Source organism: Gymnogyps californianus, chromosome 22 (genome assembly GCF_018139145.2).
Source record: "Gymnogyps californianus isolate 813 chromosome 22, ASM1813914v2, whole genome shotgun sequence".
Lineage (NCBI taxonomy): Eukaryota > Metazoa > Chordata > Aves > Accipitriformes > Cathartidae > Gymnogyps > Gymnogyps californianus.
In genome coordinates, this window is record NC_059492.1 from 5,071,982 (window position 1) to 5,338,830 (window position 266,849).

Here is a 266,849-nt window from a genome sequence, read left to right on the forward strand (position 1 = left end):
CTGGATCCCATTTAAATGGTTTTATCAGTGGAAAGAGTATTAATCTCTCAAAAACACATGTTTATGGGAAGTTTAGTTTGGAGATGTATGTATTTTTAACTGAAATCACTTTGGAAAGGGAGGAGGAGTAGGTCTCGAAATTGCTAAAATAACACATTTCTAATTCTTCTGGTTCAAAGTAACTTCATTTTGAAATGTAAGCTAATAACAGCTCAGTTTCTTGACCACTTTTTATAGTGAAAACAAAACATCAAAATTACAGAAACAAAGTGCTATAACCTAAAGCAAATCTTTTATTCTCATTTTTTGGGGGTTTACAAACACTTCTGAGACGTCAGCTTTCCACTCCAACGCAGGATGGCTGGTTCAGGTCTCTGTTGTTTCAGTTTGGGAGGGAGGACGGTGAGGTTGAGTCTCAAAAAACGGTCACGGGGGCCGTGCCTTGCTCTGCCCCTGTGTGCTGGGCTGGGGCAGGCGTGGGTGACAGGCAGGCGGTAGCTGGCATTTGGCTTTTACGGGAGCTGCTTGTGAGGTGCTGGGGGATTGCAGACGTCTCGGGGTTGGCGGGTGCAGTGTGGGTGAGCTGGCAGAGATGGCTGAGGCAGATAGGGAGCACCCGACCATGCGGCTGGGCGCCTCCTCGCACGGGAGGCGGGTGGCGGGGTGGCTTGGCTGGCCCGAGCGGCGACGGGCTGTTATCGCCGCCACGGTCTTTGCAAAAGGCTTTGGGAAACCCACGTGTTGCCAGATCTCAGCGCTGATTATTTTTTTCAAAATAAAAGGCATTATTTTTGTACTGCGAACCTCCACTTCAGCTCTCTCCCTCCTCCCCTCTCTCTCTCCCACACGCACACGTTTTTACTGCCTTGGGGGATTTTAGCAGCGCAGGGCTCTGAAAAATAGACTCCTACCTCCTTCCCGCAAGCTCAGGGAAAGTGAGATGCTCTCTAGATGCCGGGCTGCAGGTCAAAGTTTCCGGCATTATGGGATAAGACAAGAAAACAGGAATTCATCCTAGTGTCATAAAACCTAAAGTTGGGCTTTGGTCAGTTTGTTTTACAGGGTAGGTCTCAAATGCCCTGGCAGTGCCATGAGCTGGCACTTGAAGACGCTCCAAGGCTGTGGGAGCATGGCAGGGGGCCGAGCTCCCGGCGGGACCACCGCGGCACGGTGCCGGGGTGCCGAACCCATCCCGACGCCTCCGAGCGCGGTGCCACCGCTGCCATCCCGGCCCTCGGCCGTGGCCACTGATTAATCCCAGGCGAGGGCCCTTTGAGCGGCATCCTCAAACAGCCCCGCGCTTCGAATAAGCTGGTTTCCATCTGAATCATAAGCCTCCAAAAGTGCCTGCGCCGCGCAGAGCTGGGCAGACATGTGTGTGCGTGTGGGGCTGGATGTTGATTTTTCCCTGAAACAACTCAAGGCTTTATCAGTCCCATCTCTTTCCCACGGTTTTCTGTTGCCAGTGAGGTCACTGGTCCCTTTAAACTGGGGCTGAGGCCAATGTGCAGCGGGTGGAAGGGGGGCCGTGGGCAGAAGGGGGGGACATGAGACGGTTCACACAGACTGTTCCTTTTACAGGAAGACTTGGGATTTCGACCAGCGAGCGGGAGGAGGCGGAGGGGGGGGGCCTGGGAACCTGGGAGCGCCGGCGCGGCCGCGTAATCCGTCACTCCCGGGAGATGTCTCATTAACCCATTAACCAGGGAGGCTGGGGACGTGCTGGGAGGAGAGCGAGGGAGAAGCTGGGGGTGTGAAAGGCAGAGTGCGGGCAGGGGAGGAGCCGTGCGAGGCAGGCACGCACTGGGGCCAGCTCCTCCGCGCAGCCCGGGGAGGGACAGCACTTCCCCGAGGACGGCGGGGAAGGACGGCGGTGGCCTCCGGGGCCACGCGTGGGACAGACTCGTCGAGCGCACCGGCTTCTCTCCCAGCGCCCCGCGGGGACGCGGCCGCCCGGCGCCGCCTGTGAGGATGAAGCGGCTGTGCGAGGAGAGCTCGTCCGACACGGAGTCGGACGGCACCATCGACGTGGGCCGGGAGGAAGAGTACAGGTGAGGACGCGCCGCCGGCGGCAGCTCCCTCCCGGGTCTGGCCCACGGCGGCCGGGGCGGTGGGACGAAGTCGGATTTTGGGGTCCCTGCTGCGGGGCACCTCGGCATCCTGCGGGGAGGCCGGGCTGGAGAGGGGGTCCCCGGCACCGGGCACGGCGCTTCCTCTGCCCCGGCGCTCGCAGCAGCTCCCTGCGAGCTTCTCGGGGCGGCCGAGTTGGGCGCTTGCCGGGGCAGGGCGCGGGAGAGCACCGGGCTCCGCCACGGACTCGCCGGGAGTCGCCTGGCACCTCGCTTAACCCCTTCGGGCTGGGCTGGTCCTGCCTTGGGCGAGGGGCAGGCTGGATCACTCCAGTGTGCAAATGTGGGCTGATGCTGGCGTTAGGACTGACCCAGCAAGGAAACCCAAGTCGTAATACAAGTATTAAAGCTGATTGCATTCAAGAAAAGTGCCTCTAAAGCCAGCGCAATGGCCTTCTCCTGCCCGGTGGGGAGAAGGGCAGCTCTGATCTTCGTTAGCGGGAGCCCGGTTGCTCGCAGGTCTCTGCACCCCGAGATGGGGCAGTCCCCCCCCAGAGCAAAGGCACCCGTCAGATGCCTGGATGCCGCTGCAGTCCCAGCGATCCAAGGGCTCCACGGGAATGTGGAAGAAACGAGGAGGTTTTGCGTGAGAAATGCTTCTGCTCTGCTGATGCATTTATAAATGCACCAGCTGGGGCTTTGATCTTTATTAAAGAGGGAGCCCGTGCAGTCTGGCCAGCGAAGGCTGCCCTGCTTTAAGCGTGCGCTTTCAGTATCGCAGTTCGCAGGCTCCATCCCATCACTGCTGAGCTGCAGTTTCGGCTCTGGGGCTTTGCTGCTCAGTGAAATAGTGAGGAAATAGTGAGGACAGGACCTCTGCGTGGTTCTCCAGGCAATGTCCTCAGGCTTCGCCACGCTCCCCTGGGCTGCGGCTCTGCTGGCAAAGGGCATCCCCTGCTGCCGCTCGCAGCCCGGCTTCCCGTGCTGTGTCAGCCGTTCGCGGGCATGCCCGGGCTCTGAGCGTGCAGACGGCGCTGGGGATGAAGGAAGGGCTCTGTTATTTGTTCTCGTCCAAAAATCAGCTGCTTTTGAACTCTTGTTTCAGTAGCCAAGTGTCCGCCTCCCTCCGTGTCCAGTGAGGCCCCAGATGAATTCATTCCCTTTTGCTGCTTGGTATCCTGAGCGGAGAAGTCGCCCTGCCTGGTGCCAAGCTTAGGTTCTCATGGGACTAAACTCATGAGTCTGCTTCTCACTGATACGGTCACAGCAGAGTCGGGCATGTCCGACACGTAATGTCCTGCACAAATTCACTGACCCCTTATGCAGTTTCCAAGTGCATCAATATTTAACCTACCTTCCTGCTGCATGTGAAATATATCCCACCTCTTTACATCAGTGCAGCACACTAGGTCTATAGGACCCTGATGGATGAAATAGAGGAATTGTCATACTGTTTTATTTCAGTGAACAGCAACGATGAATTTTTGATCTCTCTCTGGTGTTGCTAATGCTTGTCTTCTCAAGCCAGTCGTAGAACCAGGCAGCGCTGTGATCTGGTGGCATTTGTATACATGTATATTGTTGCTCAGGTCACGCAAACACATGGCCAAAAAGAGCTGTTCCTGCCCTGACGAGTTTACACCCCAAGTAGCGCGGTCCTGCATGGGACGCTGGAGGATCGGGCAAAATGAAACACTTCCCGGTGGGGAGCGAGGTGGAGCGATTAGGGCAGAGGGAGGCAGCCGGGCTGTCTGGCCCGGGTTCCCAGCCCATTACCCATCGGTCGAGTGGTTTGGGCAAACCAGTTCCCCCGTAGAACGGGGATGAGTCACTCCGGGTGTGAGGCTTGGGTCAGTGCGTGGAGCAAGTTTAGACTCTGGGGTCACTGCAGAAGTGCAAGATACTGCTTGGTTTTGGGTGGTTTTTTGGGGTTTTTTTTTTGCTTTTCGTTTTGAATAAACAGCCAAAGTTATGCTGTAAATTATAAAATCGAGCAAAGAGCAATGCAGAAATTTTAATCATCAGAGAATATAGTTATGGTATCTTTTATGTGGTTCAAATCTGTCAAACATATTTTTAAAATATATTTTGCAGTAAGCTAGGTTTTTATATCCACATCTGGAACTGTAGCTCACAAAGAGCAACGCGTTCGGACAGCTCTGCAAAGAGAGTTTCAAAATTCACTGTTACAGACTCCTTGAGTGCGTACTCCGCATTCCTGCGCTGCCAGGCGAATTCAGTACCTACCCCCTGCACGTATAACACCCCAGCGTCCGCGCAGAGCCCATTTTCACATCATACGTGCTCATCATACGTGCATTTATGTATACTGGCAACGCATGTTCGTACTTGCGAAGCCAGCGAGCACCTATGCCCAGAGAAAGCCCACCCAGCAGACATTCAAATAGGGTACCTGTATGGAGATGAGTGGAGCAGTCAGTAGAAGAACGTGTTATTTCGTCTGATTGTGCAAAACCACTTCTGAAAGCACCTCACTTGGGCCTAACAAAATGTATTTTTAATGGGCTGAGTTTGGTCTAGTTTTTGGCTTGCTGTGCAGACAGCACTGTCTCTGCAGAAACATCTTTAATAGACTGCTATTAAAATGCTTCGTCAAACTGAAAAATATTTTGATTTGATGGGGTGAACCCAAGTGCCCCTTTCCAGATTTGTATGTCTTACGCGATCTCCAAGTCCCTCCGGAGCGCTGTGCTGGCTGGGGTTGCAGACTGCCGTCTCGCCTGCGTGTTAACATCCCTGCACCGAGTTTCGTAAGGCGCAGAAACAGCCCTGAGCCAGTCCCACTTTCCGGAGGGAGAAACCCTGCCCGAGCGGAGGGGTTTTGCTCCAAGGAGTTTCCCACGCCCGATTATCCATCATTATGGAGACTTCACCTCCGTGGGGACCTAAGGATTGAACTTTGCCTCCCTGTGCATGTTTAGTGCTGACCTTTGGTGTCTTTAGCCTCACCCTTGCCCACCAGGCTCAGGATGGTTTGTGGGGCCCTTCTCCTTAGCCTGTCCCCCACCGTGTCCCTCATCCCTCGAGCAGAGCTGGTCCCTGGGGCTGTCAGCCAGCAGGCAAGGTCCCTCCTCCATCACCTCCTACCGGGTGTTCCCCCGGCCCAGGTTCTGGCCCCTCTCTGTCTGGTTCAGGGGTGTCCGTACATTCAGAGTATCGTGGCCTACCCCAAAAATTGTGGTTTGTGAAGCGACTCTGCAGGAAGCCCTCAGAAACCACATCAACGCTGCCTTTAGCCTCACCCTGAGGAGCAACCAGCCCTTTGCTGCCGCCCTGGGTGGGAGCTCAGATGCGTGCTCGCGCTATCGCAGCTCCGAGATGCAAAGCCCTGCAGACAGGGCAGGCTCAGACACGAGAGCCGGGAGGTTCGCACATGGAGAAAAAAAAAAGGCCACGACTCCAGAGCTCGGATCGCTGCTTTTCCAGCCCCGTGGAGATGCCAGCACGGGCTGAGATTGAAGGAGATGTGTGCCTGATAGCGGATGGACAGTTTGGTGCAGAAATCTGTCCGAGGCTGGTGGGAGGCTCTCGGAGGGGAGAGAGTGGGATTCGAGTCTCTGCTTGGCTCCCCGTCCCCAATTCCTGAGCACTGTGTTGTGGGTAAAAATGAGATGGGAACCACAGAAGACACTGTTTGGGGGGGGGGAACTGCAGATGGCAAATGTGTGTAAAGCATATGTGCAACGGAGGTTTCTCTCCAGCTAGCGCAAGAAATGATTCCCTCTTCTTCCTTTCCAGCCATGTTTCCAGGTCTGTGTCTCCCACTACGACATCTCAGATACAAGCCAGGAAGAAGAGGAGAGGGGTGAGTCTCATTTACGTTGACCAGGGTGCTGTGCTGTGTCTCCCTGGGGGGTCAGGCTGGTCCCGGCTGTGTGCCAGGGCTCCCTGTGACATCCCCTGTGTGCAGTGGGGTGCTGTTGGCACGTCCTTACTGTGGGGACACAGTGCAAAATCGACTTTACACTGTTCCCTGCTCCATCTCCTGCAGAACTCTCCCCCCAGCCAAGTGGAGATTTTTTGCAGAGGTTTGGCCTCAAATCTGGCAGAAAGGGGTGGGGATAGGGGTGGAGGAGAGCGATTTCACCTGGGGTTATCACACCAGTCAGTCAATGTTTCTTTGCTCAGCTTTTGCACCCAAAACATTTACTTCCATGGTCCTGTTCAAAGCGCCTCCCTCAACCTGCTATAGCTGTTAATGAGGGCTTTAGACCCGTGAGCTGTGGCCGTAAATGACCGTGATTTCTTCTCTCCACTTGGAAATCTCCCGCAGATCATTGAGAAGCGGCGCCGTGACCGTATCAACAGCAGCCTCTCCGAACTGCGGCGCCTGGTGCCCACCGCCTTCGAGAAGCAGGTGTGTGTCCCCGTGATTTCCACCCATCCTCCCGTGCGGGCTGCGTTTCAGCAGTGTTGAGGGTAGAGCCCTCAGAATGAGAAAGTCTGGAGCAATGCTATGTCTTTCTTATCATCATCACTTCAGGGAGTAAGTAGGTGGTGAAACTGAGTGGTAAAACAATATTAACAAATATTCGGGAGCCCTGGGGAGGATAAATTCAATCCAGAAAGTGTTTTGCGGATATGAAGATGCGCAGAAATGGGGATTTTCAATTTGCATCGGGGCATCTTGGGAAGGAGCTCCTTTTTCTACTCACTTGATGTAAAAACCAGAGCCAGTGCCCTGGCTGGACGCCCTGCTCCAATCTGAGTGCTCCTGGGCTTCAGGAGGGTTTCAGGGAGGAGGTCATTGGGCAAAACCCAGCTCCTGAGAGGCACAAAACCCTAGACCATAAAAGGTTGAATTGCTCTTTTTTCCTGCTCCCAACACACAGGGGTCTTCCAAGCTGGAGAAGGCAGAAATTCTACAAATGACAGTAGATCACTTAAAAATGCTTCACGCCACTGGAGGAACAGGTAAGAACTGCTCTTATAAGCATACAGGTGAGGTGAAGGTGAAAACCTGGAAGGAAAATTCCCCATCGGCCTCAGCAGCAAGCAATATCTTGATGCTGGTGTGCCTTGCTGACACCAGGCAGCACCAAAACGAATGCTGCCCTGCCTGCTTCCCAAGGGAAATATTTTTTGAGGGAGGGCAGATGGATGTTTCCTGCCCTGTTGTTTTTCATATGGGTCAGCATCCCATGCATCCGTTCGGCAGACTGGGGTATGGGGGACGGCAAGTCCCACAAACCCGCGGGGACGGCACCGCTGTCGTTGTCACACACCCCGCTAAAAGCTGTCCAGCCAGAGACACGCTTAGTCCTGCTCAGAAATGGAGCCTGCTTCCAGGAAAACGATATTAAACTCTTTACCTCCTCCCTGGGATACATTCCTGCAGAGGCTGAGTTCTGCATGGGGACTCTGCAAATAAACAAGGCTTTTTTCCCTTTCTGTTCTTTTTTTGTGCCTCTTGGTTGTTATAAGAAGAGAGAGGGAGCCCTGTGCAAAATTCAACAAAGGTCTTATTTGTACTGAGACCTCAGTACAGACCCTCTGTCCTGTTCCAGTTAACAGGATGGAGATCACAGCTCCAGTAAAGAAGCCTCTGGCTTGCTTACCACCCATTTTTGGCTTGCTGGGGACGTTGCTGGCATCCAGGCTTTGGTTCAGAGCTGTAACTTGGTCTGGAACATTTGTTTAGATATTCAGTTTGACTGCACTGCAACAAAGGACTGTATTGTCACGAGAGACCCTGTCAAGCAAAGTGGTCCAGCGCTTCACTGTGCTGTGACATTCTCTGCTTTATTGCTTATCGTCTCATGAAGCTGCAAGTAGGGAGCAGAAGCCTAAAAATCAGCCACAGTTGCATTTTATCTTGTTGATTACTGTAGCTTTGAGCTTTCTTGGCCCAGCAGTTTTGGTTCTGCCACTGTCCTGTGTCCTTCAGCTGGACATCTGTTTAAATGAAGTATAAGGATTGGGACCCGGGCAGAGGAAAATGGTGCTAAGCTGTGCATTGAGGTGACACGGTGTCCCGCTGTTCTGCAGGACCGGGGATGGCCCATTTGCAAAGAGGGACCCAGTGCCCATCTAGCCCACAGTCATATCGTCAGCAGTGATAACTGATAGAGTCCAATCCAATAGGAAAAATTTCTTCCTTCCTGAGCACAGTTAATGAAACCTCTTACTTGTCTCATATGCTGGAGTAAGAGGCTTCATGACCCTGGCAGTTTTATCCCGATGAGATAACTGCAGATGCTATTCTCATGCACGCAAACGTCCAGTCCTTTCGGACACCCACTTGGCTATCTGCTTCAGTAATATCACACGGCAACAAAGTGCCTCAAGTGAAATACACAGTGCATTGGAGAGGGTAGTGAAATCAAAGCACATTCCTGAGCTCTGCATGGACTTTACTGTCACCCGTGTCCTCTCCCTACAGGCTTCTTAGATGCTCGAGCTCTGGCCGTGGATTACAGGAGTATCGGCTTCCGCGAATGTCTCACTGAAGTTGTCAGGTACCTGGGCATCCTCGAGGGCCAAAACGCCGCCGACCCCATCCGGCTGCGACTCCTCTCCCACCTGAATAATTACGTGGCAGAAATGGAGCCTTCGCCTGTGGCCACTTCCCTCCTGCCCATCCAGACGTGGCCGTGGTCCTTCCTCCACAGCGCTGCTGGCCCCGTGCAAATCCCCAGGAGGGAGGCTGCTCCCGCTCCAGTTGTTTTGACTGCATCTTCCCTGGCTTACCCAAGCCCCGCTGTGAGGCCAGCCCCGCTTCGCCGTGTCCCCAGCGACATGCTGCCGTCCCGCCGAAGCTTCCTGGCCGGCAGGATGGCCTCTTCCAGCCGGAGGGCCCGAGGCGCGGGCTCGTCCGCGGCCGTAGCAGCCGTGCCCAGGATGCCATCGCCAGCGGGCGTATTGAGAGAGGGCTCGTCTAAGAGCAGCCAAATCGCAACGTTCCTCTTCTCACCAGCCTCTGCCGGCATCCCCGTTCCACCGGCTTACACGGCACCTCCCGCCTTGGGTGCTGCCGCGCAGGGACCCGGGATCAGGGTTGGGACATCCAGGATCTGCCGCTCCTGGGCGACTGAAATTGGGGCTTTCTGACCCTCCCCTCCCCTTCGGAGACAGGAATTCTTCAGCACTCATTGCCCACAGGCCTAAGAACAAACTCAGCTGAAAAGGCATCTTTCCTGCTTTGCAGAAGCCAAGGATCCATAAAGAAAATTCTCTTTACTCTTCCCTCCCTCCTTGCACCACCTTCCTTGCCTTTACCATCACACGTCCTCTCCCTCGTGATGCCTGCAAACGTTAATCACATCCAGTTCGATGCACTTGTCTGCATGCGGCTGTACTCCAGATCCTTCCGGCTACGAGGGAGGGGGCACACGCAGATCCCAACCCTGTTCCTCCTCCAGCAAACCCCTCTGCAGAGCCCAGCGTTGCTCTCCTTTGGAAAACAGCCAGCCTTGAAATACTGTCTTATTTCCTTGGGGACTCAGAGCTGCCAGACAGAGACTTGCTCATGCTGATTCCCTGCGATGTGTCCCCCAGCTGCAGCACCTAATTTTGGTGCGGTGGGACGGATGCAGCTCACCCCCCTCCCCAGCACTGCTGGCACCTAGCAAGGCGGCTAGAGCACCCCCAGCTCCCTCAGCGAACTGGCTGCCTGCTAATCCCCATGCTTTCCTCACCGCATTACCAGCTTTTCCCATTTATGTGCCCTTAAGGTGGAGTGAGGCAACAGGTTAACAGAGCTCGTTCCCACAGCCGAGCTGAAATACCGCCGTGTCTGCAGGGCCTGTGCTGGGTCCCTGCATAAAGCGTGCAGGAGCAGCCGGCCAGGCTGCCTGGGCGAAGGGAGGCTTCTGCAGCCCTTGCTCCCCACTGAGGTGTGAAGAGGCAAGACGAGGCAAGACAGAGGATTTCAAAGGGACGTCTGTCACGGAGGGGAAGGCTCTGACGGCCAAAGTGAGAAGAAAAGGCCTTTTCCTCTGCCAGTCTCCCCGCTGGAGCCATCTCTCCTCCATCCCCTACTGAACAGCCGTGACTGCAACGGGCGGGAAATGGGTCAGACCAGCCTGCATTTGAAGTGCCTCCCTCATTCTCTCTTAGCCCTGCATCCCTCACCCTCTCCTCCCACAACGTCTCTGTTTTCTTTCTTCAGCACCATGTTTTGGTCTCACATTGCTCACCCCTCTCCCTGGGCCGGGACCAAAACCCACTGAGGTTTCTCTGCAGACCTCGGCAAGGTCTCTGGGTCTGCACTTGTCCTGATTCCCGAGAGCTTTTTCTGCCTTGGCCTGCGTGCTCCTAGATAACTGACGCAGCAGATACGCCTCTGCTCCTCCAGCTGTCCTTCCCTCCTCTCTTCTTTGGGCAGAAAGGAACAGAAACTTGAAACTCTCGAGCCACCCTGCTCCTGTGCCACATCCCTAACTCCCATGGTGGCCAGAGCAGGGTCTCCCAGTGCTCCCCCTCATCTGAACAGCCCCCGTTCCCTGCATCTGTGCCTTGACTTGCTGGGATACACGTGCAGAATAGCCTGGACTTAGTTGCATGCCCACCCCAAGGAGTCTCGCCCACCTCTACAGCACTGTGACACGAGAAGAGAGAAAAGTGTGGAAAGGTCAGTGCAAACAAAGGTAAAAAGAGGGAGAAGATCTCTCTTGAATGGGAGAGGCTCTCCTCACGCCTCAGGTCAAAACGCGCAGCCGGTTAGACTGTGTGGATGAGCTGGTGTTTTTGCGTTCCTACAGATTGTATCTGCCATGTGCATGTCAATGTATGTATCTGCTATTGTTTTGAAAGTGAGTCCCTCCCAGTTGTTTTGATGAAAGTCATCGCACTTAACACACAGAAATGCCTCCACTACTTCTCCTCACCCTTGTCCTGAAGTGCCAGAATCAGCCAGGAACAACATATTCCCTTTTAATAAAGTCAGAGGAGGTCCTCGCGAACTCCAGTTGTTCCTGCGGCTGGTCGGCACGCTAGAGCTCACAGCGAGTAGCCCGGCCTCACTTTACACTGTGCAGAGCTGTTAGATTCATGAGCTGTGACATCCAGCAAAGGTGTCAAATAAAGTCTTTCAAACCCCTGTTCTGGTTGTGAAATGTAGTGTTGATGTGAATCTATTCTGCTAATCCAGCCTGCTTGGCTGACTGCTAGTTTTGCAGCAGGTGAGCTTTTGTTCCTGAAAAGCTTCAAAAAAGGTAAGATGTAGCTTGTAAGGTAACATCTCTGCTCGTCGTTTTATAGCTGCTGCTCTTGGTAACTCTGGTCCCATGACTTTTTACTTTGCAAACCACTACGTGAGTCAAAATGAGCCGGATAGTCAGCAACGCTTGCCCTGAGATTGGCAATAATCCGTGGTTTGAGAACAAATCATTTCATTTAGCTACCAGCATCCACAAAAACATCAGGGAACAATCGGGTCCAGCAGAGCCTTGCAGCCAGACGCCGAGGACTCGCCTCGGTCTCCTGACCCTTTGCAAGCAGGACCAGAATAACCCCTGCTGCATCTTGCTGTCGGGAAACGCTTTGGACTAAACAAAGAGCCACAGCTGAGAGCTTGTCTCTGTTTTGAGGAAAGGACCAGTAAATGATCCTTCTCGTGAAAGATGCTGGGAGAATTTTCCGGGGAATGGTGGGAATTCGACTTCCTTTCCCATAACTCCTCCTCGCTCCAAAATGCCTTTCAAAACCGCCCATAAATCCCTGCCTTAAGTGCTGCGTTGGGAATTGCTGGAAGGGAGCAATTGCAGCTGTGATGGAGTAATGCAGCATCCGTCTGGAAGCGGAGAGAAACTTCAAGAGCAATAATAGGGCTATTGATGACGGGTCGTCCCGCTGGTGCCTGGGCTGCCCCGACCCGGCTGGAGGCGGCGATGGGAGCTCAGTGCTCTGGTGTGGCCTCGGCCAGAGAGAGGAACCAAATTACCCTCCGTGGGAGGCAGGCATACAAACCAGCCCCGCGGGCTACAGTGGTAAAACAAAACAGAGACAGTGAAAAAAAACCCACTTCCTGATCTCTGCTGATCAAACGGGAGCCAGAGCGGGTGGGAGGGCATCGGTTCAGGCCCGTGGGGTTTTCTCCCTACAGCAACATGGTGATTAGAGCAGTAGCCCGGGACTGGAGCTTCATTTTTTTTCCCAGGGTTTTCTTTAGCCTAAACGTCTCCTCTAACACATCCTGGCAACTTTTGATCTACCCTGTAGGGGAAAACCCCGAACTCTCCGCACACTCTCTTCATCCTTGTTCTTCAGGCAAAAAAACATAATGAAGAGGCCGATGGGAACGCGTAGGCTGTGTTCAGTGCAGTCCGGCTGGGGTTGCTCGGTGGCATACAGAGTTGTTAAACACTGCTCCGGCTCTGACGAACGAAACAGGGTCCTGATGAACGAGCCTTCGCCTGCTGCTTGGAGGGGACAAGGCCACTTCCAGGCTGTGGGAGATTTGCTATGCAGCAGGTGCTCTAGCAGCGAGCAAGTCCTGCTCTCCCAAATTCCCCTGCATGAAAAATGTTGCTTATCTCAGTTCTGCTGTTGCCTGCCCTGGGTGAAATGCTCTCCCTCAGGCGCTTCTGCGTTTTTCCACTTGCCGTGCAATCCCGGCCTGCCCTCTGCTGGTAAAATCCCAAAGCTAAGGAAGAGAAATCCTAAACCAGGGTCAGCATTTGGTTGAAAACTTGCCATCCGTGTTGAAAAATGGATGATCTTTTATGATGATCATCAGCGACTGAGATACCACTCAGACACACAGTAGCAGAGAGGCTTGGGAGGCCTATGGGTGACAGGTCTCACACCAGTGTCATCGATGGGGATGGACTGGCGAGATGAAGACATTAAAAGATGTAACCTTTGCTCCAGGCACTGCTGAAGGTCTTGAGAGGGCGAACTGGGAGGATCTGGGGCATCGTTGGTCACCAGGAACAGCTACACTCATGTATTGAGGGTACCAAGAGCAGTGGGGTCCCTGTGGCAGTTTTAGGCCCATGTTGGCAGAGGGTACCCCCAGCCCGTCAGTTCATGTTGGGAGTGAAAAGGACCGAGGAGGACACAGGACTGTAGTTGTCTGCATGGTGTCCCCTGGGAGGGACACAAATGTCGATAAATATGTTTCAAATAAAAGCCATTCTCAGTGTAGCCACAGCAGCTGCTTGCAGCCACAGGGCGTTTTATGTGGAAACATGTTCTTCGAGCTCTGCTGTGTTTTGACTTTAGCTGTCAGAGTGGGAGCCACTCCGAACTCCTTCCACAGCAAGACGCTTGTCTCAGCCTGTGGTTTCCCAGCTGAGGAGATGCCGGGCCGCAGAGGACCGAGCCACGAAACAGTGGCAGGCGCCAGGCGTGATCCCACCAGTGTGTACCAGTGCTGCCTCCCAGCACCACCGGCTGTTGGGAGGAAGATGATGAGCTCACAAGGAGGATGATTTGTGTCTTTAGAAAATAACCTGGACTGAAAATATTGCAAATTATTACAATTTACTTTGCTATTGTTACCTTTTATTCTGCTACTCTCAATTATTCCACTGTAATGAAGGGATAGGTATCATATCCCATTTTTATGATAACATCGTATCCCACTTTTAAAGCAAATTAAAGGCAATGTAAGGTAGAATCGAAGTCACAGCAGACCAGCTACCAGCCTCTGTAGACTATCTTAGTCCCCCTTAACAGGACATCCATGGTGCCTGAAGGTCACTGATGAATCACTGAATCCTGCGCTGCTGTGTCCTCACGCTCTGCTGAAGATGCTGGAAATAGATAATTACGAGTCTCCCGGGAGCTGAATCTCGTGAGTGTGAAGCTGTGGGACAGCGGAGGGGGGTGAACCCCTCTCTTGTTCCAGCGGCTTTCTTCTGCATTTGGAGTTGTTCAGCCCTCACCCTGGGAAGAAGGACTGACAGCTCGCTTCCACGGGCAGACGTCGAGGACCCTTGGTCCCGCTCCAGGGTGGCCCATGATGTGAGCTGGCACAGCGCCGGGGCTGCCGCAGGAACTCGCACTTATTTGAGGAAAAATTATGCTCTGGAGAGGAGGAGGCTGTGAGAACCGCTCCAGCTATGGTCACTCCTTATCTCACTGCCAGCGACACCTCCAAAACCATAGCTTGGTGCAGCGAGAAAAATTATCCCAGAGGAATTATTCGCTGTCCTGGTGCATTCCTCTGCTCGTCCTGCTCCTTGCTGCAGTCCCAGCCCCATGGCTCCGCTCTCTCCAGGAGGCTGCCCCGGGCCCCTCGTGTTTCATGGCAGGACTGAGCAGCCCCGTGAGACATCCACATGCAGAGGATGGGGATGGGGTGGAAAACAACCCCAAAAACAGCCTTCTGGGGGCTGTTGCTATGAGTGCATGTCCCTGCCAGCTGCCCGCAGAGGGTTGTTTCACCCTAAATCTGGCCCGCCATCCCTGCGCAGGGACAAGACTTTGGTGTCGCTCAAGCTGCCATGGGATCAGTACACGGCCTGAGCTGTGAGACTGCACAGCTGTCCTCCAAATGCCGCCCGGGTGCCATTTTTCATGGCAACCACGTCGATTTGAAGGATTAGGAAGCCTTATTTATTGGGTTGGTTGCTGGCTTGGGGGAGGTGGACATCCCTGAGAGGTGAGGGGTGGATGTTGTTGGGCAGCCTGAGGAAAACCAGGTCTCGCTGAGGAGTGGTGAGGGGCTGGGGTCTGAAGGGGAGCGCCTGGCAGTGTGGCACTAGTCCCTCCTGGCGCGTGTTCATCGTGAGGGGCCAGAACCGCCCAGGGATTTGGGATTCCTGGCGCTGGAAGCGGTTTGGAAAGAAATGGAGGCCCAGTTTGTCCTGGTGCACGTGAGGAGGCCGGAGCCAGGGCGATGGCAGGGCAATCCTGAGGGGCCGTGGGCCGCCATGTCCCCGAGGAGGGTCGTCGACTGGTGACCCCAAAATGGCGGGCGGGGGAGCCGCTGCGGGAGCCGCGAGCCCCCTCAGGCCGGGCTAGCCCCGCCCCCGCCTCGCCTCAGGCCGGCCCGGGCTGGGCGGCGGTCCTCCCCCCCGCTGGGGTCGCTGCAGCGGGCGGCGGCGGCGCGGCGGGCGGCGGGGGTCGCTCCCCGCCGGGCCTCGCCGCCTCCTCTCCGCGGCACGGCGGCCCGCTCACGCCGCGGCGGCGGCTATAAAGGGGCGCCCGCCGGCTACTGACGCCTCTCCGCTCGCCGGGCCGCAGCGCGTGAGTCGGTGTCGGGCCCAGCGCCGCCCCGGGCCGGGACCGCAGGGCAGGGAGGGCACGGGGAAGCGCGGGGGCGCCGGGCGAGCGCGGCTCCGGCCCGCTCTCTCCTGTCAGCCCGGCCGCCCCTCTCGGCGCTCAACCGCCGCCGCGTGTTATTTATTGCCCCACTAGAGCCGATCTATTTTTTATATATATATGTAAAATATAAACCTAGCAGAGAAGACTTAATTTTAAAGGAAAGGTTCGTATAAATATATATTACAGAGAGGATTATTTTTCCTATTTTTTTTTTCTTTTTTTTACCTCAGAAAATCAAACGGCCTCTGCTCTGGAGAATTGGGGCTAAATTAGACTCTTAAAGCAAAATAAGGGACGTGGTTTTAGGGAGATCGAGGAGGGTTTTTGCCCCAGAGCTGACAGGAGAAACACTCAGGAGCTGGCATATGAATTTTGGCTTCATATCCGAGCCCCGCTCTCCTGGAGGCTTAACTTTGGTTTTTTCTGATTTCCAGGCCTCTCCTCCCCCCTCAGCTGCTCTCTGTCCCGGGGCCTGGCGTGGCGGAGCAGCCGTCCCCCGGTCCCCTCTACTGCGCCCGCCCTCCGGTCACCGGCCTCCTGCCAGCCCCCCCTCTCCCAAGCTGTTTCTGCAGGCCCCTGCTTAGTGAGGCTTTTAAATAAGATTTTGAGTTTTCCCCCGTTTTAAATATTTACAAAAAGCTTGACTTAAAGAAACCCCAAGAATAAAACCCTCTTAGTTCCCGGTGGGGGCGCGTGCTGGGTGGAAGATGAACACGGCTGCCAGCAGTTACCCGATGGCATCGCTGTACGTGGGTGACCTGCACCCCGATGTCACCGAGGCCATGCTCTACGAGAAGTTCAGCCCCGCTGGGCCCGTTCTCTCGATTCGGGTCTGCAGGGATATGATCACCCGCCGGTCACTCGGGTATGCCTATGTCAACTTCCAGCAGCCAGCAGATGGTAAGTGACATATAACAACCGCATCTACGGCTTTTTTCTTCACTTTTATTCACTTTTTCCCCACTAATCCACACTATTGTTGGTGTGTATTGCCATGTAGCTGCCTGCTAAAATGTTACAGAATAAGTAATCACTTGCTAGTGACTGAAGCTGGAATATTTTTTTACTGCTTGGTGTCTACAAAATACTCTGCAAATGCACATCTTAGTAACATCTCTGATAGACCTATTTCTCTCTTACCGGTAGTAAACTTTGGAGACTCGGGTTTGTTCCTTGCATAAGAGAATAATCTCCACTGTGTTCCCCTTCGTTCTTGTGCAGGTTTGGGCTATTTGTGTAGGTCTTTGTGCAGTCAGTCCTAGCAGAAAAAGTTCAGAGTAGTCAGCCCAGGTCGAATGTTCAGTTTGACTGGCTGAGCCTCTGGCTACCCACTCACCCCAATTTAATACTTGGGGGATCTGGTGGACTGCAGGTTGCTGTGTTTGTGCAAGCAGCTGGATGGGTCTCCCAGTCTGGGAAGTGGTATTCTTGTGTTAATGGGAAAGAAGATGTGTTGTTCAATGCATGGGAAACCAGGTTGTCTCACATGCAGAAGCCATGTTGATTTGCTCTTGCCAGACTCTCTTTTTCATACTTTAATTTGGTTCCTGCTCACGTAGGTATGCCAGAGCTGAAGCAGCAGTAGCATGTGAAAGATAGGACAGAAGAGGTCATTTTGGAACATATCTTTTCTGGAAGAAAAATGGGTCAGTGTTTTCTGCCCTAGTTTTCAGAGCTTTTGCTTGTTGACTGGTGCAAGTTTATTGCTCTGTGCTGTGATTTGGCAGTATCTGTATGCGATAGAGACATCCAAATGATAGATGAGAGCGAACTTTCCCTTGAATTCAGAATTGATTCACAACAGCACAGACTTCAGCAGCAAGTAAACTTGCCTTTAGCCTGTAGTAGGTTATCCTGCTTTACATTTTTACAGACAGCAGAGCGGTCTTTTTGTTGTGCAGGGTAATATATTGACTTTGGATCAAAGTATTTGTTATGTAGAAAACAGAAATGTTATTACAAAATTGTATACCTGCAAGCTAGCAGAGCCTCTGGGATTGAGCTCTTGGCTGGAATGTTTGGATTTTACGTAGTCTGTTGTGACTATGTGCCTTCCTAGCTTCCATCCTCTCGCAGGTCAGAGTACCTTCTGCACGCCCTTTCCTTGGGATGCGGACTGATCTGGTCGAGCATTTCTGATCCTTTCTCTTGCCAGGCCGATAAAAAGCTGGCTTGCACCCCAGTGCATAATTTCTCATTCATGGAACTCTCAGAAATGCTTTTTATGCAGGCTAAGCAATGTATTTGTGTGTTTTAAAACTTCTCAGTGAGAAGGAAAGAGCCTGAGAGCCTGTCTGTGTGGTCCTCTCCTGCTCTGATGAACTTGTCTGCGCTGACTCCCTCTTATAAAACCACCTTGGTACGTTCATGTGCTGTACAAGCAAGGGTACAGTTACCCAGGCTCACCTGCCTTTGTCTAGGCTATGATCTCATTTTGCAGGATAAGAGAAATAAAAACAAGCAGCAGAAATAAAACCAAGAAGGAATTCAAAGCTCAGATTAGATAAATGTTGGGGAGGTGGGGTGCAAAAGACTATAGATAAAGTTCTCTTAAAGTAGGGAAGACCTGTGTAATACTCATAGTTATGATGTTAAAAGAGAAGAGTGGCTAGTCACATGTGCTTGCTTTAGCAGAAAAGTTCTGCTCCTGATACAAATACAGGTGGCCTTCCAATATATTTCAAGGTAATCTTTTATGGTGATAAATAGGCAGGAATTTAGTGGGAGGTTGCATCATTCTGGGCTCCTGGTGAGGCAGCAGACATTTTAGGAAGTCCCAGTACTTCAAGTGATACTTTGACACAGTAAGTGGTGTCTTGTTACTGGTAGGTCTTAGAAGGTCAAGTGATTTAAACCTAATCATTGAGTTAATATTGGGAAGGAGAAATATTCAAACTCCTCCTGCCCTCATGAAGAGATCTCTTCTAAAATGCTCCTAATTTCTTCTGTCTGGCAAACTGCAGCATGTGTTACTTTGCATAAGTGAAAAACAGCTGCTGTACTAAATGTAATGCAGCAGAACATAAACAGATAATTTTGGAAAGGTAAGCCTGTTGGTGGTGCGTTGTGGTCTCTCCAAAACAGACTTGAATATGAAGAATACAATTTTTATTGTCAAATGCAGACATTGGGATTGTTTTCAAGGTGGCAGTACGCAGTATGGCCTGCATGCGGGCTTTCTGAGAGAAGGAGGGATCTGTATTTTCTTCCAGGAATGCATAACCAGAAATGCATTTGGACTTCATTTTACTAAATCTATGAAAAGATGGGGGGCGTTCTGTAGCACCGTAGGGATCTGTTTTGATTTATGGGTGATAGTAGATGCTACAAAATACCGCTTAAAGTAATCAGGAAGCTTTGTGCTCTGAAAACTTTAAGGGAGGTTCTTGTGGACACATTGTTAGTATGCTTGAAGTGGTAGTAGGTATTAAAGAAGTTGATATGTGATAGTTTGCATTTCCCTGGCGCCTTTTGTGGAAGGACGAGTGCTTCGTAAGTCTGAAGAAAACAATGTTTTAACTTTGTTGTGTGGTAAATAGGACTCTGTCCTTATGGCTAGAGAAAGGCCGTAGAGCAAGTCAAGTAGCCAGAACTCTTCCCCATTATGTGGGGCCACGAGGAGATCACACTGTCACATCCTGAACATGCCGTGTACTTCCAGAGTTCCTGTGTCTGAATTGGTTCAAAGCTTGCGTTTTTCTTTACATTTTTGTTAGCTAGTGGAGTGATGCTTGACCCTGGAAGGGGTTACTTTCTGGACATGCGTTGCCTAACTGGTAGTCTGCTGCAGAGAGGTTATTTTTAGTGAAAATAAGCTCTGCTGTTTTCGATTGCAGTTCTTTGGCATAGTAACCAGTGAATGCTGAATACTGAATCTGTCATACTGTGATAGGCAGATTAAGGAAATGCTTCAAAGTTCTGGCTAGTTCAGGCTCAGCTGTGGTCGTTAATATTTATTCTTTTTGACTGTGAAGAAGGGAAAGAAAACAAACTAATTTCATTTGAAAGAAAAGCTGCATTTCCTTTTTCACATGTTCCTCATGCAATTTAATTGCATTCCAGGGTTTCATAACATTGACAACAGTTGTGACATGACAACTCAGGTAACGAAGCAGAGAAACCTTAATATGGCTATAGAGATAAGCTGTTCTGGAAGTACAGAGAAAACAGAACATTTCCCAACCCAAGAAGGAACCCAGAGCTGGGATTAGATAAGTGTTTCTGAAGAAAGGTGTAGAAGAGTATAGATAAACTTTTTGTCTCTTCCTTAAAGAAGTGAAGACAATGTAAGAGAAGACCTGTGTAATGTAAATGCAGGTGTGAAGTTAAAAAGGAAGAGCGGTTACTTATATGCTTCATTGTCAACAGCATTTTGTTCTAACTTCGGTGATAAAGGGATTTAAGTCTGTTCTGTATGCAACCTCTCTTTTTTAAAAAATAAGTGGTTAAAATTTGCTATGTGCTTTTGTTGTTGGGTCTTTTTTGCTTGGTGATGTAAGCGAGAGCCCAGAGGTTTGCACAGCAGCCATCTTTGCAGAATAAAACTCCTTGTGCAGAGTTTCTCATGGTGAATCTTGGTGTGTGTGTGTGGTTATCTGTCTTTGTGCTGCTCAACCACAGTTGCTAATTCCAGCATTGTGTTAGCTCTGCCTCAGGAAGCCTGTAAGGGAGATTAATTACTTTGAGGCCTAAGGCAAACTGCAAGGAGTATGCTTTCCCTATCCAGAAGGCTGTGGAAGAGGAATGAAAAGGAAGCCTGAAAGGGGTTAAGAGCGTGTATAATGTTATATATGAGTTACAGTTGAGTCTGCTGGAAGGATGACAGGAACCAGTGGGAGAGAAACAGATACAGGAACTGAAATGGCTGAAGCTTTGTGGCTTAAATAGAAGCAAATAAGAAGGTGTTTGCTCAGATTAAGGAAATGAATCAGGTGTGCTTAGTCTGAGTCATTCACATAACTCATGCTGATCCTGTGCAGGTTTTCTTAGGTCCTGGTGTAATGTGATTGCATTTCCACCTGTGGGTATGGCAGACCTTCCTCAAATCAGGGAATCCATCTAGGGCTTTCTTATACCACTGCTCGCAAGAAGTGTCTGAGTGAATTTCAAGCAGAGTATAATAATAGAGTGGAATACTAGCAAGCTCTTGAAAGAGCAGTGCAATAGTATCTGCTGAAGTATATGCTTAGGAAGCTTGAAAGAACTAGGAGTAAGTTCATAACTAGTCTATATCTCGGTAGCTGCTGCACAGTGTTTCGCAGTTCCCTCTGGTTGCATGCCACTGCTTCATCTGCTTGTCACCTTTCAGCAGGAGCCCTGTTTCTGCTGCAAATGGTATATACAACTAGTTTGTGTCCTTGCCAACACATATTTCTGGAGGACCTCTCCCTGCTATTAATAAACACTGCCAAATTTGACAAGCTGGACCAAGTCGCCTGCTGAAGTGCCTACTAGGAATGGACTGCAGGAAGGACCTCAGTTGCATTGATTCAGAGTAGCAGCTGAGGAATCATTTTAGCATGGCAGTTAATTGCATTTAACACCTTTGACTAAACAGAGCTGGTAGAGTCCTAGCAAGTATAACTTTCCTCCTTAAATTATTTTCTCTTTTTTGTTTTTGCAAGCCTGACTACTTCAGGAATGAAGTCCAGCAGAGCTTGTTTCCCAGCTGGGTGTATGTGTGAAGGACTGGGGAAAATAGTGATGGCACCACTTCAATTTAAAAAGCAACAACAACAAAAAACATTTCAAAGCACATGAAAAATTCTGAGAAACTTCCATGCAGTAGTTGAAACTGACTTTGGGGTAGGGAGTGCAGGAGACTTCTGTAGGCAATGTCCCAGTGGAGTTCTGAGAGATAGTTCTGTGAAATGCTCAGTAGTTACTCTGGCTGCACTAGCAAAGTAACATGAAAGGTGTTTGAATTGGCATTTTCCTTGAATTTGCTGCTCCTGAAATCTAATCAGCAAGTATTGCTGGGTGAAGGAGGCCTGGAAGAACTGAGCCAAACAAATTTGGAAAACTTGGGTTCTGCCCTGTTAATATTCCTTGATTTTAATGCCTGTCTATCCCTCTCTTTCCCTGTTTCACGCTGGGAATTAACAGTCTTTCTTTTTCTCTGCTCACTCCATGCTGGGAGTGTTTTCTGGCACAGAAGAGTCCCAAGCATCTCAATTTTATGAACAAGATCCTAATGTGTGTACGTAATGATCCTTTTAATATATCAGTAGGTAGCAGAAATAGAATCGTGGAGGGGGGTTTCAGTGTAGGTTAGAATGACAGTGCTGGGATTTTAGAGTTTAGATAAACACTTCCCTGTTAATCAGATCAGGTATATGGACTTTTTTTCCAGAGTTTTGTCCACTCTTGCTGTCATCTTTAGATTGAGCAACTGGGGAATAATTTTTTGGCCACATAAGTTATAGAGGCTGACTCACATCTTCCCAGCCAGCCACGTGTTTGTGCGCTTTTTCCCTGACCTGACAGGGAGATGATCCTTTTCTCTTAATAGAAATGAGTACTGGTAGATGTGAGCTTCATGAAAAGCAAACAAGCCAAACAGTCACTTTTGTTACTTCCCTTTTTTTCTCCAGGGTTTCCTGTATTTCCTTTCCTTCTTTGGGTGGAGCAATTTACCTTTATAATAATTAAGAATATAACTAATAAACCCCAGGCATTTTGACATTCATTTTGCTGTGGTTGTTAAAACATTACTATAATGTAAATTTAAAATAGTCTATTAAACCTATTATATACTTAAACATGTCTAATGACTGTGCTGCAAAGACCCCCCTTGAAACATTAAGTTAAAAAGTCATTGGAATTGGTTGCCCATGATATTACCCCAAATGTCTCCGTGAGCTGAGTAAAATTCAGAGAAAATGATCACCCACATGATGGAAACCCTTATTCTTTAACAAACCACAGAAATCTGTTCTTGACTTCTCTTGCAGCTGAGCGTGCTCTAGATACCATGAATTTTGATGTGATCAAAGGAAAACCCATTCGCATCATGTGGTCTCAGAGGGACCCCTCCTTGAGGAAGTCAGGGGTTGGGAATGTCTTCATTAAGAACCTGGACAAATCCATTGATAACAAGGCACTTTATGACACATTCTCAGCGTTTGGGAATATTTTGTCCTGCAAGGTGAGATGTGGTTACTTTGTCCAATTCTGTTATAGCAGTGACATGATCAGACACGTCCAATGTAGGAAGCAAAAGGGACACCTTTCACCAAGTGAGGAGCGGAGTCTCTAAAAGGCAGAGTTGACCAGAAGGTCAGGGATTGCTGAAGTTACGTCAGATTTGATCATGAAGTGCGCAAGTCTGAAACACAGATAATGTCTTCCTAGTGTTGACCCTTGGCAGTAACCTCTTTTCTCGTGCTGGCCTTGCATCTGAGCGTGACAGAGGAGAAAACATGTTCAGAGAGCTGATGTTTTGTTTTCCTTCCGCTTATCTAGGTGGTGTGTGATGAGAATGGCTCTAAGGGCTACGCATTTGTGCACTTTGAGACCCAGGATGCTGCAGATAGAGCCATCGAGAAGATGAACGGCATGCTGCTAAACGACCGCAAAGTGTGAGTGTCACAGCCAGAAGCAGCAACGATCGCATGAACCGTGATGCATCTCGGTATTAACAGGGACACACAAGGCACTGGTTCTCCTGGCCCAAGCCTTGGCCTGCTACCTCTCCACTACAGGGCTGGTGAGTGACCCTGCCCAAGCCATGGCCTGCTACCCCTCCATTACAGGGCTGGTGGGTTTCCCTAACCAAGCCTTGATTTGCTACCTCTCTGCTAGCGGGCTGGGGTGGGTTTCTGTGGCCAATACTCTCTCCAGTGCAGAGCTGGGTGGGCATCCTTGGCCGACCGTAGGACAGGTGATTTTTCTGGTTGGTCTGTGGCCTGTTTGTCCTTCTCTTCTGCTGTCACCCTTTCTTGTCCCCATTCCCAGCTCCTACTACACACTCATTTTTTGCCTCGCTGCAAGTCACACATTGTTTTTCCACTCTTGAAAACAAGCTGCTTATTGGAATTTTCATTCTTTCTTACAGATTTGTTGGGAGATTCAAGTCTCGTAAAGAGCGGGAGGCTGAGTTGGGAGCCAAGGCGAAGGAATTCACCAATGTTTATATTAAAAACTTTGGGGATGACATGGATGATGAAAGACTAAAGGAGCTCTTCAGCAAATATGGTAAATACAGAAACAGTTTTAATGAAGCTGTGAATTTCATGACCCATGGTAGTTTAACAGTGCTGCTACCATCTGTATAGCTCTACCTGGGTTACTTTGAGGCTGAGGAATGCAAAGAGTTGAGGTGTGGGTAGCAGGTGTGCCAAATGTTGGACAGGAGGCAGAGGGTGACTGGCAGATGAGAGAGTGTGAGCTGGGGCTATTACATAGAGTTTAATAGTCTTGAAATAGTTTTATGATATTTTACTAACCCTGTCCCTTGGTAACAGGTAAAACTCTGAGTGTTAAAGTGATGACAGACCCCACTGGAAAATCCAAAGGCTTTGGCTTTGTAAGCTTTGAAAAGCATGAAGATGCTAACAAGGTATGACCAATTTTTTTGCTGCTTGGGTATCTTCAGAGAAGAAAAACTTACTTGGTTTATCATAGGAGCCTGTTACTAAAATGGGATAAAATTCTGCCTCAGGCATAACCTCTTCTAGATGTGGGAACTTAGAAACCTTTTACACCTCACTAGCTTGACATTCAAGGGTAACTTGGCATTTCTCCAGATTACTAGATCCACACAATGCAGTGGTATAATCAAGAAGGTTAATTGCTGAAGAAATACTACAATGCAAGGCTTAAGGAGGAGGAAGGCATTTACAGTGAGAACATTGCTTAGAAATGGTCTTCTCTAAGCAGTATGCTTGTTAAAATTTGGGCTTAATTGCAAGAAGGGGTGGGGATAAACTCACAAGTTGCTCTTAGTCCAGCACTTAGGGTGGTGGTGTCAGCATGGTCTCTTCTGATAACTTCAGTTTGTCTTTAGCCGTTGTTACATGGAAGCAGTGCAAAGGTAACGTGGCAACCTTGGTTTATTGGCTAACAGGCAGGGATACAATGTGAACTTTGGACAGTCCTGTTCTTAACAGGATCGGGTGCTGTCTTGCTTCAGCAGTTGACAGTTTCCTCTTGAACCCTCTGTCCAGGCAGTAGAAGAAATGAATGGAAAGGATATCAATGGGAAAATGGTATTTGTAGGCCGAGCACAGAAGAAGGTTGAGCGCCAGGCAGAGCTGAAACGGAAGTTTGAACAGCTAAAACAAGAGAGACTCAGCCGGTACCAGGTGAATAGTCTGTTCCTTTTCTGAATTTAAGCACCATTTTCAGTCTATTGGCAGACTTGAAAGGAATTGACAAAGTAATCAGTCATTGTCCTATGAGAGATCCTGGGAGTTAAAACGTAAAGGCGACTCCGTGGTATTTGGGGTCAAAGGGGGTGTCAGGGCATAGTCTTGGCAATGAAATGTTAAGGAGGACATGAGAAAAGTCATGCAGTCCCCTTTATTTTCAAATGGGGATACCTGGAAGGATGGAAAGAGACAGCATAACCCTATACTGTTGTGTCTCTAATTTATGGCAAAACCGGGTCATGTCAGAGATCGCATCTGAATCTTTCCCACTCCTTGCGATACAGTGCTGGATTGGAGATACATGATGCAACAGGAAAGCAGAGGAAATCCAGACAAGCTCCCTTTCACCATAGTGGGACTTGTCTCTACACCTTTGCAACATTTATCGCCTTCAGCTTTGGTTGGTATGAAAGGAATGTTATGATAAATTAAGAGCTTTCAGACAAATTACAGCTCTGGCACATGGATGCTAATAGTCGAGGTGCTCAAGATTTTCTTTAATGTTATGAATGTCTTATTGTTCTCCCCTCTCTAGGGTGTTAACCTATACATTAAAAACCTAGATGACACTATAGATGATGAAAAACTGAGGAAGGAGTTCTCACCTTTTGGGTCAATAACGAGTGCCAAGGTATTGTGGGGTTTGGGGTATTTGGATTTTAAAGCCTGAAGAGGAACTGTTACTGACATGGGATTGAAGGGCAGTTCTTATACTCCCTGGTCATTGTGGTCCTGAGAACATCTGGGCTAGTAAATACACAGATTTCTTTGGGTCTCGGTGGGATTTTACTGAAAACTTCCTTCATTCCCTCATGAAAAGAGGAGGCAGGAAGTGGCAAACATGCTTGTTTGAGGGGACTCCCAATAAGCATGAAATGGTGTTTCCCTATGTGCGTTTAGAGGCTGCACCAAATCTTTCCCATTCCTTACTGTGCAGTGTGGGCCTGGGGACACATGGTGCTTACAGAAAAGCAGAGTAAATCCAGACAGGTGACTTTTCATTCATTGAGTACCTGTCTCTACACCTCTGCAACAGTTATGTCCTACCTGCCTGAAATCTGACATTGAAATATGGATTCTTAGGCTAAGTCCTTGTCATGGTACTCCACTAGCAATTGATCTTTACTGCAGGTGATGCTGGAAGATGGACGGAGCAAAGGGTTTGGCTTTGTCTGCTTTTCCTCTCCAGAGGAAGCTACGAAAGCTGTGACAGAGATGAATGGGAGAATAGTGGGCTCAAAGCCGTTGTATGTTGCGCTTGCACAAAGGAAAGAAGAGCGAAAGGCCCATCTAACTAATCAGTACATGCAGCGCATTGCTGGGATGAGAGCCTTGCCTGCCAACACAATCATTAATCAGTTCCAGCCTGCTGCTGGGGGATATTTCATGCCTGCTGTGCCCCAGGTGAGCTGAGCTGGTGTGGTTTTTTTAACCTGTCTTGGAGCTTTGATGGTTCAGCTGCAGTAATCTCACTGAGCTTTTCTTATGCCTATAAGCAAATAACCCCTAAAGAGGGGTGCAGTCAGTGGAGTTCATTCTGTGACTTCCCAGCTGTCTGTTCTCTTAATGGAATTGAGTGTTGAGTCCTGGCAACAACTGCCAAAACATGTTGTAAACAATGTTTGTTATTCACTTAGATGTTGCCTCTGAGCTTGTCTGATCTTTCTTCAGGCTCAGAGCAGACCCACTTACTATGCACCCAATCAAATGACGCAGATGAGACCCAACCCACGCTGGCAGCAAGGGGGAAGACCTCAAGGTGAGCATGCTAGAGACAATATTTTGGTTGCATGACCCTTTTGGCTGTACTTTCCAAGAACAACAACGCATGCTTTCCTTTCCATGCATAACCCCAGCCTGCTTCCTGTAGCTGACTGTCCTGACTTGCCAGTCAGTTCTGTTTTGAGGATTTCCCCTCGTTTCTTCCATTAGGCTTCCAGGGAATGCCAAATGCCATGCGCCAGTCTGGACCACGGCCAGCACTGCGCCATCTGGCCCCTGCCGGCAATGCTCCGGCCTCTCGTGGCCTCCCTGCCGCTGCCCAGCGAGTTGGTAAGGTGTCGGCCTCCCAGGCTCTTCCCCTTGTCTGTGAGGGAGGAGGATGCTATTGAGACTTGACCTCTACTTCCAAAGATGGCTGTCAGATACGGATAACCAAAGGCCACCTGGAGCAAGGGGCAGAGACAGCGCCTGAATCTTTCCTATTCCTTGCTGTGCAGTGCAGGTCTGGGGACAGTTGGTGCTACAGCACAGCAATGGAAATCCAGATGGGTTGTTTTCCACTGGTTTGGAACTCATCTCTACACCTCTGCAACATTTACCACTCAAAAAAAAAAAAAAGCTTTGTAGGTAATGGATATTGTTTTCAGAGCAGAGCATCCAAATTCATTTTATTCCGGTGACTAGCTAGAAAATACCTTAAATGCAAGATGTGGAATCCATGGCTTAGTTTTAGGGAGAATAGCCCCTTCCTAAAGTAGCCAGTTGCATTTTGGAGACCAGTTTGTAAAGAAGTATTACTGTGCAGAGCATAGTTTGAATTCAGCAGTTAATATCAGACATCCCAACACCATTGCTTGCGTGGTGCTACAGGTGTTTGTAACTCTGTTCTCCTCTTCTTTTGCAGGTGTTGGCACCGCAGCGCAGAACTTAGCTCCTCGTCCGCCTGTAGCTGCCCCTGCTCCCAGAGCGGTTCCTCCTTATAAATATGCCTCGAGTGTCCGCAGCCCACACCCAGCTGTACAGCCTTTGCAGGTAACACAAGGGTCTGGGCTGTGAAGTCCCTGCAGTTACTGCAGTCCAACAGGTTTTACATGCAACTGAAATGTTTTTACAGAAACTTCAAGCTACTTTTATAACCCAGACAGGCATCATAATTTGGAATTTAAAATCCTGGCAGTTTTTAAACCTAGTTGGTTTATCTGTCTTGTACTGGCAAGCCCTTTTTCACCCAGATTTGCTGTAAGGATATTTTTCTTGGTTCTTTGCTTTCCCATTTTGCCAACCAGTCATTCTCTTACCTCTTTGCCAAATCCTCACTAGGGTATCGTTGAAAGCACAGTTTGCTTTTCCCACAAACCTCTGCATTGTAAAAAAAAAAAAGGCACGCAGGGATGTTGCTCTTTCTCGATTGTGATAGTTGTCTCTCAATGTTTGATCCAGTTTTGGTGAGATATTTACAGTGCCCATGTGTGACATTATGGGGTTTTGAGTTCAGGACTTGGAGGGAGCATGTTTATGAACCAAGGGCACCTTATCTGTCCTTTTCTGAAACTTAAGCCTGCTGTAGGCTTGACAAAGATTGTGTTTTAGAAGGAGGGAATATCTTACTGTCGCTAAATATGAAGCAATCAACCTAGCATCTACTTCAGAACCCTCATGTCTGCCCTTTTATAGGCACCTCAGCCTGCCGTACATGTGCAGGGACAGGAACCGCTAACGGCCTCCATGCTGGCTGCTGCCCCTCCCCAGGAGCAGAAACAGATGCTGGGTAAGTGAAACTCTAGTTATTACAGATTGCATTTTGCTTTGGAAATCCCCTCAGGTTTCAGAGATGACTTTTTAATTGAAACTTGGCTGTCTGAACTCTTTTTTTTTTTTTCTTCCCTAGGAGAACGTTTGTTCCCTCTGATTCAAGCTATGCACCCCAGCCTTGCGGGGAAGATCACAGGAATGCTGCTAGAGATTGACAACTCAGAGCTGCTGCACATGCTTGAGTCTCCCGAGTCCCTCCGGTCAAAGGTAAACTGGACGGTTCCTTTAGATGGGGTGGATTGTGGGAGGCTTTGGTCAAGAGAGCAGGTCTCACTATAGGTAACTTGTCTCCCCGAGGTGGAGGAGGCCGTTGCAGTGTTGCAGGCTCACCAAGCCAAGAAAGAAGCTGCCCAGAAGGTGGGCGTGGTTGCTGCTACCTCTTAAACCAGGAAGACTGGTGAGTGTCTCGGTCCTTAGCTTCAGTTAACAGCTTCCAGAATCAGAGTAAATAAAGCATGCTTGTTAGTGAGTGCAGCCAGTCTGGAAACCTGTGTAGGTCCATGTGCAGCGCTTGTCTGATTTTAGTCCACTCTTTAAAAAACAAAACAAACAAACAAAAAAAACCCCCTAATGTAGTTTCTCCCAACAACATCGTTATTGTAGAAGCTTTAGAAATGTTCTTCAGAAATCTTATTTTAATTAAGCATCAGAAAGATGTTGCATAAGTCCCTGAAGTGTTCCTAGCAGTTGACATGTCAAGGAAGGGATAATGTATTGAGATGAGTCTTGTGAAACTGCTAATCTGGGAAATAAAATGAGACACAAGATGTCCTAGTGACTTTGAGGCTAAATAGGCTGTTAATGCCCATTCCTTATCCTGACAATCATCTGCCTACAGTATATACTAAAGTGCCAGTGTCAGGAATGTCATTTCACTGCATAGGTCTGTCCAAGCAAATGCGGTCTCCTGTGTTTGGAGCTAGCTCTTGTTTAACTTCTGAGTAAGATTTTTTGATTCTGTGAATGCCTCTTCTTGCTTTTGATAATACATTTTTCTGTGGGTTGTCTGGAATTGACGTCTTCAGTACTTCTTGTGAAGCTGTTGTAGTCAGACGTCGCAACTCAAAATGGCAAAGAATGATGAGGGTTCTTATATTTTCATCCATATATTTCTCAGTGGCTCCAGTCACTGGCTTCTCTGCTAAAGAATTTGAGTTTCTTGTCAGATGATCAGAAATGGATCCACAACCGTTAACAGCTTCTCTGTACCTTGCAAATGATATTGGAGTCCTTATGGCTTGTAATGCTGGAAAGTTCACTAGCCTGGAGCGAGGTGTGCTGTGCGTCGGTAACTTGTCTTCCTCTTTTCCTCTAGGATGCAAAGAAGCCAAATAGCCCCTTCATAGACATCAGCTCAAGACGTTTGAAGATTCTTCACTGTCCTGCAGATCTCAGTGCCATGCATCATATCACATAGTTATATTGCATTTTGTAAATTAATCTTTAAGATCTTATTTAAAAAGCCAACTCTAAAGCTCTAGATTTCCAAAACCAGAATTGGGCTTGCAAGCTTTTCTTTCGTGGTCAGAACAGAGCTACCCTTTGTGTCTTCTAAGGAGGACATTGAGGATTTTAGGCTGAAAGTATTTTGTGGTTTTGGTTTTAACTGAACAATCCAGTTTGGAAAGTCTGGAAAGCATTTATCAATAAAGGAATAAACTTTCACTGTGTTTGTCATCTTTTCTCTCGATTTGATAAGTAAATGTGATATGGCTTAGTAAAATTAAACTGATGAGTAGTTGTCACATGATTGATAGATTAAAATTGTGATTTGAGTTATTCTGCTTGTTAATTTTGAACAATCACTGTTTTGAAGCAGCTGTGTTAAAGTTATGCCACAGGCTGAATATGTTGGGTTTGGTTAGTGTCTGAATGGGTGATGACTGTCAACTAAGTGGTGATCCAACAAAGGGTTTGGGAGGTATTCTTCAGGGGAAGTGTAGAAGGGGTTTGGCTCCCTTTTCATCGTCTGCTGGAGAGGAGAAGCTTTGCTGGTTTTTGTGTGTATTTCTACGTTTTCAGCTGGATGTTTTCTTTAATGGTTCTGTTGCTATTTTTGTACTCTAAAGGTAGCTGCATTTTGGCAGTGAGGTTGATAAATGCTTTGTAAACTATTTCGGGTGATCCTTTAGGATAAAAAGTGTTACTCAAGTAAGTATATAGCATGCACGAATTCTGAAAGAAAGCACAGTCGGACTGGACATGGCAGATCCTTCTGCTGCAGGAACATGGTTAGCTAAAACACCTTGTTTACCCCGGAGGTGAATGCGCCTGCTCCATAGTGGAACTGAGGCTTCATTTGTGTTGGGAAAAGACTTCAGAAGCTGGCAGCTGGCGCGTCCCAGGAAAGCAGAAAGGGCTTCCTGGCGTTTCGGGTTGTAAATGCTACTTTGTCTGTCTGTCCGCTTTTTCTTTTGTCTGTCTACCGCAGCGGCAGTCAAATAAGCAAGAATCCCCCTTGAGAATGTGGTGGGGGGGGCTGCCCTCTCCCTGCAGCGAGCTCAGCACCCTTCCAGCACCTTGTGCCCCTTCACAGGCCGCTCGGTTCCCCCCCCCCCCCCCCCGCCCCGTACGGCCCGGGGCGGAGCGCGGCCCCGCGGAAGGGCGGGCGGAGCCACCGCGCGGTTCCGGGGCGGGCCGGTCCGGGCGGGAAGATGGCCGCCACCAAGCGGGTGCTGTACGTGGGTGAGTGCCGGGGCCGGGGGCTCCCCGGAGCGGGGCCGGGGTCGGCAAGCGGTGACCGCTGTCCGCCCCGCAGGCGGGCTGGCGGAGGAGGTGGACGAGAAGGTGCTGCACGCCGCCTTCATCCCCTTCGGGGACATCACCGACATCCAGATCCCGCTGGACTACGAGACGGGTGCGTGGCCCGGGGCGGGCGGGGGGGGGGGGGGGGGTCTGGTCCCTGCCCGGGAGCTGCCGGGGACGCTGCGTCCCGTCGGAGCATCCCCTCGGTGGGGAGCGAGCTCTCCTGGGCGGCTTTCCTTTGGGGGGGGGGGACGACGACACACACGACCCAACCACTGCTGGGTCGCCGTGGGACCGGTGTGTCTTTGCTGCCCGTGACCGCTTGCTTCTCTCTCTCCAGAAAAGCACCGGGGATTTGCCTTCATTGAATTTGAGCTGGCAGAGGTGAGAAAGGGGCAGGTAGATACTTGAGCCGCTTAGGCCCTCTTCTTCCTCCCCTGACATTTTTGGGCTGGATCCTCTTCCCGTTGGAGGCAGCAGCGTTGCAGTTGATGGAAGCAGGCAGGGGTTACCTGCCACAGCCTCGCGTCGTTCTCCAGCAGCTGGAGCTGCTGTTCTGCCTTCCCGAGTTCCCGCTTTTCCCATTTTCTTTCGGGCTGAAGCACGGCCACTGCCAGCCCGCGCTGCTCCCCTGCTGTCCCTGGAGCTCAGCAGCAGTGCGGGGGTTTCTTGGCTTCATGAGCAGCACGGGCCGTTGTGTATTTACCTGCTTATAATCTCTTCTGGGCTTCATACATAAGATCTCTCACTTTCTCTCCCAAATATTGGTGTAAGCAGTAAAGCATCTTATATAAAATGGGTTTTCTGGATTGAATGTGGGAAGACAAACCCCAGATACTGGTTCAGATATGACTCTTGCAAGAACCATCAGTTCTTACTGCTCTGGGGTAGATGAGGTTTAGGAAAACAGTCCTTTGGCAATCTTTATTGCAACGAAATGCTGGGGCACGTACATGCTGAGCCTTGCTTTTAAAGGTAGAGAGAGAAGAAGGGACAATAATGATTTTCTTTCGGGTTTTTTTGGCAGGATGCAGCGGCAGCTATTGACAACATGGTACGGACCCTGTTCCCACTTGCCTGCGGAGACGCGTGGCTTTGCCGTCTTCCCGGTAGCACGGAGCGAGGCTCTGTGTGGCGTGGGCTACGCAGAGGAAGCAAGCTCTGTTTTCTTCTGACCTCTGCAGGGATTTGGGGGACATGGTGATTTTTTTACCTTTTGGTGGGCTTTGTTGTGCTTTTTTCCTCTGCAGAACGAGTCTGAGCTCTTCGGCAGGACAATTCGTGTGAACTTGGCCAAACCAATGCGAATTAAAGAAGGATCATCCAGGCCTGGTGAGTTGGTGCCTGGGAGGGGAGAGCATCCCCGTGGATGTTCACAGCTTCGTGCATCAGCCTTTCTGCTTTCCCAGACCCTGAGGCAGAGACCTCTGCTCTGCCTCCCATTTGGGGATCTCGAGGACCTGAGCAGCATCCTAATAACCAAATAACTTAATAACCAAACAACCAAACGTATTTCCCAGTTTCTTGGATTGAAACACTCTTGGCTACACTTGTAGTTGCCTTTGTGTCCTCTGACAGAGGGCACAGCACGTGCACACACACGTGCCAGGCAGAATTACCCACACATCTGGCCACATCTGTAAAAGCAGATGGGGCCAAGGCCGTGCCCTGCATGGGGGTAGTCGCAGGGAACAGGCCATGAGCTTGCCCTGCCCAGTGATGTGTGGCACCTCTGGGAGGAAGAAGAGACTACTTTGCCCCTTATTTCCCCGCACACCGTGGCTTTTGGGGTAGGCTGCTGCCAGCCGAGCGCTCCCACGTTTCGGGTGCGATCTGCCAGTGCCGTGCCGTGCCCTGACCTGTGCAGCCACGTGCGTGCTCACGTGTGGCCCTTCGGTTCGGTTCCTGTGCTCTGACCCTTCCTTTTGCCATCGCAGTCTGGTCGGACGACGACTGGCTGAAGAAGTTTTCGGGGAAGACTTTGGAGGAGAACACAGAAGAGGGAGGAGCAGAGGCCCCCAAAGCAGAGGTGCAGGAGGTAGGAAAAACAACCGGAGCCATCTGTATCCTTGCTGTCCCGAAGGCTGAGAGCGTGGGGCCAGCCGTCTCTGGCGGCAGAGCAGAGGAATGTCATCTCAACTTGCTTTTTTCTTTTCCTGCCCAGGGCGAGCCTCCTGCCAAGAAATCCCGGGTCAACCCTCAGGTTTACATGGACATCAAGATTGGAAACAAACCTGCGGGGCGGCTGCAGATCCTCCTGCGCTCAGATGTGGTGCCCATGACCGTAGGTGAGGAGAGGGTCAGCTTCCCCAGCGTGGTGGCTTCCAGCTGCGACACAGCCCTCATTTCTCTCCCTTTTGCCCACGTACAGAGAATTTCCGCTGCCTCTGCACCCACGAGAAAGGCTTCGGCTTCAAAGGGAGCAGCTTCCACCGCATCATCCCCCAGTTCATGTGTCAGGCCGGCGACTTCACCAACCACAACGGCACCGGAGGCAAATCCATCTACGGGAAGAAGTTTGATGATGAAAACTTCATTCTCAAACACACGGGGCCAGGTAGAGCCATCTCCCCAGGCAGGGGCTGCAGAGTGAAACGGCTCAACATCATCTAGGGGCCACACTTGGGCTGTTTTGACCTAGACCGTGTTGATAGTAGCAGCCCTGAATGATAATCTACGTTGGCCAAATGCTTTTGCCGCGATGTAATCTTCCGCAATCAGACCGTCACGTATCACCGGCATTCAGGAAGCAGAAATGCATCGTTTGCTCTCCATCCGCGCGCTGTTAATTTCCAGTATTACATAATGGAGAAAGAGTTTCAAAGCTACTTTCCTGTTTGATTTTAAAGGAGGAGTGTCACAGCGTGACTATGAAAAGCAGCAAAAAGCAAGCGGGTTTACCTCCATACAAACAGCTTTTCTATTACTGCAACTAAAAATAGATGAGGAATCTAGCCCTTTCCATCTTTCATGCTTGCGTTTCTCTCTCAACATAATTGGTTTCCAATACTTTCTGTGGAGTTTAATATTCAGAGGCTCTCCGAAAACTGGCAGTGTTTTGCAGGGCATGGGAATGGGTTTGGGTTGAAGTAGCGGCTCACGTGCTGGGGCTCATCGCTTCCTCCCCAGCCATAACACTACACTTTTTGATCACAGGGCTGTTATCGATGGCAAACTCTGGCCCAAACACCAACGGCTCCCAGTTCTTCATCACTTGCGATAAAACAGACTGGCTGGACGGGAAGCATGTGGTGTTCGGGGAGGTGACGGAGGGCATGGACGTGGTGCGGCAGATCGAGGTAGGTGCCGGCAGCGGGGTGGTTGGGGCAGAGCCGACCTCCTTCCTGCCCTCGGACTTCGTGCCTTTAATTCCTGCTGCTCTTTTCTCAAAGGCTCAGGGCACCAAAGATGGGAAACCGAAGCAGAAGGTGATTATCTCGGACTGCGGGGAGTGCCCGTGAGCTCAGCTCTTGGAGGAGGCTGGATGGGGTGAGCCTGGCCAGGAGGGGCCGGGGAACCGGCTGGGGTGGGACAGCCCCGCGACCCCCCGGCAGTGCCCGGCTCCCGTGGCTTCTGTCGAAATTCCCCTTCAAAGCTTGGTGTGAAACGTGCCTGCGGAGGGTCCGACCCACCCGAGGATAAATCGCTTCTCAGCCTGCGCCGTCCTGTGCTGCCCCGAGCGGGGCAGGGCTGGTTCTGCTGCTGTGTTCCGGAAAGACTATGTTTGGTAAAAATAAAACCTAGTTTTAAAAATACTGAGGACCTACCCGTGGCTGTTGAATTCTCACCGTGTGAGGATGGTCTTTGCTTTTGAGCAAAGATGCTTTTTTTGCATTTGCCCTCATCTTCTCAAATCCGGTGCCTAAATCCTGGCTCCAGGGGAAGCTACCTGTGTCGGGGCAAGAAGAGCAGAGCCGAATCTCTCATATTTTTTCCGCAGCAGGATCTCGTGGAGGCGTTTTTGGTGTGTCCCTGGCTCTGTAGTGTCCTTTCCCATCAGCAGAGGGAGGCAGGTCCTTGGCTGGCGCCGGCCGTCCTGCTGAGAAGCCAGCCTGGTCCAACTCCATCTCCATCTCCATCCGAGAGGGGAGGGCATTTACTGGGATGTGTAAGTGGGAGAACAAGGTCCGGACAAGAAGCACCAGGAAATGGAGCCTTTGGGTGATACAAGAAGGAAAAAAAAAAAAGTGATGAGGCTGTAGGAAGGGGTTTAATTTCCAAACTCTGGTTTGCAGAGCGGAATAGCTGCATACATTTATAGTTCCCGTCAGTGGGTAGCTCTGGCCGTGCACCATGAAGGTAACCACATCGTTGGAAAGTCATTGATTTGGGGTTTCCTATGAAATTATGGCACTGGGTACTTCTGGCAATGTGTGGTTTGGAGCTTGTGCAGGCGTTAGCAGGAGGAGGGATGGGGCTGCCAGGGCAGCGAGGAGGGTCAGGTGTGCGGGGCTGGCGTTTGGGGGATGTTTTTAAGAGCTTGTGCAATTGGGGTTTTTCGGTTTTGCCAGCCCAGCTGCTCACAGATCAGGGGTGTTGCTTTTCCATGATAAACACTGGGTTGCTTTTATTCACTTGCTGGTTTTCCACGCCGTCTGGGGGACGTGCATTGCCCTACAACTGGGAGAAGGTGAGATATGGGCACTCAGACGTGATACCTGACAAACAGACAAACCAACCCAGCATTTCCCTTCCTTGCTCCCTTCTTTTTGTTGTTTAAATCTCAAATTTTTGAAGACAGTCCTTGCAGACACCTTCAGCAACACCTGAACCAGGGAGAGCCCTTGCTCTACGGGGCAGTCGATGGAAGCCCTGGGCTTTCTCTCTGCAGGAGGCACCATGTCGCACGGAGCCACGATTGCATCCTGACCTGGATTTCATGTGGAATTAGTCAGCAGATAAAATCTTTCCAAAGAAGCGAGACCTTTTCTCAGGAAGCCGGGCATCAGCAGGGAGCAGATCTTTCTTATTTTGGTGGGTTTACTGGGACTTTTTCCTTTGCATTGGGCTAAGCCAGGTTCGTTATTTGTTTAGTGACGCAAGGTTCCCCGGGCACCCGAGCTGAGAAACAGGCCAGGCCGTTTCCTTTTAAAATCATAGCAAATAAGTAACTTAATTGTGCAAATAGCACGGGGAAAGTGCCCGGGGCCGGTGCGGTCGCAGCCCCATTGTGAGCCCACGGGAAGCATCCACTGGTGAGCGCAGCCACTCTCCGGGCCGGGAAGACACAGCCTGACCTACAACTCACATCACAACAGTTTGGCAGGGCTTGTTTTCAAGCAAATAGGTACAATTTTAGCCGATCCTGAGTATTTTTTCATTGCGAAATCCCGTCCGCCGAACAGAGCACTGCTGTGCTGTGACATTTATTAAAAAACAAAGAGCAAGAGAAACTACGTGTTTACTTTCCAAACTAGGCGTTTATTTTATAACAGTGTCGTAGCTCAATATGCATTTTTTTTTTTTTTTCCCAGCTGGCTGAGTTTTGTGAACTTTAAGTAAACAGGAGCGGGTTAGTCAGCCAGCTGCTTAATTGGCTGACGGTGTTTTCATTAAGGGAATTAAAAGCGCTGGGTAGAGATGGGTTAGTTAGACATACATGGCTAGAAACAGCTCAATCCCAGAGCAACTCAGATGCCGCCACCCTTGTCGTAATTACCCTCCAGCTCAAACTGCCTCCACTGGAGACTGCAGCAGCCTGTGAGCCAGCAGCGCGAGGGGAAAACACATCAGCCACGAACAAAACAGACACGTAACCAGCCACAAATCCTCTCTTTCCTATATATATATATATATATATGTATATGTCTCATTAAGTGTGGTAAGAGAATAAAAGTTTTATATTATTTACATCCACTTCTAGGAAGGGGTGGGAGGGATTTATTTTTATTATTATTCATGGACTTTGCTATGATGCAGCCCATGAAACTCCTCTTGAAACTGCTCCACACGCAGCAGAAACCCAGTGTCACATTGCTCTGGCGGGGACGGGATGGGATGTTCGGGGATGGGGACGGGGATGGGACCCGGCCGTCAGTGGCAGCCGCATGATTTCACCACCATGTTGCGGTGCTTCTTGAGGATGACGTTGTTGTTGCTGTCGTAGTAGAGGACGGAGGTGGCACTGAGCTTCGTGGGGGCACAGCACGCCTTGGGCACGGCCTCGGGCTTCATCAGGTGGACCTGGGGGATGGATGGAGCCCGTGAGCGCTGGTGAACGTGGCTCCGGGCAGAAGAAAAAGCATCAAACCAGCCCTCGACTGCAAAAAGCCTGAGTGAATGGGGAGGTTATTTCCAGCTTTTTTGCAAAAATATTTATTCTAAACTCTGGGCAGTCCTTGCTGCGGTTTATATTGGATTGGGGCTCGTGGCGTTGCGCGGGCCAGGCAGCCCCTTCATTAATTTGGGATTTCTGGGCCCTTTTCTCACTGTAAATAGGCAAATGGCTAAAAAAAAAAATAAATCAGGGCAGCGCAGGTCTCACTCCTGTGTGGGTGGGGGGTGCTGGATGCTGTTGCAATAGATTCTCCTTCAGGGCTCAGCGCCACCCCAAATTTAACATATTGCACTAAAATCTGAAGTACACAACACCTCTCCGAACACGACTCTCCTTCGGCTCCTTCATCCCCCTGCTCAGGACGCACGTTATCCCAGTAATTCGCTGTACAGCCTAAGCTGGGAGGCTCACAGGCTGCTGGATGCACGCAGCCCTTGCTGGCTTTACCCGACATGTGCGATTAATTTATTGCAGGGGCAGCCGAGCTCTCCCAGTTCGGAAGTCCGGTGTTTTTGCTGTCAAACCCTGCTATTTGCAGCACAGGCTGGGGCTGGCACGGCTCCCCGGCCGCATTTGCCCCGGCGCTTCCCAGAAGGGCTGGATCCGGGCGCCAGGTGATTCACATCCTGCCCAAACAGCTCCGTTTCGGGAAGAGCGTTGGGTTTAGGGGTGATGGGTGGGTGCAGGGAGGAAGGGGACCCCTCCTCGCCGCTGCCAGGATCGTGCCCAGCCCCAGACAGGGCCTCTGGCAGCTTCATTAATGCAAAAATTAAACCCCGCCAGGCGACACCTTCAAAGGCTCGGCCGAGGACTCGGCGCTCCCTGTAATTAACCGCGAACACCGGAGCCGGTGTGACTCTGCCATTGGGAAATCAAACACTCACAGGGCAGGAAATTCCAGAAATTAAAGCACCGGCTGGGATGTGGGGTGGGTTTGGGAAAAATGGGGCATTAAAGCCTTCCTGCTTGGAATATGCTGAGCCCAACGTTTGAGCGCTGAGCCGCAGCGGCGCTTCGTGGGGCCTTGGATGAAACCCTCGCGCGTGGCTGGCGAGGAGGATGCATGGGCGACACGATGCCCTTCCCCACCGGCTGGCAGGGGAGCACCCATCCAGATGTGCGTGCACCCACCAACGCTTTATGGGGAGCTGGAGCTAAACTGCACCCTCTGACCTAAGTATTCTCAAACACAGGCACGCCCGGCCCCAAATCCAGCTCTCCATCGGGACCTGCCGGGCTCTGACCGGTCCCCCAGGGCCCCCAGCATCTCCCTGCCGGGGCTACCGTTGCGGGTTGCACTGACCAGGGACTGCAGGATGGCGTGGTTGGTGGCATTCATGCAGGAATCCAGAGGGAAGGCGCACTCCCCCTCGCAGTAGTAGGCTGAGTACCCCTGCGGGGCGATCACCCAGTCCTGCAAAAAAAAGGGTTTACACCGGTTACGCCGTGGGCTTCACCCTTCTGTGCCCCTTCATCCATTCCCCACCTGCAAAAACAACCCAGGCGGCTCCTCCCCGGGTGGCCGTGCCAGCAGTAAGGATTTATTTTGATTTTTTGGCCTGAGCCATGAGTTGTTCGGGGTCACCGGTGGGGTTTGGGGTTGTCGCAGTTCATGTTTGCCTTCCCAGCTCCTGGGATGGGGCTGCAGCAGCTCCCGGCTGCCCCGCACTGCTCGACACCGCCGCAGATCGCTTTATGGGCAGGAGAAGCTGGGCTGGGAGGGAGCCCGGAGGGGGGGACAACAATGGGGGTTTTTTTTGCATTCATTTCTCCCAGTAGATAAGTACCAGCCAACCGAGGTCCTGAAAGCTGACGTAGAGCTCGTGCCGTCGGCAGACCTGCCGCCCATCCGCGGCGTGGACGTCGTCTGCGGGAGAAGGGGACAGGCAGCATCAACCCCACCGTGTTGGCATCCCAGCCACCCCACCGCTGCAGCCATCCCTGCTCAAGGGTGGGATTGAACAGCCCATACGATCGGGGTTAGTCCAGAAGAATGAAAGAAGAGGAGCCTCCGTTGTTACACAAAGGGAAAAGAAGCTTCAGAGCGGCCTGAGATTTATTGCTCCAACATCGGGACGAGGGGATTCAGCCTGGGAAGGGCTAAATCCCAGCTCTGCTCACAGAGGAGTTGGCTTCGAGGGTTTCCCAAGCTAAATGGGTTCAGGAGAGCTGGGGCTTCCCGCTCCCCTCCTGCCTGAGTGGCTTCCTGGGGCTGTGACACCCTCCTGGGGCCGTGACACCCTCCTGGGGCCGTGACACCCACCTGGGGTGATGCCCTCCCAGGGTGGCTTCAAAGCCAAAGGCAATGATGCAAAAAGTCCAATATTCAGGTATCCCGAAAACCCCATGAAACCCCATTGCCTTGAGGGCATCCGCCCCAGACCCACTGCACCTCCTGAACTGCAAACAGCCCCAAGCCTAAAAACCCAGAGCTCTGTGCGCTGCTTCCCTTGGGGCCAAAATTGGGATTTCTGACAGGGCAAGGTACTACCAGAAGGTCCCTTGATCACGGCAGCAGCGTGGGGACTGCTGCTCGCCCCGCAAAGCTCTTTCTTACCAAAAATTCCCGGCAGCTTGTTTGGATGCGGGAGGTCGTTCGTCTTCTTGGGCTGCCGCCTCCTCGGGGGTTTGGCCGCCCGTGTAACGCGCACGGGGCTGGGGCTCGCCCGGAAAAACGTCACCATGAAGGGCTGCTTGGAGCGGGGCCCCCGGCGCCCCAGCAGCCCCGCCGAACCCGGGTCGACGCTGTGCCCTGCAAGGATGGGACCACGTGTCGGTTTGCTCTCAGAGTGAACTCATTCGGTTAAAGCAAGGAGAAAAAAAAAATACAGGAAATTTGCAGCGGGGAGCCGCGGTTTCAGCATCCCCAGCGGCTGGACCCCCTGCCCCGGGGCTCCCATTCCGCTGTTGCCCCCCAGGCGGGTGTACGATGGGCAGCTCACAGAGGTGGTACAGCCTCATCCCGCACGGCTTGCCACCAGGCGATGGTCATGTAGAGCAACCGAAGGATTAAAACCAAGCGAGACCTAAGCGACCGATTTTCCCCTTCGCCACTGGGGAGGAAAGCTCGGTGCGCTGGGAGGGAAGAGGATGGATGGGGCATTAACGGCTGCGATTTCTTCCCCCGTGGGAGCAGAGATGCTCTTTGTGTGCCTGTGCACCTGCAAAAGGCAACTTTGGAGCAGATTTGATCCCGTGGTGAGAAGAGGGTTAATCCTCTTGCACACACACGAGGATCCCTCCAGGTAAGGAGTTCATTAAGCGCTAATGGGGTTATTACAGTCCACACCAGGAACCCCATTAGCATTAATGCCTTTGGAAGGCTTCTTGCCTGCAAACCCAGCCGACTTCTGGCGCCCATGGGTTCTCCATCACAGCTGGAAATTTAAAATTGCAGCGAGACAAACCCTGCCACCGCCTGCCGTGGCACCAAGAGGGGAGAGGAGAGGACTCCAGTTCCTGGGGATTTGGCCCCAAATGCTGCAGGTAGGTTAGGCAGGCTTACCATCATCCGTCTCCACGTAGAGTCGCAGCCCCAGGTTGTATTTCTGATCCACTAACCAGTGGTTGCTGGCAGCCGTGACATCAAACACCAGCCAGCCCTCGGTCCCAGCACGCAGGTCCTGGACATCCAGCAGGAACAGGTCAGACTCCCTGAAGAAATGGGAGGGGGGGGGAAAAAGCAGGTGAGTAACAGTACCCAAAGGGCACCAGCGATAATTCACGGAAATTACTCCTCTGTGCCTGTGTCCGTACAGGTCCCGGCACAGCCGGGTCAGGATGGCGGCTCCCGGTGCCTCTGGCTGTGTTGGACATGATGGTGGCACCCTGGCAGCTGCCCTGGGAAAAGCATCGTCCCAGCCCTGACCGAAAAGCTGAGGTGTGGCATTGCCTGGTGGGAAAGCGTGGGAAGAGCCGGCCGCGGCGGTGCTGCTTCCCTCGGCGTTTGCACGGTGGTGGGAAGGGGAAGTGCTGGCGCTGGTGCTTGCGGGGGGTCCCATCCCCATCTTCATCCCCATCCCTATCTCCATCTTCATCCCCATCCCTATCTCCATGCCCATCCCCGTCTCCATCCTCATCCTCAATCCCATCCCCATCCCCGTCACCTGTTGGAGTGCTCCGCGGCGATCTCGTAGATGCTGACGTGGAGGGTGTTGTTGGCGTGGCGGGTGACACCTCGCGCCTTGTAGATGCGAAACTCGGCGGCTGTCACCGACTCGCCCGTGGGCACCTGGGTCAGGTCAAATCTGAACTCCTTCCAGTATGGCTTCGGGGAGAAGATGTCCCGGTCCTGCTCGACTGCGGAGCAAAGGGGTCAGGGAGGGCCGTGCTGGGCTGCGGTGGACCTTGCTGCACCACCGCCCACCCCGAGGGGCTGATCAAAGCCCGCAGCCCCCCACCGAGTCCCACCGACCCGATTTGCCCCTGATTTGGGGACAAACCTCGCTGGCTCCAGGCCCCTCACCCCGTGAGCTCTTGGCTGCTGCTGCTGCAAATTCCCATCTCTCCTCTCCTGAGAGTTTCAATCCTGATGCAACCCCCCGTCTATTTTTGCACAACCCCCCTGACTTTATTTTGCTGCAAACCCACCAGCCTCCCAGCCCTCTTTCTTTATTATTAATTAAAAAAAATAAATAAAAAGCACAAAAGCTTGGCTACAGCGGGAGCACAGAAAAGCTGCCCCTCCTGCTGCGGTTTAGGGGCTACAGCCCTTTGCACTTCTCCAAAAAGTGAAAAACCCACCCAAAAACCCGAGCTTTGGGGGTCGGCGGGACCGTCTGGAGCAGGAATTGGGGTTTTTGCAAGCTTTTCTGGCAGCAGGTGCTTGGGAGACAAAAATCTGGACAGCCTGGGGCTCGCCGAGTGTCACAGGTCCCCTCGCACCTGCAGGCTTTGGGCTGATGAAATGTAAAGATTTTCAGCCTACGCAAGACTGAGGAGGGGGGGGATTGTCAGGTCCCTGCTCTGTAAAAGTAAAACCTCACTTTTTACTGAAAATAGCTACTTTCTGCAGAAATCGAGTGCATGTTGGGAAAAGAAAAATCTGGTGATTTTTTTTTTTAAGTCCATAAAGAAAAAAACACCGTCTTTCTTTACGGTAGTGCAGCCCTACACAGTTTCTCTAATATGTAATTATTTTCTTCAAATTGGTCTTTAAAAATATTCCAAGCTGCCATGACTGAATATAATTAAAGTGATTAAAGCTCCTCCTGCTTCAGGCACAAAAGCAACCTAACGAATCTGACCCGGCGCTTGCTTTTAAAAATAAAACAAACAAATAATTAAATAAATAAAAACGTGTGTTTTAAATGCGATTTTTAACCAATTCTGGGGGGAAAAAACATTCCAAATTTAATACACCATGAAGTTGCCGTCCCCGTTTCTATGGGGGTAACAGCGCGGCGCATCTCTCCAAACCGACCGCTGAGATTTTAATTATGCATCCACGGGTCTTTTTTTTTTTCCTTCTTTTTTTTCCTTTTTTTTTTTTTTTTTTCCTTCTCTTTTAAAACCCCACATTCCCTCCAGCTACTGGGCTTACCACAAGTTATGTTATAAAAAAAGCCCGGGGCCAGGCAGGCAGGGGCGGATGCGGAGAGCGCTTCCTGCTCCGGCGGGGAGGCTGCCCGGCCGGCGGCCAGCTGCGGGCGGGAGGATGCTGCGGGGAGCCGGATCCTGCCCGCACACCCCCTCGGAGGGGGGGACACCAACCCCCCCGACCCCACTGCAGCCCCTTGGGCTCTTTTCTGCTTTTCCGTTTCTTCCACCAACCCATCGCTGATGGTTTAACGCTCCTGGGCCATTAAAGATGCTGCCGAAGCCGCCGACGCCTCATGGCTCTTGCAAAATCCTTAAATCCCCCCCAATCAAATCCTTAAATCCCCCCTTAAATCAGTTTTTTTCACTGATAAACCCCCAGCAAGACGTCCCGCCGTCAGTCCAGGGGACACCCAGGTACAGAGCAGCATCCCCTCGGGTATTTTCGGTCACCTGGCTATTTCATGGGTCACTTGGGTCACCCCTTTGCTCCCTGGCATCGGGCGCAACCCAATCAGACTAAACACCAGCTCAGAAATCACCGCAATCTTCAGGGGCCGAGCGTCTTCGGCAAAGCGATGCTGCGGCACTGCTCGGGTGGCCCTTGGGCCAGGGAAGGGCAGGGTGAGTTTTGTGGCAGAGTCAAGGAGGTCCCAGGGACCCAGCAAGACAGAAGAAGTCCCTAGGGCGATTTTCAGCCCTGGAGAAGGGTGAAAACCTTTGCTAAAGAAGCAGTTTGTTATGAAATCTTTGCATTCGTATGCTGCGGCGGTGATGGAGGAGACGGGGGCCGAAGGCAGAGGGGGATGAGCTGGCGGAGAGGGAAGCCCAGGGACGCCCGGGCCAGGGATGAGAAATGCTAAAGGAGACTGCAATTAGCTGTGCACCTTGATGAACCAAATGAGCTGGACTTAATAGCAAGTCGAATATTTGGGATGAAAGACTAGGAGGAATCCCTGCTTTCTCCCCTATTTTGTGGAGCAGAAGAGGGAATCCCTTTGGAAGGGCAGGACCAAGGGCGAAGCATCCTCTCCTGCGCTGACACAGGGTGAGCACCGCAGAGGAGGGTGATGGGGGTGGGATCGGCCGCACGGCGTTTAGCAAACAGCAACCCGGGTTGATGATCACCAGGTTGGAGGAGGTTTAATATCGCCGTGTTTTCTGGCAAAATTATAAAAGGCTACAAAATTACGACCCTGCAGCGGGGGAGCGCGCGTCGCATCCCAAAAGCACCCAGCGCCCTTTGCCCAGGCAGAAAAGTGGGTGCTAAAATGCTGCTGGTGCCGGGGGGTGTGCGGGCGATGGGCCCTCCCCGGCCGGCCGGGAGCCCGTCGCGCCTGGGAACCTGCTATTGATTCGAGGCGGGTTGACTCAGTCGCACCGCCAACCCTCAATTATCTGTGGGCGGATTATCCGGATTGCGGATGAGACACACTAAAAAAACCCAACCCAAGCTCTTTGCTCTCTTTGCCCCCTCCTTCGGCATTTACTGTCTCGCCCCTAAGAGCTGCCGCATCTTTCCCCAAAGCTGAATGCCACGACAACGCTGTGTGCTCCCACCGTCCCCCCAAAATAATAACAAAAATATTATATACATACATAAATGGCCATGGGGCCATGCAACCCCTGGCAGGGGATGCCCAGCTCCGGCTGGGCTGAGCCTCGCTGTGTCTCCCAGCCCCAGTGTGCTCCCGCTCTCTTCCCAGAGATGGGGCGACGGGGCCGCCTGCCCTTCATCCTGCTCCCCAGGTTATTTTTAGCTGCACTTCTTCATTGTAAACTTTCTCTGTTTCTATAAACTGTGCATCAGTCATAATTACTGGTCCTGGCTGCTCCCAATGGTCCCCATGATCATTTCAGACACTAAATTAAAAGGAAATGCCAGGATATTCAACCACATCAAGTGCTCTGAATCCTAAAATAGGTTTAAAGGAGATGCAAGGAGGATGCTATCCTTCACTTGCAAGCAGGAAAAAATAAGCTCCGGAGGTTTTCCGAAGTGGGGGGAGATTTAAGTTATCCCAAGTGCTGCGAAATACAGCCGAGCCTCTGCCAGGCTCCCACTTTGTCTCACGAACGCTTCCTCCATCCTCCCGAGATGAACATCGGGAGCTGCAGGACATGGGGCTCGGCACTGGGCACCCCCAGCCTGGCTGCTCGTGGCTGTGAGGCAGCCTTGGCCCCCACTTGCATCCCCCCCCGCTCCCCCAGCCCTACAAACAGCCCGCCAAGAGCACGGTGACGCAGGTGGACCCCAGGGGATTTTATTTGCAAAGCTTTTCCCATTTAAGACACGCACTGAGGGTGCGTACAGAGCACCGACACCTCCGCATGGGCTCGTCCCACTCTGCCGCATGTCCCTTGCGTCCCTTGCCCTTTCTGGCAGAGCCACCACGGATGCCCGGAGGAGGAGGAGGCGCAAATGGCTGCAAAATGAAGTCAGGAGTGGGAAAACCCTGACCCTGCTGCTGACAGCAGTTAGATTTCGGTGGTAACTGTGTCGGGGCGAAGGCGAGCACCCGCACGGGTGCCGAGGCCGGCAGCGGGCGATGCTCTGCCAGCACGGGGAGCGGAGCAGCACACCCCAACTCCCTGGCTAAATGAAAGAGGTTGCTGTGAGCTCCCATCCCGTGCTAATGGCTCCTTGCAGCGCCCGGGGCACTGCAGCTATTTTTGCAAAGGTGCCGTGCCTTCCTGCCCCAGCGCTCCCCGGGAAGCACACCTGGTGAAGCCAGGGTTTGCCAGAAAGATGTCCGGCCGCGGGCAGAGCTGCCTCACTGCTTCATTCGAAACAGCCACGGCGGGAGTCCGGCCACATCCCGGGGCAGCGGCAGATGCCGGGGAGGGAAAAGGAGGATGTGTGTGTTGTGGTGCTGATGGGCGGTCGCGGAGGGCTCGGGCACGCTGCAGCGCTGCGAGCCTCCTCCTCACCTTCCCGTTACAAACCTCTCTGCTCCGTGATTATACCCTGCGCGTAACCGTGACTCACAGCTGGTGGCTCAGCCCTGGCCGAGAAGAAATCTCCAAGCCCATCCTTAGCCCAGGCTTAAAAATACAACCCACCTGACTCCTTCAGTTAGCACACAGAAATAGCACGGGTCAGGCTTACATGAAGTGTTTTATCTTCACGCCAAGAGGCAGCGAGCAGGACGGGACGGGTGGATCCATCATCACCAAACCCAACCGAAGGTGCTCGGTGGCCGCCCATCGCTTGGAGGCCCTCGCTGCCCCCGGCCCTGCCACCTGCCCAGGCCAGCAGGCAGGCAGGGTGCTCTGCCTGCCCAAACTGGGACGTGTTTGTGCACCGGGCAGGTTTGTCATTTCCCCTTCCCAGGAAAAAGGTGTGCCGTTGGGAGCCGTGCTCCGACCCGGCTCACACAGGGCTACACGGGGTGGCTGGGAGCAAAGAGGTCCAAGTGCCCAATGGAGCACCGACTTACCCCATTTGCATGCCCCATCAGGGTAATTGTGCAGCAAATTACGCATGCAAATGAAAGCTAGCCTTCTCCCACAGAAATTTATTTAATTAACATGAAGGGGCTGACGAAGCCGCAGAAATCAAAGCCATTCAAATTGAAGGCTGGAACTGTGTTCCCCAACTCTCCTGGCTGCTCCAGGAGCACCGGGAAGGGGAGCGGCACCAGCACCCCTGTGCCAGCACCCCTGCGCCAGCACCCCTGCGCCAGCACCGACGCCTCCCGGGCGGCTCCCCAGCCCCCCCAAACATCCCACCCTGGTCGTCATCAAACTTGGCCGTTTTAAAGCACTTTTTGGTACTTGTGTGTTGTCTTGAGCGCTGAGGAGAGCTGGGATTTAGTGCCCCAGTATCTGCCTCCCTCGGTCTCAGCTTCCCCGGGACACTGAGCCCCCACAGCCCCAAGGGCTCTAGACAGGAGCTGGGTGCTGGGTGCCTGCACCCGTGGGCACCCCTGACCACTGCCCAGAGCAGCAGGGTCTGTCCCCAGGGATCTCCCTGGCCTCTTTACATCCACACATGGTACAGGGGATGTAAGAATGGATGGAGAGGACTTGGGAGATGCCTCCACAGCCCTCCCTCACCATAACTCCTCCCGAGGGGGCAGGTCCCCTCCCTGCCTGGGGTCTCCAGGGAGGGTTTCGCCCCATGCTCAGAGCACTGCCTGTGGGGGACCCTGTGTGGGGCCTGGAGGGGTACAGGGGAGGACAGGGGCCCGGTCTGGTCCTCGGTGGCGGATGGTGAGGCACCTTCCCATTGCATGCCCTTTGGCACACCACGGTGCAGCAGCCAAAGCCAGCCTTGCTCTGGGGAAGCATCCCTGAGCGCCGGACACCAGCCACGTCTGCGGCTCATGGGCCAGGACGCTGGTCCGTGCCTACCAACACCCCCTGCCCTGCACCTCATCCCCCAGCTTTTGCACAGATGCTCCCCAAAAGCCTTGTGCTTGGCCTGGACAGGGACACCCAAACACCCCTTAAAGCAATGAGCAGAGGCAGGGAAAAGCTGCGTATCCGAATGCCTGATCTGCGCATCCCGCTGGGTTTGGGCCACCCCAGTGCCTGCTCGTGTCAGGGGGACCCCTCACGCCCCGAGTGCTCGTGGCCCCGCTGATGCTGGCTGGAAATAGCTCTGCTTTCGCTGCCGCTCACGCAACTGCCTGGAAATAGGACGGTGGCTGGAGCCCGGCATTGCTCAGTAACCAGCTGGACGGGATTCCAGCAATAATTAGCAACCTTGAGGATTTTATTTTGAACCGTGATTCAGTGTCCCACCGCGGGTAATTCGGTCCACCCTGCTGCTGGCACGAGAGAGCTGCCATCCTGCCTGCATGCCCCGCTCGCTCCGCAACCAGTTCACATGTGCCCACCGAAATGGGGAGTGCAGGGTGGGCGACGCAGCTCCCTGGAGCAGGATGAGCCTGCCTCATCCCACGGTGGTTTCCAGCCTCCCTCCGCAGCGTTACGATGGAGATAGCGCTTGGGGGGAAGCAGCCCAGTTCATTGTAACTCGGGGACAAGCTCACTGAGTTGACCCAGCTTGGTCCCAGCCTGCTGGCCCTCAGCCCACCCTCGCTGCGTGACTTTCCCCTTCTCCATCTCCACTTTTTTAAGTGGAGCTGGGTTTCGTGCCGAGGCCGTGCGCAGCCTGCCAGGGACCACGGCGGCTCTCTCCCAGCACCCGGGGTGCAGACCCATGGCCACCATCTCCCTCACGGCCGCTCTCCCATGGTTATTAGGCTCAGCTTTGTGCACAAGAGACTTTTCTGAACAGGGGCACACTGAGCAAGCACCCCGGGACCACGGGATGCTCAGAGCCATCGGTACAACAGCTATGGTCCCCTGCCCACAGCCAGGGATGAGGTTTGCTCCGCGGGGTTTGGGTGGGGGTCAGTTCAGCAGCCCGGCCTGGGCTGGCAGCGGGGCTCCGTGCCGTGCCCAGCCCCGGCAGTGCGGCCGCCGCAGCCCCGTACGCCCCGTCCCGGCCGTGCGCTGCTCCCCGGTGCCCCCCCCCCCCTTCCCCCGGTACCTCCCGGGCGCTGCGCTGTGCGGGGCTCGGCCGCCGCCTCCGCCACCGGTCCTGCCCGTGCGCCCCGGTCCCCCCGGTGCCCTCGCAGGCTCCGGTCCTGTCCGTGAGCCCTAGTCTGCTCCGGTCCCCCCGGTCTGTCCGTGCGCCCCGGTCTCACCGGTCCTGCCCAAGCGCTCCCGTGCCTCCGCAGGCGCCGGTCCCTCCGGTGCGCCCCGGTCCGCTCCGGTCCCTCCGGTCCCCCCGGTCTTGCCAAAGCCGCCTAGATCCTGCCGGCACGCCCCGGTCCTCCCGGTGCCTCCGCAGGCTCCGGTCCCCCCCGGTGCGCCCCGGTCACCCCCCCCCCCGATGCCCCCGCACGCTCCCGGTCCCCCCGGTGCCGCGCTCACCCATGTTGACGAGGCTGACGACGGTGTCGGCGCGGCTGACGACGCTGCCGGGCGGGGGGCTCTGGGTACTGAGCCCGGTAAGCACCGGCCGCGACACCGGCGCCTCCTCCTCCTCCTCCTCCGCCTCCTCCTCGCCGGCCACGGCGTGGTAGAGGTCGAGCATGAAGAGCGGCGCGGCGGCGGCGGGGGCGCGGGCGGCGGCGGGGGTCCGCGGCCGCGGCCGCCCGGGCAGCCCCAGCACGGCCAGGATCTCCCGCTGCACGTCCCGCCGCTCGCCGCCGCTCAGCCGCCGCTGGAGGAAACCGGCGGCGTGGAGGCGGCGGCGGAGGACGCTGCCGCTGCCCAGCTGGCACAGCACCGCCGCCGCCCAGAGCAGCGCCAGGGCCCCCAGCGGACCCCGGCCCGCCGCCGCCCCGCGCCCCGGCCCCATGGCACCGCCGCCGCCGCCGCCGCCACCGGGCCCCCCTCCCCCCCCCCCCCCGCCCGCCGCCCGCACGGTGCGGTGCGGTGCGGCCCCGGGCACGGGCACGGGCACGGTCCCGGCCCCGGCCCCGGCCCGCCCCGGCGGGGCGAGGGAAAGGGACGGTCCCGCCGGCGGCGCCGCCCCGGCCACGGCTCCGGGACGCCCCGGCCCTCCCCGCCCGGCGGCCCCCGGGGCACGGGGTGCACGGCTGGGCACGCGAACCCGTGGGCAGCCACCCCTAGGGATGCTCACCCTCGTGGGCACCCAAACCCATGAACATCCAAACCCATGGGCACATATCCCTAGGGATGCTCACCCTCGTGGGCACCCAAACCCATGAACATCCAAACCCACGGGCATACATCCCTAGGGATGCTCACCCTCGTGGGCACCCAAACCCATGGGCACACATCCCTAGGGATGCTCACCCTCGTGGGCACCCAAACCCATGGACATCCAAACCCACGGGCACACATCCCTAGGGATGCTCACCCCCATGGGCACCCAAACCCATGAACATCCAAACCCACGGGCATACATCCCTAGGGATGCTCACCCTCGTGAGCACCCAAACCCATGGGCACACACCCCTAGGGATGCTCACCCTCGTGGGCACCCAAACCCATGGGCACTCATCCCATTGACACCCAAACCCATGGGCACCCACCTCTATGGATGCTCACCCCCATGGGCACCCAAATCCATGAACACCCACCCCTATGGATACACATGCCCGTGGGCATCCAAACCCATGGGCACCCACTCCCATGGCCACCCAAATGCATGGGCACCCACCCCCATTGATACCGAAACCCATGGGCACCCACCTCTATGGATGCTCACCCCCATGGGCACCCAAACCCATGGGCACCCACCCCTGTGGATACTCACCCCTGTGGGCACTCAAACCCATGGGCATCCACTCCTACGGCCACCCAAATTCATAGGCACCTAACACGTGCATCCACCCTCACAGGCACCCACTTCAGCAGCACCCATTCCCATGAGCACCCCACCACAACGGGTACTCACCCCGTGCACCCACCCCCATGGACATTGACCTCACTGAGCACCCACCTCACCAACACCCAACCCCACCACGCACGCACCTCACCAGGCGCTATCGCTGGCGAACACCCACTCCAACAGGTACCCTCACCGGTCGGCATCCTCACTGGCCGGCATCCTCACCGGCGGGCACCCACTTTGCCACAGCAGCTACCCACACCACCAAGCACCCTCGCCAGCACCCACCCACCCACCTGGACCTTTTAATTTTGGGGCTAGGTGGTTCCCTGCTCCGTTCTGCAAGGAAACCTGGGTGCAGACACCCTGTGGCTGGCACAACCGTCGCCTCCCCGCATGGGATGAACAGCTCCAACTCTCATACTTAAAAATCTAACACTGTGGAATAAAGTAGGAGGCAAGATTGTTTATTACCGCAAGCAATTTTAATACAAAAATGTGTCTGGTTTTTAAACAATTCATTGGTAGAGCTTCCGTTTTGCCTCAATTTCAACCAATTGAGAGAATCACACAGCAACACGGTCAGAGCCGGAGAGGAACAATATTTAATAAATACAGGAGCTCTGGAGAGCCCTCTCCCCCAGCCCGTCTCCTGATCACTTGGTCAGTTTGATTTTATTACAAAGAAAAAGTAGCGTACAAAAGCGAGACAGGACTCGTAGCAAGTGTGCTGGTGAGACTCATTTCAAGGACAAGCGACTGTGCGTGTAAGTCCAGATTTCTTCTAGGAGCAGAGGTCACATCAATCTCATCCTGGTTGGAAGTGGAATGACCAGTTAAATAATAAATAGGAAAAAGAGATGCAGATAAATAGCGATTCTGTAAGGAACACCTTGGGTCGGTCTCTTAGGCCATCAATCCAGAAGAATCCTCTAATTTCTAGGACCCACCACCGCTAAGGGATGTATCTGAGTGATCCAGACCTGCAATCTTACCAGCGTGCTCTCCTCCGGCCAGCTTCAGCGTGAACCCCCTCCCCAAACCCATCACCATTTGTTTGTTCTTTAAAAACGAAGTTGTCGGGACAGTATTTTCAAGACAGCAATTGTCATGACCTTCGCTGTAGTGTGTGCAAATTTTATTAAGTCAGACTCCGCTTTCTTCAGGTAAAACCACATAGCTTTAAAAAAATGGAAACATAAGCCCCAAGTCCCCTCACCTCATGTTTCTCTGGTTGAGGTATCTGTGATTTACAAAAAGAGAGTTCCTTGAACACTGTAGGATTCAGGTCTTTGTTTTTAAATATAATTTACCTTGCTGAGACAGCAAGTTAAGTTTATAAAGATGCATTTAGGAAACAATCCTAAAAGATAAAGCAGGTTCGCACCCTGCACCGCGCAGAAATCCTATTTATATTTTAGTTTTTCTTTACACTTTCACATCTTGACCTTTTTTTGCTTCCTTTTTTTTTTTTTTGTCTTTTTCTTTTTTTTTTTTTTCTTTCTCTCCCACATTTCAGTTTTCCAGGCCCCTCTCTGAACAGGGGTCGCCGAGAGGCAATTTTTATCTACATAAATATTCACATGAAAATAGTAACTTACAAAAAAGGAAAAAAAAAAAACCCAAATAAGGCAGCTTCATAACACAACTTTCTTTTACACTTTTAACAATATAGTTTCTCCCATTTAGAATAAATATACATCCAATGTACGTAGCAGGGTTAAAAATTGGACACAGGTTGGGTTTTCTTTCTTTCAGGAGGGCGTGGGTACAGTATTATCTTTTAGGGCCTGGAGTTTTTGGGGTGGCAGTGGTTGTTTTCTTGGACATGGTTGGGATTTTGGAGGGTTTGGCCATCCCCCGGCGCGAACCGCCCTGCCCGCCGGCCACGCTGCTCTCCGAAGTGTCCGAGCACGCCGACTGCGTTTCCAGCAGGTCAAAATCGGAGGCATCGCTTCCCCGCCGGCTGCTGGCCCGGCTCCCCGTGCGGCTCCCGGCGCGGCTGGTGGGACGACTGGCTGTTTTTTTAGGATCTGCAAGGGGAGCCGAGAGCGCTGTGAGCAGACGGAGGAGGACGATTCCTCCCCATCCCTGGACTGACCGGCACCCAAAGCCCCAGCACCGCTGCAGCTGCTTTCAACCACCCGCCCAGCACCCCTGAAATGGGGGGTTCAGCATCAGGACCGATTCATTCCCGAGCTTTTAACGAAGCAGCAGCAAGCCCTCGTGCCGCAAAATCACTGCAGCGTCTCCTCTCCCAGGCAGGGAGGGACCCAGCGGTGGGCATCAGCCTCCCCAACTCACTGCGAGCTCCCTAAATACTTAATATTTTCTCCACCAATTCAAGCAACCAAGTAGGAACAGCGGCGGCAAGAATTTTTTGGTCTTTGCACCTAACTTACCTGCCCGACTGGTTTTGGCACCTGTAGAGACTGGTGAGGAGCTGTTACTGGTGTCCCCAGCCAGGGAGGTTCGGCTGGAGTGGAAGGTGGGTCGCTTCAGCTTGCTGCCCGCGGAGGGGGTCACCTTGGGAGGAAGCACACACAGAACATCTTTTAGGGGTCACCTGGGCTGTAAGAGGCCAAGATCACATCCGAGATCAGTACCTCGGCACAAAGATTTTGACATTTAAGGAACATCCATCTTAACGGTCAAGGAGAACACAAGCTATCGTTTCAGCAGCCGTCAATAAAAAAGAAAAAAGCCTGGATCCTGGAAATTTGGAGGGCAACGGCAGTTTGTGCGCTGCAGGCTGATGCACAGCTATTTGTTGGAAAAAAAACATAAAAGCAAAGCTGCTATCCATCCAGAGGAGGACAGCATCATCTGGGCTCAGAAGCTCCACAAAGAGAACGTGAAATCTTGCAAAAATAGGTATTTCAGCACCTAAGGAGCTCAGGACCATTTTGGAAGGTCAAATACAACGCCGTGTCTTGAGAAACACATCCCGTTGTAGGGAGGCATCAGTGCAGCGTGATTCTGCGAGGTGCCGGTGCGCCGGGCAGGTCCACGCACCCAGCACCCAAAGGCAGACAAATTTGAAGAGCGAGGCACCAGCGACGAACAGGGACACAAACCACAGCGAATCCGCTTCGGTCGCATCCTGAAACGGTGCTTTCCCTGACTTTTAAGATGTTGCAAATGCAGATGGGGGGGGGGGGGGGTGGGAAAAGCAGCACAACAGGCAGCTCTGCTCCCGCCGCTGCGGAAGAAAGCAAAGGGGTGAAGGGGAAGGTGCCGGGCAGGGCAGGGTGCCGGCAGAGTGCCGGCAGGGTGAGGGCACCTGGGATCCAGCTGGAAAGGGCAGCTCCAGTTTCTATACATCAACCAAAGCTCTGGGTTCGGGGCAGCGCCGCAGGAAAGCGACTGCCCGGGGTGTCCCCCGTCCCTCGGGGCTTGGGGGAGCACTGCCGTGCTCCAGGGATGGCTCCAGCCCAGCTGCATCCTCGGAGAGATGTACACTAATAGCAGAGGGCATTTCCCAATGAGCTTTAAAGCAACAGCTGGAGAGGTTTCCCTCCATCCCCTGCGATTTTGTGATTTTTGGGAAACTTAGAAATCTTGAAATGTCATGAAACTGGAGCTGCAGCAGGGAAGAGGGCGGTGGGAGAGGGGCAGCCGAGCAGCGGGCTCCCCTTCGGGCACCGCGGGAATTAAAATCCATTAACACGTGATTGCGAAGGTACCATTTTCATCATCAGAGATTTCGATTCTCGTCCTTGATCCTATTTTATAAACACGTTAACAGCAGCAAGCAGGCAATTTAGGGCAACTGGGGAAGTGCTCCTGACCTTCTGATGATTTAAAAATAATTCCTTTTCTGCGTGAAAGCACCGCCGAGCAAGACGCAGTTATCTTGCCAGTGCACACCACCACTCAGTGCATCACCGAGATCTACCCGGTATTTCTCATCACCGATTCACAAGGTCAGGAAAGTCCGCGAGGAGGCTGAAACTTTAGGGAGATCAAAGTCTCAGCCCGAATTCGTCCTCCTGGGAGCATCAAGCCGGTGACAGTGCTGGACACACCATACGTGCTTCAACACGGTGATAAATACAAGCGCTTCATAAAAATGAAGGCAACGTGGTTACTGTGCATGCGCTGTAGCTGATTTTCAAGTCTCAACTCGGCTGCTGGATTTCAATTTTTTGAAAGGCACACACGGCCGTTTTTCAATGCGTAAAAGCTACTAAAGCTTGGAAAATGTCTTTTTGTTTTTAAAGCACATGAGGATAAATGTCGCTCTCTTGGTTTGAAAGCAGGCAAATGCAAATTGTAAGCCGTTGTGCTTTATTCTAAGGTCGATGTTTTATTTAATCCGAGTTAGAAACCCATGAAAAACGCTAACAGTCGGAGCGTTAGCTGTGCTAACAAGCGCTGCTCTACCACAAGGAAAGCGTTAAAACAGGCAGGGGAGCAGGACTTCTCCGTGCCAGCGGCACTCCGGCCTGTCAGCAGGTCCTCGGGGCTGCGAGACCATACTCTACCTCGGCACTCGAGAGCTGGAAGTCGGAATAATCGAATCCCCTCAGAGGGGTGCCCGCTTTACTGTTTATCAACCAGGGTTTGTCATAACATCGAGAGAAGTGATGTGGAGTCTGTGAAATGGAAAATCCAAGGGGGGGGGGGGGGAGGGAAGAGGTGGAAGTGAGTGAAAAAAAAAAAAAAGAAACGGAAAAGTATCTGGAATGGGGGAAAACGGCACTAAAATGAAACGAGAACCAAACAGGAAATATATAAATTAAAATAAAGGGAAAAAACCCAAACAGACGATGAAATAAAACATGCATGGGCGAATGATGTGGTGGGAAAGGAGAGACGATGGGCGATGGCTTCTTCCTGGGTGCCGGCTGGACACCACGGCTGCGGCACAGCCCTGCCTCGGGGACCAGGAGCCTTCGGCTGCACGGCGAGCGCCGGGGACCCTCCTGCGGAGCCATGAGCGCCCAGCTTGGGCTGAAAACCTGTCCTGCACCGTCCCACCCCACCCATCCCGCGTGGGCAGCAGGGTTCTTCCTGCAGACACCATGAACATCTTCTAGAGACCACAGTAACCATCAAGCCCCCAAGCCCCAACCTTCCTCCTCCTCACACCTCCTGCAGCTCCTCATCTCACCAGGACGGGTTTGGAGGCCACCAGTTTCTAAAGGAGAGGAAAGAGGAAGGCTTCACGCGTGAACCCCACCTTGGCTCCGCTGGCTGGAGTTGCAGGAGAGGATGGCATGGAGGCGCAGCTGTGGTTGCTCTGGCTGGCACTGGAACTGGATCGCGTCGGGGAGGCCGCTCGGGAGGATGGTTTTGATCTTCGGCCTCGCGATCGGAACGGTGTCATTCCCTGGGAGGCCCCCTCTGGCAAGATGAATTTCTCTCGGAGTTCAAGGTTGGTCCGTCCTCGTGCTGGAAGGGGACAAAGGAGAGGAGACCTGAGGTTTGCAGGAACCCAACGTCATTACCGGGGCTCAGGAGGCTCCGGGGGTCGGAGCGCGCGTCTTTGTGATGTCTCCTCAAGCCCATCTCCGAGGGTGAGTGGACGGCAGCGAGAACGTCCCGGCTCTCTTGCTCTGCCCTAACCACCTCCTGCCACGGATCAGCTCTTTGAGAAATTGGCCGATTAAAAGCTGCCTGAGGCCCATGAATTCGTACTGGATGCTCTATTATTCTCCTGTGTGTTGGGGAAAGCATCCTGATGGCTTTTAAACACACCATGTTACGACAGTGGCCAATGTCATCTTTAACGTGGCTTAAAAATAGTAAGAGCAGCTTTGAAGGGTTGAGATTCTGCTCTCTCACAGCTCTGGGCAGCTCTTCACCAATTTTTGGGGAGAGGCGGGAGCGAAGTGACCACCACCCATTAAAAGCCAACTTTAAAATTTTCATCCAAACGCCCCTTCGACAAGCAAGGGGCAGCCAAGCAGGGAGAAAGTCTGTGGACTTCAGCTCCCCGGCCAGCTGACACGTGCTAACGTGTTTCATGCTCACGGTGTTTGAACAGAGAGCAAGGGCATGCACCGAGCCTTACGGGACACGGGAGCAATTTTAGAGTCGATGCATTATGGACCAGAAAGCCAAGAAAGCAATTCCAGAAGGGAAGCACCACGCTGAGATAACCAAGGGATGGAAATAACCTTGATGTCAGCACTGTAAAACATCTGCTGCAAAGCATGAACGGGGGAGGCCGGAGGAGCAGGAAAACCCTGAAGGTTCCCCGAAGCAAGCGATACACGCTGTAAATCATGCTGCTTTCAGCAACAGCCGTCGGACAGCAGGAGCAAGGAACGGTCAGGCAGCAGCTTGAAGAAGACATATCCGAAGCAATTAACATCTCAGAGACCCCAGTGAGACAGGGACATACGGAGTACAGACCTAAGCTCTCCAAAATACGCAGCCTTGATGCGTTTCATTCCTGGCCAGCCCCCTTGCTAATTTTTCTCTGTCCCCTGGTCACGGCTCTCGGCCGGTCACAGCAGGGCATCGCTTTCAGCCCAACAGCTCTGACCACGATAAAACCTCAAGACTGAAGGTTTTGGAAAGGAGGTGACCCCAGTTCGCCGTGCCAACGGTACGTGACCTTGGTCTGCATTATCCCAACAGTTGCTTTCAAATGTGTCCCACCAAACGGGCTCCAGCAAACACTGCTCAGCCCTAAAAACCCAAGATCTAGGTGGTTCTTCCCTTCTAATGTGCTGCTGTGTCTTCCTTAAGCTCGGTTCGTCCAGGAGCTTCTTGCACTTGAATTTTCCTGCATTAATGCTGAACTGAAACATCTTTTTTGTTTCACTGCCAGGCTGGTCAATCCCTGGGACACATTTGTGCAAGGTGACGCTTATTGACACACTTACAGCAGGATGAGGTGCTCAAAATCCCCCAAAGAAATCCAACCCAGCCCTGAACAGCCGCACGGACAACGACGTCTAAATGCAGCCCCCTTTTACAGCTCAAATCTGGCACGTGGCAATCCAGAAAAAAGAAGGGGGGCCATGTTTCCAGCCTCACGGGCAGAGCTGGGGGAAGAAAGTTAATTTTAAGGCACTAGAAAAAGACTCAGCACCATCGGCAGCTCTCGCTGCAAACAGGTATTTAAGGTGCATGGTCCCGCACAGCTCAGGGTTTCCAAATCAGTTCCTTATGCCACTGCTCTAAAGACAACAAATGAACTGAGAAAACTTGTATTAGAAATACATCAGAGAGAAATTAAGTAGTTCAAAGTCATGGGAGAAATGTCTCCTAATTCACCAGGACGAGCCTGGACCGTCAGTGCCCCGTGGCCACAGCCCGGTGCGGCAGTGCCGTGGGTTCACAGATCCTGGGCCGGAGCATCTTCTCCCCAGCGTCTCTCAGACCAGGATTTTACCATCTCCTGGCTTTGAACCTTTTGAATTCTTTCAGGTCACCTTTATGAAGCTTACTCCATCACCCACAGGGTCACACGTACGCACCGACCGCTTCAAAGAGAAGCTGAGACCCCCAGCACGGCAATGCAGCTCCGCTCGCTGGGGTCTTAAAAACAAGAAACACAACCCTTCCCTCTTCTCCTCCCAAGACACCTGGCTACACGCTGTGAGATTTGCTGTGGTATCGCCAAATGTCGTGATTTTAAGTTCTGCGGTTTGCTTTGGATCTGTTTTCTCCAGCTCCTGTCTGTTATTTGGATAACCCAGACCCACTCTGGTACCATCTGGTCATTCACAGTCACAGCAGACAAGTTCTCAAAGTCCCCTTACTGGGCGAGAAGACACCAGTTGTATAAAACCCAGGAATTGCCTTACCTCTGCAAGGATCATTCTTCACTAAAAATTCATCCAGGGCCATCCATCCTCCACCGACGCGAACCATGACCGTGCTCCGCAGGATACGGACCAGCCGCAGCTGCTGGGAATCGCCGAACTGTGGAGCCGAGAAACAGTTCAGACAAGGGCGACACAACAAGGGACGCTCGGCTCCTTCCCACAGCAGGCTGCACCAAAGGCTTTTATTGATCTATTGAATACTTTAAGGTTTCTCCAGATAGGTTCTCCTGGAATAACTGCAGGCTAGGACCAATTTACAGGAGTTTTTCTGCTGCGTGGTTTTAAGGTGATGCAACTATCCAAATCCTTTAAAGCTGGAAAGAGGGAATTTTTTAGAGCAGCAAATGAGATTTTGGAATTTGGTCTTTGGATGGGTTTTCTCAGCCAGAATGGTGGTTTTTCCTTTTCTTGTGAAGGAAATAGGGGCTGGCAATGCAATGACCCTCCTGGTGCAGCCCACGTGGAAAAGAGCCGGCCGATTCAGATCACTGAGTGCCGGTGAATCAGCAAGGCAAGCAGTGCTGCGTCACCGCTCAGTGAGAAACCTCTTATCATCAAGTCTGAAGTCCAGGGATTTCACTGAGCCTCAGACTTGACCCCACCACAGCCAGAAAGCCCCCGCCGCAGAGATCGCCCAGTGAGGATGTTTCGGTGAGTGCAGAGTGATGGGAATCCAGGCAGGAATCCCGCAGCAATGTTGATTAGTGATTGCAATGTTCATTAGTGATTTTAAACACCTGCAATATCAAACAAGTGCACCCTGAATCAGAAGCATGTGTCTGTCAAAGCTCCCTAAATCTCCTGGACAGCCAAGCCCAGGCTCTTGGTTGCCTTCTGCATCGGGCAGGTGGCAGAGCCGGTGCGGGACACCGGGAGGCTGGCTTGGATGTAGCAGCTCTGCATCCAGGTCTACAGAGCACCTGCTGTGATGAGAGACAGGGGAACCAGCCTTTGAAAGCAAGACCATCTTCAGAATGATTAAAAAAAAAGAAAAAAAGAAAAAAAAAAAGCAGCAACATTTTCCCTGGGTGGATAAGAACGCAAAAACCAAGAGATTAAATGAAAACAGAGAGTGCAAAGCCACACTGAGATGGGTCACGGCAGGCAGAGGGGCAGGAGGTAACAGCACCTCTGACCCTCCTTCCCGCAGGGACATGGGACCCTGGACCGTGCACTGGTGGGTCTCCCTGCTCGAGGGTCCTACCAAGACGTGCTCGCCCCAACGCGGCAGTGAAAGAGCTGCCGCAGCCGCGCTCGGCATGGCCATGGTGCCCGCAGGCAGGGAGGAGGGCAGGGGAGCTGCCTTCTCTCTCTGCGGGCTCTACGTAAGGTGTCCTTCAAGAGCTAGTTCTGCACCAGGGAAAACCAGGGACAAGTCAATTCTCATTTCCACTGCCACATTTACATTATTTTTTCTTTTGCTGTTGGAAATGTTTCTATAATCACTGCCTAAATTAAAGCCAGAGCTCTCATGGATCTGTCCACTTCCGACATCCAAGTCTGTTTCTTTTTGGGTATGTTTTTGGTAGGGCACCATCACGCCACATGAAAAATATGCTTTTCTATTCGAGTGGGGCCAGTGGGCACATCATAATGGCATGTGATGCTCCAGTCCCGTTAAAAAGAAGAGCTCTGCCCCCCGAACCAGCCGGCACTCACGCACGCTGCACCGCTCATCTCAGGTCATGAGAGTAAGGGGGATACATGCAGGTTTTGCGAGCCTTGCTCCAGTTAGGAGTTACTCAGTGGGTGTAGCAGGGATGAGGGTTTAGTTATCGTTACCTACGGGATTAAAAGGGGTGGACTCGGCATTCTCATTCCATGGTGATCGCGATCCAAACCCACCCAGAGCCTGGTACAGCCCTCGTTCAGGTAGTTGTACCCCCGTGATTTCATCCGGGCTGGCCGTTCCCCAAAGGAGGACAGTCCCGGGCACGAGCCCGTCTGTATCTCAGTGCTCCCTGCCGCAGGGTGCCGTGATTTGCCACTGGTTACCATCAACATCCCCAACACATCCAAGAAAGGAGCCACGGAGAGAAAAAGCTCTCCATCTTTGACAAATCCTGCTTTTTCCATTGAATTTCTCCCTTTTTTCTGCCCAATGCAGTCTTTTTTTCAGGTGACCCTCCCAGCTCAGGCACTCCTCTGTACCAGGCTCTGCTGAGCACCGCTCACAGATCACATCCTCCCACAGCAACAAAGGACAGAGCAGCATCATGGACACACAAAGCTACATTTGTTAAAAAAAAGGGGAAAAAAAAAAAAAAAAAAAGAGGTGAGAGACAGCATCGCAAGGCAAACTGTACCTGATTGCCGAGGAAGAACTATGGAGGGAGAGGAGTTGTGGAGGGAGAGGGGATGGGGGGGACGGGGAGAGGAAAGTCGAGAGGAAGAGGAGGGGAAAGAAAAACAAGAAAAACATTTATGGGATTAACAGTGCAATAATCATGAAAACTGTTAACTGCAGGTAGTTAGAAATCTGTGGGGTTTATGCTATTTGGGTGTAAGGTAGAAACTCGGGGAGCCTGGGGCCAGTGCAGCCGGGAGGGGGGCGAGCGCTGCGGCTCGGCTCCTCCTAGCCGGAGCATCAGCCCCGAAAACAGCGGGCAGGAAAGCGGGCAGCTCTGCTGCCAGCTCGTTTCACCAGTTCACCTCGGTGAACGATTTGAAACATAAACAGCGAGCTCGTTACAAAGAGATTCTTTAAGGAAATTATTCTCCCTTCTTCGGGAGCGAGCTAAGAAAAACACAGGCGTAAGGTACACTCATCCACGAGGAAAACTTCAAGGGCGGCTGCCGGCGGAGTGAATGCAGTGTTTCATGGGGCCGGCGGGCCGGCTGCCCCAGAACAGGGCCACTTTTATGCTCTCCTGATTCGGGGAACGCCCTGGGGCCGAGGACGGCGCTGGGCAAACACAGCCCAGCCACCTCTGCCGGGAGCCGGCGTGCCGGAGGACGAGGTCTCCATCTCGCCCCGGGGAGCCCAGGGGGGGGTCCCCCTGCGCCAGGCTGGGCACCCCGTCGGTGATCCCCACACCCCGGGTGGGAAGGGGGAGCAGGATTTGTGCCAGCGGGGCAGTGTTTGGCCCCCTCTGCCTTACCCGGTATTTGTTCTCGCCGATCTGCTCCACTTGAAATCTCTTGGCACACTTGCACTGGGCCACTTGCCTGGTGACCTGCCATCACCAACAAGAGAGGTAAGGGACCAGGATTTTGGGAGTGTCCCCCAATACAAGGCACTGCTTGGGTAAAAAACAGACCTAAGCAGCCTTTCCTTCAAAAACAGGGTAGGTACTGTCAGTACCAGCCAATTATTTTGGCTTAGCACCACCACAATCCTTTTTTTTTTCCTCCTTTTTGTCTTCCCCACTGCCAACCTGCAGCCTGAACCACCCCAACACCCCTGAGCACCCATCTCTTTCGGTGCTTTACCTCATCTTCAATCTTGTCGGCATCAGTGGTGGGGCGGTAGGCATCCTTGTTGGGATGGAGAGCAGCCACAAACTCATAGTAATCGATGTAGCCGTCGCCGTCACGGTCAAAGATGTCAGCCACCGCGGTCATCTCCAGCTTCGTGGTGGGGAATTCTGGAAGGAGAGAGAAATGAGCAACCGATGCAAGGACCTCACTCATCAGAGCCAGGGATGCCGGAGCATGGTCTGCATCTCAGTCCTCGAGCAGTGACAACCTTGTCACACCGAGGTGGACATTTTCCGAGCTCGTTTCAGGCAGGCGGGGACTTACTAGAGGCCAGGATGCCATCGATAAACTCCTGCCGGGTGATCTTCCCATCTTGGTCTTTGTCAATGCGCCGGAAGAAGTCCATGACGCGGGATTTCTTGTGGTTCATCCAGCGCATATACTTCTTCCGCCAGACATCGAAGTCGAAGTTTGCAAACTCCTTCAACTGGAAGGAAACCCGTGAGAGTCAGCGGGGGAAATCCCCGAAGGAGCAGCACCCCCGGCTCTACAGCACCCTCAAACACCAGCCTTCAGGTGAGCCCGTGCCCGAGCTCCAGATGCTAACACTCACTGCCCGCCCTCCCGGGAAGGTTTATCTGGGTTTATCCAGACGACCCCCGTTAATGAGGCGGCCGCTCAAATCGACTTTCCAGAACAGAAGGACACACAGAGTAGCCGACAGCCACCACGGGGACTGCGCATCACGGAACCATCGACACGGGATGCAGCATCCCCCACGCTGGTATACGGACACATATGCAGAGATGTCAGCTACTTGCACACAGACACACACACCCCCCCCCCCCCCCCCCGTCTCTGCTCGGGCATTTGGGGATGCTTCCTCACCCCGGATTTCGCCTAACGACTCGCCAGGCTCTGCCTAGGAGGAATACCCATGGCTAGCACCATTTTGGGCATGTGTCTCCCCTCTCCCTTTCCCTCTAAGCAGCTGAGAAGGGATTTCTTGCTCATCTTCCAGGTAAGACAGCGGCTGGGGCACATCTCAGCTCTGCAAACCCTGGCCCTGCAGCTCTGCCACCAGCCTCAGACGAGCCACTCACCCTCCAATTTAAACTAACACCCTTTGTATCCCCCCCGAAAGGACTCCCACGACCCCAGCAGCTCAAGCAGCTCACAGCAAGGTAATGCAACAATTTTTAGCGCTTTTTTTTTTTGTCTCTAAACATTCTTGGAGTTAAAAGCAACAAAGAAAAAACATTAATACGTATAAACTGAACTGACCTACAGCAAAAGCAACAAAAAACAAAAACACTCACTTCTGGGCATAGCTGCTTTGTTAAGCATAAATAAAAACAAAAATTACATTAGATGTTTGGAAAAGATATAGACAGTAATTGTTAAACTAATGACTAGGAGTAAAGCAGGCCTGGCTGTCATTACCTCCACAGATACCGACTGCAGGGGCACAAAGCAGTTCATTAACGTGCAGTTAATTACAGAAGGTAGTTTTCAGCCTTAACATTTTAGGAGTTATTTTTTTCTTTTTCTTTTGGCATTTTCAGAAAGGCAGCAGTAACCGTCTGCAAGAGCTGGGCAATTCAAGAGGCAGCGCTGATTTAAAATGCTTCTCGCACCTCTCCGGCAAGCAGCTCCCAGCACCGCTCCCCCCCCTGCCCAGAGTGGCCGGTGGCCATTACCTCCTCCAGTCTGTCCAGGGCATCGTTGAGTTTCCGCTGCCGCTCCAGCGCCAGCAGCCAGACCTGCTGCCAGCGGGCCGAGAGCTGGTTTATCCGCGGGTTCTTTGTTTCTGACTGGGAGATAATGGGCATGCTGGGGGGAGTGGCCTGACTCAAGGATTTTCCTGGAAAAAGGGAGAAAAGGCGTTGTTTGAGGTGGTGTTGATGGGTTCAGCAAGCCTGAACGGTCCAGGAAAGAGCGGCAATGAAATATGTTTTATTTTTCAAATGGAAAACCTCCCATAGCCTTGCTGGCTGCTCTCCGAAGGGATGCAGCGTCCCCAGGTAGGAGGACGGGGTGACGGACGGCACTACACCCAACCCTCCCCGGCGCTCCCTTTGCACTTGGGAATTCACATTGGACTCTGGCTTCAAGAAACAACATAAAAAAAGACCCCAAAACCTCATCACAAAGCAACTGCAGAGAGAAAGAGAAGAGCAGTGACAGCACAAGCTTCCCCAGGCGCAGCACACCCCAGCACGGGTGTTTTGGCAAATGCCACCTGGATTTTCCCCTCCTGACAAGTTTCAACCGCCTTCCTGGTGGCTGTCAATGCAGGATGCCTTGTTAATTGATAATCAAAGTTAATTAGTTTCCTATGCGTTTCATTTCCTCCCATCGTAGCACGTTTCACCGAAAGCTGCCTATCGAGCGGAGACGTACTGTTGCTGCGGGACTTCTCGATGAAAGGCCCGTGGGGGGGCTCAGTAGCTTTCCTCTTGTACGTCTTCGTGACCCGGTCCACGTCTGGCTGTTTCCGTGTCATCTCCTCCATAAAGGACTGTCAAAATACAGAAGGGACAAGAGAACTTTTGCAGTTTCAACATGTTTTTGGTCTCCTGTTGCTCCAGATCCTCGCTGGGACATGCCAAGCCCATAGAGGAGATGGGAGTATTAAGCAGCGGCGATGGGGGCTTGTGCTCAAGCTATTGCACAGCGCTGGCTTGGATCTGCGAACGCTGGAGTTGATCCCCTGGGCTGGCTTTGCCCCCAGGTGACAGCTCCAGTTAGGTCACACGCTGTTTTAATAGGGACTTCCAAGAGAACTCAATGCCTCCTCCATGGAGGGGCAGGAAAAAAAACAACCAACCCTGCCCCTGTCCCGAGTGCCCGCTGCGTTCGGCACTGGGCTCACCTGGTGTTCGGAGATGAGGGCTTTGACCTGATCGATATTTTGTGGCATGGGCTCCTGGTCCCGCTGGATCAGGGTTGTCTCAGCCCACTGGATCCAAGCCAGGAGCTCTTCCAGAAGCTCTGCGTTCGCCACCAGCTCGGAAAGCGCAGACTCCAGTCTCTGCTGGTGCTGCTTCGCCCACGTGAGAACCTGTTGGAAACGCAGAGACGACTGTCAGCCCAGCGTGGGAAACCCGGGGCAGGAACCAACACCACGTGGCCATCCCCGGTGGCGGGGCCCACCACCGCCTCCCACCATCAGCCTGGAACAAAGCCTGGTGGACTCACCTCCTCAAACCTGGCTCGGATGATGGTGATCCAGTGTTTGATCGTGGTGATGCAGTCGGGGTGGCAGGCGGCCAGGATGACCTCCCCCATGCCCACCGCCGCGTTCACGTCCACTCTCTTCTCCTCCACTTTCTTCATGAACTCCTGAAAGGCCCAAATGAATTATTTTGCAATATTCTCCCCCATAAATTTTGCTCGGGTTGCGTTTCAGAGCTCCCCGCTACCTTGTGCGCGTCAATGAGGGTCTGCAACGCCTCGGCGTCGTCGGGAAGCGCTCCCCGAAAGCGCAGGGACTGCTCTGCCTCCGAGAGCCACTCCAGCAGCATGTGCACGGCCGTCCTGAACTCCTCTGCCTGCGGCAACAAAAGCATAGCCGTTAGCCCTCCTCCTCCCGAAACGGGCCGCTCCATTCACTGCTGAGAGCTGGAGAGACAAAGGGCTGAAAGGGACTTTAAAAAACAAATAAAAAAATAGGGGACAAGCGCCCTGTCTGTTGGCCTGGGTTTGTACAGCACCAGCAGACGCGTCCCACAGCGGCCAGGCACCTCCCTCCCCTCGGCATCAGCTGCACTGAAGAACTAAATGTTTTTAAAAACAGCACAACTACCTGTATTCTGACCAATTTGGCACCTGGGCAGTTTATTCTGTAAATTGCCTACTTGACATAAAAACTACTTAAGAGCCTTTGACCTTTTCCCGCCCCAGCTTCAATCTAGGTCTCTCTCTTGCACTGGACATTAGCAAACACCAGCCTGGACAGTCTCTGATCACCGCTCTATTCCTGCTGTGCACATCAGCGAGATCTTTTCATCCTCCCTTTTCACATCAGCCTTTATTGGCTCTTCTTTGGGGAAAAGAATAAGTAGGTAACTGACACCAACCCACTGCTTTGCAGTTCTCACTGCTGCAGGGCTGGGGTGTCCTGCTTGGCCAGAAGATCAGTCACTGGGCAAAACTTCTTCTCTGAGGTTTGCGTTGACTTCCTGGCACAAACCTGCAGCCCCGGCAAAGCACTCCAGGACCATTTCCACCCGTAGCGTTCTGCTCACCTGCTTCAAGGCCTGTTCCAGGCGGGTTTGTTTGGACACGGACAGCTTGCACACTGTGTCCCACCGGTTGCTCAGCTCCTGCAGCTGCACCTTCACCCAGGTCGTGTCATCCCGGCTGTTCTCGATGAGCTCCCGGCCGGAGCGCTTGAGCACCTGGACTGTCCCCGTGCGCTTCCCCAGCTCCTTCTGGAAGACCTGGAGGGAGAGAGAACAGAAGCCGAGCAGGGCTAGTCAGTGCCAGTGGGTTGTTTCACGTGCGGGGAAAACAACAGGGGGGCACATCTGAAATAGCTGCAGCTCCTGAGCGCGTTTCGGTGTAGGTACACGTGGGCAGCAGCCCCAACCTTCCACCCTGGCAGGAGCGGTCGTGACCTGGAGCAGGCAAGCTCTAGCCGCTGCTCAGGCTGCAACACAGCAGCTGTCTTGAATGGATGCCCAAGCCCCGTCCAGGGATTTCAACGTATGACCTAATCCAAACCCAGAAGCGCCAGTCTCCAAGACACACTGGAGAGAACTGCCAAGACCAAAGTTTATAGAGGACTATAAATTCAGCCACCTTTTCAAACCTAAATCCTCAACAGATCTGACTGATAGCATCTTGGAAGAACAGAGCTCCAGCTCCTGTAACCTTCCCAGTAACGTAAAAGTTTCCTCCCACTTGTTCGCCCTGGTTTTGCCCTCCTTGTCCACTGCGGCACAGCAAAGCAGTGACACATGCAGCTCTGCAGCAAGGCATCAACTCTGGCTCCTCTGTTCTTTGGCTCTTGGGGAAGACAAGCCCCACTCATGTCTCACAGAAGAGCTGGAAAAGGTGCTCTCACCTTGTGAGCATCCATCAGGTTCATGACCAGATCCAGGTCACCATGGACAGGCTGGTCTTCAGCTAACTGGGGTTCCACCTTGTAGAGCCAGTCCACCAAGGCCTGCAGCGCATCCATGAACTGGCCAGAGAACAAGAGGGCTTCTTCCAGCTTGTGCTGCCTGAAAAACAAACATCCCTGTGAACTTCCATGAACAAACTCACCTCCTTTTGTCATGTCCCAGTGACCTCCTCCAAACACCCCCATGAAATCGCCTCCTCTCCTCTGCTCTCCCCTTTGATAAGAGTCCTTGGCAAGCAAGCGCTGTTGGTACAACGCTGGGGCCGGACTTACCTTTCCACAGATTTGCCGCATACTGTGTCCCACTTATCCCGGACTTCTCCCAGTAAATTGTCCAGCTTTTGAGTGTCATCTGGAAGCAAGGCTTTTTCTTTGAGGGCTCTGCCTGTCCTGATGGTGGTGTCGTAGACAGGCTGCTTCCCCCCCAGCGTCTTCTGGAACTCCTGGGAACCAGAGAGAAAACAAAACTGCTTCAGAAAGCCTGGCCTCGGCTCGCTGAAGATACATGGTGCTCGTGAAGACCCCAGCTGAACATTTTCCATGGCAGTGGTAGGCGTGGACATGCCTTTCCCCTGTCCTGACGGCAAAGGAGATGTTGCCCTGCTCCCCCCCCGATGAAGCACCCTTCCACCCAGCGTCCAGCACCAGTCTTGCTTTGGCAAAGCTCTACCTTGTGTTTGGAGAGCTGGAGCTTGATTTTGTCAGGATCGTTGGAAATCTCCAGCTCCGAGTCCAGGTGATTCTCTGCATCCTCCAGCCAATCAATCAGTTTCTTCCAAGCTTCGTGGAACTGCAAAGAAACAGGAGTAAGTCTGAAACTTAACACTGGTGGTGTCCCCAGTCCCCTTCTGGTCTTGGGACCTCCTGCCCTCCAAGGCTGGCCATACCTCGGGGTCTGTCGCACCCTTCCCACGTTTCTCACCTGCTTGGCTCGTTTCCTGGCATCATCAAGAGCCCGTCCCCGCTCCACCGAGCGCTGGACGACCTTCTCCCAGCGGGCCTGGACGCTCACCAGCAGGTTCTTGATCAACACCACATCCTGCTTTTGACTGAGAAACTTCAGCTGGTTCCCGGTTTGATCCAGCTCGATGATCCGATCCCGATGAGCGTTCACCTCATTGGCGAACACCTGCAAACAGCAAAGACGTCCTTCTGTCTGTAAGGGGAGCTGGACGTGCCTGCGAGCAGCCCGTGGGCGCAGGGGAGATGAGGTGCCACCCTTGCTCCCTCCATCCCGGGGAGCCGTTGGGTGCTCGCGGCACCGGTACCTTGTGCTCGTCGATCTGGGCCAGCACGGCATTGAGGATAAGGCTGGCCGGGGGTGCGATGTTCAGGCTCTGCTCGGCCAGCGTGAGCCAGTTGATGAAGTCCTGGAGGGAGTTCTGGAAGTCCGTGGCCAGGGCCAGTGCCTCCTCCAGCTTCGCCTGCCGCAGCGGAGAGGGAGAAAGGGAGGGGGGGTGAAAAAAAATACAACACAGAGGGCGAGAGCTCACGATCTGCAGTTTCGCAGACAGAGGCAGCCTTTGTGTCCCTGCCGAAACGTCCCTCTAACAGGAACCTCATCGCCTCGGCCCGGGAACGCGACTTGTTTACCAAGGGGAGGGGGTTTCAGTGAAAGCCACCGCTTTCTTTCAAAACAAGAATCGCCCCTGAAAGGGGAGACCTTCGTCGGCACACAAGCAGCTGCGTCACCCTCAGCTTCCCGAGAAAGGGATCGCCATAGGGAGAGCGGCTCGGTAAATGAGGTGGATGATATTTCGATGGCAACAGCTGCAGCACCGCAAATTTATTCTGGGCTGAGGCCACCGCGTCCCTTGTTTTATCTCATCACCGGCCAAAAGCCTAGGATGGAGTCAGCTCGGAGGAGGATTTGGCCTGCTGTCTCGCAGAGGACCAACAAAGCCTGCCTTTCAGAGCCGCGGGAGGTTTCTTCCCACCTCTCCTCTAAATTAACCCAAAATGCAATTTTACTCTCATTTTCCGTGTGATTTAACCAACTCTGACGACTATCTAGAAAAAAACAATAACAGCTTGACGCTCAGACAGCACCATCTGAAAGACAAACTCAACCTGCGCAACCAAGAGAGAGGTTGTCTAAAAAAAAAAAAAAAAAAAAGAAAAAAAAACCAACCCCCAAGCCCTCCTCTCCAGCCCTGACCGGCTCCATCCCTCCCAGGAAAGCGGAGCAGCAAAGCAGGGAGCAACTGCTGTCAGACCAGCTCACGGGTGGACGGCATCTCTCCCCCAACACTACCTTTCTCTCCTCCATCTTGGTGCTGACCAGACACCATTTCTGCTCCAGCAGCGCTACGCTCTGCTCCGTCTTCGAGCCAGAGCCAGAGTCGTCGCGGTTCAGCAGCATCAGTCGCCCCTTGGCCAGCAGCTGACTGTAGACGTCCTCCTTGGCTTTGAGCTGGCTGTACAGCTCCTGCAAGGGAGGCATCACCGAAGCGTTATGACAAAAGGAAGAGCTCAGAGAGGGGCCACGGCTTGCCGCAACTCCGGGTGATGAGAAAATTAGGTTCAGGGCAGGCGGCAAAGTGACAGCAGTGTGTCACTTTGAGCAGAGAAAGGTGGTTAAAGCATCGTGATGCTTGTCCCAGGCATCAAGTGAAAAATTATCTGTAAGAAGAGACCAGAGAAGGACTCTTCTTCCCATCAGATGCAGAAGGGAGAAGTTTTGATGCTGATATTTGACAGACAGGAGCTTGCTGAACTAAAAGCATTAAAAATCTCTCCTAAGAAATTACCATGTGGGCATTCAGTTGTTCCCGGGCAGTTTCTGGCAGACCTCCTGTGGGTTTTGATGCCGACAATTGGCTCTCCATCCTCGTTAGCCACAGGAGGAAGTCTTCAATCTCACCATGGAAACCCTGGGCCTGTTCGGGAACATATTATCGGCCACGGATCAGATGACATCAGCCACCATTGATCACGCGCCAGGGTTAACGCTGCGTTTGCTTCGAAACCAGATAAAGAGGCAGAGCTGGATGCACCAGCAGTGCATTAAGGAGGGGTATACATGGTATATCCTTAACCACGCGGGTGAGCCAGGTCCCTGCCGTGCTTCTGGGCAGGCACCAAACCACTCCAGGACTAAGAGTTACGTGAAAAACTGGCATTAAAAAAATCCCAGTGTCTCTCTAACTCTTTCCCCCTTCATTGCCCCCCCAAAGCGAAGGGGGAAGAGGACCCTCAGCAGCGATCCACGGCACAGGGGGGTACCCCCGACGCGTCTCCCCGACCTGCTGGAGCGTGGACTGCAGCTGCTGCTCCCTCTCCTCCGTCTTCTGCAGCACCGACTCCCAGCAGGAGTTCAGTTTCTCCAGGCGGTTTCGCAGGCTGCTCGCATCGTCCCCTGCACTCGACTCCAGCAGCTCGTTGCCCGCTTTGTTCACCGTCTCTACGGTCGCTTGGTGGGCCAGGACGTCGTTCTTCAGCACCTACACCAAGATGTGTTGGGCAAACGTTGGACACCTCTCTCAAACCCCCTGTTAATTCCTGCATGCTCCCGTGGACTCGAACCAACTCAAACCCTTCATCAGAAATAAAATCCTGCAACGCGAGTCGACTAAAAATGGACCTGGAGTGGGAGTACTCACGTGGTGCTTTGCGAGTTCAACCTCGATGACTTTTGGGTCTCCATTGATGGGTTTTTGCGCGTCAAGAAGCTCCTCGGTGTGGGTCAGCCAGGCCATCAGCTCCGCCAATGCGTGCTGGAACTGGCCGAGTGCCAGGAGAGCGGCTTCTAACTTATGCTGGGCAAGGACAGGGAAGGAAAAGGAAAGTTTAAGTCGGGAAGGAGGAGGAGCATCCCAGCGAGTTTCAACCCCGCACTTGTGAGAGCCCAGATCTTCCCTCTACCTGTCTGTGAGCAATTTTCTCGCCCAAATTCTCCCAGAGATGTTTCAGCTCTGTCAGTGGTTCCTTTATGATGTCTCTGTCTGTCTCATCTGTAGCTTTTTTTAGCATCAGTTCACCTTGGTGATTAAGCTTTTCCATCTCAATCTGCTGCTGGTAAACCTCCATTTTAAACTCCTGCCAAAACAAGCAGGACAAAAACCAGAACAAAATGAATCACTGGAGCGCGAGCTCTGCGATGCAAAGCAAGCACCGGAGAACCGGTCCCACTCCGCCCGCGTACCTTCATCTCGTTCATTTGCTCCTTAACTGTGTTGAGGTCCGTGCCGACAGGAGACATGTTGCAGAGTTTGATCACGGCGTTATCCAGCCAGTCAAACATGGCCTGAAAGGAGTGCAGACGTCGTTAGCAAAGGGAATGGCAAAGCGTGTTCCCCTCGCAGCTGGTCGGGGAAACGGGGCTGATGCCTCCCTCGCCCTGCAACCATGAAACTTTTTTCTTTCGGGGCAGAGATGCCTGCTTGGCCAGCATTCGCTTTTGCCAAGCTCTTTCCTTCCCTCTCCTGCTTCCAGCATAAGGACCTGACAGCAGCCAGGCTCATCCTGCTGCTTCGTGCAGAAACGAAGACAGATTTGGGAAGACAAATGCGATCAAATATCTGCTCTTCCTTGGAGCTGGTTGTCGAGCTCAGGCTCTATCAGAGGCTGTAAACACTCGCCCAGGAGATGTTTTCTGCTTTGCATTAGTGCAAATCCCAGTACAACTCCAGGGAGAGGATTCGCAGTGGTGTTCCCAAGGTCTACCCACCCCACACAAACAGCCCTGCCTCTTACTTGAAGTGTATCTTGGTATTGCACAGCCGACTGCATGGCTTCTTCAAGCTTTTCAAGCCTCTCCTTCCACGTTTTGTTTAGATTTTCCCACGCGTTGTTCATCTGCGGAACACAAGATTGCCCACAAAATTCGTTAGGCTCTTCTACCGGAGCTCCCACTTGCTCCTACCTGATTTTATCTGAAGGAGAGGCTGCTGCTTTTCCTACCTCATCAATGCTCTTTTTCACCTCTGGTTTCTCAGTTTCGCCACAGGCAAAAATTAAATCAGTTCCAAGGAGTCGGATGAACTCCAGCTCTTCATGCAAGCCGTCCGTCTCCTCTTTAATAGTCTGCGCATAACACAGCGACAAAAGAAAAATGGTTATTATTAAACGCTCTTCCAAAATTGCCCCAGGAACAGGAGGGCTAAAGCACGGAGAGTCCTTCCTGCTCTGGGGTCCCGTACCCTGGCCGACAGCGCGACGCCAGACCCCAGGACACAGCGAGCCCGTGGCCGTCCTGCTCACCAGCGTGGCCACCACCAACCTCGCCTGCTCCCACCTCTGGCCACAGTGGCAATGCTGCTGTGCGCAGGGGTTGGGGGAGCTAAAATAAGAACATCTGTATTTAGCTTGACGGGTGCCTGAACTGCCTGGCCGAAGATGTTGTTTACAGGAGATGTACTGTTTACAGGAGTATTTTGTCAATATAGGGATTAGTTTTTGAGACTCAAAAAGTTGCAAACCAAAGTCAGAATGGTTATAAAAGGGAAACAGCAAGGACAAACTTTGCAAAGCATAAAGAAACATCCCTGCTCCCCACGGTCCAAGTCAAATCAAATCCACCTGAAGTGGATTTCACCACTTCTTTGAAAAAACCAACACCACACAGATTCAAGCCCATCCAGCTTCACACTTATCTCCGGTCTAACCAAAATCTAAATATACACTTCCCACGCTAGACAGCACTCAGATGCCTTCGACTCAGACTGGGAGCAGAACCGTGCAAACTTCTACATCACTCAAAACAAGTGGGCACACAACTCTGACCAGACGCTTGATAAGCTTCCCAAAACAGTAGCAGATAAAGTGATTTAAGCATCATTTCCTTGTCTGGAACAGGGGGTGGTGGTGGTGGGGAGGGATACGTGAAATACACTTCTGGTTTCTTCCTTGCAGTTCCAAATCGCAATGGAAATAACATTTCACAATCCGACTGACTGCCTACAAAGCTGTTTTACAACCACTTCTGGCCATGCTCCTATCTAAGATCCGTCCCAATTTAGCTTACAAGCTGGGTGCAGACAAGCTCCAGACAGAGGTACCGTCCCATGGTCCTCACCTCTGCCGCTTCCACCTGCTGCTTGATGATGGACGGGTCAATGCCTGGGCTCTCCAGGTCGTGAACGATGTCCTGCGTGTCTTTGATGGTAGTCAGGAGGGCTGCCATGTCGTACCAGAACTTCTCTGCAAGCTCCAGGACATCAAGGAACTTCATTTCACGTTCCTCTGCCCGAGCTTTGATGTCTTCCCAGAAGAAGACCATCTGATCCAACTTATCCTGGATTACTGAGGAAGGGAATGAAAACATTCAGTGAAGAAGGAAACCTTTTCACAACTCAAAAGCATTTTGCAAGCACCTTCCACTTAGAAACAGCCAGGAGAATATTCAAGTGGGAATTAAAGATGACCAGGACTATCAGAGCATTAACTCTGAGAGATACTGAGGGACGTGAGAAACTCTAGCTTGCAGAAATAAAGCCTTTATTTATGTGCAGGCAAGCTCAGGGCAAATTTGCCCACACACTCTCCTCCAACGAACCTCTGTTCTGGCCACCTCTAGCGTGAAGTCTACGCTCACTCAGTCCATGAGCTGGCTGTTGAGCTGCCAAGAAAGGTGCCCATTAGCGCCAATCGTGCTGACAGGTCTTTTTGTGCTGGGGATGTTCTCTCCCTCCATTAGATGCTGAATCGACACCAACAAATCATTTCACAGGGGCCACCAACGGTTGCCACAAGAGACCAGCTCAGGGTGACGGCTCAGCTCGGCTGAGCTGAAAGCTCTGCCTGAGCCGCCACAAATACTTCTTTCTCCTCTGGCTGATACCACCCTGTCTGCCCCAGATGGAAGCAGGCACCAGATATGTGCGTGCAGAGGACTCATCCTTCCTCCTAAGGCCAGGAGACCCTCTGAAATACACCCCTGGGACACCAAACCCTCCCCAACAGTGATGGAGCCACGGTTGGGGTAGGAGAAGCTGAGCACTGCTACCAGCCCAGCCAGCACCTCCTGCTAAATCCACCCGGAGATACCTTTTGCCGCCAGGTCCTTGTCCGTTCCCTGCGATCGGCCGATCAGCTCTTCCCCACGGCGTTTCAGAGCCTCGAAGGAGGGCTGCAGCTTCTCCAGCTCCACCGTGGCGTTTTTGTTCTCGCTGATGCACTCCCGGATCTTATCGACCTCGGCGGGGATGAGGGGCGGCATGCGTAGGCGGGAGGAGAGGGTCTCCAGCGTCTCCAGCATGGGCTCGATCTTATCGTGGAACTGGAGAAGAGCAAGTCCATTAGGGCAGGCGAGATGAGATTAAGCAACGCCGCATTGCTCCCTGCGTGTGCAACAGCCCTTAGCGCTGCACCCAGCGGCCTCTCGGAGAGGACAAACATTGCCTGCAACAGCAATTAAACCTGCAGCCTCCTGTTCACACCTGCCTCTGCTTTCCTCTGCTGCCAACAGCCCCAGGCTGCACCAGCTCAAACCATACGTCAGCCATAGAGACTCACAGAGCCGGCACAGGCAACTGTGAACCAAACACGGCAGCGATTTGTCACCGGATTCAACCCTACAAAATTCACATTTTTGACCGCCGTCCTGCTTCTTGCGGACGGGCAGCATGGCAAGAAAACCCAAGCCCGGTTGTTTGAGCATCCGCGCAAAGACGCTGCTGGAAAAGCGCCCGTGTTTGGTGCTGACGGAAATCTCCGCTTGGTGCAACGCCAGCAAGAAAACCACCCCGGCAGGGTCAGCGGGAGATGGTGGAAGGCTGCATGCGCACGGGGAGGAGCGAGCTGCCGTGGAGCTGAGGCTTCAACAAAAGCAGAACCAGAAAGCCAAGAGTGAGAGAGGAAGGGGATCTAGCAGGGTTTATTGGTTTGGGTTTTTTGGTTTTGTTTTTTTTTTTTAAAAGAAAAGTCAACTTTGGCCTTAAAGATCCCAAACCACCTCTGCTGGTGAGAAGGACAGCTCTGCACTCTGGCTGCCAGCTCTGGTGGCTCTTTGCAGGACACCAGTGTTGGTGTTCGCCAAGTCCCAGGCTCTAACAGCAGAGAGGAGATGGGCTCTTGGTGCAAAGTTGATCAGGGGCACGCTGGCTCAGCCAACAAGCAGGAGCAAACTGGCAAGCCCAGCTAGAGCAGAAAGCTCTGTGCATCAGTGAAAACCGCTCTGAAAGCAAAACCTCTGCTTTGCAGGAAGCATTCCCAGCGGAAGCTGGCCACGGCTGAGACCAGGCGGCAATGCAACGAAAGCCATCTCAGAAACATGATTTCAGGCCCCCAGAGTTAATTTTTAAGCATGTTCTGCTGAGCTGTGCACGGACCAGAAATAAAAGTCCGGGTGTAAAATACAATCAGCCCAAAGAAAGAGTGTAAAGGAACACTGTGGTGGTGGGGCTTACCTCCGTAATCTGCAATGGTGGGGCGCAGTCAACACAAGAATGAAATGGGACCATGTGGGGAGGACGGGCACAGGCAGCAACACACACAGATAACACATTCCACAATGGGAGTGAGAGATGAGACGGGAGGGGGGTGTGGGGGGAAAAACTCGGAGTTAATACAAGTGCAAACCAAGAGAAGTGACTACACAATACAGGAATTAAAAAAAATAAACACCCAGACATGACAAAAAACCAACTGCGCTACGGTAACACGGGGTGAAATGAAACATAACTAGGGGTCACAAACCCTCAGCGGCAGAAACTCTTCACCCCCTTTCCGGACTTTAGCACCTACATATCTCTGCTCCTGCAGTCACCAACCTTCTCAGGAGATGCCCAGACCCTGGACACGACCGTTAACTCTCCCATACAAAGGATCCCGTGGCCGTTCACCGCACACGCAGCTTATCAGAAATGAAACTTATCTCCCCAAGCTCTTTCAAGAGGCTCTCCGGGCCCTTCCAACCCTGGGTGGATGCCAAAACAGCCCCTTTGAACGAGCATCATTATTGAGGTTGTAAAAATTTATTACCCTATTTACTATGTCAAGATTCAAATGCCTTCTCTGCTTTCGCAGCCAGCGCTGAGCAGCAGGAAACCACCCTGGAGGTGTCTGACCACGTTGTGCCTTATAAAGGGTTTTACAATTGTAACACTCAGAATAAAACCGCATTTCAAAGCACGTGGCTTCCCCAGGGGACTGTGACGAGAAGACTCGGCTCCTTTGCACCTCAGCGTACCTGGGTGGACTGCGAGACGGCTTCGTCAAGTGCGAGAGCCCGCTGACACACCTCCTCCTTGATTTTGGCATACATGGCCTCAGCCGTCGAGTATTTTTTCTGCACCATCTCCCCTTCCTCGGGGTTGAGGTCCTTGAGCTGCGGTCCGATTTTCAGCAGCTTATCAATATGAGGCTTATGTTCAGCAATGGACTCTCTCAGTTGCTAGGGAATAGAGGAAAAAAAAACCCCAACATTTGTTTAGAAATCTATTGAAAGCCACTGCGTATTTTTTCCGCGCAACACTCCAAGAGCAGCGATCGTATCTGGTAGTGAACTCACACCGTGGATTTCTTGACCCAGCATCTGCCAAGCACATGGCACTCAGCTCTTCCTAACATGGCTACGGCTCTGCACGCGCCGGCACACCGCCCGGCACGGGTCCTTCCCCAGCACGGCCGGCTCCTGACCCTCCCCACAGCCCCACGGGGGACACCACTGAGAAAACTCGCTTTGCAGCTCTCTGCCCTAAAAGCACGGAGTGGTTTTCCCTGCCACAATCAGGCAGGAGATCTGAAAGTAGCCAGGCTCCCTTGGGTGCAATCTGTATTTTAATAAGACGTGCTCCAACGTAACTAGTGATTTCCACATGGTACACTCCCGGCACACTCGTATTACACAGGCAGGATCCCCAATAAGAAGAGAATTGGGGGGGGGGAATAAAAAGTCAGAAAACTTCAGAAAAAAGGCGCTCTCGCCCCTGCGAGCGTTGTGCCTCCGTTTAAGGTAGAAGAACCGATGGCGCAGGAGATGCAAACGCTGCGTCCTCTTACCCTCATGTCCTCCTGCTGCTGTTTGAGCTGCTCGTGATCGATGGCCGGAGGGGGCAGCTGGGAGATGAGGGCTTGCGTCTCCTCGATCCACGGGTTCAGCTCCTCATAGGTCTCCCAGAACTGGTTGACCAGGACCTGGGCACGCTCCAAGCGAGCGTAGCGCTCCGAGTTGAGCTGGCTCACGGCTTCGTACTGTTGCACCAGGGACTCGGTTTTCTCCTAAAAAAAAAAGAGGGAGGAGAGTTATAGCGAGGGATGCAAAAGGGCCCAGGAAAAGCGCCAGCTGCACGCTGCGAGCTGGAAGAGCAGGAGGTGCCTTTGGTGGCCTTCCACGCGTGCAAGCTGTAATTCCAATTAAAGCAGCCTCAGAAATCTCCGCTGTCCCCCCCCCCCCATCCCCAAACACTGCAATAAAAATATGCAATAAAGGAGAGTAATAAACGTAAAGAGATTTCTGCTAACGCTGGTGGGAATTACTAAAGATGGAGTAATTTTAAACTACTTCAGCCTGTGCAAGAGCTGAGCATTCGCCTCTCTCCCCTCTCCGTCTCCCCCGTCACAGTAAATAGCAGAGGGAGGTTCACCTGGAGAACAGCTTTTTGTTCCTCCCCACACGTCCCAAAGATCTCATTGCGCTGGCTGAACAGTTCATCCATAGAGTCTTTGTGCCGAATAATGTCGATGGAAAAAGCCTACGGAAAGGAAACATCCGAAGAAAGGAAAGAAATCAGAGCCGAGCCCAAGCTCTCCCCCCAGCCCATCCACGGGACCCTCCTGCCTGCGCCAGCTGTAGCAGGCAGCAGAGCTCAGCGCCACAGAGACCACGCACAACTCAGCACCACAGAGACCACGCACAACTCAGCACAAGTGTCCTGCGGCACACTGAAAATCTGGCTGAAATGCAGATTACTGCATGTTTTTCTCATGACTCATCTACGTCAACCTCTCTCTTTCAAAGGCCTGAAAACAGCTCCTGAAATGGGGCATCAGTCCACTTCCACACCCGGGGTCCTCACCGGATGAAAAGCTCCAGCATCCATTCGTTAGCGAACACGTTACCCCCCCCGAAACGATGCTCTCCAGAACTGCATCTACCAATAACTTTACCATTCCCAAGGTCCACGCGATTAACAGCGGGAAGCCAAGCTGAGCTCAATTTAACTTAATGCTCGACGGTTCAGTTCCCCTCCCTTACAACAATGTCTTATTTTTCAGTTTTGTTGGTTTTTTTTCTTTAAATCCAATAAGCCTGTACACTGCTCTGATTGCCAAGGCTGGTAAGGGAAGAAAAGGGCCGTTTATTTAAAGTGCACGTTCTTTCAGGCATGAGCTCATCTCAAAGATATAAAAAAACCCCAGCGTCTCTTTGTTCCACGTCTGGCTGCCGGGAGGGAAACGAGGAGTCCCCCACTGCAAGGAACAATGAGCAAAAAGCAAATGTAAAAGCACCCTCATTAATCAATATATACATTTCTCTAAACCCTTCCCGCTGCCAACGCCTGCAAGACCCAGGCAGAGCTTGCTCCGGCGGCCACAAGAAAAGCCTTCGAAAGGAGCGGCTCTCTCGAGAGGAGTCCAGGCAAGAGCATCCAGCCAGCCCTAAACGGCCGTGCAAAGGTTTCGGCTCCTCCAAACGGCCAGGAGGCTTTTTCCTTTAGAAGCCAAACACTTCATTTCTCCAAATCCTGTTTCTCCCTCTTTTTTTTTCCTTTTACTTACCAAGAACAAGTGTTGCATCTCTCCTGGTGCTCTGGGCTCAGCACTACCAACCCCAGGGTAAAGCTGCCACCCCAAACCCCAGCCCGTCACCCAAACCGCATCCCACCCCGTGTCCCCCCCCCCAGCAGCGACTCCGCACGTACCTTCTGCACCTGCAGCTGAGCCGTCGTCTGGTCTTGCTCTAGGCGGATGGGACCGAGAGCCATCAGCTTCCGCTTGGTCTCGGCCACCCAGGCCAGCTCCGCGTCAGCCGCCTGCTCGTACTGGCACACGGGAGAGGACAGGCAGCGCAGGTTAGCGATGGGCAGCAGGGACAGAGCACACGGCAAGTTGGGGCCGGTGGGAGACGTGGGGGGACCCAGCGGGACGTGGGGGACAAACGCCTCGGCCAGGCGCGCGGAGAGGAGAAAGGGACATTGGGGTGGACACAGGTTTCTGACTCCACGTTCCCCTCCGAGAGGAGTGGCAGCCGCTGTCCCACGGCCGGTGGCTCCTGCAGCTCGTTTCGGGGCACAGAGCATCACTGCAACACAGGCACCCAGCACAGCAGGGCACGTCGGAGCAGCCACCTTTCTCTACACCCTCCCTGCCCACAGGGAAAGGGACGCCTCTATTTAACACGATCATTTTGCTCGCACGTTCAGCTTCGTGGAGTCAGTGCTCAAAGCCAGCGAGGGCAGTTATTCACAGCGCTCCACAGCCTCCAGTCTGTGCAGAACAAGCCTTTTTTGAGAGAACTATTCGCCTGGAACAAATCCCCGTGCTATCACAACAGGGGATGACGTTTTTCCAGGCCTGAAAGTCACCTGTCATCGGTTTTACACCATTTATATCACCCACGCAGGCAAAAACCCACAGGCGGGATAACACGGTGCTGCACCGGAGTTATCCTAAACAAACCACACACAACGGGACGGGTCAGAAACCAGCCCCGCTGCCACACGCCGCTGGTGGGGCCGGTTCATTTCTTGGCATTCCTGATGGGATTTGGCCCTCCTGTTGGGCTGTGCTTGCTATCCCTCCTGCCGCCATCGCGCTGCACGGGCTGGAGTGGTGCCGAGCCACTCGCTCCCGCTCTCCCCAGAAAACCCGTCAGCCTCCGGCGGGGTTATTAAATTACCTGTTGAGACCTCTGAATAGCAGCATCGATTTCTTCCACCCTCTGCTTGATGGTGTCGCTGACCAGCTTGTAGCGCTCGTTGGTGTCCGACACGAGTTTATCCAGCCCTTCACGGGCTCGCCAGGGAACCAGCTCCAAGAGAGCTCGGCTCACCTCATTCACCGTGTCCAGGACGAGCCTGCGCTCCATCACCTCCTTCTTCAGCTCCTGTGGAAGGCACCCATGGACATGTGTCCTTCCCAGTGCTCTGCAGGTGACAGCCCTCTCCACCTCCTCCCCGGCCTCTCAAAACAGCGAGCAAACCCCCGCCGGCTCCCACCCTCGCGTCCCCGTCCCCCGGGTGCTGCTCTGCCAGCCCCCACCTTTTGCCTCTGCTGGAACTGGGGGATCTGCTCGCCGGTGGGGGACTGGCCCCCGCTGGAAGCCAGCTCTTCCTCCACCGTGCTCATCCAGCTGGTGAGCTCCTCGTGCGTGGACTGGAACTTGGTGGCCAGCTGCCGAGCCTGCTCCAGCGTGCGCAGCGCCTTGGAGCTGGCAGCGGTGATGTCCGAATAGCGGGTCTTAATTCCATCCAGCTTCTCCTGGATCAGCAGCACCTCCTCCCCTGCGAGACAGCAGCCAGGGGCAAATGATGCTGGGCCGGGGGGGCTGCAGGAAGGTTTAAGCAGCCACCTGCCCTGTTCCCCCCCATTTTAAACACCTAATTTCAGTCTCACTTTTCTTTATATCAGTGCAACTTTACAGCCAGGAAGCTACTTGTAGAGCTGACATTTTCTACCAGCCAGCGTAACGTCCACCTCCTCCCTGGAACAGGATGGAAGCGTGCTGCAAAGCCTGGCTTTGCCACAAGCCCCAACCACAACTCAATTCTCAACAAGCACCACAACTCAGTTCTCAACTAACATGTCACAGTTCCAAGAAAAAAGGTCCAGTTCACGCTTTACTGCTATTTCCAAGAGGACAAGAAACTTCAAGCCAAATTCTTTGTAATCCCTCTTCCTGCTACACGGCTCCCACAAGGACAGAGGTCTGTACATCTGCTCCGAACAGACCACATCTGAAGGAAATGCATCGCCCCGACCTTTCTTCCCACTCATAAACATAAACTCACACCCACGTGGCAACAGCAACAACTGCTCGGTATGGGAAAGCAATATTAGGAAAGGGCTGGGTGTATTTTTAACCTCTTTCCATGTGATTTAGCAGCTGGATGCAATGAGAAAGCCCTCCCTTGCGTTGCAGGGCTGCTCAGCGCTGAGCATCACCACCCCGACGGTGGGAATCACCCGCTCACGAAGCTGCAAGGTTGGTACTCGGGATTTACTAAGCTGGAGTGCTTGTGGCTCGGCATCCAGGTCTGGATGCAAAACAACTCCTTTGGGAGTATCCCAAAGGAAATTAGACCTGAGGGAGAACAGCCTCCCCTGAACAACGTATCACTGCAGAGCATGGACTTCCCAGGAAAGACCATGCGGAGGACGGGGGGCTTCCCAGACCCCCACATCGACCAGAACGTGCCCAGATCTTCACGTTACCTGTGGTTTGCTTCAGAAGAGCTTGCCCGTTTCTAATGGCTTGGTCCACATTCTTCTTCCTGTTCACAATTTCCTCGTTCAAAGCCTGCACAGAAAGGCAAATCGGGGTTATCCTTCTGCAGGCCGGTCCCCGAGTCCTGCTGGCCAGAGACGCTACGGAAAGCATGAACTGCTCCTACCGAGCACGAGAAGGGTGGACAACAGATCTGATACTTGTCCAGTCATCCTTCTCCTGCTACGGGAACTACTGAGACTTCTGGGACCCAAAGGCTCAAATCTTAGAGCAAACCCATCCCAGCCCATTGGATATGTGTTACCAAAGAACTTGCTCTTGTATTAAACATAACCTCACTCTTGAAAAGAGCTTGTACGGCCCCCGGGGAGCGGAAGCAGACGGCTTCCTCGGTGGCCAGCCTGGCTCAGAAAACCCACTGGGCTTTTCAAGCTCTCATTCTTGGAAACAGCATCCAGCTTTCTAAAGGCACAGGGTGGCCAAGCTCACTCAGACATTGTTCACAAAGCAAATGCATCATTTGAAGTTTCCCCCCCGGCAAACCCATTTTTGGGGCCCCAATTATTGTTTTTAAAGGCATGAAATCTCTTTACACTTCTCCAAGCCTAGAAGAGAACCAGCAGTGGAACAAGCTTTGCAAAATTAAAGTCAGACCAGAAACAAAAATAAAACCAGATAAATGCAACAAAATAAACAACATAAACATGGAAGAAAACAGAAAATACCAGCTGGTCGGCATGCTGCTTCTGCAGGACGTCCCGTTTGTAATCCTTTACGGATACCGAGCCGAGCTTGTCCTCGACCTCAGCCAGCCAGTTGAGCACTTCCACCTCCTCCTCCCCAAAGAGCCTGGCGTTAGACAGCGCCTGATCCAGCAGCGCTGCCTTCCGGCAGCACCGGTCGTGGACCTCGCCATAGCGGGTCTGCAGAGAGTCTAGCTTCTCTGCCAGCAGCCTCCGCTCGGCGGCACAGCTCAGGGAGGAGAGGGACTGCCCGACACCGACCACCCGAGACACGTCGGCCGCGTGGCTCTCTATCTCTTCCTCTAGAGCCTGAATGCCGGGAGGATAAAATGGACAACAGAAAGGAAAATGAGTGAAAAAATGGATTAAAAAAAAAAAAAAAACAACCAAAAATACAAGGTAAAAGGAGAAACAGAAACAATGAATGCAACTGAAGGAATGACGGAGACACGAAACCCATCTGTGAATGGGCAAACTGCATCAAAATAAAAAAGGTTTAAAAGAAACACAAGAACAGGAATGGTTTTTCTATCCAGAGCCAGATACATTCGCTGCGAGGTGCAAAGACATCAGTTTAATATTTACCCACACTGGTGGGTTAGGATTTGCAGCCTTCTCTGTACATAAAGGAGCCTGGATAACTCCTCCAATACTTGTTCGTGCCAAAAACCCCCTCGCCACGGCAGAAACAACCACCTGAACGGGACCCGATACCAACCACCTCCATCAGCAGCTCCCGTTCACGCACGGGTCCTACCTTGTGCCGGCTGATCTGCTGCTGGATTTTGGCAGTCTGTGTACCGATGGGCTCAGAGTTGGCCAGTTTCTTTTCCGTCACCGACAGCCAGTCCGACACGGGCTCCGTGGTTTCGTGGAACTGCTTTGCCAGGACCAAGATGTCCTCCAGCTGCTTCTGCCTATAGTAAGGAATAAAACACTAAGGAGCAGCTCCTCGTTGAAGCCAGGCATGGGAAGCAGCTTTGAGCATTAGGAAGAGGGAACCAAAGCAGCCCTGTTCAGAGCAAGGTGACACACCGTGTCAGGCAAGCTGCAAAGGCAAACACAAAAAACAACGTGGAGAAACTGCAAAATAAGCTTTTTCCTGCAGCTGTGCCTTTGGGGTCCAGTTTATCCCCCCGGGAAGGTGGCAGAAAGGCTCCCTCATTGCACTGCTTTTCTTCCATTCCTATCACTGTCTTGGAGATCCTCTGACGTGCTCAGCTTGTGACCGGGCTCTTGGTGTTTCAGAGCTACTGAGCTTCTGTTCAAAGACAGCCTGGCACCGGTACAAGTCCGAGATGGACAGTCCATCTAGTTGGCAGTGATTTACAACACTGGGAGGGTCAAATCTGGCCCTCAGAATTGACTTCATAGCCTCAAATATTAGCTTATGTAGTAACAAGCAACTCACAAACGAGATTCAGGCAGCAGAAAGGCGTCAACAGGATGTTGCCGCTCAAGCTAAATGTTAACACTTAAAGGAATAAAAATAACATCCATCCCCTGCAGGGAATTTATTTAATCTGAGCTCTTCCCTGCCATTGTAAACCACCGCTATCAACTTCAGCTCCCAAACAGGCTTTGATTTCTCATGTTTTCCAGCTGTTTCCACGTTTCCAGGATGTATCTGCACAGAAATCTCCGCCAGCTCCCCACGTGTTGTAACCCCAAGCTCCGGGGCACCGTGAATCGCAGGACGAGCTGGCCCCGTGTTTTTGGCCGGCGGCACAGACCCTCTCACCTGCCGGCCGCCCTGCCCAGCAGCCCTGCCCAGCGGCGCTCCAGGCTCTCCAGCTGGCCGACGATCTTCTCCCGGTCCGCCGGCTCGGCCGACTGCGCGATCCTGCCGCCCTCCGCTTGGATCATCTCAACGGTGGCTTTGCGATCATCCAGGAGTCGCTGGAGCAGCTTTAGCATCAGCGGCGAAACAAAGGAGGATAAAAAGTTACCAGATTGGATCAGCAAAACCTCTGCTAGCCTTCAGAGATAGCAAATCTCTAATTGTGGCTGAAAACCAGCGTAAGCACGGGGCTGAGACCAAAGCCAGCCCAGTGGGACAGCCTTTGCCATCAAAACCAGTTCAAAAAAAAATAATAATAATATACTTTAACTTTTGGTCAGCCCTGAAGCGGTCAGGCAGTTGGACTAGATGATCATTGTAGGTCCCTTCCAACTGAAATATTCTGTTCTGTTCTAAAAGAGATTCAAAGCACTTCTGTGCCAGAGAAGTTTTCAGAGGCTTCCCCATCGCTCCCCCAAACTTACCAAGGTCAAGTTTTTAACTTTCACTTTAAATAAATTTCCTCTTCAAAGTCTCAGTATGTCGGACCAAGCCTCGGTAAGAATTCCTTTCTAAAACGTTTTACCACAACCACACTTGAACTTTCATCCGCCTGCTCACAAGGGCAGGCGCCGACCCAGGCTGTTATCTCTGCAAACACTGGCACGCCTCGGGCCAGTTCTTACACTTTGTACATTCGTTTTGTCCAAATACCCAAACCAGTACCTACAACGCCAGCTTGCTCCTGACGCAGCACAATTACCAGCACAAACAAAACTCAGGGCTGGAAAAACACGGCCGACCAGCAAAACCAGCAACAAACTTCAAGAGGCAGTGGGACAATAAAGTAACGCTGGTGATTTAGACGATGGAGATAGTGAGTGCGGGCAAACGAGCTGCCTGTTTATTACATTAGAATGTGGGGAACCAGTAGAAGAGCCACCGTGAAAGAAGCAGGCTTGTGGACATCCCAGCTACGCCTTATCTCTTACAGCTGGACCCCGAAAATATTGTCTGGCTGTCCAGAGCTCCCCCTCCCATCAAGCCAACCCTTACTCTGTGCTTGCTCACCTTCTGCTCCTGGATCTGGGCTTTCACCACCTTGTACTCCGCAGAGGGAGGTTTCTGGTTGGAGATGAGCTCCTCGGTGTCCGCCAGCCAGCTCAGCAACGGCTCCAGGGCATCCTGAAACTTCCCGCAGTGCAACAGGGCCTCTTGCAGCTGAGCAACTCTTTGGGCCACCTGCACCCCAAACACAACCCCATCGTATGGTCAGACCGGTGAGGCATTGGTGCCGGAGCCTCAGCTCCCTGTCGATGACCCCCTTCTTCTACCAGGCCCCAACGGGGCCAAGAGAAACCAGTTACAGCTCCTCCCCATGCTCTCACCTTCTTGTTGAGGGTGTTCCAGCGGGTGTTGATTTCTTCCATGTCATGCTCCAGCCCTTGGACGTCACAGTTTTTCCCGGCGCTTTGGATGAGTCCTTGACCAACTCCATTGACTTGCTGTAGTTTTAGCTGGAGAGGATCCACTTGCTCCTTCTGGAACAGCTGGGGATGCGAAGGGTGGGAGAGAAAAGGTATTTATAACCCATGAGCTGCTCTTACAGCCGCTCCATCATTTAACAGATACAACAGGCTTTCTTCTCTAGAGAAGATGCAGTAGCTACTTGCACTGATTTTATTAGAGTTGTGCAAGTTCATCTAGACTCCTCCCTCGCCTTGACCCAGTAACACAGATGTCGCAGGCATTTGCCAGTGCAGAGCCCAGCTCAGGATCTATACGCATCCACCTCTGCTTTTAAATGGGTAAATCCCCTTTTTCCAAGCACCGGAGTGAGGTGGAGAGAGCAAATCGGGGAAGAAATGAGAGCATCGGCTCTGGTCAGCCATCAGATTGGGAAATAATGCTCCTGGGGAAAAACCCAAAGCAATTCTCACAGTGATGCTATTGAGAACGGAGACCTGACATCACACGAGTTTTGTTAACCACAAAATTACAGACACCGAGAAGCTAGCTGTATTTCGAAAGACAAAGGCAATAGGCAACTAATGTGCTAGTCATTTACTGCACCACATATTTGGCATGGTCCTGCCTGGGAATCCTGTGGGGAAAAGCTTTTTAAACCAAAAAAGATTTGATAGGGAGGGGGGAGGAGAGCGAATGAAGCTCCCCATTGTAAAGAGAGGCAGCAGGGAAAATCCTGTTTCCGCAAAGGAGATAAGCGCTCTTTATCAGAGCCGTGGATCTGCTGTAACCACCCACTGATGCGGCCGCCCGTGCACGGTCCCTCTCCGGCACTGCTGGGGCGGCCGCACAGCCCGGTCCCAAGGGACAAGCCTGCTGCTTCCCCATAGCGAATAGCACAAGCCCCAGAAAAAGGGAGCGGAGTCCTTCGTCGCTTACTCCGGTCCCTTGGACCGCGAGCCCATCCAGAGCACAGGCCACCCCGCACCCAGCGCTGGACAGGATCAGAGCCCTTGGCCCTGTCGCAGTATTTTCTCTTTGGAAAGCGGAGGGGATCGCAGCCAGCCGCCCGCTTTCTCAAGCGTGCCTCCCCATCATACGCCTGAGAATATACGGACATTGACAGCATCAACAAATTCCTACTCGGATGCAAGATCTCTCCTAGCAGAGCGGCGGCTCGTGGATGGAACAGCTCCCTGGACCCGGCAATCGCTTTGCCTCCAAAGGAACACAAGGCAGGCAAAAACCCCCAAACACAATAAAACCTCCCAAACACACACACAGAAGTTCCCTGCCTGAGCAAGAGGGGCTGCCCTGACTTTCTCTGCCCCATTTTCAAAGAAAAAGCTATTTCTTCCCATTGGAGCTCAGCTACTCGAGGGCAGGGAGGTATCGCTCGAGGACATGAACCGAAGGGTGTGCTGGCAGACATTGTCCAGAGCTGTTTGCTCAGGGAGAATTATGCCACGGTTATAAGAAAGAAATGGTGACATGAAATCACCGATTCCCCGGACGCTTCTCCTGTTACTGTTTATATATGGAGCTGGCTGTTAGAGCAGCCAAACCCACAAAAGGATCAGGCTGATAAGTCTGGCATGCCGGGCTGGGTCCGAGCCCTCCGCACGCTGCAAAAACAAACTCCAGGGCTTCGAAGCAGCCAGGCAGGGAGGGAGCCCCGCAGAAAGCCTGGCCATCGGACCACAGGTACCTGCAACACCTGAATTGGTACAGCCCGAGAGCACGACGCTGCACAAGGATCCTTACAAAGATAATCACTCTAATGGCCTGAGGAGTAAGCATGTCCGACGCATTTGTTTTTCTTTGCTCATAAAAGATTCCAGCGATTTAGTTCATCAACCTCACTGTGACTCAGCTTTCAAACAAATATTTAACGTACAACCTTTCCTGGGCAGGAGAAGGTGCAGAGCGACGTGTCCTGCCCGGGCGAAGCGGCTGGACAGACATTTTGGCGAGCAGAAGAGCATCTGCTCCGCCACACCTCCTCCTCGCTCCCAGAAATGCTTCCCAAAGCATCCCCTCGCTTTCTGCTTCCCTCATCTCCCGGGCGGCCGCGCTCCTTAACCCCACTGCTGCCGAACGCAGAGCCCGGCCCCGTGGTGGGAAGAACCGGCAGCACCCAGGCATCGCCCCGGTGCAGAACCGGAGCTGCCAACGGCTTGAACAACGTTCGAGCAAGGGAAAGATTTATGGGGTTAACAGTCAGAGATGCTACATGTAAAATAAGGGTCCCACCAGCGAGGCAATGCTGACACCAAAGCACTGAATTTCAGACAAAAAATGTACAATGGCAAGAACCCGACGGCTCTTTTTCCTCGCTAAGGGGCACGCCAGGTGCCCAGCTCGTGCTCACATGGACCCCCCCATGTGAAAGCACCTCTCTGAGCCCCTCCATATGCATTTCTTAAATGGGTGGCACAGCCCAAAGGATGAGTAATTGCTACCGAATCAGGATTTTCGGTGCTGACTAACTTCTGATGTCTCCTTAGCAATATTTCTCCTAATCCAGATGGCAGTAAATCAGCGCTTGGCTGTGGGAACTCCACCACCGAGGTCTCTCCAGGCGAAAGCTGCGAGCACGGCACGGTAAAGCAAATCCCCAAACACCAGAGAGAATTTGAGCCCCTTTCCGCACACAGTCAGAGCCTCAGCACCTTGTTGCTCACTTAAAAAGCTACAGAAAGCGGTGACTGCACAGGACAGGAATTATTTGCACTTAATTTGTTTTACAGGATTCTCTCTTATGATATATTTTCTGCTTCAAAGACGGGAACCACCTCGCCAGGATCTGGCAAGAAGGTTTTTCTGAAGTCTGTGATTTACATCTGAGTAACCATAATGCACTTTAATAAGCTGAAAAAGTTTAAGACAATAGCTTAGGTCATCAAGCAGCGATAGTCTCTTGCCTCCCCTACTTACAAAACCACACAATTCTCCCCCCGAAACTTTTTGCCTGCCAAATTCAAGCCGAACTCAGGAGGGAGAAGGCTGTTTTGAAGCCTGAACCCCGCAGATCGTGGCTGCGCGTTACCAAGTGGGCTCCCAGCTCCCACCCACCCCTCAAGTGCAAAATAGAGCGATTTCTGCGCCTGAAACCCTGTCTGCGAGCGCCTGAGCAACAAATACCTCGTTATCTGGAACGAATCCATCTGGTAGAGCAGGAGGCCCTTCTGCGATGAGAGCGGTGGCAGGGGGTCCCTCTGTGCCTGCAGGCACCTCTCCCTCGCCGGGTGCTGGGGAAGGGGCACCCCTGCAGCTGGGTGGATGGAGGGTGTCCCCCAGCACGGTCCCGGGGAGGGTTTGTGCGGTGGGTGCCGCGGCGGAGGGTGCGCCCGGCAGCTCGTGCAGCTCTGGGGTGGTGGGTCCCTCCGGGGGGGGTGGGAAGGCAGAGGGGGGACCCTCCATGCCCGGCAGCATGGAGACAGTGTCCCAAGCTGCCACCTCTGCTGCAGACGCTCTCGCAATGGGGTCACTCTCCAAAGCCAGCACTTCGGTGGATAGGTGCTCCAGGATGGACGGCACAACCATGTTGGCAAAGTCATCTGTATCCCCCAAGGCCACTACCGGCCCCCCCACTGCCAGCGGCACAGGGCCACCACCGAGATCCCTGCCACTGGAGATGAGTGGGTTGGCTGCTTGTGGTGGCACAGTGGCAACAGGCACATCAGCAAACGGTGGTGGGGCATCCAGAAGCTCTTCCACCGCCAAGGGCACAGCAGTGGTGGTGGCATCTGGAGGTGGGTGCTCAATACACGGTTCCTCAGCATCCACGGTAGGATCCCCAGTGCCTGGTGGTACCTCCTGAGCCTGGGGCTCTGGGACAGCCACATCCCCTGGTGCTGGTGGGTCGGCTGGAGCGGAAAGCCCCCCAACATCCCATGGGATGGCATCGGGAGCAGCCTGCCCCACAACGGGTGACGTGCCGGGAAGCTCTTCTGGGGCGGCTGGGCTGGCAGCACGCGGGACCCCCTCACCCACCACCACAGTACGGCACCACGCTGCTGGCCGGTCCTCCCAGCCACAGGCAAACAGCAAGTCCAGGTCTCCCGGCTGCAGGATGGCTGCCGGTGCCTCCCCGCACGTGACAGCCACCTCCATGGGGGACCCCTTGGCGTGGGCAGCTCCTTCCAGAGCCAGGCCCTGGCCCAGGGGAATCGTGTCCCATGGGAGGTCCTCAACAGGCACCGGGGATGTCCTCAGAGCCTTGGAGCCCGGCTCTGATGCAGAGCCAGTGTGGAAAGGCAGCAGAGAACCATGGCAAGCATCCCCACTTTCTGCTGGATGAGTCTGGCCCTCAGCTCCATCACTCTCTGATCCCAAATCTGTGGCTTCATCCTCAGAAACCAGTTCTGGGACATCCCAGTTGGTGAGCTCAGTCCTTCCAGGCAGAAGGTGACGGGTCCCGAATGGATCCGTCCCCTCAACATCAGCCTCGCTGTGCTGCGGGGGGGACCCCAGCTCCTCCGCCACTGTGTCGGGAGGTGGGGGCTGGCAGGGGGACAGCCCAGCCGGGGACACTCGGCCAGGACAGGTCTCCTCAGGGAGCTGTGATACTTCACCATCAGGGACCAGCAAGTCTTGGTTATCTTCACCCCACCCCACCGGAACGCTGGAGTAACCAGCTCCCTCCAACCCCAAAGCTGGACACGCGCCTGTCTCAGGAGATGGCATCCCACCACCCACCAGCACTGCCACCACACAACTGTCCACGAGCTCCGGGTCCACCAGTGGGTCAGGTTCATCCTCCTCCACTGGTGCTGGAGAGCACTGCCGGAGGGAGCCCAGCCCTGCCGTGGCCACGGGGCTGGGTGAGGCCCCTCCGTCCGAGTCTGTCGGGGTGACAGCCGAGGTGTCCCTTTCCGAGAAGGGCTCCGTCGCTGGCTCCAGCGTGCTCAGCACCTGCGAGCTGCAGGTGACGTCAAAGTCCTCCAGATCCGACACGACAGCAGAGTCTGAAGCGCTGACGTCCAAAGGGGCTGTCTGCTGACACGCTTCGACCACCGAAGCCCTGGCCAGTTTCGCCGAATCTGGGTCCAGCCCCTCCGAGTCCATCGGGGAGACCCGAACTTCCACATGGCCAGGGACAGACCCATCGTCCTCGTCCTCGTTCAAGCACTGCTCTTCCAGCTCCAGGAACATCTGCACCGAGTCCGTGTCGGACAACTCGGGAACCACAGGGCTGGCTGAGTGCTCCGAACCCGGAGCAAAGTCCTCGGCCTCGCACTGCACCGTTGCGTCCTCGGTACAGCACATGCTGCCAGTGAGGGGGCTGCTGGCACCCCCCGGGGACACGCAGGACCGGGAGGTCCCCGGGCTGGGGGCAGAGCTGTCCGCCGGAGCAGCAAATTGTTCCCTTTCTTCAGAAATATCTGCCAAGCAACAGCTCTTCTTCTCCTCTGCCACCAGAACAGCCTTTCCTCTCTCTGACAGCGTCGCCTCCTCCCACTCCTCCATCATCACCCAGCGCTCGTCCTCCTCAAATCTCAGCTCAGACTCCGTTTTCTCCCTGAGATTGGAGGTGATGAGAATATCCAGTCCTGCATCCAGCAGCTCTTCGCTAAGGCACGGAGAGAGGTTGACGTTCTCCACTGTACAGTCCGACTCGGAGGCCTCCAGGGTCTCCTGGTGCCCATCGCTGAGGCTTCCCTTGATGAAATTCTTCCTGGCTCGCGGCCAGGTGGCACTGGGGAGCTGGCGAGCCCTGGCCAGGTCCCTGACGCGACCGCGGCCGTCACCAGCGTTCAGCAGGGTCTGGCGCTCATCCCGAGGACCGCTGTAGCCATCCGCACCGAACTGCTTGGCCGTCAGAGCCTCTGCCACGCCGGATGACTTGGAGACGTGCTCCAAGGTGAGAGACTCGGACATGGGCTCGCCGTGGTCGGGCTGGCCCGGGTGCTCGGCAAGCATGGCGCTCGACTCCCGCTTATCCCGCAGGGAAGGGTTGGAGGCTCCTGCTTCCGACACCTCGCTCAGCGAAGCCCCCATCCTTTCCGCAAATTCGGTGAAGTTTGGCGGCATGAAGGATTTCCACGACCGCCGGTTGACATTCTCCTTCCTCTCGGGGTTCGGTCGTCTCCTCGGTGGAGCCGGCGCTGGCTTGGAGACGTCGCTGCTGAGCTTCAGCGCGTCGAAGATGACTCGCTCGTCCAACTTCTTCGTTTCTGGCGCCCTGGACTCAAAGACGTTGGCAGCTCCCAGAGTCCCGTTGCTGGATATGGTGCTGCCGTCCCCCTTGCCAAGGGTGCTCTTGGAAAGCTGGTTGAGCTTCGATCCCTGATCGATTTGCTCGTTAATTCTCATCGTGTCGTATATCGACCTCTGGGGCACGTAGCAATCCTCTATATAACCATCCTCCTCCTCGCCCTTCCCCAGGCAAGTGCGGTTCTGCCGTAAACAGTCTGGCCGGCTCAGTGGTTTGCCCATGCTCTCGTCCTTACAGATGACGAAACCGCCCCGGCAACCTTTCGCCCGCCACTGCAGGAAGCATCACACTGCCAGCAGGTCCCAAACCCGCCGTGGCAGACTCTAATCCCAAAGCAGCGATGCTACGGGGATGGGAGGGTGCACCGGCAACACCACGCCGGCTCAGCAGCCCGGCCGGCGGTCCCGAGCAGCAAAACAACCCATCTCATCCCCCCAACCCCCCTAAAAACCCCCCATCCATCAGCAAAAACCATCCAAATCCCGACGGCTTCGATAAAATATTCCCAATCGCCGTTTGCGACAGCAACCGCGAAAGAGTTTGAAGCTCTTAAATTATCCCGTCCGTCCTTCTTTAATAACAAAGGCACTGCTTGTCCCGGCTGCTCACGTATCGCAGCCCGAGCGGCGAGCGGCTCCTCGCATTTTCTGCCCAGCTCTAAGTCCCGTGGAAGTCCAGCTGGTCTGAATTAGCCTCTCCCCCCGACTCGCGTGTTTTCATTTGAACTGAGCTTGTCAGCGGATATTCGTACAAGTTTAAACACAGGAAGTTCTTCATTCAGGGCAAACTCCGAGGTTTCCTGTCTCAAAAACATGATGGCATTGTTGTTCCCGTCACCCCGCCGCGACGCCCGGGGCCACCGAGAGCCACCGAACCCCCAAAATCCAGCCGGCTGCCGCGCGGCGGTCGGGGCACACCGCCGAGTCCTGCGGCGTCGGCGGTGGAGGAAGGCTGCTGGGTCTTCGCTTTTTTTTTTTCTCTTTCTCCCCAGGAAAAAAAAAAAATTGGCTATAAAACGCATCCAAAAATGGCAAGGGGACGGAGCGGCACGAAATCCCCCAAGTTGCTGGGAGCCGGCGGGGGGACGGGGAGCAGCCGCGGCCGGAGGCGGCTGCTGCTGCTGCTGCTGCTTCTTCCTCCTCCTCCTCCTCCTCTTCCCGGCCCCTCTCGCACTAACTTTCCCGGCGGCCGGTGGCGGGCTGCGGCGGCTCCGCGCCGCGGGGCGGCCCGGCCATGGCTGGGGAGGGGGGGAGGCGGCGGGGAGGGCGCGGGGGCCGGTCCCCGCGGCGAGGAGGGACGGAAGGGGGTGGGGGGGTGGACACACCGGGGCCGCCCTCCCCTTCCCCTTCCCCGCCGCTCTCGCCCCTTTTGTGCGCGGTTCAGCGGCCGGGCCGGGGGCGGGGGGCTCCGCGTCGCCCCCGCGGGCAGCCCCCGGCCGGCGCGGCGGGATGCATGGCGCGCCCGAGCCGCTGCCTTCCTCCTCCTCCTCTTCTTCTTCTTCCTCCTCCTCCTCCGCCGCCCGCTCTCCTTCCCGCCGGCGGAACAAAAGGCCGAGCCGCACAGGCCGCCGCACGCCCCGGCCCCGCCGCCGCCGCCGCTCGCCGCCAGCACCGGGCTCCCGCGGAGCTGCCAGCCCCGGCGGAGGGCGGGGGGGGGGGGGGGGGAGGCGGGGGCGGGCGGGGGGCGGCACCGCGGGGCGGAGCGGGGCGGGAGCAACGGGGCCGCCCCGTCCCCGGGCGCCGCGGCCCCTTCCACCCCCCCTCTCGATCCCCCCCCCCCCCACCGGCCCTGGGAAGGGGGGGACCGGAGGCCAACCGGAGGGGGGGGGGGGGGGGAAGGGAGGTGTCTCCGCGGCCGGCGGCAGCCCGGGGCTGGCCCCTTCCCCGCCCCGCCGGGGCTGGCCCCTCCTCCGGGGGGAGGCGGCAGCCCCCGACAAAGAGCAGCAACGCCCTGCCTCGGCGGCGGCTCCGGCTCCCCCCCGCGCACCGGCCCCGCCGAGCCGAGCTCCCCCGGCCCTTTGTCCGCGCCAGGCCTCGGTTTTTCCCCGATGCGACGTTTTAAGGCGCTTCACCAGCCGAGCCCCGCGCTGGGAGGGGGCCTGACCCCCGCCCCGGGGCCCCCATCCCCTCACACCCACCCCTGCACAAAGAACCGAGTTATTAAATCACCAAAAAAAAAACCAACCCACAACCCCAACCCCCCCAAACCCCCCAAAGTACCATTTTTTGCCTTCCCCGAAGCCGCATTGCTCTGCCGGCGCTACCAACCGCTCTGCCAAAAACCCACCCGCAACTTGCCACTGCACGGCTTGCTGGCAGCAGGCTCCTTTTCCCAAAAACTAATTTTTACAGCCCCAGTTCTGGGTCAGCATCACCCCCCCCCCATCCTGAGCCCCGTCACCCTCTTTTCCCCCGACCCTTGGGTTTAAGAGATGGGGAACATTTAAAGCGGCTGCTGTGGGGCTGGGAGAGAGAGGCAGCCCGGGCGTGTGAATCACTGCTGCAAAGTGATGCTGAGGGAAGTCACAGACTTGGGAGGGAAAACAGGAGGGCTTGAAACAGCCTCCACGCATCTCCAGGCAACAACCCGCCCCACCAGCCACCCGGCCTGTTACTTCGGGGATGAATTATAGCATCGGGATAAAAATACGAGAGGCCAGGCAGGTGCTTAATACATAAAAGCATGCACCGTGCACCCCAATAGTGCCAGCGCCGGGAGAGTGACCTCGGTTTGCACTTTGCCATGCCACAGCTTCACCAAAAGCCTTCCCACCTGGCCGTGGCGAGCCATGGCCGTGTTATAGCTGAGAGGTTGAAGCCAAGGGAGAGATGAAAAGCCTGATTTTTTTGGATGCGCTGCAGGTGCCTGCTGTCTCCGAAAACATTGGGGCTTGGCCAAGGTCGTGGCAAGGCTGTGGTGGGAGCCCGGCTTCCCTGTCCCCAAGCCCTCGGACCCTTCGTCCCCGAGCGCCCCAGCACCAACTGCACACGCAGCAGCTCCAGCACCGCGTTCCCCAAAGGACTTTTTCCTTTCGGAGAGACGGGAACGGACGTTTTGTGGAAAGGGAGGGTTCAGGGCTATGGAGGAGAAACGCCTGTTAAACGGCCCGCAGCGCTCGGCGGGGCTGGTTGCACACTAGGAAATCTTTGGAAACTCCTTCTCTTATTTCCATGATTAAATATGACCAAGGAAAAGACTGAGAGGTGGGGAGGGAGCGGGGACCTGGGAGAGGTGTACGAGCAGCCCCCCCGCAGCCCCACACTGCATGAGGGGGAGCCCAAGCAGCCCCCGGGAGCCCCTTTGCCCATCCACGGCTGTCCCCTCCACATCCCCCCGAGCCCTCCCAGACGGACAGACGGACGGACGGTCAGGCCCTGCAGCTTCCTCCGGCTCTGGCTGCCAACACTGCAAGAGCACCCCAAAGCCCAGATTTTTATACTTGGCGGGGGACACACCGGCTCTTGGTCCATGTTGTTAATCCGGTGCAGCTGAAACAACACGGGCAGGGCGGCCGCGCCGTGCCAGCGCTCCAGCAAAGCCGCCCCCGGCTCCCCCGCTACCACCTTGGCCGGGAGCTGGCAGAGCAGGAGCAGGACCGTTACCGCTCCGGGCCCCTCCGCAAGGAATCCCAGGCATCCGGGCTGGGGCGCGGAGGCTTTTTGTTCCACTGTGAAGAAGGAACGATCTCGACGTGGAGCTGCCGTTTCACAGCCAGAAATTCTTTTCCCATTTCCTCACCGAGTCACGTGCCAGAAGCAAGCCAAGTCTTCCTCCAACATATCCCTCCATCTCTAAAACCATTAGGGAAATATTCAGCAAGTGCTAAAGCCAATTAAAAACCTGCTGTGCCTGGCCTGAAGAGCCCAGCTGGAGCTCTTGCAGGTTCCCCAAGTCATGGCTTTAAGCCACCAAGTGCCACCTCAGCGATGGGGACAGAAGCCGAAGGGCGCTGGGAATTGCAACTCCAGGGCTTTGCTCAAGCTTTGTGTTGGTGCAAGGGAAGGACGGGGCAGGACGCGAAGGTCCTGCTGAATTTTTGTCCTTTCAAGTGTCTCCGAGCAGCTCTGGCATGCAGAGCCCTGCCAGCAGCAAGTGCCGAGGCTGAAATAAAGGGCTGATAGAGCTTCAGAGCCGCAGCCCTAAGCTCAGGAGAGCATGCCTGCTCGCTCCACAGCTTGCCGGACCCACGGCATGGCGGCGGTGGGCACAACGGAGCACCAGGACCCCTCATCTGGCTTCTGCTCTGTCACCAAACCTCCTCTCACCTACCCCATTACCAGCACATTTTGGCCAAACCCGAGTTGGGGTTCACGGCTGCAGACGATACGCTCGGGCGCTGGGATGCCCGTGCTCCGGCAGCCAGCCCGCCGTGGGGAGAGGACCAAACAGCTCTACCGAGGGCCGTCACCCAGCCCAGACCCACTTGTGCCACGGAGCCACCCCAGGCCACCCGACAGCCACGTCCCGCAGATAAAGACCCTCAGCTAAAACCCACCCAGAGGTCTTCCGAGGCTTGCTCCAAGTAGGAGCATCCCCATTTGTCTCCCGGACCTGTAGGTTTCAAGCTTTCCTCATATGGCCACTGGCCCCGGAGCGCGGGGACGCGTGCCTTCCCCGTCACAGGGTGATGTCACCCTGTTTACGACTGCATTACATCCTGCCCGCCGCTGCCGCCACTGTTTACATGGGAAAGCAGTATTTGGAAACCAATATATTTTTAGCTTTCTTTTAATGCATCTCAGCAGCTGGAAATGAGGGACCTGTGTTATGTGACGAGCAAGAGAGCCCAGAGACAGCTCAAGATCTCTGATGGCCAAGTCGCTAATGAGCCCAGGGTACAACCAAGAACCTTCTTCATCCTCAAAGCTTCTTTCATCTTCACCTTGGTGCCCTCCTGCCCTGGGCAATGCAGCACCCGCTCACCCAGCCTGGCCAAGGGTGGATGCAGGAGAGCTCCTACCTTTGCACCACGAGCTTTGTCCCTACAGGTCTTGCTGACCATGTTCCCCATGTCCAACGCCGTGTGGGTCACCATGTCCCCCATATCTGACTCTGTGAGGGTCACTGAGACGGTGGTGGCAGGAGGGACCGCTGGGCTGGGACATGGTCCCACGTCCAAGCAAGGCAGAGGGGATAAACCCTGAGTGCCTCCAGCCTGACGGAGGGACTCGGGGCAGGTTTCAACCTCCCTCAGACACGGCAATAAAAGCACAAAGCCAAGTCACGCACACCCAAAATCTGCCTTAGAAACTGCTTTTTAGGTTTTGCTGGGATTTTTACCAGAGGAGTCATGTTTTTTAAAGCCTTTGCTGCATTTGTCAGAAGGTCAGAGGGATTTCTTTATCTCCCTTTCAGCGCTCTTGCTCTCCTCCTAAACTTACTCCTTTTGCCAAATTTTTGCAATTGCCATTTCGGTGCCGCGTGGGCAAGCCCCGAGCTCCCAGCCTGTTCCAGGCAAGAGCACCCAGGCTAATCCCATCCCACCGTGCCGGGCTGGGTGTTCCCTTATCCCCTTGCCTTACAGCTGACTTCAAACCGATTTCATGTCAGGCCTCTGCCACCACGCAATCCCTCTCTTCAAAGGCTACGGCTGTTCGTGATGCAGGGAGCCAGCGTGCCTTTCAAGCAGCGATTTGTAGCCCGTTAATTTGGGACTCTCCTCCGCAGGACTGTGGGAGGAAACCTCGGTTGGCTCCATGGGGATTCTGCACCTCCACTGGAAAAGTTTCAGAAAGAGGCTAAAAACCAAACTCTCAGAGAAACATTCTGGAGTTTGGATGTACAGATGCAGTGAGCACTGCATTTTTAAATTTATTTTATTTTTCCAAGGGTGCAGGAGCTGCACGGTAGTGCTTTCCCTGCAAGGCAGCTAATATAGATGTTGGTATAAATAATTCTCCCGAATGAAGCCTGGAGCCCACGTGTTACAGCAGCGCTCAGGCACAGCCCCACACTGTGGCATTCAGTGCTCGATCGCTGCGGAGCCTGCGACTCCCCTGGGACCCTGTCTGTGTGCACAGAGCACCCCGAAACAGCCCGGCAGCAGCCTGAGCCGGGACTGCAAGCGAAGGGTAGAGCCACATGCCAGGGTCCTCGCGGCCGGGAGCTTGGCTGGGCACAGGAGGTGCAACCTGCTGAAATGCCCATTTTTGTCCTCAGCTGCCCAGTTTTCCTGCAAATTCCCCTCCGTAGCTGCCAGGCTTTGCTCTGGTGCTGCACGAGGGTGGATGAGGCACCCTGGGCTCTCCAGCCATCCCGTTCCATGCTGCCAGTGTCCCAGCACCCATGGGCCTGGTGCTGCCACCCCACTGCCCACCCCAGGGAAATGGAAAACTGCAGAAGGTGCTCCTCACCCGGTGTCAGAGTAATCGGGGACAGCAGGGAGAGCTGAGGGATGGGGTGATTAATAAACTGCTCTGGAGGCTCTTTAGGAAGTGAGGTAAGCGCGTTATCATCCAGAGAATCCTCTGGATGGGAGACATTTTAAACCACTCCTTCGGCAGAAGAATTGGCAATTGTTCTTGAAACCCTGCGGTGATTAATCCAAGCCCGAGCCCTTCCCCAGAGAAGCCCCCGTCTGCTCCAGACCCAGCGGCCACAGTCACTCCCTTCCCCGGCAGAGAACCGTGACTCGCTTGGATGCTGTGGGTGATGGGAACGTCCTGTGTTCGCTCTACCACGTGCTTCCCCATGGATCCCCCCTCCACGGCCGCGTTCCGCCGGGACCGGGCTCCTCTCCCTCCTCTGCTCAGCCCTTGCAGACAAAAAGCTTCCCATCTCCTCCTCCCTCGGATCGTCAGCTCTCCCAGTCTTATGCAAAGCTGGTATTTTTAGTATCTCCTGGAAACACTGCGAAGTGTCACCACCACCAGCTAACGAGCGCTCCTGCGAGAGGACATTCCTATGGCCATCTCCCTCAGCTGAGACCTGGCAGGGTCACCAAAGCATCTGCAAGTGGGTGGCTTTGGAGCAGTGACCCAAGCTGGCTCCTGAAAGGGATCATTTGATCACAGCCTAATTGTTTTACAGGCAAGAAAAAAAAAGAAAAAAAAAAAAAGCCTCACTATGATTTGGTTGGTCTCAGCAGCTCTCGGCTTAATTCACTCTTGTTCTCGGCTTGCTCGGGATCAGGGAAGTGCCTGTGCCCCTCTGCCTGCCCGCTGACAAGTCAAGGTCAAAATCCATCTGCACCTCGCTGATGAACAAGCATGCCGGCAACGCTCCCTTCGGGGAGGACGAGCTCCAGGGGCACGTTTGCTCTTCTCTTTGCGATAAAATTTATTTCCAAGGAACGAGGAGGCTGCAGAGGCCACTTGCGCTCAAGTGCCTCTTGTGCAAACACGTTTATTTACAACACTCCCAGATTACCAGGTTAGAAGCGCACCAAACACCGCCAAGGCTCTGCAGCTCTACTTGGGCCACTCGTCCCAGCCATGTTCGGTGACAACCCCGGCACAGCCCACGCTTATCACCCCCCATTTATCATCCTCTTCTCCAACAAGGGGAGATGGTGCCTTTAAGGCAGCTTAACAGCTGTCAGAGAGGAGGCATTTTTGCGTGTGTTGCTGATGCTGAAAATACTAGCCAGAGATACTTTAAGTAGGTCTGGAAAGCGTTCAACGAGAAGACACCGTCGTGCAGCCTGTCCCTGCTCCCAGCCCAGTCCCACCCAGCTGCTCCCAACTGGACGACTGTCGGGAGCCGCACGCATTCCTCCGGGGGCACAGAAGGGTTAAAAATACCCTCGGCCAGGCTGGGGCACAGCAAGTGGCAGAGTGTCCCTTCCCTGCCTCATCCCATCCCAGAAACCCACCTCCCCTCTCCCACCCACCCCTGAAGCTCCTGCCGGCGATGCACCCCCAGCTATGGGGTCTTCGGCTATACGACTGGGTGCGGAATTACCAAAAAAGCCTCACCGGAGGCCCGGCCTGGGTGCTCGGGCATCGCCTGCGAGCACACATGTCTGCTAGCGGTGGCTAACACGCTGTCTCAAGAAATTAAGGCTTTGAGTGTAAAGGCTTTGGTGTAAATACCTTGCCTCATCAGCATATGGATTTGTTCCTGCTCTCCGGTTCAGCCCCACGATCCCGAGATGGGGTGCCGGTTTTCCTCTGCCCATCCTTAAAAGCAGCTCTGTGGCGGCAGGAGCAGAGCTGCTGGTCCCGGAGATAGAATCACGGAATCATTTAGGTTGGAAAAGACCCTTAAGATCGTCATACAGGCGTCTTACAAAGTAAGATCACAAAATGCCGCTTGTGCCATCAGGGACCGCGCTCATCCCCAGCCCACTGAGGAGCGCACTCTGCAAACGTAAATGGGATAAACTTCTGGCAAGAAACCACCCATTTCAGTCCTCCTGCAAAATAACCACCATCAAACACCACATGGCACTGGGCAGCCAAGTCCCCATCCCACGTCTCTCCCTGCCACCGATGCCCCGTGCAACGACAACAGCTCACGTGGGGGATGCGACGCTTGTAAGCTCCCTTGTACCCCCAAGGCCACGTGCCGCCGACAGCCCCCTCTCCCGAAAAGCAGCAGCCTCGGGCAGCGGCACCTGGGAGAAACCCAGGGACACCGGGCCCAAGGCAGTTATTAGCAACAGCGGCATTTCTGATAGCGCCGTTGAGTCAGCTCCCCGTCTGAAAGGTTGGGGGAATTAAGAGAGTCATAAATAGAGCGCCGAAGAACGCCGACGTCCTCCTGCTGCGAAGGGGAGCAGCAGGAGGGAGGGCGCGGGAGCACGCGCGGGCTCATGACGAGCGCCGGCTAATTGCTCCTTTTACTTAGGGTGAAGCGGGGAGGACCCGGAGTGGGATTAGACAGAGCGGCATCTGAATGGCAAGATGACTAATGCTGTTTAGGGCTTTACTCACTCACTGCATCACCCCTCCTGGGATTTCTTTCCTATTTTTTTTTTTTTTTTTTTAATTTAAGCAGACAAAGAGGGTGTTGGAGGCACGAGAGCTCCGCGGGCCCCGGACGACCTGACCTGCTCTAAAATAAAACGGGAGTGCGGCTTCAGTTATTGCTGTCTAGGGATTCTCCCTCCCCCTCTCTATCGTCCAGCATAAAGCCTTTATTGGCATGAAGGAGCAGTGCCCGAGTTCACTGCATTAAGCAACTCCGGTTTCAAATAACCTCCCCAAAAATCTGTTGCAGGAGGAGAAGCAGGAGCCCAAAATCCCATCTTTTCCCTCCGCTCCCCATGACCTGCCCTGGCAAAGCCGTTGCCTGTGACAGTCGGATGCGGCGATCCCTTGCTCCCCGCGGCAGATCCCCTCCTGCTCCCCCCCCCTCCTCTCCGGCTGGGGCAAGGGTGGGGTTTAATTAACACTCAGAGGCGAGATCCTGGATAAGCGGCGCGGCGTGTGCCAGCTGCGGCAGGTCCCGGCTCGCCGGCATTCCTCCGCCGTGCCCCAACGCCGCCAGCAGACGTGGGGCGAAGCGCAGCTGCGGTGACGGCGGGGGCCGCCGGCACGGCATCGGGAGGGGGCTGGCAAGTCGATGGAGGTCCAGCCGTGCGCAGAGGCGTCACCGCGTGTCTTCCCCTTCAGCCAACTGCATCTGCACCGATTTGAATGCGACGGCGACCGTTTGGTTATGCCAAGTTTGATGCTTTTCCTTGGGTTTCATTTTGGGTCAAGTTCTCCAGACTTTCTTGCAGAAATGCGTTCTGGCCGTTGAGCACAACTCGGAAGGAAGGCAGGCTGCCCCGTTCCTGCTCGCATCTTCGTCACGCGGAGGAAAGTGTCCCCAGCAAAGCAAAACCACTCTGGCATGATACGACTGGGGAGGCAACGGCATCCTTCCGCTCCCGAGCATCGCTCTGTATTGCGGCAAGCCTAAAAACGTCCGCTAGTGCCTTTGACCCAGGGCTGAGCGTTACGCTCTGCTTTGTAGGTGAAATATGGCAATGTTAAGAGTTTGTCCAAAAACAACACGGTGAATCAAAGAGGGTCCCAGCTCAGAATTGCCAACGCTCAGTACCAGCCAGGCGTGGAAACCCAAGTTCAAAATCCACTGTATGATTGACAGAGTAAACAAAACCCAGGCTTGAGCTCGCTTAGACAGGAGGCCAAGCTACCCTAGCACAGATGTCTTCCCATAAAACACCAAAGAATTTGATTCCATCAGCTCTCCACGGCCCAGGCTGACGGATGCTCTTTGACCAGACAGGTCAAGCCCGTGCCTGGGGCTTTCTGGCACCACCGCTCCAAACCAGCAAACCTCACCTCTGCTTCTTGAGCGTGTAAAGGAAGATCAGCCCCTTGCGCTGAACAGCACAAGCTTTGGGCAAAGTACAGCATTAGTTTCCCAGTCTTTGGGAGGAAGGGTTGTAACTCGGGGTCTTCTAGCTCAGGGGTTCCTAATGCTGGAGAGCACACGATGGAGAAAATCCTTACATCTCCCTACCCTCTGTCTCTCGTCCGTACCTGGGGAATCGCTTCCCTGGGGAATTCTGCCATTTGCTAAACTGAATCAACATAGCTGTTATGTTTAGTAACATTTCAACTGTAGCTCATTTGATTCCAGTCATTAAAATTTAATATTAGCGTAAGCTTTGAGAAACCTGAGCTGACAGCAGAGAGAGCGGAGGGGGAAGAAATGCCCCAGTCTGAAAGCTCTTACGAGGAGCTCTTGCTGGTGGCTGTCACTTGTCCCTTGTGCCAAAGAGCCCAACTTGGCTGTGTGATGCTCATGGAGACACAGCACAAAGATTCTTCCAAATTTTTGTACCCTTTTATACAAAAAAAGGGTCTCCTCAGAGAGGCAGCAATGGAAAGACAGTCACTTGGGTTAAACTCATGCTGAAGACCAGGAGTTAAAGATGAGGTTCTTTTGCTCTGACAGTTTAACATGAGCTAAAACCATGCTATTTCTTCTGTAGCATAGCTCTATCTGAAGCGATCCATCAGGATGTCCATATAAGCACAGACTCCAAACCACAGAAATGCCTTTCAGCTGCACTTGATCTCACCATAAAACTAGGGGCTAAACTAGATGACCCCTTAAAGTCTCTTCCAAATGGGTTTCTCACAATCCTCGAACGACGTGGTGCTCCGAACCAGTCCCTACCTCATTTTCCCCCACCCTCTGAAGGCCAGGTCCACCCTGCATTGCCGTCCTGGCTTCCGATGGCCACAGGAGCCAGCGTGGGCTCAGCCCCTCGGCATAGCCATCCCCACCGTCGCACCCGCTCGCTGAACCGAAACACCTCCTGCAAACGAAGCTTCCCACCGAGCAAGATCCGACAGCTGCTTCCCAGCTTCTTGCCTCTGAGAAACCCGGCCAGGAGGAGCGGTTACAGCAGGAGAGGGCTCATCCCTCCTGTAGCCAGGATTAGTCCCTCTGCGACCTGGGAAAGGGGCTGGGGGGGAGAGAGGAAATGCACGGGTGGCAGTTCTGCAAAAGTTAAGGGTTTGTTGTAGGTTGTGGCCTTTTGGGACAAGTTTGATGGGTGTTTGGAGGCAGGAAAAGAAAAATATATGGGAAGCTTCAAGTATGAGGTGCTTTGAAAGTCATCTGTTCACGGCCTCCATCAGAGCCTCCAATATATCTTCTTTATTAAAATCTGGACACAATAAGTCCAGAAGTGCCCACCTTTGTCAGGGCTGCATTGGCAACTTGCCTGGAGCCCTGGGGCCGTGCCTAATTTGCATCTCATTTACACAGATGTTCATTAAAATTAATGCCTTAAGACATAATATCTGCCTGCATTTGAGCCTTCTGGACAGACAGACCGCGACCGCTCCTGGAGAGCCCCGGCCACCCCATCCTCCTCCCCACGCTCAGCTGCATCGTCCCCACGCCGCCCCGGGGAGTACTGCCGGGCTGAGGAGCTGCCTCTGGTTCCCCTGGACACACTGTGCACGCATCTTGTGTGCAATCCAAGAAGGGAGACAGTTGTGATATTGTCTTAGGCGCTGAGAAATAAAAGCCTGGTGCAACCAAGAAAAGCCTCCCATGCTCCTTGCTTCCTCCAGAGCCCAAGCCAGACTCCTCCACTGCTCTCCCTCTTGCACGTATGGAGCACAGACGGTCCCTGCCCTGTATGCTGCGATGCCCTTCCACGTGCAGATCAGTCTCTGGGATTGCATTTCCCCTTGGAGAGAACTGTAAGGTGAGGCTTTGCAAAGATCTGCTCCGCAACATTTACGATTCGTGCAAAAACGCTTGCTCTCTGGATGAACCGTGCATGGGAGGAATGCTGCTGCGTAACCGCGATTGCTCCATCCACCCTTCTTGCTTCTCCCCCATTTTATTCTCAGCCATTACATGGCAAAACCCTGCCATCACTGCTGCAACTTTCATTTTTCCACGAACAAAGGCCCCAACTGCACCGCGTGGCCTCGGTGACCAACGAACGACTCCTGGTAAGGACACGTCACCCCGCCAAAGCACCCTTGGCTCATGCAGCCCAGGCCACCGTTGTCTTAAAGGGTCACCCTCAAGGTCACTGAGATACAGACCATTTGCAAGCACTACGATGGGTGAAGCGGCGCCTGCCAGCCCCACTCGCCAGCCGGGAATAATCCCTTGCTCTGCAGGAAAGTTTCACTGGTTTTAAGGACTAGAAACTCCTTTTTGGATATATTTGTTCCAAGCGACTGTGTGGTGTTTAATGATGAAGTTAAATCCTTCCCATCAATATAAGCTCAATGCAAAACACTGCCCAGCACAAGAGTTAACAGCAACACGATCAGAAGAGTTTGAGTTTGCCCCGTAAGTAACACTTCCAAGCTCTTTTATTGGACAGGCAACCCCCAAAACAGAAATACCTTGTCCTGGCGAAGGTTTCACAGAGCTATTAAGTGGTGGAACGGGATCAATTAGCCATGAGATGAAAAGTAAATGGCTGGAAAAATGCCTCCCCCTCCCACCCCCCAGTAACACCAGGAAACGAGCAGCCAGATGTAAATCAGCCCAATCATCAGCTACCGAACACATCAGTAATAGAAGTTGCACAGCAAGAGAATTTCTAAGCAGTATTAATATAATTAATGTAGTGTAACAGCATGACCCAACACCATAATACTGTATTTAAAAAAAAAAAAAAAAAAAAAAAAAAAAATCAAACACACTCCAAGTCTTCCCTCTCTCAGCATTTCATGCAAGCCTTGATGGTCTCCGTCAGCTCTTTGCTGGAAACATGAACAGCCCACAGCAAAACTTTGCCTTGGTTTTGTTCCCTGGGTGTATCCTTTGTCCCACAGTTTATCTGTGCCTTTATTTGTACTCAAGGACCCCAAAATGGACGTAATATGCGGCCCAGATGAAGTGAACAACAAGCAGGAATGGTGGGCCAGGTAGAAAGACCTGCAGGATAATCTGATCTGGACTAGACTCTCAGATGATGCCAACTTACAGTTCAGATGGACTCAACACCACCAATGCCAACCACCTCCACAAGCCCATGAGGTACTGACACGCCAACATTACACATCACAAGGAGAACAGGGAAAAGTTTTTTTCCTCCCAATCACAAAATCTTTCTGCACCTTTTCACCGCAGACTATCAAGTCCAGCAGTTGATCTTACGTTCTCCAGAGCAAGGAGATTTTACTACACCAAAAATGCTGACATTACAGCAACAAACAACGAAGCCGCGACGGCTTGAAGACCAGAGGTCCTACACAAAAGACCACAACACTAGACAGACTTTCAAACACCAAATACCACTTAAGAAACGTTATAGCATAAAGACTTACCTTGAAGTCTGCCAACTGCTGGTTGATGGTTTCCACCTCTGTTCCCACCACCCACTGCAATGCCTCGTTCTCCTCCGCCGCGGTTGTCATGTGGGTCAGCTCCTTCAGCCTGCCGTAAAAGTCCTCGACACGAGACAGTGTCGTTTCTACCTGCTCCTGACGGTTCTTGCCTCTCTCCGTCAGTTTGCTGCACTGTTTATTCAGCGTCTCCAACTCACGTTTCAGTCCTAATAAATCAGGGCTCCCTTCGTCCTCCAGCATCTTCTTACATTCACTTTCAGAAGCTTCAATGTCAGACTTCAGCCTGTGGAGTTTGCCCAGGAACGTGCGAATGTCCTCTGCTTGGGACTGAAGGCTGTCAGAGTCTCTCCCGATGGGGCCCATGCTGTCTAGCTCATCATCGAGGTCCGCCAGTTGAGAGAACATCTCCCTGACCCGATTATTGAACTGGCCGATCCCTTCAAGCTTGTTTTCCATGAGCGTACAGCAGTCATTTACTTTCTGCTTCACAGCTTTGAAGTCCTGCTGAGCCACCTCAGCTTGGCTTAAGAGCTGGGAACAGTCGGACCCATCTGGGGCATCTTCTACTAGACCTTGAGTGAAGTTTTTCAGATAATCCACTTGTGGCTCCAGGGCCTGCAGCACCTCCTGCTGTGCCCTGAGCTTCTCCAAATTCTTGTTGCTGCAGGCTTGCGGCCCTAGTGCATCGTAGATCTCCAGCTGGTGCTTCGCCCCTTCCAGCTTCTTCTCAATGTTCTTGAAGCTCTCTTGAAACTCCTTGAGCCTCTGTGACATTTCTTCAATGGAGCCAGTCTTGGCTTGCAGCTCTTCTGTGATGGCATCCATCTTCTGATTGATCCCAGCCTTCTCATCCCGAATGTCGTCCTCATCCGTTTGAGAAGCATCGATCAGGATGTCGGCAGCGCTGTTCAGCATCTCCAGCAAGGAGCGACGCTTCTCCACGTCACTCAGCATAGCCTTTGATCTCAGAAGAGTTGCTTCCAGCTGCACCGGATCCAGAGTTACCTCTAGCTCTGCCATCTTTGCCTTGCAGTCCTCCACCCAAGGGAGGAGGTCCTCCGTGTGCCGTTGGTACTTCTGAGCTTTCTGCAAACAGTCCTTGAGCTTAGAGTGTCTATCGGCAGCCTGTTTGCTGAGCTCTTCCCAGTGTGTTTTGAGGCTGACCAACTGGTTTTGCAGAGTGGTCTTCTCCTCCCCAGGCTGGACAGAAAGCAGCAAAGATTCTCCCTCAGCTACAATCATCTCGTAGGAGCCACTGTGTTGGTTGAGGCTCTTCTGGAACTCTTCTTGCTCTTGAATTTGGCTCTGTAGCCTCTCCAGTTTAGCAGAAATAGGTTGGCTCTGAGCTTGCTGGCACAGTTTGTCATCTAGCCAGGTCCTGAGTTCATCAAACATATGCTGGAACTGCTGGGAACTTGCAAGTGCAGTCTGCAGTCGGTTCATCCGGTCGGCTGAAATGGAAATAAGATTAGAACGCAACAATTAAGCTGAAATCAAATAAGCAAAGTGCAATTATTTAAAATCATCTCAGATGCACCGACTGTGTTTTGATTAACAGGAAGGAATTTTCCATTGCATCACCAGCCTTTTTGCTCACCAATTCATAAATTTCTTAAGTAGTAACAGGCAAGGATAACGCAGTAGTCTCAGTTCTCCTGACCAGTCTCTAAATGCAACCTCTTAGAAACCAGGAGAGGCATCCCAAGATTAGAGGGTGGCCGCTGGGTCTTCTCCATGCCCTGTCCTGAATTTAGGAACCTTTTTTTTTTTTCCCCCGCAAGCACAGCACATGCCACACTGCTGCAAGCCAGGCAGGCTTGTTGAAGAGCGACATCAGTGGGACTAAACATCTCTGCTCACTCTCCAGGCTCAGGTATGTCTGGAGTGTGAACTCTCCTGTGCTTAGTCCCACATAAAACACCCATGAAACACCCTAAAAAATGCTAAATGGTGCTTCCCCTGTTATTCTTAGAAACCCAGTGATGGGAGAGCCCTTTGGCAAAAAGCAGGTCTGGAGTTCGACATGCCAACATCTCTTAAGCAACTCCGCTCTGTCTCACCTGCCAGGTCTTCCAGCCCTTTGAGAGGAAGCGCCACCGTCTCCAGACGTTTCCGTAACTCATCTTTGAGATACTGCTCCCCAATCAGGACAGAGAGGTCATCACAGAGGGTCTGCGCCTCTGCGATCTCCTCTTCCAGCTGCTCCAGGTCCGAGCGGATCTCACTGGTTTCCTCCAGCTGCTGTTTCACAGCATCGGGCTGCGTGCTGATGGCAGACTGGCTGCTCAGGCGCTGCCCAACCGCCTTCACCTTCTCGGAGAGGCCCTGGAGAAGCTCCTGGTACTGGGTGCTCTTCACTATGGCTTGGTCAATTTGGCTGGAGCGGGAGTTGAGGCGTTCCGTTAGCTCGGACCATTTCTGATTAACCCCTTGGAGTTCTTCCCGCACTTGGTTAGTGGATGGAGAAACATCTCCAGGGCCAGTCAAGATGCTCTGAGCTGCCTGGTTGAGCTGCTCATGCTGTTGTCTGCGAGCTTCAAATTCCTTCAGCATAAACTGCAACAGAAATAACATAAAAATGTTTGCATAAAACTGACAGCTCCGAGTACACACAGTCAAAACAAACCAGACCTCCAGGGGCTTCACCCAGCCCACGGAATCAGTAGGAACAAGCCCCGGGGTGGGACGGCAATTGGGCTGGGTAGACCACGATTTACTGTGACCTTGCAACTTAAAAAGCTGGGAAGGGTCTGCGACTCCAGTACTTTGCTCTCTTATTTGTCCTACTGCTGCGTAATGTAACATAAACCAGTTAGACGAGAAGGAAATCTAATTATGTTAACTGGGGCGTTTTATTTTATGATGTGGCCGGTTACGGACATGTTAGGATTTGGAAGCAGGAGGTACGGAAAGGGCAGGCTGCCAGGCGGAGGGGCAGCATTAGCAAGTCCTGCAGAGCATCAGCACAGGTCTTGTTTAAAGCAATTTCACTCTCCAGGAGGGGCCAAGTGATTCATTGATGAGTCAATCCAGTGCGGGGAAGGGAGCTCAAGCACTGCACCCGTTTCAAGTTATTCACAGTAGTTTGCGCTCGGCGGGGTTTGGAGGACTTGGGAGAGGAGCCATGAAGTCTCCCAACACTCGCTGCACGGCAGAGCGCTTGCAAGACAAAATAACTCCGAGTGCAACCTTCCACCTCACATACTGGATGAGACACCCTCCCCTCCTTGTCCCGAACCCACCGTGGAGACGCGTACACGGCTCCCAGCCTCACCTGAACCTGCTGCTTCTGTGCATTCAGCATGTTCGGGTCGATGGAGAGGGGTCCCAGCACGCTCATCATCAGCTCCTTCTCCATGAGCCAAGGGCGCAGCTGGGCTTCGGCAGCCTGGAAGCTGGCCAGCTGGTTCGCCGACTCCTCCAGCTTCTGCTGCCGCTCAGCCGTCGCCTGGCTGGCTCTTTCCCATCTGCAATCTGAAGCACCGGCTGCGTTGGCGGTGGTCGTCACGCTCCCGGCCAGCCCACCCCTCCATTGAGAAAGTGTTTTTTTACCCTCCCCATGGTTTCGCCGATGGGAAACCTCCTCAGCTTTTCAATAAAGCTAAGTGTGGCTCTATTCACTCTCCATCTAATAAGCCGTTACTCATTTCTAATGGCTACGTGGTCTTGAAGCTCATAGAAAAAAAAAAAAAAAGCCTTGCAAGCAGGATTTCTGCGCTCTAGTCACTACTGCCATGAGCTGGTCTGACCTTGGGTGAGCCATCTCACATCCCTGGCTCGATAAATGAGGATACTCTCATGTGTATCAGTCCTCACACAGCACACTCAGATCTCCTGGACGGAGAACTCCATAAATGCGTTCCTGCTATTTCAAAGAAGAGAATCTCTGGGCTTCTTTTTAAATACACAGTCTTGTTTAGTCAACATTTAGTTACCTAGGATAGCCTTACTAATGGCTAGAATTTTATATCAAGCAGTGAAGCTTTTAGTCAAAATAATCAACCCATGTCGCTAATGCTTTTTTTTTCCCCCCTTTTTTCTTTTTTTAAAAAGAAGTAATTTAAGGAGGCAAGTCTTTAAAATATACATCCATCATAGAGGTTTCATTAATCCCGACAGTGCTCATCTCAGGAACACCTTGTACACCAGACAGCTTGGAGATAAGCTCGCTATTTACTAAATTTTAATTAGAAGCGACTCTGCTCTGCTGTGACTTTGGAATCGCCCTGCAATCCTGAACCCCTTCTAATGTGATGTTTCAAGACAGAAGCCTCACTAAGTGCTTCAGGCACTTACTCAGGTCTTCCTGCATCTTCTTCCAGTTCGCTGCTTCTGGAGAATCTGGATATTTCTCCAGCAAGCCAGAAAGTGCTTCCTTTACCTTCTGGATCTTCCCTGAATTCTGTTCCAACTCAGCCAGAAATGCCTGGAAAATAACCATTTGAACTTCTTCAGATATAGGGCAAAAGAATGAAATCACCGAGTAGGAACGAAGCAGCAGCTACAAGCTGGAGTCAGACAATTTCTGTTCTTTGCTCTTTAATGAAATCACTTCATTTTATTAGCAATATCATGAGCTAACTTGGCTCCAAGAGCAGGGAAAGGCTGGGAATTGCTTTCCAGGAGAAGCTGGAGTGACCCAGCAACACGGACTGCAGATAAGCTCCTTTCCCCTGAGCCAAATGCCTGAAAGCAACAGGTCTAAAAGCAAAGAGGTCGACCACAGGGCATGGGCTCCTGCTCCACGGACCTGCCTGCGATCCCTTCTGGGGAAAGCCCTTCCTGAACCCAGGGCAGATCCTTGTTGCTAATCCTTCTAGTCCTGCTGCAATAAAGCACATCTCCGAGATCCTTTGGGAGGAGATGCTCTGATCCCCATTTTTTGCTCTGGAAGAGAAGTTACCTTGTTGTGCTCAGCCTGGGCTCTCATCGTCTCCGTCTTGGTAGGTGAGGAGGAGGCGTCCAGCTCCGACAGCGTTCTTTCCTTCGACTCCAGCCACTTCAACATTGAGCTGGCCTCCTCCTGCACTTCTTGCATCTTCTCCAGCATAGCCGAGAGTTGCTGCTGGCGTTCCCGCAGTGCCGCGCCAAGGCCCTGGTACTGCTGGGTCACATCCGACACATCGCACTGGATCTCGGTCAGATCTGTTTCCAAAAAGCAGCCTGAGATGAGGACCGCTGCCCGCGTTGTCCGTCTTAACCTGGACTATCAGGTACTAATCTAGCCCCGGGCAGCCACAGCCGGCCAAGCATGAGGAGCAAGAGGCCACGCTGCCGTCCGTCTGCCTGCAGAGCAATGTCAGATTATCCTCACCTCTCACGCCAGAGGAGCCCTTCCAGTTGCACCGCGTATGCATGTTGACAGTTTGCAAACAAAGCAAATGCCTTCGTGTTTGTGAGACTGATGCAAGCTGAGCCCCCCTTGCACAATGTCACTGCTAATGCAGTGTTAAATAATTTGACACCAAAATATAAAGCCATTTTTATGCACCTATTATCTCGTTGAACCGGTGAACTAACAGCAGATAACGGGCAATAATTAAAATTGCTCTTCAAACTGAAGGGTTGGATGCCGTTATAATCCCTTAGAACCAATAAATTTAATTGCAGGCCTTAAAACCATCTCCCATTTATCAGCTCTTAACACCACCTGATGGGGTGTCAGGGTGCTGTCACTCCCCAAAGCTGCCCCTCTCCGTCCTTCAGCCTGACCTACATCCTCCATCACCGCCTGCCCATCCCGGGGCTCCGGCTACCGCGCAGCACTGCTGAGAATTTGCAAGCCTATGGGGCAGGCTCATTTCCCTCGCAACGGGATGCCGACGATGTCACATCGTGGGTTATATTCTCACAGATGGAAACGCACAGACAAAAACGGACAGGGAGACGGCGAGGCGGCCTCGGCACGCACGTGCCGGCACAGCGGTGACAGCGAGCTCACCTTTGCATGTGTGGTATCCGTTCACGCTGCCTACTGACCCTCCCGGAGCGGGCAGCGCGGCACCTGAGCAGAGGGGACGGAGACAGACAGAGGGACAAGACAGACGCGTTAGGAATACGGACAGCAAGCGATGAACGGCCCTCCACGACACGGACCACACCGGCCACCAAGCACAGACGTCTCCACGCGCCCACCCGCCTGGCGCTGATGAACCCACCGGCTCGGCGCCGAGTGATCGGCATTAGTTCGATTTGGAGTCCGGTTATTTCTCCTCCTCCCGACACACCCGCACCCCTCGCTTTCCTGGAGCTGCTCCTGCCTCGCTGGACCAGAAGCAGAAGAGCTGAAGCTGCCTGGAGCTGGGCACCTCTCCCAACATCGCCCAGAGCCCAGGGTGGACGTGGCTCCTGCGTGGACTATAATACTGGGGACCACTGGCCACCTCTTCATGCCTGGAAAGCTGCTACCCTGAGCATGATTTTGTGAATTGTAATATCAAGTGAGACCGCTGAATGCCTTCCCCGAAGGAATTAACTCCCCCATGTTCTCCTTTTCTTATGGGATGAAACTATTAAAACCTGCCTTGGTGCACAGACACGCTCTCTTTGGCAAGAGGCTCCACGCAGGATGCGCCCGTGTCCCCTCCTTGGCCACCAGATATCGCAGCTACGTTCACAACCAAAGGGGGATTCATCAGAAACTTTATTGGGTAAGTCTCTGGCTTTCTAACCACACATTTTAAAGCTTTCATGGATGTAAGGGGCTGCAGCTTTGGTCACCCCATGTGGGTGACCATGTGGGTCACCCCCAACAAGCCTCTCCCTACTTCTCTTGGAGGTTTTCCACTGAACTGCTCATCAAGTTAACCCTAACGAACCTATCTAGATTGTGAATTCCCACAAATGCCCATCAATGATGAGAGTCCAGGGACTTGTTCTCACAAGCTGGAAGACATCTTTTAGTTGGTTTCCAAATGAACCAGACATAATCTCATTGCTTCACAGACTTGAAGCCAAAAAGGAGACTAGTAAATCACGTCTGAATGTCGCAGTCTTAAATTTCATCCAGATATGAAACCCAAATACTGGTGTTTGATTAAAACACTCCAGCCCTCAGGAGGCTGAAGCGCATCACCATGAGAAAGCAGGAGCCGCCTCCACGAGCTCCCTGCGGGGCCGAGAGCCCGGACCCCCGCGCTGCGGCAGCCTGAAGCTCCCATGCTCCATCCGAGCAGTGGTACGTGTCCCCACGTACCCAGGGTAATTCAGTGCTCGTTATGCTACAGCAAATTAAGCCAAGTTGGTGGGCTCCGAGCGCTCGGCTGATGCATTAACGCAACGAGCACCAGCAACTCGGCCACGGGGCTGAGCCTCACGATACTTGGACCACCGCAGGCCCTGTGAAGTTTGTTAAAAGGGGTAAATAACCCCATTTTTTGCTTGAGGAAGGCTCAGAGAAGATGCAGTGGTGAGAGCAAACAGAGTGCCGAGGAAGGAGCCATCCTCGGGAAAGCGGGCTGCAACTCACCTGCCTTGGATGGGGTGTCGGGGGCCGTAATCTCCACGATCAGGTTCTCCAGGAGGGTCCCTCTGCGGCCGATCTCCTCCACCTGGGCCCCCTTCCCCTTCCACTCCTCTAGGAGATCCTGGTCAAAAGCAAAGGCCGGGATTAGAGGCCACGCTTGCCCAGCTGCAGCCCTCCCCTCCTGGCCTGTCACCTCTGCAGTGACTCGGTGGCACTGGGACACGGCACCCAGGGAACCGACAAAGGACGCACCGGTGCATGGCAAGCAGACTGCACCGGGAATGTGGGTGTCTTTACATTTATTTTTGTTGGGGGGAATCAAAGAGTGAAAAGCTCTTCCCTAAGTAGCGGGTCTGTCGAAGGAAAGGTCTGTCTTATTCTCCCTCCTACTGTTTCGGGGACCTCCCTCCTCCTCTCTGTACAATCCAGCCTCGTGTGAGTCCAGTCCCCGCAGCTTTCGGCAGAGCCTGGCGACGTGCCGGAGCCCGGCTGCTTGCCGTGGGGTGCGAGGGCTGCGGGTGACTCAGCAGACGCTGCTCTGCCTCTGAGTCGAACCCTTGGCATATCCTGATTTAAAGCATCACGGTGCCGGAGAAGAGCGGGGGCTTGGATGACAGGAGGCCACCTTCCATGTCTAGCAAGGGGAAACACTCAGCGAAAACGAGCGTGCTCAGGTCTCCCACTCCCAAATCCCACCCAGAGCAGGCAGGGGGAGGGAAGGGAAACCAGGCAGTGCCCAAGAGAACCTTCGCACTGCTCCCTTCTCCGCAAGCAAGGGACCACTGGATGCACGCACAGCAGGGGCTGCAGCCCAGCAGCAAGTAGAGAGGAGCCCAGGATTCCTGAGACCATAAACCACCTCCCAGGACTCTGTTTCCTGGGATTTATTCCACATTCCAGCATTTCTACACCAGCTGCCAACTTTCCCAGTCCGGTTCCGGTTCCCTCTGCCCACCTGGATCTGCTGCCTGCGCTGGTGCAGCTCCTGGGTGCCCAGGGAGGTCTCAGCGGGCGGCATTTTGCCTTCGCTCTCCCTCAGCCACTTCCTCACGGCCCCGACCAGCTTCCGAAATTCGTCCAGTTGCTCCTGGCAGGACGATGCATCCTTTTCTCTGAGAGTGAAAAGGTTTTGGAGAGTCAGAGCTCGTGCTTTGCCTTGCAATTACCCCCGCTTGAATGTAGCACAGTTGTGTCTCTAGGAGCCCTTCTTTTTATTATTATTATTAGATGTTGCTTAGGAACAGCGCAGGCAGTGCCAGCCAAAGCGGGGTGCACGCCGCAGCCTGCCCCTCACTGCTGCTGGCCCCCCCCAAACCGCGGCCGGTGGCACTTTCGGGGCCGCTCCAGCTCCACCACAGTAGCCGACAAGCCACGGGACCACCACCGCCAACCTGCGCTGGCTCTGCACCGGGCTCTTTGTCCTGGGGGAAGCGAAGCTTTCGGGAAGACAGGGCTCATTCATGCTGTCTCACCCCAGCCAGCTGCAGCCCGGGGGAGGCCTGGCTGCGCCGCCCCTCCTCCCTGGCCACAGCTCTCATCTATTCAGCCCATCCCAGAGGAACAAGGCAGCCCCCGGACGGGAGTCACGGGCCCCTCCGGCTCGCCCTCGCCGACCGCAGCTGCCAGCAGCCTGCACGGGGCTGGCCGGAGGCAGCTCTCTGCGCAGTGCTGAATTACTGGGGATTATTATGAGATTCATCTGCCTTTCCCCATCACCTTCCCTGTATTCACCAGGGAGTTTGGAGATACAGCCTGGGAGGTGTGATCCCCCGGGGACACAGGGGAGCTGTCGCTCTCACCCTGCTCAAGCTGCCATGGCCGATTCGAGTTCAAGCTGCTGCTGAAGCTCCCCTTTATCCCCACTTTAGGGGGACTCTGGGGACAGGCTGCTCTGTCACCTCCCGAAGAGCACGCCTGGGGCAGGCTCCCCATCCTCTGCCAGCACCCCACTCCCCTCCGGCAAGATGCTCCGGGATGGAGCTGTGGCAGCCCACACGCCGGGAAACGCACGAACGTCGGCTCCTGCAGCACCAGGAATTTTTCACAACGCCCCCAGCCGAGGCTTTTTTTAAAGCGTCAGCTGGAGTGAGCTGCCTTACGTCTCCTGGTGTGGGAGGAGGGAGGCAGGAAGAGTTCACTCGTGCCCCCCCGTGGAAAGGAGATCTCCACAGGGTCTTGCTCTGACCACGAAGCCAGCCCCAAACTCACCTCCCCAGGGAGTGGCCAGATCCCTGGGACTCACCTCTCTTTTGCCACCCTCTGCAGCTGCAGGAAGTCTTTCTTCAGGCTCTGCAGCTTCTCCTGCTGTTGGGAGGTGCCGGGGGCGAAGCCGCAGGAGCCCAGCTCCGCAGCCAGGCGCTCCAGGGTGGCCAGGTCCTCCTGGTGCTGCCTCATCTCCGAATTCAGTTCCTGCCAAGAGCAAAAGGGCGATGCCGACCGTGCCCCTGCCAGCGGACTCGGGCGGAGGGGATGAACCGGACAGCCCCGCGTCCTGGTGAGCCGGAGAGACCCTCTGCGGGCAGTGCCATGAATTGCACCAGCGCCGAATGGGAGGGCACGGCTCAGTCCCACCTGCTCCTCCGGCTCTGGCTCAGCAAATGCTTCAAGCAGCTGCAGGAGCAAGTCCCACCTTCCCCAGTGCTGGTGTAAGGCCACGCAGTGAATGGGATGGGGGGCTCTAGACCAAGCCGTGTCAACCCCCTCACAGCACAAGTGTCTGGTTTTACGCCAGCTTAGAGCATTTCTGAGGCTGTGGCCAAACCAGCCCCCCGCCCTGTAGCAGAGCACTTGTAGGAAGCTGGAGGGAAGAATCCCGTGCAGCGCAGGCATGACTGGCCACCAGGATCCACGGCATCTCCGAGGGCTTCGTCACATCCCGAGCTGTGCTTACTGCCAGCACTCGGGCATTTTGCTGTATTAACCTTGTGAAGTCTTTAATTGGTAAAACCTTGCTATATTTGGTCTGGCCCCTAAGAGCCTGGCTAGAGATCCCTTCCAAAAACCAGCCTGGCTCCAGGGAAATGCCATTCCCCTCTCTCACTGCCGGAAACAGCCTCAACCACTCCGGCCGCACTCCCTTCCCCAGGCAAAGAGCCAGCACAGGTCCTACGGATCCTGCCAGCCTGGGAGCAAACCAGGGGCTGTTTGCCCAGGAAGAAATCACTGCAAAATGGCCCTAGCCCAGAAACCGGAGGCAGGTGGAGTCTTCTCCTCCTGCATCTCACCTGGATGTGCTGGGAGAAGTGAGCGATGTCCCGGTCCGGCTGATTCCCGGATGCCAACATCCGCGCTCTGCTCTCCGTGAACTGCTGCAACTTCTCCAAGAGCTGCTCATACTGCTCGACCTTCGGGAGGAGGCCCTTCAGCGCGTCCTCCCTCTCCCGCTGGTGCTGGCACAGCCTGCCGAAATGCTCCGTCACCTCTGCCAGCTTGCCCTGCAGGGCAGAGGCCGTGGGGCTGTCTGCCGCCTCCATGAACTGCGTCACCATCTCGCGGGTGGCTTCCAGGCAGCTCTTCTGCCTGGCGATGTCCTGCTTCAGCTTCTGTGGTAAGCACACACAGAAAGGGATGCCATTTTAGGAAGGCTCTTGAGCAAAACTGAACTGGCATGAAGAGGCTGGGCTGCCTTTGGGAACAGCAGCGCACACTTTGAGACAACCAAGGTCGGGCAAGAATAGTTTTCTATCCCAGTTTTCCTTTCCTTTCTGACCTCCCCAACCTAATCTGCCTTTCCCCGGTGCCTGATATCCAAGCCCTACTTGTTATCAAAGAAGAAAGGAGACCTTCAACAGGTCTGTGTCCTGGCTTAAAGAAATTAAGTAAAGGTTCTGCTCATATCCCTTTTTAGGGGTTTTTTTGTGCTTTCAGAATACTGTAGCTAACCCCCAGCAACTGCCTGCATGGTTCAGGTCCTGCAGAGAGGCATGTTTGAGGCGAGGGAGCTCAGGGACCAGCCTTACTGTGCTTGTGGCAAGCGAGTCCTGGATGGAGGCGGAGGAGAGCGTGGCTGGCTGCTCCCTCTCCAGGTTCTTCTCGATCTCAGCCACCGACTGGAGGAGGCTCTCCAGGCTCTCCTGGACGCTCTGGGACTGGGCGATGGATTTCTGCAGCAGGTCCGAGCGCTCAGCCATCTGTTGGGAGAGGCTCTGGAAGCGGCTCACGATGGCGTCTGCAAAGTTCAGCACAAAGGAGAATCAGCGGCAAAGAAAGAGCTTCTTGCCTGGTGCTCAGAGAGCAGCAAGGATCACCTTTGGCTCCTGCCAAAGTCTCATTGACGACGAATCCCTGTCCCCAAACTCAGCAGCGAGACAGAGGACCCAACACAAATGGCCAGCCTGGATCACAGCCACGTGCAAACACAAGCCCTGAAGACGCGTTGCTGTGCGCCTTTGCCCCACCTTCCCCCAAAAGTGGGAGACTTCATCTTTCCTCCCTCCCTGCTTTGTTTTCACGCTCTCCCCAACCATCCCCGCTAACGCAGGTAGCTGCTTTGTTCTGTACCTGTTGTTTCCTGAACGTGCCCGTGGTCCGGGGCCGGCTCTCCTTGTACCTCCAGCAGGGACCGAGCTGCTTTCTGGAGCTTCTCCACCGGCACCTGATGCTCAGCGAGGTCTCCCTGCAGCTGCTGCTTTGTCATGAGACAAGGCAAAATCAGCGGTGGGTCACACGCAAGAGACCTGTACCCGCCGGGAGCTCAGGGCTCCATTTAAACCCTGCCAAGGGATCCTGTTCACTTAATCACAAAATCATTAAGAAAAATAACAATGTAGGTTGGAAGGTCCAACCCCATGCTGCAGGCAGAGCTGGATCAGAGGGTCTGGGCTGTCCCAGCACCCAGCCACCCTCATGGGGGAGGAATGTCCCCCCCATCTCCCGCTGGGATGTCCCCTGTGGCAGTCCGTGACTGCAGCCCCTGGTCCTTGCTCTGAGCACCTCTCAAAGAGGCTGGCTCCACCTGATCTGCAGCGCCGGGACCTGCTGAGCCTGCAGGTACATCTTTGTGCTTAACCAGCGAAAAAAGCGAACGGGTTGAGTCTCTTTCCTGCTGCTGACTGCTCAGAGCAGCAGCCGAATTCCCATACAGGCTCCAACACTCCCCCCGGAGATCAACCAAGGACCCCGTACCTTAGCGCTGGCGAGCTGCTTTTGCAGAACGGCTGGATCTGAAGAAACCGTCTCCAAGAGCAGTTTCCCAACGGCAGCTTCGCTCTCCTGCAGCCACGTCCTGAGAGACTCCGCCACCTCCTGGAACTGCTGGTAGTGATCCAGCAAGGTGTTCAAGTGGGAGCCAAGCTTGGTGCACTGCAAAAGAGCAACAAGACATAACAGGAGGATGCACGCAAGCACAGAGCAACCTGGGCGCCGGTGGAAAATGCACAGAAATGATCAAGAAAGAAAAAACAATTTAAAAAAAAAACTTGCCATATGTGTTAAAGGAATTACAGGAGGCAACATGCAGACCAACACCTCGACAGAAGGTGTTAATCCTGCTCAAGCCCTGAAGAAGACAATCCTTGTCCTACAATCTACATATGTGCTAGAAGTCCAGCCAGACACTCAAGAGAAACGTCCCTCTGCCATCCCTGCTCGTTCTACATGCACAGGAGGAAAACAGCACCCAGGGTTCAACTCCCAGCCTTGCAAAGCCCTTCCCGTACCTTGGAGTGCAGCGTGGTGTATCGCTGTGTTGCATCCTCCAGCTTGCTCCTGACCACGCTCCCGGACATCAGCGGCTGGGACCCTGCCTCCCTAGCAGCTCCCTCCACATCCAGCACCTTCTGCCCCGACATGGTAACAAACCGCAGGTCGCCTTTGTGGGAGATCACGTCTTCTGAGAAGCTCCCCTGCCGCAGGAGCAGCTGCCGGAGGGCCGTGGGGTCACTGCCCCCCTTGTACATCCCCTCCAGATCCTGTTCTGCTTGCTTCAGCCAAGCCTCGAACTCCCCGTGATCCCGCAAGAACTTCTGCAGCTCGTCCCGCAGGACTTGCACTTGCTTCAGCCGCGTTTCCGACTGCGAGAGGGAAGCCGCGTACTGGTCCTTCAGCTCTGCCAGCCGGCCCTGGAGCCGGTCCCGCTCCTCCCCAGCCAGGCTGTGGCCATGCTTGTCCAGGAAAGCCTGCGCCGACTGCGTGGCCAGGATGACGTCCTGCTGCTGGGACAGCAGCTCCTGGTGCTGCGCCTGAAAGATACCGGCGAGCAAAGGTGATGCTTGCGACCAAGGGTCTCTGCCCGCCAGCACCCGGCAGATGCAGCGAGGCCACACGCGTGACTGAGCCTCCGCACCCTCCTACAGCACTAGCAGGGTGGGGGAACACCCCAAGGCTGGGATACAGGCAGGCGCTCTGCCCACAGGAGAGTAACCCCTTCTCTGACCATGATGGGCACCTTGTCTCGTTACCCTGACTGCACCGTGCCGTGGCACCCACCCACCAACACAGAGTGCATGTCCTCCAGGAAGCCAGGCAGGGATTTCCCCAAGTCTCCCATATGGAAAATCACCCTGAACACGTGTTTCGGAGGCCAGACCCATCTAACACCCCGCTCCCAGCTGCGTCAGCAGCCAGAGACAGGGTCAGTGTGTCGGGCAGAAAGCTTTGAGAGGGACCAGGTGTCAGTCCTGACCTTCAGCCTCTCGTATTGCTCATCCAGGCTCTCGGCAGCGCTGTCTGCTCCCATGACGCGGCCGTCGGGGACGTCCTGAGCGCCTGTCCCCGCTCGTGCCCCTGGCGTTTGCTCGATGGGGTGCGGTCTGTACTCCAGGAGCCCTCCCTTCTGCTCCAGCGATGCCACCCAGTTCAAAAGGGAATCGATCTTTTTGCTGTTCTCCTCCAGCTCTTTGGCAGCTTTCACCTGAAAGCACAAAGGCTCCAGATAAGAGCGACCCGTTTTATGCATGTTCAGCAAACGGCTGCGTGGAGGAGGGAGACAAAAAATCAACAGAAGAAAAACCCCAAACAGCCACAGCAAATGCCTGAGACACTCACAGACCTCCAAACCACTTTGTGGCTCTCTGGAAGGGGGGAAAGTGCAAAGAAGCTGTGAATAAACTCAGCCTCTCTGCTACGTTGCATTTCTCACCCTGATACAACCCAGGGTCCCCATCCTGAAGGGCTGCGACTCTACGCACGCAGGTGTGAGCATCGCTTTCACCGCCAGCGCGCGGAGGTGCCCGATGCTCACGTTCCCGTTAAAGGTCAGCCCAAAGGCAGAGCAAGGTGCTTTTTACTCCTCCATTTTCTCCACAACCAGCTCATCTGTGGCTGCAGCTCTCACGGCATTTCCCGAGGGGGCACAGAGTCAGTGCCCCACCTCGCCCAGGGGACAGAGAGGAACAGTAAATTTCTCTATACCACATCACCCAGACAAATACCAGGACCCCAAATGAATCTGCACCGACTGGACCTCACTGTCCACCTCAAGCAGAGCCCGGGGGCTATAGCTCTTTGCACGTTACCTTTTCAGTCTGCTGCTGCACTGCAGCAGTCACAGCGCTCTCCAGCTCTTTCTGGGCCACCTCCATCCTCTCCTGCAGGGACTGGTACTGCTCCTTGGCACGCTGGAGCTTCTCTTGCAGTGCTGCCAGCTCCCCGGGCTCCATCTTTGCCTTGTTCTCCTCCAAAAACTCCTCTGTGCTTTTCAGGACACTGGCGAAGGAGGCGGCTCGGGTGTGCACGTTCTTCTGCAGCTCCTAGGCAGACGACGCTGTAAGGCTCCGTGCGCTCCCGAGGCAGCGCCGAGCCTCTCTGCCTTCTGACCCGTGTTTTTTAAAGCACTGACCTTAACATCGCTTTGCCTCTGCTGCAAGGCGGACAGGTCCCCTTCGCTGGCTGCTCTCTGCTGCTTTGCCAGCGTGTCCTCTGCCTGGCACAGCCAGCGGCTCAGCTCGGCCAGGCTCTGCGCCCGGGCTGCCTGCTGCTCCTGCAGCGTCTGCGGGCAGAGGGAAGAGGAGAGGAGACAGTTAGTACCGGTGCTGCACCTCCAGTCACGCACATCGCTGAAAGGCAAGGCGAGAGGTTACAGCTGGAGCATCTCCTGAAGATGAGGATGCAGCACAGAAAACGGCTTTTGCAGCTCTCCACGTGCTCCCTCTCCCTCTCAGGCTCACACGCTGCGGGAATGGGGCTGAGGTGCCGAGTCCCTGCCGAGCAGGAGCCGCTCACCGCACGTTTGCCACCATTCGAGCAGGTTTCTCTCAATCTGCTCTTTGAGAAGCCCGTTCAGCTCCACGTGGAGCTACACTCCAGGTCACGCACTCCTCTCTCGGGAGAGCTCAAGCAGAAGTTTCTGTGCCTTTTCCATTCAACCTTACAAACATTAAAACTGCAGCAGAAACTCATCTAATGAGAAGTAACAACAACCTGAGGTCAGGCAGCACCACTGTGGAGCCCCAAACAACCTAAGCAGGCTGGTTTTTTGATCCTGGGGTTGGAGAGGGAGCCCAGGAGAGAGAAAGCGTTTCTGTAGCTGATCCAGCTCCTCCGTTTTGCTGCCAGAGCACAATACAGAAGCGCCTGTTTGAGCAATTGAGCATGATGTGACCTGAGAGTCCCTGCAACATTTCTGTTCCCCTTTCCCAGGGGAGACAAAGGTTTTGGAGTTTCACTGGGCATTTCAGCAAGGTGGTGTACAAACTTGTGCAAAACACTGTGCTTGTTTCTCCCAGTCATAAGATAAACAACAGAAGCAAATTGAAAGAGCCTTCTTAAGAGCTCTTCAGCTGCAAAGCGAGTTCTTCCTGGGTTAGGATGGGCGCACACTCAATCTGAAAAAGCAAAGCAAACTGGTTAATATACACACACACTCCAGAGAGGACAGGCAAGAGTTACAGAGAGCAATTGTTAATAAAAACCACATTAATCCTGTCTTGAATAAGAGGATCCATGCAGTGATGGGTGCTGCAGCAATGCAGCAGAGACCGGAGGACTTGCTTTTGTAGCTGCCAGCTGCCTTGATACATCATCAGCTGTTTCGCTGGGACAGTAATACCTGACTTTGTGCAGTGGAAATAAGACATTAAAACTGCCAGGTGTCTGTGGTGGCCCCTCTGCACAGGGATTTTCTGGTGAGGTTACAGAGACCAGGGTTTATTCCACCCAGCCCAAAGCAACTTGATGTCTAGCAGAGGACTGCCCGCCTGCGCTACCCAGACCTCGGCAGGGCTCCATCTTTTGGGAGGAAAGCGACTTTCCGCCTGCGAGTTACGTGGTAGGAAGAAGAAAGACTTTAGAGGAAGCTCATGATGTGCAATGAGAAGTCGTAAACTGTGAGTGGCATGCACATGAAATCCCAAATACGAGGTGTCTCAGCGCATGTTCTTGTGGCCGGGAAGCGCTTCAGCGAGCAAACTGCAGCCAGGAAGCAGATGTCTCACAACCTTCACCTGATCCGTCTGCTCCACTTGCTGGAGACAGACCTGCAGGACCTCCACCCGAGCCGTCACGCGCTCCGACAGGTCCCGGAAAGCCTTCTGCAGCTCATTGAGCAGCCTCAGCAGCTGCCTGCTCTGCTGAGGGGTTAAGTCCTGGGCGTGCTCTGAGATAAGGAACTGGATGTCGAAGGCAGTGGCGTCGAGCTGAGACTTGGTGTCAGCGAGGGGCTCCTTCAGCTCCTGAACGGGAGAGAAAAGACCTGTCAGGCAAAACGACTCCGCAGCCAGTGCTCTCCTGCACTGCCGGCTTCAGATGGGACACACGGACAGGCAGCAGTGTGCACTCAAAAAAAGTGCTTTGTCACCAGAACAATACATTCCAGAAACCCCAAATGCTCCCAAAAACACGGTCGGCATTGAGGTGACAGCATCTCACCGCAGCAATTTTCCAACGCTCCTCTGCACTAGGCCTCCAGCACCTCGCCAAGAGGCTGCTTGGACCGTGCGTGTAGGGCTGCCCTTGGGTCTGAAGACCACCCAGACCCGGAGCTGCCAGCAGCCCCATCCAGTCCACGGTGACTCCGTGTGCCACCATCATCTCTCAAAGCCTTCGAACCCCTGACTTCAACACCAACATGCTGCCAGCAAACAGGAGATGCTCAACTGACCAAATCTCGAGAGCTATCGCTAAAAGATGAATAAATGCGGAGGGGAGCCTGGGCTCCTCGTACAGTCGATGGAGACCGGGGCAGGTGTGATGGAAGGGGCTCTCAGAGCCCCCACGGAGGGAGCAGCTCTCTCCTCAACATCGCAGAGCTTGACGGGAATCCCTCCCAGTCGCTCAGCCCCCACCACACACCTGCATTTGAGCATGGTCCCCAAATGGCCAAAGCAGATGGTTTGGTATTGTGGAAACAAATGACTTTGGAGCAAGTACAATATCGTTGCTCCTCCTGCAACAAAGGATAAAGGGCAAACCCACCACGGCTCCAGGAGGGAAGCAGGATTAAAAGCTTCTCCTCCACACAGAGGACAGCAACTTCATCAGCCAGAAGGATTAGGGGCATTGCCATGGTTACCTTGTAGTGCTGGAGGCAGCGACTCAAGCTGTTCGCATCAGTCGTGTGGTGGTAATCGCTGCCGTCCAGCAACTCTGCGGTGCCAGAGACCCAGCTCAGCAGCTCCTGGAGTTTGCCCTGGAGAGTCTCGTGATGTGCCAGGATTTTAGCCTTCAAAACAGCAATGCATCATTTAAAGAAGGAGCAAAGTGCTCTGGGAAAGGAGCGTTGGGATGCTTGCGGGGCAGCAGGCAGCGGGGACAGTTGCCAGCTCTACCTTTTCGGTTTCTGCCGCCCCGCGAAGGTTTTGTAGCCGGGACCCCAGGACATCACTCGCAGAGCTCAGAGACTTCTGGAGGTTCTTGGCATCCTTCTCCAAAGCCTTCAGTAATTGCTCAGGGACTTCTTCAGGGGGGTTGGCCACAATCCACTTCACGGCATCCAACTCCTGATTCACTGGGAAGCTCAGCTCCTGCAGCTCAGCGCCCAGGGCCTGAGGCAAGACAGCATCGTTATGTCTAAGATACGGTGACTTCATCTTCCCGCTGCCAAAACTGAGGAAAGGTTTTGGAGATCCAGCTTCGAACACTGCATCTATCTGCTAGAAAGATTCATCACCGTCCTCCAGCCCCGCTCAGCTGCCAGCACTCGCCTGTCTTTCTCCAGGCTGTAAAATTCATTTCAGCCAAGCTTAGGTTATTGTCTAAGCAGGGAGGAGAAGGTGAGCCAGAGGCAGTGCCAGAGTGGGGCTGGATGGGGTTTGCATATAAACGCCTGTTAAACCTGAGACTAACCTCCCCGGCTGGCTCCCAGCAGCAGGGAGGAGGTGCAAGGGCTGTGCATGAAGCTGGGGAGAGGAGGGACGAGCTCTGTCCTGCCTAATGCCGGCCAAGTCTGGCCCAGCCTCGCTCACCTCTGCCTGCTGCAGCAGCTCGTGCAGGGCTGCCAAATTCTGCTCCGCCGGCTGCACCCGTTTGATTCGCATCTCGATATCTCGGAGCATGGAGAGATACGATATCAGCTTCTCATCGTGCTCCAGACACATCTTCTTGCTGAACATGATCTACAGAATCAAACAGTAAAACAAAACCTCAGATTTAGACAGAAAAGAAAACAAAGGATTATACATTATTCTTTTTTTCAAAGAAGAAATCTGTTAATAACATTCCATTTCAGGGACTTTCCGCTCGCTAGCCTTATCTACAAGATTTACTACAGGAAAAATAAAACACACGGCTCTTTTTCCAACATAAGCTTATAAATGGCAAGAGATCTCTGGTGTTACAGTAAAAGTGCCAAGAGAGAGTCCTACTTATTAGTCATTTATAAGTAATGCTCTAGCAAAAAGAAGCCACAACTAAGCCTTGAGTGTTTTCAGTCATACATCACTGGGTCCTTCGCCAAATCCATTGCAGCTGATACTGCAACATCAAGCTCAAACATCCACTCCTCTTGTTCTGGCTGTGCTCTGTGCTGAGGACCTCGGACAGATTTAACATCAAACATACACAAATAGCTCATTAAAAAAAATAAAAAGTCAAAATAGCAAAAAGCATCAATTTACCTGGGCTGGTCTCGTGGATTCCCTCGAGGTTTCCAGCAGCTCCCCCTCCACTATCACAGGTAAGAGCAAGCCCCGATCGCCAGGACCCGGCTGCCTGGTCCTCTCCTGGGGTGTTTCTCCATGGGATTTTGGGGGAACAGGGGCACCCCCTTGGCCTGTGCTGATCTCCGCTGTTTGCTCTTGCCATGTCTCTTCTCCAAGCTCAAGGACTGCAGAGGTTTCCTGAACTTCTCTGGGTTCCTCTCTGATAATTAATTCATCGGGCAGTTTGTCTGCTGCAGGGGCTGCACTGGACACATCACTGGCGGTTTCCACCTTGGTCTTTTCCTGGGTCATCCTCTCCTCCAGGCTAAGTGCCACCAAGGAATCGTGACCATTTCTGGTCCCACTTTTCATCACCTCTCGAGCTTCCCCTTGTCCTGGGGGAACAGGGAACACCTGATCCCCAGCGAGCTTTTCTTGATCTTTCTCAGGAATTGTTTTCTTTTCTTTTTCATCCCTGCTGCTCCCCATGTGCTTGGCTGTGTCTCTTGCCAAGCCAACAGTAATCTTGGTGGTGGTTTCGTGTTTTGGTTCTGGCGGGCTTGAGATGAAGTCCTCCTCCTTCTTCCCTGGCATTTCTTTGGAAATCAGAAAAGGAAGGGACTGCTTTTCCACAGAAGAGTTCTCCGGCTGAGCGCTGTCTCCTGGGATACCAGCCTGCTTTGCTTTCTTTTTCTTGCTTTTCTGTTTTTGGGCAGGTTTTAGCTCAGTTTCACTTGTTTTTTCTTGATCAACTAGATCTTCTGTACTCAGTCTCCGGGTTTCTCCTTTGATGTGCTTGACAGGTTTTTTACCTGCAAGCTCATCTCCTGCAGGCTTCATAGGGATGCCAATCTCAGGGGGTTCTCCAGACTCTGTAGGACCCATCTCTCCTTTCCCTCGACCCACAGTAACAGATCCCCTCGGGGCTGCCGGTGTTACCCCATCCAGGCTGCCCGCTCGCTCTCCTCGCTCAGAAGCCACCGCTGCACTTTCTTCACCTGCCACAACTCCCTCTGCACTTACAAACCCTCTCCTCCTCCTCCTCTCCTCGCTGTCCTCCGCACTATGAAGCATCTCCGTGTCCAAGAACGACTGCTCTTTCTCCAATCCCAATCCCTCCACTTTCTCTGTCCCTCGATCTACTACTTCTCTCCTTGATTCCTTCCCCCAAGCTGCTCTCACCTGGAAGCTGCTTTTTGCAATCCCTTTTTCCACAGCCCTTACCACCACCGTCTCTTCAGGGAGAGGTGCTGTACCCAATACTGAGGGGTATTCTAGAGTCACTTCAATCTTTTCTTGGGGATGCTGTGTTCCACCATCCTCTGAAGTTTCTTGAGGTTTTGATTTCCCTTCTGTCGGTGTCACTGGGGATCTCTCGGCGGCAGCGGCTGCACCTCCAGCCACGTCGTAGCTCACGGCTTCAGACGCAGCTTTGTGCTCAGCACCATCAGACTTCTTAGCAGCACTGGTAGAGACGATGACATCTTCCTCTTTTGGAGATAATTTTTCCATTTTTTCCTGGAAAAGGTGGGGTTTATCTACTTTGCAGACCTCAGAACCAGATTTGTCTTTGGATATTTGTGCCTCCTGAAGAGCGGCAGCTAATTTTTGGCTAATCAGTTCTTTTTCAACAGCTTCCTTTAAAGTCAATCTTTTCCCACTGCTAGCATCAACAATTCCCCCAGTCCTCATCTGGTTGGTGGCGATGAGTTTGGCCATCTCCTCATCCAGCAGCCCTTGCTCCACAGCAGCCCTCAGGGAGAGCCTCTTGCTGACAGCACCCTCCACGACCCCCCCGCCGTCTGCCTGAGCCTGCAGCAACCGCAGAGCAGGCAGAGGGTCCACCTTCCCCAGCCTCACCGCCTCGGCACACGTGAGCTTGTTCCCCGTCACCTCATCCTTGATGGCTCTGAAGGGATGGACCTCCAGATACCTCTGGCCAGATTCAATGTCAATTTTACACTTCTTTATGAACTCTGAGTAGGGAACGATCATGCAGGTCTCGGGATCTACAATTCCTTCTTTCATTTCTGAAGATGACAGGACTTTCTCCATAACCTGCTCGGGTAGCAAGCCCTCCTTTACCGCTTGACAGAGTGCCAGTCTCTGGCCAGAAGCAGGATCAAAAATGCTTCCACTCCCAGCCTGGATTTCTTGCACTTTCCTCTGGAAGTCCGGACTAACCAGCCCTAACAATACCGCCTGGGGCAAGGGCAGTTCCTCCTTTGTAAGCGGATGAACATAGTCCTGCAGGCACACGCTTTCAGCTTTCGTGAGTTCGTTACATAAATCTTGATTGATCAAACCATGTTTCATTGCGTCGTTTACCGAAAGCCTCATTCCAGACACGTGATGGATGATTCCTCCATCAGCAATCTGCTTGGTCAAGAGCTGAAAAGCTTTCTCCTTTTTCAGAAGCCCTTTTTCAACAGACTGTGCAACAGTCAAAGGCTGCTTGGTTTTAGGATCCACAATTCCACTGGTCTCAGCCTGTAAGCTAATGAGCTTCTGTCTGGTCACCTCATCAGTGCTTTTCCCTTTGGAAGCCTTCTCCAGCTTGACCAACTCTTTCTGACTTGTTGGCTCTATGAGGCCTAGATTTGAAGCCAAAGTGACCGATACTTTTTTGCCACGTTTCAAGTCAACGATCCCTCCAGTAACTACTTGCCCTTCCAAGACCCTCATTGCTGTTTCCTTGTCCAGAAGGCCAACTGCAGCGGCATCCTTGATAGAGTAGACAAAGTTATTCCCTGGGTCAAGAACACCACTTATTGCTTTGTCAGATGCGAGTACCTTCTGGAGAAGGTTCTCATCCATCAGACCTTCTTCAATGACGTCCTCAGTGGTTAATGATTCACATGTATGAGAGTCAAAGAAGCCACTGAACATCTTCATTTTCTCCATTAGTTTCACAGCTGTGTGGCTGGGCACCACTCCACAGGCTACTGCTTCATTTAGAAGAAGAGTCTTCCCTGTCTGCTCATGGATTATGCCACCACTTTGGAGCTGCGTCAACAGCATTTCCAAAGTGTCCTCCGCTTCCTGCTCTGCAGGGGCTGGCAGGGATGTTTCATCAACACTCTCATCATCTAATACTTCTTCCCCTTCTCCTTCTTGTACTTCCAATACACTTTCAATGTTTTCACTTTGCCTCTCTGTTTGCTCTGCCTCTCCAGTTTTAGGGAGCACAATCTCCTCTCCTCCCAGCATGCCATTCTCAACTGTTTCCTCGTTTAGCAAATAAATCTCTCCAACATCTTCTGCCTCTAGTTCAGGTTCCTCCACACCCTGAGACCTCTCTGCCACGATTTCCAGTCTCTCTCTACTTTCTGAAACATCTATCGATACGCAGATTTCACTTTTCACAACAACTGTCCCACCTTCCGATGCTCTCTTCTGATCTTCGATACTTTCCACTCCATCTACTGTAGTAGGCTTGGACTCTCCTTCTGCCTTAATCATCACTTCCTCTGTTTCTCTGAATCCACTACCAAGGTCACCAGGATGTCCTGGCATTGATAATTTTACCTGATGTTTGTCCTTGCTTGTAGAAGTTACCTGCTCTCTTCCAAATTCAGCATCCGTTTCACTCTTCATGGTAGCCTGTTCGGTATACATCTGCTCTTGCTCCTCCACAAGCAGGATATCTTCTGCATCCTCTAACAGGAGGCTTTCAGGTCCCATCACCACCTCCCCATTCTCCAAAGCAGTTCTGGGTGGTGGGACCTTTTCGCTTTGTTCTTTTGAAGGAGCAAATTGAAACTCAAGCTGCTGCAAAGCCAAACCATTGCAAGGCTCGCTTTCAAGAGCTGCATCTGCTTTTGTCTCCTCAAAGCCTTCACTGCCTTCCAACACGTGTGCACAGGATCCATTTTCTTGGGTTTGGATGAGGGCTTTAGTGAGATTGTTCAACTCTCCATCCACTAAGAGCAGCTTCTGGCCATCATGGATGTTGATGTAGCTGTGGGTCATCAAGTGGAACATCAGCCTTTCGTCGTTACTCCTTAGCAGAGGGTCACTTTGCTCTTTGTGACCTGTGGGACTCCTTCCAGAAGAGTTCTGGCCATGCCTGCTTCTACTTGGAGAGCCAGCAAGCTGCACGCTGGCCATGACATCAGGTATGACTGTTGATTTCAGCTTCTTCGCCACATCTCTCTCCAAGATGCCATGTTCAACTGCTTTCTTCCAGGACAACACCTCGGTGGTTTCTGGTATAAAGACAGCCTTAATGAGTTGCCTCTTGCTGAGCATCTTGTAAACCAACTCTGTAGACAGGATTCCTTGCTCTAAAGCATCTGCAACCGGGACGATCTCCCCCGTCTCTGGCCACAGCAGCCCCATGAAGGACCAGAGGGATTCCAGGACCACCAATGCAATCCTTGGTGCTACCAACTCTTTCCTTACAGCTTCATCAATTGTCAGTCTCTCTCCTGTGACAGTATCGATGATGCCACCTGTCTGAAGCTGCCGGATAAGAAGTGTGCATGCCAAATCCTGGTCAATTAAATTGTGTCTCACGGCCTCGTCCACAGTCAGCCTGTGCCCTGTCCTGGGGTCAACAATGCCACCAGCAAAGAGCTGGGCTTCCAGCAACCTGACTGTTACCTGCCTGTCGATCAGCCCTTCCTGGACGGCACGGAAGATGCTGACTTTTCTGCCTGATTTCAAGCTCACCATCCCACCCACCAGCTGCTTGACTGGGAGCAGCCTCAGTCCAGTCTCTTGGTGGATGATGCATCGGTGCATGAGCTCGGGCAGACTGATTTTCTCAGCAGTGTTGGGGTCAATCAAATCCTTGCCACCCTCCAGGTGAGACAGAAGTCTGGAATAAAGCTGGGGGGTAAGGAGCCTTTCTTGCACCGCTGTCTCCATGCTGACTCTGCCCTGATGGACTTTAAAGCCCCCAGTGACGAGCTCAGCTTCAAGAATCTTTAGCCCAATGCTCTCACTGATCCTCCCCTCTTCTATCGCAGCAACGACAGGTAGGAGCTGCCTCCCTTCGCAGCTGACTTCTTCCACCCGGCGGAGAGCATCCTTCAATTCCTGCAGCACCTGGAACGTCCTGAGATCGATGATGTTTCTTGCCAGACCTTTCTTCAAGGAGAGTTTCTCATTGGTCTCTGGAACAACTAAGTCAGATGTGATAACCTGGGCCTCCAAGAGGACGAGGCCAGTGTCCTGATCTATAAGACCTCTCTGCATGGCACCAAAGACAGGGAATATTTCTACCGTGCCAAGATCGATCACTCCTGCCACTGCTTCGCTGCCCTAGAACAGAAAGAGAAGGAAAAGAATTAAATCAAAATTGAGCGTTGCCAGCGCTCAGATTGCACAAGGTCCAGGGAGGTCTCAGTTTCAAAAAAAAAAAAAAGTTTAAAAACCCTAAACAGGCTAGAAAGCAGTCCCAAAGTGTTTGAAATGCAACTCCAAAGGCATCACAGCACGCAAACTGGTGTATTTGCTAGCTTGCACATTGCCAGCAAGTTTTAATGCTCATCTAGTCCATCACCCAGGGCAGCACTGAGATGCTTCCAACATCCACCAACAGTAACGCAGCAAAGCGGCAAGCAGCAAAACCCAGAGTGCTCCTAATGCTCCGTGGAGAAACAGAAGGAAGGAGACCAACAAGCACACCAAAGCTGTTCAACAACTCAAGTTTTAAAAAGTAAAGACAACACAAATCCCACTGTGTACTCATAGAGCAGAAAAACCCCCAAAAGATGTCCACTTCAGGGTATCTAGGAACCTCTCCCAGTGCAGTTTCCACGCTGACTCCTGCCATGCTTTAAATCCTGCAATTCCCCAAGCAGATCTCAAGTGCCAGGACGGCCAGGAAACACCACAGACCCCCGCGCCATGGAGCAGCTCCCCAGCCACACAGACCGGCCATGCATTAGGGCAGGAGCGCTGCATGCAGGGCAGCTCCCCGAGCACGACCACCGGCACCCGCTCTGCCCGGCTCCAGCACCTCGAAGTAGCCATGCTCTTCAGACAGGGCAAGGGGAGAAATGTAAGAAGTTGGAGGTCCCAGCATGGAAACAGTGACAGACTGGGAACAGACCATCTACTTTGGTGTTTCTGGAGGGGCTTTTCTCTTCTTGCTGGTATCCCCACAGGGAGGGTAATAATTATGATGATAAAGAGTAATGGCTCTTTGGACGTTTGGGTTTCTCCCAGTCCCACTGGTTGAGTATAAGGCTGGCCCAAGCACTAAATGATTTTTGTGGGGATAGGGAGGAGGGAATCGGGATTGTGGAATGAATTCCTTTCGCATCCCCAAGACCCCCAGGTGTTTTTTTTTTTCTAATCGGTGAGTCTAACAGCACAGGCGGCTGGGGGTGCTTTGTAGCTGCGGCACAGCTCGGTTACGGCACAGCAGAGGATGCAGCCTCCACCACGCTGGTTTGCAGATCCCCCCGCTGCCTTCTGCCGTGGAGACAGGGTGAACCTGATGGAAAAACCTAAGCTCTCCATCATCATCGCCAGACTCTGACATGCACGTTCAGAGATGAACAAGCCGTGGAAAGACAGAGAAGAGGAGGGGGGAAAAAAAGAGAAAGATAAAAAAAGGAGACGGGAGGGAAGGGGGTAAAAGGCTTTTACTTACCCGAGTTGCAGGGTGTGCCTTGAGCAGTTAAAGACAGAGCCTTATGGAGCAGTTCAGCCGTATCACACACAGTGTAAAGCTTGGTGTTAGCGTCCAGCATGCGACCGTTTTGTTTGCAAAAAGAACCCCACACACAGGTCGTCCTCTTTCACTTTGTGTGTTTTGTTTGTTTAAATCCCGGAGGGTTAGTTAAACTTGTAAGCAAGGATGTCAGTTAATCTTAAAAACAGTTGACATGAAACACAAACCGTACAGGGACACATCATGCTCAATTTAGCGCGTTCTGCTTTGCACTTTTGTCTTTCATAACTTCTCTCTGACAGTTGGATGTTTCCAGCAAGCAAATGTTAAGAGTTCCTCATGCTCCCTCTACAGTGAAGCAACTGCACCGCACAAGAGCCGCAGGGATCATTTCGTAGACAGGGAACTACGGTGAAGCCCCACTGCCATCTCTCGTTTTGTTTCTTGGGCTTCATTGAGAGCGTGAGTGAAAACTGTTCCAGCCTGAGCCCCAAAGCGCGCTCATGCTGTACAAAAACAGCCCGGCAAGCCCTGGAGAAGGCTTTTGCTATAAAGTCATTTTCCTGCCCAGGAAGGGGGAAAAGGGAAAGGAAAAAGCATCCTTTCCACGGGCAGGCTGCTCTCAGCTGCTCTCCCGGCAGCAGCAGCAGCAGAAGCATCAAAGCCGTGATGGCTTAGAGGCAACTAACGAGTCGGTCTGCTCGCCGTAAGCTTTCTGCTGCCAGCACGAGGGCTAAAGGGCTTGCAATAGAAAGCGTTTACTACACTGAGACACCTGAAATGTGCTATAAAGTCCAATTTGGAGAGAAACGCTATGTGTTTAGGTGAAAACTGGACAGGCAGATTTCAAACAAGCAGCCCCATTGCCCTCTTCCTGTGAGCGGCTCGAACAGGGCTTCACTCACGGACCCGACAGCCACAACCTGTGTCACACGTCCAGATCTGAGCGGGTCGTTGCTTCAGAGTACAGGGAGCCAGCAAGCAAACACACAAATATATCCATCGACACATGTATATACACTTATACAACACGTACACGTATATCTGTGAATGACCGAAGACAGCTCATAACAGAGGCAATAAGGATGCACTTTCAGCCCTCCCTACCCAGCGAAACAAGGATGGGGACTGACAGGAGCGCTGGTGGATGTGAACAGGGAATCGGTCCAGCTACGGGTTGTGAAGGTCTCCCACGTCAGCTGAGGGCCTGGGTGATGCAGTCGCCTTCCACTGGGGAGAGCAACTTCATTCAGCCACAGCTGAGACCAACCTCTTGCCAGACCCTGAGGTATACGAGACGGCACGGGCAAATGCCCTTCTGCAGAAACCCACCTTCTTGCGTCTCCTGCGCGCAGGCAGCCTGTGAGATGGAGCCCTCTGCGGTTAAAGCCCTGAGAGGGCATTCCTCAGAGGACACGGATTTGCTAAGGGGACCATTTCCAAGACAGAGGTCCATCTACGTCCTCGCCCACCAAGCGTGAACAAGCCAACCCTCGTGCACAGGGCAGAGCTCTGATGAAAACCCTTGCAAAGGACAACTCTCCCATTGACCTGGAAGGCAGCAGGTAAATGGCTCCTGCTTGGCCTCCAGGGACCACCCCAGCCTGGATGCTTCGGGTGACGCATGGACAGAAGAGAAGGGAGGGCAACCACGTGCAAGTAAGAAAGTCGATGGGCTGTGAGCGGCTGGTGGCCATGAGACACGCAACCCAGCAAAACCTTTTTCACACCCTGAGGAGCGCCCTGCGTCCGTGCAGCCACGGGACTGAGCGCGGACCAGTACCTTGTGCTCTGTCTCCTGAGCCAGCTGGCTCTGGAGCTGCTGGAGCTGCTCCGTGGAGTCGCTGCAGAGCGCCTGGTAGGTCTCCTTGAGGGCACCGATCTGAGCGGAAATCTGTTCCTTCTCCGGATGGGAAAGCCTGCAAGGGGAAGGGGAAATCTCTCGGGGAAACTGCACAAACCAGCTCCTAGCTCTGCAGAATGAACGTGTTCTTCTGGTGAAGGAAAAGGCCAAACCCACCACAAGTCCCCTCTTCCCACTGCCCTAATCCTCGCCTGGCTCAGCTAAAACCAGCAAGGGTAATTGTGCTCAGCAAAGGCTGACCTGCATTGTAACGATCAGGTCCCTAAATACACAGGGCTGGATCACTCCTAAAGGGGATTAATATTGTCCCAACAGCATAAATGCGTTGCATATTTCATAGCTCTTGTTGCACATAAGAAAGACGACAACCGTCACGTGCAGCTCATCGCTGTTTTTAACGGGAGTCGGGCACTGGACCCCAGGGACGCCAGCCCACCAGCACCAGCTCTAAGGTATCTCATCTCCCCACACTGCTCTCCCTGCCTGTCCCCTCCTCGGGCCACACTCACTTGTGGCTGTGTTTTGCCAGGAAGATTTGTGAAGTTTTGATGGCCTCAGAGACCTGCTCCTTCTTCGCAGCCAGCTCCTCATTCAGAGCCTGTTGAAAACAAAAAAAAAAAGAAAGAAGGAAGCTTAATTCAGCTGTGGAAAAAGAGCAAAGTTAAACAAACTGCCTGACGGTTGCCCCAGCTTTACCTGCTGCTCTGAGATGGATTTCTCGATGTCGCCCAGCTCTCTGCTCCCAGCAGCAGCCATCCTGCCTTGCACGCTCTGCTTCAAGCCCAGGGCCCAGCCCAGCAGTTCCTTCACCTTGTCCACATGCTCCTGCTTCTCCTCCTCCACTACTTTCTGCAAACAGAGGAGGGAGGAAGATAATCACGTCAAAGGGGTCCCAGATTTCCAAAGGCGGAGAGGCTCTCAGGAGCAGCGCCCGAGATGTCACCTCAACACGCAGCAGCATCCTTGTGGGTGCTAGGAAATCAGCCTGCACGTTTTGAATAGAGTTCAGTTCCGTACAACACCCTTACCTCCTCCTCCTCCAGCCGCCGGAGAGCATCGCTGATGTACTTCACATGCTGCGTGGTTAATGTCACCAGAGCTGTATAGCGAGTCCGCAAATCCATGAACTGCAAAGGGAGAGAGGGGGAAACGGGGCGCATCAGTCACGACCGGCGGATCCGGAGCGACGTACTTTACAGTACATGACACGGATGCACCTTCTCTCGCTTGGGAAGCCCCCCAGGCACCTCACAGACCCGGTACGGCATCAATGAAATGCAGCAAGTCTGATGGGGAGGGTTGTGGCCACACACGGCATGCTGCACAACACTGGAGCGAAGGGAAGACTCCGGTCACGGACACTGGGGTGGATGCTCAACTCTTACAAGAGGGCTACCTTTAATATTCACGCGGAGCAGAGAGGACCTCGGGTCCCTAAAGGTCTCATCCCAAAGATCCACACACAGTAACGCTGCATGGCGCTCTGGTTATTTACCTCGCACGGCTGAAGGGCTGAGCCGACCCCGCTGGATTTGACCCAGGGGTTCCCAGGAGTCTAGGTATTTCATACCTGGTGCTTAGAGCACTAAGCCATCCTCTCTGGCTATTGGAAAAAACAGCGAGGGTGGAAACTTGATTTATACAAGAGAGTTCAGCAGAAAGGAGCTCATTTCACAGAGGCTGCTCGGCGGTTTGCTCGGCGTTGAAGAACCCCCCCGCGCAATTTCTCCCTCGCAAGGTCGGGCAGGCGGCCGTGCTCCTACCTCCTGCGTGATGGCGTCCGAGGACGAGAGCATGCGCCGGCGTTTCATGGGAGACTTCTGCTGCGACTCCACAAATGCCCTGTACGTCATGAGCTGCAACTCGTAGTCCTGCAAACGCAACCAGGGGTGGAGAGACATGGAGCGTGCGAGATGCAAACTGTGCCGGGGCTGTTTCTGCCCAGCCAGCCTTATCTAAGTGCAGGAGGGGACCCATACCTTGACGGCAGCTGAGTATTGCTGGGAGAATTTCTGACACTGGTCCAGTTTGGCTTGATTTTTCTCGATTTCTGCAGCCAAAGCCTTCAACGCAATTCAAAGCAAAAATGATTGTCAGGACAGCTGCCGTGGGAGGTGAGCTGAATTTCAGTCCCCATCCCTCCCCTTTTGGGTAAAGTCTTTATCCGCTTCAATTTTTTATGCAAGGCCTCGTCTCCACCTCAAGCTAAGCACAGTTTCTCCGCTTCCCAGACACCCAGATCAGGCCTGCAGCCTCTTCCCCACTGCGTTTCACATTTTCAAGCTCACAGATGAGAAGATTTTAGTAAAAGAAACGAAGTGACACGGTCACTGCAGCGACCACGCTATCGAGACATCACGAGGTCCTGCCTTACCGTTTGCTGGCTCAGCTGCTCCGACAGCACCCGGCTGTCCTCCGCCTGCCCAGGCTTCATCAGCTCTTGCTGGACCGTGATCTCCTCGATCCACTGGATTAGGGCACTGTGGCACTGCCGGTAATCACTCAGCACCTCCTGGATGCTCTCCAGCTCCGCGTGGCTGAGAGAAGAACCAAGACAAATAAGAGGAGGGCAAAACGCCACCGTAGGCTATAGGGATATCCCAGCCACCAGCGGGAATCCCATCTGGAAAAACGTCCCTGCTAACAAGCCTGACCCAAGCTCTCAGCTGAAGCATGAAAGTAAAATCTGCGAAAGGAGGCAGGAGGTTTCTCACCGGGTCTCAATCTGGGCGCAGACTCGCTGCCAGCGATCCCACAGCTGGCTTCCCTTCTCCTGATAGCGCTCGAGGTCGATGCTGCGCTCTTGTCTCAGCCGGTACAGCTGCTCTCCCACCGTCTTCGCCTTTGCCATCTCCTCTTCCAACGTGGAGAAGACGGAGCTCTTGTCCTTCACTTCCCTGAGCCATTGCTGCAAAACCAGCAAAAGACAACACCGGTTCGACGTCACGGAAGGCAAAAGGCACGTTAAGTCAGAGATGGCCTCCTGCCCGGAGCTGACAAGCCTGCGAAGGGGGTTATCTTCCCACTCTCCTTAACCTGCAAAGAACTGGCTGATTATAGGAGGTGCAAAATGGAAGGGACCATGTTCCCAGCTTGGAGCAAGTCAGATTGGTTCAGGCCCTGTCCTACAGCAACAGGACATGTAGCTGCTCACATGTGCTCTGCAAGAGAGAGCGCAAGCCATAGCAGCTCCTTTACCTTTACAAAGCAATAAGGGATCACATAAGCAGTACAAAATCCTCCCGGCAGCTATAGCAAGGCAAGAAAAATGGCATACAGTACAAATTCAGCAGAGAAAGGGAAGGACCCTGCTTGACAAACGCCAAAGCGTCGGCCGGTTTCTGCCTGCCCACCTTGGGAAGTGAACAGCACCAACCTGTAACGCCATTCTGTGAGACTGAATAGCTGCCAGGTCGGCGGGGACTGCCTCCTCTTGGCTCAGCTTAACCTCATACCCTTTGACCAGAGATTCTGCTCCTTGGGTATTACGAATAATAACATCAACCGTCTTCAACCTGGCAAATCAAACAGAGGCAGCACAATGACATCCAAAATTTGGCAGAGATCCTCTTGATCGCGAGGCTGTTTGCACCATACACCGCAGAGGGATGGGGCTCAGTTACGGTCCAGCGCAAGGTGCGTTAGAGGGTCAGAAGAAAGGTCTTCAGCAGAATTGCGCAGAGTCAAAAAGGTATTTGGGAACAGAGGCACGTCCCGACTCACTTGTCCAGGTAGATGGAAGACAGCCCATACATCTGGTCCATCTTGTTCACCACCAAGTCAAGTTCAGAACGCAAGTGGGGCGTGCTGGAGCCCGCGGGTGCCTTGTCGAGGAAGCTGTAGCATCTCTCAGAAACAAACCGCAGGTCCGATTGCAGCCGTTGCAGATCCTCCTGCATGCGCTACGAGAGGAAGGGAAAGAACGTGAAAGGAGAGCCCAAGCAGGCGGAGATAAAACAGGATTGCCCTTGGCAAAGGAGATGGTATGAAATGAAGCAGGGAGCCCACCTGGAGAGGTTTCCTGCTACCTTCTGTGCAGCAAGATCCCCTCGAACCCCGCACAGTCACGCACTCACCACCCACGCGTTCACCCCGGAGAAGCTAAAGCTATTTTTGGCACAGGCTAGAGACCAGCAGCCGCCACCTCCCTCTCCTCCACATCTCACAGCAGCAGGACTGACCTCCTGCTCTGCAATGCGGATGGTGTTTTCCTGGATAGTGTCACCATCTGCTCGGGCGCTGCTCGGTGACTGGATTCGGCTCACAAGCCTCTGCTCACACTCCTCCAGGCGCAGACGGATATTCTTGAGCTCAGAGAGATACGTCCTGGCAACGGTCTCATCCTTGTCTTCTGCGAGTCACAGACAAACCAAAACAGCAGCTCAAACAACCCCGGCCGGTACCTGCCCCAAAACGGGACCTGCCAGAAGCCCCGGAGCTGAGTGCAGCATCGCGCTGACACCGAGGCACCGGGGTCTCTGCTCAGACGGAAAATAAGTTAATCAAATCATCTCATTCAAATGCAGCTGAGAATGAGTCCAGCCACAGGGCACCTCGCATGACGAAGCCGGAGTCCTCGGTCTTAGCGGGACTCACAGTGCTGCTGCATCACACGTGTCAGCGCCATGTATATTTTCTTAAAGATTAAATGCAGGAAGAACTCCTTGCTCGGAATGCATCCTAATGACTAAACCCATCTCCAACAATACTAGGGTAAGAGGACTCAGCAGTTAAGCTGAAGCTGCAAAGCCAAGCCCTCTCTGCAGGAACATCGCTGGACGAAGGCCGAACACTTGAATGGATGGAGAAATAAGAGAGCGGCTGCTCACACCATCAACTAGCTAGCTCAGAAAAAAAAGAAAATGAAGCCATCCCATAAATCCTTTGTTTATGAGGCCCCACAGCTCCTGGTTAATCCATCAACCCTTTGAAGCTCACCGTTCTCCATGGACTCCAGCAGCTGCCGGATGTGTTCCTTGGAAGACTCCACTTCCTCCTCCAGGCGCAGCCGGTCCGACACCGAGAAGAGCTCCGAGTCCCGGCTGTCCTGCAGGAAGTCCTCGTAGTGCGCCTGGAGGCTCTTCATGGCTTGCTGGCACTCCCCTTGCGCTAAGGATCTGAGCTGCAAGTGGAAAAGCAGCACATCTAACCACTGGGAACAACTTCCTACCCGTCACCCGAAGCCACCTGCCCCAGCTTAATCGCCTTCGTTTGCCAAGTGAGTATTTTCTCTTTAGAGGAGAAAAGGCAAGCTCCTCCGTATCAGCCTCGCGCCTCCCCTCCAGCCTTGCTCACTCCCTCATGAAACACTAAGTCCACAATCTCTTATGCTTATTACAGTTCAGCAGCAAACTGCTGATGCTCTTTTTATTGGGGAAAAACTGCAATCGTTTTGCACAGAACCCCCAAGCTCAGGTTTTCCCACTGTTCAAGGTGCAAAGACCCTTGACTTTCCCAACCTTGCAGTCTCTGGGCTTCCCTTCCTCCTCAGCCACCTGAAGAAGCCCAGACAGTGAGGAACGCAGCCCCGGAGCCAGGCAGAGAAGTTCCTACCGTACCTTTTCCATGCTGAAGCTTTGCACCAGGGCTATGTCCTTCCGCAGGTAGTTCCAGGAGATGAGGCTCTTTGTGTTCATGTGGAGCTGGTGCCAGAGAGCCATCACTTTCTGGTACAACTGTTCTACCCTGCGAGGGGAAGGAGCAGATCCGTCAGCCCTGGATCTCCCCAGCACGCTCAGCCCTGACCCCGTTAATCCCCCAGCCATCGCTGCCGGCCAGCAGCCCATCAAGCCAGCGATGTGATGCTCCTGCTGTTCAGCGCCAGAGATCCCTGGAGGGATCCCTCCTCCCAAATCATTGTTTTCTCTTTTGCAAGCTACTATAGCAGTTGCTGCGATGGAGTTTGCAGCTGTATAACCACGAGGGATTCCCTCCCTTGCCCCAAATCAGCTGTGCCACCCACTCCTGTTCCTCCATCCCAGCTCCTCGCCTATTCCCACCCCAGATCTGTCCCCTCCCATGCCACCAACCCCCTCCCCATCTCCCTGCCATTGCACCTCTGGGATTGCCCTGCAGCAGAGACCAGCAAGTTACCTGTTGGCCATCTCGATGGCCTCTTTGTTGGGCGGGGGGATCAGGAAGCAGACAGAAGGCACCATGGCCTCGTTCCCCGTGGGGCTGATCACCTTCCACTTGGTCCTCTGGGAATTGTCCTCCAGCACGCACTCGTCGTTCCTGCAGATGGTGATCTGCAGCGGCACCAACACCACCCGGCCCGTCAGAAACCAGCAGTGGGGCTGCACAGCCCTGCCCTTGCTGCCAGCTTCCCTCCTGGGGGTGAGCCAGCTTCCATAAATATATATATATATTTTTTTTTTTAATCAAGCAAAAGCCTGGTATAGTGCCAAGCAGTGCAGCACGCTCATGTCTGGAGAGGAAGGGACAGGAAGCTAAACGGAGTTGGCTACCACCCACGTGCCCATTTGGCTGAGGCTGCTGAAGCCCATTTTCCTGGGGGAAAAGTACTTTAGCTCCTGCCCTGAATAAATCTGAGACACGGAAATCTGCTTCGGGAAGAACAGCCGTGCTATTTCCCTCCTCCTGTCTTCCCACTCCGTTCCTGCTTTCCATTGACAGGCACCATGGAGCTCATCCTAAACCATCATGGGTGTTGCTGCCCTGCCTCGTCCCTGCCTTCCCTTTCAAAGTTACGCTGACATCCTTCCAGCCCTCACCTCGATCTGCCGATAGTCACAAACAGCCTTGATGGGGATCGTGCTCTTCACAAGGTGCTCCGGGTTCCTGGGCCGGAGCTGAACGATGGTTTTGGACCGTCCCACCAGGCTGGCGACAGAGCTCTTCGACTGAATGAGCTGCTCCTTCTCGTCCTGGCAGAAAGAAGGACGAAGGACGGGTTGCTCGAGGCAGGGGAGAGGAGGTCTCTCCCAGGCATCTTGGCACCCCCCACCCCAACGCTGGCCTGCAGGAGCTACGCTGGGATCTCAAGGGCTGAACAAACACATCAGGAGGATCCTGCTGCCCTAACGGGATGGGAAGAGGGGTCAGGAGATGGGATGGAAGGGAGAACGGACTTCAAGCCAGGGTGGGACCTCTCCACTACTGCTCCCACTGCCCTGCAAAGCCACATGCACGCCTCTGGCTCTTTTGCTGCTAGGACAAGAAAACATTTTCTTTCAAAAGGGGAAAAAAGCGAACACGGCATACACCAAAATTGAAGTCCCAGGAGGTGTAAGGGGCCAAGAGCAGGACAAGCTCCAGCCCAAAGCTGGGGACGTTTAGTTGTCTGGAGGAGAAACCACAGAAGCATGCTCCCTTTTCTAAAGCAAAGGATGAAGGCATGTTTAAACCAATGGCTGGAATGGGGATACGATGAATTATGCGGATAAAACATCTTAGGAGAAGGGGCTAGTGGTGGAGTGATCGCACAGGTCTCTGGGTTTGGGTAGAAATTTGCCAGTTGGAGGAAGATGCTGCGTAATTGATTCCCACAAGTCCCTGCCGGGTTTGGTGATGGGACAACCCGGGGGACTGGTGGCAAAGCTCCCCTGGAACAGCCTCCGGCACTGATGGAGACGTGTGCGGATCACGACACTGGCAGCTTGTGTGATTAGTGGCAGCTCAGCCCGTTCTGGCTGCAAAAATTTAAAAAGGATCCCAGAAAAACGTTCTCCCTCATGCTTGGTACTCTCGGGGTTGGTTAGTGTGCTAACAACAGTGGAGGATAATTTAATGGTAAAAAAAAAAGAAAAAGAAAAGAATAAATGATTAAATAAACTACCTGTGCCTGTCCCAGGGAGCATGATTGGAAGAAATACAACTTTAACTTATTAGGTAAGAAAGAGTAATATAGCCGAGCTCAGGACAGCTGCCCCAGTCCTGAGATCGTGGCCACTCTCCGGCTGCCCGGATGAGCCTCTCCCACCCCAGACGGTGCCTGCCAGACTCCTGGTGTGGCAGGGCTCGCAAACACGGACCCCAGGAGCCAGGCTGGCTGCTCCGCGTCCTAGTAGCGCTGGAGGACAGACCAGGACACCCTGAGACCATAACAGAGTGGATGGGAGCCCCCAGGCCTCCAGGAGAGAAGACGGTGAGCCCTAGCCCAGCTGATGCACCCATCACGAACACCCAGTAACGGCATCCCAGCTTCACCGGGGACACGCTGGAGATCAGTGGCGTGCACTAAGAGCAAAGCCAAAGCAGCCACCTGCATCCGCACACTCAAATGCCACCTCCTGGCACTTCTACCAGCGGCTCAGCGGTTAACCCATTGCCCAAATCCTCCCCCGTCCCTGGTTTCAAACACCATCTGATGCTTTGCTCCTTGGGTTTTTGTTTTTAGGTTGGTTTTTTTCAGGCCAATTCAGACAAAAAGATCACAGCGCGATTGCCCGTCGTCTGCTCTCTGCTACGCTGCAGCTAAGCCAGGCCACGTGTTCGGAGATCAGCGCTGCCGAGGCCCCGAGCCCCCGTCCCCGTGCACAGCGGGGCTGCCCTGGCTCTCCCCCCACCGGCACAGCGCGATGGATTAACATGGGATTTGGTCTGGATAAAGCACAGGCATTTCTCCGCATCCCACCGCGCTCCTAGCAAGCACCAGCTCAAAAGCAGAAACAGGAGCATCCTACGGGCTCTGCGCGACCCCTCCATCAGCAGAACACGACCAGCTCCATGCAGACCAGGATGGCACGATGGGCACCGATGGGGAAGAACCAGCTCACATGTCAAGCTATGAGTTTGCACAGACAGCAGAAGCCGTCTGCTCTTCACCCCGAGGATACAGAAAGACGCTGGACGGTGCCTCTAAACAAAAGCGACCCATCGGCTGTTGTAACGACCGAGATCTGGCTACCATCGGTGGCATTACATCCACGCAGTGGTGCGGCTGGGGTCACACACAGCCTGCACCCCATGGCCACGTACAAACACGCGCAGCGGCTCCAACGAAAAGCAGAACATTGACCGAGATGGGGAAACAACCCATGTTACACCAAACTGCGTCGCTGCAGGAATAAAATGAGCCCAGTTTTCCCTGGGAAGCAAGAGGTGCCCCAAGCGACGCTGCTGGACCGGAGCAAGAAGGTCACCCATCGCCCGCCCAGCGTGGCGGGGATGTCAGAGAACCCACCATGGAGTCCTGCAGCAGGTCCTCCAGCCGCGTCAGGCTCGTGTTATGGTCGCAAGAATACTTCCTTTTGATGGAGTCCTGCAGGTTGCGCAGGTAGGTCTCCGACTCCCGGGCATCGCTGAAGAACTGCAAAGGCAAAGAGGGTCACAGAAACCTGCACCAAGTCCACCGAGCAGTCAGCAGCACGCTGCAGGCAAGGGACCACCCCAACATCTCAACCAGCAGCTCCAACGCTGTTCCGGCCTTAGAGCTGCAAGGGCATTGAGTATCCCACATGGATGGCCAGAACTACGTGGAAGTTGATCCCTTTTGCCCTAGCGAGACATCCCCAGAGAGCAGCTAAGGAGAAGGAGATGATTCAGCAGAAAGCAGCCCCCCACAAATCCCTCCCTCCCTCTCCCCCAAAGGGAGCAACAGCGTATGAATGGGATGCAGTGGATGGTGACCAGGGAAATTTGGGCTGCCCCTCCCAAGTACCTGGAAATAAGCAGCGTTCTCCTTCACGTGCTGTTCCACGCACAGGCAGAGCTGCTTAATCCACTGCCACTGAGTCTGCACGGCAGCACTGTAGGCCTGAGAAACACACGCACCAAAAGGCGATGAATACCGAGCATTTACCAGCCAGGAGGGTGACAGGAAGGACACAGCTACAGCCAGCGGGAGGTACGTGAACGGGCAAAATCTGGCTGCAACCAGGAAGGTTTGGACACAGGCACGAAGAGCAGGAGATGGCAGACCCCGGACTGGTAATGCCGGAGGCTGCGGCAGGCACGGGTTTGCCTTCTCCCATCCCAGAGAGAAACATCAGGGAGAAACATGTCCCCGCAGACCTCTGCTTCACCATCATGCTTTTCCTGCAAGCCTGGATAACTCCAACGGAGCTGAGGCCATTGCCTGCATCACCTTGCTGCAGGAAAGGCTCATGCTCTGTACAGGGTATCCGTGTCTTAATTTGGGGTGGGGATTATTTGGGAATGGCCTCGAGCTTCTCATTGCACTCCCCAGAATAAAACAGCTCTGTTACTGCACTGATGTTCTTCTGCCACCAGAAAACTCTTTATCAGCCCTGGCTGCCCATAAGGGCACCGTGGGGTGGGACAGCAAGTTTCCTAATCCCGGGTGAGAAGATTTGCTGCCAGCCGATTCTCGGGGCTCCTCCCGGCCGCTCCGTGTGCCCGCTCACCTCTACGGTTTGCTTGGCCGGGTGGTTCTCCAGGGACAGCAGCTCGGCTGTGTCTTGGAGGGAGCGGAAGATGTCCTGCTTCTCTTCCAGCTCTGTCGTCAGCTCCTGCATGAAGGACACAAGCAAAGTCCAAATCTCGGCTATGGGGAGCAGCCTCACTCGGAGCACGTGTCCAACTAATACAACATGCAGCATGGAAGCGTGGCAGTAAATACCAGCAGATCTCAGGGAAACCAGCACGGCTTATGGGAGCACCACGGCTGACTCCCATCAGGATGCCTCCTGTGCAGCAAACACATGGGGCAGATGTAACACAGATACTGGAAACCTGCCCAGGGACCTCTTCAGTTCCAGACAATGCGATTGTGGAAAGACAGCAATTTATTTATACTGCTTTAAAGAGGAATCAATTTTCCTCTTTAGCTCAGACTTTTTTTCCCCTCCCCCCGCTAGTTAAAGATGCTTTTAGTTCCAAACAGTGCTAAAAAGACATCTTTTGATGCCTTTTCGATTGAAACTCAATTGAACAAACACTTTTTTGCACTTTCTACTCTAGGGAGAGCCCTTTCATCAGCTGCATTCATGAGCTACAAGCTCAGTGACTTGGGAGCGAGCATCCAACCTCTGGGGACTTCAGGTCTGTTGGTAGCTGAAGGTCCCACAGTGGATCAAAAGCAGCAGCAGCGCAACCAAGAGAGCACCCATCCCAGCAGCCCTGCCCCGGGGTCACTCACCGAGAAGTAGTTTTTCTTGGCTGCAATGTTAGGGTTGTTGTCGCTCCAGTCGTAGGCCAGTTCCTCCTCCTCCTTCTCATTCAGCCAAATCAGCTCAGCAGTGGCCCGAGACACAAACCCGTGCAAGCTCTGGAGGTGTCTCAGCCGGAAGCTTGAGGTTTCCTGAACACAACAAAGCGTGATTCCTCTTCCCTGCTCCGAAGGCGACCCGTTTCTTCCCCCCTCCCCAGTCTCGGAGCAGGGATGCTCAGGAGCAGGGCAGCAGGGATGGACCCCGCGCTCCCTGGGCAGTGCTAGAAGCCCGCTCGAAGCTCACTCACCATCAGCTTGCAGTACTGTGTCTCCAGCTTGCCAAGCGTCTCTGTGTAGCTAGCGCGGAAGTTCTGAGACATTTTACCCTGAAGGATGAAAAATGCTCCTGTTACCTGACACAGGACGGCATCACTTGAAATCCCATCTCCAAATCTTTCTCCCCAGCTCTGTGTGAGCAAGGGGAGGCGCAGAGGATGGCTCAGGGCAGCAGCCTCTTGCACCAGCCCAGCATCAACTCAGAAGCTCCTTCCTTAAAAAATACCTCTGCCCCAGGCGCCTTTACCCACAAGAGCCGATCCCGATGCCCTCACCTTCCCGCACATGTCGTGCCACGCACTGTGTCACCCGGCCCGTGCCACCATACCTCGTACATCCTGGCCTCCTTTACGCTGGAGCCCAGGTCCTCCACGCTGGTATGGATGTGCCGCTGGGTCTCCAGTTGGGTTTCCACGCTCGGCAGGTCGGTCCCCCACTCTGCCCGCTCCAGTCTCATCTGAAACAGGCCAAGAGGTCCAAGTCAGCACTCCTCAACTGCAGGAGCATATGTCAAAAGGACATGAGGGCAAGGAAACCTCCTAGGTCACTCAAGAGGGAACAAACACCATGCCAGTACTGGTAGAAGGTCCTAAGCCAGTGCTCCAACACTGAATGATTTCTGGGACAGCCTACACAAGCTTCACACCCACGTAAGACCAAAGGACTGACTGCATCAGTACAGATTTGCTTCCAGCTTTGAATGGATCTTCTGATACCCACCGATCAGCAGGATCGCAAGAGAGAAAACCCAACTCAAGACAAAAGCGTCGGTGCTCTCCAGAAACTTTGAACGATCAAAGCAATTATTCACAGATAAGAGGCAGGAAAAAGCCCAGACCAGCTTCCTACCTTCCCGCATCAGCATGAGCGGAGGCAGGTAATCTGGCCCAGAAAGCCAGCACTCACCTGCATTTCCTCCACCCAGGCCAGCAGCTCGTACACAAACCGGAGGCTGCCTTCATCTTCGGAAGAGGAGATGGCCACCAGCTCTGTCCTGGTCATGGGCTTCCGGAACCAGGAGGCAGAGGAGGTGTGCAGCCCTTTCGTCAGGGATTCGCCCTTCAAGTGCATCGTGCTCAGCGTGGAAGTGGGCACCAGCTCCAAGGTGGAGAAGTGGCCTTTCCTGTACAGGTTAGTGCATTCCAGCCTCAGCGTCACCAGCTCGTCTTGCAGCCGCATGATCCTGGAGGAGCACGCAAGGCACGGGTGAGAAGGTGCACACACACTCCCTCATTTCCCACAGCAGAGCAGAGGAGCCCTGTGCATCAGCCCCTGACCGCGTTTCTCCATCCACAGACCATCTCGGACACGGCCCCTCTCACCTGAACACCAGCTCCTCCAGCTGGTAGTAATTCTCATCCCGAAGGATCTGCACATCCACCTGTAGCTGGCGGATGAGCCCCTCACACTCCTGCAGATACACGACCACGTCGGATTCGTACTGCACCGGCTGGCCCGACTCCAGGTGAGCAGCATCCTGCACCGAGAGAGAGGAGACTGAGGGCTGCGGCCCCAGAGAGAACACGATAGCAGCCCAGCATCATCTTTAAGACTGAAAAGACCTTTTGATCCACAAGCTTGACTTGAGCAGAAGAACGTGAGTTCATCGCTCACACCACACCCAGGACGTCCCCTTTAGAAAAGCTCCTGCAGATGAACTGAAAGCTTCTAGTGATAGACGGGCTCCCGTGGTTAGTCCCAGGGACAGTCACTTAAATGTGCATCTCATTTCTTGCTTGGGTTTAACCATTTTTAGCTCCCAACCCTTACATCTCCATCTCCCAGAACAAAACACCCCTCTTCAGAAATCTTCTCCCTACCCAGGTAGCTACAGTCTGCAACTGAGTCCTTTCTGCCAGTCTTTTAGACAAATAAAACACATTTTTGGGTTTTTAAGCCTCATCATACAACAAGCTTTCCCAGAACTGCAGTTCTCCTCCAAGCCAGCACCTCTGCAGATGTCCAGCCTCGCTAGCTGCGTCCCCAGAGGCAGCCTGCTGCACGGCAAGGCCGTTCCCTTGCCCCGCTGTCCCCAAGGTCCTCGTGCCATAGATCACCAGGTATCCACCATCACCCCTATAGCCCCACCGGGATAGGCTCAATGTCAGAAGAGAAAGGAAAGCTGTCCAGGGGAACCCACCACCCCATGCAGAAGAGAGGGGAAGAGATGGGCATAAAAGAAGAGGCAGCAAAACAAACAAACAAAAAACCAACAAAACAAAAAAAAATTAGGAGGGGGAAAATAACACCCCCCACTCACAGCCTGCAGCGTGTTCTTTGCGAGAGTGAGTTTTTCTTCACAGCTCAGAGCACCATTCTGGATTTTGTTAGCGATTTGTAGCAGCAATTCCAGCCTGCGATGACAGAGGGAAAGAGACTGAGAGAGGGGCTTTGGGACGTCCCTTCAGCCGGGGAGCAGGGGACGTCCCCGCAGGGGACTCTGCCTGCTGCGGGCAGAGCACCGACCTCTCCACCGCCGGCCGCAGGAGCTTCTCGCGCTCCAGCATCTCTATGATGAGCTTGCCCCACTCCTCCTCCACGTCGTTGGGGTGGTAGCCCTGGGGCAACTTGATGCGTCCAAATTCAATCCATACCTGGGGAAAACATCACCAGAATGGCATTTCCTACCTCCTCCCCGAGCTGGCTAGAGAGAGATTACAGCGAGGAAAGTGGGGCTGTAAGGCAACAGCTCTGCCTCCGCTCCTGCAGCGTGCTGCTCGCTACATCATTTACCCCGAGGGTTATTTCCACTTCTCCATTCCAAAATAAATCTGAACTGAGCACACTTTAGTCTTGCTAAAAGCACAACACTCCCACCTACAAGCCTCCGGGAAGCCACGATGATACTTACCTCTAACAGTTTGTAGAGCTCCTCTATCCTTCCTTTTTCCTGCTCTTTCGCTGGGATTTCAGTTTCTTTGAAGTGTATGTACTGGTTATAAAGTGCCTGGGATGAGAAAGGCTCATCAGAAACCACCCTGAGGAATGCCACCACCCAGCCCTCGGTGCCAAGCACACGGGACACTGTGGATGGACCTTGTCCAGGACCTACCTTTAGCTCTACAGGGTTCTGGGGGAAGGATTTATCTGACATGAGTATCGTGTGCTGCTTGATCCACGAGATGAGGGACTCCACGCAGCTCTGGTACTCCAGCCACCTCGAATCCACCTCCTGTGGGGCGAGAGCACCCTTGCAGAGCACTGCTGGTGGGCAGGTCTCCGCGGGGGAGAGGCAGAGCCGCCCTGCGAGCAGAGCACGGAGGGAACCAAGGTCACAGCTACAGGGTGGATCATTCGCCTGTGCCTCCCCGCTGTGACGCCATCCCAGGTACAGGGAGGAGGAGGAGGATCCTCCTTGCAAGCTGCTCCCTGGAAGCCAGGTCAGCTTTCCCATGAGCTCAAAACCCGTGGCAGAACCTGCAGAGCCTGGAGAACGCCACGGCCCTACGGGCACACCGGCAGTTCACAGGGCAGACACACTAATGGGGAAGCTCCTTCCTCTCCCTGAGCCTCTTCCACCCATCAGCCGTCTGCTACGGCGGACAGGGAATCTCCAAACCCTTCCTGCAACAACCAGCTGCCTCCCAAATCGCTGTCCCAGCCTCCCAACCCGCAGCGATGCTTACGATAGCGCTGATCCCTTCTCCTCCCTCGGGGACTTTGGGAAAGGCATCGTAGATTGAAGACACATAAGTTATCACAGATTTCTCATCCGGAGAGGGGACATCCACGTCTGACAAGAGGGAAGCAGAAAGGCAGTCAGGAATGGGAGCAGGCAGAGAGGTCGGCATCTCCCCGCACCAGCCGCTTCCCCCGGCCACCCACCTTCAGCGTCCAGCAGCCGCGTGACCCCCAGCCGCTCGGCAATCTCGAAGGCCTGCTCCAGGTTCTCCCGGTTACTCTGGATCTGCACCCTCTCCATGTCCACCAGATCTGGCCTGCAAGACACGCACCAGAGTCACAACCTTGGCAAACAGAGCAAGGTGCCCAGGGCAGAGCATCCCGGACCGCACCGCTGCCCAAGATGGCTCCCAAGGGCTTGTCTGAGCCCCTGTCCCAGGCTTGGTGGCTCTCCGAGGGGACCCGGGCTGCAGCACCTCCCCAGCTCATCCCCTTTGGAAGGGGATGTTCAGGCTGTGAAGGAAAACCTCTTGTGCTCCTCTGGGACCTGCCCTTTCCAGCACTCGCTCTGTACCCAGCGTGCCGGGCTGGGACTGCGAGCCCTCCCTGGAAGGAGGTGCGTGAAACAGCCCCAAAGCGGGGTGGTTACACCTCTGCGGAGGATGCCGGCAGAGCGGAGGGGAGGCAGCAGGCACGGGTGCTGCCAGCCCCGCACTGGGAACAGAACAACACCAGCAAACCGCAGCGCAAAACGAACTGCAAACGAGCTCAGCCGAGCCAGGAAAATCCCAGCCTCTGCGCACCGCGAGTCTGCTGCCCACCACGCACCCCATCTCCTGCCTGCCCCTGCCTGCAGGAGCCTTGTGTGTCCTTCCCTGCTAAACCCTGCCCGCTCTTCCCGGCCACGAGCGAGCACAGAGCAGCGCAGGAAGGCAGTGCGACTTCCAGCAACCAGGAGATGCTTTCTCACAGGGCTTTTGCTATTCAACCAGGAGATGCTTTCTCACAGGGCCTTTGCTATTCCCCTGCAGGCTCTCAAGGCCGTGCCAAGTCCCCTTGACCCAGCAGCTGGGGCAGAAGCCGGCTCTGCTGGCCCAGCTCTGACTCGCTGCCTGTGCTGAGCAGGCAGAAGGTGTGTGGGGTTGTGCTCTCTCTCAAGGAACTGTGAGAGGTTTAATTGCTGCTCGGGACTGCTCCAAGATCCTTGGATGAAAGCGCAGATGGAAGTGCTGCTATTCACAGAGAGCAGAAAGGTCAGCACTAACACGTAAACCATTGCAGCACTCCCAGTTTAAAAGCTTTTCTTTTTTGCCTCTCTCCCCAACCTTATTCAAGATGGTTTTTCCTGCAACCTGATGTATTTGTTGCTCTTTCCAAGCATCCACCCCCCAGATGCCTGGTAGAAGAGATAATTTCCAGGTAAAAGAGACATTGGTCCCTGCAAGCCTCACCTACATCTCCAAGCACTCCAGACCATCACCAACCGCAGCGGTGGGCTGCGGGACCCCTGGGAGGTCCTCAGCTCTTCCTCCCACCCAGACGATGCTCTCCACTGCTCCTTCCTGCCTACCTGTATCTGTGGATGAGCGCGTTGAACATCTTCCCATCGCTCCAGCATGATGAGAAGTTGGTGCACTTCACCCCGATGTAACCCGCCGTCACCTTCTGTGTCCACAGAAGCAGCTTCTCCTTGGCCGACATATCCCCCGACTCCCCGCTGATGTAGATGTCAGAGATCTGCAAGGAAGCGGCACAGCCATGGGGTGATGCGGGAGGAGGAATGACCACCAGGCGTGGCCGGTTTCTATGAACTTGCCTGAGACCTGGCAGCTGCCAGGAAGAGCAGGAGGAAACTCCTGGTCACCGTGGGGGAGAGGGGACCCCACAGCCAACAGACATGGGAAGGGACCACTGCAGGAGGGCACCGGGCTGCCGAGGTGTGGCATGGTTTGGGCAGACTGGAGATCCAGGCAGGCAAGGGAGGCACAGCCGTTTGCCAACCCCATTTCACAGGGGCACGAGGTGTTGCTTGGCCGCCCAGCCCAGCCCTGCCCTGCCGGCACAGGAGCCATCACCACCGGACCCCGGCTTCCTACCATCACTGAGCTCACCGGAGCTGCTCCTCTGCCCAGGCTCTGCTCTCGGGAGCGGCTGCTGCCACACGTGCTCCGAGCACATCGGAGAACAGCGCTGTGCGGCCGGCAGCCCGCGGCACGCCCCGGCGCGTTACACCGGCAGCATCCCCCCCAGCCAGGGCTCGGGGTACACCTCGCCAGGAACGCAATGCCCTGGCGAGACGGGGGTCCAGGCGGGTCTCTTCCCACCCTGAACATGCTGTGCCGACAACAATGCTTGTGTGCCCTCCTGTACAAACCTGCTCCGCTGCCCGCTCCCGCCCAGCACCCACTGCGAGGAGCCCCAGCACCCTCAGACACCCGGGGCTCACGCAGGAACTGTCGGCCTCATCCAGCAGCAGCTATGGCTGGGAAGCGAGGGAGCACCCAAGAGGGGACCACCGACACCATCCCTTGCCGGGACTGCTGGCCTGGCACGGGATGCTCCACCTGGAGCATCACATTGTAAAAAATACCAACTTAAGAAGCGGAAAACAGCGCTTGGAGGTGCTCTTTGAGAGGACACGTGGGGCAGAGCTCTCGCCCTGCCCTCCAGCCAGCGGAGCTGCTTGGAGCTGGGCCACCGGCTCCATCCCAGGGTGAAAGGGAAGGATGGGGAGAAAGCTGTCGCATCCGCCCTCTGCCTCGCCATGCCTGGAGAAGCAGGTGCCAGGGCGTGCTGGTGGCAGGGGTGCCATGACCCACTTCCCCAACAAAAGAGACCGACAGTCCCAGACCCCTCTCAGACAGACGCACAGGACTGGCTGCAAATCCCAGACTTGCACGTGACAAAACGCACGTGTCTCCGCATGCCAGCATATTTCTGATTGGCACGGCTTCCTCCTCGCCCATCCCCCCCCCAGCTCCCCAATTAGTACAATTACCTCCCCTTAATTAAGGGGCAGACAAAGGGGAGGATGGGAGCCGCTCGTATTTTCCGGGGCGCCTGTGGAAAGGCAACGCGGGCTGTTTGCTCGCTGAATTCCTCCTCCTGGCACTGCAGGGAGAAGGTGTGCCAGGACCCAGCCCTACCCACCGCCCCTCCGAGCCCCCTCCCCCTGAACACCCAATTGCTTTATTCCCCCCAAAAATACACCCCGTCGGGGTGCTGGCATTGCACAGGTCCCAGCTGCCAGAGATCCCTTTGCAGGCAGGAGGCAGGGACCTGCAAGATTAGCTGCCTCTCCCACCGGCGGGGAGGATGCTGCCGAGGCACAGCACAGCACGGCGAGCGACGGTGTAATTGGTATGCTGCAGCTCACCTCCCTCTCCCGAGCCTGATACGCTCATCACACACAAAACTGCTCTTTGTCAGCCGCTGCCACACCGCCGGCGCTGCCTTTAACTCCTCCAGCCCCGGGGCCGGGTTTCCTTAGGGATGCCGGGACCCGGCACCTGGCAGTAGAGCCAGGATGGATAGGGCGATGTGCTGGGCGAGGAGCAGGACGGGACCCTCCATGCCTGCAGGGAGCAGAGAGGGACCTACAAACCTCCGCCTGCCCAGCACCCCCTTATTGATTACCCGGCAGCTCTTAATTAAGAGCAGAACGAAACCTTCTGTGAATGCACCCATCGGTTGTGCCCCACCTGGGCTCTCCAGCGCTGCTGCCCAGCTCAGGGAGCTCTTCGCGGCACCCAGCTCAGATAAATCCTTTATTTTTAATCATTCATACAGCACTGGGGTTCTCCAACCGCTGGGCTATCCCCGAGGGCATCCTTGCAGGAGACCCTCCTAGAGATGCGCTTACGGAGGTGCAGGATGCGGCACCAGCTCCACCCTCCTTTCTTCACATGTCTGTGTCAGGACAAAGATTTAGGGAGGCACCAGCAAGAAGAGAAAGCAGAAACTCACGGGACCCGGGGCCAGCCCCTTCCAAACCTTTCCAACATCAGCCTCGTGCATCAAGCAACCGGTGGCAGGACACCGAAGGCCGGATGGTGGCTGTGACACCGGTCCCAACCCACAAAGGTATCGGGGGCCACAGCCCCTTTCCTGCCCCTCCAACCACATGCTTGTCCTAGGGTGTGCAGAGCCTGGCCAAACCCAAGCGTGCCTTCAGCCCGCCCTGTCACCCCCGAAGAGCAACCTCCAAACAGCAACAATGGGCTCCAAAACACAGCATCGTGCCCTCCTCTTCCTCTTGGAGCTCCCTCGGAGCAGGGAGAGCCCCGCGCCTCCACATTCGCCCGTCGCTGCCCGCCTGGGAGCTGAGTGCGGGCAGCAGGAAGGGGACACCCCAAACTCACACCCGACCCAGCAGCCCCGAGGGCACACATGCCACTGGTGACAGCAAGCGCCCTGCCGACGGCAAACGCAACAGCACCGAGATCTGTGTGACCGCCGGCCGCACCCACCGGCTCCGGCAAGAGCCGCTCTCTGGCCGCCTGTGCCAGGAGCGGAGGACAGGATGGGTCGGTCCCTGGGGGATGCTTTCCCGGTGGAGATGCTCGGAGGGGAAAAGGCTTTGGGAGCTTTCTGCACCGGAGTCCTCCCGCCCGCGCTCAGCACGAGGCTGCACCTCGCCAAGATGACCGTCCCCAGGGGCCACCAGGATCTGGGGTCCACTGAACCAGGTCCCCCCCCACCCCGCTCCTGAAAGGGGGCGAGGGTACACGCAGACACTGACCATTCCTCCGGCTGTCCCCGAGCTCCCCCTCCAAGCCAGGCCTTCCGCAGCGAGCCCACGGCCACCTTCCGAGGGAGACGCTGTGGCACCACCAGCTCCAGCGCCCTTGGCCGGCCGGCGTGCTGGGTCACTGCCGTACCCCGAGGAGCTCCGGGCCGCGCCGCCGCTGCGCCCGCTGAAGGAGGACGGGCTGCGGGAGGCCGGCAGTCCATGCCCATCTCCCTCCCCAGCCCGAGACGATGGCAACCCTGAGGTTCTCCCCACGCTGGGGTTTTCTAGCTGATCCACCATGGGGGACGGCGTAGACAGCTCCGAAACGGTGCCTGGCTCTGCTGCGGAGGAGCAGGTCCATGCGGTGCTGGAGCTGGGATCGTTGCTGCCTCCTTTCCCCCAGGCATCCAGGGTGCTGCTGGCCCCCGGCGCCCAGCTCTTCGCTGGCTCCTCACCGGACACGGTCCCCCCGCGCAGGGGCAGCAGCACGGCCCGACGGCTGCCCGCACCGCTCCTCTGCAGCTCGACCAGCCGGCTCACCGCCTTCTCGCAGTCCTTCTCGGCTGGATTCTCCAGCAAGCGGGCGATAACGGTGGTGCCTTCCTCCAGGGAAGCCCCCGCTGCACCCGGCCGCTGCGGCTCCAGCACCAGGCGAGCTTTCTGCACCTCCCCCTGAAACCGCTCCTTCACCTGCACGATGAGCCCGGGGTGCAGGGCCGCCGGGTTGGGGTCCCCCCCGCAGTGCCAGCTCCCGGTGGGCTCCTCTCCTCCCTCCTGCCGGGGGACTGCCTTCGACTTCGGTGCCTCCTCATCCTCAGCCACCTCCAGGGCCAGGGGCTCCTCCTGCGGGGCTGCCTCCGGCATCGCTCTCCTCTTCCCTCTCCGCCTCCGTTTAAAGCGGACCCTTTTTTTGGGAGGCAGGGGTGCCTTTCCCACAGCTTTTTCCTTCGGCTCTTTAACGCAGCCCAGAGAATTCCCCATCTCCTCCTCCTCCTCCTCAGTGCCGGCAGTAACGCAGCTAAGCGAGTCGCCGGCTCCCGAATAAATCCCGAGCCGGGCTTCATCGGATCAAACGCACGCCGTACACCGTGCTGCGGACTGCCCCTCGCTGCCGCTCCCTCCCGCCAGCCCTGCCGCCGCTGCCACCGCTCCAGACAGCCATCTTACAGCCTGGGCGCTGCGAGAAGACAAATTCAAAGCATCTCACTGCAGTTCAGAAATCACTTGACCTAAAAGCAGAGGGAGCGGGGATTGGCTGCGGCGTCCTTCTCTCCAAATATGAGGTAATTGGAGCACGGCCCTCGCCAACACAAACAGGGAGCAGGAATCAGGCAGCCGAGAGGGGAGGGGAGTGGGAGAGGGTGGGGAAGAGGGGGATAAAAAACACAAAACCCAGGGAAGGTTGGCAAAGGTAGCATAAAGGAAGGGGTGGGAGAGAAATGGGGGAAAAAAAAAAAAAGAAAGCGGGGAGGAGTCAGAGCGGTTCTGTATGCACGCCAACGGGGACGCGGAGCCGCCGCGCCAGCTCCCGCAGGAGTGTTTCTCTCCAATTCGGGAGGTTTGCTCCTTAATTCTTAATGCCGAGAGCCCAAAGAAACCGGCTCACGTGCCCACCCTCCTGCCAGGCTCCCCCAGCTCAGGGCACGGAGGGGCAGCCCAAGGTGCCCTGGGGACCCAGCATCGCTTCAGGGAGCCGCAGTCATGGGGTCCCAACAGGCTATGGCAGCGCCGATGCTCCCAGTCCCAGTTCGGCCCCACGTCCTGCCTCTCTCCTGTACCTCCTGCCCCGAATGCCACCGAGGGCAGAGGTTCGAGGAGCATGCAGCATCCCAACTCCACTCGCCAGCGCAGAAGGACCAGAGCAGGGTAACACGCACCAAAAGCAGGGGTCAGACAGAAAATGGGGAGCAGGGGCCATAAAGATGGGGGGACTAAACTCAGCCCCAGCGAGCAGGGCTGGGAGGGGAGAAACACTCAATGAGGAGCAACCCAGGAGATGACTAAGGGACCCAGTGACCCCAAGAGCTGCCAGAGCATGGGGTAGCCCCCAGGGCACAGCCCCCATGCCTTCACCGCTCCAGCTCCCTGCAGAGCTGGCAGTGCCCAGGCTCCGCACCGGCACCAGCCCACCCCAAACCTCTCCCTGGGGCTCTCCCAGCCGCCTGCCCCCAGGCAGCAGCACTGGGACACGAGAGATTAAGAGGTTCACAATGGAGCTACAACCCCAGAAAAAATTCCGTTAGCGCAGGCGGGGAGAGGACACGCAGGCTCGCCGGCACCAGCCCAGCTCCCCTGGGGCCCCCTGGTCACCCGTACTGTCCCCCACGGCAGGGTGGCAGCGTCCCCTCCGAGCTGGGCACGGAGGGGGCCCAGGACCTCCTGATCTCCCCTCCCTGGTCTCCTGCAGCAGAGGATGCACCAGGGCAGGGCCACCCTGAGGACAGCGGGGACAGGATGCCACCAGCCAGGGCCCCACCGGAGACGACGGTGACTCATCAGCATCCAGACCCTGCTCGACCCCGGCTGCTTCCCAGGGCCAAAACACCGGCAGAGCGCCTCGTCAGCAGCCTTACACCCAATTTATCCCCATGCTTCCCCCAAAAGCCTCTCCCCGGGGCGCTGCCCACTCATCCTCCAAAAATGAACATCTTCCTTACGAGGTCTCAAAGCCAGCGCTAGTCTCGTCTGGAAGATGCCAGCGGGGATAAGGCAGGGAGCCGGGATACAGCAGGGAGCCGGGACACAGCAGCTCCCACGGGCTCGGTCCCACAGCAGAGATGGCCGCAGAGCTAATGCCACATCACTAACGAGCTGCTGACAGCAGCACCGCTCAGCAAGCCCCACATGCCAACACACTGGTGGCATTAGGGGCCATGCGTTGTCCCCCTGAGGGCATCAAAGCTACAACCGGGTAATTTGAGGCTATTAAAGACCCGAGACCTTGTTTTGCAAGAGCATCTATAGCACGCGATTGCTGGAGACCGTCCTAAGTGCATTCCCCAGCACCCCAGGCTGGGTCAGGGAGCTTCTCCCACCCCTGTCCTGAACCGCTGTCACGTAGCTGACATTTTCCATCCCAACGAAAGATTCCAGGGCTGCGCCGACCACCCAAAGGGCCGGGAGCGCCTCGGGATAACAGCCCCGCGTGGGTGGGAGCTCAGCCTGTCCCCCTGCGGCCCCCTCCAAATTTGCTCTTCTCCTCCAGAGACTTCAGCTGAGCAAACAGCTACAGCCAACAACCCTGGTGCCAACCGGGAGGCCACCGCACACAATCCATCATTAATGATTTCATTATGTAAATGATGAGAAAAGGGTGTTGCTATTCTCCGACACCGGTCTCCATGACACTGCAACGTGTGTTGATCCTCTGAACCAATCTGCGTGCCGGCATCGCCACGAAATATGTGGAGACACGGATGCCAGCGCCCTGGGGAGACAACACGCTCCCGCCGTCCGCCCCGCGTCCTTCGGCAAGGAACTCTCATGACCTACCTGGAAGTGGAGGATGATCGTCCATATGAGCCCCAGGGTGAGCTTGGGGTTGCCGTCCGTAATGTCATCGTTGCGAATGTTCACCAGTTTCACCTGAAAGAGAAGCAACAGGGTCAAAGCTCCCCATCAGCCTCACCCACAGAGAGCAGGGGGACATGTCCCCGACCACGCTGTCCCCAGGGCCACCCCAAGCACTCCGGCGGGGAGCAGACATGCAGACCCCAGCGCTTCCCGCAGAGGCAGCCACACCACCCCATGCCCCGGCTCGGGAAGGCGGGGAAGGAAGGATTTTTCACGTCTCTAGCACTCTCCATCTAGAAGTGCTTTCCCAGCACTTAATGGCTTTATTTCAGCTCACAGGGAGAAGCGCCTCATCCCTGAAGCCCTGAGCACTAGTGCATAATTTAATAGCTACAGACCACAGAGCATGGTTAAAAGAGGACGGCTGAGCTTTATTAACTCCCTCCTAGGTTCAAAACCAAGCTGCTAATCAATCAGCCCTAACAAAGGCAGAAACGCCAGCGTTGCCCTTGCTGAGGTTCCTTCCCCAGCACCCACTGAAAGCTCCTGTCCCGGCAGACTCCGGCCCCGCACAGTCCCAGAGCTGCTCCCTCCCGGCTGTTTTGCTTTAGGGGTGGTTTAAATGCATGTGCTGTCCCGGAACCGTGCGGAGATGCCTGCAGCACCAGGAGCACCGGCCTCGGTGCTTCCAGCAGATGCAAACCGGAGCAGTGCTGCCCGGCCGCTGCTCCTGCTCTCCTTGCAGCCGCCTTCCTGGGAGCTGCCACGTGCTTTGGGCTCTTCTCCCCCAGTGGGCTCCCCACGGGGGAGTCCCCACTCCCCAACACTCAAGGGGACCCCACGATCAGTCTCTAGCAGGAGCGTCTGGGGTAAGACGTCCCAGCAAGGCCGCTGCCACCAGGCGATCATGCTTCAAAGGAAAAAGCTGTTTCATCCAAGTAGAAGAACAAGCTCCGAGAGCCCCCGGCAAAATGTCTCTATCAAGGGGCCGGGGAGGAGGAGCAGGGGGGGGCTGGAAGCGGCTCACCCTCCCTAGAGTGGGGCACATGCTCAAATTTATTCAGTGCCCTCAGGCCAGCAGAGAGAGAGAAAAGTCTCTGCTTCAGCATGAACTGGTACAATTTATCATCGTCTCAGGCATATCTGGGGAGCATCACGATGAGGAGACCTGACCCAACAGGCGGAACAGGACACCCGGCCCCAGGGCTGCGGGGGTTTCACCTGTAGAGCCAACAAGTCTCGGGATGCAATCCCACTGCTCCGGGCGGGATCTGCCCAGGGGTGCAGAGGATGCCTGGTCTCTGCCAGCTGCACAGGCATTGTGGGGCCAACACCTCCCAAAAGGTCGGCGGAGGGAGCCTGCCCTCCGAAAGCCGAAGGGCGATGCTGCCCAGGGGCAGCGCGGGAGGACGATATGTCTGTGCCGCCGTCCGGAGGGGTGATGCCGCACAAAAATGGCAGCCGGCTGTGCCAGCGCCGAGGCCGTGGCTGCGTGGGGCTGGGCAGAAACCAGCTGCCACATCTCCCCCAAAGCTGGTGGGAAGGTATGGATGTGCCACAGCCACCCAACCCCACCGCCGGGATCTGCCGGGGAGCCCCAGGTGAGGCTTTCGTGGTGCAGAAGTGACTGTCCGTGACATTTGCAAACCCCTTCCCAGAACTGGAGTCCGGTCCCTCATTTTGATACTAGTTTTGGCGCCGAATGGGCGGTTCTGAGAGTGCACAACACCTACAGGGGAAAGTCCCCTGACAGTCATCCTCAACCAGCACCGGCACCGTGGGGACGGGCACACCCTGGCACAGGCTGACGCTGCTTCTCGACACCCTTCTTGAGCCCCAGCCAGGAGAAAGAACCGCAAATCATCCAGCCCTGCTTCTGGATGAGCCTAAATCAGCCCTTACCTGTCGCTGCTTCAGGAAATCCAGAGCGATCTGCACGTTCTGCAGCCGGTGGAAACGCATCCGCCCCTTCTCACGCGGCTGCAAGAGAGAGGCGGCAGGTTCAGGTCAGGCTCACGGGGCCAGGCCGGCAGCACCCCGCATGCACAGCCACCCCCCGCATGCCCCCGGGAGCTGCCTGCGGCAGCCCCCACACTCAGCGTGCTGGTGTGACCCCCCCCTCCCCGTGCACTCCACACACCCTGCTCTATCTTCTTGCTCTGGAGGCAAATAAAATCATTGCTAAGCACGATCCTGCCGAAAGAGGGCAAAAAGGCCACGGTGGGGCACGGAGGTGGGAAGACCCCGAGATCTCGACCTCCTCTGAGACCCCGAGGGTCTGCGTCCAGGCTCTGAGCAGTGCACCGCATGGCTGCCAGCAGCAGGCAGGACTGGTTCAGCCTCCGAGATCCCAGGGCAGGATCTCACCCACCCATGGTCAGCCAGACAAGCTGGGAAGAGGGCTCAGCAAAGAGAGATTTACTCGGGCGGGTACAGAGTCCAACCCGTCCAGGTGGAAGCAGAGGCAGGTCTGTTCCACAGCAGGACATGGGGACCCAGGCAGGGACCGGCTGTGGGTCCCCACTGATGGCAGAGAAACCCCGACCTCAGCACCAGCCCTGCAGACCCCGCTCAGCTTCTCCCGCATGCGGGCAGGGGCTGCTGCTACCATCTCTGAACCTTTGGGGAAGGGAGAAATGAGATGCCCTGGGCTGTGCTCATCGTCGCTGCTGCAGGCGGGGGATTTTCCGAGGTACCCGACGGCTGAGCCGCGGCCAGGGGAAAGGTATGGGATGCTGGGTCTGCTTTGAATCAGCAGGAAGGGGAGGATCGACGCCCAAATCCTGATCTCAGCCTCAATATGAGGCATCACCATGATGCTCTGAACTGCTAGGACACCCCAAGTCCTCTGAGTCACCTTCCTTCCCCAGCCTGAAGGAGAAGAGCTGTCTCTGCAAGGGGAACATCTCCAGGGCTGGAGGGGACTGGAGCCCGGCGGGAAGGTGCTACAGCCCCAGCTCCTCCTGTGCTGCTCCAGGTGGGAGGTGACACCGTGCACAAGAGAATCGTCACCCAGAGCAAGGGGGCTAGAAAAAACACCTTCTCTTACACCTGAGCAAGGTTTTGGGGTCCAGCCCCTTCAGGGTAACCCTCAGCTGGGGCCGGGTTGTGCTCGCTCCCACCTCCACTCACATGCACGGGGTTGCCGGTCGCGCCCCGGACCCCACGGTGGCACCAGCCCCCCGAGAAGGTGCCTGTGCCCGGAGCCTGTCCATGCAGTGCGAGGTGAGCAGCCGTCACTGCGGCTCCCCGAGGGCCGAGCAGGCGGGGGCCCGGCCGGGAGCAGCGTGCAGGACCCATCCCTGTCCCCTCCCGCCCCGTGGCGGGGACACATGCTGTCACACCAGGTGGGTGGCGTGCCCTGACTGCCGGCCGACACTGCAATGCACGCGCAGATAATCCAGTTAACGTCAACACAGCCCGGTAACGAGGACCGCGGCATCGGGTGCCGCTCCGCTCTTACAGCTTCCCCTCCACAGACCCTCGCTCGGGGCGACCACCCTGGCCAGGCTGGGTGGGTTGTATCAAAAACCCCGGCTAAAACCGAAGAGAGGGGAAGGTCGGAGCCCCCAGCGATGCTGGGCTGCACTGGACTATCTGACGGCACTCCAGCGTCTGCCAGGAATACGCTGCGGCCGGGGCAGACTCAACCTACTTCTTCATCATCATCATCTTCCTCCTCACGCTCTTCGCTGCTTGCACGGCACCAGGCCGGCGCTCTCACCAGGCGAAGGCTCCTCTGAGCTGGCGGCTCTATTTGCTAACGAGGACGGGAGGGACAGCAGCGATGGGAGGGTGACACAACAGGGAGACAGAATGGAAACCAAAATGCAACACCCAGGTAAAAGGAAAAACGAAAGAGCGGGGACGAAGGTGGCTGGATCTCCAGCACACCCCAGGCTCGAGCACAGAAATTTCCACCCGGCTTTGAAAGCTGAAGCAAAGAGAAGGAAGCTGTCTGGATCACAGGAAGCTTGATCCAATTTTTCAGCCCCCACAAAAACTGATTTGGCACCTCTGGAGGGTAATGGAGGGAGTTAGGAGATCTTTGCCCAGATCCTATTTTAGGGGAAAACTAAAATAATTCCTGCTGTGCTACCCTGCTGCAGCAATTGGGATCTTCCCAGAGCTGAGTGAATGTGTCAGTCTGAGAAGGAGGAGGAGGAGGAGGAGGAAGGAGGGGGACTTTACGATGCTCAAGACACAGGAAGAGGTTTGCGTGCCACCGACTGCTACATATCCAGCTCGTGCAGGAGCCGAGCATGGGGCAGGAGTGTCAAATCTGAGCTAAACTGCTGGGCACGCTGTCACAGAAACAGTTTTAGTCAAAGCCACTATTATCTGTTATTTTAAATATGGAGCCAAATCGAGAAGATGAAGGTGTGTAAGCCTTCACAAAAATAGGGCTCTACCCAGGGCACCATAAGCCAGCGGCTTTAATCACATGCTTTGGTGGTATCCAAGAGACCAGCCTGGGGAGCACGAGTTGGAGTGAAAGTAAATACAATAATAATAATAAATAATAATAGTAATAATAATAAAAGAAACAACGACAGACATTTGAAAACAAAACTATGGCATAAGAAACGACAGCTGATGGCTGGGAGTGGAGGGGAGCAGGGGAAAGGATGGAGAGGAGGCTCGGGGAGGGGGCAGCAGCATCGCTGCCCAGCCCTGGGGACTTACCAGCTTCACTCCCGACAGCACCTCCAGGAGGGAGATGAGGTTGTGGCCATCTCGCAAGTCTTCGTAGAGGTCGTTGATGTGCTTGCGCACCTGCGGAGAGCCGGGGAGGAAAAGCCATCAGATTCGCTCGCCCTCCTGCGCTCTCCCGCCGTTTGCAAGAGCGCAGGAGGAAGGCAGTGGCATCTGCAGGCAGACGTCTCCCTCCGAGCCGCGTCCATTTAAAATAGTTATTCCAGAATTATCGCTAAGGAAAGCAGCCTCCCGTTTCCCAAATGACCTGGCAGAAGCTGCTGCCAATTTTACGCACCAAATCAAACTGTTAAACCATCCGTCCCCCAGGCAATCCCGTAATATTGCACGCAGACCTCTGCAGAAAGGGTAGCTCAGTCCTGAAGCGGTGGTTTCATTGCTTACGCTACCTTACAGCATCTCCCAAAACACAGCACCCAGCTTCCTTCTGAGACCAGAGGAGGTTTCTATGGGGCAGCGCAGCTGCAAGCGCAGGCTGACCGCACGCAGCCTCTGTACCTGCTCTTCCCCCAGACACCCAGACCTTGTCCTGGGGTTTCACTCGGCTGGGAATCCCCAGATGTTTTCCCACAGCAGCCTCAAGCAGGTGGCCTCGAGATTTTTCTTTTTTCCCCCTCCTTTGTAAGACTCAGAAAGCAGCCAAAAGCTTGACGCGGAGGTTTGCAAAGCTGGCAGGAAAATACAGCTGTGACACCCAATGCCCAAATGACTTTTTTTCCTTCTTTTTTTAGCAAATGGAGAATTAATTAAAAAACACCTGGCATTAACCAAGAAAAGCAGGAGGCACCTTGCAGTGCGATGGTAATCCTGCTTAGCTACCTACGGCTGCAAGCATCTCCCTTCACACACTTTGGGGCTCTTCTCCACGCAGGAGCATCCCTTGAAAGACAAAAAAGCCCCTTTGCCCTGGGAAAGGGGGTGCAAGGGGGGAGCAGCCCCACGCCGGGATCCCTTCCTTCGCCCCAGCTGCCCGCGACCCCATGCAGGAAGATGCACAAGCCTCGCGTTAAGGCAAGGACCGGGTGCTCAGGAGGCAAATGTAATAAAAAGGAACTGAGTGGTGATGTTACAGTGCCCTCCAAAGGCACCAGCACATCTCCCCTGCAACCGTCTCTGCTCTGAGTACAGACGTGTACAAACACTCAAATCCAATGCAAAAGTTCCCAGACAAAAAATAAATTTAAAAATAATTTTAAAAAGGCATTTATCTGCCAGTCCTGAGCCAGAACGGACAGACAGAGGGCCATTTAACCGGCTTTATAATAAAATACGTGACTCTTACCTTCATCAAGTGTTTATTGACCCATTTAGTGAAGGTTTTCTTTTGGACTCTGTCCCGTTCATCTGTCAAAAGAAGACAAAGGCAGCTCTCGGTCAGTGTTTCTCATGCAGAAACTCAAATGACTTTGAAATGAGGGAAGAGACAGAGGAATCGCCGGCAGTGCCAGGACTGCCGGACAGATCCTGCGCCCACGCAGGGGAACAGAGGCTGCTTATTCAGGGGTTAGTGCGGGACGGGGCCCTTCACGCAGCTCCGACATCTCGCTCAGGCAGGGAGGTAGGAGCATCCACACAGCTAGAACAAAATGCACTGCTTTTTGGGGGAGAATAGTGTTATTTGAATAAAAGCAGCATGGATGACTGGGATGGGTATAGCTGCAGCTGGCAGCAGCAACTGAACCCCCAAAATGTGTCCCCCCGGCCGGGATCCCTGTGCGTCCTCGTCCCCCATAGAGGTAGTGCAGGGAGGGAGGTGGGGTTTGCCTGAGCCCCCCTGCTTTAGGAGGGTGTCCCCCTCCCCTGCCCGCTCCCGGAAGGCTTTAACGCATTATATAAACCCCACAGATGTCCCATAACAGGCCTCTGCCGGGCACTAGCAGCGTCTGCAATTAGCAGCTTATTCTGTCGCTGTATTTTTGGTTCATTGGATTGTCAGGATTTAGCGTTTATTTCTGTCCCGCAGCTCAGCCGAGGGCGCCCTGGCCAGATGCTGGGAGCTCCGAACACTGGTGGAACAGGGTGACAACGTGGGTCCCATCCCCAAGGGGTCCCAGTCCCCGGGGAGCAGCATGGGTGGCCGCCAGCCCCACGGGGTGACGAGACGGGAGATTCGTGGTGATGCCAAGCAGCAGTATGGGATGGGTGAGCTGTCGGCAGGCTTTGCCCTGCCCGTTCTCAGTGCAAAAAATAATATCACGTGAAAAACAAAGGCAAACAAGGCGAAAGGAGAGGGCATGAGATGGAGCCACACCGCCGGAGGGTCCTGCGGGTCACAGGGGGGTCCCGCTCAGCCCCCACCTCCCCACGCCCGGGCAGCAAGGGCGGCTCAGGGCAACCCCGGCAGCCAGCCCTGTGCCAAACGGGATCGCCTGGTTTTAACAACATCATCTCGGAGAGTGTGCCTCAGTACCGACCCATGGCACGCGACCCCAAGCTCCCGAGTGCTGCCCCATCCAGCCCAGGGGATCCCTGGGATAGAGTGGGAAAGGACGAGCCCCGCTACCCCAAGACATCCCTTTGACATCACGGTCCACCAGGCAGAAGCACCCCTTGCTTTGGTTTTAAGCCAAAAATCAAGAAAAGGGAGAAAATCAGCATCTCTTGGCCGGGGCTCCCCAGCCATGCTGTGTGTCCTGCCCAGATGGCCACACGTCCCCATTCCCGGGGTGGGGGGGATGTCACTGGAGGGTCCCTGCACTGGCCGGGCAGCCACGGCTCCAGGGGCCCTCGGGAAAACCTCCCCACCTCTCAATCCACGCAGATTTGAAAGCACCCTCTAACATCTGTCCTCCTCCTCATCCACCCCACGGCTTCCCCCATCCAAAAGCACCGCCGCCGGCACGTCACCTCCCCTGCATCCTGCTCCATCCTCCGGCCAAGGCACATAATCAGGTGCCGAAAACTATCCGCTGGTTGAACTACGGCCACCCTCGCTCCCCACCCCACCAGGCTCTGGCCTCGGCACGGCTTCCCGGGACCTTGCGGCCGAGCCACGGAGCTGCCGCCTGGCACCGCCGGCCGCCGCCTGCAATAGGAAGCTGCGTCACCCCCACGTGTTTTTAGGGACCTTTCCTGTACCAGACCCCCCCAGAGCCGTGGTGCCATGTCCCTTCCCAACCCCAGCATTAATTGGGGTGGATAAAGCTTGAGCTGTCCCCTGGCCGCGGCGCAGCGCCGGTGGCACGGTGGGCGCTGCCTGCAGGCTGGGAAGGAGAGGGCGGCGGGTACTAACCGATGCAGCACATCCGGCACACCAGGCAGGCGCTCAGCCGCCTCTTCTCCCCGGAGAGATGTCGCCTCTCCATCACCTGAGCCCGGGATGGGGAGCACTGGGTCCCGGCAAAGCGGCGGCTGCCTCCCGGCTCCTGGGGAAGGGTCTTCTGGCGGCACCAACCTTGGCCCCAGCGGGTGCGGGTGGGTGACTTCTCGGCCGCGGCTCCTCCCACCGCACCACTTCCTACACCCGCTGCCCCCGGCACGGGCACCCGCCGTTCCTCCTCCGGGGCATCGCCGCAAACCCCGCCGCGACGTCAACGGCTGCTTCGCCTGTGATTCCCCTGCTCCTCACGCTTCTCTGGGTGCTCCCAGCTGAGGGTGCCGCTGGCGTGGCAGCTCTGTGCCAGCAAAATCCTCACTGGCCTGCGGTCCCGATGGCCGGCAAAGCCGCTCAGAAAGCTCCCAGCGAGGAAAGGGAGAGCTGCTCCCTCCTGCCAGCGAGCAAGAAGCGGTGCAGAGCGCGGTGTGGGTCCCGGCAGCAGCAGCAGAAAGCTGGCAGGCTGGGGGTGCGGACGCAGGCTCGCCCCGCAGAGCCGGGCACTGCCCCGCCGGCAGGCTCTTGGCTTGTTTTTCCTCGTCTTGTTTTCCAGTTAATTGCACTGGGGACGGGAGGGACAATGCCAGGCTGTTCTCCCTGCTCCGCCTGCCTGCCCGCAGCTTCTTCCCAAATCATTTCCCAGGTCCGAAGTGCCGGAGCCAGGACCCGGCTGCAGCCCCGCTCGGCACGCGGGGAGATAACAGGGGCCTCCTTATCACCACCTCTCTTCCTTTTCTTCTAAATATAATCCCCCTGCAGACCTTCTGCTGGCAGGAGCCCTGCCACCCCGGCCAGGAGGGTGAGAGAAGCCGGGCTGCTGCTGGAGGAAGGCAGGAGCGTGTCCCCGAGCATCGCAGGGAGCACGCGGGGACAGGGACATGTCACCGAGTCCCACACGGAAAGTCTGCAGCAAGGCACCTCCGGTGCCGGATCCGGGGGGGTGCCACAGGCCAGCGGCTCCTCGGCGTGCTCCCTCTTCCCATCTCCTGCAGAAATGGGGTTTTTTTCCTCCTTTTTTTTGCCCCATCTCACCACCTTTGGGTGGTTCCTGGGCTCTAACCAGATTACACCTCCCCACCCCGCACCCGCGCTATCATCTGAGCTAATAATAATGCCCGGTTACTGCTTACTAACAATATTAAGGCATTGCAAGCTTATCTCTCCCTGGCTAATCTTTTCCAGAGTCACCCTGATAGGCAACTTGTTGCAATCCCCCCTGCTTGTCCTCTCCCTTGTCTAGCAGGAGTTCGCTGGCCCCAGCCACCGAGAACCACCCTGTCACCAGCCAAGGACAGCGAGCAGAGGCGATGGCCGGGGCAGCAGGCAGGCAGGCAGGGCACAGCCAGAGGGAAGGTTACAGTGGCTAGAGGAAATCTGCACCGCTCCGAAGACCAGCCAGCGGCAGGCGAGGGCAGGAAAGGCCGACTGAGGAGCCTCGGGTCCCCTCGCACACAGGGCATGGAGCAAAGGCTGGTGGCAGTGACGCAGGGAACACCGGCGGCAAACAGAGACCCTGCTGCCAGCAGCACCAGTGAAAGTCACGCTCCTTAACTGAACATGACCGCGTGCCACACAACCATTCGATGATTTCCAGCACCGCCAATGCTATTGGAGCCGCACAGATGCTTCCAGCAGCGAAGCGCTTTCGTGTTGCTGCTTTCCCAAGACAGGTCAGACCCACAGACACAAAAACCGAGACGAGCCAGGCAACAACCCAGCCTGAGCCCAACTGAGCCACAGCCATGCTGTCCTTGTCTCCATCCCTGCCCAGGCAGGGCCCAGCCCCGGGGTGCAGGGACCACTGCGGGACAGCCCGGGAGTGCTCCGAGACCTGCCCTGGCTGCTCCCCAGTGCAAGTGAGGAGCAGGGTTCAGCTGCCCGCATCTCAGCTGCCTGCATCTCAGGCCCAAGCCTCTGCCGGACCACGCATGCTGTTTAATTCCCTCCCCACCTCCTCTCCCCCCATTGCACATCAGAGCGCAGTTCACCGCATCCCCAGAAACGGGGATCTCAAACGCACCGGGGCACTGTCTGCTCTCTACCATGGCAGAATGAGTCCCCCGCAGAGGGGCCAGAAGCAGCAAGGACTAAGGAGCAGAGGCGGCCGCAGAAGGGGAAGGTGGGTTTTGAGGTTTTCCCACTGCTGTCGGTCCCCCAAGTGAACCCAGCTAGTGAGGGGGAACAGGGAAAACCATCCTGCCCCATTGCTGGTTTCCAGAGCCCGAAACCGGGGGCATCAGCTGAGCGTGGGAAGAAAAACTCTCACTCACCGTCCCACCAGACCTCAGGGCCCCCAGGCACTTGCCATCGTCATGGGGAGGGCTCCCATAGGTGCTGGGTGCCAGAGACCCTCCCACCACCACCACAACACCCTGCACAGACATTTCCCCCCCTCCGTTTGCCTGCAGCAGCCTCCGTCCTGGCAGCCTGCCTATCCCCAGCAGCTCCCAACATGCCCGGCCGGGAGCTGCCGCTCCCCCCCAGGATCTCTCCTCCATCATCGCTGGCCTTGCTTGCTGTCAGACTCCATCACCGTTCACCTCCTCCTGCCTCAGGCTGCTGCTGCGAGAGCCCGATCCCAGTCCTGGGTGCCGGCGGGACGGAGGGTGCCTGGCCAGGCACCCTCCCTAACCCTAACCCTGGCCAGGCACCCCCTGTCCTGCCGGTGCCCGGGGCTGGGACCAGGCTCTCTGGTGCTCCCCTGGGATGGCCCTTTCCCATCCTCGGGAGGGAGCCCAGGGGCAGCCGGGGGGTTTCAGTGTCCCCCACCGACTCCTTCAGCCTGCTGCAATAAAGCCTGGAAGCGGCTCCCAAGGTTTCTGCTCCTGCTCATTAATTCCTGCTAAAGCCGAAGGAATACGGGAGACGTCAGACGGGGCGGTGCGCTGGACGAGCTCGCAGAGATCTTGGGGACATCTCCGAGCCCACGCTCAGCGTGAAAGCAGCTCTGTGCATTAAACAGCGAGAGCCAGCCTTAGGGTGAAGGAGGGTTTTGTTACATATAAATGCCTAGAAACAAATTTTTAAAGCATTGAAACCCATCGCTTGAACTCCTTCAAGGCCAGCAAAGAATGGGAATGCGCTTTTTTTAACGTGGTAGTTTTAAGATGGAGGATATGCAAAAAACCTGTCTGGCTGAGGAGCACGAGGTATTTAAAATGTGCTGGCTGCCAACTCGCAAGCTGACATAATCCATCATGACAACAGAGCCGACCGGGCAGGACTTACAGAGCCTTTCGAAACAGGGAAAGGAAACGGTGCCTGATTCAGCCTAGAAGAATGCACAAGAGATACCTGCGGTGGAAAACTATCCAGCACCCGGATTTTTAATGAGGGAGACACCTGAGAAGTGGTGATGCAAAGGAGACCCGAGTGGATGCTCGGCAGACCTGGGCGAGCATCGCAGGGCAACAAAACCTGCTGCAAGATGACCCTCGTCTTCCAGGATGCTGCCCCTGTGGGGTGGGTATTACCTGACCTTTACCGGGAAGGAGTGATGAAGGAGAACAGATATTGAATATAGTTGCTGCTTGCAACACTTGCACCAGGATTTTTTCCCAAAACGGACGGATTTCTGTAGGGCGAAGCAGTAAGTCGGCGCAGTATGGGGGTGAGGAGCTGGGAGGAGACAGTCGTGCTGGGAAGCGGCCAGGAGGTCCCCAGACGGAGCCGAGCACGTCGCTGCACAACACTGCCCAGACACCGAGACTAATTAAGTGGACGAGGGACGGCGGGTCAACAAGAGGAATTGCAGCAAGGCTGGGTTTAGTGGGTAACAGGGTGCATTTCTGCACGGCAGCATGTTTGTGCAACTCAGTCCCACTATCTCTCTCTCCGTAGTTTTGAGGGAGAAAGGAAGAAGTGTATCCCAAAGCAGTATTTGGGGAAAAGACCCTGCGTGCTGCCCAGGCTCCGTGGTCCCGCTCCCTTGCACAAAAAAAGTGAAAGAAAAGGGGGAATCAGTCACGGGCACAGGGAAAAGGCCCCATGCAGAGGCACAGGCGAGAACAAGCACTGCTGGAAAAAAGAGGGAGGAATCAAAACAAACAAATCCCAGGAGGAAGAGGTCAGGACGGAGAAGGAGCTACTGAGTCCTTGTCCAGGGCCCGGAGCTGCCGCACATCCCTGTAACGAATCCTCGCCCTCCTCAAGCAGTGGTCATGTGCAAGCCCTATTTTAGGAAACTGAGGCAGGGTCAGCCCCAGCTGCTCAGCGAGCCCGTGCCAGTGCCGGGAGGAGGTCCTGGGGCCGCATCTTGCCGCTACCGGCGTCAGCGGCTAACCCAGACGCTGCTGTCACGGTGAGGGGTGGGAGGGACGCTCGCCTGTGCCGGGGCAGGAGCCGGGAGGCAGAACACCAGCCACGTGTCGCGGGCTTGTGCCGAGACAAAAAGCAGCCTCGTCCTCAGCGAGACACCCCCCATCCCAGCCGTTCCCACCCCCGTGTGGGCCGGGAACGGGTGGCGAGACCAAATTTAGGCACCGAAACCTCTGCCTGCCCCCCCCCCCACCATGGGGACCAGGGCCACGGGAGGATCCCTGCCACCGCGTCCTCCTCCTTCCTTCCCGCCAGCCACGTCTGTCCCTGCCTGTGCCACTGCCACGGCTCTTGGGGAGGGAAAACAAGCCATGACCCTTGTCGGCGGCACGCCGGCCATCTTAGTGCCTCTCGCCCCGGGGGGGCTGCCCCTACCTTCTCTGCTCCGGCTCCTCCAGTACAGGACACCGGCGATGCCCAGGACGTGGCTCAGGACAAAGGCGGCGGGCGGCAGATAGGAGCTCTCCGAAAGAGGCATCGTCTCCTACTCCTGGCCCGCTATCCCGAGCCCAGCTCTGAATTTCTTTCTCCCGAAGCTGCTGCTGCCGGAGCCCAGCATCGCTGGGAGGGCGAGGGGACGGGGCGGGGGGGGGGGGGGCCGAGCCCGCTGCCTGCAGAAACTTCCGAAACTTCCTGCCTGCGCCTCTGCCTCCAGCTGGCTGCGCCCCTGGGGCGTCCCCGGAGCTGGCAGGGCTTGGGACAGCCAGCGTCGCCGGGACGGGGCCAGGGAGATTTGGGAGCTCGGGGAGGGGGCGGGTAGAGGGAGAAAGCGAGCGTCAGGCCGGCTCAAACATCTTTCCTCGGCATTCACGCAGCCAAACTTCGTCCCCCCCGCCCTGCTCCGGGGGGAGAGACGTCATCTCCTCAATTTCCATTCCCAGCCCCGCTGGAAGGTCGGCTGCGGCTCCAGTGGCTGCGGCGAGGGGGGAATCGGCAGGAGCAGCTGCTGCGCCGGCATCACCGCGACACCCTGCTCCTCACGAGGGGCTTGGGAGCGGCACAAAACCTCAGCCCTCCCGGCGGGTGACAGTCGGCAGCCCCGTGTCCCCTGCCCACAGACTGCCCAGAGATGCCAGCACACCGAGAGCAGCTGGGATCGAGGGGGGAGCAGCTGGGAGATGCGGGCAGCGCTTCGGTAGCATTCGAATGGCAGCAGGCAGCTGCCTGCTGGGGGCTTGGTAACCTGGCTGGAACCAGCACCAGTCTGCTCGCAGGAAACCCTCTGCCCAGCAAGGGGTGGGATACACTTTTCGCAAAAGCGAAGGCAACCAAATTTGGGCTTCTTGGAGTCAGGTACCCCAAGCACATTTCCCTCGCCCTTCCTGGATGCCCAGAGATAAATGTATTAATTGCCAGGACACCTCCAGAGCCCACGGGGAAATACCCACAAAAGATGCTCTAACACAAAAGGCAAAGGTACATCCACCTCCCGGCCCTTCCCGCAGCCGGGTGCCCCGCTCGCCACCAGCATCGCATCATGTACGGTGAGACTTTGCAGCCCAACCCGATTTATTAACAGTTAGCGCCGTGCTAGGTGTTACTCTGGGAGTTTCACTTCTTTTCAGAACTGTTTCCAGCAGCGGAGGTACAGAAACGGCACAGGGAAACTGAGAGCGGCAAGCCCTGCTGCGGCACAGCTGTTACATCCCCTGGCCCGTTTGCCATTGTAACCACAAGCAAACCGGGTGGAGAGGCTTCTTACAAAGCCTGTTTTGCTTTCAGAGCCCATCATGTGCCGGGTCCCCCTGCCAGCTCCTGGGGGAAGGAACTTGCTCTTAGATATAAACTTGTACAGAATTAAATGCTCATTTTTAGCCTTTACCTTCCCAGAAGGGCTCAGACAAGAGAGGGTTATTCTGCTGCCAGAAGGGAAAGCCGTTAAGGTGAGGACGGCATGCTGCAGACCTGCAAAACCTCAGCCTGGCTCAGGCTTTGCTGATTGAGAGCGCCAGGAGCCCAGGCTTGCTCATGGCCAGCGCTGGACCGGCGGCCATCCGGCAGCACCCGCTCTGCAGCGTCGGACGGTGAAACCACACAAGGTCCGGGGTGTCACGCAGATGCAAGCAGAGATTTATATTGTATTTATAACCCCTGAGCAGCTCCCCAAACCCAACAGCCACAAGTTGGTCAGGCCCACCAAGAAAACCATATCGAGCAAAACCTGATAGACCCAAACGTTGCACCACTCCACGGGGGACCTGCACCACCCGCGACCTCGTAACGCTGTTCGGGCTAATGAGATGGGCAACAGAAAATGCAGAGAGTTACTCTGGGGCTTGGCGCCTATTGCAATATATTTTCCAGAGCTTCAGCCCTGCCTGGATGAAAAATATCCTGGCACAATTTTCATCTAAAGCAATTGGCTTTCTGTTAAGGCAGGGCAAGTGCTGCAGGAGTAATGACCTGCTGGCAGGCGCAAGGCCACCATAAGTGGGCCCGTGGTCTGCCCTGAGTGGGGCAGATAGCGCCCTGCAAGGCAGATGGCTGCGGCTGCTGGTGATGGGGCGGGACGTGCCAGCGGAAAAGGCTCCACGAAGCAGGAGCTGGTTTTCCCCATCCCCTCACCCTGGCTGCACCCATGGGGGCTCAGCCGCTCCTATGCTTCCCAGGTGCTGCACGTGCAAGAGGGGCAAGAAATGCACTGAGCACTGCCAGCTGCTCCAGCCTGACAAGCCTTCGGGCAAAAGAAACTCTTTAAATATATATAATCATATATAAATATATATATTTTTATCTATATATAAACTTATATATAAATAATCTATATTTATATATACAAATACATCCCTCCCCTGCACCAGGACACCCTGGGGACACTGGCGGTCCCCCACTTCATCCCACTCAGTTTAACACCATTCCCCCCCCTTTCCTTTCCACACTCCCCTTGCCGGCGCACGCTCAGCACAAGCCAGCCCGGCTGCCTCTCGCCGCTGCAGGAAACCGATAATGGCTGCAGCCCAGCCGGCGGCAGGAGCTGGCAGACCCGGGGCGCAGGGAGCCAACGGCAGGTTTCGGGGTGACCTGCCAGGGCTCTGGGGGCCGCCCAGCCCCGGATACAGCCGCCGGCCCCCCCGCTCGCCCACAACGTGAGGCTGCCTACCACAGAAACCGCCCTGCGCACCCGAAACACAAACAGCTCATTTTAATTCCTTGCAAGGCGGCTTTTTCAGCTTCGACCGTTGCCTCGGCCCGGAAGGGAAAGGGGTGGGGAGAGGACACGCATCTCCCGTACAGGAATTTGGGGAGCTGAGAGGCCATGCCCCCCCCCCCCCCCGCCCCCGCGGGGGGGTCCCCACCATGCAGGGCACTCCCCTGTTTCACGAGGTGCCCTGCGCAGCATTTTGCAGCCCTGTTCATCACCCAAAATGGGGTTACCCCCCCATTGCTGCCTCCACTCCCCCCAGCACCCTGCCTGGGTTTTAGGGTACCCCACAGGACGGCTCTGGGGATGCAGGCTGCCCCGGCCCCCCCTCTCATTCCAGCCGTGCCTCTCACCCGGAGCTGAGTCACCCCTGGCTCCGGCCAAGTGTTTCGTGTCCGGGGCTGATCCCCCCCCGCTCCCCACCATGCGCCTCCCCGGTGAGTAATGCTCAGCCGATATGGCCTCGCCGTGGCTGCCGGCTCCGGCATCTCCTTATATGACTGGGGAAGCTGTCGGGCAGCGGCGCACGGGAGCCGGGCACAGCCCACGCTTCCCCGGCACCGCTGTGGGGTGGAGGCACCCCGACATCAGGGTGGGCTATGCTGCAGGGATGCTCCTCTGTCCCCTGGGTGCTGTGGCCTCCCAGGAGGCAGGAGAGGCCCCGTGGCCTCTGCCAGGGACATGTGTCCCAGCCCAGGGAGGTGGCAGCCAGGTGGCACTGTCGAAACGCCGGAGCGGGCGTCACCGGACGGTGCTGGCGGCCAGAGCCAGAGCTGGCACCCGGCAGCACCGTACCTGGGTGAAGCATCTCTCCAGGGCTCTGCCTGGACACCCCTGTGCCCAGGGCAAACAGGGGTGCTTGCCAGTGCCCCCCAGCCAAGCCCACCAAAGTCCCCCCCGTCGCCTGCAGCAGGCACCACTGGACATGGAAGCGGCTGTGAGCGTGCCGGGGGACCCTCTGGAGTTTTACAGAGGGGCTTCTCTGCCCCGAGTGGGGTCACCCCACCCTGGGCAGGGGACACCCCGCTCCCCTCAGCAGGGTAAGGGGCCTGTCCAGCAGTGGTGCTGAGCACACACAAACTCGTGACTGCAGTACAGGAGCCGGGTTTCCTGCCGTGCTTCCTCTGCGATGCTTTCCCCTTTCTGTTGTTTTTTCCTCCTTTCTGGGAGCTTTGAGGGCAAGCCTCAGTCGCTTATGGCAGCGGCTGAGAATTGCTGAGGAGGGGGAAGGAGACTCAGGGTTTTGGATCAGGGATGCCCAGGTAAATCGCAGACACGCATCACTCGCTGCTCCCCAGGGGCCGGTCCCGCTCCAGAGCGGGGCAAGGAGCCCAGCTTGGCTCTGGCCTCCGCGGGGGCTGGATGGGGAGGCAGAGTGCTTGAGCAAAGCCACTGCACCCCAAACCCCGAGCCGGGGGACCGAGCGCACGCCCTGCGCTGGCACTCAGCTGGGGTCAACGTTTCCCCCCGAACCACGGCTTTTCCCCCTGCAAAACCTCAGGAGGCTTCTCCCAGAGCCCGGCTAAACTCGTGGCATTGCGCCCTCTTTACAAACAGCAGCAAACACTGCCACGGACAGACAGATAGCTCAGCAAGACGCATCCCCGGCTGCTGAGTGCATCCGCACGTGCCGGCGCACCTCCTCTTGCCGGCGCACCCCCTTCTGCCGGCAAGCACGGGCAGGGCCCTGCCGGGGTGCGGGGGCTCGCTCCACCCTGCCCGCGGCGCCAGGAGCCATGGGAAAGGAAAGCAAGAACAAAGATGACGTTTCTTGTGATCTGAGCTATTAAAAACAAGGTGGAACGAGGTAGGTCGCAGCTCCTGGTGCTGCCCAGCACACCCCCGCGGGACGAGCTCCTCCGCTTCGATTAAAAAACCTCTCCTCCTGCCGGTGAATCACCCGCCTGTGCGTGTGCAGGCAGAGCTGCCGATCCCCTTGCCATCTGACGGGCCCCGACGCCGGGCCCTGCCCGCGTGCCTCCGGCTCCTGGCAGAGCGGGCGCATTCCCCACGTTAAACATTTCCTTCTGGCTTTCATCATCCCGGAGCGGCCACGGTCCCATCAGGAGGGATGGGGACAAGTCCGCAGGGTCTCACACCGGCCCCTCGGCATCGTCACCGAACTCCGGGGCTGCAAAAGGTCTGAAAAAATCAGGACTACGAAACCTCCCGGGCAGCAACACTCCTCGTGGCCCTGGAAAAACCAACCTCCCGAACACTGGTTTTTGTGCAAATAGGGGTTTTGGCCCGGGAAAAGTGTCTGTGCGAGGGCTGAGGCTCCGAGTGCCCCGTCATCACCCTCCGTGTTTGCACAGGAAACTCAAGCTGGGCTTATCCGTAACAACCGGGGCAGCCCTGTCCAGCCCAGGTTTTGGGGGCTGTTCTGCACCAGCCCCCCCCCCCCGGGACCAGTATCTGCACCGAGAGGGCAGCACAAGTGAATATTTAACTGCAAATCTCTCGGCAGAGGAGCTGCCCGTGTTGCCAAAGGTCAGCTGGATGCGGCAAAGCAAGGGGAGAGGGAAGGGGACTGCACGGGGGGGAGCCTCAGACCCCCCTGCCGCCGTCAGCGGTAAAATCTGAGCTCCGAGGAACCAGGGAAAGGAAGCGCTGATGATAAGAGCAGAGATGTTCCCCTTTCCAGCAGACGTCTGGGCACCAAAATAAGAATTATATCTTTTAAAAAAAAAAAAAAAAAAAACCAAAACCAAACTTCCCTTCTCACGGCAGGGCTGCCGCCCTGCAGCCAGCGCTGCTTTGGGGTGGCGGGGGGGACGTGGGACAGGACCCTGAGGATCACCTTGCTGCTGGGAGATGGAGGCGGAGGGCAGAGGTAAGATGGTTCGAGGTAAGGCTGGAAGCAAATGTCATTCCTGCCGGTTTTCATTCTGCAAAGCAAACAGCCGAGCTGGACTGCCACCTGCTCACGGCTTAATCATTCCCCAGCAGTGCAAGCTCAGCATTAACTCCTGCTCCCGGGCAGGAGGAGTGGAAATCCCCCAGAACACCAGCACTTACGGGGTCTACGGGAATGTGACATCCCAACTGGGGCCGTCCAAGGGGACCGACTCAGATGGGATGAACGGAGTCAACAGGAGGACCCAGGGCCTCAAGAATCTCCAAAATAACCCAAAAGGAGACCGTTTCCTTTTGCCAGCACCAGCAGGGAAGCTAACCCGGTCCCCCGCAGCTCCTGCAGGAAGAGCAGCCGGTGTCCCCAGGGCACCAGCACATCGCTCCAGCCTCCTTTCCTTGGTGGGGCTCGCTTTTTGGTGCCCCAGATTCAGCACCTTTCCCAGGGGCGTCCATAGCCGTCAGCACTGCCAGCCCTGCTGCCCCCAGCGCCGGCAAGCTGCCCACCCTTCCACGCCTCCCCCAAAGTGACCCGAGACCCCCCCTCTCCCACAACATGGACCCCAGCAGATCCTCGCACCCAGCCAGCAGCTTTGCCGAGCCACGTGCATACAATGCCATCCTAGACACGTCTCATTCAGACCCTCTCCAACACTGCCTGGGCTTTTGAACCCTCCCTCTCGGCCCAAAAGCAAGCACGTCACGCTGAAGAGGTGGTGAGGGTGATCTCACCGCTTCTTTCCCGGTGTTAAAAACTTCCATCAATCCACCCGCCCACCCGGCAGCCTCCCCAGACGACTGCCGAGGCCGTCGGGTTTTTTGCTGACGCAGCGGTTCAGGCATTATTTCATCGCTTCCCACTTCTCAGAAGCCTCCCCTGGTTTGTCACCCCTCCGAGGACGCTGGCAGGGAGCCGTACCGCGCTTGCTCATTCAATGATGCCATGAAACTCGCGGCCACGCAACCCGGGCTCCGGGAAAGCGCCGAACCCCACTGTGCCGGCATCGACTCAGTGGCATTACCCTGCAAGGAGAGGGCAGGAGGGAGCAGGGGACGGGGACAGGCAGCGGCCGGGTACCAGGGCACAGATAAAAGCTGCACGTCAGGAGGCAGACGGCCAAACGGCCAGGGCAGCTCTCGATGCACGTGGAGCTGCCGAGTGAGAGGGAGGAGGTGAAGCCAGTGCCGGACGCAAGGAGGATGGGGATGCACAGAGGGAGGAACAGCAAAGGTCTCCGCGCTCTGGCTTTTTGGGAGTGAGCAACATCATCCCAGCTCTGGGCACAGAGGAAGGCTTGCTCGCATGCCCACGTGCAAGAGGACACACACGTCTGCACGCCTTCCCAGGGGCCTGTGCTGACACGGCGAGGTGGCATCTTTCCCAGGCCGGGGGAGGAGGAGGAAGGCGATGCCATCTCCAGGTCCCTCCCTGCCCCTCCGGCCACGGGGACAACGCCGCACTCCTCCACAGAGCCGCTGTCTCCGCGGCTGGGTAAACTCCCGCTCCGTAATTCCCAGCACACCCTGACAGCACCTCGGTGGAGAGAAAGCCATGCAAAACCAAACCAAAACACCACCAAAAAAAACCCACCACGAGATTTGATGGAAGCCCCGGCAGAGGCGAGTGGCAGAGCCCCGTGCAGGAGAGCAGCCGAAGCCCTGGCCACATCCTGCACCCTCTCCCACCTCCTGCACAGGAGCTGAGCACCACTAAAAGCCCAAATCCTGGAAAAATCCCCCAAATGAAGCCCCAGGCCCCAGCCCCTCTCAGAGGAGCCAGACCTCACGGCAGCGTGGCCGGCTGGGGTGCGGAGCTGCACCCCAGGACAGCCGAGCCCCGGGTCGGTGGTGGGATCACCGTCAGCCGCTCAAGGCCAAGCTTTGCACTTCCCACAGCAGCGGCTTAGGGAGTAGGAAAGCCAGGGGGGGCGGAGGGATCGCCGGCATCAAAACTCCTTTTCTACCAGCTAACAAAAGGCCCGGTGTCTCCGCAAAGAGGCTTGTTATTCCAACGCCAACCAAAGGCTGCTTGGCAGCGGGAGAAATAGGAAAACGTTAGGCTAGTGGGAACTGGCTGCGCTTTGTTTGGGGCGCGCTTGGGCGCTGTGTTTGTACAGGCTCCACGCAGCAGCTCGCGACGTGCACGGGAGCATCAGGGCCGGGCTCCCCCCGACCGGGCTGCCCGGGCATGGTCCTGCCGACAGCCCCCCGGCTCTGGACCCCCTCACCCCGCTTCCTGCGAACAACGATGCAAAACAGCAAGAGAGAAGGCGAGGGGAGCTCGCAGCCCAAGCGTGCAGCCCAAGCGCACACCCCGCAGCCCAAGCGTGCGCCCCAAGCTGCTGGTAGGAAGCCGCGGCCCCCCCCTTTTGCTGCCTTCAGCCCCCCCCGAGGTGTGCCCCACAAAGCAGCCCAGGGTTCGACCAGCCTCACCATGCTGCAAACACGAGGACAGCTGGTGGACCTGCAACCCCGCAGCCTGCTCGGGACAGGAGACGTGCAAAGCCCCGTCTTAGAAATGGAGGTCAAAGAGAAGGAAGCAGCCGATTCTCTCATTTTCCTCTGCAAATGGAGGGCAGGCAGGCAACCTTGAGCCTTGATCTCATTAGATGTCCCAAACTAAGCAGTGTGAAACCTGATTAGCACCGTGCGGGAGGCAGGCGAAGGGGTGACAGCCCGCTCCGCCAGCCAGCCCCAGCACCCTTCGACCAAAGATGGGGAGGGGGTCCCGGCTGCCTGAGGAAGCCAGGGCTGGGGAGCAGGGCACCCAGAGCTCCCTCCCCACAGCACCCTGTGCCTGCCCAGGATCTGGATGTGGCCCTGGTCCTTCCACGCTCACTTGCCCATGCCTGTGGGCTCAGCCGGGGGATAACTCATGGCTGCACCGTGCTCTGAAGTGATGCTTCATCCCCAGCTGCTGCCGCCAGCTCCGGGCCAGGCTGGCCTTGGCGTGCAGCAGCAGATAGGAATTTGGGATTATAAAAAAAAAAAAAAAAAACAACACAGACCAAACAGGAGAAGGCAGGAGCCTGAAAACTCTGTTCCCTAGAGACCCGCTCTCCTGCAGAGAAACTTAATCCCCATTAAAAACCAAATGAAATAATCCAGTTGCTAACATTGCTCTGCCTGCTTCATTCAAGCACCAGATCTGCTGGATCCCACCAGCCTGGCCCAAGCCCATCAGATGCTCTTAGGAAGGCTGAGAGGCACCTTTCTGGAGGAAAAAAAAAAACCATCTCTGGCACCGCGAGGCTCTGGTGGGAGAGCTGTAAATTGCCGGGGATCCTCAGTTAGGGCACAGCCCGTGAGTCCCCCTGACCAGCCGTGCTCCCCAGGGGACACCTCACAGGGTGACCGTGCCAGAGGAGAGGTGCCCACCCTTCCCCAGGAGCAACTGGCCGTGTCCTCCTCCCTGTGCGTGGGGAGACAGGGATGGGAGAGCCGCATGCCAGAGGAACCGAAACCCACTGGGGCCTCCACCCGTGCTGGCCAGGGCAGATGGTGGCCCTGGATCTCTTATCACACCCGACCACCTTGGGTGGCCCCGGTCCAGGCTGCTCCTTGGGGAAGCCATCACATGATGGGACGAAAGCAAACGGGGACGGTGGCGCACAGGGACGAGCTGTGGCACCGCTCCGGCACCAACCCCGTGGCACGTGCCAGGGTAGGATGCTGCTCCTACCTCCTCCTCCGATCCCCTACATCCCTCCAGCAGCAGGGCCAGCATGTTACATCTAAAAACCTCTCTTTTTTTAACAGCAGAAACTCAGCAGAGCCGGGCACATGCGTGATGCAGAGGCGGTAGGAACAAGCATGGACCCACTGATGGCTGCCTGGCCACGGGGAAAATCTGAGCCCAGTTCCCCTGGGGAAAGCATGTGGCAGTGACAAGGTCAGATGAAGCCAGAAGATTAGCCGGTGTGCACGAGAGAAGGGCAAGAAGATGCTGGATTTTATCCAGCTGCCAAGTAAACAACAAACTCCTCAGAAAGTGAAGCCAGCCATCCTCGTGCCACCGGTGAAATTAACCTGGCATTAAATTTGTAATCAAATGGGTTTCCTGAGCCAAGCCCAAGGTTCTCATCACCTTGCGGCCATGAGAGCTGCTGCCCCGGGGAAACCCGAGATGGAGACTGTGCGGAAAGGCCGGGTGACCCCAAATCCACCGGGACAGTGGCTGTTGGGGCTGGGTCCGTCCTGGAGCAGCATCCTTTGTGCCCAGCATGGAGGGGGGGGATCCGGCATGGCTTCCCAGCCAGGCAGGCGCGGGGTACTGGGATGCTCTCCAAGCTCTTCGCCCCGGACCTGGCAGGGCTGACAGCGATGGATGCTGGCACCACGCCGGGGGTCAGGGGCCTGGACTTACACACACGGGCATTTACATATGAAATGCTCCCAGCTCCAATATCCGCTGCTGTCTCCACCTCCCTGGGGAGATGAATAGAGATGAGGGGGGGGGAGAGGGGAAAAGAAACCTCTCCAGCAATAGAACCTTCCTTTCCTCCAGCTTTGTCCAGCCCCGAAGCTCAAGGGCAGGCTGGCTTGGGGCTGCTTTCAGCACTGCAGAGCACGCTTAGCTACACGGCAAATGCCAAACCGCAACAGCGAGATGCAACGTCTCCATGCCAGCGGGCACAGCAGAGCTAACTATAACCGCCTGCAAAGGTGGGCACCCCTTCTGCGCTTGGATGCACGGGGAAGCACCCTAGCAGTGCGAAAGGGGCGGCTGTGCCCGCTCAGAGAGCCGTCTCGCCTCCCCCGAGCATCCCCTGCCCCTTCCCTGCCCACGCGGTTTCCTCCGTCTCCCTGCCTGCACCACTTTCTGAATTAAAGCCGCGAAGAGCTGCGGTAAACAGGGCTGGTGACAGCCAGCAAGTCGGCATCGCTCAGGCTACAGGCAGCAAAACAGACCAAAAACTACAGATTTGGCTTCTTGGGGACTCGCCAGCCATGGTTTCGCGTTCCTGTTACAGGCTCGCAGGAGCAGAGAGAGAAAGTGCCACAAGCGGTGGGATGTGGGAGCCAGCGCAGGCAGCCAGCGCTCCCGGCACGGCTCTGGGCAGCACCTGGAGAGGGGAAGGCTGCCAGATCAGCTCCTGCAACCAGTCACCTTGTAAACGCTATTAATAATGTCAGCTCAGCTCTTCGCACCTCGTTCTCGCAGGCAGGAGGGGAATTTGCCAAGCTGCAGCTGGGGACAGGGCCCAAAACCCTCAGCATGAGTGTGGACGCTTTAGCAGCGGCCCCAGAACACAGAGGGGGGCCACTGGCACCCAAGCCCAGCACCCATCCGTGCTCTGTCTGCCCAGGGGCTACAGACAGGGGGACGATCACGGGCACGGGACGGAGCCGGCCACCATCCCCGGCACGGCACGCCCAGCCGGCACACGGCGACTCGGGGCTCCTTTTACATTGATTCCCAGTGCCAGCTGCAGCGAGGCTCAGGAAAAATTTATGATGGACACTGCGCCAGCGTAAGAAAGTGAATTATATTACTCCCGGACGTGATAACTCAGGGCAGCTGTCAGCCACAGAGCTGCGGGATTAACCCTTCACGTCAGCCCCAGCAGCGGCACGGGAGGGTGGGGAGGCTGCCAGCCCGCCGGGTGACAACTCCCTTGGCTCCCGGCTAAATTAAACATTGAATTGATTCACCTTTGTTATACAGCGGGATCAGCTGGTGAAGCCCAGCCGTGCTGAGGCAGCGCTGTAAAAAGGGGCGAGTCAATAAGAGTGTTATTAGATGACAGGCGATGGCATCCCGGGTGCCTTCTGCTTTCCTCTCCGCCTTCCTTCTAGCAGGCAAATCCCAATAGCTGGCTGCAGCAGGATGTGGCAAGCTGGGAGTCCCAGAGCAAAAAGCTCCTCTGACAGCAGGGAGGGAAAAAAAGAAAGAAAGAAAGGGGGAAAAAAGCAAGGGAACCATCCCTTCCTGCTGTAGCCGGAGCACCAGGTAAACTGAGCTGCTCTCCCGCTGCCCCTGCGCCCGCAGCCCAGGCTCGCTGCCTGCTGCAGCGGGGACAACGGCTGCCGGCCTCCAGCCACCTGCCAGGGGCCAGCCCAGCACGATCGGGTGTCGCAGCCGGCTCTCCAGGGACAGCCTGCGAGGCGGGAGAGGGCAGAGCATCGGGAAAGAGCTTTGGAAAGAACGGGGGGGGGGGGGGAAAGCACTGATCTGCACCCCAGTGCCACTGCGCACCCACAGCCGGCGGGACCCACACCATGGCCAGCGGGACCCACGCAGGCAAACACACCCTCACCGGAGCCGGATCAGCGCCGGACCCATGGGAACAGCAGCCGGCTCCTCTCCCTCTAGCAGGATTTTGAGCTCAATTTCTTTTCCAGTTGTTATTTGCAAAGCAGCTTCCCCACCTCCCTGCGTTATTTACGGGGCTGGGTTAGCTGCCGCCCCAGCGCTCGCTTTGTGCCCAGACACACTGCTCGAAATCCAAATAAAAGACAAAAGAGGGAAGTGAAGCGGAGCCATGGAAAGCACCACCCCTCCCAGCCGCCTCCATGGGAAGCCGGCAACTCCTCGACGTCCTAGGGGTACTCGATTTGCCTCAATCGGCGATTGATGGCAGATGGTGGGACTCTGCCGGAGCCCTCGGAGGATGCGACACCAGAGCGGCTCAGCCTCTCTCCACACTGCACATCCACACCGCGGAGGGTGAAAAATACCTTTCAGGGTGCCGAGTCCATCCAGGAACTTCTTGTACTTCTCCGAGTTCATTTTCCAGCCGAGCCCACCACGCTCCTCAGCTGGGCGGCATCGGGGCGCCCACAAGCCCTAGCCACCGTCACCGGCTCACCAGCCCCGCTCGCCTCGCCGCCGTCGCCCTTTGACCACCAGCGAGCCCGGCTGCGGCACGGCCCTTGCGTTTCCTTATTTGATGAAGCGCATTAAAACCTCCCATGGCCGAGGCCACCCCCCTTTTTGCAAATGAGCCCAGCGCTAACAGCAAGTGCCCCGCACCATCAGGGCCCCCGGCATCCCTTAAACCCCCCCCCGACACCAGAGGTTTCGGGGATTGTATGTCCTGGGGATATTTCCAGCAAGGAGCACGTTCGAGGGAATTGGGAGGGGGAAGGAAAGAAACCCAACAGGCTTTAAGACTGGCAGGCAGAAGACGGGGAAACCGCAATCAGTGGGCAGAACGCAGGGTCCCCATCCTCGTGGGAAAAGCCACCCTGGTGACTCTGACACCAGGCTACCAGCCTGGGAGAAGCCACCAGAAAAATGCCATAAAGTGTTGGGAAAAAGGGCCAGGTGAGACCCAGGAGCAGGTGGGGGCCGGATCCCTCCTGCCTTTGCCCCCCCCCCCTGCTCGCCACGTGCTCGCCCCGCACCGGCAGCGAGGCACTTACAAAGCTGAAAAGGAGATTTACTGGTTTTAAAGGAATTTTTGGCAGCAGGAACCAGCCCAGCGTGATCCAAAGGAATCCGAGCACCCACCCTGCTCATCGCTGCCCTTCAGCAGGACTGGTGTCCACTGGGCATGTCCCAGGACTTCTGTCAAATCAAATAATAAATAATAATAATATTATCATCGTCAGTGGTGTTGAAATGTGCTTGTCATGGAGGCAGATCACACTCTCCCTGTATCACCCCACTGCCTCTCTGGAAAGATCCCAGTAAATTGATCAAGACCCCCCGCACGGTGCAGGATCTGCCCGCCCGGGGTTTGGCACAGCCGGCACCTCCCAGCAGAGCCATCCTGGCACACCCGCACGGCGTTTGAGCTTTGCCAGAGGGAGAGGAGAGAAATCAGAGCAAGGATGTGCCGCAGGAGCCAAATCACCCCCCAGAAACCAGGGGTGGCAGCTCCCCACGTCTCGACGCGGCAAGGAGATTCCCCTTGTCTATGGGTACCGGCACGTGAATCCGCAGCTCCTTCACCACATGCTGGGAGAGCAGATCCACCCATTCCCAAAGCAAGCAGCATCCCATGGCAATGCCCCAAGTTATCCACAAAAACGTTAATAAAACCGGTCTGCTCATCCAAGCGACCCCAGAGCGGGGCACAGGGCCCCGCTCCTCCGCAGCTCTGCAGACAGACGGACACCTCTCTGGAGACAGACGCACACCGGGGGTATCACTTTCCTTCACGAGCGGAGCAAAGCCCGCAGGCCAGTTGCCACTTGTGCCCCTGACAGCTGTCTGCCCGGGAACCGGGGAGCCAAAATCGCTCTGGGAGCTCCAAGGGAGAAACGTGGGGCACGTGGCGAGGTGTCCCCCCCACAGCCCCCCGTACTCCCAGTTACACTGCACCGCCTGCACCCACCGCCGGGCTCGGGTGGGAGGGAGGTGACACCCGGAGGACCCACTGCCATCAGAGGGAGCTGCCCGAGCCCCGGGGGACGCAGGGGTCCGCAGCAGCCGGGGCGGGCATCCATTTATCCCGGCAAGAGGGAGTCGATCCGATCGCCGGCGAGCAGCCACGTGGAATAGCCTGGCTGTGCCGACCTCCACCGAGGATTCATGTGCAGGGCCGGAGGCGCCGGGTCGGCAGCAGGCGGTGGCAGCCCTCGCCTGCCAGCACATCGCAGCCCGGCTGCAGCCCCAGCATCACGGGGCCGCTCCCGCAGACATCCCCCCGTGCCTGCCGGCAGAGCCGGGAGCAGAATAAAGTTGTTGCGAAAAGCCAAGTTGTCACCACTAAAAATAGCACAATGGAATTTTCCTCTAAAGAAAAAAAAAAGAAAAAAAGGGGGGGGGAAGGAAAATAACCCCTGCTTCTTGCTGACAAAGGGGCTGTGAGAGGGAAGCGAGGAACAGCCCCGTGGAGTGGGCGCGGGGGACACCGTCTCCTTCCCCTCCATCACCCCCACGCCAGGAGCCGGCCTCGCACGGGCACGGACAGCAGAGCCCCGCGCAGGGGAGTGGGCAGTGCTGCCAGCATCCCTGTTTTATTCATCTCCATCCTCCCCTTCCCAGCAAACGGGAGAGACCAGGCACCGCCAGGATGGCCACCGGACGCAGCAAGCGGGCAGCTGCTCCGAAATTACAACGGCATGAGGGAGACGCAGCTGCCCTGGGCAAGCCCTGGCCCCCTCAGCACCCTGGCTCTCCCCGCAGCACCCACCATGGCTTTGTACCTCCAGGGCGATAAGGGTAACCCCACACTTGCAGGGGGTTCAGTTCCTCCCTCCTGCCCCGCTCCCTAACACGCCATCTAACACCAAAGCAGGTCAGCGGTGTGGGAAGGCAGCCCAACACCCGCCGGGCCCCCCAAACCCCACGGCGATGGGGAGAAGGGTGCTTCCCTCCTCCCATCCCGAGGGAGTTAAGGAGAAGCAGGTCTGACGCCACCAGACCCCATCCACAAGCATCCCGGCTCCCTCTCCCCGCCGGGAACGCCAGGAATTCCCAGCGCAGGGAGGATCGCTCCAGCTGGCTGGATCAGCGCACCGGGGCCGGGGGGGAGCCAGGGAGAGCCCCCAGCTCCCGGGACGGCCACCACGCACCCAGCCAGCTGAGGAATCCCAGCATCTCCCAGCCCGGCAACTGCCCTCCACAGCAAGAACGAGAAGCATCCCAAACAGCCGGCGAGGATGAAATATCTCCACGTGCAGTGTCTGGAGCTGCCTGCAATAAAACCTCCTGCGCCATGGCTGTCCCCGCCGCCCTCGCCCTAGGGCAGTGCCCCACGGCGGGGTTTTGCTTCCCGATGTGCACACGAGTGGGGGGATGGCAGGGGATCACGCTGCCCTTCCCCATCATCGCCAGCAGCGGGGCAGAGGCCGTCCACACCGTGCCAAGGATGTTGGCAGAGCCAGGGCACGGACGCGTGATCCACGGCAGCAGCAGGAGCAAGCCTGGGGTACGGGATGCATTTATTTTAGGAGAGCCTCGCCAGCACGGCTGCACCATCGCCGCCCCGGCGAGCACCCAGCAGGGACACGGTGACGGCCACAGCCACACTAGCTGTCCCCAGCATCACTCGTAGCGATCCTCGTATCAACTGAACGGTGCTCAAACCAGGGAGGTTCGAGCAGGGGCTGCTAATTCATCCTGATTAGCTGGCGGGACCGCCGGGCTGGGGAGACAGCCTGGCCCTGCTCCGCATGGAAAGGAGTCGCTCCCACTGGATAGTTTTACCAGGACGGCTCTTGTAGCAAAACTGCCCAAGGTCAACACGAATCTCACTGCCACGGGAGCCCTTGTATACAGTTTCCTGCAGGGAAAAATAAGCTGCTGGCAAAAGCACTTTGGAAAGGCCGCAATGGACCCAAATAGCGATTAATAAAAACCAAGACAGAAGTTACACCCTTATTTGACACAACCAGAAGTCAGCACAAACATCCCGCCGGGACCGAGGCACAGCTCCATGGCTGCGCAGGAGCGGGGCAGCCGGCTGGGAGGCAGCAAGGGCAGAGCAAGGGCTTGGGAGCCGGACGGCAGCAGGACAGGGTAGAGCTGGCTCTGGCCCCAACCGTGCCAGGACTCTGTCCTCGACCTGGGCAGGGGTCCCGGCAGAGCCTGAGGAAGGGGACAAGGGTCCCAGCGGAGCCCAAGGTGGGCAAGAGCAGAGGCTGGGAGAGGAGAAGACCCATGCACATGCTGTAGAGGTGCAAAACACAGCACCCACTGCGAAACGCAGACCGGCAAAGCTTCCCCGGCATTGGTAAAAAATACTCAGTCCGAGCAGAGGGAGGGCAGGGAGAGCAGGCAGCCGCTGCAAGCGGCACAGGCACAGTGCTGGCCGGCTTGGACTCACCGGAGGGAAACAGGGTCCAACAGGAAATGAAAAATGGAAACGCAGCATGTCATGCACAGGGAAACAACAAAAAAAAAACGTGATCGTGGCCTCGCAGTGCCCAGCCAGCCACCCAGAACTCACTGGTCCAGATCACTGATAAACGGGCGGGTGACAGAGGGGCACTCCCGGCGCTGCAAGGCCACGGCTGCAGGGACCAGGCACGAACACAAGACACTCGTTGCAGACCGACTCTGCAAGCGACTCTGGATCTGTATCAGATCCAGGCTCCCATCAGCACCGTCAGAGCCCGCTCTGACAGGGCGAGAGGGAACCCTGGTCCATCCTGCCAGCCAGCCTGCTGGGATCAGCATCCCACTTCTCGCCCAAAATCTCCCAAACCATCTTGCCCAACAGCCCTCCCCACTTTCCCCCTTCCAGGAATCACCAGGCTTATCTGACCCAGAGGCAGGGCACATATCTCAGATCACATCTGAGGACTCGTTTTACCATGTCTGCAGCCAGACATACACCAAATCTGAACACCCAGCCTCCCAGCCCCTCACACATCTCCTCCTCAGGAAGCTGGAGGATCCCTCTCCCCAGCCCCCAAGCCGGGTGGGATCCATCCAGACACACAAAAACCCACAAAATGAGCTTGGAAATGAAACTTCCCAGCTTATTAACACAAGCATCCTCCGTGCTTTGCAGATGCTGCTGTGCAGGGGACCTCCTTGGCGGTTTCCTTCTCCGAGCTGGAGGCTGTTTGAACACCCCCAAACCCCAGCAACGGGCCCAGCCCCCCAGACAAGGGCAGCGCTGAGATGTTAAATCTGGAACTTCCAGCAAGCCTCGACAAAGAGCGTCTGGAAGGAGAAGGGGGAGCTCAAGGTCAGCATCCAGCAGGGATGCTGCAAGCCTGGCTACTTGGGATGCAGGACAGGGGCCGCCCCGGCAGGGGACCACGCTGCCGGCAGGGCCAGTACCTGCAGGCAGCAGGCAAAAGGTGCCAGGAGGCAGCTCTCCTCCCTGTGCCAGGGAGGCCGGCACCCTGCCTCCACCCCTGCTCTCCCACCACCACCCAGCAGCGGCTCCGCTGGTTCCCACCCCACCCGCAGACGCCGACGGGATAAGCATGAGCAACCAGTTGGGGTGCAGAGAGGAGCCGGTTTGTAGGTCCTGCCCAGGGACCCGCAAAGGCTGGCTCTGCACCACCACGCTGGGAAGGGAGGCACGTCGTGGGTGACGGCCACCACCAGCCCCAGAAATTAGGGCTCCCACCGCGGCCCTGCTGACGGCGGGCTGCCGTCCCCATCCCAGGTGTGCCATCACACCCACCGCCGCACCACCTCACCCCGCGGGCAGCAATTGCCTCATCTTCCCTGGAGAATACAGCTGGCGTTGCCAGGATCCGTCCACAGCACAGAGCTTCCCGAGGCAGCGCCGCCCTGGGTACGGCCAAGCCGCAGAGAGGAGCGGGGAAGGGCTGGATTTATGCTCAGGGAGAGTGATCCCACCCCGACGAGTGCAGCCCCAAGGAAACATCGTCCCCCGCAGTCCCTGCACCTCCTGGGGTGAGCAGAGCCTGCACCAGGCATCAGCCAGCCCTGCCCACGCTCCCCATCACGGGCACACATCAGAGGCTGCTTATGGAAACCATCCCCGGGGAATATTAATGAGAATGCATTTGTGCTCCTTCCCAAAGAGGCGATGGATTCAAACCAACACTGTCCTGCTCACCCCCCTCAAACCAGAGCCGTCGCAATGCCGAAGGCTGAGCAGTCGCAAACCCCACCCCGGGTGCTGGCTCTGCTCCCCAGCACCCACCCGACACGGCTGTCTGTGGATCATCCTCAGGTGGGATCAGCTCACCCCAAAAAAAAGCTTCCTTCCAGGGCTTCCCTGGCGGAGCAGAGCCCTGGGATGAGCCACACTGCTTCCCAGCACCGCTCGGTGCATCCTCCCTGCTGCCCCACGCCTGTCCCGGCCCTCATGCTCCAGCCAGCAGTGAAACACTGCCCCGTGCAGGAACCAGCTCGGCCGCAGCAGCCGGGCTGAGCCCACAGCCCCAAGAAGGGCTCCGGGCCCCGCTGTGCAGGAGAGACAGAGCAAAAAATCGCTTTATCCGGGCAGCCCCAGCACAGAGCAGCTTCTTCACACCCACCTCGAGCTCCAGTGCAGCTTCTCCCCACACTGAGACAGGAGAAACTGGAAACTGAAATCCTCTGCTGCTTCCATAGCCCGGATTTATCTGTTTTAGGTGCATATGAAGGGACCTATCACCCTGGTATTCAAACAACGGTGTTAAGACACTTTAAATTTAAATAAAACCTCTTTTTCTACTTCCCCTCCAGGAGGTTTCTTGCCACTGGCATCAGCCACGGTATGTCCAGAGCAGTCTAAACTTAGCTGACACAAGCAAGACAAGCCTGGAAAGGAGGTTGGCCAGAAACCAGCAGACGGAGGTCAAAGACTCCGGTCTCGCCCTGAAGCATAAGCCGGGAAGGAAAAGGCTCCGACGGGAATGCGTGCAGGCAGTGCTGGGAAGAGGAGCGAAGGCAACAGCGTGAGCCCTTTCCAAACGCTCGGCAGCAAGCTGGCCGCTGAAACGAGATCAAAGCTTTCCGGCACTCACTGCCGGCACGGCACCATACACCGGCGGGAGTCATGCTGCGTCCTGGTGTCCGTGCCAGGGAGGTACCGTGGATGCGGCCACCTTGCACCGGCACCCACCACCCCAGCCTCCCCGGGGGCTTTTCCCTCTGGACCAGAAGCACATGGAAATGAGGAGAAGCAGCCGACAGCCCCAGGATCCGAGAGCAGGGCTCAGCCATGGTCCTGGTTCATTAGCAGGGCGCCAGGATGACGATGACAATTGCAATCACTTCCGCCGATTTTGTGACCGGGAATGCCGGCGGGATGGCGGGGGGAGGCACATGCCTCTCAGCAAGGTGAGCCCAGCCCAGGAGGCACCGTCGGGTGCTTGGGATGGCGATGACTCCACTGCGAAGGCAGCAGAAAGCCAGCCGGGCGAGGCGGGGTGGATCCTCTCACCTGAAAAACCACCAACTTCATTTCCCTGTTGGCCAAAACAAACACAAGCAAAACAGCACCTTCCACCACGCGCTCAGGCTCCACCTTGGATGCCTGGGTCCGGCCATCCCCGGTGGCAGCCCAAGGCTCCCGCTGCCTTCTTGACACTCCCTTGGCCTCTGGTCCCCCCACCCCGTACCAGGGAAGCCAGCGACTCCCTCATGCATCCCAAAAAATCAGCATTAACCAGCCTGATGATGGAAAGCCCGATGGCTTCCAGCCCAGCTTCCCCGAGCCAGCAACTCTCCACTCCAACAGCAGCACTCGGCCACCCCTCCTCCCAGGCGATGAAGAGGAAGAGGAAGAAGGGCTTCCTCCCCTTCAGCGAGGAGTCACCGCCACACCGCCGGTCCCGTCAGTGCTCTCGCAGACCACAGATGCCTCGTGCAGCCTGCTCAGTGCCGCCCAGGAACGATGCTTATCCTTGCGGGATGAAATCCTGGCAGCAGCGGCCCTGCATCAGGAGGCGGCCGCATGCTGCCAGGCTGGCGGAGACGCTCGGCTCAAGGAACCGGGCACCTTCAAGCCCCAAGACCCCAGCACTGGGATCCAGACACCTCTAGTTGCATTTCTTATAGCAGAAGACAAGACACAAGTGGTAAAAAAGAAGCTTCTTCAGAGACAGGCAGGGCCAGGACTGCCACCCGCCAGCAGGAAGGCTCCAGTCCCAAGAGGGAATGAACTCTGGTGCATTTACACAAGGGTCCCACATCTCTTCTGCCCACCCTGGGGTCTCCTCCAGTCGCTGGGAAGGTTGTTCCCTCCCTAACAGGAGCCAGGTTACTCGAACAAGGTGACAAGCCATCCTGTGCTGTCCCAGTCCAAACATGCCAGCCCACGTGCCGGGCACCACGGAGCAGGCAGAGACGGCACCGGGGGTGGGAAAAAGCTTCTCAGACACTACAGCTCCAGGTTTCTACTCCCATTCCCAAAAAAAAAAAAAGAGTTAATTATCAAAAAGAAAGGATTTCACCAAGATTGATTAGTTAATGTTTACAGAGGTCTGAACAGGGAACGTGTGACCTGTGCTCCCAGCAGAGCCTGGCAGCGCTGCCTGCACCCTTGCACTGCCGGGTGCCCTGGGGGCTGCTGCAGCACAGAGCCACGTGCCGGCTCCTGCCTTCCCCAGGGGACAGCGAGTGTCAGCAACCCCCCAAAACGTGATGGGAGGTATATACCATGGGAATGGAGAGCAGCCCTCAGATGCTGAGCCCCACTCAGCGTGCCGTGCACCCATGGAAGGACAGATCAGAGCTTCCCTTCCTGCCCAGACCCCTCTGACCGGCACCTCTGCCACGGTGGCAGCATCCAGAAGGGTCCCCGAAAGCTCCGCCGTCACGCCCCGCGCTGCTGCCGTCATTCTCACCGGCACCCGCGGCAGCAGCGCTGCACGTCCCGGCATGTGCAGCAGCACCGCAATCCAGCGATGAGGCAAGCGGGGCTGGAAGCTGCCCCGCTCCGTGCCTCCCCGGCACAGCCCTGGGAAACTGGCCCGCTGGCTTTCAACTGGGCCAGACTGGTGAAGGTCTTGGCGCTGGAGACCTTCCAGCTGCAGGTGCTGGGCGCCGTTCGGGACAGCGCAACCCGGAGGGTGCTGTGCCCCCCGAGGATGCCAGCCGGCAACGAAGCCACAATCAGGGCAGCTCTGCCATGCTCCAAGCACTGTGAGGCGGCACTGGAGCCTACACCCCCCCCAAGTCCCCCCCTTGAATCCCATTCCCATCCCCTTGCTCAACCAACCCCCTCGGGACCGGGGCACAGCATCGCGCAGCACCCAGTACCGGGTCCGCCAGCAGCAGGGACAGGTGCCCCCGCAGCACCCACGCCAGCTCACGGCGCTGATGCAAACCTCCTCCCCCAGCACGCCTGGGAGCGGGAGCACCCCGGCGAGCACCGGCGCCGCAGTGATGCGGCACACCTACCCGGCACCCCAGCCCCTCCGCGCAGGCAGCTCTCCTCTGCCTAAAGGTGGGTGTTTTTATAAAGAAAGAAATCACGGGGATCTGCCAGCTGGTTAACCCCTGCTCGTCAGAGAAAGGCAGGATTCGCAGCTCACTGCGCCGGCTCCGGGACCTTTCCCGTGCTCCCGACCTCCCTGCCTCCAGACCTGCCCCGGCTTGCTCGACAGCGGAGGCCCTGCTGCTCAGATTGACTTTTTTAGGCTATTTTCTATTAGAAATAGAGTGGAGCTGTCTAATAGAAATGCAGGGAGGCATTTGCACTCTCCCCACGGCTCCCGGCTCCAGCAGCGCCAAGCGTCCTCCTTGCCCTCCGATGGCGCGAGCCGGTGCCAGCAGTGCCGGGTCCCGGATGCAGTGGATATGGGGTGGCCACCACGAGCCAGTCACCAACCCCACGGGTCTCCCCAGGCGGCTCGGCCCCCAGCAGTCACATTTTGGTGAAAACTCTCCATTTTTGCAGGATTAAGAGGGGGAGGGGACGAGCCAGTGGAAAACTTGTTCCGGACAGGAAAAACCAAACCATTTACAGGAGCTGCAATGGGGGAAAGCAGGGAAGAGACAACACGTCCACCAGCTCAGAGCCCAACAACCCAAACTGGAGGCTCCCACCCAGCCCTCGCAGCGTGGATGGGATATCCCGGGAGGGGTGGGGAGCTGGGAAGGGGTCGAAGGCAAAGGAAAGTATATACTTTTAAACAGTGTAAACACTCATTTCCCCTACACCAAACAGGCACCACAAACAAGATGAAACAACACCGAGCAGGGTATTTCCAAGCGGCTATCAGCTTTCTACCATAACCCAGTGTAGAAATTAGGTATTACCTAAAAAAGCCCTCCTACCCGGAGGAACCCGGCCACTCAACGAAGGCACCAACAGCCGGAGCACGGGGCGGGTGAGGGGAAGCCCAGCCTGGCACCGCCAGCCAGGGGTGCTCCAGCTGGACCGGCACGGACAGGCACTGTAATTTCAATTTCTTTTTTGGAACAAAGCAAAACCGATGCAAACGACAGCTCTTTCCATGCCAGCTGCTGGCACTCGCCGCACCGTTTCCTCCACATCCCCACGCTGAACCCAACTACATCAAAGGGGTTTTTTTATTAATAAAAGTTTGTCAAGTACTTGGACGAGCCCGAGTCACGTTATCCAGCGCCTTTCCAAGGCACGCGAAGAGGCTTTTATTCCCTGCTCCCCGTGAAAGCGGAGCGAGGCTGTGCGTTTCTCCCACCTCTGGGAGGTTTGAGTGGCACCCCCTGAATCGGGGAGCCGGGGAATCCATTATTCCCCTTTCTCTGCAGGCAGAAAGGAAAAGGAAACAGGCGCCGCGAGCGCCTGGCTCCTCTCGACTCGGCCATCCGCATTTTAAAGAGACTTGGCTGCTAAACTTACAAAACAGAGCGCTAGGAGCCCTGTGGGGCTGAAATCTGGGCTCCAAGACAAGTCTATCTCCGCAGCAAGGATGAAAAAAAAATAATAATAATAAGAAGAATGGAAACGCACGCAAGTCCCGCAGACGAGCCACTGACATCAAAACTGCATACTCACTGCCGGTACCGACACCGGCACAGCCGTCGACACGGCTGCCTGGGGAGCGTGTCGGCCCTTCATCCCTCCCAGCTACGGCTTGGGGAGAGGGAGTCCGGCCCCACGGGGGGGGCTACAGGAACACCGGGGCAGCCGGAGCGGGGATGGGGGATGGTGGGTCCCCACGTACCTTATGCCACCCCAGGGTAACGGCACAGAGATGATGGATGTCGTGGTGCTCTGAGTGGCAAGGTGGGGTGCAGGGATGCCGGGCACCCCACGCAGGGGACACAGGGACCCCAGAAACCCCACACAGGGATGCTGAGCCCCTGGGCAGCCCACGCAGGGGACACAGGAACCCCAGGCATCCCACACAGGGGACCACTCATCCCTTGGGCCCCCCACACAGTTCAGATACAGGGACACTCAGAGCCCGGGCACCCCATGTAGGGGACACCTGGGACGCTCTCCCCTCGGGGACCCCACGCAGGGGACACCAGAGACACTCGGACCGCGGGACCCCACGCAGGGACACCAGAGACACTCGGACCGCGGGCACCCCACGCAGGGGACACTCGGCCCTCGGGCACCCCACGCAGGGGACACTCGGCCCTCGGGCACCCCACGCAGGGACGCTGAGCTCCCCCGGGGATGCTCACCCCAACCATCCCGCCCAAGCAGGGCGCACGGGGACGCCCCCAGCGAGGACGCCGAAGGCCCCACCATCCCGGCCGTGGGCACAGGGACGGCGCCGGCTCAGCCCCCGCGGCGCGGCCCCGCCGCGCTCCAGGCCCCACACCGGGCCCCGCCGGCCGACGGTACCTTTGTAGCGCTCCAGCACGTCCTCGTAGGCCTGGACGAACTCCTTCTCCTGGCTGCGGTTGGCCGGGAGCAGCCCCGGCACGTACCCGGCCATGGCGGCCTTTGTGCCGGCGCCCTCGGTGCAGCTGCCGGCGCGGCGGCCAGGGCCGGTCTGCGCCGAGACCGCTTCCGCCCGCGCCGCCGCCCGACCGGCGGCCCCGCCCACAACCGGCGGGCACGCCCCCGAGGCCCCTCCCCTTAACATCTGCTCCGCCCCCCGGTCGTGGTCCCGCCCCCGACATCGGCCCCGCCCCCTAACACCCGCCCCGGCCCCGCCGCGACCCCTGGCGGCGGCGCGGAGCAGCCCCGGCCGGGAGGGGCGGGGCCACCGGGGCCACCGGGGCTCCTCCCCCCCCCCCGGGGCGACACCGGGAGGTGACCCCGCCCAGGCAGGGCCACCGGCGGCGCCGGGGCCTCCCAGGGCCGCGACCGCCTCCCAGCGCCGTCGCCGCCGCCTAGCGCCGCGCTGCCTCCCACAGCAACCCAGTGGCAACCAGTGCTCCCCAGTGCATCCCAGTGCGCCCGGAGGGCTGCAGCCCACTGCCTCCCAGTGCATCCCAGTGTGCCCAGAGCGCTGCAGCCCCCCAGTGCATCCCAGTGCGCCTGGAGCGCTGCAGCCCACTGCCTCCCAGTGCATCCCAGTGTGCCCGGAGCGCTGCAGCCCCCCCCAGTGCATCCCAGTGCACCCAGAGCGCTGCATCCCAGTGAGCTCGGAGTGCTGCAGCCCAGCGCATCCCAGCATCTCCCAGTGCAACAAGGGCATTACCTCCCAGTGCACTCAGTGCACTCTGTGCAAACAAAGCACTGCTTCCCACTGTGCCCAGAGCACTGCAGCCCAGCGCATCCCAGTGCATCCCAGTGCCCCTCCGTGCACCCGAGCTGGGGAGCACCTCACCTGCCCCCCGTCCCGCTGCCCGCCAGGATGGGGGCCCCGCTCCTGCCCCCGCGCCCGAGGCCAGCCGGGCAGGCGGCCGCTTCCGACCCCAGCGCCAAACACTGGGGCACCGCACCCCACGCCTGCCACCAGCACGAGAGCAGCCGGGGGGGGGGGGGGGGGGCTGTTGGCCCCGTGGGGGTCCCCCCCGGGGCAGTGACCCCGGCTGGAGCCAGGCAGAGGCTGTGAACGAGGGCAGCCCTGCATTACCCCAGCCCTGCATTTCACCCGTGGGGTGCTGGACGCTATTAGCACCCCATGCACCCCCCCCCCCCATCGAAATCGCCCCACGGGGTCTTTTAACCCCTCGCCTCCCGCGGGTGAAGGCCGGGATGGGTCGGACGCTGCCGGGGCCGGGGCGCACAGGAGAGACCCTCGGCTCTGGCTTTGCAAAATCTTTTCTTTCAGGCTGAGTTTGGCAGGGATTTATCCCCTGGGGGGTTACCAGCGCGGGGCGGGGGGGCTCAGGCACCCATCTCTGGGTCTCCCGGGTCAGGGTCCGTCCCTGCTGCCACTGGGTGCCGCAGCTCCCGTCCCCACAGGCTCCGTCAGGACGGGAATGGGGTGCAGGAGATAGGCAGAGAGAGCCAGGCCCCTTGGCATCGTTTAGGGGGGCTGAGGTGGAATGGGGGGGCCCTCAGCATCACCTGGGGGACTTTGGAGGGGGTGGGAAGACCCCACCGAAGAGCGCAGTGGGGCCAGGGGCAAACCCCATGGGGAAATGGGGATGGGGTGCAGAGCCAAACCTGCCTGGCACCCCCATATCCACCAGAAACCCCACTCAGCCCCCCCAAACGCCAGCCCTCCCAGCGATTCGGGACACGGCAGAGTGAAACCTCCCACAGAACCAGCTGTTAGGGGGCACTGGGTGGCTGTCCCCAGGTCAGGGGACACCCCAGTCCCCCCAACACCCAGCACCCCCCACTCAGCCCACAGGGCACCCACTCACCATGACCCAAGGCCGGATCCAGCCCCCCCCGCCGGGCAGCCCTGTCCCCCCCCACCCGCTGGGGCAAATCCCGGCCTTTTTTGGCCACCGCAAGATGTTGCTTTTTCACCCTGGCTGCACCGTTCCCATGGCAACCTGAGGGCCAGGCATCGCCAGCTGGGTAACCATGGCAACGAGAAAAGCCCCATCCCACTCAGCGCAGACATCGCGTGTCTCCCCACCATCGCCCAGGGCCCCCCCAAACCTCCTGGCGACACCCCGGGGTGGTGAGGGGCTGCATCCCTCATCCCTCCGGGGAATGGCAAGGAGCCACTGGCGGCAACCGCCATCCTCCTCCTCCTCTTCCTCCTGCAGCCCCCGGCCTGGGAGGGGTTACACAAATCATCCCCCTCGCCCCGGCTTCGGAGGCATCTCCCCTTCACCATGGTGCCTTAATTAGGAAAAGTAATTAATGTCGCACCAAGCGCCGGTGCCCGGCTGCATCCCTGGCAGAGCCTCCGTGGGGAGGAGGGTTTAAACCTGGGCAACGGCGACGGCCTCGTGGCGGGGCTGCCTTTGTGCCCGGCAGTGCCGAGGCCGGGCAGCCATCCTCGGGCGGCAGAGCATCCCGCCGGGCACGGCCGCAGGAGACGCGGCTCCCTGCGGAGGTGCCCGCGCCTGCGACATCCATCTGACCCAAAAACGCGTTCCCGGGGAAAGGGGAAATCTGCGCCGGCCAGCTGGCACATATTCATTCCTCCTCGGGCTGCTCGGGACCTGCCCCGTCCCTACGAGCCGGCGGGTTTGCTGCTCCCAAGGCAGCGGAGAATAGGGAGGTTTGTTCCCACGTCCCCGAGGATGAAGCACATCGCCCTCCGCTCAGCCAAGGCTGCCTCTGCCAGTGGCTCCGGGGACGCTCCCGAACGACAAAGGACTCCCAGGAGCCTTTTCAAACGGACCAAGCACGGCTCTTGGAAAGCCCCGCGACGCCTCTCCCATCACCCCTGCCCGCTGCCTCTGCTGCCCGCTCACCCCTTGCACCCTTGTCCTCCCCAGCCCCTCGCACCCCAGCACCACCCACCACCAGCCCCCCCAGCACCCCACGACCCCTGGCAGGATCAAGTGCAAACAGGTTTAGGATGAAAGAGCCTTTTCTTCCAAAAGCAGCCCCGGCCCCCGCCATCGCCCTCTCCCTCTGCCAAGCTGCTGGAGTGAGACAGAGGGATGCGGGGCCAAGGGCCGGACTCTGACCCCCTGCATCCCGCTCCCCCCCGCCTCCCCCGTGCCACCCCCTGCCAGGGAGATGCCAGCAAAGCAGGGGATGACTCCAGAGGCTGCCTGGGGACCCGGCCCAGCACCGGCGGTACCAAAGGTGCAGGCACAGACAGCCCGGGGTGGGGAGCAGCGTGTCCCAGCCCCCCGCACCCGGCACCGACACCTCCCGCAGGGTCCTCGCTGGCGCGTCCCCTCCCTGGGCAGGCACGGCCACGTCCTCCTTTCCTTGGCTTTGATGGCCAGAAGGGATGCAGAGACCATCGGACCCCATGGACAGCGAGGAGGAAGAGCACCCCAGATCAACGTGTCCCCCCCAAAACCACCGAGGTGCTAACGCTCCTGCGCCACCTCTGCAAGGTCCACGGCCGGGCACAGGATGGGGGTCCCCGGCCCCCCACCATGCCCAGGCTCCGTCCCCGCTGCTGGGCTGGCTCCCCAGTGCCCCTTCCCGGGGGTCCCAGGGAGCCGAGCCCCGTCCCCCTCCCCAGGTACACCGAGAAGTGCCAGCCCCCCCCGGGCACGTCCCGCCGGCCACCATCCCCAGTCCCCAGCCCAGCCCGGTCCCCGAGCCCTGCGGCGGGGACAGGCACCGGGGCGGCCGGCGTGCTGCAGACAGTCCCGCTGAATAATGCAAGGATCTGAATCAATATTTCAGCTCATTTTCAAACCCGGTGACACAAAACTGTCTCCAAACTCTTTCTTCCCAGCTCAGCACTGTCTAGCTGCACCTCGCGAGTTATTTTTAATGGGGAATCTGCATGAGACCAGATTTTGTGACATCCCCCTGCCTTTAATCATGGGCTGGATCCAGCCAGCGTGACGACAAGCGCTCGGCATCCCAGGCAGGCGGGGAGAAACTCGGCTGGGGAAATGGCTGTGTCTCGGCAGGGTCCGGCCCCGGGGTGTGGGAGGGTGCTCAGCACCCAGCAGGATGGAGCTTTCGGGGCAGAGCCGGTCCATGAGCAGTGATGGGTATGGTGGGGCCCCGGTAGCCCGGTCATCTCCCAGCCTCGGCGGTGCCGGCGTTTGGGGCAGGGCCGGCCGCACCCTGCGCCTTTGCTTCCCCCAGCCCCAGACAGCGCGTTTTCGAGAACCATCATTTGAATCAACTGGTTCTTCCTGCCCCGAGATGCCTGCGAGCCAGGACGGCACAACCCGCCCGAGCAGCACCGCGCCACGGCCGGAGCCACACGCACCCCGCCGTGCCCGCGTGGGGCAGGCAGGGAGGGCAGGCAGGGAGGGCAGGCAGCCAGCATCCCGCTGCTACTCCTGCCTGAGTGGGATCTGCCAGGGTCTCCCCGCTCCCAGTGCTCCCAGTCTGAGTCCCCACAGCGCTCAGGGACCCTCAGGCACGGAGCCCAGCACCAGGGCTGTTTTGCCCATCGGCTGAGGGCTGGCAGGGCAGAGCGGGCGCCTCGGGAGCTCGCCGCCCTCGTGCATGCCTTCACCTGCAAGATGAAAGCCGGGCCCCGGGGTTCCCTTAGGGCGGCAGCCGGGAACAGCCCGGCCAGGGCTTGGCGGGGGCCCCTTGGCACGGCCCCGAATCCCCATTTGCTCCAGCAGGAGCAGATCAAAGGCCCCCGGGGCGTGGGGAGAAGGGGCCAGACCCCAGCAGCCGCAGATCAAAGGCCCCCGACGGCCGTTTGTCCCGGGTGAAGAAGCAAATCCCAACTCCGGCGCCCGGGGCCGCCACCTTGAGCGAAGCTCCTCCATCCTCCCTCCCCGGTGGCCCCGGAGTGGGGTCCCCGCCAGCCCCATCAACCGGGGCTTGGAGAAGGAGCCGTCAGCCACAGTGGGTCCATCCCTGTCTTTGTTTCTCCTTCCCGTCCCCATCTCTTCCCCCGGGTGTGACAGCAGCCGGCGGGCATCGCGGCGGCGCTGCAGGCGAGGGGACGCGTGGGGCAGTGTCCCCTCCACGACGCAGCAGCGCAGGGACCCCAGGGCGTCCCAGTGACCCCAGCGATGGGGCTGCCGATGGGCACCACCACGGCGAAGGAGCAGCTCCAGCTCCATCAGCTGGGCGGGAATCACAAACCTCCCAGGGCAAATTCCTCCCCGGAGTCTGGCCAAGGGCATTGTTCCACCAAGGAGCCGTTTAGTCCTTAATTAGACATTTTAATGTCACCCAACCCAAGCGTTGGTGGTACCCAGTCATCCCTTAACCCCAGCGTGCTGAGGGTATGAACAACTCGGGCTGAGCCCTGCCCAGACAGGACAAAGCCATCACAGAGCCGAACCACCACCCTGGCCCTCGGCCACCAAAGGCCACATCCATCCCTCCCCATCCCATCCATCCCCAGGCTCCCTGGGGAGCAGCGGGGTACGGGGATGACCCCAAGACCATCTCAGCCACCGCGGGGGGAGCCCGGGGAGCCCCATCTGCCCGTCCCCGGGGGGACCCACCGCACAACAGGGCGCTGCCTTACCTGCGACCCTGACGACAGCCCTCTCGGCCGGGTCCAGCACCGAGTCCTGGCTCTTCCGCTTCCTCTGCTCATGGAGGGGTAAATTCCAGGGCAAGGTGTCCCCGGGGGGCAGGGGGAGAGGCTGCCCGAACGCTCGCTGCGGTAGGAGCGCTCGCTCCGGCACGACCGTTCACTCCGGCATGACCGCTCGCTGAGGGTCTCCTCGTCGGAGGACGACATGGCCCACGGCGCGGGCAGGAGGGCGGGCAGGACGTCCCCGCGGGCAGCAGCCTGCAGAAGGAGCAAACAGCGCGTGACGCCGGGCCACCGGCCGCGGCTCCCTCCCCGCCATGGGTGCTGGGGGTGATGGAGAAGGGACCGTCCCGCCACGGACGTCTCTGCCCTCGCACCTCTGCCCAAGCACCCTCTTGGGCCGGTGAATCAGCCCTCCTGGAGCTCCTGAACGCTGCCTCAGTTTCCCCCTTGCTGGTCTGACGGCTGGGGTTCCCGGGGATGGGGGCACGGCCGCCCCTCTGCCAGCAAAGCTCACGCTGGCATCCCCGGCACCGGCTCACTCCCACAAAGCAAAGTCCAACCTTTTGGATTCGATTTCTTTGTGCTCGGTACAAGAAGAAGCCATCAGATCGGCACTGCTCTTTGTACCTGCAGTTTTTCCCCTCTCAGAGTGGGAACGGCTTTAAAAATCCTATTAATCGTGGTAGGGGAAAATGGTAGGGCTTTCTGTAGCACCCAGGGAGTGAGCTGTGCCGCGTACACACGCTGGGCAAATAAGCACCTTGCATGAGACATATTTAAAATAATTCTCATTGTGTCCTCTAGCTCGACCAGGAAAAATGCACATGAAATGACTGAGACTCCTACAACCGATGTGCCGCGGCAGAGGAGCCGCCTCCATCGCGCGGAGCCTTTCCTTATTATCATCATTTAATCAGCAAAACAGGAACAAAGAGACCCAAAAAAACATTGAAAGAAAGGGAGAAAGGATTCCATGAGTCATTCATCCCCCATTGAAAAGCTGCAAAAAATGAACCGCGGCCCAAAACCGCCTCTCCCCCGGCAGCCCCGACGCCTGCACCGAGGGGCTCGGCCCTCGCCCTGGTTTTGGGGGACCCGTGGGTGGGTGCGGGGCTGGGGGGCTGCGGGTGGGCGGGGGGGGGGGGGGCTCGGTGCCCAGGGAGAGGCAGGGCCGGGGCTGCGGGGGCTGCGGGGGCTGGAGCCCGGGTTTGCGGAGCGGGCAGGGGGTGCAGCAGGTGCGGGAGGCAGCGGGGTGCGGGCACGGCTCTGCGGGGGCACACGGGGCTGGCCTGGCCCCCCCCTCGGGTCCTGTCGTGTCCCCCGCCCCTCCCGGTCGGCATCCTCCGGTGCCCGCAGCCCCAGCCCAGCCCCGGCGGCGGCTGCCCCCCCTTTCCCGGTCCACCCCCATCCCCATCCGCCGCTTTTCCCCGCTCCATCCCCATCTCCTGCCGTTCCCGCTCCATCCCCCGCTCATCTCCTGCCCTTCCCCGCTCCATCCGCCGCCCTTCCCCGGTCCCTCCCCGGTGCGCACCCCCCTGCCCGCAGCCCCGGCCCCGCTCACCCCCCGGCGGCGCTCCGGCCCCGGCCCCGGTCCCGGCGGCTCGGCGCGGGCAGGACGCGGCGCTCCCGGTCCCGCAGCCGCTCCCGGTCCCGGCCCGGCCGTGCGCTCCCGGCCCCGCGGTTGCCGGCCCCGCCGTGCGCTCCCGGTACGGCCGCTCCCGGTACGGCCGCTCCCGGCCCCGCCGTGCGCTCCCGCCGCTCCCGCCGCCGCGGCGCCTCCCCCGGCCCGGCCCGGCCCTGCCCACCGGGGCGGCACGGAGCGGCGGGGGGTCCCGGCCGCCTCCCGCCCCGCGCAGCTCCGGGGACCGGCCCCGGCACCCACCCCTGCATCAGTCCAACCCGGCACCCTCCGACCCGGGCACCCCTGGCCCGGCCCCGAGCACCCCCTCTACGGGCTCCCCCCCGACCCACCCTGCACCCCCCAAACCCCCCCGCGTTCCCCAGGGCACCCCGATGCCTGCCGCCTCCCCGCCCTGCCCCTACCCCACCCTGCACCCCCACCCTGCCACCCCTATTGCACAGGGGGTCCCCCCAAACCACCCATCAGCTCCCACACCCCACACAGCCCCCCTGGGCACCCCCTTCTCCCCCCCCCCCCCCCCCAAACTCCCCTCCCCTCCATCCCATCCTCTGGATCCCCCCAGGCCCAGGGTAATTAGAGCACCCATCGATCGGGGCCAGCAGCCGTGGCAGGAGTACGGGGGGGGGACGGGGACGGGGGGACATGAGCAGGGTGCGGGGGGACATGAGGAAGGACAGGCGTGGAGAGGGCTGCGCTGGGAAAGCCGTGTGCTGCCCAGGGCCTCACCTGCGGAGCAGCGAGGCATCCCAGCCCCAGCCGAGTCAGTACCGGCAGCAGTCGTGGCGCAGGCAGGAACACCAGCAGCAGCCGTGGCGCAGGCAGGAACACCAGCAGCAGCCCGAAGGGATGGTTGAGCTGCAGGACAGCCCCAGCCGCTTGGCAGGAGCGAAGCAGGATAAACCGCTCCGGCTGACGGCAGATCCAGCCGCCCCGCACCGACGGCGGGACCCAGCGAGCAACAGCACCGTGCCATGGCCCCGGGCCAGCGCGGCTGCTCCCACGGCGTCGCACGTGGCCGGGCCAAGCTCGTCGCCCCAGTCCCCTCAGGGTCTCGGCGCAGCCGGCTGCCCCGCGGGCATCTCTCCCCCACCAGTTTTCAGATCTCATCCCAAGACGTCCCTCTGCTTCCCGGCGGCTGTTTCCCCGAGTATCTCCAGCGAGGGGGTGGGACGCAGCGGAGGACACGGCACGGGGTGTGGTGACACTCTGCTCTCGGACACTTGGGACGTGGCTGTAAAAGAGCACGTGTTGCCCTGCAGCCCTGCCTGCTCGGATCCAGGGATGGGGAGAGCAGCGCAGGAGGAAGCACTCGGCCAAAACCCGCCCGGGTGCGGACGCACCGGTGGGATGTATCGAGCCCACAGATGCAGCGGCCGAGGCCTCGCAGACACGAGCACCGGCTGGTAATGAGGGCATGAGCTCCCCGGGACCCGGCAGCCCCGATAACGCTGCGGCCGGGCCAGACTGGTGCTGGGGTGCTGCAGGCAGAATAAAGGGTATACTGGAAAATGGTGTCCTCGTAGGCTGGCACCAGCCTCACCGCTCCGGCACCGCTTTCTCTTCCCTCCCCCTGTGCAGGTCTCAAGCCCCTCGAGTGGGTGGTTGGGTCCGTACTGGACACTGATGGATAAATGCAGCCGCTGTGCTCAAGTGGGAGCTGTGGGTCCCGGCATCACAAGGGACCCCAAAATCCGTGAGAGCCGGGGAGTGGGGAGGGCTCATCCCGCCGGAGCCGGTGACCTCAGACACATTGGGAGGAAGAAAGTGCCCAAAGAACGCAGCTCACGCCGTTCCCAAAGCTCCCGGACGGGTTGGGCGGCTCAGCCGCGTGTTTGTGATGCACAGAGGTCCCCGGCTGACGGCCACGTGAGCCCGGCCGCGGCGAGCCCGGCCTCCGGCACACACCGGGGTGATGGGCGTGATGCCCCCGGCTCCCACCCATCGCAGCCGGACACCGCTCGCCCTCGGGGCATGAAACACACGGTTCACCTCGCAGCCGGCTGCGGGGAGCCGCACGCGCTGGCTGCAGGGTGAGGCATCCCTTCGTCACCCCGTGCTCGGTGCCACCGGCCGGGCTCCGGCCTCCTCCCTCGCGGTGCCCTCAAAGCAAACCCGGCCGATTCCAGCCGTGGTGAACCCCGGAGGAGCGAGGGCGGCCGGGAGACGGTGCCTGCTCCAGCCTGCGTGGATTTCACACCCGAAACGTGTTTCCAGAAACCCCTCACAGCGCCCGGCGGCGCTGGATTATTTGTGCTACGAATCTGGGTTAAGATCGTGCGGTGTTTTGCCTACGTGGGGACGGGGAATCGTGATTTCAGGAGGAAGGGGGGAGGCGGGCGGCGGGGGTCCTCCCTAAATCATTTCATCTCCCCATTCCTGCGCTGTACAGCAGGACCACAGGGACCCCCCTCCCTGCCGGGGCCCTGTGGACACCCACCCGAGGAGGGTGCCAGGACCTTGGAGTCCCGCTGGGCGTCCGCAAGGGTGCAGGGAAATGTCCCCCGGGCTGCGGCTGCGCCGGCACAAATCAGTCGGCACGTGGCTCTGCCCCAGGATCCGTCCCCTCTCCCTCGTGAAAACCTTCGCCCAAGCCCGCAGATGAAGCCTGCCTTTTCCCTTGACTTTCGATAAATTATTCATCTCCCGGGAGTTGTTTATTCCCCCTCTCTGAGGCAGAGAGGAGCTGCAGATGCCGCTGGAGGCTCCTGGCACATCCGGGGCTGCGGGAGCTGCAGGAGGTGGGGGATCATCCGCTCCCCGGCCCCCAGCTCCCACTCCCGGGTGGCTGAGGGTTATAGGAAAAGGGGAATGGGGGAGCTGGGGCGAGGGAAGCCGGTGGGAAAGCAGCCGGTGAGCGATGCGAGCGCTGCCCTCGCCGGCTCCTGCCCGGCGGAGACCTCCCGCCCCGTCCCAGCCTCGGTGCCTCCCGCCCAGCCGGGACGTAGCTTCACCCCACGCTAAAAAAAAAAAAGACAAAAAAGCAAACAGTGAAATATAAGTTTGGATCTGCTACACCCTGGGAATGAATCCTGTTCAGGGCTCCGTGCTGAACTACATTCAGAAGCTGAGGATGTTCCAAATCCCTTTTGCCTGGGGGAACTCGGTCGGGATGATGGGACCCATTTTCGATCGCTGCTGCTCGGCCAGAGCCTCAGCCACGGTCTCCTCCTGCCAGAGCTGGGAGGTTGGTTTTTTATCTCTCCATGAATTTGATTGTTCTCATCAGGTCTTTGGTTATTTTCTTTATTGGCTGAAATTTCTAATAGAGCTTTTAACTACGCCAAACAGATTCGCTCCTCCCAGTCCCTGCTATTCACTGCTTGCCCTTGGCTGCGTTAACATCTATCGCCAGAACAATTAGATTTTGGATGGATCTAAAGAGGCACTCGGGAGGCAGAAGTGTTTAGATACATTTCAATATTTCCTCCGACATCTGGACAGCTCGATGAGATGAGTCACTCTCGACACCAGCAAGCTGCCGGGCTTTTTGCTGAGCCCTTTTATTTTTCACCCCCCTCTCCCTGGAAAAGCAACCCTTCCCTTTCACAGCCTTTTTTTTTTTTTTTTTTTTTTTTGCAAACCAGCAATTCCCAGGAGCGCGCCAGCCCGGGCTGCCGCACGGCTCCGGGTGCTGCTGCCAGCCGTCGCAGCCTGCTTGCGATGGGTTCACAACGCCGCCGACGAGTTAACGACTGTCGCAGTCGAGCTGCCGCCAGAAGAGTCGTTCGTCGGGCCGACCGCCGGCCCTGGGAACCCGCTCCCTCCCCGAAACCGCCTCCGCGTCCCCTCCGCAGCACGTAACGCCTCTCCGGGAAAGGAGAGGGTAATTAATTGTCATCCATAACGAGCAATTGCAATGGAGAGGGTGCAGGCGCGGCACAAGGGCTCACACCTCCCGGCTGGCCCCGCTCCCCAAATTTCCATCCGTGGTTGAAACCCAGGGGCTGACAGCAGGGGACGCGTGGTCCGGCTCGGTGGGGAAACGGCTCCCGGCGCGGCAGCCCACGGGGCGCACGGCTCAGCCCTGCTCGGTGCTTTCTGGAGGTGCGAACGTCGGTTCCCCGTGTCCCCCACCCGCGCAGCCCCAGCCCCTCCGCCCTCTCCTTCTCCCCAGAGCCCCCACGGACGGCTCTCCGCTGCAGATAAATACTCTGCGGCCAATGGCTCCGGCGGCACGGTTCAATTTCTATCCCCAGCCGCCGTTTTCCCTCTCCGTTCATCGTTTGTTAGTTCTGGCGGCTCCAGCAGCCCCCCGGCCCGCAGAGCCCCCAGCCCTCGTGCCAGGAGCCTCGCAGGGCATTTTCACCTGAAACTGTTCACTTTTCTGCCCATTTCTTCACACTGCTCTCGCATCTTTCTGGTGTTTCCCTCCACTGCTGCCCGGGGAGCTCCCCCTCGCCTGCTTTTATACCCGAAACGCTGTAATCCACCCGAGTGTCAGCATCCTTACGTAAGTTTTCCTCTGCTGAAACTAATCGCCACCAGTTTTCATATTTGAAAGCACCAAAAAAAATCCCTGAGGATTATCAGCCCATTACATGCAGGGAGAGCAGCTCCCCATCTCCAGCAGCCCGAGGCCTCATCGGATCCGGATTTCGGGGCTCTCCGAGGCCGCCCTCCCCCGGCGCCTGGCCCTGCCAGGGGGAAACGTGGCTCCATCCCACACGCCGGGATGACTGCAGCCGTGAATCAGCCCGAGCGGAGGGAACCCATCTGGGCTGTAGTAATCAATCCATCTGGGCCTGGGGGAAGGCAGAAACCTCCCGGCAGCGCTTGGAAAGGACGGTTCGGAGGGAGCTGCGGGAGAGGAGCTCGAAGAGGAGCAGCAGAAATCCCAAAAAGGCCAAACCCCGCTGGGACGGCACCTGCGAGACCATCGCTGCCGCAGCCGCCTGGAACCAGGGTGAAACCCGGGGAAGTGTTTCTTCCAGCGCACTTTGTTCAACCACGTGCAAATAATAAAACCCTCCGGGTTCGGGTCCCTGCCCCGGGCACCCCAGTATGGCACAGGGGCAGGGCAGAGAGCCCCAAAAACACAGCACCCAGCTGTGGCCCCTTGTATCCGAGGGTGCAGCTCTTCCAAGGTCTGTGCCCGGAGCCAGGGCTCTGGGAGACTCTTCCTGCCCCCAGGAGGGATCCGTGTGCCCACCGCAGGGTCCGGGCCCCTGGGAGCAAAAAGCGGCAGCGGCTCCCGCTCTGTGGGCAGGGCAGGGGTCCCAGCCGGGAGAGTTTGGGTTTTTCGCTCTTGTCACAGTCCACGTCAGGTGACACTTTAATTTCAAACCCTCAAATTTCAGGCAGGCGCTATCTAAACACACACCACTCACCAAACCAGCTGCTCTCCCCCACCCGGTTAATCATTCACAACATGTTTGGAGGAAGAGGAGGTCTGCCCCAGCCGCCTTCGGCCCTCGAGAGAGGACATCACTTCTCAGCTGGAGACACACACAGAGGTGCACGTCTGAGGCACTGCTGATCCACGGACAAAGGCATCGGCGGGGCAGGAGTCAGAGACCTGCATCTGCGACCAGGAGCGACAGCCCCGCAGCTCGGCGAGGGGCACCGGCCGTCTCTGCCTGCCGGAGGTTACACGGCGCTCGGGTCAGCATTTATCATCCCAGCGTGGGGATTTGCGAGGATCAGGAAATTCATCGGCTCCACCTGCATCAAAGATTAAGCATTAAACCCCCAATCACCGGTATTAAAAACACAGATTAAAGCACAGATCTGTCCCTTCTCTACTTCCAGGTACTCACCTGCTTTAACGCTGTTACAAAACCGTGCTGGATTTGGAGGGAACGGGGGGAAAAATACCCTCCGTGGGAAGGGAGGAACACCAGCTGCGCAGGCAGGTCCCGCTGTCAGGGCGCAGCACGGAGGGACAAACCGCCCCGGCCGTGCCGGGGCCGCCCGCCAGCCGCCGTCAGCAGGGCCCAGCGCCCGCCGCGGCGCTCAATGGATCCCGCTGACACAGGGGATTTCGAAGCAGAGCCCCCAGTGAGGAGATCTGCCTCCGACACGCTGAAAAAGCAGGAGAGAAACTGAATCCATCCGCTACCGCTCTGAACCCGGGCAGAAACGAGTTGTTTTAATCAGGTTTTCACCTCATACACTGCTACCGCCAGCTGGAGAGCGACTGGGAACAGCCCAGCACACACCAGTCCCATCTGCTGGCTGTAAATTAAGATGAAGTTTTGCAGGGCAAGCTTGGATAGGTTTGGTTTTCTCACTCTTTCAGGTTATTCCTCTCGTTTCCAGCAGCGATTGCCGCCTGGGAGGCCTGCCAGCAGGTCAGCAGGAGGGACGGGCTGCAAGCACAAAGGGAGAACTCGCAACAGCCCGCAGCACCAGCTCCCTCCGGCTCCAGGAGCATTTGCCCTCCTCAAGGGCACGTCCCCAGCACCACTGCGGTGTTTTAGGGTGTCTCAAAAGCTCCCCCAGCAGCACTGCTACAGAGAGAGACCCTCAAGCCATGCTTTACTCAGAAAAAAAGACAAGACAGAGCCAAACAGTGTTCCAAAGGAGACATTTACTAGCCCAAGGGATGCCTGATGTGGTGTCATTCCCCTTCAGCCCCCACGCAGACCCCACCCCACCGCTACAGCGTAACCCGGTTGTGCCACAGGTTTTCTTCTCAGAGGAGTTCCACGTCAACGACTCTACAGGTGACCGATGGCCACGTCCCCTGCGAATCAAGGCCGCGGCTCCTCTTTGCCCTTGTGGTAGTCGGGCGGCGTGTACTTCCCTTCCTTGATCATCTTGTCCCTCTGCTCGAGGATGGTTCTCAGCCGCACAGCCTGGCAAAGCGCACACGAGAGGGTCGCAGCAGCCAGGGGAGCACTTACGTGGTCCCTAGCGCAGGTCCTGGCAGCCCCCCCGAAGCCACGTGCACGTGGTGCCCGCACTAACCCTGCCCTTGGGGCTCCTCGCACACCTAACCCACGGGTTCGCACCTTCTGCCAAAGACTTTGGGGCTTTCAGGCTGTTGCAACACATTTTACTACTAATGATAACTGGGTTTTTAGCCCACGGCTGACCAGGCGGTATTTTCACCCCTCGCTGCTGCAGCTGAGGACTGATTGTAGCTGCCGCTGGAGAGGAGGAGGGCCACGCAGGCAGGGAGGAAGGGCCTGAGGAGGACAGAGCCCTGCTGCTACCACAGCCCACACCAGCCCTCGGGGAAAGGGCTGCTGCAGGGCCAGGCCCCCCACTCGTGCTGGGTAAGGCACGCTGCCTGCCCGCTGCCAGCAGGGAGACGGTGCCCGATGGCTCCCAACCCCATCAAGGCAGGGTGCCCGATGACCAGGAACACCCCCGGCAGCACTTCCCACCCCGAGCCCCCCCCCCCCTCCCCAGCCTGGCCCGGAGCCCCCAAACCTTCTCAAAAGCTTAGCCTGGACCCTCAGCACCCTCTCCCCAGCGTGGCCCAGCGCCTCGGCTGTTCCCAGCCCGGCCCTGGTGCCCCAGTGCCGCCGCCCCCCGTCCCCCCAGCTTGGCCTGGACCCTCCAGAGCCCCCTGCTCCCCCCCCCCCACCCCGGGCCCGGGCCCCCCTTGCCTGCACACCCGCCCGGCGGCACTCACCAGCTTGGTGCGGTGCATGCACTCCATGAAGTCCTCGTACTCGGGCTGGCACTCGCGGCGGGCGCGGGTCTGGCCCAGGCCGTGCCCGCACTCCACCCACTCCCGCTCGAAGGCGTGACAGGCCCCGGCCTTCCCGTAGGGCTGCGCCATGCTCTGCCGCAGCAGCCACCGGTCCATATCGATACCCAGCTGCCGCTGCAGCTCCCAGAACGGCATGGCTTCCCGCTTGTCACGACACGGACGCTGTCACGACACTGACACCCCCAGGGCCGGCCCCTCCCGCCGCCGCGCCTCACGGACCTGCAACCGCCGCCGTCCTTCACGGGCCTTTCACGACGCCGCCCGCCGTCAAGCGCAACCGCAGCCGCGACACCCGCGTCGCGCTTTATGGCTGGGCGGCTGGGGCGGAGCCAGCGAGACGAGCGGCGCGAGCGACCTTCCCCGCTGCAGCGCGCCCTGGCGGGGCGGAGGGGAGGCCGCCCGCCGCGCCCCAGCGCCCCCTGCCGGCCGCTGCGGCAGCCTCCGAAGCTCCCCCAGTACTCCCAGCGCTTCCCAGGGCTCCCAGTGTCCTCCCAGTGCTCCCCCGACCAATGCCCCCCTCCAGTGCTCCCAGTGCCTCCACCCCAATGCCCCAGTGTCCTCCAGCATCCCATTGTGTCCCATTGCTCCCAGTGCCCCCCACCTCCATGCTTCAGGGTCCTCCCAGTGCCCCCAGTTCGCCCAGTCCCTGGCTTTCAGGCTCTTGCAGTGTCCCCGTTCTTTGGATTTATGGCCTCCCAGTCCCCATCTCCCCCCACCGCAGTGCTGTACCTGTGCAGGAGCCCCTCACACATCCCAGGGGCAGGGGGCTTCGTTAGGGCTAACGAGAGCTCAAGGATCGGGGGGGATGCCACCAGGCCTGGGTCTTCCCCCCAGTAATACCCACATCCCGGAACGCACCCCCCTATTTGCATACCCCCCCCGAAATCCCAAGGGTCCCTCCGGATGCCTGAACAGTGTCCAAGGTTCGGGTGAACAGCCCCACCTTCCCTAACGAGCAAAGCCTCGTTACCCAGCTCACTGCTTATTGCAAACTGATTCTCCGCTGCCTTCGGCGCAGGGTGGGGAGGAAGAGCCCGGGGGGCTTCTTCACACAAATCCCTGAGCCGCGCTGGACAACCATTTATTACCATAACTCTTAAAAAAAGAAGAACCCAAACCTGCTCGGCACCACCCACCCACCCGCCAAACCCCTGCAGTAGGCACACAACACCGCACGAGCAGGAGGAACGGGATTTATGGAGCATATCTCAAAAGTCTTCGCCGTGGGTCCCCCCGTGAGAGCGGAGCGGGGCGATGCCGGAGGCATTGCGGCAGCCCGGCCGCCGCGGGACCTTTACCCCCCCGACCCCAGCCCCGGTACCGGTGCTGCTCAGATGATGCCGGCCGGAGCGAAGACCGGGGTGACGCACAGCGTCTCCGCCATCTCCCAGCCGCAGGATAGCGGGGCGCAGACGCTCTCGCGGTCGTCTTCTGTTTGCGGCGGCTTCCCCAGGAAGAGCTGGACGGCTTTCCTGCAAGCGGGAGACATCCGAGGGGGAGCAAGGGGGAGCATCCCCTCGTGAAATGCTGTAGGACGGGCCCGGGGAAGGGGGAGCTCAGGGGCTCTCACGTTCCCCAGAGCAACGGCCCCGGTTGCGCAGCCAGAGGTGAGCTGCCTGTGGTTTCCCCAGTGAAAAACCGGCTTAAGCCTGTCAAAAGTCTGTCTGTTTAAAAAAATAGGAGTCTTGCCTCTGAGGCCAGGTTTTTACCTCTGAGGCCAGGTTTTTACCCCGAGTCTCCAGGTTCTGGGACTCAGATTTGACCCTCTCCCTTGGGCAAAGAGCCTAGGTGGTGGGAAAGACAGCTTCTCCCACGGGATTCAGCTCTGCCCCCTCGCCCTGCTCACACAGGTCCGTCTCTTACCAGGCCACGCGGGACATGGCGTAGGTGATCTGTGGCTGGGGACACCCCCCAAGCGGGGACGAGGTTGCGATGGTGTAGGCACCCATGTCCTTGAAAATCAGCCAGTCCCCGACCTGCAGCTTGGGCAGCTCCAGGCCGTCGGCAATGCGGTCCTCTGCGTGTCCTGGGGGGCCCCGGAGGCTGCTGCTGTGCGAGGGGTGGTCTGGGCAGGGTCTCTGCAGGGGAGAGACGGAGGAGCGCAGGGGATGAAGATTTGCCAGTGCCACAGTGACCTGTCTCGTCTCCACTCGCCCTGACGTGGACCCCGGGAGGCCATAGACTCTGGCTACAGCTCTCCTGGTACATCACCATAACCTCTTCCCCGTGGCCTCTGCTCTCCTCTGGCATGGAGCCTGGGCCAGCCACGATGCGAGGGAGAAGCGGGGTCGGCTGAAGCAACGCAACACAACGTGAGGGACCCGCTGGGCTCTCCTCAAGGCGGGCCAGACCCTCACCTTGTGCAGCTGAGGTCTGGGACAGGGGCCGTCAAACAGGAGGCAGCTGAAGGCGCCGTAGATGCCGTCGCTGAGGTGATACACGAGGCTCTTCTTGCTGCCACACTCTTCCTCTGGAGGGGAGCAGGGAGAGGGTTCGGGGGGCTCAGGCACACAGGCGGGCCCGTCCCACCATCCCACCTACCGTCGGAGCCAGGCTGCTCCACGGGAACCTCTTCCCTGGCAGTGATGCTGGCAGCGAAGGTGAAGGCGGAGGTGACGTAGTATCGCCCGGGTGTCGCAACGATTTCCACCCCACAGCCGTCTGGGAAATACAAGTCCAAGGCAGAGTTTACCACAGCAGCGATCTGGATGGGAAGAAGACGTTCCCCCTCGGTTAGCTCGGCCCCTCTGCAGTGAGCCAGACCCAGGGAGAGCCTCCAGCCTCGCTCTCTGCCTGCTGCGTGCAGGCGTCGGGAGCCAGGTACCTCTTCAAACCGGGCTCTGGTGTCCTCGGTGCCAGGGAATCCCCCTCCGATGTCCAGGAGGTGCATCCGATAGCCCAGCTCTGTGCCCATCTCAAAGGCCAGCTGCGCCGCAGCCACAGACTGAGCAAAGGCCTGGGGCTCCAGACCGCGGCTCCCAAGGTGAAAGCTGAAGGCACAGTCCTTGTTTCAGCAGGGCTCGCCCGTCCCCAGAGAGCAGCGAGGGGACACGGCACTGGGATTATCACTCACTGGGGGCAGCTCTGCGCTTCCCACCCACCATCCCAAGCCAGACTGCCTGGCCGGCCCCGCAGAGCCCCCCAGACCCTCTCTGAGGGCCAAACCTGCCCCAAATTGGTCCCAACAAGGGTCAATCTCCCCAAGTCCCTGCCTTCACCTCACTCCTAGCCAGAGCAGCTGGTGGCTCTGCGGACCCCTGCGTTGTTCCAGCAGGGCAGAGCTCCCCATAGCCTGGACCAACAGGGGCTGAGCACCCCTATGGAAAAAGAACCATGTGCTGTACCTGATGCCAACAACCTCTACAGCCTGCTCCTTCGCTGTCTCTAGCAGGTGCCGGCAGGACTTGAGCGTGGTCCCAAACGTCATGCTCGGATGGGCAGAGGGGCTGGAGTCAGCAGCAATACCCAACAACATCCTGCAGAGCAAAGCCATGCTGTGTTGAGGGGTCTTCAGGCCCTCTATCACCCCACAGCCACCTCCCCAGCTCCTATTCCAGCCCCCCCACTCCAATGATGCCGCCAGACACCTACCTGGCACGAGGGTGGCTCCTGGCCACCTTGCTCAGCTCCATCTCGTTGTCGAAGGTCATCAGCTGCACACCGCGGCTGGCTGCGTATTTGATGTGGGCAACCTGCTTGCAGGGGCTGCTGTAGAAGATCTTGTCAGCCGGGACTCCGATGCTTTGAACGCGTGCAATCTCTGCCTGCAGGGAAACGGCACGGGTGTAGGGAGGTCCTCGGGACCGGCGCTGCCTGTGCCTGGCCACGATCAGCCCTGGGCCTCGGCCAGCTTGCAGCATGGCGGAGGGCAAACCGCCAGCATTGCAGCCTGGGCTTTTCCAGGGAAAAATCGCAAGAGCTCAAAAGGATCACAGAGGACTTTGTCCTGGCAGGGGCAGGTTGCGGCAAGAGGTTTACAAGCAGCATGAGGTAAGGAAGAGAGAAAATAAGTGGGTTTAGCAGGCGTGGGTTTGGTGCATGTGTCCCCTGTGAGCTGCGGTGAGGGTGACGGCTGCAGCGCTGGTCTGAGCTGTCATGACTCTTTGCACTTTCTCCTCCTGGTAACACGTCCTATTTAATTACGTACAAGTACGTGGCTTGACTTTGGTTCCTCCCTGGAAATCTGGCTATTGCAAATGACAAGCAGGAGGGAGCAAGGAGCTTTAGGCTCAGCCTTCAAGTCACCAAGAGTTGGACAGCTGTGGCAGTGGCACCCCAGGGATGTGCCTTGCCACCGGCCAAGCCTGCCAGCCAGGACACCAGTTCCAGAGACAGGAATGTCGGTCAAAGGGAACAAGCCTGAGTCACCAGACAGAGAGGACAGGGATTTCTGTGCTGTGTCGGGAGGGTTTTGACAGCAGGGGGAGACTCCTGCCCCTGTAAATGTCATCTAGTGAGTGGAAACTTAGGAAAGGAGGGTGAGCTCCGCCACTCTCCCACAAATGCCCAAAGGATGCTCATCCCGAGCTGTCCTCCCACGACCCTACCTTGTTGGTACAGGCAAAGCCTGCCCCCAGCTCAGCCAGCAGCCGAATCACTCCTTCACTGCCGTTGCACTTAACCGGGAAGTAAGGTTTCACACGGGGCAAGGCCTTCAGGAAACGCAGGTGTTTCTTCACAACGTCCCCAAGGTCTGCCACGAAGAAGGCTTGCTGGTCGCTCTAGGAGAAAGCCGGAGTGAGCAGCAGTCGCCTCCCCACGACCGTCTCTGCCAAGGGGGTGCTGGCTGCCGGGGAGCAGCAGAGCTGCCAGCCCTTACTGCCTGGCACAGCTCCACGAGGAGGTTCTCCAGGAGGTCTCTGGTGGTGAAGCCCTCCTCCACCATCATGAAATTGGATTCGTTCAAGTACCCATTCATGGTCGAGGTGTGATAATGCTAGTTTAAAGCCTTCTCGAGCAAGGTATAGCTTCTAAGTATGCAACACACTGGAAAAAGAAAGGGAATATTAGAGGCAGGGCTCCAGAAGCTCCATCAGCGTACACCACCCAGCCTGCACCCCGAGGTGCTCCCCGTCCCTCCCATGGGCCGTACACAGCAGCGCTGCCCTGCGTAGAGCTCTCTGCTGCTCTCCTCCAAACCCGTGCCTCAGCTGAGAGCCCTGCTGTGGGTTAAAGCATCTTCTCCAGGGGGAGGAGACACATTTCTCTGCAGCTCAGAGCTTTGTTTTGGCACACAGCAGCCCTGTCTTCTTCAGCAGCAGTTCAGGCACCAACACAGTTAACAACAAAGCCAACCTCACCGCAAAGCGGATGGCCTATAGATGCCAGAACGTGTCCCTTCACGCTCCGGCATATAGCTAGATCTGCTCGCACGCTTAGCGGAGCTTTAGCTTTAAGCTCACACACTTAGCTTTAACAATCTCCTCCCCTAGATCCAGCCCATCCCATAACCCAGGGAGCTGACAACCTAGCGCAAGCTCACAGGAAACATTTCCACTCCAATAATCCAGGTCTAGCTCCAGGGCTCTTACAGGAACATGGTCTCTCTGATCTGAAGTGAGCGGGAGACTGAGGTTTCATTTCTCAGAGCTGCACACCACCTCCTCCTCTGCAGAGACCTACTTACGACATTTCGGATGGGCACTAGGAGAAAGACCACGCTGACCCCGGAGCAGCAGGGTGTTGTAATGCATTGAGCAAGCATCACCAGCGAACTCCAGAGATGGGGAATGGGGAGAAAAAAGGGGTTTTGAAGCTCTTAGAGCTTCATACTCGGGAAAGGAGAGCAACTCCTCCAGCCTTACCCTTCACTCCCCAAAGACATCACTAACCAGCACCCAGCCCACCCTGGTTGGGCACAGAAACGATGAGCAATTAAGTGGGTCATTCCTGTCAGCCCTGGGCAAACGTGTCCCAGCCTCGGACATCCCCTCCTTACCAAGGTCCAACGCCTCCCTCCCGGGTGACTAGGCGTGCTGCCAGGGGGGCCCGCCGAGGAACGCCGAGCTCCCGCAGCACCCCGAGGCGTAGCTGTTGCTGGGGGTCTGAGGTCTCTGGGGAGAAGCAGTGCAAGGGGTTAGCGAGGGAGAGGGGCATTGACGGCAGGACGCCCTCCACCCACCACTCCCAAAACTCAGCATCCGCAGGCATCCCTCACCAGCCCCCTCCTCACTGTGCCAGGCAAGCCAGCTTCCCCAGCAGCCCCGCGCGGTCCCCCCCTCCCCGTTACCTTAGAAAGCATTTAAACAGATTATGCCCATGGGTCTCCCAAGAGAATGAACTGGCCCCAGCGGCGGCTGTTCGTCCTGCCCCGAGCCCCTGGATCAGCTACCCCTGCAGAGGGTGGGGGGGCTCTGTACCCCTTGTATCCCAGCACCCCCCTCCCTGCTCTGCCTCACAACCGTGGCCATGGCAACCAAACCCAGCCACTCTATTGGCTGAGCTGCCTCCGAGCATCCTTCATCCCTTTCGGGGAATGCTCCCCCCATCGCCCACCCCCTCCCAGGGCTGGGGCTGCCCCCAGCAGACACCCTGGGTTCTCACTGAGTCCCCGCCGTGCCAGCAGCTCATCCCCAGCCTGACGGTGCAGAGCGCTGCGAGCCTGCCTGCAGCCCGGCCCCGGTGCCAGGGCACTCGTGGCTGCGCGTGCATCACATGCGCAGGGACCCTCGGGGGGGAAGCGTGCCAAAAATACCTCTGAAATACTGCTGCCAGGGAAACGAGGCTTCCTGCAGACTAAAGGCTGAGCAGCGGCTGTTTGGCTGGGACATCAGCCGGGGGAGGTAGTCAGGAAGACGTCAGGGACTGATTCTGCCCTTGTTGTGCTGCTGCCAGTTTCGGTGGGTTCCCCAGCAGCAGATCCAGCTCTGCCATACATGCAGATGCCCTGTCTGGTCGATCAGTCCTGTCTTTGCCTGCATTTGTGCACTTGGAAACGGTTCCACTGCTCCATCCCACAAACACCAGAGGCTGAGCAGGGGATTTTTTTCTTCGTCTTGTTAATTTGCAATTCCCTCTCTGGTGTCGCTGAGGAGACAATGTTCTGTGCATGGAGGGGTAGCTGCCCCCACTGAGGAGGTGAGAGGGACTGACTTATCCTGTGTTCCTGTATTCAACACTGTGCTCTTGGCTTTGCCGTGGACTCTCCTGGCAACCAGGGCCAAAAAAGCTCTTGTCTCCTGTGAGATTCTGGCCTGTTTTCCCGGTGCTCTGGCCCAGCACCCAGCCCTGGACTGTGCCGTGCAGGATGGGGGGAGCCGTGCAGAGAGCATCGCACTGGGAGGAAGGCGGAGAGGTGCCAGGTCTTGGCAGCGTGGTGCAGAGCACCGCAGTGCCACTTGCTTCTGGATGTGCCAAGCAGTGCCATGATGCACAGCCCACGCAGTGCAGCGTGGTGAACCCACCCCACGCAGAGACCGGCGGCCCACGCAGAGCCAGCGCAAACACGGCGCAACCACGGCGCGCTTCAACCCACGCAGTGCCGCCTAACCCCGCCCACTCCCTGTGTGCCCCCGCCCACTCCCTGTGTGCCCCCGCCCACTCCCTGCGAAACCCCGCCCTCTAGCTGCGAAACCCCGCCCGCTAGCTGCGCGGCCCCGCCCACGAGGCGCTCGGCCCCGGCGTCACCGCCCATTGGCCGCGGGCGCGGGGCGGGCGCGCAGTCGGCGGCGGCCATGGCTCCGAGCGCGCAGGCGGGGGCGGCCGCGGGCAGGCCCCGGGCCCGGGGCTCCGGCAGGGCATCCGCGCCGTCCTGCTGGGGCCGCCCGGTGCCGGCAAGGGCACGCAGGTGAGGGGCACCGGGGTGAGGGAGGCACGCGGAGGCATTTCCCAGTAGTAGGCGCGGGCGTCCCGGGCCGCCTCCCGGTGAGCGGCCGACGGGACCGGGCCGCCCGGCCATCGCCACCCCCGGGCCCAGTGTCTGAGCCCCCGCCTGGAGGGACGCGGGCGTCCGGCCTCCATTCTCCCGCTGAGGGACTGGGGCGTGCGGCCTGCCCCCGCTCCGGAGGGCCCTGGGCTTCCTCTCCCCCGGGGGCTCAGCCATACGGACCCACCGCCTCCAGGGACCCGGGCGCCGGGGGCCTTTGTCCCGGACCCCCTCCCTAGGGCTAGCCGCGGGGACCCGGTGCCCGGGACCCGCTCTCGGAGCACCCGTCCCTTAGGGCTGTGTGATGGGCCCCGCCACGTGCTGGCCGGTCACAGACCATCCCGCTGCTGCGAGTGGGGACCCGGCCCCACCGGGGTGGGGGGTCCAAACCCCGGCTGGGCCTCAGCCCCCGAGATCCTGCCCCGAGATCCTGCCTCCGAAACCCTCACGGTGAGCTCACCTCGTGTCTGTCCTCTCCCGCAGGCTCCGAAGCTGGCCGAGACCTACTGCGTCTGCCACCTGGCAACCGGGGACATGCTACGGGCCATGGTGGCCTCGGGGTCCGAGCTGGGCAAGCGGCTCAAAGAGACGATGGATTCGGGGAAGCTGGTGAGTAGTGGGGAGATGTGCTGGGAGGGGAGATGGTCTGGCAGCACCTGGAATGAGAGCAGTCAAAATCAGCCTCGTAATTAGAAGCTTCAGTGACAAAACCCAGTTAGTGGAGGAAGGCGGATTGCAGGGTGAAGGCAGGGGTGGGGTGGGAGTTTTCCTTCTCATTATCCTGCAGGAGAAACATCCTATAAAAACATCCTTCCTCTTCAAAATTGCTCCTTGCTTAGAAGCAGCCTGTGTCCCTGGGTTGGTTCTTTCTGCCACAGTGCTTTTACGCTGATGGGGTGCAGGCTGGCTGGCTGTTTTGTGGCTCCTGAACACTGTTTGAGGTGAAGGTTTATCCTTGGAGCTGCAGGATGTTACAGCCATGCTTTGTGGCTCTTGTCTCTCTTCACATGATGCCTGGACTCCTGTGGGGTGGAAGACTTTGTTCAGAGGGTTCATCTGCGTCTCAGCTCTCGCATAAATGCTATTTGCCCGTAACTGTAAGGTGAAAATAGACTTAGGGGTGTTGCTGTGGTAGTTACAGTGGGTGCTGCGTAATGCTGTGTGAGAGAGACACTTTGGATCCCCAAGAGACAAGAGTTAGGATCTCTGACACATTCATTTTCTGAGGGTCTAATTATCTTGCCAAAGTGACTGAAATATCTTGGGGAAACTTGAGGGACAGCAAATTACAGCGACTTGCCCCAAAGCTAAGCCGCATGGCGCAGATCTCAGGCATTGCTGCTGGCTGTCATGGGCTTGTAACACCCCACGGAGAATCTGCAGGCCCCGGGTGGGAAGAGCGACGTGGCTTATCTCTAGCTTTTGCTCAAAGCTTGCATTGCAACACCGAGCCTGCAATATCCCAGCTGGTTATGAAAGATAGGGACGTTATCTGGCAAGGCTGGTGGTATCTGCCACGTGTACGTGTGGCAGCCGGCACCGGGCTGCTCCGCAGGTATATCCTAGCAGCGTGCTCTGGCTCTGTGATAACTCAGCTGGGAGCACAGCAGTGTTCGGGATGGGTTTTTATGCTCGATTACGAAGCAGGACCCCTTTCTCCGAAAGTGGTAATCAGGAAAGCACAGAAGTGACATGTTGCTTCACTTAAATTGCCCCCCGCCCGTATGCTTCCTTCTTCAGGGCTCTTGTTTGTGTGCTGTCACAGTCCGGTCCCCAATCCTGCTGGGTCCCAGCTGCGTGTGCTGGAGAAAACAGCACTGCTGAGGAGAGCTACTCTTGAATAAACAGCTATTGTTGGGGCTGCAGCATCTGTTAGTACTTTCCAAATGCTGCAGTGTAGAAAAGGCACTAGTCCCAGCGGTATGCTGAGATCATGATACGGGAAAAACTATCCAGTGAGGTCAGAGCTTGTCAGCAACTATTGGGCATTTACCTTCACACAAGGTTTATCAGAGTCAATGAGCAATTCACCTGCTTTGCCCTTCCTGGCCAGGCCTGCCTGCTGAGAGGATGTGTGGGTGAAGGTACAAAGTAACAAGAAATAAAGGTTATGTCGATATTTTGTATTGTGAATGGGTTTAAAAAAAAAAAATCTAAGGAGTTTGTCTTCAAGCTGACCGTCTCCCTTGAAATACAGCAACCTTTGTAACAGTGAGGTTGCAGCGCTGGTCCAAGTCCCTGCACAGGCTGGAGTGTCCCCAGCATGAAATGTCTCATTAGCCACGTCTTAGTGTTGACACCCATGGCAGGGAGTGCTTCCCTGATGTGGGCAGGTCTGAGCATGCCGCTTTCACCCTGTTAACGGCAGTGCCCTGTGCTGTGGCTGCTGCCTCTGGGACCAGGAATGGCTGTAAAAAGGGGTCTGATGCAGCCTGGGCACTGGCATGAGTACAGCAGCTCTGTGGAGGCAGCTGTGTGTAAAATCGGGATGTCCCTCCTGACCATGTGTCCATCTCTCCTCTCCGCAGGTGAGCGACGAGATGGTGGTGGAGCTGATTGAGAACAACCTCGACTCCCCTCCCTGCAAGAACGGCTTCCTCCTGGACGGCTTCCCACGCACGGTAAAGCAGGCCGAAATGGTACGTAAGCTCCTGTTCAGGGACTGCTCTGGCATCTCCTCCTTCCCTGGAGACAGGGATCCCTTGGCTGTGCCTCTGGCCCTCTGAGCTGGGTGTTTTCTGTTGCAGCTGGATGAGCTCCTGGAGAAGAGGAGAGAGAAGCTGGACTCCGTCATTGAGTTCAGCATCCCTGACTCCTTGCTCATCCGGAGAATCACTGGACGGTAATTCTCCTCTCCCAAACACTCGCTGCACGGGGTGAGGTTTCCTAGTTTAGAGGAGAGCATCCTAATTTTGGATCCTTGTGTCATTCTCACAGTGTTTGGGGCTAGCTGTGGTGCTGGTCTGTATTAGGTTTCTGCTCGGTTTGAGCCTTCCTGCCCTGATCCTTTGCCCGCTCTCCTGTGCCTGGGCCAGCCTTGAAGAGAGCCCCTTCATTGCCCTGTAAATAGGGGTTGCTGATATGAATCAGCGTCCTTGGTGACTCAGCTCAGCCTTTAAGCCCAGTGTCTTGACTGCTAATGTCTTTGTGCTCTTGCTTCTCTGGAGCTATTACTGCTCCCTTAGGCAGGGCGTTGCATACATGTTTGGGCACTGCTGAACGTCCTCTCCAGGGTCAGTTGTGGCCATGCGGGCACACAGATGTCTCCCACTGTTTGCTGTTGCAGTGTGTCACCTTCACACCTCCAGGAGCTAGCCTCCTTCCCCAGTAAAGCAGAAAGTAAAAATCCCTTTTCCATCTCCTAGGGCAGCTGCTTTTTTCAAGTGCCTAAAGAGGCCCTTGGTACAGAAATAGCTAGAAGAGATTTTCTTAATAGAGAGAGGCTAATCGGGTTGCTGTTGCAGATGTTTCTGTGCTGATGAGTGGCAGGTTCAGGAGACCTTGTCCTGGTACTGGGCTACTTTGCTGACACTTGCTTTCTGTCTTAGGCTGATTCACCCAGCGAGTGGCCGTTCTTACCACGAGGAGTTCAGACCCCCGAAAGAGCACATGAAGGATGATGTATGTGAGCTCCCAAGGCCACAGCTTACGTTGCTTTGGGTTTAGCTGATGCTTTGCAGCATCCTTGGAAAAACTTATTTCTTTCCTTCTCTTGTACCTTCTGTCCTGGCTTTCTGGGGAGCGTGGGGAACTGCCTGGGCAGCCTGAGCCGACAGCACTGCGGGGAGCGAGGCCTGGAGGGATGAGTGAAGGGCATGGCCGTTCTGCAGTGCCGGCCCGGCTCTGCCAGCCTCAGAACTTGTTGGACTCTGTCCATAGCTGAAGTTGCGGTGGGTTGTGACTGGTTTCTCTCCTGGGGAGCAACTGTGGCTGATGTCTGCTCTTGAGGCTCCTTGGGCTCCTTTTAGCAAGCAGAGCGGTGTGTGGGGGAAAGACCACGATGCTGAATCCTTCTCTCTTCAGTGACTGCTCTGGGACTTGTTTTGGCTGCCCTGGGTTCGCCCCGCTCTCCCCTGCGGACCTGGGGATCACCTCTGCAGCTCCACATTGTAGTCTGTCTTGGAGGAGGGGAGCAGGGGTTGTCATAGCTGTGGAGAGAAGGGGGGAGCGTGCCAGGCTGCAGCTAGCTGGAGACTGTCCCCTTGCTTCTCCCAGGTCACTGGAGAGCCCCTGATCCGCCGTTCGGATGATAACGAAACAGCCTTGAAAACCCGCCTGAAGGCCTATCACACGCAGACCTCTCCCCTGGTGTCCTACTACAGCAAGCAAGGGATCCATACGGCGGTGGATGCCTCCCAGTCTCCCGACGTCGTGTTTGCTAGCATCCTGGCAGCCTTCTCGAGAGCAACATGTAAAGACCTGGTTATGTTCATTTAGGGCTCCGTCCCAGGACGGAGCGCTCTCTCTTCTTTCTCTCTCTGTCTCTCTGTCTCTGTCGCTCTGGGGCCAGGGAGGGTGAAGAGCTAAGCAGAGTAGAAGAGGAGGGGACAAGACAATGCAGCCTAAGGCAGGGCTGTGCTAATTCTCTATTAAACAAGCTGTTAACAGTCTCTATCTCAGTATATGTGAACGTCAGTCTGTCTGCGGATGCCGGAGATTTGGCCCCTAGAGGTCGCAGCGAGCCTGAGCACCAGCTGCCTGCTGCCAGAAATGGAGTTTGCACCCCTTTAGGTCAAAAGGCTTTTGTTTCATTCTAGAGCTGTAGTTCCCTAGAAGGAGCTGTACTTTCAGCTCCTCCTGGCTGCTCCACAGGGGACTAGCAGAAGGTTGGAGATCAGGACTGAGCAGCGGGGGGAAGGACCTGCACAGGGCGCCGGATGGGTGATGCTCTCTGTTGGCTGTAGGAAATGAAACACGGGGTTGCTTGTGGGAAGCATGTGAAGGGCTCTGTGTGTGTGTGTGTGTCGGCCAGGGGAGCAGCTGGGGGGGGGACAGCTTGGCTGTGCATGTGAGTACAGCCTGCTGCTGCTCGGGGCTGGGTGAGAACGTGTCCTCGTTGTATGTGTTTTATTCTCTGTGGGATGGCAGGTTGCCTGAGAGCACAGCCTGTCTTCCTCCCATTCTGATGGTGCTTGTGGGGCAGAAAGAGAGTGGGTGAGAGCTAGGGGTTTTCAGCCTCTCCTCACTTGTGGGCCCCAATATAACAAATATTAGCAAGATGCTTTTTGCCTTTTTTTTTTTTAACAACATGAAGTATCTGGTCAGAGTCTGACAGTCACTGTGTATGGCAAATTGGGATCTCCTGAGAAAAAGACTTGAGTTTTATCTCTTCACTCTTGCCTTGGCTTTGGCCAAGGAGATGAAGATGTGTTGAGCTCCTGATCCCAAAGTCTAAATAAAGCCTTATTGCAAAACAAACGATTTTTCAAGGCCTGAGAGGCAGCATTATTAACCACTGGCTTCATGTGCCCTTGAGCCAATGACCTTTGTTATGAGATCATGGAAATTTACTTGTTTCTTGAGCAAATCAAACAGCTCTGTCAGGCTGTCCATTTGAGGACACCATGTGCGGTGTGGTTAGTGCCCCGGCTTCTCAGGGCCGTTACGCTGCTATATGGTGACCCTGTAAGGCTGGTGATGACCTTTGCCCATGCAGGATTCCAGCCCTTCCTAGAGGACCCGCTGTGAATGCAGATTGGCCCAGATTAAACTTTGTCCTTTGGCCTTCCATGTACGTTTACTGATTTAGTGTTATTGAGTACTCTCATCTTTTGAGGAGATGGCTTGTCTCCCTCCCGTGCACTGAGCTGCTGTGGGTTGTGTCCAGAGCAGATGCCTAATCCTCAGGAATCTCTTGCTTTTTTTCCTTGGTAACTTCTATTTTGTCTGAAAATTGCTCTCTGTCCTCATACATCCTTTCCAGGGAAATGACCTCTTCCTTTCCAGCAAACTGGAAATAACACCAGGAACTGAAAGCAGTTAACTTGTTGCTCTTGAAAGCACGTGATTGTGGGGAGAGAGGGTTTGAAAGTAAACGGTGCTGGTTTTGTCAGCTGCCTGCAGTCCCCTGAGATCCCCCAGATGGCCGTTGCCTTCTCGATCGTCTCTGGTTTTCCTGTGAAAGGGCAGCCCCGGCGCGTGGCGTTGGGATAGCATTTAGCATAGGACTGCCGTGCTCCAGGGTAGTGGAGAGTAATGTGTGTGTTAGAGCTGCCCCGGCATCTCGATGACTGTAAAGAAATTCTGAGTGGAAACAGCTTTTATCTTGGCATCTCGAGGGAGTCAAAGAGGAGAGCTGCAGCCCCCTACACACTGCCATAATGGCAGGAGGGGTTCCCGGCCAGTTGGTGTTACTGGATTTGGTCAAGGTTTTACTCCACAGCAAGAACAATGTGTTCTTCCACTCTCCGTTCCTTTTCCCCTTTGCGCTCACTTTGCGTCCAGCTCGCCAGCCTTTTTCTGCCATAAACCATGATTAATTTTGGTTTTTTCCCTAAATCTATTTTTTCTTTGTTCCCATTTATTCCAGCTGAGTGACTCCGTGAACCAGATGAGACACCACCAAACGCTGCACACTGCTACATCACCCATTGCAGCCCTCCCCTGGGTGCAGGGGAGGCAGGGAGGGAAGCTGGGAGGGGGTTATGATTGATGGGTGGGGAAAAAGGAGGTGGTAGACAAGGGGCTTGGGGGCTGATTTGGTTGGTTTTTGTTTGGATTTCTTATTCAGCAGAATCATTGTGAAGAGGAGATGGCCTTCTCCTTATAAATCACTGTTTGGGGAGGCAAAACAATTGTACAGAGTGAAACATCTCTGCCAGTGATCAGATGCACGTCCTTGACCTGTCAGGAGGGTAGGGCTAGATGCTGTTCCAGGTTTCTCCAGGACTTTCAGGGCTTGTCTCATGGGCTCTTAGTACCCTGAGGCCACTGCAAGGTTTGCTGTGATTTTTCTAAAGTTGCTTCCTGTCAGCGAGGACCAAAATGAACAAATGACTCATCATTTCTGAAATGGAAAGGAAAAAAAGATGCCATGGTCTTTTCCTGGAAGTTTTGTTTTTCTTGTTCTGCTGCATTCCTAAACCCCAGCATAGAGACTTCTCAAGGTTTCTCTGCTGCTGAACAGAGGGGCTGTGGCTCTAGTCCAAGCCTGCCTTACTTGGCAATGGGGTGGCTTTTCTGTGATCCTGACCAAGCTGGAATTCACACAATGCTGAAGAAATGCAAAAGAGACTTTCTTAATTGACTGCAAAAATAACACTTAATTGGTTTTTTTGCATTTCTTTTTAGATCAAATGGTGCCTTGTCTAACCTCTGAATCAATAATAAAATAACCCCTTTACATTTTGTATCTGTTGCTGTGTCCTCTTTGACCTGCAGACAGTGTGGAAGATGAGGAGGCAGATGACAGCATAGCCAACTAACAATTGAGCTGGGTGGATCCTCGGGCCTGATCCTATCTCAAGGATGTTGTTCTGTGCAGTTGAAAATATGGCTTCTAATTCCTTTTATCTCTCTTCCTTGCTGAGTGTGTTCCAATGCTTTATATCACCATAGCAATGGTGTCTTTTGCTGGTTTTCTCTCTCCTGTTTCTTCATATGTGATGCTGAAAGCACTGAGCCCCTGCGTACCCTGACCCTTTCTGGCCAGAGCTCCTTTCAGGTATTTTTAACTGATGTAATTCCTAGCCTTTTTCCTCCTCCCTGTGCATCGCCAGTGTGTGGAGGTGCTGATGTTATTGTCTTCTCTCCTCCTGCAGCAACTGGAAGCCACATATTGTGTCTTCTGTTTCTGCTCATTTGCTTTTTGTCTTTCAGACCTTGTTGCATCCCTCCCTCCGCCTCCGCCGCTGCCTCTCTCTAAATACGCGGGGCAAAATCTGCTCTAACGCAGGGAACGAGAGCATTTCCCGGCCTCCTTTATCCTGCCTCCACAGGGACCCTGACTCTGGCGCTCTGAGGTATCTCAGAGGAAGGCTGTTCTTGATGTGCTGATGGAGGGTTGTCATTTTTCCACAATGCCCTTGGTACCCCCTTGCAGCCCTGCTTGTGTTCGGGGCTTTGGTTTAGGCACTGTGGACCAGCATCAGAAAGGGTCAGGCTACATATGCCCATTTTCTCCAGAAATGACTGGTTTCTTCAGCATAATTGGGCTCTCTTGCTCCTCCGCCATTCAGTCTCTCTGTGCTCTGGTGTTTTTATTACCTCTCTGTAACTCCGATTAGCATTCTCTCTCTTTTGAAGGCAAGCTTGTGCCTCTCTGGCGTTTGTGGTGTTCTTCCCTTGTTTCTTTTGATGATGGATGTTAAACTATGCTCTTCCTCGTTGTTTGGGATTGTGTCCTCTATTACTTGCCTGCTGTTGTTTTAAAAACCTGTTCTGCCTGCTCCTCCTGGCTTTCTAGTACGTGGGATGGAGAAGTCTTGGCTCCTCTGAGCTGGGCTGCTTCTGTTTGATCCTTACTTAAGTGTGGAGCGTGAAATGAATTGTTGGGGTGCTGTGGGAAAGGCTGCTGTGGGGAGGCTGTTTAGCTCAAGCCTGCGTCCTCTGTAGTTGGATCTGTTCTGTGACCTGTCTCTGTCATGTTGACCTTGAATGTTTTCCACAGCACGTGGTGCTCTGCAGGTGCTGTAAATTCCTTCTGTTCAATGATTTCACTCCAGCAAGCTGCTTATCAGGCACTCTTTTGAAAACTGTGTTCATATTTCACACACACAATTATTCAGCAACTATAAAAGGGGAAAATTCCTATTTATAGCACAAGGACCAGCATCAAATAGGACACTGAATTCTCACTGATAGAGGAAGTGACCTGTTCTCTAATGCAGCAATATTTCTGCTGAAAAGAAACAGCATCTTGGATGGGGGAAGGGATGAAAAGCCCTGGGCCATCTCTTTCCATTAAAAATGTGCTACAGTCCTAAAAATACAGTATCTGCCTTTCTCCCTTCCTGGTGAAACCATCTGCGAAAGAGATTGCAGAAAAACCTTTCACTGTGGATTTGCGGTTAGTAATAATGAGTCCACCGGCTCCTGGTGGTCTGGTTTGGAGCTGGTCTTAAGTCTCTGATCGATACCTCATCTCTGACCTTGACCTGGGAGCGAGGAGAAGTCACTACAGAGTGCCTGCTGTGGGCAAGCAGCACAAATCCTTCGTCTGTAGAGAGTTTGTACAATCACAGTACCTACGTGCACAGCCCTGAAACGGAGCACGTGGGGCTGAGGAACAAAGAACTGGCTGAGAGCAATGAACGGAGGGGGTGGAAAGGTGGGAAGAGTGCTGGGAACACGGGTGGTAACTGCTGCGGATAAGGTGAGTGCCTGTTTTGTCTGAGCCTGCTTCCCATGACTGCCTCTGCTCTCCCTTCCCTTCCAGGTACGTTGAGCCACGGCTTCCCCTAAGGCCATCACTGGCCTTTGCCTGCGCCGTTCTGTGGTCACCCTGTCCTTCCCGTGGTCTCCAGGCTCTTTAGGAAGAGCTGCAGTGGGTGATACCAAGCGAGGGGAGGCGGAGGACCAGAGGATGGGATTCCCCCTCCTGTCGCTGTGGCAACCGTTGGGAAGGGAAGCAGCAGTGGGATGTGATGGGTGGCTGCGTGGCTGTGGAGGGGTGTGATGGGGAGGCTGCGGAGGCAGGGCTGCGCTGACATCACGCCGGGGAGGTGGTGCAGAGGGAAGGGGAGTGGGAAAGGGAGAGCCAGGGAGACTGCGGAGGGAAGAGAGCTGCATCAGGAGTGGGCTCCAGGGAGAGGTAAGATGCTCCGGGGGCACTGGGTCAGGGTGGGCTCCACGAGTGGCTGCGGGATCAGAGCCTGCCTCAGCATCTTTCTGGCTAACGTGCTGATGTGGGATGGCTCTTGGGCAGCAGCGATATTATACAATGCCCTAACAGCCTGGCACAGCAGGGCTTGGTTCTTGGAGAGTGAGACTGGGTCAGAGCCTGCCTGGCTGGTGCAGAAGCTGCAAATGTGTCCCCCCGGGATACCAGTGTGTGTCACTGACACTGTGCTGGGAAAAGCCAGGACTACCTGCACCTCCAGGATGGGCTAAAGGGACTGGAGAGCAGCCCTAGTCCCTCTCTGGAGAAGGGGACCAGCGTTCTCTCTTGGGATTAAAGCACAAATCATTGATGAAATGAATCAGAAGTTTGGAGACCCAGTCCCCTGAGCTGTATCTAGCTAATAGGAGGTTGTAAGCAGAGCTGGTGCACTGGGATCGGGCCCAGCAGCGTGCATTTGAAGGGGGGAATCCTAAACTGCACATCTCCAGCAGCCTCAACACTTACCCTGCCCGTGCGGGAAGCAATAGTTCTGGGGAAGGCAGCCAGGTGCACTATTATTGCCGGGAGCTCTCTGGATGTGGATCCTGTGCAGACCTGTAAGGCAAAATAACGAAGTCCTTGAAACTGCTCTGGATGTCGTATTGCCTTGTAGCATAACGGTTGCATAACGGGATCCGATCTGGTAGCGGAGAGAACAAGGGGTGACGGTCACCTCTGTGCCCTGCGGCATCCCAGCGGTGCTTATGCACTGTGCTGGCCCATGGCCCTGGGGTGAATTTCATCTCTATTCCTAATCCAAAAGCTGGGCTCATTTTTTTAATGCTTGAAAAAGCTGGTGGGTTTACAGCTCCGATTCCACAGCAGGGGGCTGTATGGACTCTATACCTACACACAGGCTGGGCAGCAGTGCCCTGCAGCATGTTAGCAAATTAGAAAGTGAGTTCATTAGCACCCACTCAATCTGCGCTAACCTGACTTTCGCCCCTCAGGATCCTCGATGTGTATCTGACTGAGGAAAGTACATCTGGGGTCAGAAGCCCATTGCTGGTAATGCCTGTGGGTGTCAGAAGCCAGTACTGGGGTGGAGATAGAAGAGGCACAAAGCAGAAACTCAGTAGGGCTGAAGAAACCTTGTCTGAAATCCAAGAACAGGGAGAGGCCAATGCTCCTGTCACAACCATTTTGTTGAAATAACTTTCACACGTTTCCCATGATTCGCATGTCATTTAAAGGGTTGGGGGCAGCAGTGGGGCCATGAAGAAATGCGGTCAGGAATGCTTGAGAGTACCTGAGAGAGCAGAATTGCACATAAGGAGCATAAATACGCTTTAATTAGGGAAGGCTATTGCTGCAAGATGCACGATCCTCCCCCATGAAGGCACAGATGCTGGGTCTATAGGGAGCATTTGGGAGTGGCCCAGGGTGGCCATACCGCTGCTTATTTTATGGTGACTCTGCAAACAGCAACAGCTTGTGCTACTGTGTGGGACTTCTGTGGGAGCAACAGGTCGGAGGTCCCACGCTTGGAGGCTTTTAGGAGCAGGCTGTGGCGGTGTCACCCAGGTGGCTGTGTGGCCGGCTGCGTTTCATGCCTCTGACATGGGTGGGCAGGGGAGGAGAGGACCTGCTAGCAGCTCTCTGTACCAGCCCTCAGTGCTGCACAGGGCAGCTGTGGTGGGAGGGAGCCAGGTCTGGATGGGCCCAGGCGCTCCCAGATGAGACCTTGCTGGGCATGGCCTGAACCAGGCTCCCGAGGGCAGTTTGGGAAGGGTGTGGGGAGGAGTTAATGCTGCTTTTCTGCAGTTTCAGTCCCTGAGGTTGCAGTTCTGCATGGCCAGCAGCTAATACAGTTAGGGCTGCTTCTAAGTCATGTTTCAACTTGATTTTTTTCAAGGTTATTCAAAATGTAGTGGGGGAATGGCACCAGGAACTCCTACAAGCAGAAAGGCCAAGTCAACCCTCCTAGTCCTTGACCTTCTCCACTGCTCAGCTGGCTCTCCTTGCTGTTCCCCCTATACTTGCCTACACTGCAAAAGGGATGATCATGTGAATATTACACAGCCTGGCATCTGCACATCAGCTGAAGCAGCTGAGTCTCTGACACGCTCCTAGCGCCTTCGTGCAATCCTATTCCACAGCCATGCTGTATTACCTGTGCGTTTGGTCCCTACCATAGGCGATCACTGCTAGATATACAATAATATAGAAATACAATAAATGGGAACTTGTGCTCTGCTGGGTGTTGGTACCCAGCCTGCCACACACACCTTCCTGGGAAAAGAGGGCTGTGGACCTGTGAGCCTCTGCAGAGCCCTGGGGCACTGGGAGGAGCTGCCCTTGTGCCAGTGTCCGGAGAGAGCCCTGGGAGCTGAGCCAGGTCCTGGGAGACATTTTAATCCTTCCTATTCCACAGTCTAATATCTTGGCCACAACTCCACTGCAGTGAATGTTTTCCAGTTCCTTTGGCAGGGGCGCACACAGGCACTTACAGGCACCTACCTTGTGTTTTTCTTCACTCCTTATCTGGTACCATTGAGAGCAGGCAGGGCAGGCAGCACAGCAGCTGAGTCAAGGAGAACGGGTTGGTGTGTTCCCACTGCTGCCTGGGCCACCCTGGAGTCCCCTCTATCCTCTCCCTAAACCCAGGCTGAAATTTCCTTCTGCTGAGGTAGCCGTTTGTTTAATAGCTGAGGTTACTTGAGTAATCAATAGTTCTCTGGTTCCCAACGGAAACATTATCCCTTTGGCTAAATCGGCATTTCTATCTTTGCTATAAACCTAGTCTTAACTCTCAGCTCTGGATGGATCTACGTGCATTCCCGACCTACCTGCGCAGAACCCTGCTCCTTTTCTTTCCTCCTGCCAGCGTCGCTTTTTCTCTCTGAGGTTAAGCAAGAAGGGCTGGAAGCACACGGAGAAATTGCTGGAGCTGTTTGACTCTCTTTGGTCTCAGCACCTCTCTTAGCTCTGCCCCAACATCTCATTCTCTGTGCTTGCTTCTCTAAGGAGGGCGGTGAGGACAGAGTCAATGGGATCCTCATGGCCAAGGGCATTGCTGATATAACTCCCAGTCCACAGGCTCCAGGAGAACTTGGTTCAGCCGCTGTCAGCAGAAGAAAAACTGTTCCCATCACACAGCAGGACCCGTATCCCAGAGAACCAGGGCTGGAAGACAAGGTGCCCATAGCAAGGCTCCATGGCTGCAAATAAATTTTCCTTGCAAACAGGCAAAGGCACTGACTCCCTGGAGCTGGATTTCCACTGGTTCCATCCCAGCAGCCAAAGGCTGGCTCTGGGCTCCAGTTTCCTCTGACTGAAGGAGGCCACAGGGTTTGTTCTGCTGCTGGGGCAGCTGAAACACCCTGCTGTGCATTGTTAGCGTCTCTACACATCTCTGTTATTTCCAAACCAGAAAAGGTCACAGAGACCCAAGAGAAACCCACTTCCCTCCCTCACTGGAACTCCTCTTTCTGCCTTGCACATGCTTTTGTTGCCATCTCTTGCTTGCCAAATGCAGGAACAAACACTGGGGTTTGGCAAGGCTCAAAGCCTTGGCTTGTTGGATGGTGTGCTGGGAAAGAGGCATTCTTGGTCCTCAGCCCGGGGACAGGGCTCTGCTCCATGTCCACTGCCAGGTTCTCCAGCTGCAATTTTGGTGCTCATCCCATGCTGAGAGCACTGTTCTTACGTGTCTGGGGATGGGCAGCACCCCTGGGTGCTGAGCTGTGAATCCTGCAGGAGATCCATGGAAAGTGGGCGGGAATAGCTGGAGCAGGACCCAGAGCTACGTGAACCCCAGCATGTTGCTGTGGCTGAGCTGCACGTACAGTGGGAAGCACAGGAGTCAGCGCTGCCTTGAGAGGCTTTTCCCCAAAAATGCATGACGGCAGGGGGGCAGGGAAAGGCAGAGGGAGGCCACGTAAAGTCCGGCTGTCTCTGCTTTGTTTAAATAGGGCCGTTATTGCCAACAGTTGCCCCCTGAGAGACTGCAGGGCTTATGCTGGGGAGGGATCCTGTAACTCTGGAGACAGCTGGGAGGCACTTGGCAGCTACTGCTCTTTCAGTGGCAGGCACTGGACTTTTCCTGGTGCTCAGGCGAACTGGGATGGCAGCCTGGATCAGAAAGGGCAGGGCTGGGCAGATGAGAGACGGTCATAGCTGCTGCTTCCCTGTTAGAAGGATGCTATGGAGCAACAGCAGGGCCTGATTTCAGAGAAGCCTTTGAGGTCTCAGTGCACGCTGATCGCCCCAGAAACCTCCTACTCAGTTTTCTGCTGTGCACAGTCCAGCCTCCTCAGACAGCACAGGGGCTAGTTTGCTTAAACACTGGCTAAGGCAACCCACAGATGATATCAGCCCCAGAGAGGGAAGAGGGTTTCTCACGGTGGTGAAGGGGTGAGGGAGAGGAGGGAGGGAGAAGAGGAATTTCCTGGCTGCAGTAAAGGTGGGCTCTGCTTGAAGAGAAGTTAGAGAGAATGGGCTTGTGGTCATGGCGTCAGACCCAGGGAGGGAAGGGGTGGGTCAGTGGCAAACCCCGGCAGGACAAACCCCGTTTACCTTTCCATGCTGGCCTAGGAATGAAGGATGCACCAAACTACAGCTCCCCTCTCCCCTTGCCCACCTTGTTCTGCTGCAGAGAGAACAGAGCCCTGGACTGAAGCAGGCTGAGGGCAGGGGCTTGGCAACCAAGGGTCAGGCTGGGGAAAGATCTCATCTGAGACAAGGGAACCCTGATCAAGCTGATTTTCAAAGTGAGACACTCATACATTTCCCACCTGGTTAGTGCTGGCTCAGCCCTCTGGAAAATGACACACGTTTTCCTTTCTGCGGGGCCAGAGGGCTGTGCTGGGAGCACTCTGCAGCTCTCCCGTCCCGGCTGCAGATGGGAGGTGCTGCTGGCAGGGTCCAGAATCACTCTTCTTTCCCCTTTTGACAGCTGTTGCTGGTTATGAAAATGGGAATGTTCCCCAGCCAGTTCTCGGCAGGAACTGCCCTTTCCAGGGCTGACCGCATGGGCTGTTTCTTCCTCTTCCCACCTCCTGACAGTAGTCACAGATTTGGGTATGTTCTAGTCTTGGCGAAACACTGCCCTTCCCTGCTCCTCTTCCTCACATGGCGCACAGGAGAGGCCCGTGGCCTGTGAAGGGGGGATGTTTGTTCCTTGGCCTCAGATCAAGACAATTCTTGAGTCAATTCGCTTCCCAAAGCACAAAAAAAGAAATAAGAAACGCTGGGACCAGTCCTGCTGTGGGGATTTATACCCCAAGCTGGCAGTCTGCAAGTAAACCTTGTTCCTAGCACAGAGACCCTGACACCAGCTACCATCCCCTCTCCCCACAGTGCAGGAGGGAGATCACACCTTGCAGGAGAGCGGTAGGGACATCACGGCATCTTGCAGGAAAGTAATTATTTCTTGTCACATCTGGTACAGGGGCCAAGTGAGTGTCCACAGCATGGACAAGGGAACACTGGGCAAAGCTTAGCAAAGACAGGAAGGAGACAGCAGGGCTTATTGCTACTGGAAGCTGTGGGTATCCAAAGCTTAGCAAGATTTGCGAAGGGGTCAAGCATCTCTGTAGGCAGAGACTGTGCAGAAGTTACCACCGATTACAGCTGCAGCAGAGTAGGAAACCCTGGGGTTCAGAGCTTAAGCCAGTTTCTACGAGAAAAGAGCAGAACTAGCAGGAAAGGGCCACGCCAGCTTACTTGCACAGTCCTTGCAGCAGCCAGCATTGGCTACTCAGGGGACACTGATGGCACAGAAGTGGGTGGATTCAGGCCACATCCTATCCAGCAGGTTGAGAGTTCCTCAGAAAGCCCAAATGGTGCAACTGAGCTAATTCAGAAAGAAGTCATCTGGTAATGCCAAGGTCAGTCTGAATAACTCCTTCCACTCTCTCTTCCACTTTTGTTGCGTGGTGAGGCAGGAAGCTGAAAACTCCCTGGCTGATTTTGGGACCCCAGGCAGAGGTCAGCGACCGCCCTGGTTCTGAGTAACAGATGAGTGTGTTAGCACCGACCCCCCTGTGCTCAGTTCCTTCCCTGACTCCTAACTGCACACAACGACAGAATTTCCTTGCTCTTTATTTCAGAGCTCAGGGAAAATTTCTGCCACCAGCGCTGAGTTAAATAAAATGTTGGTAAATTCAGGAGGAAATGCGGCTTCATGCAGCAAGGCGTTAACCTTTGGAATTGCTTTGAGAGTTGGTTAAGATAAATATGATAACTGTCTTGGAAATATCCTGATGGTTTTATGACCTTTAATGAAGTCTGTACTTCTGTACCCAGACAAGGGTCACCAGACTGCTCCAAGACACGACCAGATCCCCTTGGAGAGATAAAGAAAGAATTCTCTTCCTGTCTTTCCCTGTCCCGTTGTGATTGCTATTGCTCATTTTTTTTAAAGCACAGGAATTGCCCCAGGCCGAGCAGCATGGCTGGAGTGCTGAGCACACCACATGGCCTGCTCCCATGAACCCCACTTTGGTATGAGAATGATTTCTGTGTTACGGCACTTCTGGAGGTGCTGCAGTGGTACGTGTTTTGGAAACTTTGCCTCCGAGACAAAGAAGTGCAGGGCTGTTACTCAGGGGAAAGAAGTACCACGTCTGTGTCCTCAGGAGCAGACGGCAGGGTTTGAGCCCCATGCTAATATTCTCCCAATGGTCCTGAACATCTCAGGTCTCTCCGTGACCTCCTGGCAAGTGAGGGAGTGTGGATGTTTCTCTTCCCCTGCCAAGATGAAAACAGTCCCCTTCACTTTTCTTATTTTTTACTGTCCCCAGCCCCTGTGCAGGGCTGTGAAGGTTGGGTGGTGGCTCTAAGAGGGTGTTATTTCACAGTGACCTCCCCATGGCCATTTCTGAAGGGGCTCCAGGTAAGGAGAGGCCCTGCTGAGCGCAGTCATGCTCTTGTCCTTGAAGTTCTGCTGAGACCTTTCTCTTCCCAGGTGTTAACTGGTGCTTTGTGGGACTGGGACTCAAACCTCCTTTGAGGCCAAGCAGCCATAGGGACAGGCTACAGCCACCACCTGCCCACGACAGCAGGTCCCCCTGGTGCTCAGTTCACTGGAGCCTTCTCCCATTAGCAGGTCACTGCGAGCAGTGGATTATACCCTGGCAACAGGGACACTGCAACATGCAAGCACCAAAACTGCAGTGCCTGCTCCACTACACAGCAAAATAGGTCGTGCATCAGCAAATGAAAAAGGACAGATGGTGTCTGCTAATACAGCTTAGTTTATGGCCTGCAGGATTAACTCACTAGTTGTCATGTCTGCAGAAAATAGGAAATGGGTGGGTCAGGTGGAGGAAACGTGTGGTGTGCCAAGCCCTACCTCTGTTGGTAGGATGCACCAGCTGGAAAGGATGTCAGAGATGCTGTGAGGTTTTGAGATGCTGCTGAAGGGCTGCCAGTGTCTCTTTGGGGGTCTGGCCACTAGAGCTAGTGCCTCGTACCAAGCCTTCCCATCCAGCTCCGATTCCCACACTCCCACTGCAAAGGTCAGCACTGTAGCGAGAAAGATGCTGAGCCGTGCAGGGATCTCCAGCAGAGACAGGGACACCGTTTGTGGTCTATGCGCCAACAACGGCTCTGCAGGAGAAGCCCACGGCTTCCTGTCCTGCGCCAGCTGCAGGACAGCCTGCAATTCAGCCTTTTGAACTCCCAAGCACCCACATGTCTGCAGGAGTGAGACAGAAAGCTGAGGCAGAAGCCTCAGATCGTTTCAATGCCTTCTCTGTGACACACTGTTCTCCTTTCCTGGAAACCAGGCCAGTGCCTCACTCTGTTCTCCTTGCAGAAATCAAGCCCCATGCCAGTGCTCTAGCTTCTCTGCATCTGCTCTCTTGAGGGCAGAACAAACTCTTCCTCAGTCCTCCGCAAATGGTCCTCCTGAAGATTTCACCTTGATCCTTGCTGCCTCTGCTGCGGCCAGGTTTGCTCACATCCTGCAAGATGCCGAGCACCCCGAAAAACAGCTGCCATCAGGGAGTGAGCAGAGAGGAGAGCCTCCAGAGCCAGTGCTAGGTTCCTGCCCTGCCGTGCCATCTCCATGCCTCTTGCTGGTGCACCTGGCTCTCCCATTGAGTGCCGGGCCACCGCCACCCTGGCACAACATGCCCCGGACAGGCAGCTGCCTGCTGCTATTGGAGGTGTTTGTCACCCCCACCTTCTCCTAGCCACAACCAGCTGTCACAGGCACTGGGGTTTTCTGCAGTGACTAATTTGCCTGTGTTTATGCCAACACCAAACACAAAATTGTCTGTTTAACAACTCGGGTGAGGAGGGAGTCTGGCTGCTTCCTTGTACTGTAGGGATCAGACCAGCACTTTCCTGATGGCAGCACCCTACTGTGCTAAACCTTCTCAGTTCTAAATCCCCTGTCATTAAGCATAGCAGGTCACCAGTAAGAGTGAATCGAGAGCGGGGATCATTGTTACTTCTATCTCCAAAGCTGTACAGTGAGTGTGCAGGACAGCAGGTGTCTAAAGAAATCAGAACAGCCTGTGCTTTTATTACAAAAGGAAATGCTTCTTTTGTAGAGGGGAAAAGCATGTCAGATTACTACTATAAGTAATTGCTTAACACTCCCTACCTTTACGTCATTGCTGAAGTAGACGGTAGTTATCTCTGCATCCCTGTTCGGGGTCTCCTTTCAATGCACGTGTGTCAGCGACGGGGCCAAGCCCATGGCCCTCCTGGCTGGCTGAGCCCTGGAGGAGACAGGATGGTGAGCTACGTGGGCACGCAAGCCTCCAAGTTCTTCCCCCTCAGAATCTCCCCACCTCCACCTCTTTTACCAGCTGCTGACAAGACTTGCCATGTGTGTAGGCGGCTCCCAAGCTTACAAGATGATCCCTGCTCCCCCCACCTCCATCCATGAGCGCATTCAGGATTTCGAGGAGGGGGAGCGCAGCGTTCCTCCGTCTGCAGGCCTGTTCTGCAAGGGACACGCGATGCTTTTAGAGAGCTCCATGTGGTAACTCTCTCCCAGGATTTCACATGACAGCATCTTCCCAGGAAAGTCACAGCAGGGAGTGGAAGATTGCTGTGCTGTGCATGTGGGTGTGAGGAGGGAGCAGAGTGGGATGGGGAGATGGAGGGGAGAGGAGGTGTAACCACAGAGTAAACCAGAACAATCCTCTTGGAAGAGCCTTGATTTTCTGATCCCAGGGCTCCCATCTCCTGCCTTTTGCTCTTCATTTAAAAGAATGTCAATCCTTGTTAAGTCCAGCAGAGAAAAAGGGAGTCAAGCAGAATCATCTCTTCCTTCCCTGAACACATCTCAGGGGACCACAAGAGGCAAACAGAACATGAACTAACTAGATCAACCCAGAAAGTGTGTGCAGATTTGCACACTGGGGAGAGCCCTCCCCAGCCACTGGTGTCTTCCCTGGAGAGACATAAATGGCCGTTAATGACATCTCCATCTCAGAAATGATCAGAGTGCATGTCATTACAAACCAGTGTTTCCCCAGGGCCCTGGCAGAAAATGACCCCAATGAGCTTCAGTTCTTGAATACACAGCTGCTACCTCGTGAATGCAAAGCATCTCTCACCACAGATCTCAAAGCTCTCAGAGTTAAGCTTCGCTGAACCCATCTTACAGACCAAGACTGCCATCCCTGCCCTGCACACAGGGGAGCTGGGGCCCCCAGAGGAGAAATTAAGGGAGGCCCACATGCTCCTGGCATGACTCTTCAGGGCAGGGAGCCGGGACGAGACCCCCCCACTGCACCTCTGAGAGGTTTAAAACTACCTTTGTGCTACTTGGGTCTGTCTGTCCCTCTCACCTTCATCTAGATGCTGTGACTACAGCAACCTCTCAGGTTTGTCTGCAAGGTCACAGCATGTACCTGGCTGTGCCCCGTGGTGGGTCCTCAGGAGACAGACCCTTGAAACCATCATCTGCATTTTGGCACTGGTGAATCCCGATGCATCTGGATCCCTTTAACAGCCCTCGCTGTCCCACCTGAGCAGGGCCAAAGGTCTCAACCTGCCTAGCGAGACCGGAGCTGAGTCATTCCAGAGTGCCCCTGTCCGGCAACAAGGAAGAATTCCTGGTGTAAAGCTGTTCCCCTCCTTCCCTCATTTCATCATGTCTGCGGCTATTTCAGAAAGCAGCAACATGAGCTGGATTTTCTCTAAACTCCATCTGCTCTGAAACACAGCCTGTGACCCATGAACATCCGCCCATCCCTGCCTGGGTAGAGAGGGAGAAACCCTGAGGAGACCCATGTACTTCTAGAGAAAACAGTCTGTTCCAGGGAGGGGTTCACACCTCAGTGCCAGAATGACCTGGAGGTTTCAGGCAGATGGAATCTGTGTGTGTCCCGAAATAGCTGTTTCAACATCTCCCTGCATCCCGCAGGCCAGGGATAAGAGCAACAGGCAATTATTTACCATACCTGTGATATCTGGGTAACCAGGAAAGGGGGGGGCGGGCAAAGGGGACATGGTAGGAGCCAGAGTTTCTATTTTATCGGCTGCAAACCAAAGCCGGCATGCCTGCCTGCCAGCACCCCACCGCAGCAAGATCCCCGGCCGCAGCACACCCCAGGCCCTCCATGCAAATAGTCCCAGTCTGAGAGTCGAGTTTTGCAATCCCTTCCCGGCAGCCAGCCTCTGCTTTCACTCTCTGAATTACGAACGGGAGTTTTCATTACATCACCAGAGGCTCTTCCTCCTTGAAGCCAGTGACAGAGCTGTCACTCTGCTTTGCTGGGGGGGGGGTTGGGATGTGGGTGGCTGGGGTATTTCCCTGGAAAGTGGCCCTGTGCCTCCCAAAAGCAGGTTCAGCCCAGCCCAGCCTCCCCGGCTGCTCTGTCCAGACTGGGAACGGCACCGGGCAGTGCGGGTTGGCTCCAACTGGTGCCTGGACAAAGCACGCCCTGCACTGCTGCTGGAAGCCTTCCTGGGAGATAGGGCATCTTCAGGTGGCTTTAAAAGTCGCCTGTGCCAAATCCTGCCCTGATTTAAGCAGCGGGGTCGGAAGTTGGCAGTCTTCCAGCTTTCTGCCAGCGTAAGCAAGAGCAAATTTGCCTGTCGGAGCTGGGATTTGCGGAGCGGTTCACTGAAGCGTTTGAATTCCCCCCCTTTCTTTTTTTTGTTTTGTTTTGTTTTTTGTTTATCTTTTCAAATATCCCTCAGTTAAACGGTCAGACTGGTGATGGTTTCCCTGCAGCCCCAGGGAGGGACTGATCTGATCTCACTCCCAATCCGGTGACTTTTCCAATCAGCCTCTTTCCTCCCCTCCCTGGCAGCCCGCTTCCATGCCCTCTCCTTCCCAGCCCCAAGTCCTGGCTGGGTGGTTTTTTTTCAGTTTGAATCAAAACAAACTACCGGGTTCAAAGTGCTCCCTCATCAGGAACATGCTGAGCAGGAGCCTCTGCTCCTGGCAAGGGCTACGGAAACTCGCCACGGAGAAACACCTCGGCCATGCAGAACTTGTTTTCAAGTAGATGGTATGTCTGGACCACGGCAGGGTCAGGACAGTTAGAAGTCTGTATCTCTGAGCTCCATAAAAGCACTGAATTCCCTCAAACATATAAAGACTGGCAAGAGGTCTGCGCAGCTCGGGAGCAGGGAAGATGGCTCTGAAGTCAGTGGGAGCCCTTCGGATTTACCCTGGCCTCCCCCAGCCCTGTTTGTATCATGATTCCTCATATAAGGGAATGAAGAGTCATTTCTGCCCCATCAGCACGTTGCGAACTAATGCCTTTCCCAGGGACTCCAGATGGTTTTGCTCTCTGTCTCTCTGTTTGTGTCTGCACTACTGGTAATTCAGGCCTGTCTGACATTAGCTTTTGAGATGAAACCTGCCCACAATTAGTTACAGTCTGTGCTCTTGCGCTGCAAAGGACGTAGGGCTGAGCTGTCAGAGCGCTGTCTGGGAGATCCGTCCCACACACAAGTCCTGTTCAGGTTTCTCTCTTTCAGTCAGGAGTGTGATTTTTCTAGTGAAATCATCAAACCAAGACAGTCTCTGCTACAGATGGGTAGCGACAGCCATTTAAAGATGCCTCATACCTGGCTTGTCTCAGACAGGAATAGCTAATTTCAATATAATCTTGTTTTACACCGGTACCACATCTCTCCTTTCTTTCTCTGGCCTTCCTTTCCTGCCAGTGAGACGGGGAGAGGATCCCTTCACTCCGCGAGCTCCACATCACAAGTGTCAGAGAAATGCTAAGCATCTTCATGCCTGCCCATGACTTGCCAGGGACCGGAGCTCAGCAACTCAACACTGCTCAGGGGCAACGCGCTCCACAGACACCCTTGTAGCATCCCTGCCTCTCTTGGAGCAGAACTGTTTGGCTCCCTTGCTAAATTAGCTTGCTAATAACAGGGTTCTTGATCCCAGGCAGGAATTTAACACTCTGAGGCCAATCCTAAGTGTTGTCCAAAACTTCCAGCTGGGCCAAAGCCATGTGTGTTGTGGCAGGAATGCCGGAGCGCAGCAAAGGTGAGGAAGAGCTGACAAATGTCTCGGGAACATAAAATCTAGGGAAGGACTTGGGTGCAGCAGGCATCTTGGGATAAGCACTAAGTGAGGGTGTATGGCAGGCACAGAATTAATGAAGAAAAGCGCAGGGAAGGTTAACAGGAGAGCTGAAGGGTATTAGGAGACGAGGAAGCTTCATTTCTGTGCTGTTATGCAGGTGATTTACTCCCTCTGTGCCTTCATTCACCCGTCCATCAAATGGGGAAGCGTCATCATTATCTCTGCTGTACAGACAGGCACGGGGTCTTTGCCTACAGCAAGTCAGGCAGCGCGAGCACCGAAACCCAGGTGCTTTCGACTGTCAGCCTGGGTTCGGTTCGCTAAACCTTGTTCTCCATCCCAGAGGCACGGAACGGGGCCCTCGGCAGGCGGGAAGGAGCCTGGTAATAACTATGCAAATAGGCTTTGCTGAGAGAAATTATTTCAGGAATGGCGATAGCTGGGAGACAGTGATGAAGCCACGCTCGTCTCATCACATGAGTAACTACAGTCTGTCCAGTCAGAAGCTGACAGTCTACAGGGAAAGCAGCCCCTTCTGTGCCGATTTAACATGCACTTCATAGACACAGCAGATCTTTCTGCTTCGCCTCCCCTGCATAATAAGAGGCAGTGTCCTTCCCGTTAGCTTATCTGCCTTTGAACGGGAGACAAGGTTGGCAGACCCCTGTGGGCACGGGGGAACCCTGGAAGGAAACGGAGGCTTTTAAATTTCTGCATGACTGCAGTAAGAATGTGGGTTGTAGTTTCAGTGCCTCTGTATGAAAGAGACTAAACCCTGCGCTGGGGGAAGAGTTCCTGAGTGAGTAAATCTCCACACGACTCTTCACAAATATTATAAAGGAGGGCCAAACAGCCAGGGACAAGATGCCCCAGCAGGATGAATAAATTCAGGGGGGCCTCCTGAAACCATTATAGACCCCCCTCTCCAACAAGAGATGTGTTAAAAAACAGACTGCCCCGGGGGAACAGCCCTCCACTTGCCCCCAGGAGAGCACCAGGCTCCTTCACAACTCACCATTAGCGCCAGGCCTGGGACAGGGGGAAGCCTCTGGCTGGGTGAGGCCAGCAGGCCGCCATGGCCCACCCTGGGGTGGGCAGCGATGCTCCGGGCAAGCCCTGCGGCCCTGTCAGCGCCGAGGGCGGGATGCTGAGGGGAGCCAAGGTGCTGAGGGGAGCCGGGCTATGGAGAGGAGTGCGCAGCACTACCGCGCTGCCCCGTGTCGCTGAGGTACTTCGGAGGCACTCGGGGTACCGCTGCCGCGGGACGGGGACGGGAACAGCCGCCGCCGCCGCTGCACCGGGGCCCGCGGGCTTCGGGCCTGCCCGGGGGCTTCGGGCCTGCCCCGGGGCGCTGCCCGCAACCAAAATGGCGGCGCCGGCGGCCGCGCCCGCTGACGGGCGGGGCGGGGCGGGGCGCCTGCGCAGTGGGCGGGGCGGGGCGGGGCGGGCGCGGTGCCGCACTCACTCGGCTCCGGGGCCGCTGTCGTTGCAGCGCGGCGGAGGCAGCGCCCGGAGCCCCCCTCGCCCCTGGAACGACCCTCGCGCGGCTCTGCCGCGACGCACGGACCCTTGCCGCGGGCGGACACCGTCGACTGGCAACCACCGCCCCGGCCCCGGTAGCCATGGGCTCCGAGCGGGACTCCGAGTCGCCGCGCTCCTCCTCCATCCACTCGGCCGCCGCCAAGTGCCCGAAGCCCGGCCGCCGCCGCCGCCTCTCCTTCCAGAGCGTCTTCTCCGCCGCCGCCGCCTCCGCCGCCGGCGGCCGCCGCCGCACCAAGGCCGAGCCGCCTCCCGCCGCCCCACCGCCACCTCCCGCCGCCCCGCCGGCCCCGCCGCCCCCACCACCGCCGCCCCCGCCGCCCCCGAGGAAGCGCCGGTGGTCCCGGAGGGTGGCGGCGAAGAGGAGCTGGAGTGCCCGCTGTGCCTGGTGAGGCAGCCGGCGGAGAACGCCCCGCGGCTGCTGTCGTGCCCGCACCGGTCGTGCGGGGCCTGCCTGCGGCAGTACCTGCGGATCGAGATCACCGAGTCCCGCGTCAACATCTGCTGCCCCGAGTGCAGCGAGCGCCTCAACCCCGCCGACATCCGCCGCCTCCTCCGCGACTCCCCGCACCTCGTCGCCAAGTACGAGGAGTTCATGCTGCGCCGCTGCCTCGCCGCCGACCCCGACTGCCGCTGGTGCCCGGCCCCCGACTGCGGGTGAGTGCCGGGGGAGACGCGGTGTCCCGGTGGGGTGCTGCTCCCTCCGTCCTGGGACAGCCTGGGGCGAGGGGGGGGGATCCGCTGTCCCTGTAGGGTGCTGCCCCACCCATCCATCCTGGGATGGCTCAGGGAGGGGAGACCCCTGCCCGGGTGGGGTGCTGCCTGTCCCCAGCAGCTCCTGGGACAGCTGGGTGTGGTGGGACTCTCTGTCCCCATAGGGTGCTGCTTGTCCCCACCAGGTGCTGGGACAGCTGGGGATGGCATCCCAGCTGGGATGGTCCTGGACCCACTGTCCCAGTGGGATGCTCCTCGTCCCCAGCAGGCCCTGGGGATGGTATCCCACCCACTGTACTGCTGGGGTGCTGTCTGTCCCCACCTGGGTCCCAGGACAGCACGGGGGGGGTGGCGGCTCACCCCCAGTGAGATGCTGCTGCTAATACACACTTCTGGTCCTACCCAGTCCCGTGAAGAGCTCTCGTTGCAGGTGTTCTTTGCTTGCTTGGCAGCAGTCTCTTCAGGACAGTTGATGGGCCTTGGGTACCAAAATGACACTCTGCCTGTCCCTACTACCTCACTAGAGCACCAGGATGTGACCTTGGGGATTGTGGAAATACAGACAAATCGGGTACGAGTGATAGGACTTGAAGGGGGTTTTAGCTGAGCCATCGTTTCCCTAATTTAAAAAGAAAGCTTTTTTTCTGCACAAATGGGAAGTATGGAGTTTCCCGGCCGCATGTATCGCTGCGAGCCATGGGGACACTCTGCAGCTTCCGTGGTGGGGAAGAAGGAACCGTAAACGGTTACTTTTTCCCAGTGGGGACGCGAATGCATGGCACAGAGGAGTGATGTTGACTCATTAGCCATTGCCTAAGTGAGGAAATGTCTGTCCAGAAGTCAGCCCAGCCAAGCTTGATGACTTTATAGTTGTCTGCGTGTTGCTTTCATTTTCTCTTCTCCTTTCCTTCAAATGAACTCGGTTAAGTTTCTATTTGAGCATAAGCCAAAGCTGCCTGGAAAAGGGCTTTGTTCAGGAAACTTAGAGAAGTGCTGCGAAGTTTGGCTATAACTCAGCTTGAATTGCAATTCTGGGTAGCAAGAACATGAAAGGAAAGTCTGACCTAGTAGTCAGAATGGAAAGTGTGGTGGGAGGGTTGTGAAGATTTAATCAGAGCGTTGTAATAGCCTTCCTATGCAAATTGGTTAACCTGGCTCAGGTTACCCGTTTCACAGCCTCTGAGCATCGCTGTATGAGGACTTTTTTCTTCAGAGGGCAACGTTAATAGCAAACAACAGCTTTGCTCCTTTCTGAAGCAAAATCAAGTGCTAGATCTTTTACTAGCGCTGGGGATAAGATCAGGGAGATAGAGCTGGGAGAGGTTATGCTGCCCACAGAGCAATACCAGAGGGAATGCCCCTGCTGTTAACCAGCTAGAGAAAATCCGGTTCCTGCTTACCGAATCTCAGCTCTTTGGCTGCTGTGATATTTATCTGCGCTCAGGATAAGGTGTAAATGCAACGTGCGTCACCCGGGCTGTCTGGTTGGAAGGAGCCAGCCCCAGCACGGCCCAGAGGGCGTTGCCTCTTCGACAGTAACCCAGCCTGAGCCTGATCCGACCGTTGCTTTGGGGGGTTTGGGCAGACTGGTGTCACGCACAGCTCTTCGTGTGAGCAAAAGCCTCCTCCCTAGTTCGCTAGTTAGCAGGGTGAGCCAAGCGACGTGCACGGGCACCCTCCTCTGAGCTGCCCGGCAGAAGCAAGAAGCGACCCTGGGGTTGTTGGAGACGAGGCAGCTCTCACGGAGCGGTGCTGCTAGTGTGTCTGCAGCGCTCGAACAAAGGCTGTTGGAATCAGCCCTCCGGCGGGGAGAGGAATTAATCACCCCATTCATTCTTCCCAGTGAGCTTGTGTCGCTGTGCTTATGCGAAGTCAGGGTATGAATTATTTACAGTGGGCTTTCCCACCGTAGTAGTGCCGGTGTACCGAGCCAGAGCGGGAGCGTAGGGCTGGGGGCACGGCGATGCTCGGCACTGGGTGTCACCCACCGCCGAGGTGACGGCAGCGAGGGGCTGCTGAGCGATGGCGGACAGAACCCTGGGCGTGTGGCACGCAGCATCCTATGCCTTCCACGCTTACCGCAGTCTTTCGTAAATGAAAGAGCCTGGCTGTGCTGCCGGGGAGGAGGAGGAGGAGGACCAACACAACACGGGTGCGTGTTGCCATGGAAACACTGGTCAACTGATGCGCCATCAATCGCAATACAAATCATTTTCCATGTTTGCAGCTTTTTTTTTTTTTTTTTTTTTCCCTTGCTACGATCAGGTGGCGTCGCTGTGTAGTGTTTGTCACACTGCATCTCTCCTGGAAGCTTGGGAGAATAACAGAACCTTTAAAGAAACGGAGCTGTGTAGGCTGAGCTCAGTGAATGAGGCTGGAGGCAACTGGTGAGGCTCTGACTCCTGCGGAGCGGCAGGAGGAGGGACAGAGGCAACTCGCGGCCATCCAAGGAGTGGGCTGGAAGTGGAGCTGTGCTATTCCTGGGGTCTCGGGAAGACACTCGCTGTCGTTACTGCGTGGGGAAAAGTCAGAGTTTCCCTTTTCATCTGCTGGGGTTGAGCCTGGAAGTGGCTGTTTAACGCAGCGATGCGTCAGAGGTCAGGTGAAGAGGGGGCATGTGTTGGCCATCCGGATCCTGCCGTGGCTAATCGAAGGCTTCAACAGCCTCTTTCTAGTTGACCTTGAATTCGGAGATGTGTTATTTGTTTCCCTAATAGACAGCCATGCAGTTTGTTTCCCCACAGCTGTAGGCTTTTTCATTATATTTGTCGTTTGCAGCTCTAGGAATAAAATATAAACGGTGATGATTTTAATTTCTCATAGGATTTGCTCCAGTGTCTAAAAAAAACCCCTACATCTCTAGTGAGGGGTTAATTTGGAGCACAGGGTTGCTTAATATATTACAGTGAGCTTTCCAAGCCCGCTGTTATGATTTGAAATAGCAGTGTGTCATAACACAGCTGGTCAGATGAAGCTTTTTTTTTTACTTCTTGCCAGGGGTAGATCTTTGGCTGTATGATAGTGGCAGGGTAAGGATGCTTAGTGGGATCTTCCCTAGACAAGATGCGTAGGAGTCAATGTGGGTCAAGTTTGTCCCTCCCAAACCCCCAGGCCATCTGTATCCCGTCTCTCCTCGAATATTGGCTTCACGTGCAGGAGTGCGCAGCCATTGATGCACGCAGAGACCCTGTAGTCGTGCTTCCTGGCCCTGCGCTTGGCGCAGAGATGTTGTTTCTTTGGCGATTATGTCGTACCCTGGCAGGATGAAGTCGCTCAAACTCCCACGGGATGTGAATCATTGTGGTGTGACACATTCAGCGGTTCTCACGCTGCTGCCTCTGAGAAGAGGCAATACAACTGGAGCTACACAAGCTCTAAATATAAAACCTTAAATAGGAGTTAGTCTCCTCTGACGGCTAACAAAAATACTGAGGATGAACAACAAAAATACCCTTTGCCATCCTGGTGTCGCAGAACTGGAAGGCGCTTCTGGAATTGCTCAGTTCAACCTCTGCCAGTGGAAACAACCTCATCCTAGATGGCTGTAAGTCAGCTTTCCTATAGCGGTGCTTGGTGGTGCTGCTTACGCTTTTGTATACGCAGCACGCTTCCTTCTGGAAGCGTCACACTACTATCAGAAAAAGTGAGCTGGTTGAACCTGGCCTCCCTCTCTTGCGCATTCAGTTGGTTTTTCTCCAGTTTTGGCTTACTCTGGAGGCAGAGCATTGTTCTTCACTGCTCTTTAAAAAAAGGCAATTCTGCGGAGATCAACAAGAGCTTGATCTCCACGTGCAGCTATCTTGAGAGAGCTATCCTGAGATAGCTGCACGTGGAAACCCCTGTTGATCCACTTTTTTAGAATCATTCGGTTGATAGAAGTGCCCAGGACAACCTCAGCTTTCCTAGACTCCTCCAGGCCATATTGCATCCACCCATATGCCTGTCCTAAGGAACTGGGGTATGTGTGTTTAGCCACAGGTGCCTGGAAAGAGCAGCATGAGCCTGTCCTAGGAGCCTGAATCGGCAGAAACAGCAAGCTGTTAGCAGGGCGTACTGGGCAAGACAAATCTGGTCTGTGTGAATTGACAGTGAGAACTGCCAGCAGTCGTCGAGGAGAGAATTCGGTATTGTAAGCTGTCTGCGTAAAAGGTATCTGCCCCAAGTAACCCAATTAGCACTACTTAATTTCAGGCCCTGCAGCGCAAGCCACAGGACTGGAGAGAGCAGGAATTTGTCTAGCGCGCAGGCTGCTGTATGGACGGTGATGGGAAATAAGATGAAAGAAATGAGGTGGGAGAGGTGGGCTGACCGACTGCACTGGCTGACCTGCCCCGTGGGGCAACGTTGCTGCAGGCTCCAGGGGTAAAAGCACGCGTCGCTCGGCGTAGCCTGCGAGCTCACTGCAGCAGCTCTTCAACCAGCTGCTTTGAGCAGAGCAGCTCAGGCAGCGATAGCCTCCCGTGCCACCCTGGGCAGGCTGAATTAAAAGGATCACTGGACTGTTGCTTGATAACTTTGTCTTTTACTAATTCACCTGGTGTCTTCCTTCTCCAGTTACGCGGTTATTGCCTACGGCTGTGCCAGCTGCCCCAAGCTGACCTGCGAGAGGGACGGCTGCCAGACGGAGTTCTGCTATCACTGCAAACAGATATGGCATCCCAACCAAACCTGCGACATGGCCCGCCAGCAAAGGGCACAGACGCTCCGAGTACGGACCAAGCACACGTCAGGCCTCAGTTACGGACAGGAATCCGGGCCGGGTATGGATTCACACGTTTTTTTAGTTACTCAGTGCTGCAGTTATGCCCGTGAAGCTGAGAAAGAGCCACCTGCGTGCAAAAACCCCCTCCCGTCAAAGCAGGGGAGTGTTAGAGCCCTGTGGGGAACGCTGCTGCGTGGCACAGCTGAGGGTCCCCGGCAGCCGCGGGTGAGAACAGCTGGGAAACTCAGAGTCATTTCCCCTTCTCGTGTGTGTTAGAAGAAATCTGGCAGGCTCCTCCAAGAACGCAAAACAAATCAGTAGGTGACGATGTGCTTTGGGTCCTTCCACGTCATGGAAGCTCCCCTCATCCGCCCCAGCTAAGCTTGTGGCTCTTTTGATCTTGGATGTTCTCGCTTCTTGCTGTTCTAAACCCTGAACAAATAGGCACTTTTTACATTTGCAGCTTCAAATTTGCCTGCTGCGGTAGTAAAGAGTAGCATTCACGCCTAGCTGAGTGTGGGGAGCCTCACTCCGTGCACTGTTAGGTGTTAGTAATGTCAGGTACAGAAAAAAATGCCAACCCACAGACTCCTACACTGCCTGGTAGGAGCTGCTGTGTCTGCTGAGTTAGTGTTTGTTAAAAATAATTGTATTGACTCTGGAAGTGGGCAGTAAGGCCATTTCATAAAGTCCTGCCCTACCCCCAAACAAAACACCCTGCTTTTCCTTCTATGTCAGGAGTTTAAATGTTAATACGCTTACTTAGAATGGAGCTGTCGTGGGTGGTTCAGAGGTGGCTTAGTGGTACGTCAAGGTTCAACATGCCCCAGTTAGAGGGCCTGATAATGGACAGCATAGATACTACCACAGCCTGTGGTACAAACCAGCAAGCAAAAAATAGTTTCTGAGTTTTTTCATCCTTTTAAAGGAGATCCCTGCCAGGAAGAGCTTAGCACTTAGCCACTGAAAGGGAGGTTCCTGAGACAGTGGTTTTTCCCCACCCTGTTCTTGCTGGATTCAATATAGTGATTAATAAGGTGCGAGCTGGTCTCAGCAGCTGGATTTCATATTGTTGAGTGGTGCAGAGGCTGCCAGCAAAGCCCTGAACCACTGCGCAGCCATTGCGTAACTGCGATCAGATGACGCTTGAATTAAGGAAGAGATGAAGGACCCTTATCCTGCTCTGCCAGCAGCAAACTGGGGACTGGACAGCCCCTGCACCGGACCCCATGTGCGGCTGCAGACCCCGTTCCCCTTTTGGCTGCTGTTGAAGGCCAGGTTCGGAGTTTCTCCGGTGCCTTGTTCTCCCAATTGTTCTGTCGTTCTTGGCCCATGAATCACCACAATGGAGCAATTTAGTAATGGTTCGTTCTTACGCTGTTGCCTTGGCTAGCACAGGGCAGGTATGGCTTGTTCCCAGCACTTAAGCATGTTCTGGAATACATCCCATTCAAGGCTAAAATAAGCTTTTTGAAGTGACTGTTGTTCTCAGTCCCTGCTGTCCAGGCAAATGGCTTTGGTGGGATCTGTCTCATCAATACTATCTTCTCGCTCTGAAGATAAACTAAAGCCACAACCACCCCCACTTTATCTGTGATTAGCAAAGGTGTTCTGCCCGCACAGAAAACAAGGGTTTCAATCCATAACGAGATCCCCCTCGTTGATTCTTCATACTCGCAGCAGAGAGTCCAACTCAATCCCGTCCTTCCTCCCCATAGCTGATGACATCAAGCCATGTCCGCGTTGCAGTGCTTACATCATCAAGATGAACGATGGGAGCTGTAACCACATGACCTGTGCGGTGTGTGGCTGCGAGTTCTGCTGGCTGTGTATGAAGGAGATCTCGGATCTGCATTACCTCAGGTGAGGAGGGGAGCAGCACGCCTGGGTTCCTGCCGGTGGGGTAGCACGCGCTTCTCTGAGGCTGTTTGGAGGAGTTCCCTTCGTGCGTTGGCCTTTCATCCTCCTGCCTCTCCAATCAGTCAGTAAAATGTTCTTCTTTCTGACCCAAAGATCTGAACTTTCTCCCCACGTTACAGTAGGAGGATGCTCTTCCACACCAAGTAAAGCTCCTCCTGATACAACTGTATTTGAGAGCTCTTGACATACTGGATATTAAACATAGTCCCAGTAGTGTGATAATCGCCTTGATGAGCAAATGAATCTTGATGGGGGAAAAAGAGGGAAACCTTTTCAGTGTTGTCTATCCGCTTCCTAAGTTTTGAGTTTTGTTCATGTGGAAGTTGAACTTGGGCTTCTCAGGAACACTTAGGAATTGCTGTGGTGTTAATGTAATTTTTTTTTTTCCCCTTCCATTAAGCCCCTCTGGCTGTACATTCTGGGGCAAAAAGCCATGGAGTCGTAAAAAGAAGATTCTCTGGCAGCTGGGCACATTGATTGGCGCTCCTGTAGGCATTTCCCTCATTGCTGGCATTGCCATTCCTGCTATGGTCATTGGCATCCCTGTGTATGTCGGGAGGAAGGTAAGTGTGGAGAGTACAAGGTTGGAGCTGAGGGATCTGGGGCTTTTGGGGTGTTTTCTGTACTTAAGGCATCTGACCAGAAATTTAGAGCTGGTACAAAGGGTGGATCTTTTCATAGAACCAAAATTCAGTTGTCTCTTGTAAACCTTGTCTTATGTTTTGGGCTTTGTGTGGGGAGAGGGAAGGTGGTGGCTGATAGCCCTTCAGGCTGAAGTCCTCTCAGATGCATTTTGCATTGCTCTTGTGCCTCTGCCTTGAACCAGGAGCACCCAAGGAGAAACCTGGTCCCTTTTTAACACATCCTGTGATGACGGGCTCTGTGAGACAGTGGCTGGACCCTGAGAATCACTCTTTGGCTTGCATAAGTCACTCGTGTTTTGATGCTGACCTGCTGCCCCAAACTGCGTGATACTGTTGTGTGTCCGTGCTGATAAAGAGGCGTTGAGAGGGAAGAAATGGCATGTCAGCGCCATATTTGTAGCTGTTTCTTTTTCTTAAACACAGACCCGCTTGCTAGGTCTGATCTGTGAGGAGATCTGTTGTCAAGATGAGGTTCTTTAAGGGCTAATGCAGCTGACAAGACTGTAAAATCACAAGCTTATTAATGTCTTCTGCTGGTGTTTGCTCGTGGCCAGGCTCTGTTCTCACCTGGTGCTTCTCCTTCTGTCAGATCCACAGCAGGTATGAGGGAAAGAAAACTTCTAAGCACAAGAGGAACTTGGCCATTACTGGTGGGGTCACTTTGTCTGTCATTGCCTCTCCAGTCATCGCTGCTGTCAGTGTTGGTAAGTGGACACAGTCCCTTTCCCTTCTGGTGGGCCAGTAGTCACTGAGACAAGTGGGTAGCCCAGCCCTGTGAGATGGAGGTGGCCAAAGGGCAGTTTGCAGACTGCTGCTGTGTGCTCTTCTGGGCACATCCCTCCATTTCACATCCAGGCTGCACATCCTCGTGTGCTTGAGTTGGCCTGGAGCCAGCACAGGGCTTGTCTGGAGCACCAGTTACCTGTGCCGCAGCCCATAGCGGAGTCCCTTGAGACATGAGCTGTCTCTTACCCATGGCCTGGTTTGGTGGCTGATGTCTTGGGGGTTCAGCTGAGGCTGTCTGCGCTCTTGGCGTTCCCTCGTTCTGCAGTGCAGCAGCACAAACGAAGGGCTCCACTGTCTATCCGCAAAGTTGTGAAGTAGGGCCTTTAAAAGCAGAGTAAACACAACTGGAAGTGTCCCTACCCCAAAGAGTCCTTTCTGTCTGCCCAACGCAGCTCAGCCTTAAGCTCCTCTTAACCCAGCGCATCCTACTCTCCAGGTATTGGAGTCCCCATCATGCTGGCTTACGTCTATGGTGTTGTGCCGATCTCACTGTGCCGAGGCGGTGGCTGTGGAGTTAGCACCGCCAACGGAAAGGGTGTGAAAATCGAGTTTGATGAAGATGATGGACCAATCACAGGTAAAGTGATCACTGGTGAAGGGAAGGGGGTGAAGCAAGACCCTGTCATTGCCTCTTGTAATGACATGGTAGGGGGTCTTAACTTTTCCCAAATCTGAACATCTGTCTTTACCTGGCTTTGGCTAGAAGCAGTTATTTTTGCTTCAGTCTTCTGGCGATCAGCTGTGTAGCTCTGAAAGCAAAATCTCAGCTCTTCCTTGCCATGGATGAGGCAGGGAGGCAGTCTGAGACGAGATACACGCTGCCTGCTGTCTGACCCCCAGCTCTGCCAGCGCCATCGCAGCCAGACGGTTCCCTTGCTGATTCTGATTCCTGTGCTCTTCTTCCCTGCAGTGGCTGATGCCTGGCGAGCCCTGAAGAACCCCAGCATTGGCGAGAGCAGCATTGAGGGGTTGACCAGCGTGCTGAGCACCAGCGGCAGCCCCACCGATGGGCTCAGTGTGATGCAGGGCAACTACAGCGAGACGGCCAGCTTTGCCGCCCTCTCAGGCGGCACCCTGAGTGGTGGTGTCCTCTCGGGAGGCAAGGGGAAGTACAGCAGGTAACTGAACTGATGGGCACAGCGAGAAAGGGGTAGAGGCTCCCAAGGCCTGTGTCGGTTGAGCAGGCTTATTTTGGGGTGCTCTCCAAGACTGCGAGCGGTCCTTCTTTGACTAGGACTCATGTCCTAGTATTTTTAGTTCTTGGTCTGTTGTAGAATAACCAGTCCCAGCAGACCAGGCTACTTCTGGAGTCAGTGCTAGGCTGGTTCTTGCAAAGAGGATAAAAGATAAGTTTCTGTCCCTACTGAGCTCCTTGAAACTGCAGAGCTGATGCCTCAGGTTAATTGGGAACAGCGCAGAGATGCCTGCTTGGCTTGCTTAAAGATCTTCCAGTCCTCTTATCCCAGTCTAGAGGCTTTGATGCTTCCTCTTCTCCAGTGGTCTATAGCAAGCAGGGTCACTGCTTTCCAAGTCAGGAGGTTACACCACAGTTTTCCTCTAAGCTTGCCTGTGAGTCAGTTTGCTGAGTAATTCGAGACACGTGTTGATATGGCAGCCAGGATATAATCATGGCTGTGCGCTAGATCTGTGGAAATCGTTTTTCGCAGGAGTTGCGTGAGTCATAGATATAAACACAACTTTACCTTCGTCATGGAAAACAGAATGGGTTTACCTAAATGGAGCCAAAAATGAGACTAAATGGGAGGAACCGTTGGGGTTAAACTCTGTCATGCCGAGGTGCGCCAGCACAGAGGGCTTCTTGCTTTCCTATGATGAACAGCAACTGTTTGGTGCCCCTTGGGGACCATCTAAGGCATTTCTGAGGAATCCTCTTCTTTCCTGCAGGCTGGAAGTTCAGGCAGATGTCCAGAAGGAGATTTTCCCCAAAGACTCGGTCAGCTTGGGGGCTATCAGCGATAACGCCAGCACTCGAGCCATGGCTGGTTCCATCATCAGCTCCTACAACCCCCAGGACAGGTAGGAGGACATGCAATGGTGAGAAGAGTGTTGGTAGTGGGTGTCCTGGAAAAATCTGTGCTCTGTGACGTGCTGCTGTGGGTGGTGAGATGACTGTAGTTGCACCAGTCCACTCTTGTGTAGCTGGCAAGCGGATTGATCCTTTTACTAGCACAGAAGGAGGACTGGGGACAATTTGGGAGCATCCTCCATGTGTGGTGTGGAGGCTGAGGAGGGGATCTGCAGCCCGGGACCCTCAGGGTCTGTTCCTGGCTGCTCATGGGGACTCTGGTGCTTTCCCAGTTCAGTTCCCGGCTCACAGCCTGGGGATGATCTTTGCTGCTGTTAGGAGGACTCAAGAGCAGCAGCGAGTGCTGTTGTTTCCCAGATGCTGTGGGGTGATGAGCAGCATCTTGCTCATGTTTGGGAAACGTGATCCTCCCGGTACAGTGATGCAGTGCCTGGTGATGACCCAGTTGAACCCAGTAACTGTACCCAGTAACGCAAGGGTGCTTGTTTCTGCAGGGAGTGCAATAACATGGAGATCCAGGTGGACATCGAAGCCAAACCAAGTCACTACCAGCTGGCCAGCGGCAGCAGTACGGAGGACTCTCTGCATGTCCACACCCAAATGGCAGAGAATGAGGAAGAGGAGGAGGAGGAGGAAGAGGATGGTGAGCAGGAGCAGACATGCAAACACCAAAGCTGTGAGCAAAAGGACTGCATTGCCAGCAAAACCTGGGACATCACCCTGGCCCAGCCTGAGAGCATACGGAGCGACCTGGAGAGTTCCGACAGTCAGTCGGACGACGTGCCAGACATTACCTCGGATGAATGCGACTCCCCTCACTCTCAGACTGCAGCAGCCTGCCCACAGACCCCCAAAGCGAGAGGTGCTGAGAGCCCAAGTGCCCACCTGAGCCACTGTGCCCAAGCCGAGGGCTGCAGGCTGGATGAAATAGTCAAACTGGAGTGCATCGAAGCCAGAGTATGAAGTGGCCTCCTGCTGAAAAGCACACTGCTGTCATTGCATCTTTTGGGGCAGGGTTGTGTCCGTGTTGGCTTCTGTTTGCGATTCTCCAGCTGGCTCCCCAGCCTCGCCTCGGGGAGTTGCTGTTTCTTACGTGACAAAAAAGAAAAAGGAAAAAAAAAAAAATCCCCCGCCCTCTTTTTGTTTTAATTTATTGGTTCAAGCTCTGTGAGGTGTGTAAGAGTGTAAATATGTACGTGTGTCTGTATGTCTGCAAACATCCTAAGGGACTATTTGAATAAAGACTCTGGTTGTCATTCGACTCGCATCCAGCTCATCCTTTCCAAAGATGTGCAGTGAATCCTCTGGCTGCCTTTGCCCTTTGCTCAAGCGTTTGTAAACACTGCCCTCGCCCAAGGCATGGGGAAAATGGGGGCATCTCCTCTTCTGCCTCTAGAAAGTGTGGTGTGACAGCCTTGTTCTGCCTGCAGTGGCAATGGGGACGGTGCGTGTGCCACACACGGCTGCAATGGCCAGACCCACTTTGTCCTGAAGCTGTAGCAGGGAGAAGTCTCTCTTCTCCCCATCAGGGAGGTTAAAAGAGCGGAAGGATGGGGACTAACGCTGTGCTGAGCCAAATTCCCAGTGCTGCTGGGTGTAGGGGATCTGAGGAGGCTGAGGGCTGGGCTGGTGGCTCCGGTGGGAGATTAGGGACAAGTGTCTTTGAGTCTCTGCCTGGGCCAAGCCCTGCCCCAGACCAGTCCCAGGAACCAGGGCCACATTGCTGTCCCTGTAATTAAATTGTTGGTGCCTCAAGTCTGCAACGTGCTTTGCAGAGAGCATTGCTTAGCAAGGATCTCCCACGAGCGAGGGAGGGCTCCCCAAAGCACCCCTGGTGCGAGCAGAGCTGGGTTGCTATTCTCGTAGCCACGTGGGCAAGCTGTTGTCCCCAGCCCCTCTCACTCGGTCTCTTGCTATCGGTAACTTCCCTGGAAGCTTCATTAGGGCGGTTGCCACCAAACTGGCTCCTCTGGGTCACCTTCTGGGAAGTCACCTTCTGCTTTTCCCTCTCTCCAAGTTGATCCCCGGTACCCGATGGTGTTTGTCTCTGCCCCACGGACCGGCAGCATCCCACCCTGAGGGACTGCCCCTTCCCAGACCCTCAGCCCGTGGCCTCGGACCTGGCTGGCTGGATCCCAGCATGCCACCATCACTTAGGGTGGACCGACCTGAGCGTGCCGGGGAGGTGGAGATGGCAGGGATGGATGGGGAAGGGGATGAGGCAGCGTGGCATGGCGTATCGGCATGGCATGGCATGGCACAGCGTGCCACGGCACGGCTGCTGGCTTGGGAGCAGGGGTGGGGACAGGGCTGTGCTTCCCCTCAGTGGAGGCAGGCGAAGGTGGAGTTATCCCTTTGTTCATCCTGGGGAGCTGGTCCGACAGGAATTGGAGTAGCAGTGGGGTGCAGCAGGCGAGCGGCTCCGGTGGCCTGGTCCTGGTCCCGGTCCTGGTCCTGGTCCTGGTCCTGGTCCCAGCCCTGGTCTTGCCTGGCCACGTGGGGACCCCGATGGATCCAGCTGCCAGCCCGGGGGGTTGAGGGCAGGGCAGGCCCCGGGGGCATCGAGGGGCTCTGATGGCCTGATCCTGGCCCGGTGAAGATGTGTCAAGTGGGTGAGTCCGGGTCCGGCATGGTGATCGTGACAGGGGGGTGCCCCAGCCCTGCCTGCGGCTCTAGCACTGCCTGCAGCTCCAGCACTGCCCTCCTGCAGGGGAAACTGAGGCAGGGAGGGAGGGGAGCCGAGGGGCTCGGACAGGGTCAGGGACGGTGCTGGGCTGTGCACCTCGGGTGATAGTGGGTGCATGAGAAGAGCGGCCCCCGGGTGGGTCCCGACGGGGGGACTCAAAGCGGTCACTCCTCAAAGCGCCAGGTGCCGAAACCCAGCGCTGGAGCTGTCGTTCACGGGCAGCTGCTCTCCCCAGAGCTTCCTCATCGCTCTGGGGATTCCCAGCCCTTCCCAGCCCCATCAGGGATGCCTCTCCCCATGGCTGCTGGCCCCACACTGCCGCCCCGGTCCCAGGAGAGCCGGCTGGAGCGGTGGTTTGCATACCTGGGCTGCCGGCGGCTGCCACCACGTAGCCTCCTGCCTCATCCCCCCACCAGTATGGGGCACGTCCTCTGGGGCTGTCCCCAATGCCCCCTGCCTGTGCTGAGCGTGGTGCAAGGGTGGGAGGGACAGCTCGGTGCTGGCCACCCCGCAGCGTGCAGCCTCCTTGCCCAGCCCTCCTCTCCCCTCCATCTCAGGCCACCTCGATCCTGGCAGCCACCAAAGGGTCCTCATGAAAACGGGCCTTATCCTCCTCATCATCGGGCACCTCAACTTCATCACCGGCGCCCTCATCCACGGCACCGTCCTCCGCTTCGTGGTCAACCCCCGGGACGTCATCTCCCTGCAGTACGCCGTCACCAACGCCGCCTCTGTCATCTCCGCGCTGCTGGTACCGCGGGGTGCAGGGTAGGGGGGTACAGGGGAAGATGGGGGGCGTGGGGGGTGTCTGGGGTGGGTGCAGATGTATGCAGGGTGGGCAGGAGGTGGGATGCAGGAGGATGCGGGATGGATGTGCTATGGATGCAGGGGGGCAGGAGGTGGGATGCAGGAGGATGCGGGATGGATGTGCTATGGATGCAGGGGGGGCAGGAGGTGGGATGCAGGAGGATGCGGGATGGATGTGCTATGGATGTAGGGGGGCAGGAGGTGGGATGCAGGAGGATGCGGGATGGATGTGCTATGGATGCAGGGTGGGCAGGAGGTGGGATGCAGGAGGATGCAGGACGGACAGTGCTCCGTCTCCCCTTCCCTGCTCTAAATAAGCCTTTCTACCACAAAACCAGCGGGGTTAAATGCACAGGGGCTTGTTACTGGGTGAAGGCTGAGGGGAGACAAAGCACTGCCCCCCACGATGCTGAATTGGCCAGATGAGCTTTCAGGGACAATGTCAAGAGGGAAAGGGGACCGATGTCCCTGGGGTGGGTGGGTGCCGTGCATCACTGACCTACCCTGTGCTTCCTTGCAGACCATCTCCTGTGGAATAGCTGCCCTCATGCTGTCCCGCTACCTCGCCCCCATGACCCTTGTAAGCTCCTCTGGCCCCGCAGCCCCTCACCCAGCACCCAACAAGCAGCAGCCATCCCATGGAGTGTGCACAGCCACCATGTCCCCTCGCTTGGGGACCATCCCCGGGGAGGGAGCCTGGACAGGCGGCCGTGCACGGCCCTGGCTCGCCGCACTGCCTCTTCTCTCCCCTCCTGCAGAAATGGGTGGTTTTCGCCCTGAGCACCAGCAGCAGCCTGGGCTGCCTGTCCTGCCTGCTGGGGCTGGCCGTCTCCATTGGGCTGACGCTGGGCAGCCAGGGCCGGGCGCTGCTGGCCCCCTGCACCGTCACCGACATCGCCCTTGCCCCAGTCTCCCACGAGTGCCCCTTTGATCCCACCCGTGTCTACGTGAGTCCCCAGTGGGATGTGGGCTGTGGGCTGTGGATGCCTGCACTGGGGATGGGGAGGATGCGTGGGGACCTGATGCTCCATGTCCCCGCAGAGCTCCATGCTGTCCCTCTGGGCCATCTCCCTCCTGCTCGACTTGATGGAGATCGTCTTCGGCATCCGCTGCCTCCTGCTCACCCTCGACCTCCTCCGCCTCCGCTGCTGCTGCTGTGGGGCGCACCGGAGGAAGGTGACTCCTGGTCCCCGGGCTCAGCACCGACCTGCTCCCATACAGGGCTGGGACAGACCAGTCTGGGTTCGGGGGCTCCGGGACAGGAGTAGGACTTGCCGACCCGAAGCTCTCGGCCCCCCGGTTCTGCTCTCAGCAGTCTCTCTGGCTTGCAGGTCTCCTTGCAGGCAGCCCCTGCGGAGAGCCCCGACCCCGGGCAGTGCCTGGGCTTGCTGAGGCTGGACAGTGTGGAAACTGCCCGGCTCTGAGCTGACCCCGTGGATGTGCCCCAGCCAGCCCTGTGTACAGCCCTGTGACGGGACCCTGCTGCCCCCCAGCCTGGCTATCGGGTGGACACATCCCCTGGACACCACCAGCCAAGACATATGAGCCCATCCCCATGGCCTCGGGTCGCCTGGGGCTGCAGCGAGGGAGGCGACTGGGCTGGATCCAGACCCTGCGGGGAGGAACTTTCCCCTCAGCATCGATGGCCCCTTTCCCACCACTGACTGCACTGACACAAACTTTATTCTGCAGGTATTAAAAGACCAGAAAGCGCGTCCCCTCCCCGCAGCCCCTGCCCGTGTGCCGGCCATGGGGAAGGGGCTGGCCTGGCCCCATGGCTGTGGCAGTGTGTGCATGCGTGGGGGGTGCTGGGGGCCCCCGAGCCACCGGGTCTTTGTCCCCTGGGCCGTGTCCCCGCGCCCGCCGGAGATGCAGCGGTGGCTTCGCCACCAGCCTTTCCCACCGGGCTGGGTTGTCCCCCTGCTCCGAGACCCCGGTGCTGGGGGGGACCATCCTCGCTCGGGGCAGACCCTGCCTTCATCCTTCCCCCCGTTGAGCCAGTGTGGGAGCCCCCCCCGGTGATGGGGACCGTCCCCCCGGGCTCCCCCTTGCCCCAGCCTCAGCCGGGCTCCAGCTCTCTCCCCGCGAGGGGCCATGGGGGCACGGTGGTGGGGACCGTGAGGGCTGGGCAGGGGACAGAGGCAGTGACTGGCTGCAGGGTCAGGGGGTGGCGTGGGGCTGTGGGGACTGTGGGGGGCTGTGGGGGTCCGTGGGGCTCAGAACTGCGCGGTGCCGCTGGGGTCGCATTGCAGCAGGCGCACGATGGACGGGTCGCTCTTGGCACCTTTGATGAACTCCTCCAGCGAGAGCTTGCCTGCAGGGAGGGGACATTGCTCAGCCCGGCAGCCACCACCCCGTCCCGAGTGCGCACACGGGACCGGAGACCTCTCAGCATGCACCGCGGACACCCGCCTGCCTGGAATGAGCCCCCCTGGGGTCCGCTCCCGGGCTGCGGGAGCACGCTGAGCCCTCCGGCTGCCCCTGGCCACCCCAGCAGACGTGAGCCGTTTAATCAGCATGCGTGCGGCTCCTTCTAAGACCCCCGGATTTAGCCATGAGACCTTTCCCTTAATCCCCTCCATCTCCTCTCATTTACCGTCATTATTAGTATCCATCTGTCGGAAGATTTTTTCCGTTCTTTTCTCCGGAGTCGATTCATCTTCGGGCATGTTCATCACAGAGGAGACCATTTTGTAGATGGCCTGGGAGAGGGAGACGGGGATGAAGGTGGGTGCAAGGTGGGTGCCTGCCATCGCCCACCTGAGATGGGGGACGGAGCTCTGGGCTTCGCTGCCCTGAGAAGGGGGCTGGCGTTTAACACCCTCCCCGTGCGATCAGGCTGTGGGGAGCTTTAGCTCCCAGCACAGCCGGGGTGGATGCAAGCAGCAGCCCCAAGGAAACAACCCGGCTGCAGGAGGCAGATGGGAGCCGCTCCTGCAGGGAGGAGATGCTCGCTGAGGTGCCGCCGCAATGGCCTCGCAAGTCACCTTCCGATGCCGATGCCACTGGGTTGGGGTCTGGGCAAGGAGAGCATCTCCTGTCAGCCTGCCGACCACACGTCCCTCTGCCCCGGGGTGCTCGGGGATGGCTGCGTGCACCCAGCCCTCCCCAGGAGCACTGTGAGTGGGGCCGGCGGGAAGAGCCCTGGGACGGGGTGACAAAGGGATGTCCCCAGGTCAGGGAAGGACCAGCGGGAAGAGCCCTGGGATGGGGTGACAAAGGGATGTCCCCAGGACAGGGAAGGACCAGGGGATGCCCCGGGGTAGACTGGTCCTGCAGCTGCAGAGCTCAGCGAGCAGCTCTCTGCAGACAGCAACAGGCTCCGTCCCAGGCACTGTCAAGCCCTGTACTGGGGGTAACACAGGGTGCACGTCCCCAACCCGTCCGCATCCTGGGAGGGGACAGCCACCATCATGCCAGGGTGACACGCAGGACTGCACACAAGGAGCCACGGTGGGGCAAGGGAGCCCAGTACCTGCACAATCTCCAGCATCTCCTCCCGACTGATGTAGCCGTTGCCATCCAGGTCGTACATGCTGAAGGCCCACATGAGCTTCTGCTCCAGCTTCCCGCGGGAGGTGACGCTCAGGGCGATGATGAACTCTCGGAAGTCGATGGTGCCATCGCCGTTGGTGTCGAAGGTGCGGAAGACATGCTCGGCGAACTTGGAGGCGTCGCCATAGGGGAAGAAGTTGGCGTAGATCTTCTTGAACTCCTCCACGTTGAGGATGCCCGAGGGACAGTCCTTCAGGAAACCCTTGTACCAGCCCTGCAGCTCCAGGTCGGAGAACTCGGTGTTTTCCCGCAGGTCCTGGAGCATCTCGGGGCGCAATTTGCTGTTCTGCTTCCCCATGCTGCTGGGACGTGCGGCCGTCCTGGGAGACGAGCGCTGCAGTGGGGCAGGAGCCTGGCCCGGCTTGGGGGGGGTCCTCTCTGCGCTACAGGAGGGGAGAGGGATGGAGCAGTGCTCCCTGGCAGCCCCCGGACAGCCGGGTGGATGCCGATGCGGCCCCCTCCATCCCCGCTGTCCTCTCTGAGCCGTTGGGGCCAGCCTCGGGGACCACACAGTGCCGGGCAGTGCCAGCCCACTCGCGTTTGCGTAATAAGCCCTTATAGCTCATTTGCATAATGTATAGGCGATATATAGCTGGCATCAGGAGGGCAGAGCAGCCTGGAGGAGGGGAAGGGGCTGGATTCGACCCCGGCAGTGTGCTGGCTGGGGCTCTGGGTCCAGCCCAGCTTTGGGGCTGGCCGGATCTGGGTCAACTCCCTTGGAGGGAGGGTTATTTTCAGCTCCTTCGCTGCTTCTGTTAATATTTGATTTTCCAGCTGGCACTGGAGCCCCGGGGAGGGCCGGGGGCTACAGGTCTCTGCTCGGGGCCCCCTCCTCACTTCAGGATGCCCACATCCCTGGGGGACCCAGCACACCCCATCCTGCTGGGGTCACCCCCGAGGAGTGCAGAGGGGCCGGGAGGAGGTCAGGGTGGGTGCACAGCATCTGGCCTCACACCACAGGCCCCCACACCAGGGGCTCTGGGGGGACCCTGACCCACTGCCCCCACCCCAGGCTGCATCATGGCCCCTGTGTGGGGAGAGGATGGGCTCGGGGGGCTTCATGGGTGCAAGGGAGGCTTCAGTGCCTGGAGCACCCGCTGTCTTACGCAAACTAGGGAGGGGCCCCAGCACCCCCAACCCCCCGTTCTTTGGGATCGCAGGGCAAACAGGACTCCCCAAGAGGAGCAGCCCAGTAGGGCTGGACCCCCCAGTTACAAGGGGCTGGGACCCCACAGTGTCTCTCTGTCACCCCCCACCATGGCTCCATCCCTGCTCCAGCAGCCCGGGGGAGGATCTGCGTGTCCCCCCCACTCAGGGGTCCCCAGCCGGGGCCCCCCAGGGCTGGCATGACCCCCAGCCCACTGCCTGGGGGGCTGTGCCCTCTACACTGCCCGGGGCAGCTCCTGCCACTGGGAGGGGAGCCCATGGGGGGCTAAGCACCCCGAGAGGGGTTTGCAAGGACCCCCCCAAAGCGGGCACCTCTGGAAGGGTGGTTGGGCATCCCCAGGGAAGATGCTCCTGGGGCGGGGAGGGCTACAGGGGATTCCCCCCCAAACCTGGCACCCTCGGAAAGAGGGGGGGTTGCCGGGGACACACCCAAGGAAAGGTCTCCCCGGGGGGGTGTGGATTACCAGGCACCCCCGGAAAGATGTGACGGGGTGGGAGGGGGGCACAGGGCACCCCCGGCAAGATGCGGCGGGGCGAGGGGGGCTCTGCAGCCGCCGGCGGGGAGGGACCTGCCCGGGGGCTGAGTCGGTACCTGTGCCCTGGTCTCCCCGGTCCTCCAGTGCCCCCCGGTGTCCCCCCCGGGTCCTCCCGTCCCCGCCGCCTCTTACCTGCCCGGGGACGAGCTGCCGCCGCCGCTGCCGTGCGCCAACGCAGCCGGGAGCGCCCGCCGGTAGTGCCCGCCGCAGCGCCGGGCTGCGGGGGGCACCGGCACCGGGGGGCACTGGCTCCGGGTGGGGCATCGGAGGCACCGGCAGCAGCCCCCGCCGGGATCTCCCACCCGCCCCGGGGCCCCACGCACACACATCCCTCCTCCCGGGGCGCTGCCCCACGCAGCTCCCTGCCGTGGGGCTCGGGGTGCGGCCCCTGGTCCCCCTGCAGCCAGGGTCTGGGGCGAGGGGGGAGACCCCTATTGCACCGGCAAGGGCTGGGGCGGCTCTGGGAGCACTGGGAGGTCTTGGGGCACCGTGAGCACTGGGAGCACGGGGAGCACTAGGGGTGTGCACACACTCCCACCCACCCACACCCACCCACCTCACCCACCCCACCCCATGCGTGCACCTATTTGGGGACCACTCTCTCCACCACATGTGCCACCCCTGCCACCACCCCTGCCGGTCCCCATCCCGTCCCCTCAGAAGGAGCCGCTGCCCCAGGACATGGGACAGAGTGGTCCCCACAGGGACAGAGCGAGCCAGGGGCCGCGGGGATCCCCCCACGCATGCCTTGGGCATCCCCAGCTCCTGGGCGCAGGCTTAGCCATCGCCTTCCTGCTGGCCCAAGAAGGTGCCGAGCCAGGCGTTTTGGGGCTAGAAGGGGACATTTTGGGTTGAGTGTCCCCAGCACGCAGCCGGGGGCCAACGCGGCGTAGCATTACAGCATCCTTGGTCATTCCAGGGGCTGGAGCAAAGCAGCTTTCGGCAGCTGCTCCGAGCACTGGGAAAAGGCTCCGGTGGAGACAGATGCTCGCTAGAAGGAGGTGCCTTTCCCGGCAGGTTTTCCTGCTTTCCTGCACCAGCTCCGTCCATTTGCAAAGCCCGGGTTTGTTCAGCAATACCGTGGGGAGCAGATGGCAGGGGCAGATGGGAGGAAGAGGCACTCTCCTCCGAATTACACAAATAAACATGCATAAAGTGATTAAACCCACAGCCCCGTCGCTGGTCTGGGGGGAATGGGTAAGGGGCTGGGGTGGCTGCTGTGGAACGGGGAGCTGGGGAGAAGGACCACTTGAGAAACCCAGGATGGGGCTAATTCACCCCAAAATCTGCTGGGCACTGAGATCAGTGAGGTCGAGGGGCTGCAGGTGGCCATCGAGGGAGACCTGGCACCTCCAGGCCTAAAACACCAGCCTGAAGCAGAGCAGGAGACGGGGACCGGCCCTGATAAAGCGGCTGAAATCCACCAATTTTTTTTTAAAAACACCGATGGGCAGCGCTTGAGCGAACCGCTGCCGGGCCGGCGAGGGGACCCAGCCCAGCCCGCAGTGCTGACCCGTGAGGACCACGGGGACCTCGCTGTACCACAGGAACAAGCAGTTATTAATAATAAAGGCAATATTGGTCTCTCATTGTGGTTTTTCCCCCTTTTTAATAGCCTCGCGCTGGTCCCATGTCTCTGCCTGTTGCCGGAGGACTCTGTAGGACCAGAGACCCGCACAGGCTCCTTCCTGCCCTTCACCTGCACCTTTCGGTGCTGAGCCTCCTCCTCGGCGCTGCCGTCTCCCCATCAGTTCCTTCTCATGCTCCACATTGCAGCAGCTATGTCCGTGCCTGAGCCCAGCCGAGGGGCCGGTGGCTCCATGGGGCCAGGAGCCCTCCATGGGGTCCGGGCAGGGGTCTCGTGCAGGACTGGCATCAAGCACGAGGGGTGTTTTGGGAATGGGATTGGGCTGGAAACAAAGGAACTGGTGATGAGAGCTGTTGGCGGCGGTGTCTCCCCCCATCCCATGTAAGAAAGGTGTTTGGAGGGGGTATGGGATGGGGACTGGAACTGGGGCCTTGGCATGAACAGAAAGGCGAGGAAAAGGGAGAGATTTATGCCCTCGGGGCTGAAGGCATGCCAGGGGGCGGAGCCGGGCACCCCCTGCGCCGGGCAATACCCCCACACGCAGCGGTGCTGAGGCTGGGGGGAAGAGTTGGGCCCCCGAGGTGGGGGTGCCATTTCCCCTCCGATAATCTTCATATCTATTTTAATCCCCCTCTGCATGAGTGACAGAGGGCACAAGTGACGCAGGCTGATTTGAAAGCATCCCATTTCCGACTCAAACCCGGCCCTAAACCCACCTAATCCCCCGCACTGGAATGGATTGCAGGAGGGAAGAGAGGATAACACGGGGCGTGGGGCGCGCGGGCAGGGCTGTGCTCTGCCATCAAACACTAAAAGTGATTTACAGGGTCCCTGGGGTGGGGGGTAAATGACCCCATCCCATCCCCTCCAGCTCCCACACCCCCCACCCCAAAGCCTTGTGGTTGTTTGGCTCGCAGCCCCCTCCATCACCCCTTACTCCTTGCAGCAGGGCTGGGCACGCCGGCTCATGCTCCACCCGCCGGTTTGGGGGATCAGCTGTGTCACGGGGAGCAGGACCATCTCCTGGGGGTGCCAGGGCCCCAGAACAGCCAGGACAGGGAGCAGGGCTGGCTCGGGGCTGGCTCCCACTGGCCCCAGCCTTGCAGCCGAGCCAAGCCCGCGGCCGAGATGCTGCCAGGAAGATGCTGAAATGGCCGCGGGCGCTGCTGCGATGCCTTCCCCACCGCCGGCGGGGAGAGATGTGGGTTGTTGGCGATGCCCTGGCTGGGAGATTCCCCCTCCTCTTCCTCCTCCTCCTTCTTCTCCTCCTCCTCACAGGGATTTCTGCAGGAATTTCCTGCGTTGTCATAGCAGCCGTGAAGTCCCGCTCCTGCCCAGAGGCTTCGCTGCAGCAGGGCAGGGTGTGATGGGGCTGCAGGGGAGACCCCTCCTTGGGTTGGGGACATCACCACGGCTCCCTGGGATGCACGGCTCCGCGCACACACACGTGCATGCAAGGCAGCATATGTTGGCTTTGGCGTGGCCCCCGGCTGCCGTCCCCAAGCCAGCGGGACTCGACAGTACCCAGGGTGCCCAGGGCTGGGCACATCATGGCGGGACATTCACAGCCTTTGGTGATTTGGGCTCCAGCATCGGCCGCCCCGGCCCCTCCGGCCCCACATGCCCGTGGGAGCATCTTCACATGCACCCATGCAGCCGGGGCGGCACAGGAGGAGCCCAGGCATGGCCAGGGCAGCTGTGGGTGCCCCGGGACTGCGCCCTAAGGAGGGTTAGTGCCTGCCAGACAAACAGGCACCGTCCCCACAGCCTGCTGGGGTACTGGGACGAGCTGGGAGGGGAGAAGGTAAAGCAAGAGGGGCTCAGCCCCTGGCTGTACTGGCAAACCCAACCAGGGTCTCCCCGATACCCTGCAGACCCCTCCCCGTGGGCCCACACTGACCCCAGAGCTTGTCCCCATCCCCATGCCGTGCATGGCCCCACGGAGGACACGGTGAAGGTAAGTGGAGCCGCGGTGGGGGTGCGGGGCAGGGGCTGCGGGACTAGCTGAGGATTAAAAGCAAATGCCTAGATAATGAGGATCTTTGGTAAAAAGCCCATTTGTATAATTTAAATCTCTAATAGGCTTCCTGGAATATAAAGCCCTTTGTGATGCCCGATCTCATCTGGATCAGGAGCCGCTCGCTCGCTAAATCTTGACTTAGCACCAGAGGGATGCAGGGACGTTTCATAACGGAGTGGCTCCATCCCACGTCCCCATGTCCCTGTGATGCCCACGCTGCCGCCCTGAAGCACGTACAGCTCACCTTGTCCAGGCACCCAAGGTCGGGGCTCCTGGGGACACGTCTCCCGGTCCCCGTGGGACACACGCCTGTTGGCACCTGGACACGTGTGTTCAGCGGTGCCGTGACACGGAGCTGGGACGTGTTTTGGGGCAGTTTGGGCACAAGCGGGTCCCCAGCTGTATAAATGGCCGTGGGGGGCGGCTGCAGCAGTGTTGAGGGGAGGAAGGCATGCTGTGGGCAACTGGGTGCCCAGTTTTCTGTGCCACCTGGCAGGGTCTGCAGAAGTGCAAAACCCCAAGGGGTTTCCCTGCCACGGAGGCAATTTGTCACCGTGTCCGGAGGGTCGCAGGGCTCCCCGAGCCGTGGCAGGGACAGCCCACGGCCGGAGTCTGCCCCAGCTCGTCCTGCCTAGGGATTTGGAGCCGCTGGACGTGCCCAAGGCTGGCTGAGGGGCTGCAGCTCATCCCTGCTGTGTCCTGCCACGGGGCTCAGGGCTGCGGAGGTGACACCGCTGTCCCAGGGAGCTCATGGCCCCGTTGATGCAGGCATGGGTGAGACCGGGGGGGTCTGGTGCTGGGGTGAGGGGGAGGGCATCCAGAGAGGTCTAGACCCAACCTTGGCCGTTGTCCCCCCGCCCTCCCCAAGGATCGGAGGGCTTAAACGCCATCGCCACTGTCACCACTGCCACCAGTGCCACCAGTGCCACGGCCACGCGCGAGCCCCGGGCTCCCTCTCGTGGCATCTCGCTTCATCTCACGGGGTGCCCGAGGAGCCACGGGGACCCGGAGGGGGGAGCAGCGGCAGCCGGGGCAGCGGGTCCGGGGGGCACCGACCGGGGGGCACCGAACCGGGGGTGGGGGGCTCCAAGCCGGGGGGGCCACGCTCCCCCGCGGCCATCCCCGCCGGGCCCCGAGCCCCCTGCGGCAGGACCCCGCGGGACGCGTCTGGGCGTGGGGCCGGGGTGGGGTCCCCTCCCGGGGGCTCGGAGGGACCGGGGGGGGGGTCCCGGCTGCGGCCCCCCCGGCGCTGCGCGGGGCCGGGCCCGCCGCGGGTGTCGGCAGGTGGCAGCAGCGGCCTTCGGCAGCGCCGGTCTGCGGGCGGCACCCCGGCACGGTGACCTGCACCCCGCAGCACCCTGCCAGCCTGGCACCCAGTACCCCCTGCACCCAGACAGCACCCACTGCACCTCGCAGCACCCCGAAGCACCCTGCCAGCCTGGCACCCAGCACCCCCTGCACCCCCTGCACCCCAACAGCATCCACTGTAGCCCACAGCACCCTACCAGCCTGGCACCCTGCACCCAGACAGCACCCACTGCACCTCGCAGCACCCCGCAGCACCCTACCAGCCTGGCACCTAGCACCCCCTGCACCCCCTGCACCCAGACAGCATCCACTGTAGCCCGCAGCACCCTACCAGCCTGGCACCCAGCACCCTCTGCACCCCGACAGCATCCACTGTAGCCCGCAGCACCCTACTAGCCTGGCACCCAGCACCCTCTGCACCCAGACAGCACCCACTGCACCCTACAGCACTGCCTGCTCCCCTTGCCCAGCCCATTCAGCTCTCCCCGGCCCCAGCTCTCCCCACAGCCCTGCTCCCCTTCGCACGTGACCCCTGCAGTGTCCCCCCGACATGCAGAGCCCCCCCAGAGCACAGTGTCCCCCTGACACCCAGCATCCCCCCACGGGTATCCGCAGCCGGGCAGGAGCCCCTGGGGGCCGGGGGGGGGGGCAGAGGCCCCAGAGCAGTTCCCAGTGAGCAGCCATGCAGGCAATGCGCTGCTGGGTGAGCTCTGCGATAGGGTGCAGGGCGCCTTCACCCCAAGGGCTCAGGGTGCTGCAGGGAGGTGCAGGAGATGGTTGGGGGTGACTGAGCTGCTCCTGGGGCACGACTGCAGCTCTGGTGACCGGGGCTGAGCCAGGGTCTCCTGGGGAGCAGCAGCACGGTGTCCCCTGGATCTGCCGACATCGTTCTGTCCCACCGTCATCCCCTGGGGACCCCAGGGCTGGGACTGTCCCTGTTGGGGGACATCCAGAGCATCTCCACACACCACATCCATTTCCCTCATGGGCTGCACAGGAGGCAGCCCGGGCCAAAAAGGGCCCCGCGCAACGGCCCTACCCCACAGCGCTGATTTAGGGACAGTTTTCCATGTTATGGGGACGTGGTCTCGGTGCTCGGCTCCTGCCGGAGCCCATCCCAGCATATTTAGGATGAGGTGGGATGGGACAGGGGCTGGGTGCGAGGAGGGAGACGGCTGGCAGCCTCCCAGGTGTCCGTCTGGTGATGCGGGAGGGAAGAGGAGCGACTGGCGAGCCTAAGTGCGTAATTAGAGCTGTGACTTAATTGGCACACCGGGGATGCGCGATGGGCGTCGCGTGACTTGAATAGTGATGTGCTGGTATGGGCTGGGGAGGCGGAGGAGGTTCCGCACTGCACGGGGAGGCAATGGGAGCCCAGAGGGGACTGGGGGGGCCAGGACACCCCGAAAGGCCTTGCCCAGTGGTGGGAAAGGAGAGAGGACAGGGAAAGGACCAGCACAGCATGGGCCACCCCGTGCACCCAGGGGCAGCGGGGACCTGAGCCCCTGGAGGGGACCTCAGTGCGGTGGTGATGTCCCAGGGAGCCTGCTGAGGATGGCAGACGTCACGAGGCTGGAAAAGAGCAAATGTTTCCCCTTTATTTGGGAAGAAGGAAAGGAAAAAACCAGGGAATTAAGGTGTTAACTGTGTTCAGCCTCTGGAAAAATACCAGAACACATCAAAAACCCTCCTGTGGGAGCCTGGGAGGTAGCGAGGTGACAGGGACCAGTCCTTTCACATCTGCCAGGAGCATCTGGGGCAAAACACCGGCCATACAGCGTGCTGAGGCCCGGCCTCGGCTTGTTGTCAGCCCAGGACAGGGTCCAGCGCAGGTGGCACCTTGCTGGGGCTGGCCAGGCAGTCCGGCTGCAGGGAGTTACTGGTTTTGTGTGACAATCCCTCCATCTCACAGCTGCCGGGGGATTTGGGGCTCCCTGTACGGAGGCCGGGAAACGCTGCTGCCGGCTGCGTGGAGGCACATCCTGCTGCGACCTCGGCTTTGCTTTTCTGCCGGCAGCTGGAGCTGGTTCGGCTGCGCCTGCCTCGGAGCCGAGGGGTCGTGGTCCCGCTCGGGGTGTGCAGTCCATGGAGGAAGCACCGGCAGGAGCCCAGAGCCTGGCAGGGTCTCCTGCCCAGCCTTGTGCTCCGGCGAGGGAAGGCCCAGGGGAAACAGGAGCCCGGCCTGCAGCCACCCCTGCATGGCTCTGCCCAAATCCCGGCTCCATCAGCTGAGCTCACCCAGCCCAGCCACGTGCGGCTGAATTTGGAGCGGGCACCGAGCTCAGCGCAGGCTGCTTGGGCAAGGGGCTGAGCCCCCCACCAGCCCGGGGTTCCCGCTCCTCCCCTGCACCTTCTCCACCACTGAAGTGATGAAATTTTAATCTGCTGCCAGGCAGGAGATGAACGGGAGGCACCGCAGGCGCTTCCCTGGGAAGCAGCCGGCTGCAGCCGAGTGCCCCGGCACTGCGATGGGGTGCGGCGTGGGCACAGCCCCGGCACCACGATGCAGACACCACGCTGGGAATTATTGTCTCAGGCTGAGGAAAGAGAGGGGTGGAATGGTGCAGGGCTGGGGTTTGGCAGGACAGCATTATCTCCTGGCTCTGGCGAAGGTTTTTTGGGTGTCTCTTGGGCGATGGGTGCCTGTCGCTTCTCCGGGAAGGGGCTTTGGTTCATGGGGAGACACTGGGAGCTCTGCAAGATCTCCTCTACGCAAGGGACCCCTCAGCTGGGGCGTCTCTCACTGTGATCTGCAAGCACAACCACGGTCTGTGCACGGCCAGAGGGTCCCAGCACCGCTGTGCGAGGACGGGAAGGGGAAGGCGGCAGAGGCTGCCAATGCCAAGCCCCTCACGCCCGATTCACTCCCCACTTTGTCCAGCGCAGCTCTGTTGACACCGCTGGTGCAGAGTGGAGAGAAACTGCCAGTCCATAAACCAAACCGGAGGGACCAGGCTCGGCGTAAGCGAGAGGACCCCACTGATGCTCCCGGGAGCCCTTAGGCCACGCCGCGCTCCCTCACAGGCGGCAGCAAATAAATACCCAGGCCAGACAGACAGCGAGTGAGCGATGCTGCCCAGACACACGGCCCAGACCCCGCCGCCTCCTGCTCGCAGCGTGGCCGGGTGCTCCCAGCCAGACCCGTCCGTGCGTGCTGGGACCTGTAGTCCCTGCCCGCTGGCATCCTGCGGCCACCGCAGTTGGTGGGGCCAGCCCAGGCCGTCGCAGCCGGACCCTCGCAGGGGCAGGACGCCTCATTGCTGGTGGGGTGCAGCGGAGGGGTCGGCAGAGGCTGTGGTGGCCGGAGCAGGGTCCCCCCCGTCCAGCGTCACACGGTTTGGCAGCTGGTCGCTGAGCTGGGGAAACGGCTTCTA

The 266,849-nt window shown here is 56.4% G+C and overlaps 11 protein-coding genes and 3 non-coding genes across 18 annotated transcripts; 9 read left to right on the forward strand and 5 right to left on the reverse strand.

Annotated features, from left to right (window-relative positions):
* Positions 1 to 1,900: 1,900 nt before the first annotated feature.
* Positions 1,901 to 11,124, forward strand: HEYL (hes related family bHLH transcription factor with YRPW motif like). Its single transcript, XM_050909869.1, has 5 exons — positions 1,901 to 2,051; positions 5,829 to 5,895; positions 6,364 to 6,447; positions 6,923 to 7,004; positions 8,473 to 11,124. Exons 1-5 carry the CDS (start codon positions 1,972 to 1,974, stop codon positions 9,138 to 9,140), a joined length of 981 nt encoding a protein of 326 aa, XP_050765826.1. The 5' UTR covers positions 1,901 to 1,971; the 3' UTR covers positions 9,141 to 11,124.
* A 4,204-nt stretch (positions 11,125 to 15,328) lies between these two features.
* PABPC4 (poly(A) binding protein cytoplasmic 4) lies at positions 15,329 to 29,867 on the forward strand. Of its 3 annotated transcripts, XM_050909858.1 has the most exons (15): positions 15,329 to 16,205; positions 22,259 to 22,452; positions 22,770 to 22,885; positions 23,362 to 23,501; positions 23,771 to 23,865; positions 24,473 to 24,610; positions 25,212 to 25,307; positions 25,808 to 26,080; positions 26,348 to 26,435; positions 26,609 to 26,728; positions 27,303 to 27,430; positions 28,073 to 28,166; positions 28,287 to 28,417; positions 28,508 to 28,607; positions 29,526 to 29,867. In XM_050909858.1, exons 1-14 carry the CDS (start codon positions 16,013 to 16,015, stop codon positions 28,592 to 28,594), a joined length of 1,893 nt encoding a protein of 630 aa, XP_050765815.1. In that variant the 5' UTR covers positions 15,329 to 16,012; the 3' UTR covers positions 28,595 to 28,607; positions 29,526 to 29,867. The 3 variants fall into 3 exon arrangements, with proteins under 3 accessions (XP_050765815.1, XP_050765816.1, XP_050765817.1); XM_050909859.1 differs by lacking the exon at positions 26,609 to 26,728; XM_050909860.1 differs by lacking the exons at positions 26,348 to 26,435; positions 26,609 to 26,728; positions 27,303 to 27,430; ... (2 more) ...; positions 28,508 to 28,607; positions 29,526 to 29,867 and having other exon boundaries at positions 25,866 to 25,958.
* LOC127025208 (small nucleolar RNA SNORA55) lies at positions 24,928 to 25,060 on the forward strand. Its single transcript, XR_007767637.1, has one exon. It is a non-coding gene; the product is annotated as a small nucleolar RNA SNORA55 (small nucleolar RNA).
* LOC127025207 (small nucleolar RNA SNORA55) lies at positions 25,582 to 25,714 on the forward strand. The gene has a single exon (XR_007767636.1). It is a non-coding gene; the product is annotated as a small nucleolar RNA SNORA55 (small nucleolar RNA).
* On the forward strand, positions 26,863 to 26,995 carry LOC127025206 (small nucleolar RNA SNORA55). The gene has a single exon (XR_007767635.1). It is a non-coding gene; the product is annotated as a small nucleolar RNA SNORA55 (small nucleolar RNA).
* Positions 29,868 to 30,864: 997 nt separating the features above from the next.
* Positions 30,865 to 34,704, forward strand: PPIE (peptidylprolyl isomerase E). Its single transcript, XM_050909775.1, has 10 exons — positions 30,865 to 30,895; positions 30,969 to 31,067; positions 31,296 to 31,339; positions 31,983 to 32,009; positions 32,206 to 32,287; positions 32,893 to 32,993; positions 33,120 to 33,243; positions 33,327 to 33,512; positions 34,112 to 34,254; positions 34,348 to 34,704. The coding sequence occupies exons 1-10, from the start codon at positions 30,865 to 30,867 to the stop codon at positions 34,414 to 34,416; spliced, it is 906 nt and encodes a 301-aa protein (XP_050765732.1). The 3' UTR covers positions 34,417 to 34,704.
* A 1,651-nt stretch (positions 34,705 to 36,355) lies between these two features.
* LOC127024964 (bone morphogenetic protein 8B-like) lies at positions 36,356 to 49,056 on the reverse strand (the record flags this gene model as incomplete). The annotated part of the gene is made up of 7 exons (XM_050909712.1): positions 36,356 to 37,138; positions 38,536 to 38,646; positions 39,020 to 39,099; positions 39,790 to 39,984; positions 40,738 to 40,886; positions 41,339 to 41,531; positions 48,660 to 49,056. Coding segments are annotated over 7 exons (1,275 nt in total), but the record flags the coding sequence as incomplete, so codon positions are not given.
* Positions 49,057 to 50,534: 1,478 nt separating this feature from the next.
* On the reverse strand, positions 50,535 to 168,769 carry MACF1 (microtubule actin crosslinking factor 1). Its single transcript, XM_050909736.1, has 100 exons — positions 168,667 to 168,769; positions 161,944 to 162,005; positions 160,632 to 160,721; positions 159,601 to 159,705; positions 157,848 to 157,925; positions 155,925 to 156,017; positions 149,271 to 149,437; positions 147,905 to 148,017; positions 147,706 to 147,812; positions 147,132 to 147,251; positions 146,931 to 147,026; positions 146,546 to 146,673; positions 146,340 to 146,433; positions 145,402 to 145,556; positions 144,986 to 145,262; positions 144,408 to 144,536; positions 144,052 to 144,129; positions 143,732 to 143,893; positions 142,998 to 143,102; positions 142,292 to 142,387; positions 141,815 to 141,940; positions 139,404 to 139,556; positions 138,763 to 138,917; positions 138,228 to 138,354; positions 137,608 to 137,791; positions 136,851 to 137,020; positions 136,393 to 136,571; positions 136,046 to 136,184; positions 135,384 to 135,577; positions 135,044 to 135,206; positions 134,649 to 134,732; positions 134,433 to 134,540; positions 133,698 to 133,796; positions 133,366 to 133,518; positions 133,179 to 133,267; positions 132,589 to 132,724; positions 124,154 to 129,445; positions 123,503 to 123,652; positions 122,867 to 123,082; positions 122,611 to 122,760; positions 121,538 to 121,771; positions 119,941 to 120,090; positions 119,618 to 119,851; positions 118,786 to 119,013; positions 117,821 to 118,342; positions 117,288 to 117,464; positions 116,664 to 116,787; positions 116,123 to 116,331; positions 115,388 to 115,705; positions 114,406 to 114,572; positions 113,119 to 113,275; positions 112,167 to 112,284; positions 110,640 to 110,702; positions 109,602 to 109,843; positions 108,995 to 109,124; positions 107,973 to 108,172; positions 106,759 to 107,254; positions 104,678 to 106,149; positions 84,667 to 84,828; positions 84,350 to 84,520; positions 83,240 to 83,406; positions 82,256 to 82,415; positions 81,481 to 81,807; positions 80,743 to 80,827; positions 79,570 to 79,811; positions 79,208 to 79,414; positions 78,231 to 78,350; positions 76,953 to 77,060; positions 76,369 to 76,587; positions 75,557 to 75,760; positions 73,414 to 73,645; positions 72,443 to 72,669; positions 71,329 to 71,451; positions 71,122 to 71,223; positions 70,571 to 70,672; positions 70,291 to 70,464; positions 70,029 to 70,184; positions 69,672 to 69,869; positions 69,177 to 69,305; positions 68,681 to 68,854; positions 67,695 to 67,850; positions 67,349 to 67,555; positions 67,097 to 67,216; positions 66,700 to 66,869; positions 66,367 to 66,526; positions 65,546 to 65,740; positions 64,721 to 64,849; positions 64,497 to 64,640; positions 64,171 to 64,359; positions 63,699 to 63,816; positions 62,996 to 63,159; positions 61,620 to 61,782; positions 61,308 to 61,462; positions 60,977 to 61,051; positions 60,182 to 60,199; positions 57,855 to 57,972; positions 55,274 to 55,485; positions 54,576 to 54,686; positions 52,491 to 52,614; positions 50,535 to 52,121 (listed from the first exon to the last, which is right to left on the reverse strand). Exons 1-100 carry the CDS (start codon positions 168,767 to 168,769, stop codon positions 51,865 to 51,867), a joined length of 22,440 nt encoding a protein of 7,479 aa, XP_050765693.1. The 3' UTR covers positions 50,535 to 51,864.
* A 37,428-nt stretch (positions 168,770 to 206,197) lies between these two features.
* On the reverse strand, positions 206,198 to 207,536 carry NDUFS5 (NADH:ubiquinone oxidoreductase subunit S5). Of its 2 annotated transcripts, none has more exons than XM_050909969.1 (2): positions 207,212 to 207,536; positions 206,198 to 206,426 (listed from the first exon to the last, which is right to left on the reverse strand). In XM_050909969.1, exons 1-2 carry the CDS (start codon positions 207,439 to 207,441, stop codon positions 206,336 to 206,338), a joined length of 321 nt encoding a protein of 106 aa, XP_050765926.1. In that variant the 5' UTR covers positions 207,442 to 207,536; the 3' UTR covers positions 206,198 to 206,335. The 2 variants fall into 2 exon arrangements, with proteins under 2 accessions (XP_050765926.1, XP_050765925.1); XM_050909968.1 differs by having other exon boundaries at positions 206,200 to 206,440; positions 207,226 to 207,533.
* Positions 207,537 to 208,612: 1,076 nt separating this feature from the next.
* Positions 208,613 to 213,337, reverse strand: AZIN2 (antizyme inhibitor 2). Its single transcript, XM_050909721.1, has 10 exons — positions 213,245 to 213,337; positions 212,120 to 212,292; positions 211,854 to 212,027; positions 210,898 to 211,070; positions 210,651 to 210,782; positions 210,131 to 210,296; positions 209,848 to 210,010; positions 209,664 to 209,776; positions 209,170 to 209,384; positions 208,613 to 208,778 (listed from the first exon to the last, which is right to left on the reverse strand). Exons 2-10 carry the CDS (start codon positions 212,222 to 212,224, stop codon positions 208,637 to 208,639), a joined length of 1,383 nt encoding a protein of 460 aa, XP_050765678.1. The 5' UTR covers positions 212,225 to 212,292; positions 213,245 to 213,337; the 3' UTR covers positions 208,613 to 208,636.
* Positions 213,338 to 215,007: 1,670 nt separating this feature from the next.
* AK2 (adenylate kinase 2) lies at positions 215,008 to 222,519 on the forward strand. 2 transcript variants are annotated; one of them, XM_050909723.1, is made up of 6 exons: positions 215,008 to 215,092; positions 215,654 to 215,779; positions 217,699 to 217,809; positions 217,918 to 218,012; positions 218,719 to 218,791; positions 219,386 to 219,784. In XM_050909723.1, exons 2-6 carry the CDS (start codon positions 215,705 to 215,707, stop codon positions 219,605 to 219,607), a joined length of 576 nt encoding a protein of 191 aa, XP_050765680.1. In that variant the 5' UTR covers positions 215,008 to 215,092; positions 215,654 to 215,704; the 3' UTR covers positions 219,608 to 219,784. The 2 variants fall into 2 exon arrangements, with proteins under 2 accessions (XP_050765680.1, XP_050765679.1); XM_050909722.1 differs by lacking the exon at positions 215,008 to 215,092 and adding an exon at positions 221,700 to 222,519 and having other exon boundaries at positions 215,655 to 215,779; positions 219,386 to 219,581.
* Positions 222,520 to 239,025: 16,506 nt separating this feature from the next.
* RNF19B (ring finger protein 19B) lies at positions 239,026 to 251,069 on the forward strand. The gene is given in 10 exon segments (XM_050909995.1): positions 239,026 to 239,304; positions 239,307 to 239,652; positions 244,264 to 244,469; positions 246,130 to 246,274; positions 246,732 to 246,894; positions 247,565 to 247,679; positions 248,198 to 248,338; positions 248,672 to 248,879; positions 249,667 to 249,798; positions 250,303 to 251,069. Coding segments are annotated over 10 exon segments (2,151 nt in total). The 5' UTR covers positions 239,026 to 239,078; the 3' UTR covers positions 250,772 to 251,069.
* A 1,338-nt stretch (positions 251,070 to 252,407) lies between these two features.
* TMEM54 (transmembrane protein 54) lies at positions 252,408 to 254,725 on the forward strand. Its single transcript, XM_050910050.1, has 6 exons — positions 252,408 to 252,420; positions 253,052 to 253,245; positions 253,822 to 253,881; positions 254,060 to 254,248; positions 254,343 to 254,477; positions 254,633 to 254,725. The coding sequence occupies exons 1-6, from the start codon at positions 252,408 to 252,410 to the stop codon at positions 254,723 to 254,725; spliced, it is 684 nt and encodes a 227-aa protein (XP_050766007.1).
* Positions 254,726 to 255,517: 792 nt separating this feature from the next.
* On the reverse strand, positions 255,518 to 257,154 carry HPCA (hippocalcin). The gene is made up of 3 exons (XM_050909868.1): positions 256,777 to 257,154; positions 255,898 to 256,003; positions 255,518 to 255,615 (listed from the first exon to the last, which is right to left on the reverse strand). The coding sequence occupies exons 1-3, from the start codon at positions 257,152 to 257,154 to the stop codon at positions 255,518 to 255,520; spliced, it is 582 nt and encodes a 193-aa protein (XP_050765825.1).
* Positions 257,155 to 266,849: the final 9,695 nt, after the last annotated feature.

Bases quoted from the DNA above. Each gene is read 5' to 3' on its own strand.
- HEYL (XM_050909869.1), top strand. From the start codon at position 1,972: ATGAAGCGGCTGTGCGAGGAGAGCTCGTCCGACACGGAGTCGGACGGC. The intron at 2,052-5,828 runs GTGAGGACGCGC...CTTCCTTTCCAG, and splicing joins GGCCGGGAGGAAGAGTACAG to CCATGTTTCCAGGTCTGTGT. The intron at 6,448-6,922 runs GTGTGTGTCCCC...CCCAACACACAG, and splicing joins CCACCGCCTTCGAGAAGCAG to GGGTCTTCCAAGCTGGAGAA.
- PABPC4 (XM_050909858.1), top strand. From the start codon at position 16,013: ATGAACACGGCTGCCAGCAGTTACCCGATGGCATCGCTGTACGTGGGT. The intron at 26,081-26,347 runs GTGAGCTGAGCT...ATCTTTCTTCAG, and splicing joins TCATGCCTGCTGTGCCCCAG to GCTCAGAGCAGACCCACTTA. The intron at 27,431-28,072 runs GTAACACAAGGG...GCCCTTTTATAG, and splicing joins CAGCTGTACAGCCTTTGCAG to GCACCTCAGCCTGCCGTACA.
- PPIE (XM_050909775.1), top strand. From the start codon at position 30,865: ATGGCCGCCACCAAGCGGGTGCTGTACGTGG. The intron at 31,340-31,982 runs GTGAGAAAGGGG...TTTTTTTGGCAG, and splicing joins TTGAATTTGAGCTGGCAGAG to GATGCAGCGGCAGCTATTGA. The intron at 33,244-33,326 runs GTGAGGAGAGGG...GCCCACGTACAG, and splicing joins TGTGGTGCCCATGACCGTAG to AGAATTTCCGCTGCCTCTGC.
- MACF1 (XM_050909736.1), bottom strand. From the start codon at position 168,769: ATGCCTCTTTCGGAGAGCTCCTATCTGCCGCCCGCCGCCTTTGTCCTG. The intron at 84,829-104,677 runs GTAAGTCTTTAT...TCGCATCCCCAG, and splicing joins AGCAGTTGGCAGACTTCAAG to CTGTTCCAGAAGGAGCAAGT. The intron at 66,527-66,699 runs GTAAGTCCGGCC...TTTGTTTTTCAG, and splicing joins TGCGGCAAATCTGTGGAAAG to GCAGCACAAGCTGGAAGAAG.
- NDUFS5 (XM_050909969.1), bottom strand. From the start codon at position 207,441: ATGCCGTTCTGGGAGCTGCAGCGGCAGCTGGGTATCGATATGGACCGG. The intron at 206,427-207,211 runs GCGGGTGTGCAG...TGTGCGGCTGAG, and splicing joins AAGCTGGTGAGTGCCGCCGG to AACCATCCTCGAGCAGAGGG.
- AZIN2 (XM_050909721.1), bottom strand. From the start codon at position 212,224: ATGAATGGGTACTTGAACGAATCCAATTTCATGATGGTGGAGGAGGGC. The intron at 209,777-209,847 runs GTAGGTGGGATG...GCTCCCCTCCAG, and splicing joins GGAGCAGCCTGGCTCCGACG to AGGAAGAGTGTGGCAGCAAG. The intron at 208,779-209,169 runs GTAAGAGACGGA...TCCCGCTTGCAG, and splicing joins GCCATGTCCCGCGTGGCCTG to GAAAGCCGTCCAGCTCTTCC.
- AK2 (XM_050909723.1), top strand. From the start codon at position 215,705: ATGCTACGGGCCATGGTGGCCTCGGGGTCCGAGCTGGGCAAGCGGCTC. The intron at 215,780-217,698 runs GTGAGTAGTGGG...TCCTCTCCGCAG, and splicing joins CGATGGATTCGGGGAAGCTG to GTGAGCGACGAGATGGTGGT. The intron at 217,810-217,917 runs GTACGTAAGCTC...TTTCTGTTGCAG, and splicing joins CGGTAAAGCAGGCCGAAATG to CTGGATGAGCTCCTGGAGAA.
- TMEM54 (XM_050910050.1), top strand. The intron at 254,249-254,342 runs GTGAGTCCCCAG...ATGTCCCCGCAG, and splicing joins TTGATCCCACCCGTGTCTAC to AGCTCCATGCTGTCCCTCTG. The intron at 254,478-254,632 runs GTGACTCCTGGT...TCTGGCTTGCAG, and splicing joins GTGGGGCGCACCGGAGGAAG to GTCTCCTTGCAGGCAGCCCC.
- HPCA (XM_050909868.1), bottom strand. From the start codon at position 257,154: ATGGGGAAGCAGAACAGCAAATTGCGCCCCGAGATGCTCCAGGACCTG. The intron at 256,004-256,776 runs GTACTGGGCTCC...TCCCTCTCCCAG, and splicing joins AGATGCTGGAGATTGTGCAG to GCCATCTACAAAATGGTCTC. The intron at 255,616-255,897 runs GTAAATGAGAGG...CCCTCCCTGCAG, and splicing joins GATGGATACTAATAATGACG to GCAAGCTCTCGCTGGAGGAG.